The sequence below is a fragment of the Pyrgilauda ruficollis genome, unplaced genomic scaffold (genome assembly GCF_017590135.1).
Source record: "Pyrgilauda ruficollis isolate IOZ18807 unplaced genomic scaffold, ASM1759013v1 scaffold52, whole genome shotgun sequence".
NCBI lineage: Eukaryota > Metazoa > Chordata > Aves > Passeriformes > Passeridae > Pyrgilauda > Pyrgilauda ruficollis.
Window position 1 is genome coordinate 4,442,406 of NW_024526822.1, and position 286,992 is coordinate 4,729,397.

Genomic DNA, 286,992 nt, shown 5'->3' on the forward strand with positions numbered 1-286,992 from the left:
TCTGGGGATTAAGAAGGGAGTTAAAGGTGTGAGCCTGACCTGAGCTCCAGGAGAGCCCAATCCTGAGGGATACTGAGCATTCCCTGCTCCCACCCAAACCAGGGGATGCTGAACACACTGCAGATTTGGCCCCCAAAGACTGAAGCAAGCCCATCAATCCACAGCAGAGCTGTTTCAGAGATATTTTGCTAATAACTTTAGAGCCTGACTTCATTTAGCAGCAGTGGCAGCTGATCAGGTGCAAGCTGCTCCTCGCTCCACCATTAATTTAAGGTAAGTGTTCACTGGGATCTTTGTTCCGCACAAACGCTCCCCAAATCACTTCTTCAGCCTCCGTCAATTACCCGAGACTAATGCACCTTGAAGTTACCTTTTAGAGCAAACATTTCTCCGTGGCCATAACTCTCAAATATTATCAGTGGCCCAAAGATGGGGACAATGCAGCTTTCAGCCTCGGAAATTGAGGCTGCGCGTTCAAACGGAGAAATCAGAAATAAATCAGAAATAAATCAGCGCCGGCAGAGCCCCAAGATCTATTGCATTTTCATAATTTGGCAATTGCTAGGCATGCTCAGAGGATCAAATGGACCTTGAGCTCTTTATGCAGTTGATTTCATTTTCTGGATGGCTACAATTAGATAAAGGCAGCTTTCTCAGGTACTGCTGCAATGGCACTGCTGCAAATGAAGTCTGGCAAATCAAATCTCCCCCCCTCGGGGCCACACTCGCTCAGCTGGCTGCTGTCACCCTCCCCAGCACCGTGGGGACCCTTCTGGGTGCTCAGTGCAGGATGCAGCTGCCCTGCTGTGCTTGGGAGACCCCCAAACTCAGGTGTGACCAGCTCTGTCCTCTCCTGTGGTCCCTCAGCGTGGCATCCTCACATCTGGAAGTGCCACGGCACAGCCAGGCACTCACTGCCCCAGCCTGGGCACAGATCATGCTCAGAGCCCTTCTCCAGCCAGCTCTGGATCTGTCCCTGCCGTGGCACCCACCAGTTCCAGACACAGCTCATCTCAGACCACAATTTCCATCCTGTTCACTCAGGCAAAAAGGGCTCCAGCAGACACAAATGAGCCCAGACGTGGAAAAGGCCAAGCCTCCCTCTGCCAAATGTCCTGGATTTGTAGCTCTGATGAGACAGAGAGGTGCCACTGCTGTCTGATTTTGGAATGGGGCTTTGGCTGGGAGAACAGCACAGAAAGAAGCTGTCTCTTCCCATCTTCCGTGTAACAACTCCATTGCGGGTCTGGATCCCACTTGGAGAACGATGCTGGCTGCGTCTGTGGGCTGCCAGAATTCATAATAATTAACCATTAATGTTGGCAAACACTTGGCAAATCTCCACCCGCTCTCAGAGCCCTCTGCAAACAGGAACAGATTAAACCTTGCCAGTCCTACACACTAATCCAAAGATTTCCCTCCACTTCTATTCTCTGACAGGGTATTTAGCAAACAGGGTGAGACTGGGAAATACTCAGGTCACCCCCATTTTACAGAGTGACGTTTCCAAAGCCCCAACAAGCCCTGCTGGTGCATCAAGAGTGAAAGTTTGTGGCCTCCAGCCCTGCCCCATCCTTCCTCTGCCTGCCATGGCTTCATCCTTATCTCACTGGCAAGAAAGTCCAAGCAGGAAAGGGATGCAGACTCAGCCCCGTCTGTCATGGATCAGCAAACTGGTGGAGAGATAGTTCTGCTTCTGTTCTCGCTGCTGGGACACAGCAGAAAATAACCCAGAAATAGCCCTGAGCAAAGCACAGAGCACGGGCTGCTGTGACAGCAGCTCCTCTTGTCCCTGCTATGGCTTGGTGGCATTTTTGCCACCCAGCGTTGCCATCCTTGCTGCTGTTTTCTGACAGCTCCTTGTGGACGTGGTCTTGTCCAAAACAAACCTAAAAGCAGTGGGTTTCACTCCAAAATAGCGATGTCCCCTTGAAATGCAGTGCTTAATAGAGGAATTAGAATGAAATAGGTTGGTTAAAGTAAAAAATTACATCTTCTAAAACAGCAGACTTCCCCCTCAAAGCCATTCCCTGACAAAACTCCATTTTTGCACTCAAGGCCTAGCTCCAAACAGAAATACCATCCATTTGACCCAGTCACAGTGTGCCAGGCCCATTAGAAATGGCCAGCAGAAAAACTTTCCTGACAGAGGAGAACAGCCTGGCTCCCAGGACCTCAGAGCAAGGACATTTGGTGGCTTTCTGCTCATGTCTGGCTCCCTCTCATGTCATGACCTTCATTTCAGCTGAGGGCTCAGGCTGCAGAGGCTGAGCAGTTGTTCAATAAAACCAGGGGCTGTGTGCTCACCTCCTTGCTCCAGTTTAGCTCAGACAGCAGCAATGAGAGCATCCTCCCTGGCTGGGCTCAGGAACACTCAGGAGCATTTGCTGTAGACTCTGCAAGAACAATCAGTTTGAGGCTTGCAGCTCAGACATCTCAGTGCCCGTCTGGGAATAAAAAGGTCTTTCTTCTTTTCCTCCCCTGGTTCTTTCCCCTCATTTGTGTTCATTTCTGGCTTTGAAAGGAAATTGCTTTAAATCTCAGCTCAGCAAGAGCTGGAAAGCCAGAGGAACATTCCCTGGCAGTTCAGGCAAAAGCCAGGCTGAAACCTTTTTTTTCTGAGACTGAGCAACATGAGGACAAGTGTTTGGGGAAGAAGAGCAAAGGGACAGGTGGCTTGGAAGGCAGAGTGTCCCTGCCCATGGGAAGGGGATGGAACAAGGTCCTTTAAGGTCTCTCCCAACCAAAACCAGCAGGGATTCAGTGATACAGGGAAAGGTGGAAGAGGTTTGAAAAAACATTTATCTAAACTGCCTTTTCCTCCTCAACGTCAGTGAAAATCCCACTTACCCCGTGGAGAACCTGCCAGGAATATCCCCTCTCCCTGCCTTTACACCCCAACAGACATTTTCTGTCCCTTGCACCCTAAACTCCATACATCAAACACTGAAAACAACAGCCAGGATTCGTCCTCTCACATTGATCAAAGCCCAAAAAACGCTGCTCCAAACCAGCTTGAGTCAAGGCACAAGAAATGTTAGGCCTTTCCCCTGTAACAGAGCCTTATTTATCACGGTGGAAAGGGTACTTTGGAGAGGCAAATGGCCAACTAGTCCCTTTGATACATGGAGATGCTTCAAGATAGGTATGATATAGAAAACCTCGGCGGAGATATGTCCCAGCTAATCTGACAGTTATCTCTTTTACAGCCAACTACTGTCATTTCAGTCTTTGAGAACTGCCAGCTATGCTGATAACTGCAGACCTCAACACAGCAGAGGAGAAAGCCTTTGTTAATTAAGCTGCCTTCATTTTCATGCTGCTCTGGCCCCGCCAGGGCTCTCGGGGAGCTGCTGCTGTGTGAACCTTTGTGCTGGTGATGCAGTGCCACACGTCCCCCCCCAGCCAGGGCAGCTGCACATCCTCACCCCCCAGCTGGAATCATCCCTGGGATGAAATGCTGCAGCCCTGCCACCAACCAGACTCATCAGTCACCTGGAACGAAGCAGATTCCCCCCTTGGAGGGGAAAAAAACCTGCCCTGAAGGATGCATAAACCTGCCCATTGTCCTGATTTTCCCAGTGTGGTGTCGTGTTCCAGGGGAGCCTATTTATACTGAATTCATGAGAGCCACTTTGTGCCCAGGGGAGATCAGCCCTGTCTTTTCAATCAGTTAGTGGCCATCAGACACTAATGGGCTTTCTGGAACTGTGGGTGCTTTATGCTCTGTTCTGCAGGTGTTTGGGCTCAGCCCCTCACTCCAGGCAAAGGTGATGTTCCCTCACTCTTGGATCCTCAGCGGACTTGCAGGTGTCACATGTGAGCCCAGACTTACTTTTTACCATTTCTGGGGGCAGTTTGCAGTTTTCTCTGCCCGGTTCTGCCCACACTGGGGCTGTTTCCCTTGCCCTGGAGTGGTGCCTCACTCTCCTCCTGATGGCCACTGCTGCTTTCCCCCTGCAAGAAATTCCATCACCTTTCCTGGATGAACAAGTGAAGCAGAAGAGGGAAACACCCATCCTGCAGGTAATAACTGCAGAGCTAAATGAAACTAAAGTGTTGGAGGGGCTTTGATCACTCATACAGGGCTTTTCACAGCCCAGTTGTGACAGCTTCACCCCAAACCAGTTCATCTTTGCTTATTTGCTCTTACAGAAACTTAGAAATCAGCTTAGAAACCTCCTTAGGACCCAGCCAGCCTCCACTGAACAGTTCTCACCCACAGGTCTCTTCTTTTTTACCATTCAGAGCCATCAACCAAGAACCATCCAAACCAGTTGTCCACATTCCTGTGCCTATCCCAGTTTCCCTGTGCCCACAGCTGCAGTTCCCAGCTCCCTGCCAGGTCACAGGGATTCACATCCCTTCTAGAACTCCAAATCTCTGCAAAAAAAAAAGCTGTTCCCTGTGGATCTTCCTCCAACTTTTGTGTCACTTACCTGGTGAGGCACTTGGAGAAGGGCAGGAAGATTTTTGTAGCTGTGGAATGGTTAAAAAGATTCCTGCCTCAGGACCACCGAGGGCTTAGTGTCTGTTCTATAATTTATAGCTCAGCATCTCTCTTCCCAAGGTTTTGTGCTCACAGAACAACCCTTTTGTATTTCATGTACACGGCTCAGCTCAGGAAATGCCCCCAGGTTCGTCCAGGCCTTGTTAATACCTTCACCCATGCACCCTCCGGGGAGAAAACAGCTTTTTATCATTAGGTGAAAATGGAACTGCCTGGAAAAAACAACACAAACACGGGTTTTAGCCCACGAGGAGAGATTCCAGGCCTTTTAGTTAGGAAGCTGCCAGGCTGCTGTTGAGTGAGCCAGGGCTGGAGAAGTGGCTGTCAGGGCAGGGAGACGTGAGCCTAAAACAGAGGGCAGCAGGAGGCTCAAACACACTGGTTAGAGGGGATAAAGCAAAGTATCCCATTTTAATTGATCTAATCTTTGGCTCCCGGTGGAATTTGCAGAGATATCTTACTAGAATTACCCGGGGTTTATCAGGAGACAGCAATACTGGGAAAGTGCCTTTTGCAAGGCAAACTATTCCAGATCTTGAACTGCATTAGCATTGGGGCTGGCTGAGCAAAAGAGCCCCACAATGGCTTCAAAGATGAGAGGAAAAGAAAAAAAAAAAAAAACCAAAAAAACAACCTGGGGAGAGAGGGAATGTGTGAGATGTAAACCCATCTGGGCACACAAATGTGTGTGAGCACAAACCCAGCACATGCATAATGCTGCCTGCTCCCTCCAGGGTGGGACTGGAAGGATTTAGCAGGGAGCAGAAAATGCAGGACAGAAGCACATTAGAAAAGGCATCTCAATGACAGCAGCTTTTATCCTCCTCGTCTGAGGTCCATCCCTGCTCTGAGTGCAAAACCTCTGAATATTAAAAAAAGAAAAACAACTTTAAAAAGAGAGGAGGGCAAGAGGGACATGAAACAAATCTCCTTAAAATACAGACCCAGATATAAAATACCATGTGGGTGGAGCAAGCTAACAGGAGAGATAAAAACCAGGTGGTTTCTCATCTTTTTTTTTTTCCTTGACATCCTCTCTCTGAGCAGATGACTGCAAGATCTTTGGAGATGCAGAATAATGTCTAGCTCTGTCAAGATTTCTCTTTATTCAATGCAGAGAAGCAGTGAAAAAAACATCAGGTCTGATAAATGATTCATGGAGCCTTTTCTTCTGCTAATCTGTAAATAAATTTTAAAAAGCAGCTTCCTTTTGATGAATATATTCTGCAGCTCGTAGAAACATGTTGGCCTTTAAGCACAACACAGGCGCTCTCAGATGTCTCTAGTGCTGCTGTCAGGACTCTGAAAGCCCAGCCTGGCTCCTGGCAGAGCTGCACGGAGTTTTACTGACTTGCCTCAGCTGAGGATCTGCCTCTCCAACCCCATGGCATGGGGGGAGCCTTGCCTCATCTCACTGCTCAGTTTATGCCAGGGAGAGGGGAACATCCTGTGGATTTAAGGATGTGAAAGCCAGGAAGGAGCTCTGTGAGCATCTCATACGACATCCTAAAAAACAAGCTCTAAATCCTCTCCTTGCTGCCTGTTTTACAGTCACTGGGAGCAGAGCTTCCCTCCACACCCTGCTGGGGACAACAGAATGGCCCTGCTGTGCCCATCACCACAGTCCACACCCCATTCTCTGTGCATCCTCAGAAACATCTGCTGGAATCATGAGAACAGCCCTGCTGTACCTATCACGATGGATCAAACTCCATTCCCTGCCCATCCTCCTCAGAAACATCTGCTGGAATCATGAGAACAACCCTGCTGTGCCCATCACCTTGGATCACACCCCATCCCCTGTGCATCCTCTTCAGAAACATCTTCTGGAATAATCAAAACAACCCTACTGTGCCCATCACCATGGTCCACACCCCATTCCCTGTGCATACATCTGCTGGAACCACCCTGGATTCACCCTTGGGCAGCTCCAACCACCAGCTATGGGAAAGATGGAGCAGCATCCCTGCTCACCCTGCTGTCAGTTCTGAGTTCTTTTCTCCCTCATCACCAGGCATTTGTTTTTTTGTTGTTTGTTTGTTTGTTTGTTTTAATTGACCTTTGCTTTTTAACTCCTGTTTTCCATTCAGCTACAGGTAACAGCAACACCAGGGGTGTGGACACTCTCAGGGAGCAGAGAGCTCCAACAGCCAAAGCACCTCTTGCCTGTCAAGTTGCTGGGTTTTTCCCTCAGCAGCTGGGCCTCAAACTGCCTCACAACTTTCCTGACTCTAAACAGGGAAGGAAAGAGGGAAAAAAAAAAAAAAAAGCATGATTATACAAGGACATCTTTTATTTCAGTACATTCAAGACAAAAAGAAAAGAAAACAATTCAAGAACAGGATGTACCTTCACTCAAGGCTTTATCTCCCCTGCCCCTCTCCATTGTCATCTCTTTCCTTTTACAACCAGAAATTGCATAGAATTTGTTTTTTCAATCAGAAAATTAAATTTGCCAGTGTAAACCCCACATCTGTGCCAAGCAGAGGGTGAGCTGCTGCTGTTTCTAGGGAAGTCACTATTTTCCTTACACGAGATCCCGGGCTAATGATTTTCTCAAATGCTGTGTGGCTGGAATTCACCCTGGAAGTTGAGGGTGCTCCGTGGGGTCACGGATTTGGGGAGCTCCTGAGCCTGGGGTAGAGCTCAGAGTCACTTCAGGAGCGTGCAGAGCACAGCCAGGGGCACTCTGGGGGTCCCAACACCTCCTCCTCGGCTGGTGGGGATGGGAAGCCTCCCCCAGTGCTCCCCCCTCACCTCCCTCAAAAGGCTCCCCCCCACTCCATCCCAAGAATAGAAAGGAAAAGGAAAAAAAAGCAAAAGATAACCCCAGAATGAAACAAAAGACACAGAACCCCTGAAATTCCAGGCGTTTCAAGGCCTCTTTGAGTTCATTGTGTTCGTTGGCTGTTTTTTGGCATTTTAATATATGTGTATATATATATATCTATGTATAGATATATTTCTTTATATATGTAATTTCAACAACTCCTCAGATGGACTTCCAGCAAATGCTGCTTCTCACAGGGAGCGTGTCCCATCCCATCCTCCCCTTCCCCCTTCAACCCACCTGCCACCCTTGGAAAAGGAAGAAGAATTCAGCACCTGGTGCCTTGGAGACTGGGCCCTGACATACCCAAATTAAACAAAAAAAACCCCAAAATAATGACTCCTCCCTTCCCACAGCCACGGCAAATAAAAAGTCCCCCCTTGCCCTTGGAGAACATCCCCCAGTAAGTGATGGAGAGGCAGCGCCACTGTCCTTTCTCCTGACCTTGGAGGGGTGAGAAGTTCCAGGAAGCCCTCCTTGCCCCTGGGTGGGCAATACCTGCTCCACCAGCCACCCACCACGTCCCTCCTTCCCAGAGACAACCTCTGGACCTCCACCAGCCTGAGGACCTCCCTCCTGCCACGCCAGGCCGCAGCGGACACCGAAACCGCAGCCAGGCCTCAGCGTCCGCGCCGAGGTGCACCTTGCTCTGGGGAAGCCGGGTAACTGCTATTGATTTAAAAACGAGTTGACATTGTACAAGTCCGTGTTCTGTAAAATGGAACAGGACCCTCTCGTCCCACCCCGACGCCCGCCGGGCCCGGCGCTACTCGGGCCCGCTGCTGTTGGTGGCCTTGTCCCACTCCAGGCTCTCCTCGCTCCGCGCCGGTGACCCCGCGGCCGGCCGCGCCCGGAGCCCCTGGAAGCGGCGGCACTCGGGGCACACGCGGATGTGGGTGCAGCCCCGGGCAACCAGGGCGGCCTCTTGTGCCAGTCTTTGTGCCAGGGGGTCTGGCTCGCCCCCGCTGCACAGCTTGCCGTTGCTGAGCGTGGTTGTGCTGCGGGCTCGGCGCTCCTCGGGCAGAGCGGGGCGAGTCCGTACCACCCCCCCTCGCCTCCGACGGGGGTGGAAACTGTCCTTGCACAGGATGATGTTGCGCAGCTCCGTCACCATCTCTTGGCACACCGACACCTGCGGGGGAGAATGGAGCTGTCCTGCTCACCTGGGCGAGCTCTGAGTCCCTCAGGGGCTCTGGGTCCTGGAGTGATGAGGGCTTGGAGTGACCTGGGATGGTGGTAGGTGTCCCTGACCAGGGCAGGGGATGGAACTGGATGAGCTTTAAGGTACCTTCCAACCCAGGCTGTTTTTTTAAGATTCCATGATGTGATTCTGACACCAAATTTTTATGGACTCAGTGCTGCTGGTTTTCAACATCAATGCTCAGAATCTCCACTTGATTTAACCCAATTCTGCCTCTCATCAGAGACCCCCAATGTGTTCTTCATCCCCAGATCAGCACAAGATCCAAAACTGCTGCAGGTGGAAATCCCATCCCCAGGAAAGGTACCTGGATGTTGTACACATCTTTGATCCCTTTGAAAGCCCTTGGAGCCTCTCTACAGCCTCGCTCTGAGTAGGAGTGCATGAGAAGCTCATGGATTTTAGACCCTGCCCAAAGGACCAAGCCTGTTCCTGGCTTTGAGCTGTCCTGGCTGGGATTGCTCCTCAGCCTGGGTGCGTGACTTGCTCTAGGACAGCCCGCAGACAGCAATAAACACACCCTGTCCCCTCAGGACACTCCCAGGTCCTACCTCTGACTGTTCAGAGTGTCGAAGGCTCCACAAAAATTCCAGCATTGCCATAAAAATTGCTACGATTAAGCCACAGATGAGCACCACGAAGATTCCACCAATGTTCTCCATCCCCAAGCCTAAAATAAAGCAGGAGAGACACTCTGGAGAGGCAGACACGTCATAAACCTCAAGTATCACTGCACAGAACCCCCAGGCTTTGCTGTTTTGTTGGCATTGTAGATGCCCAGCCAGGGACCAAAAGCACCAAGCCAGCAGTGTCCTATTAATAGCTCCCTGCATGACTCAGATGGCCCAAGTGAGTGACTTGCAATGACTGCAGGATCGAAGATGCCTGCTCAGAAATGATGATTTTGCAGATAAACAGCCAGAAACGTTGGAGGGGAAGCACAAAGCAATTTGTGGAAAAACTGAAAACAGGATGGGAAAAACGCAGGATCAAAGGGGCGCATTAATCCCTGCAAATTATTCACCAAGCTCCAGTGGCTTTGAACTTGAAAAGGAAGAGGAGCAAGGTTGTTAAAGGAGCAGAGATAAAGGGGACAGGGAAGGGCTTTAAAGGAAGCTGGAACCAGGAAAAGCTCCTTTGATTGCATCACAAAGTGCTGCAGGAAAATGACTCCGGCTGCTCGGACTGCAGTGGGAAAGGAGAGGCTCCAAACAAGAGCAGGATGCTGTGTCACTACAGGGTGACAAAATGGGGTCCCTGCCACCCTGGGGGACCTGGCTGTGCGTTGGGTGTCTCTGCCCAGCACCCCTGGCCCATGAGGAGGGAACAGCCCCTTCCGTGGACAGCTCATCCCACGTGCTCCCACAACTCACCTCCTATGGGATGACCACCATGCCTACCCACCCTGCATTCCAGAAAGTTCCACCAGCTGAAGGAAAATCCATCCCTTAAAAACATGAGCTTTCCATGTGCTGAGGCCATCACTTCACTTGCCACCACAGCCCTGGTCCCCAAAGCTGTGCCTCCATCTGCGTGGGAGATGAGCCGACCCCAACATTTGCTCTCCTGGGATGTGGTTCCTGTCTCGTGCGTTTGGTTTGGGTCCCTGATTGGATTGATTACTAAAAAACATGTGCTCTGCCCTGGGTTGGCTGTGTGAGGCCATTACTCAACAAGAACATCTATAAAAATCTTCCTCTCCCTCCTGGAGCATTAAATCAAAGTGTAAGAATAGATGATTTATTGACTTGATCTCGGCGTGGCTTTTGGACATAAAACCTCACCAAAATCCTTGTAAATCGCTGACCTGTTTTGTTCTAAAACTTAGCAGGTCACATTTCTGCCTCCTCCTCCGTCATTCTTTTGGCACCACCCCCAGAGCAATGCAGGGAGTCTGTAAATCAGAGACTTTTGCAGAGGTGGTTCCACAGCAACGGCAAGGCAGATAAAACAGCCCAGAATCACAATTCAGACCCAAATGTAAAGGTCATCCACTCCCCCCAGCAGCTCACAAGTGTGAATTTAGAGTTTGCATCTCTCTGTACACATCCTCCTATCATTCTGTCTGGGTGCCACCTCAGAACCCAAGCTCACTGAGAGATATTTCCTTTCTCCATACAGCTACAGCCTTCCTCATCTCCTAAACTGAAGAAGTGAGCCACGGCATAGGGAACAAAACAGGAACAGCAGAAAAACTTACCCAGGGTCAGAGATTGTGCTGGGTAGTGCCAGAAACAGCCCAGCTTCCCCCTTCCAAAGCCACCTCAAAACAGATTCCACCTTAGAGTTGCTTTTGGCACAGTCCGAGGGAAAAAAAAACCCTTCCACCTTCAAAAGTAACTCATTTAATAGCAATAACCTGATGTCTTACACCTTCAGCCTGAAGATAAATAACTGGGGTTGTCTGTAGAGCAGCACTGCCCAAAAGTGAACATCACCTCCCAGCCCCATGGGGTGCCAGCAGGAACGGCACAGACACACACACACCTACACCTGCTGCAAGGTCAAAACTCCAAAAGAGCTTTCCCAGCCCTGGCTTGGCTCTTTTCTCTGCTCCCACAAAGGTCACAAGGCTGTGCTTTTAACTGGGAGGCCTGCTGCCCTCGCAGAAAACACTTGCTGAGGAAAGGGCTGCTGCCAAAACTAAAAAATGCAGCAACTGTGTTAGGCTGGCAACTGCTTTCATGCTGGGACATCAGCCTAATGTGGTGGCTTTTATGGCAATTTGCATTGCATTACCCAAAAGAATTTGCTCCTCAGTTTACAAATGTACTAATAAAGTCCTTGTGTCCCTTCTCTGGCTGTTTAAAAGACGCTTTCACTTGGAGCCATTAACCAGCGGGCCTGTGGTGGAGATCCATCTCCCTTCAAGGAACCCAGGATTTTGGTCTGATCCCTTCAGCCATCCATTTTCCCAGACATTCATTAGAAGCTAATTTACCCTCCATATGCCTCCAATATTTGTCATTTGGTTGTTCCCGCTATCTCTGCCCCAGGCAAAAACACACAGCGTGAGGCACAGCGGAGCTGTTTGGCTTTCTCCTTGAGTTGTGAAGGAAGGAATCTCAGGTCAGGAGAAGGGGAAAAAGTGATTCCCAGGCAGAAAACCTGGCAGACATGCAGCTGGGTGTTCATCCTCGCACCTCTGGCCAGGATGTTTCTGTGCCTGGTCCCTTGGGAGTGCAGGGCTTACCTTTGGCTCTGTGGTCCTCCTCTTTGGGGCACTTCCCTCCTTCCCACCACTTGCGCTTCAGGATTTCCAGGCGGTTGTTCTCCTGCAGCTGGAGGATGGCCAGGTCGAACTCGTCGCGGAACACGGAGCCTGCAACGCCGAGAGGGACGTGGTAGGGCCCCACCTTCCTCCCCATCATCATCCTCGCCACTCGCCCCACCCCAGTGTGCCCAGCTAGCACAGCTCCTCTCTGGGTGGCTTGGAGGGGCTGTCAGTCCATGCAAGCCATGGAAAGCTGCAGCCACCCCACTGGGAATGTCACCTGGTTAATGTCACTTGCAGAAGGTGACATTACCTGGCCACCAGCAGCCACACAGGGCTCTCTGGAGCAGGTCCATGGCAAGGAGAGCTTTGGCTTTTGAATGAGCAGTTCGGTATCCTGCTCCTGCAGACCATGGAGGTCCCTCTCTTGTTCCAATTCCAGTTCAACCTTGTTCTAATGCTCCTTCCCTCAAACTGGTCACAGAATAGAAATACTGAGTTGGAAGGAGCCCAAGGATCATGGAAGCCAAAATGTCCATGTTGGAGGAGCTCAGTCCTGTGCTGGGCACAGAGCTCCGCTGCAGTCCCAGTGTCTGCTACCAGAGATCCTTGTCTGCCACCAGAGATCCTTGTCTCGTACAAGAAATCCTTGTCTGCCACCAGAGATCCTGAGGAAGGGCCATGGGAAAGACTCTGCTTCTCCCAGTAACTCTGCACTATTGTCCCAGCCTGCAGCTTTCTGCTCCTCTTATCTGCTACGGTTTCACTGTTTAACAAGACAATGTCAGAACAAATTTAGCCCTGAAGGTAGGGATTTGTACTCACTTTGATCAGGTTGCTGTGACTTTACAAGCTTACCCATGTTCCCTAAACTAGAGTGGCTGTTTGTGTGACGGGGGCCTTATGTAATCCACCTCAACTTTGTGTTGCTAAATGCCAGGGCTTAAAGGTCAGGACAAGGCTTCCAGGCTGTCCAAAAGACCAGCGGATCATTTGGAACAACAACTAAACCCTTATTTAGTGGTGATGTTCTCTTGTGAGCTCGTACATTTGAAAGACAAAACCCCTGCATTTGTTAAACCTGATGAGAGCCCCTGAATCACCCAGCTCTCTGGCCTGCAGTTTCAAAAACCACCAGCTGTTAAGACATTCCTGCTAAAAACTACCAGAATTACCACAGCATTACTTTGACATCACTTCTGGGATTAAAACAAGGAGCACAAAACGATGCACAAACACTGGTTGGGGAAGGAAACAGCAAAGAGCAAGTATGCAGAAAACAAGCAGCAATTTTGAGACATCTTTCACATGAATCATTGAAAGAGCCGCGGTCGCGTCTCACATGGCTCTGGACCAGAGCAGGGTCTCACATCTGGCTCTGGACCAGAGCAGGGTCTTGCACATCTGGCTCTGAGCACGGGCAACAGGTAAGAAATTAAAAGGACCCTGTGAGATGCAACGTTGGCTTTTAGAGCCGGCGCAGCCTTTGGAACGCTCCGGTCCTCTGCCGACAGCCGAGAAGGACTAGAATTGTTCTTCACTGCCTACCGACGGGCATGCCAATCCCGTAGCCCTTGGTGTCCAGAAGGCCCCCGACCTGCGTGAGGTTGCAATTGCGCTGCCGATAATACTCGTTCATGGTGGACTCCAGCAGGAAGGCGTAGTTGGAGTTCAGCACGCGCGCGATCCCTTCCTCCGTGCTCTTCACGAAGACGCTGGGCTGCTTGGAGTACATGTAATTCCACATCCGCTGGTACGTCTGGTAGCGGGAGTTCTGCGGGGGGGAAGGAGGCAGACACAGCTCAGGGAGGAGATGTGGGGTAAATTAGATCCTGTCCTAGGTGACAATATTAAGATATATTCTATTCCCATCGTCAAGAGGTGCTGAAACCAGGAGGGGCGTTGTTTCTTCCTTATCTCCTGTTAATGGGCCCATCAATGCCTTGCCAATGACTCAGAGATAATTCCCTCCAGGAGCCATTTCTGTTTAACGGAGCCACCACATGACTCACAAAATGGGAACAGCCCACTGTGAGATGCTCCACCCAGGAGGGAGGAGCTAAGCATCCCCACCTGGATATAATCTGGGGTTTGGGACAGAGCAGTTTTTCCACTGGATTCCCAGAGGAATGGCTGTCTTTTCCACTGAATCTTCAGAAGAAGACTACACCCTTTCTACAGGATCACTGCTCCAACAGAACCACATCTGCAGTCCAGGAGGACTGGCAGAGGACTGACAGCCACCAATCCAACCAGACTGCTACCAACACCCTGACCAACAGGGTGTCAGATTGTATTCTGATTTTGTCAGTGTTCTTTTCTTTTGTATTGTTGCATCTATTTTGGTTTTATTTTTCCTTTTCCTAAAAAACTGTATTTCTGACTTCGGAGTCTCTCACTGGTTTTGCTTTCAAACCAGAACAGACCCCTAAAATTAAACCCCCATATCAGGCACTGTTGCAGAAAAGCCACAATGGAGAGGGGAATCAAATCTGGTTTCAGATTCAGCAAGGATTTTGATGCCTCATCTTTGTTTATGTCAAAGAGGCCCAAATGTGTTGGGAGTTTGTTGGAAAAGCTGGGCATGAAATGCCCCAATTCCAACGGGGTCTGGCAAAACTCTTTGTGTAAATTCAATTTTAGAAAAAAAATCATAGATTTCAGTGACCACATATCAAGAACACACAAAAAATGCCTGAAATAGCTCCTGCTTGGTTGATTGAAACCTCCGGGCGCTCACACCATACTGACAATCCCTCAAACGTTGTCCCAACAGTTCTTCAGTGTCAGAGCCAGACTCCAGCACCCTGAGGAGGGCACTGAAGGCTGGGGGCAGCACAAAAGCTCTCTGGAGATTGTTGCTCACAAATTTAATTCAAAAAATAATCCAGATTTGGTTCACCCCTCTGTGAGGCAAGTTAAAGTGCTTGCTGAAAAGAACTGGGTTTTTTTTGTCATTGATTACAATAAACCAAAGCTCAGCCAGCCCCAAATCCTCAGAGCTGGCTGCTGGCTGAACCACCTTGGTCCGATGAAAAGAAAGCTGAGAATGATGAATCTCTCTTGCCTGTGCTGAGCAGAGAGTGAAACCTGCTTGCACAAAGACTGAATATAAACACACCCTGCTCTACACGAGGATTTTCATACTGTCAAGGGCTCGTTTTCTGTGGCTGGTGAGCAGTGCTGGAGAGCCTCAGGGAATCTGCTGCTGACCCAGTTCCTGTCCTCATCTGTCCAGCTCTGTCCTCTGGGTGCAGCCACTTGGGCAGGAGACAGATGAGCAGGGGGGGTTTGGTTCTGTTTCACTGCATTTTTAGACCTTAAACTGTGTGTGTCAGTGTCAGGGGAAGCACTGCCAGGACAAGGTGCCTCAGGAGGGGACAAACATTCCTTCGTGCACCCAGGAAGGGAGGGGGGATGGAGGCAGTTATCCATCACTACTTTAGCCTCCCCATCCTTACACCAGAGGCAAATGGATCCCAACACAGCTTAAAGCACCACAAATGGGACAAAACCTTCTTTTCCTAATTTCCTCTCTGATTTCCTCACTGCCAGGCAGCGCAGAGACAGTCAGGGGTTTAAACTTGAAAGCTTTCCTCAAGTGAGCCGCACATATACAACCACCTCCCTCACTTAGGCCCTGCTCAGCTCATTTTAGATGTAAAGTTTGGCTTAAAAGTAGCTCTTTTCCATACTGCTGAAGAGCATAAAGTTGGGCTCAAAAGCTCAGGCTGACTCCAGAGATTTCCCAGCCTTCCAAATTCAGTTCAGACTCAGAGTGGAGGGAAAGAGTGAGAACAAGCTTTCTCTCCTTTTGGAATTTCAACAAGCAATAAATAAATAAACAATCCTCAAGCAGTTCTTTGTGTGTTCAGAGCGCTGCAGAAAATATTCACTCATTTATTTCCCTTCTGAGCAGAGCAGGGAAGATAAAAATTAAATTGGGCTAAATGGCCCACATAACTTTACATACATTTGACTTATTTCAGTGCCACTGACCTCACACAGGCTCCAGCACTTTGACTTCTGTGAGCCTGCCTGGGCTGTGCAAATGTTTCTTTTCTTATCCCACCTGAAAGACTCTCAAATAAAAGCTAAAACCATGCAGAGACCCGTGAAAATTTGAACTCCTTGTCGAATTGCCTTTCTGTGTCCTCCACCATGCCTCTCCCACCATTCATCCTGTGCAGTGATCTCTCCAGAGGTTCCCCTTCCTGCCAGCAACTGGAGTGACACGGGCACAGCAGGCTGAGGGGACACCCCAATCTGATTGAGGGGTGCCCTGTGCACCCCCTGCCCCCCAGCCAGCCAAAAAAATGGGGTTTACTTGGAAGAAAGTCATGCTGGAGCCGCCGTGGATGGTGCCGTACTCGATGGTTGTCTGGTCAGCAAGGTCATCCACGGACTCGATGGGGACGTCCATCCTCTGCACGGTCAGGAAGGCTGCCAGGTTGGCCGTGTAGGAGGAGATGATGATCAAGGTGAATGCCCACCTAGGGGGAGGGAAGGGAAGGTGTGGTTTCCCTCAGGAAATCTGCGTGTCCATCACAGAATCGCAGAATCGCTGAGGTTGCAAACTCCCTCCAAAACCATCACCTTGTCACGCAGACAAGTGCGTGCCACATCCAGTCATCCTTGAACACCTCCACCTGGGCAGCCCCTCCCAAAGTCCCACAGCCCTTTCCATGAGGAAATCCCTCCTCCACACCCACCTCTGCCCAGAGAAACCTTCCTGAAAGGAAGGGCTGCCCCCCTTACCAGACTCCGCTGACGCAGCGCGTGGACAGAGCCTGGGGGGCAATGGTGGAGCCCTGCTGCATGAACCCCCCCACTGGGAACCACAGCGAGTTCCCCAGGGAGTACTGGTTCACCAGGAGGTTGCATCGACCTTGGGAGCAGGGGTGGGGGCTGTACCACTCATATGGTGTCAGCCTGAAAGGACAAGAAAAGGAGAGCTCAGGGAATGCGCTAGGAAGTGGGACACTTTAAAAAAAAAACCAAACAAAAAAAAAAAAAAAAAAAAAACCAAACAAAAAAAAAAAAAAAAAAAAAAAACCCAAACAAACAAAAAAAAAAAGAGAGAGAAAAGCTTGAAGCTCAGCTGTCCTGGAGGCAGAGTTTTCTGAGGAGGAAATGCTTTGCTGTCAGTTGATGCCCAGGGCTCAGAGCTGTGTGAAACGTTTGCTCTAAGACTCAGGAGCCAGAGGCTTTCTTGTAAAGATTTGCAAAAACTTTGAGAGGCTCTGCTCTGGGCAGCTCTGCGTGCATCCTGCAGCCCTGAGTGCAGATTCACACCACAGCAGGAACTCCAGATGTGCATGGACTTGATGGGAAGTAGAAATCAAACATCTTTGGCTGTGCTCCCTGCTGGAGCACGAGCACTGATGGGAGGTTCAAAAGCAAAGTGTTTGAGCCCTGACTGCATTAAACCATCAAGAAAAACTCTGTTGGTGCAAAGGGTTGTTCTGAGAAGGTCTGAGGTGGAGCTGGAAGCTGAGTGCTGGTGTTTCAAAGCATCCCATCCTTCAGGGACAGGACAGAGATGGAGATGGGAAATGTCTGAGCCTGTCACTGTTGTGACTGCAGCTCTCTCTCTCTCTTCTGCTATTTCCAGTTCCCTGGTTGCTAAGAAAGTCTGCTAATTCATGTGCTGCACTTCATACTGCTCTAGCTAAGAAAGCTGAGGCCTGGGAGGGTCATTTTGGGGCTATTGCCAGCACAGCTGCAGGGCTGTGCCAGCTCACATCTTATTTAGCCAAAATGAGGGGGTTCTTTTCATCCCTGCACCTCCTCTCCTTCTGTGGTGCCAAGGAGGAGGAGGAGGTTATTTCCTGCAGACCTTCCATGGTGCATCAAGCACTGGCAGCAAACCCCAGTGCTCTGGGAGAGTCTGCAGCTCACAGGGTCAAGAGCTCCTTCCTGCTGAGCAAGGCAGGGAGCAGCAGCCAAAGCTCCCTCTCCAGAGGGGAGCTGGGTAAAGGCGCCTTTTTGGAGGATCATATTTAAAACATGAGGAAGGGGCTAAAGAGGCACCAGCTGTGCATAATTCAATGGTTTCTCCAGACCTGCATTTCTGAGGCTGTAACAGCACTCGAAGAACACATTAAAGCCCTGCCAGGATGACAGCTTCAGCCATGCTGAGGGAGCCGGTGACAGCACAGCCCCAATTTGTGCACTGAGGGGTCCCCAAAGAGCCATGGAGCCCTGGAGACGGGACACAGCTCCACTGTGCCTGTGACAGCCCCTGCACAGGGCTGTGGGCAGCAGGGAGAGCAGCCCTGGAGCCCAGGGGCTGTGCTGAGGCGAGCACACAGCGAGGTGTTTTGAGGCTGACTGAAATCGGTCACAGGGGAATGGAGCTGAGAGCTGCCCAGCCAGGCTCTGCACTTCTGCTCAAAGATAGTCATGAGCTTCCCTGTCCTCCACAAACTGGGGAGCCAGACAGCGCTGGTGGAATTCTGACACCTCAGAATGGATTTGCAGGTTCCTAGCAGCCCCCACCCTCCCTGCTTGGGACAAAAACATCAGAGGGAGCGTTTTAACAGCACCAAAACCTTCTCCAAAATCTCCCACCCAGCTCTGGGCACCACCGTGGCCAAACACATCCTGAACCAGGACACGATGGCCAGCCCAGCGCGGGGACACGGTGACAAACCTCAGTCCCCAGCTGGCACAGGGCTGGGACCTTTGCCAGCCCATCCCGGCCAGCTGGGGGGCAGAGGATGGATGTCCCCGCGTCCCCCTGGGAGTCCCCTCTCGCCGGGTCTGCAGTGACACTAGGTGGCACCGCGAGGAAGGGAAAGGCACCGCGACATTACCGAGCCACCAGGAAGAGGACACAGCTGACAGCCAGGTAGGCGAGCAGCATGAAGAGCCAGACGCCCGGAGAAAAGGGGTCCAGGAAGGAGAAGTAGCCGGGTCTGCGGCCCTGGGGAGGGAAAAAGCAAAGGAGGAGTTGGAGCCGGGTGGGTTTGGAGAGGTGGAAATAGTCCTGGAAGGGCACGAGGGAAATTACCTGCACCGGTGGCACTGCAGGAGGGAAATGGGGGAAAGGGGATAAGTGGGAGAAATGGGAATAGAAAGGGGAATGGGGATAAACGGGGGAAGGGGATAAATGGGAGAGGGGGGAGAAATGGGAGAAATGGGGCAAAGAGGATAAATGGAAGAAAGGGGATAAACGGTAGAAGGGGGATAAATGGGAAAGAGGGGGATACATGGGAAAAATGGGAATAAAAAGGGGAATGGGGATAAATGGGAGAAGGGGATAAATGGGAGAGAGGGGAGAAATAGGAGAAAGGAAATAAATGGGAGAAGGGGGAGAAATGGGGCAAAGGGGATAAATGGGAAAAAGGAGAATAAATGGGAGGGGGGGAGAAATGGGAGAAATGGGGCAAAGAGGATAAATGGAAGAAAGGGGATAAACGGTAGAAGGGGGATAAATGGGAAAAATGGGAATAAAAAGGGGAATGGGGACAAATGGGCGAAGAGGGGAAAATGGGAGAAAGGGGGATAAGTGGGAGAAAGGGAAGAAATGGGAGAAAGGGGCAAAATGGGGCCAAGGGGATAAACACAAGAAGGGGAATAAGTAGGAGAAAGAGAAATAAATGGGAGAAAGGGGAATAAATAGGAGAAAGGGAAATAAATGGGAGAAGGGGAAGAAATGGGAGAAATGGGGCAAAGGGGATTAATGGGAGAAGAGGGAAAAACAGTAGAAAGGGGATAAATGGGAGACAGGGGGATAAATGTGAGAAGGGGGAATAAAAAGGGGAAGGGGATAAAAGGAAGAGGGGGGATAAGTGGGAGGAAGGGAATAAATGGGAGAAAGGGGATAAATGGGCAAAAAGGGTAAATGGGAGAAGGGAAATAAATGGGAGAAAATGGAATTAAAATGGGAAGGGGAGAAATGGGAGGAGGGGGATAAATGAGAGAAAGGGAATAAATGGGGCAAAGAGGATAAACGGGAGAAGGGAAATAAATGGGGGGAAAAAGAGGCGAAAAAAGGAGAAGGGGAATAAAGGAAAAAAAAAAAAAAGGAGAAGGGGAATAAATGGGAGAAAGGGGAATAAACAGGAGAAGGGAAATAAACAGGAGAAGGGGGATAAACCAGGCTTTGGAACAGCCTTGCAGGGCAAACAAGTGACAGCAACCCCACAAATGACTGAGTCCTGCAGCACCTCCCCACTGGATTCATCCCCTGAATCTCTTTTTCTCCCCTTTTTTGTTCCTCCAGGCCAAGAAAGAGGTGAATTGAGAGAAAAATGAGGCAATTACAGCATTCTGTCCCTTCCTGGCAGGGTTTGCTGCACCCCCAGCCCTGAGGGGGGTCCCCCATCCTTGTCCACCCCACACTTAACTGGGCAGAAGGGGCTCCACCTGAGCTCACAGGGAAATATATTTGTGAAGCAAAAGGAAAAAAAAAATATATATATATATATTTTCAAAACTTTTCTCTCTCTGGCCTTGCGAAGTTTCTTCTTTTACAAAAACCCCAATAAAATTATTACTTTTATCTCAGGGAACAGGATATTTTTATCTCCAGGATGCGTCAGAATTTCCTGTTTTTTCCACCTTTCCTTGAAAAAAAAAATAAGGCTTCACTGCTAGAAAAAGCAGGCTGATCTTCTCCCAGAGCATTTTAAACTTTCACAAGGATGCTGCCACCACCAGAAAATTGTCAAATGTCACCAAATTTGTGCAAAAGCGGGAGAATAATTTTTTGGAGAAGTTTCTCAAAAGCCAAACACCTCCCATTTTAGGTGGATTTCTCCTGTCAGCACCACCTCTGAGGATGGAGCTCCTCTGAAAGGCAGGAGCAGCTCAAGCACACCCAAGGCACAAGGGACATGATCCCACAGCTCACAGAAACCTGTATTTTCTGTCCCAAACCACAAATTCAGTCCTGGCATCCCTAAAACAGCTCCACAGCTTCCCCAAGCACCTGTAACTGGGAAGCTTCCCACGAGGCAGAGCTTTGCAAAGGCTTTTTTTTTTTTTTTTCCCCTTTCCCCAGACTTAGACCAGCATTTTAAATTCCACTTCCATCCAAACCTCGCTGTTTTACTACTAAATGTTATGCAGACCCTGAATTTCACAAGGTCTCAGCAGTTCTCCTGGAGGCTTGAGCTGTTGCTAGAAAAGGCAACAGTTGTTTGCACAAAAATCTTCCTCTGCTAAAAATATCCAGGAGCCTGTGAAATCCTCAGCTCCAGTCACCATCTGGGAACCTGTAACGTGTCAGGAACCTTCCCCAGCGAACCCTGCATGCAGGAAAAACCCAGCACACCACAACAACCTGTCCCTGGATCCTTCAGGACGAGATTTTTGGATCTGCGCTGTCCCTGCACGTGGTGGGGGGCTGGAACTAAAGGGTTTCTGAGGTCCCTTCCAAGACAAACCAATCTGGGATGAGCATTTTTAGAGAATCTGGCTTGGTAAGGCTTTTAGCAAATGGGTGAGTTCAGGACCAGTGGTTCAGCACCCATTCTCAGATTAACGTCCAGCCAATTCCCAAGGAAAAGTTCAGGTTCTCAGATTAACTTCCAGCCAATTCCCAAGGAAAAGTTCAGGTTCTCAGATTAACTTCCAGCCAATTCCCAAGGAAAAGTTCAGGTCCTCCTGGGTTTAATTCCAGAGTCTCTCCTCTAGGCAATGTCTCCCTTCTGTTCCAGGTTATCTCCTATCAACAGGTGAAGTACAAACATTGGAAGACACCACATTTTTTGTGTCCTTTCCCAATTTTTTGGTCAGCTCCTGCTGTGTTCTGGTTTTCAGAGCCACAGAATCTGCAGGAAGCTGCATTCCATTTGCAGGAGAAGCCTTTGCTCACCCTGCTGGAGCTCCTCTCCCTAATCCAGAGAGGGCAGGGCACCTCCCAGCCCTGCAGGTGCCACGGGGTGTTCCCTCTGCCCTTCCCACTGATCCCATCCAGGGGATCCACGCCAAAGGGTGGCACTGCCAAAGGGTGGCACTGCCAAAGGGTGGCACTGCCAAAGGGGGGCACTGCCAAAGGGTGACACTCCCAAAGGGTGGCACTGCCAAAGGGGGGCACTGCCAAAGGGGGGCACTGCCAAAGGGTGACAGTACCAAAGGGTGACAGTACCAAAGGGTGACAGTACCAAAGGGTGGCACTGCCAAAGAGTGGCACTGCCAAAGGGGGGCACTGGCAGAGCTCTCCCCTTCATGCCTCTCCTGGATGCCCCTCAAACCCTGGCTCCCCTCTTCCTCAGCAGCCCAACCAGCTCAGTAACTCTTCATTCCTCCTCAAGGATGCAGTGAGGGAACCAGCGAGGTGTGAAGGGCACGGGCTGCTGAGCGAGCTGCAGCTCCTGGAGCTCCTCATCCCAGGCAGGGCAGGGAATGATCCTCCCTGGCACCCCAGAGCTGGCAGGGAGCTCACAGGCCCTGGCAGAGCCTTGGCTGAGCCTCCCCGTGCGAGATGCTCCCGTGACAAAGTTCCTTTCTGCAATTAAGGCCTTGATGTCTTCTTTATATTTCTGGGGCAGTTTGTCAATAAATTACTCTCATTAAGGAAATTGCGTTGGAAGCTTTAAATCTCCAGCTTGGCAGTGAATCTCTCCTGTGACTTTACAGTTGTAGTAGTTCTGGTTCTTTTCAGCTCCAGTCATTTCCAGGCTGCTGGGACATATTCTTTTCATTCACAGTTGTGGGTAAGAATAAAGATATTCTGTTCCCACGGAGGGCACAAACTCTCTCTTATCTGTCTGTTTTGAAGATGGGAATGACAATATCTGGAGTCTGTCAGATATTTTTAGGCAGTCCCAATAGAGCTTTGTTAATTGGAAGAGCTATTTTTCCTGGAATAGATATGTTCAAAATGTCCAATAATTGATGAAGGCCTCCTGCAAATCCTCAGATGGATGTGGGAGAGATTAATTTACCCTCCTCCTAAATTGTTCTTGGAAATCTTAATTTTTTTCAGCCAGTGAGCAAGCAGTTTGCTGGGAAGATACTGGTGACTGGAGAGCTTGGACAAGGGGGACATTTGGGAAGGAGAGGACAGCCCTGGATTTGTTGTTTTCAGCACTCCCTGCCCTGCACATGCAGAGTCTGGAGGAACCCCACTCAGCCCCATCCATGCCATTTCTCACAAGTGTTTCCCCTAAAAAAGGAGGGCAGAGAACTCTCTCCTGCCTCTGGAAGTCATAGGGAAAACAAGAAAACTCATCCTGGGGAGGAAGAAACGTTGATGTGTGCTCGGTCCAGCCGCAGGGCACGGAACCAGGGCACATCCCAGACAACCACACCTGCTCCAGGGGCAGATCCAGGTCCCTCCTTTTCCTCTGGGTCAGTAAAAGCCCTGCACAGGCTGCTCTGAATCTCGAGCCTCATTTGGAGTGGCCACATGGTTCACAATCACCAAATACATTCTTGGGGCCAGCAGTTGCCCCCACGCTGCTCTGGTGGGGAGGAATCCTGCTGGCAGAGCTGTCAGGATGGGGCTCAGCTCCTCTCAGCCCCTCTCAAGCCTCCTCTGGCTGGAATGAAGGAGTTTTTCCATCCATCCTTCCCATCTTGTGTCCTCTGCAGCAATCAAGTCAAAACACTTTAAGGCTCAGCTCACTTGGCCTTAACTCAGCTGTGGCTGTGCACTCTCCCAACATCCATTTCCTCATTTTGAAGGCAAGAACTCTCAGGGCTGAGCAGGCAGAATCACCTCTAGCCCCTCGTTCCCTGCCACAGAGGCAGATGTGAGCAAAGATGGGTAAGACACAAATACTCCTGATTTATCCCTCCATGCAGAAAATGACCCTGGGCAGCTGATTCCAGCCCCCTGCCAAACCCAGGGACTGCTCAGGGCTCCCCAGCCACCTCCTGCCATCCCCCTGGCTGGGCAGGATGGGCACCTAATGGAACCAACCAAGCCTTTCCTCTCAGCAGCCTGCGAGTCAGGAAGCCTGTTAGAGCTCCAGTGTCAGAAATCCAGCCTTGATTGTATCACAAGCAGTGAAATTGAGAAAAATGACAGCCCTGGTTAAAGCTGCCATATTTGGTTATGTGTGATAAGAGGCACAGGCTCTGTGGTGGCTGGGTTGGCGGCGTGGGGAGGAGAAAGGGGTGAGAAATCACTTGCCACTGGAGCTACATGGAAATGAAAATAAAATGTCATCACATTTGAAGGAGCCCAGGGTGTGGAGAGAACTCCTCAGCGAGGAAGAGGCTCATTTGTGGTTATTTATTAGGCTCCATCTCATCCGAGCCGTGATTAACACACGTCAGCTGCAATTTTTGACATTGCAGAGGTGGTTTTTGGGGTGGGGAGAAGAAGACTGTGGGGCTGCTCAGCAAACCACATCCTTAAAGGAAAACCAGAAGTGGCTGCTTTAAGAAATATTTACCAGTTTCAGAAGTTAAATTGCCACAGAGCTCTCAGGCACTCTCCTCAAGCCAAGCAGGAAGGTCTGGAGGAAGAGGTGCCAAGGCTTGGAGAGGGAAGGGAGGGCTCTGAGCTTCCCTGCTCTGGGGAGAGCACGAGCTTGGCTGCCCAAAGTGGGGTGACCCCACCTGGGAGATGTCTTTGCAACCCTGCCTGGGTGCCTGGGCAGCTCAGATCCTTCGTGGAGCAGCTGAAGCCCTGCTGAGAGCAGGGGGAGGATTCCCAAGCCCCTCTGGAGTCTGGGATTATGAATCCTGCTGTGTTTGGTGAATGCCTCATGGAGCAGGGCGGGGCTGTGCTCCTCTGGTGGCAGCAGATGCTCCCTGCCCTGAGGAACCTCCATCCCAAACAAGTGTCAGAAATCCTGCAGAGCTCCCCGAGGCTGCAGCAAATGAGCAGACCCTGAGCAAAGGCTGCACCAACATTCCTGCTTTTCCTCTGGAGGGAGGAGAGCTGCTCAGGGAATTGCTGGAGATTCTGGTGCAGGACATCCACAGAATGGTTTGGGTTGGAAGGGATCATAAAGATCATCTTGTTCCAACCCTTTTTGATGGGCAGGGACAATTTTGACTCTCCCAGGTTGCTCAGAGCTCCATCCAACCTGGCCTTGGATGCTTCCAGGGATGGGGCAGCCACAGCTTCTCTGGGAAATCTATTCCAGGGCCTCCCCACCCTCACAGGGAAGAATTCCTTCCTAATATAACAGAGTATTAAATCACCAAATCTGATTTGAATCCTAGGAGACACTGGCAGGAAAAGGTCCTGGTTCCACAAGGATGATGTGAAAACCCAGCCATGGTGGGGAAGGGACAATTCCATTTTACTTCCAGGAGTTGTAAAAGTCAACCTTTTTTATTTATTTTTTTTTTTCCTTTGTGATCAGTTAAATCATTGATCCTAAATTCTGCACTTACCAGAGGAAGAAGAATTTTAACTAGATTTTAATTACTTGTTTGCTCTTGGCAGGAGCCACTCAGCACAGAGATAGAGGCGTGAATTTGTTTCTGTTCATCCCCAACGCTGCATCCTTAACAGCCTCCCGGGTGGAGAGGGGGCTGGGAGAGGCAGCTTGAATGGATTTTTTTCCTTTTGGCTGCTATTGTTGGGCTGACAGAAACCAAGGCACTGTCACTCACATCACAAGTGCAGATTGGGGCTGCAAAAGGAGCTTGCCTGCTGGGACACCTGGAATTTGGGAGTGACTGGGGGAGATCTGGCCCTTCCTGAGCTTCAGGGAGAAGGTAAAACAGTGGAGGAAGCAAATAAAAGAGGATTTATGGGAGTTTAGGACAAGTTTAGCTAAGCAAACACACAACACCACGTACATGCTTGCACACACAAATCCCTTGGGAATAGTCCCACCTGTTTTGAAACAGAAAAAAAAAAAATTGCCCCACTCCTGGAAGAGTCCAAGGCCAGGCTGGACAGGGATGGAGCACCCTGGGATAGGGAAGGTGTCCCTGCCCATGGCAGAGGTGGCATGGAAGGAACTCTGAACAAACCATGCCAGGATCCTGTGATGCTACAACTCTGCTGAGAGACCCCCTGAGATTAAGGAGCTTTCCTGGGGCTGCTGCTCTTCAGGGTGAACAAATGAGGAGGCAGAGCCCAGGGCTGTGAGCTCAGCCTGGCCCCTGCCTGCCCCAGGAGGGACATTTCCCCTGGGATTTGGAGAGCAGAGGCTGATCTGCCTCTAGAGCATCTCCAGGAGGTGACAGCAAAGAAACAACCCAGGATTCCTTCCTGATGGGGTTCTCAGGTGGGAGAAGGCAGCAAGAGAGCAAAGCTGAGATCGAGAATGGCCCCAACACCAGCAAGGAGCACCCACAGATATCCCAGCTCAGCCTCTCGGAGAGTTTTACCACTAAATCCAACTGGATGGTGACTCCAAGCCAAATTTCTGCAATTCCAGCCACGCTGTTGCACCCTTCCAGCCAAGCCTGCCCTCAGCACACCTCACCCAGTGGCCTTAAAGCCACTTAAAGCCACTCTAAAACCATCCTGCAGCCCCCACCATGCCAAAAAATCCATCATGTGCTTTGGGAAGAGTGGGGAGAGAAGCCAAAGGGCTGAGGGTTGAATAGGAATGGAATTCACCAATCCTGACACGCAGCAGAGAGACAGCGAAAAGCAGGAAATAAAGGTCGAGCACATTTGCGTTTAAATAAGAAACCAAAATATTTTTATGAGTCGTTCATTATTCTCCTCTAACCAGGCAGGTTTGCATGCAAATAATGGAGGGGCATAAACGGCTCTAAAATCAGGCTCTTACCATGTGAACTCGGTAGAGAATGCTAATTCCCAGAGTCATGAAGGGCTTGGAGAAATCAATCACCTTCTCCCGCTCCGCCGTGATCGTCAGCCCCGCCACGGCCAGATCAGCTTTCTGGGGAGGAGGAAAGGGAAAAGGTCAGAATCCTGGGAAAGCAGCAAACCTGGGGCTCCTGCAGGGGGGATGTGCCACCTCTCTGGGACACGGCTGTGGGACAGCAGGAGCTCCCCACGTCTGCCTGCCGGGGTTTCACACAGCCCTGCTCAACTCACCCCAAAGTTCAGCCCACTCTGTGCTCTGGAGCATTCTCCCCATTTTCCTTCCCATTCTCCATTTTTCCTTCCCTTTCCCCATTCTTCCCCCCCTTTCTCCGTTTTTCCCTCCCTTCCTCCATTTTTCCTTCCCTTTCTCCATTTTCCCTCTCTTTCCCCATTTTTCCCTCCCTTTCCCCATTTTTTCCCTTCCTTTTCCCCATTTTTCCTTCCCTTTCCCCATTTTTCCCTTCCTTTCCCCATTTTTCCCTCCCTTTCCCCATTTTCCTTCCCTTTCCCCATTTTTCCCTTCCCTTTCAGGCTGGAGCAGCTCCTTCCCCCAAGTGCTCACAGCCCAATTGCCATTTTTATTCATTTAACACATTAAAACCTGGAGCCATAAACCAATAAATATTATATTAATCTATAGAAAATACAACCTCCCCCCCTCCCTGCTGAGCACAGCTGTCCCTTCTGGTACAAGCAAGCAGCACAGGTAGGGCACAAAGCAGCATCCTCACCCCTGAGCCATGGAGTTCACAAACCTGCCAAACCCACACCTCCAGATCAGTCTCCAAATAAAAAATAAAATAAAATTCAGAGGACTGGCATTAAAGTTTGCAGATTGACCTGCAAAGCAAATGAGATTAGGGGGGAGAAAAAAATAAAAATAACTTCTTCTCATGTTAATACCCTTGTAATATAGATAAGGGATTTGAATTTTAAATATTATTTTTATTACTTTAGCTCTTTTAATGTCTGTAATTGCTTTCTGTAAAAATGAAACCTCCACTCCCTTATCCATTTGTTTCTCTGCTTTGCAGGAAGATGATTATGCATGTGGAAAAAGAGGTGATGGGTGAGAAAGAAAAGCTGTTTGCACTTTTTGCCCCTAAATTTGACAAGGTCTGTGCAGATGCCAGGGCACCACCAGGCCTGATGGAGGTCCTGGGGCTGCAGGAGGGAAGAGCAGCACTGCTGGAACCAGGAGGGGGAAAAGAAAGGGGAGGTGACCCACGAGCCCAGGAAAGGGTCACAGAGAAGGTGACACCTCCCAGGTCATGCAGGGCTGCTTGGACATGCTCAGTGGAGGATTTTGGAATTGCTTCCAAGCAGCCCTTACAGATTCCTGAGAGGTTCAGGCTGCAGTGAATTAGGAGCCGAGGAGAATTTCTGCATAGCCAGACATTTACCCACAGGCTTTTTAAAAGGCACCAATAATCCCAACGTGGCGTGCGAGCAGCTGAGCCCTGTGCAAACAGCAGCAGATCACTAAAATGGGATCAGTTCATCTCTGGAATGTGGCATGTGGAGAATTTTATCTATGAGGAAAGCCTAAAGCTTCCTAAACTCCTCTTGTTTCTACCTGAAAAGGGTTGTAGGTGCCATTGTCCCATTTCCTAAACCCCTCTTGTCTCTCCTTAAAAGGTTTCTAGGTGCCATTGTACCAGGCAGAGCCCTCCCAGCAAAGCCCCTGCTGAAGACACAGCTCAGTCTGACAATGGAATTCTCCTCCAAATTAAACACAGTCCAACCAGCAAAGTCACACACTAAAGCAGAAGGTAAAAATGCCATGGCAAAAGGGGTTCATGCCAAAGCTTGCAGGAAATTTTCATTCCTACCAAGGGGTAAATATAAAGGTGCTGGTGAAGGAGCAGCAGCAACATCTTGGTGTTGCTGAATCCTCAGCAGCATCCTGAACTGCTCTTCCCCACATAAAATCTACTCCAAATCCATCCCTCCCTCTGTGCACAGAGCAGAGACACAGCACAGCCTTCCCCAGCACTCTGTGCCCAGCTCCCTCCTCTCATCTCCAGGGGGTTCTGCCACTCCACCAGAGTTATTTCCTTCTGCTCATTCCCTGCTAACTTTTCAGGACTTCTGCCACATCAGAGGTGCAGAACTTTCTGCAGCAGAGCTCCGGCTCCTCATCATTCCCTCTCTCTTCTCTCTGCAGCCTCAGTCATGCAAGTTAAGAGCTGATCTCTGATAGCAGGAAACTTTGATCTGGGAATGGCATGCAAAGAATTCTCTGCCTGAATTTCATCCATTTCATGCTTTCAACTCTGCTTCCTGACAAAACTTCTGGTGATTCACTGAGCTCAGTGGAGCTACAGAGGAGCTCTGCAAACCTGAGTTCTCTCTGGCCTCCCCACCTGAGCACAGGCAGGTGCTGGGATTTTACGGGCCAAGGGATGCCCTGGGCGAGGAGAAATGGATTTTGCTTTGTGCCCCTGCACTCTGTCCATGTCTGGGCTCTGGGGAGAGGGAAAAACAGGAGGCAAAGGATAGGGGGGAAGAGGGGTTGGGTTTCATCCTGCCAGCACAGTTGCAGCTATAAATGTTGGCATGAAATAGGCTTAGAAAAAGACCCAGAGCTTTTTGGGAGTGGAGACAGCCACTTCTCTCGAGAACACACCGCCCAAGCAAGGCCAGACCTCGCTAGGGGAGAGGAAACCCAGGTGGGCTGGTGTGCCAGACAAAAGCTGCCACCACCACCTCCCTACCTGGCATTCCCGTGGGCTCTGCCTGCAGCAGGGCTCTGGGAAGGACATTAAACACGGGGGCTGAGCCGGGCTCCCGAGGAGGAACAACAATTAAGCATCCTTCAGGAGCAAATTGCAGGGACTGCCAGTCCAGAGGCGGCGTCCGCCCCCTCGCCGCGGGCTCTGACAGGGCTCAGCTCGGAGCTAATGGTGATGAATGGGCCCTGACGTCAGCCCCAGCCCGGAGAGATCCCAGAAAAGCCTCCCACGGCATGGGATGGCAGAAAGCAGCCGGGAGAAGAGCCCAGCTGAGGCCCCACAGAGTCCCCAGCCCTCCGCCAGGCTGAGGGGACACAGCGCAGGGAGCGAGGCTCGGGGCTGGGGATGTGTCAAACACCTGGAGAACAAACCAGACAGCTCTGGGGGCACAGGGCTGGGGTCTTTTCCAGGAGCAGCGGTCCCTGGCTTGAGCAGCTCCTCGGATGCCACATCCCCTGGGTGCTTGTGACAGCAGCATTGTCACCAGCACTGCCCACCGAGCCCTGACAGCACGACCAGGGGCAGCAAACCCTTCTTCTGCACTGTCCCTGTGCTCAAAAAGCCTCCCAGAAAGGTGAGACAGCTGTTCAAGCTTCAGGAGCCAGCACTGCAGAGCCAGCAGCACTGGGGCTGCCCCAGTGGAAGGCCATCCAGCTGGAGGTGACCCTGCTCTCTGCAGAGGTTCTCTGCTGTCCCATGCCACCCCTGATGCCTGTTCTTGCATTCAAAGGCAGGAAGGTCACTCCAAACAGGTGTCTGGGGACTTTTTAAGGACAAATGTGAGTTCTGCCATATCGGAAGTGACAGCCTGGAAACCCTGCAGGCTGCAGCTCTGCCTGCAAGCCCCAGCAGGGTGGGATGAGCACTCAGTGCAGGTGTCAGCCTCGAGTCTGCCCTCGCCCACCTCTCCTCACCTGGCCTCTCTGTGGGAACACAAAGCCTGTGCCAGGTGCTCACCCTGTCCGTGGCAAAGCCAGCTGAGGTGAAGCACCAGCAGTGGGGACCCAAAGCACGCAGGGACAGCAGTGGCACCAGCCCAGCTCACAGCACCCTCCCCATCCTGGGCTGGATTTCCCAGCAGTGCTTTGCAGACCCCTCTGCCTGTCCCCTCACCATTAGCACAGCCACCCAAAGCCCCCTCCCGGAGCCCCCTTGTCACAGCTGCCACCACCACAGGCTGCAAACATCTCCCCCTGCCTCCCTTCACCCACACACAGCTTTTCTCTGCACACACCAACACCCACTGCGAGGGGAGAGCAGGACTCTGCCAGCTCTGGAGAGCTTCTCCCTCCTTTTCCCTTCCTGCCATTCCCCAGCTTTGGAGCAGCTGAAGGGAAAGCAGTGCCTGGCCAGCAGCAAGGAAAACCAGCACCCCAAAGCTCTAAGAGCTTCCCTGTTCTTGGTGTTGCTGCTCCTGAGGCTGGACAGGATGGATAATTTCATGTCCCTCACTTTAAAAAGAGCTTTGATCACCACTGATCATGGCCAGACTCAAGCCAGGCATGGTGGGACAAGGCTAAGGCTGTGAAAATTCATCCCTTGGTTTGTGTCAGCCAGAGAATTCATTGCAGCTCGAGGATGTGCTGGGGAGAGAGAGAAGGAGAAGAGAAGACACCATCAAGGACCCTGAGCCAGAGCTGCACTGCAGCAGCAAGGAGCAGGATGTAATTCTTCCAGCCCAAATGCCCTTTAAGTCTCTGATGCCAGAAAGGAGGAGATGAGAAGATTTGCTGTTCTCCCTTGTTTGTTTGTCTGTGCCAGAGCCAGGAAGGCTGACAGGGAGAGTCAGAGAGTGGCTTTAGTGCCCTGCTCACTCCAGGAATGAGCTGGGTGCTCAATCTCCCTGCCCTGCATGCTCAAAGGGACAAATTAGCCCAGGCTTTTCTGCATTTGTGACATCTCTCACTGCAGGATGGGCTTGAGGGACTCCTCATCAGGAACTGGAGTGACAGGACAAGGGGGAGAGGCTTGGAACTGAAGGAGATATTGGGAAGGAATTCTTCCCTGTGAGGGGCTGGATGGAATTCCCAGAGAAGCTGAGGCTGCCCCATCCCTTGGCATGTTCAAGGCCAGGCTGGATGAGGCTTGGAGCAACCTGGGATAGTGGAAGATGTAAAGGGGGTTGAAACTAAATCACCATTCTGTGACTCTGAGTCCTTCCAGGTGACTTTTCCCAAACCAAACCTCCATGAGCTGATCACAAACTGTACAGGATTCCCAAGCCATGCCAGTCCCCTCTTCCTCACCTCCCAGCCTGTTTAGTGAGCAGGTCAATAAGATATATACTGGTGAATTTGGGTCAACAACAGATTTGTGTTTGTCCAGCATGCTGCTCATTCATATCAGGGTGCACAATTAGCTGCAATGGAATTCCCAGCACTTAAGAATAAATCAATAGCTGGTTAATTTAGAAGCAATAAAATGAAACATTTTCTCCCAAATAGCCTAGAGTTGCTCTGAGGAGATTCCGTGCCACAGAGGGATTACAGGGGAGGCTGGATAATTCTGTGACCTTTTGGTCCTGCACATTAAGTGAGTGTGAGTCAAACCTTATTTTCTGATAGCTGATCAGGATCAAGGCAAAATTATTTTCCTACAATGACACTGTGCTGGACAGAGGCAGAGTTTCCATTTTTGGGAAGGACTGGGCACTTTTGTGAGAGGTTTGTGCCCCAACAGATCTCCTTTTTGTCCTAAAGGGGCAGAGTAAAAATAGAAATATATTTATAATTTCTATAATATATAAATCCACTGAAAGAGGAATATGTGCACCCAGCACAGGATCTGCTGGATCCCATGGGACAGGGGTGAACAAGGGGCTGGAATCAAGGATAAATCCCCTTGGGAACTGAGTGTCAAGGATGGACAGAAGCCCCTTGGGCAGTGAAATGACCTCAAAAAACAACATCCCAGGCAGCCCTGAATAAACACAACACCAAGCACACCCAGCTCTGCCCTGGCTGGCCTGAGCCCAGTGCCTGGGATTGATCAAAAACTTGCTGAAACCATTATAAAAACTCTCAGGGATATAGGAAGAACAAGAGACAAAGCTGTTTCTCTTCCCCAATTTCTGATCCAGCCTCAGAGGCTCTGACAGCTCTGCCCTGCAGAAGCAAAAAACCCTCCTAAATAAGGCTGCAGAAGAAACAAACGGTTTCTGTGTGAAGATGAAGTTAAAATACTCATCACTGGAGAAAAACAAACCTTCCAGAAGGTCCCATTTAATGAAGAGGCACTGCCAAGGTTAGCAGGCCAGAAGTTTGATGGCTGTTCCCTTCTTTTGAGCTCTCAGCTCCTTCCCTCTTCCCTCCCCAAAGGAATATTGCAGGAGTGTAATTGTGTGTGTGTACACACAGAGACACAAAGATGGATAAAAACGATGCCAATAGCCTGGAGCATTTGCAAACAGCCTCACAGAAGCTCTTTGGAAAGAGCAGATGGAGGTGGGATCTCAGCTGGCACTGAGAGCGACTGCTCGGGGAGGGGTGACCCCAGAGACAGGGAGAGCTCAGCGGAGTCTCCAGTCTGTTCAGTGCCCTGCCTGTGACCCCCAGAAAACCCAAAATCCCTCCCTCTTCCAGGCAAAGAGTTGTCCCAGCTGACCTCAAACACCCAGTTGAAACTCCTGAAGTGGGATGAGCATTGCCCTGCACCACGTGGGGAAGGAGCAGGAGGTGCCAGTGGGCATTTCCAGAGATCACGGACCCATTAAAGACCACAGAACCATGGAAAAGCCTCCAAAATCCTCAAACCCAACTTCCAACCGAATTCCACTGTGCCCAGTAAACCACAGAGTGAAGTGATGGCCATTTTCCAGGGAGGAAAGAGTCTCAGATCCCTGCCTGGAGTCCCAGGGGATGGATTTGAACTCTTGCTCCTCTGCAAATGACTCAGGGTCTCCTCTCCCACAGCGGGGGGATTATCACCAACCCACGTCACCATGGATTTGTCACCAGCTGGGAAAGTGGCACTGGGCTCTCAGGGCCACGTCAGGAATGACAAGGCAGGAATCAGTGAGGAAGTATTGGCTTAAATAGCATCAATCCCACTGTTAGCTGTGGCTAAGCCTATTTTCCTAAGGATCTCAGAGCAGTTTGTGAGCTGTATTTAAGCTTCAGGAAGCCTGGGAAACACCACAGAGGAAAACAAAGAGCAGGGAGAAGGGTCCAGGCTGGCTGAGCCCAGGTGTACACAGAATTGTTGTCAAACCCAGCAAAATAATTCAGTTTTCAGCTTTGCTGCTGGGCAGCAGCTCCACAGAGCAGAGCAGTGAAAAGATCTCAAGCCATGCACTTCAAGGAAATAGGAAATGTGCTTCTCTAAAAGCAACACTGAGTTAAGCAGCTGAACTGAATCCACCAAAACTTTTCTAGGCAGAAATGGGATTCTTATTTGCTTCCACCCCAGTGTGGTTTTGTAAACTTTTCCAGCTTCTATCAAGCTCTGCATTTTCACGTTGCAAGTTTTCATTAATCTTTCCACTAGGAAAATAATCTATTCTGTAATGAGTTCGTACACGGGATCCCAGAGTCCAAACTTCCTTCCCAACAAAGTGAGCACCCCTGAGAGCATCCCACAGCCCTGCTCTTGCTCTGACTTCTTCCCACACTGCCACCCCACCCCAAGAAACACATTCTCCATCAGGAGGACACAGTGCAAACCTACTGTATTTGGGTTTCCTCCAGAAGAAGGAAGGAATGATGGATCTGACTCCATGTTCTCAGAAGGCTAATTTATTATTTTATGATACTGTACCATATTAAGGAGTGCTATACTAAACTACACTAAAGAATACAGAAAGGATACTTACACAATACTAAAGAGATAATAATGAAAACTTGTGACTCTCTCCAGAGTCCCAACACAGCTTGGCACTGATTGGCCAAAGAGTGAAAACAACTCACAGCAGAACCCAATGAAACAATCACCTGTGGGTAAACAACCTCCAAACACATTCCACATGAGCAAAACACAGGAGAAGCAAATGAGATAATTATTGTTTTCATTTTTCTCTGGGGCGTCTCAGCTTCCCATGAGAAAAATCCTGGGCGAAGAGCTTTTTCAGAAAATGTGAATGCCACACAAACCCTCTGCTCCAAGCCTCCCAAACGGACCAAAACCCCATCCATCCTCATCATCACGGAGCACGGGGGGGGCTTTGCAGCGCCAAAGCCCAGCAGAGCCGCGTTTAAAAGAGCAGCTAATCCACTCACCCGAGCTATCAGCTCCCCGACCATCCCTGTCCAGGTGCCGTTGGCCTCGGGGACGCCGTAGACGCCGTCCCCCACCAGGTGGATTTTGTAGTTGAAGCGCAGGATCTCCGCCAGCTCCTTCAGCATGTCCACGCAGAAACCCTCGTAGCGGTCGTTGCCTTCCAGCTCCTGGTGGTTCCACTTCAGCATTAAGTAAGGGTTTTCCTGCAGTGAAACTGGGCAGCTGTCATTCCCATCTTAGCCGAGGTGTCCCACCAGCACGGAGCAGGGAGGGCAGTGCCAGAGCTCACACGGTGGGGTGGGTTTGGGGGAAATTTTAAAAAAGTCTAGTTCTAACCCCAAAAAGCACATTCCAGCACAATGGATCCCTCTCAAACTGGATGAGGAAAGCTTGGGAGCTCAGGTGGGGCTGAGCTCTCAGAGCTGTCTCCACACTGGTGCTCCCTGGCCCCTGCTGTGTGGAGGTACAGATTTATCTTGGTTTAGGACACAAAGCAGAGCTGAGGGATGATGATTTGGGGGCTTTTTCCAGCTGGGAAGTGCAAGAGCAGCCCAGTGAGTCATGGCAGGACATCCAGACTTCAATCTCTCCTGGCACAGAGCCACTTCTCCAATCTGTCCCCTTTCCAACAAACTTTGTGAGGAGACAGGCAGGAGTTTGGGTGTCTTTAAAGAAGGGGCAAAAAAATCACTGGACAGGCAGCACCTGGAAGGGAACCTGTTCAATACAGACAGTGGTGCCTGTACATGCCAAGTTTTCATAAAAATCCTGCCCATCTTGGCCAATTTTTATAATTTTATGGGTAGAAGGGGCCACTGTCCCTTCCAACTCAGCAGCTGTACACCAGACAAGAACCTCATTCCGAGCTGGATGCAAACTGGCAGCGTGTCCCCATCCCAGCCCCCTCTGAACCCATCAAACACGAACCCTCTGAACCCACCAAATGCCATTTCCATATGCAACATCGACCCGAGCCCAATTACACAGCCAGGAATTGTCCCCCAGGCTGTAATTGGAGACTTGCAGTGTGAAATCAGCCCAGTGCAGGGCTGAGGGGCAGGAGCAGGGAGCAGGATTCCAGCTGACCCCCCCAGAGGGCTGGGCTGGCCCGATGGGGACTGCAGGTGCACCCCTCCCTTACCAGGATGGTGGTGACAATGAGCGTGGTGTTGAACAGGCTGTCGGATATGTTGGAGGAGAAGATCCTGTTGTCCATGCTGAGCCCTTCAGAGACGTGCCAGTGGCCAATCTGGAGAGATAAACAGCACAATAAGGGGATTTATAGGGCGAGGCACTGCCCATATGGCTCTGCTGAGTGACAGTCCTTGAGCTGGCCTGTTCAGGGATGCTCCATTACCTTCACAACCCCAGAACGGGTCAGCAGAGAGATTAACCCTCTGTGCACGCCCCACCTGCTCTGCAGGGCCACCAGCCTGGCCCTGTGCTGCCTTCCCACGTGTCCTCCCTGCAGAGCTGAGCTGGGCAGCTCCCTGCAAGGCACACAGCCTTGAATGTTGTCCCCAAATGCCACCAAATGGGTCCATCTTAGCCAGAAATCCCCAATCTGTGGGATTGTCCCTACAAGTGTGGTGCTGGGAGCCCTCCTGGGTGGGACAAAGCCTCCTTCTCAGTGGTGCTGCTCCACGACTCCTCTTCCAGCTCTTAACTACCACAATTAAGCACGTCCAAACCTTTGATTCAGGATCATCACACCCAAATTTACCCACCCAAGCATCAGTGTGGCTGCAGCAAACCCCAATTCCCAGCGTGGATGGCAGGAACCAGTCCCCCCAGGCTCGGGAGGACATCGTGATTCAGCTGTGACACAACTGCCTTCAGCCAGGGGGGAGGAATATTCCACAAAACCTAATTTTAACTTCAAGAGCCTAATCTCCTTCCCTCAGAGCTCTGGGCAGGGACATCAGCACCTCCAGCAGCTTGTTCAGAACGTGCAAATTAAACTCCTGCTCTCTTACTGTCCTTAAAAGAGCCTCTGCTTTTCCTGCTCTGCTTTTCCTCGTGGATACAGGGGGGGCTGAAGAGGCCAGCTCCCTATGAACCCCCATTTCCTCCTCTGTCCCATCAGGTTCCAGCACTCTGCTGGTGTCCTCTGATACCTCTCTAGTGGGGTGAAAGGCAGTGGGTGATCCCAAAGGGGCAGGGGGGTCTCCAGAGCTCCTCCAGAGCAAATCCATGCCCAGCCAGCTCCCTCCTGTGCACTGGGACTGAGGCAGGTTCTCCTCTCGCTGTCAGGCTGGGAGGAAAGGATTGATTTTCCTTTCTGTCATGGGTTAATCTTGTTATTAACAGGGAGGGAAGGTGGTGGGGAGCCTTGGGACTGACTCTGTGCCTGCTCTGGGCACTGCTTGGCCTCTGGTGTGACCAAAGGCTCGAGGACTTGGGATGGCTTGGATCTGAGCCCAGCACAGCCACCCTCACAGACAGAGTCCCCCTGGGTGTTGAGGGAAGGGCCAAGTCCTCTCCAGTCCCAGGGAAGGGCCAAGTCCTCTCCAGTCCCAGGTGCTGCTGCAAATCCAGCCCAAGTGACCCAGAAGCCACCATGGGAATCCATGAGGAGTCCCAAATCCAGCCTCCTGATCCCAAGGCACAAGGAGCAGTGGGAAGGGCAAGCAGGACAGCTTTGCACTCAGAATCATCAAAGCCCTGCAGACATCCCAGCAATCCCAGCCCAATCCTGACAGCAGTGTCCAAACCCTCCTGGAGCTCTGGCAGCCTTGGGGCCGTGACCATTCCTAGTGCAGGGCTCACCCTGGGAACACAGCCCCAAACTGGGAGATTTCCCACCCATTTCACGGGCAGGGAGCCCTTGGAGCACAGCTTCCACTGGCCTGAATCCAAGCAGGATGAATCCCTGCTGAATTCCCCCCCTCTGCTCTGAGTGCTGAACAGCAGCCCCTCTGCAGCAGTCGCCTCTCAGAGCGAGTCATCACTCACAAACATTGCCTAATTCTTCTTCCCTCCCGGATTTCTCAACCAGAGATTAGTGACAGATTAACTTTAATTTTAACAGCCCTCGCTGTTCTCCAATTTGTCCCTCCCCTGCTGGCATGTGCTGAGACTAATTGCCTCTTCTCCTGACAGGGCTGTGGGTTTGACCTTGCTTTTAGAGGCACCAAGGCCACGAGTGCCACGTGCTGGGGCACTTCTCCCCATCCTGGCTGGCTCCAGCTCACCCCTGTGTCCCTCACGGGCTGACAAAGCTCCTCCTGCTGCTGTTTCTGCAGTGGCAGGGGGTGTCAGGGCCCCTCACGTCCCTCTTCTGCAAGATGGATGTCAAGGTGATTTTAATCATCTCTATCTACATATAAAGAGCCTCTGGAAAACAGAAAACATATCCATCTGCTAAGTTTTTTTAGAAAACAATCCAATGCTCCGCACGGACAGGGATGAGACCATCCTGTTGTTAAGGCTCTGGACAAGGACTTGAGGGGTTTTAGGACTCAGGGCTTTTAGGAGTCAGGGTTTTTAAGCAGAGGATGTGATTGGTCTTTATAAATACTGCAGGTGGAGGAGGTCTGTAGCAAAGAGGTAGAACAGCTTTTTGAAGCTGAAATGATGGCGTTGGCACAAAAATAAACACATACAAACCAGCCAGAAATAAACAGGCTGACAGAGCAGGGGAGAGGTTCCTAATGATCAGAGGAGCTGGAGTGATAGCTGTCCTAGAAGAGCAACGAGGGCTGCACAACCTGCTGGGTGCAAGCTGGAGCTCAACACCTTTGAGAGAGGGATGATGTGACCTGGTGACAGCCCAGGACCTGGCTGGAGAAAGTTCCCTTCATGTCCTCAGGGATGTCTGACCCCCCCAGCATCATCTCTGCACCTCCCAGCATCTCCCTGTGCCCCGAGGAGATCCAGCCCTGCCTCAAACACCCACAGGCATGTCGAGGCAAACACAAACTGTGAAACTCGGAGTGTGAAGCAGCCCAGAAAGCCTCGAGGCTGGAAGGAGCAGGGAAGTGCCACTGCTCGTGCCACTGCTCCCTCCCCACAGGCACCCGAGGTGCCTCAATTTAGCTGCTCTGGAAAAGGTGTTATTTGGGTTGGTGGCACAGAAAGATTTCTCATCTCTGTAGAAAATCCCCACGTGGAGCATTCCTGGCTCGCTCCTTCCACCCTCTGTGCAGAGGCTTTGAGGCTCCTCATGGTGATGAAATACCTCTCAAAGCAGTGATTTTAATGAAATCTTCTGCTTATTTTTCTGTAGGCACAGAGATGACAGGGCAAGACTTGTTCATGAGCTTCAGAGATATTTACCATCCCCACTCCCAGCTTCAAATTAAGGCAAAGCCAGCCCTGAATCCAGATTTTGGAGCAGCAGACAGCAACAGGAACCTTGTGGGCTCTGATTACAAGTGGTGTCCTACAGCTCCCATCATCTCCCCCCTCCGTGTCCCCAGGAAAAGGGAGGAGTGCACAATGCAATCAAGGTGCCCCAAGGAGAGGGAACCTGGGAGTGACTGGGGAGGGGAAAAAGGGAATCAAACAAACAAATGAAGGAAATCCCCCTGAGGACACTGCCACGGGGTTGGATTCCTGAGTGACACCGCTGATGCCAGCGCAGCAAGGAGGCAAAAGCTCCTGCAGTGAAATTAGCACTGCAAACATCAACTTTAAACCAAAGAACCACGAGACACACACACACCTCACCCCTGAGGCCACCAGCATCCCCCAGATGTCCCCTCCTGCCAGATGTCCCCTCTGGACCACATGATTGACACCTGGCAGGCCCAGGCAGGGCTGTAGGGCACACACTGACTTTGTCAGGTCCTGGGGGCAGAAGCCATCGAGCTCTTGGCAGAACCTGTCCCTGGGCTGGGGGCAGCAGCTAAAGAGGAACTGGTCCCAGCGAGGCTGATTAGCTGCTGCTCAATTAAAAAGGTTTGATGTGGCAGGGACTGTGAAGGGTCCCAGAGCTATTGGTGGGGAACTCATCTGTATCTCATCAACATCCCAATTAACAGCCCCAGCCCCTGCACTGCTCTGTCTCAGGACACCAGCAGGGCCTGTGGTAAGTGCAGATTGATCAGCCTCACTCAGGATGGGGTCAGGGTCTGCAGCTTCCCCCTTCCCCTCCCTAAATCACCTCCACCATGAAGTTCCCAAACCTCAGCTCGTGATTTACAGCAAATCACTCTGCTGGAACTCTGCAGTGTTTTTTAGAGGGGCAAAGAAAAGGGGGGAAAAAAATAAAAAGATGACATTTACCAAACCCAGCCCTTGTCAGATCTATAGATCACCAGCACATTAATGAGCCTGTGCTTTATCGAGCATCCTGTGAGCAGAGAGAGCAGCTCTCATATGGCTGTGGAAAAAATTCCCTGGTTAAGCTAAATCAGGAAGAGACGTGTTTGGTGCATTACATAAATGTATTAAAAATTGGATGTCAAAAAGCCCTGCCTCTCCTTGCCCAAAAGCAGCAGCAAGTTAGAGAATCTAAGTGTCTCTAATTTGCTTCCTAGCTGGATCAGCCTCAAAATTTGGTGAACTCTCCATCAAAGCTGATGAGCTGGAAGTCCCTGTGGCTTCACTGGGTGGAAGGAGAGAGAGGAGGAGAGAGAAAGAGGGAAAGAGAGGAATGGGCAGAGCTGAAATGAGCTTGGTTGAAACTAAGCAGGGAATAGAAGTGTTTCAAACAAATCAGTTAATGCAACCCTTGAGAGCAAGATTGTCTCCAGGATGTGAATGCCTGTTCTTTACCCTGTCCCTTTAATTAAAATATTTCTGATGATTTGTTTAGTCTTTTTCATTAAAAGAAGCCAGGCTGGCAACAAGAAAATAACCATTTATGGCACAGCAGAGCAGCCTTTGGCTTCTCTTTGTGGAGGGGAGGCAGGTTGGGCAGAGCCTGAGGGGTCTCACAGCTCTCTGGGGAGGCTCTTCCCAGTTAAACACATCTCAACAAACTCCTTGAGGCTGGGAGGAGCCCTGACCCCCCTCTGGGCACTGCTGTGGATCAGAAAAGCTCCCTGAGAAAGGGAGAGAAGGCAGAAAAGCGGAGACAGGAGCAGTTTTATAAAAATCAGCTCTTTCCTGGTGGGTTTGTGACAAGGCAGGGCTTGCAGCCACCCCCAAGGAGCTGCCCTGTCCTTCCAGCACTTTCTCCCTGAGGCTGGAAGTGCTTCATCCCTGCAGCCTGATGGGGAATGTGGAAAGCTTGATCCCAGTGCAGCCTGGGCACGTCACAGACACAGAGCTCCTTTTTTACCGAGCTGTTACAACAGGTCAGCAAAGGTTTTCTCCTGTCACAGCAGGTTTGTGGGGAAGGGATGAGACTTTAGTCTCAGGGCAGATCAGGCTGCAGTCACAGCTCCCCACGGAGCTCTGGGAGAAGCTCTGCTCCAAGGGGACCTGGGAGTTTAACGTGCAGTCCCTGCCACATTCAAACACATCAAAACCAAAGCTGTCACAGGGAGCTGTGCAGCCTTTCCTTCCTGAATCCAGCTGAATTTGTGCTCTTATTAATGCAGATGGGCTTGGATGTGTCACTTCTGTTCAGAGGGTGATGGGTTTGGGAGAGGATTAAAAGGGCATTGATGCTGTGAGAGATCTCTGTGGGGAAAATGCCATCCTGATCCCCCCTGCTCGCTCAGAGAAAGGCAGCATCAAAGCCAAGCTGTCACTTGACAGGTAAGGACTGGCAGGTAACATCCTTGCCAAGGCTGAAATTCACTGCTGCCAGGCCAGGAGAGGGTTCCTGGTGCCAAAATGCTCTGTTGGTCAGGGTAGGGTACAATAGCTTTTGTTCTCTGCCAGCATCTAGAAGTGGCAATCTCTGAGAAAAGGGCAGCAGTGGAGCTGTCAGCAGAGAAACAAGACAGATTAAACACCTGGTTTTTTTATGGGACTTCTATTTTTTTTGTTTTCCTCCTGAATAAGGTTTGGATTCACCAGCAAATTCCTTGGATTTGTGTTGTGTAATCTCATCAGTCTGATATCCTCAACTTCAACTCAAACCAGAAAATATGGCTCGGGCAGAAAGTGTGAGATGAGGAAATACCACTCAAATTAATGATTTTAATGAAGTCTGCTCGGTGTTCTGTGGGCAGAGGAAAGCTGTGAAGAACCTACGAGCACCGAGACAAAAAGTAAATGAGTGTGAGCTGAGCAAACCTGTTAGAGAGGAACCACAAACGGAGAGTGAAATGAGCTTGAACTTCCCCTCACAGGGGGGAGATGATGGGGAGCCCCTCACATGGGTTTGCCCCATTTGCTTTCTACCCCAGAAACAGTTTGAAAAAATTCACAGTACCTATTTTTTCCCCTATTTCATAGCAAATTCTCCCATCCAAATAATTTTAAGGAAACGCAGCCACAAGCTTAAGAACTAAAGGAGTGTGAGCTTGCACCTGGCACAGACTCCCTGCCCTGAATTAACACCTGTGACAGGCCAGAGATTGCCTCTGCCATCACCCCCTCCAGGGCCTGATGGATTAAGACAAATCCAAACCATCCTGAGGCACATTCCTCAGTCAAACACGCTGAGTTTGCCAGCCAGGGCTCAGCCAGAGCTAAGGTGACACCCCGAGCACCTCATGGTGCAAACAAGGGGCGTCTGTCAATGTCACATTTTCTGAAAAATCCCTTTGCCAGGATTTCTTCTCCTGGGAAGCTGAGAAGCCTCAGAGAAAAAATGAAAACAATAATTATCTGATTCGCTTCTCCTGTGTTTTGCTGCTTTGGAATGTGGTTGGACATTGTTTACCAACTGGTCATTGTTTGATTGGTTTCATGTGAAGTGTTTTAATTTAATGACCAACCACTGTCAGGCTGTGTTGGACTCTGGAGAGTGGCATGAGATTCATTATTATCTTTTAGCCTCCTGTCTGTATCCTTTAGTATAGTTTACTACAGCATTCTTTAATATAATATAGTAACACAAAATAATAAATTATCCTTCTAAGAACATGGAATCAGATTCATTCCTTCCTGCCACGGGGAACCCCAGAAAATACCCACAGGGGTGCACAGCCCCTTTTGGTCCCCAGAGCATCCCCCTGAGCCCAGGACACCCCAGCCCTGCCCTGGCTGCTCTCACCTGCCGGAAGCCACCGCGAGTGTGCTGCAGGATTTTCAGGGCGTAGTTGGAGCGTTGGCCTTTGCTGTTGAATTCGATGTGGCCGGTGAGACCTTCCAATTCTACCTGTCCAAGAGAGACTCAGTTACAGCGCCCAGCGAGGCTGCCCTTCCCCAGTACTGGCACTTCCCTAATACTACACAGGCAAAATGGAAAGAAAGTCCTTCAGTCCTGATCAGAAACCCAGAAACGGGACAAATTGAAGGAACATTTCCACTTATAACCTGGGGCAAAGGGAATGCTTGTGTCTCCGCAGGTTCAGGACCAAAGTGGATTCCAGCAAAGAATCTAAAGCCATTATTTCAAGCACAGAAACACATTAACAACTCTGAACTGGACAGTTTTAGAGTACAGCACTATACTTTAAAACTCTACAGTACTGTACTCTAAAACTCTCAACTTTTCTCTGCTTAGCTTAATATGTCTCTGCTTTAAACTATAAATCCACATTCTTGCTTCTAGCACCTAAGTTTGGAAGCCTTCTGCAAGGTCTCAAATCAAATCCTGTGTTTAATTCTAAGCTTTGGCTTACAGGCCCAAAATCCTGAGAGTTCCTTGTCCAGAGAGAGGAGGGATGGCCCCACACTCACTCCCAGCAGGAACAGCAATGAAACCCTTTTAGCTCAGTCCTAATTATTTTTGGAGTCTGGCTAGAGGAGAAAAGACAAGGAGTGGAGCAGGGAATCACCAGCATGAGGTGCAGGACTCCCAGATGTTCTTGCTTTGGGAAAACCAGCTCCACATCCCCTCCCTCCATCCCAAGGCTAAGACCACTGGGTCTTCAAGCAGCAGAGCTGTGGGGAGCTGGAGGATTTTGTTGTCCTTGGCTAAAGGTGGGGTTTAAAACAATGAGCCAAAGTGGTACAATGCTCAGGTTCAGCTGAGCTTTCCTCTGGGGGGAAAAAACTCTCATAAATAAAAAACTTCTATAAAATTTCCTTGTCTCATTTACACCCAAACAGAGTCAGAAACCTGCTCCTGCTTCATGGTCACCTCAGCTCTGAGGAGCCACAAACTCCAACTGTTTCAAAAGGATGGGATTTCAGAGTGTTCTCGTGCCAGGTTTAGGCTTGTTTTGTTCCAGAAATGACAATTTTGGGTTCAAAGGAGCCCAAACCCTTAGGGGAACTTACATCTTGCCCTTGAGCTCTGAGCAATTGTACTGCGTGATCTCGTATCAGCTCAAGTCAGAGCTCAAATCACTTAGAAACATTCATACTTTAAAAAAAAACAATTGAATTCCAGCTTTTCTGCAGCAAAGCCTGAAAAAGGGAGAGTTTCATGTCGTTCCAAGGCCCGTGACAACCCAAACCCTCAGATCTCTCTTTTCACTGCCTTCAAAGAGCCGGGGCAGAGCCAGCCCCGCTGCTGGCAGCCAGGAGCAGCCCTCAGCCCCCTCTCACCATTCTCAGGTAGTTCATGAGGCTGGTGCCGTGCTGCCAGATCTGTGCTGAGCCGCAGGACAGGGGCTTGACGCCGATCTCCTGGCTGCGGTTCAGCTCCTGCACCGCCGTCACCACCGCGTACACCGCGTCGAACAGCAGCGCCGAGGACAGCTGCGGGGGAAAGGCAGGGAAAAGTCAGCTTGGGGCACGAAAATCCCCCCGTCCTGCTGCAGCTCGGAGCTGGAGAGTGTTCTGTGCACAGCCTGGCTCAGCTGGGGTGGCCTTTGTGTGAGCTCGTTTCATCCATTGCTGTCGTCTCTCTGCTTGTCCTTGTTGCTTCCCAGTCCTTTCTATCTCAGTTTCTGCAGTTTTCCTTTCCTAATCTAGGCAGGTTTTTCAGCGTTTTGGTGGCTCTGATCAGTCTGCTGGCTAGGGAAAATGCTCCTGAGAGAAGCAGGAATTTCCAGGGGGAATTGCTCCTGAGATCCAATGCCTGCTCCCACAGAAGGAAACTTGACTGTGCTGCTTCAGCCATCATGGGTGGCCTTCTCTGACCACTTCGTTGACAGGCAGACCCACAAGAAATGATTTCTAGATCTGCATGTCCAGCAGCCAAATCCTGCCTTTCAGACCCCACAGAGATCATCCATCCCTCGCTACAACCTCCAGTTCCCTGCTGGAGCAGCAGGGAATGTCCATAGTGTCAGAGCTCATCCCTTCTCCTGCTCACCTAGCCTTTGGTTGCCTTTCCCCAGGTTTCTTTGTCCACCAAGCCTCACAACCCCCGTTTCTCACTCATGCACAGCAGTTTCCATGGCTTTGGGCTCGTTAACAATCAGCTATTTTCTTCCTCGTGCTCACTGTTGCAACTGAGATTTCACTTTTAATTACTGTCACCTCCTGACTGCTGGAATTAAGCCGTTGCAGCTCATTACTATCAAGGCTGCATTTTCCTCATGGATACTTCCAAGAGCATCCTCTTCCCATCCCAGCTCCTGGCAGAGGGTTCAGTCTCCAGCCTGGGGCTGCTTCCCCCACCTTACCCTGGCTGTGACTTCCAGCCCTGCAGTAGCTTCTGCATCCTCTCCTCCTCCCAGAGCCTGACCAGGTTTGTTCACTGCTGCCAGTGGTCCTGCAGGGACAATCTTGCCCAGCTCAATGATCCCAACAAACCTTGGGCTTCCACTCTGTTGCTAATTTTGACTTAATCCTGCTTGGTCTTACTTAGACGGGTGGTGAGACCTCACTGACCACCCTGGTGTGGGATTAGACACTTGAAAAGCAGCAGAAAACCCTCAAAATCTACAAGCAATCCTAAATTAAAAGGCAGGATTCCAGCCTGTTGGCATTAAAACCCCAAACACCAGCTCTGACAAGACCAGTGACCTTTCACTCCTCCAACCTGCTGAGGCTGACCCAAACATTCCCCTCCTGGAGAGCCTTTTCCAGAGATTTCTAGAGAAGCTGATAAATTCCTCTCTCCTTCTTTTATCCCTTTAATACAAATTCTTTTCCTAACAGGGCTTCTCCAGCCTGCCCTGTCCTCAGCCCCTGTTCCATGAAGCTCTTTCCATGCACTTAATTTTAATTATGAATTTAATCCTGTTCAGGTTACAGGATCTCACACCCAATTTGCAATTCCTTTCCTGAATCAGGAACCATATTAACATCATGGGGACAAATCAAAGTGTTATGAGACCAAACACAAACCCTGCAACCCCCAAGTCTCCCCCATTTCCTACTAAATCAGAATATTGGCCCAGCATTTTTAATTTTCTCCTGCTGGGTTTCCATTTCCATTTTCCCTGAGCAGTTAATCCCTTATTAGATGGTGAGCAAGAGACTTGTAGATCTCAGTGAAGCATTTGACATTATTGATTGGAATGTTTTACCCCTGAACTCTGGAAAATTCATTAGGATTTCTGCCATCATCCTTTATGATTTCAAGCAATTTAAGTGCTGGGGAGGGTGTGGAGATACACAGGATCAAGTTCTTGTGGCATGCAATAGGAATCCCTTCCCTGAAGCCTGACTTTGCATGGAACAGAGCTAAACCACAAAGTTTTGAGGCCATAACCTTCAGCAGAGGAGTGAAAAGAGACTTTTGGAGTGTCCTCCAGGCAGATCCAGCCAGAGGGATCTGTCCCTGACCTCCTCTTTCCCCATGTCACCTATAAAAACCTCTCACTACTTTTATATTCTCATTTTAAACCACAGCTTTGTCCCTGTGTCACAAAAAAGCCAATTTGCCTGCTAACAAATTGATTCTCTCCCTTGCCTGCACCATCTGATTTGTGCAGAGCCCTGTTGGGTTTGTGCCCTTCTGCAATGTCAGAGCTCCATGGAAAATCCATGGGGCTTGGGGGGCTTTCCTCAATCCCCAAATTCTGGACAATTCTTGATACTGAAACATGAACAGGTTTGGGTTTTGCCATGTGGGGTTTTTCTTCCCTCCCTAGAACATTATCAGCTGTATCTTTGCCCCCAAACCCAACATGGGGAATTAAAGCCATTAAAACCCTGTGAAACAGACTTTGCAATCTGGATTTTATTCAATGACATAAACACTTAATTACAAACATCTGTTTTAGCCTAAATTCTAATTACCAAATCTAGCCATCTGTAATTTGAATGATTTTCTCTGATTTCCTTTCTTTGCAATGTGATTAATGAGAATGGCATTGGAGCAGGCAGCTCCCTCCTCCTTTGTCAGATGCTTCCTCAGCTCCAGCAAGAATGCCCTGGGATTTTTGCAGCTCACAGGAAACCTCCCTCCTGTCACTTCCAGCTGTTGAGCTTCCTTTTCTCTCTTTAGGATGAGTTATCCCACAGGATCCTTCCCAGGGCTGTACAGAGGGATGCTCCCTGCCAGATTTCCAACAGCACAGGCAGAAAGGTCCTGGATTCACCTCACAGACAACAGAAACTGCTTGGGAATATTCCACCTCTGCTCTGTAACTTCCCTACCCTCAAATCCTTCTCCCATCACCTGGCCTGTGCCATCTTGAAGAATTCCAGTCTCTCCAGGCATCCTCACACCTAGAGGTTTTGCTGGATGCTCAATACAACATGGGGTAAGAACCTAAAATGAGAATTTTCATTTCCCTGTTGCACCTGCAGGTGGTTCCTTCTGTTTCCTGTTTGCACTAGGAGTGGGGAATTTGTTTTTAATGCCTCTCAACAGCCCCTGCAATCCAAAAAGGAATCTTCCTGCTAGAAATCGCGTGGAGACTGAGCAGGGCAAGCTGATTGCAGCTGCCTCTGGCTGGGAGGGAGAGCAGGATGGTCCCAGGCACAGGAGCTCAAGTCAAGCCAAAGGATGTGGACACAAAGGGCAAAAAATCTCCTTATTTTGCCTCTTAAGGCTCCCTTTGTGGTGACAATAAGGAGGTTTTCAGCAGCTCAGCTCGTCAAGGGGCTCTGGGTTCATTAAAATCCATGCAAAGGGTTCAGCTGATGATATTTTCCTCTCTCTCTCTCTCTCTCCTCTCACAGCTGCAGCTCTGATGTGGCAAATCTGCTTTGCAAACTCTCCCAGTTGTGGAGAATCCCTGGGGAATGCTCCAGTGCTGATGTGCACACTCCTCACACTCCTCAGGGAGCTGCTGCAGCACAGAGCCCCTCGGCATCTGCCCGACCCAGCCCCTCCTGTGCCATCTGCAGCCACAATCCCCCTCCACGAGCCACTCTCCTGGAGTTTAAACACACAGGGATAAACTTCACGAGGGAAAAAATGAATCAGAGCTGCATCATCCCCTGCACCCACAGAGAAACACAATCCAAATCAAGATTAGGCTGGAATTTAAAGCTGGGCTCCCAGTCCAGCACAGAGAAGCTCTGCTAAGCTCTGCACCCCCAGGTCCTTTGGGCAGCTCTGACTTTCAGGGTCACTTTGCTATTTTCCACATCCTCTGTAAATCACAGATTGACAGCTCAAGTCCTCTCCTACCTACTTAATAAAAATGCTCTGCTCTGGTTCTTCCTTCCCTTTCCTGGGCCAGCATCTCCTCATAAAATCCAATCTGAGGTACAACAGCAGCCTGGGGATATCCCTGAGCCCTTCAGCACAAGATTAAATAGGATTAAATAATTAAATGGTTTAATAATTTAAATAACTTTTTAAAAAATTATTTGAGACCAGAGTTTCTACCCCTGAGTTGCTCAGGACCATCCTGAAGCTCTTCCCACAAGGTTTTTCCGTGGTCTATCAGAATTCCCAGCTCAGGGAGGTTCTGGGGGATGGGAATGGACTTTACTTACTGCAGGCCCAGTAAAAGGAGCGTGGTCACAGTTCTCCTGCCAGGACTGGTTGAGGCTCTGGACGAACTCTTGGAAGAAGGCATGAGACTGGTTGAAAATGGAGAACCCCAGGATGTTGACTCGGTCGTCCAGCAGGCTGTCCAGGCGCTGGAGGGAAAACTCCTACAGCAGCCCAAAGCAGAAAATGGGGTTAGAGGGGAAAACAGGCACTGAAAGCTTCAAAGCCACTCAGTGCCCTTGAAGGGAATGGGAGCTGTGAGATCCTGAAACCCACTCAGCTGCTGGAAGGGAGAGCCTGGGTTTTACCAGGATTTGACTCAGGGCGCTGCTCACCTCAGGCTTTTAACGAAGATATCAGCCAGGTCCAGTGCTTTATTGGCCAAATTCCACCCAAAAAACCCCAAACCCTCCAAAGAGGGCGTCACCCACCTGCTGAGTGAAGCTGCTCCATCACCACATCCAGTTTGGTGACACCAAGTTCCAACTGTTCAATTAAATCAGTTCTCTCCCCACAGGAGGAGGAATCAAATTCTACCTAACCCTAAAAACCCCCAACCCTGCACTGCTGCTTTCTGCTGCTAGGTCCCAGGAGCAGATGCCACCCTAATGCCCTGGGGAGGCTTGGAGGGTGCCTTGACTGTGAGTTTTGGAGCTGGGAGCATCCTCTTGCATTTCTGCAAGTGCTAAGAAGCATAAAAATAACTACATTAAATAAATTAAAACAGAGGGCTTGGTTTTGCTCCTCACATCCACGGAAGCAGCTACACAACAAAGCCCGGGGAAAAGTCCAGCCCTCCTTGTCCTGTTAGCAGGGAATAATGACACTTTCCTCACTAATTTCTCTTCTGCTAATTGCTGAAGTGGAGTGAGAAGGTGGGAGTGACACTTCCAGCAACTGCTGGATGCCCATCACGGATCCAGCTGTCCCTGGGCTCCCTGGGAGATGGAATTACAGCAAGTTGAGCAATTTTTTATCTTTGCTATGCACACAGGGGCAGTTCCTGTCAATATCCCAAACATGGGACTTACAAGACTATTCCAGCCCGGCCAAGACCCACGGGAATGCCATCAAAGGCAGGATGAAGCACATTTTGGACACGTTAACATTGGGTAATGTGAAATTGCCTGTGAACTATTGATTCATTTGAATGATATTATCCCCCTGCCTTGCTGACAGGTGATCCATTCACCCAGGGCATCCTGTCAGCCCCAGCGAGCAGGGCAGATGGCTGATGAGGAGCTGGGCATGAGGAGAGGCTGGCTGCAGGCAGAGCAGCAGGAGGGATCCTAAACCCCTGTAAAATCCTCTCTCCCCGCAGCTAGAGCCTCCAGGCAAATCGTGCAGGGCACCGGGCAAACAGCTGCCCCACTGCCCTCTTGGCTTTGGGATATCCAGGAGGAAAATGAGATGTTTTGTCACAAAATCCAAGGTTTCATCTTGTTCCAGCCTGCCCCAGCCTCAGGGCAGCTGAAATTAGTGTGTTATTTATTTATTTATTTATTTATTGTGCCTTTTGTCCCCTGAAAACACTTCCAAGCTTTTGAAGTGGAAGGTTTTGTTATGCTCTGATCTTTAAATGAGCAGTTACTGGATGAGGAGACGAAAGGGTGTCAGTTCATGTGGGGAAACTGAGGCAGAGGTGAGATTCACCCCAGCCAGGCACAGCCACAGGGCTGAACCCACAGGTCCTGCTGCCCTGAGTGGCTGAGTGCCATGGTCAGAACCAGCCCCTGAAGGGATCTTTTCCCACTTTCCCTGGGTAAATTCCCTGCACTGAGGCAGCTGCCAGGACCGTGTGCCTGCAAACAACCACAGCCAGGCCCCCCAGAGCCCATAATCTGCTCTGGTTCAAACATTGCCAGCAGCTTTGCCCGGCTCCCATCACCACTGGCTGCTTTGTGCAAGCTTTGGTCTTTTCCCACAGCCAACCCTCTCCAAATCCATCTTTTTCCAGCTGCAGAAACCCCCATTCCTGTGGCTGTCACGTCCATAAAGCATCACTGTGACACACAGGGGTGGCATGGCCTAGACCTGGCCCCTTCCACCCTGCTCCCTGTCCCTTCCCTGTGCTCCAGCTCCAATTTTTGGCCATTAAATGCCTTTCCATCAGAGGAGCAAGAGCCGGGTCAGGAGGAAATGAGCCGTGAGCTGCCCATGCAATGAGATGGAGATAAACCACCCCAGGGGGACACACTTCATTTGCAGTGGGATAAGAGAGATTTGGTAAGGTCAGGCTTTGCTGCAGAGGGCAAAGGGGTGAGAGCATCCCCATACTCCCAGAGCTGCCAGCTCAGCTTCTGTCCCTATTTGTTGGGGCTTTTTTTTTTTTTACCCTTTTTACACTCATTCACCATGCTTGACATTTCCAAATGCACGTTTTGCAAACAAAATCTCGTTTGCTGTTCCAGACCTGCACCTCTCAGCTGATTTCCCACCCGTCCTGCCCTCCTCCCCGCTGCAAGAGGCAAACACAGGCAGGACAAGGGGTGGGACACCCCTGATCTCAGGGGTATTTTCAGCTGCAGAGCCAAGGATTTCTCTCTGAGATGTAGTGAGGGATATCCCTACACAAAACACTTTCCCAGATGCCTTTCTCTCCTCCTGGAGTTACTCTCCCTCATCCTCAGTGCTGGCTGGAGCTTCTGCAGAAGATTCTCAGTGCAATAAGAGCAAAGAGCCATTAGGAAAATAACTGACATCCTGTTTAGGAGGGGACTCCAAGCCTCCTCCACCTGTGCAAACACAGCTTTATAACCACAGGCTTTCAGAAAATGCCATCAAAATGATGGGTGCAAACAGCAGCTCCCTCATTTCCTCCCATTCTGTTTTTTTTATCCCTCTCCCTACATTGGAGGAATTGCAGTAATTGCCCAAAACTTGGCCCTCAATCTCAGTCCAACGTGAGGCACAGAGAAGACCACCAGGAATCATGCCAAGGTGAGTTTCAGAGACACAAATCCTGCCTGCCTGAATTCCTCCCCCTCTTTCCACTCTGTTTTTTAAAACACCCACCACATGTCAATATTCTGTTTCAAGAGAACTCGGTAAAAAATTAGACCCGGAGGATCTGCAGCCAAAATTAATGAACTTTTTTACAGAAAGAAAAATCCCCAGGCCTTGCTCCGATCACAGCAAATTCAGCAGCAGGCACCAGCAGGCAATTACAGTGTAGGTTTTCTGACTGCTACTACAGGGCTGCAACCACGAAATGTGTGCTGTTAAATAACAACACTTAGCAATTCCGTGGCATTCTATATTTTCCCGAGTGCTAGGCACACAATTAGCTAATTGAATTCCACGGGGTTCCCTGGGAGACGGCGCTGGAGGAGTTATTAGAGGATGAAGTCACTCCCTGGCTTTCTGCAGCACTCCACCTGCACTCTTCACTTTCCAACAGCACAAAAACCCCCTGCAATGACCCCAGCACTGAAGGCACAGGAGGAGCTGGCTAATAAAAGCCACAGAGGTGAGCTCTGTGATCCTAAAGCCCTGAGATGGGATTTTCCAGCCTGGCTGGGTGTGAGGTATGAGCAGATCTGCAGGATGCACTCCCCGTTCTTTAGGGATATAAAGCCATCAGGAACAAGTGATGCTCACTGCAAGTGTGGCTCTGCAGGTCTGGATGGAGGATCAGCTGATCCCAACCAGGATTCTGCACCCACAGGTCCTCTCCCACCTCAGCTGGATGTCAGTGTTTGGGAGGGAATTGTCCCTCCTGCCCATGTCAGTGTTTGGGAGGGAATTGTCCCTCCTGCCCTGCCCATGTCACCCTGGGACAGCCCAGCAGTGACACGCTGCTCCTCACACACTGTGGGGAATCCCAGCTGCCTTGCCTGGGGGAAATCCTGCCCTGGAGTTATTCTGCCCAGAATACAGAGGAGGAGACTGAGATGCAGAGAAAAGCAGCAAGAGATTTACACCTGGCAGCACAGCTCTTAGAAACACAGGGGCATGGAAGGGTCTGGCTTGGAAGGCACATTAAGCAGCATCCCATTCCACCCTGACACCTTCCCAGGCTGCTCCAAGCCTTGTCCAGCCTGGCCTTGGGCACTGCCAGGGATCCAGGGGCAGCCACAGCTGCTCTGGGCACCCTGTGCCAGGGCCTGCCCACCCTCACAGGAAGAATTTATTCCCAATATCCCATCTAAATCCACCTTCCTTCACCTTAAATCTATTTCCCTTTCCCCTATCACCCCATGCCCATGTAAAAATCCCTCTCCAGCCCTCCCCTAGGTCACGTTCAGGCACTGGAAGGTGCTGTAAATCTCTCCAAAGACTCTCTCCTCCAGGCTGAGCAGCCCAAAAGAGATGTGAGTTAAAAACCTGCTTTACAAGACAAAACACCAAAGCCAGCATTCATCTATCAGCATCTCACTAATGAGGCTCATCCCAAACCTGCAGCTAAGCAATCAACTCCTAGGCTAAAGGAAACCCCAGAAATTACAGCCAGTTCTTCCCTCACCACTGCCTCCACTGCTTCCCAAGAATAGTGGCTGGAGATTTCAGCATGGAAAGGGAATTTTCAGCAGGAAATTTTCCATGTCACAGCAGCTGCCTGGCAAAAAAAAAAATGTATTTTAAAGCATGGAGCCACCTCCTCTGCCCTGCCATGCTGGGATGTCCCTCCTGAGAGTGGCTCCTGGAATTTTTTCCCCTTGCAGCAGCCACTGTGCTGCAGCTCCTGAGCTCCTTCCAGCATTGATTTTGCTGGTGATCCTGTTCTGCAGCCCGTGTGTGTGTGCAGGACCTCGATCCTTATCTCATTTTTAATAACCCAGAGTGCCTGGGCACTGGGGAGGCAGTGAGCACAGGCTGGGGACCAGCCTAAAGAGGGGATCTTTGACTGCCAGGGACACCCAGACCCTGTCTGAGCTCACCCCAAGGCTCTGGAAGGAACAGACTTTGCTCAATTCAGGCTGCACCAACAGCAAGATGCCCACTCCAGTCCTCCTCTCTCTCTTGCACACACACAGTTTTATCTTCCTCTCCTAATCACTGCAAGGACTTTATTGGATTTTTGGATCTGCTGATTAACAGCCTCCAAAATACCTTCCAACACTGGGCTCAGCAGGAGAAACTCAGTGCTGGAAACTCAGCAGAGACTGCACTGAGCTCGCTCCCCTCAGCCCCTCTGGCAGCACCAAAAGCTGATTTACACCTGATTTACACCAGGCCCAGGACACTCCGTGCTGCTCCTGCTCTTTTCTCATGTGGGATGGGAAAGGAGAACACTGGGCCAAGGCTTCCATTTCTCTATTAAACCCTCACTCTGGCAAAACCTCTTTGTTCTGAGTGTTTGGTGCTCAGGAAAGCACAAAACCCAGAGTGCAATATCCATCCTCAGATTTCTTGGCAGCTTTTGTGCAAGAGCCAAACCTGCAGTGCCAACTCAGCACAGCTCTGGTGACATCACCTGTGTGTGTCATTATTCAGCATTTTAGGGTTAATAAAGTATCCCAGAGCAGGTTCTTTGGGCAAACAGAACTCCAGGGAGCCTCTGGCCAGGTCATGGAAGGCAGAACTAAAACATTTCACCCAAAAGCAGCTTGACCCTGCGATGGTCACTTCCTCACCCCCTGGCCCCAGTGACCAATTTTTCCCCCAAAAAATCATCAAACCTCCTCAGTCAGAGGTGGAAATAATTCCTGCCTTGTCCTCTGTGGATCCTGCTGCCCTCAGAGCCGAGCTGCCAATCCTGTAAATCGTTCCAAAGCTCTGCTCAGAACACATTTATTTGTTTACTCAAGTGGACAATATTATGTAAAGTGCTTTCCACGGTTTTCCTGAAAGGCTCCATTTATTTATAAACTATTGACGGAGTCAATACGTTTCTAATGGGCCACATGTAAAAATCAATTTCTCTAGGAGGGGAAAAAAGTGGAAAAAAGTCATCACAGCAACAATTTGTGTAGGTAAGTGGATGGGTAGATCTACTCAAGGCAATGCTAGTTGGTCACTCGGGTGGGGAGAGAGAAGCTGTGACCTCAGTGAGCTCAGGGACAATTTAGGGGAATATATTTATATCTGTAATTGGATTTCTCTTCCAAAAAAACCACTGATGTGCCTTACAGGTCTTGAACCTCCTCATGCAAGGCCAGCTGGTAAATTTTGGAGGCTGTTCTTCAAACAAGAGCACTTTTAGGAAAATACACTGCCCAAACTTCAACTTCTCTGCAGGGAGATTTGGAGAGAGACAAATCCACAAAGAGTCAAGTGCTGAACGTTGGGACCTGAAAAAAGACAGCTCTTGGAAAAAAAGGGGTGGGAAGTAGGGAAAGAGGGAAAGAGAGAGATTTTTCCTCCTTCCCACCTCTTTTTTTCCAGAATTTCCAGGGAGCTGGGGTGTAGCTGAGAGAATGATTTACCCAAAAATTGGGAATCAAGCACACAAAGTCAGAAAGTAAAGAAGACTGAGGCAGCAAAAGGCAGGGAGGCACAGCCACTGCTTTGTCTAAACCCTCCTTCCCTCATGCTAACTAGAACGAGGAGAAATTGCCTTGGCAGCCTTGCAAAAACCTGATTTGTTTGCCCTGCTAGCACATGCCACTGAAAATATGATCCATAAATCCCGGCAGTGATCGGGGCTCTCCAGAACACTTCGCATCAGCTGCTGGGAATCAGGAGGGCTGGCTGGGCTGGGAGGGGAAATCTGTCACAGGGCAACGAGAGATCCTGCCTTCCTCACTAGGGCAAGGGAGAAAATGGGGTTGGATGGGGATTTTTGGCCAGGGGATGGAGGCCAGGAGTGCCCAAATCTGCCCCTGGCAGCTCAAAGGCCAAACACCACGGCCTGTGCTGGAGCTCACGGAGAAAAATAAGATTATTTCACCACAAAAAGGCAATTTCACAAAACCTAAGCCCTGGTCAAAGCCTCGTCTGTAGCTCCCTGTCCCTCTGCTTGGTTTGACATCATCCCTTCCTTCCAAGGGATGTCACCCTGCTGACAAGCTACAGCAGAAATGTGTCACACTCTCTGGGGGATTGGGACACCAATTTCCCCTCCAGCTCCAGTTCCAGGCTGACAATTCAGCTCAAAAACCTTGTCCTGTATGAAGACCTCTTTATAAATCACCAAACAAAGAAGAGAAAGCAGGAAACAAGACAAAAAACCCCAAACCTGAACTGATTTATCTGGGCTGTGGGAGTTGAACACGGCAGCTGCTTTATCAGCAGCAACACCTGCACACAATTGTGTCAGGGAACAAAACTGCACCCAGTGAATTGCCCTGCCTGACTTGAGGCACTGGGAAAGCTCCTTTACACCTTCCCCCCTCAGAGTAATAATTTTAATTGTTTCAATTATTCCCATCTAATTGTCAAATATTTTGAAATTTAAACCCAGCCTGAGGTCCGGATGTTATTAAAGAAAACAAAACCAAAAAGCAAAACAACAAACCAGACAGAGAGGGAAAAAAAAAAAAAATACAAAACCCAATAGCTACAGAGAATTAACAAGCTAAAAGAATTAATTGTAGCGTGGGGTTTTGGAGGCATCCAACACCCCTCCTACTCTGTGCTGCTGATTTCAGGGATTTCCAGTGCTGGAAGGAACATTTTCTTCAATGCACAGCAGTCTGCTTTCAATGGTCTACTTGTGTATTATTATTATTATTATTATTATTATTATTATTATTATTATTCTGCACATCATTGCCCCCTCACATGGCCGTGAGCTCTGTGGAGACCCAGCCAGCCCTGCCAGGGAGAAGGGAAGGGATGATGAACAGCTCTGAAATCATCCCAGCACCTCTTCAGGGAATTCCATCCCTCCCAAAAGTCCTAGAGCCAGGGAATCATCACCAGGTGGAGATGCCAAGAAGAAAATTGGGTTGGATGGGGATTTTTTTGCCAGGGGATGGAGGCCAGGAGTGCCCCAAATGAAGGATGTGGGGAAGACAAATGCACCAGACCTGAGAGTTCCATTAGGACTCCTGGAAAATTTGCCAGGCTGCTGCTGCTGCTGACAAAAACAGGTCCCTGGAGCTGGCTGAAGGAGGCTGATAATGAATTTGCACGCAGGAAAGGAGCCTGTGGATGTTTTTACATCGGGCTGCTCGCCTCAGCTCCCACAGAAATGTGGTGGGGGCTGAGGGTTCCTCCTCATCTGCTCCAGTGATCTGCTGTGACCAGAGGGACCACCAGGCTGGGACAGAGGGGCCATCACCCCCAAAAATCCCCTCCTGTGCCCCAGCACACAGAGAATTCCCTCCTCTCACACCCAGAGAGAGCAGAGCTGCACCACACCACGAGCTGTCAGCTGGGATGTGCTTATTAAATAAAATTAATGCTAAAAGACAGAAACAGAACTCCCCTCTAGAGCTGCAGGGCAGGTGTTTAATTCAGCATTTTATCCTGTTTTCTCCCCTTTTTTTCTATTTTGCCTGAGATATTTTTCCATCTCCGAGCAGCTCAGTGCTCTGCAGGCTCTCTATTCCCTTTCCTGATGGGTTCTCTCTCCATTTAAGCCATCTTTTTGCTTGCTTCCCTTGACAGTAGTTCACTCTGATTTTATCTTTTCTATTAGGCAGTGATTGCAGAACCTCAGAGGGTTCATTAGGAGCTTGATAATCCCTCCAGATTTATGAGCCTAAATTGCTCACTCCCATCTCCAATCCCCATTTAAATATTACTAATTTCCTTAAACATCTCTTCCATCTGCCCAGGTTTTGTCTGATGTCACCTTCCCATAATGATCCCTGCCAAAAATCCTGTTAGTTCTGCTAAGAGCTGGGCTTTTGGACTGAGTGGTAAAATAACCTGGATAAACAGATTAATACCCTGAGAGAGTGAATGGCAACAAAACTCATTTCTTTCTCACCTGCCATAGCTGCATTCCACGAGATGAATGGGTTAGAAAGGCAAATTTCACCTCCAGCAAATGCTTAATCACACCCGTGCTCAGGACTGGGGTGGGGGTGGAGGTGGGAGCTTCATTTTTAGAGCAGCATCCATGAGATGCTGCTCAGACAACAGAAACGACTCTAAAAAGAAGAATTTTTTATTTTTTTTTTTCAGATTCTGCTGGTGATTTGAGGTGGAAATCCCTCAGTGTGTGCCCAGCCCTGCTCTGTGGGACTGGGAATGGGCTGGGGAGGGCAAGTGGGACAGGAGAAGAGCTGTTGGGAACAATGGAAATACTTCCTGGGAGTGGGAATGGCTGGGATTGGCATTGTGGGCAGATCTGGTGGGGATGGCACTGACCCCCAGCCAGCACAGTGACACCATGACTTGGGGCACACAGCACAACCCCCAGGCTCCCTCCCTGTGCCTGTGCTGCCCGTTCCAAGGGGATGAACAGCCCCAGTGAAGTTTGTCTGGCTGGACTGACCCATGGATTGGACACTGAGCAGAAACCCAGCCAGGAGCTTCATGGCCTTTTCTACTCCTTGAGTTTCTCCCTCTGACACTCCTTCCCCTCATCCCTTCTCCACCCTGTGCCCCAACTGCTGCCACCCCTCCATTTCCCTCCTTCCCCTGCTCCTCTCCTCTCCAGCTCCCTGCCCACACGTTTGGCTCCGTCCCTTCCCGTCTGTCTCCCACCCAAACACAAAGTGTGATTCAGCTCTCGGCTTCCCTGCCAGAAACATTAATAGAAATTAGAGAATAGGAGAATCACTCGGGCTGGGAGGCACCTCCACTTCACCCCCCAGGTTTCCAGCAGCCCCACAGCAGCACTCACAGCTCCTGGTGACACCCCCTTGGAGGAGAAGTTCCTCTGATGTTTATTTTGGGTTTCCCCATCTGCTGCCTCAGCCCATCACCCCCTGAGGGGTTTAACCACACCATGATCCCATTAATGTCATTAATTACGGAGGGCATCCCCTGCTCTCAACATTTATGGGATCATCCTTCCTTTGTCTCAGGGCACGGGGCTGTGATGCCTTCCAGGTGCTCATCCCTGGTTTTTTCCAGCACAGGGAATGGGCTCAGGGGGGTAACAACACCAGCATAACACAAAAAAATCAGGAAAATCAGGAAAACCAGGACAACCAGGACAATCAGGACAATACAGATCCACCCATTTTCTGGAGCTTCCCAAAGACCTGCACATGTCATTGCACCAGCTCCTGTCACAGTGTCCACAATTCCTGCCTTTGGATGCTGCACCAATCGTTTTCCACCTCCCCAAGACCTTCCCAGCTTTGCAGGAATGATGCCTGAAGATTTTTTTTCAGCTTTTTATATATTTTTCATCTATTTGTAGCATCGTAGCTTTTTAATATGTAGTTGTAGAGTTTCTAGTGATTTTCCTGCCCTTTCTCACGTTTTAGAACAATAAGCCAACCCTTCCTAACACATTCTTGAAATTCTGGTTAGTCTGATTTTAACAACAGGAATTTCTAACGAGGACATCTTGTTTTGCACCAGAATTTAAGAGATGTAACAAGACACAGAACAACTCCAAGGGGCAGGCCCAAGGGTTGGTTGCTGGGGCAACTGGTCTCTTGTTGGATGTACCTGTTAGATGAACTAATTAATTAACCTGATAAAAATTGTAGAAATCCGACACCATGTGTGCACAGAAAGCTTTTGTTACAGAACTGCTTTTGGAAATATTATTTTTGATATTATTTGGAAAGATTTTGCCTTTTGATTTTAGGCAGCAGGTGACATCCCTGCCTCCCTCCCTCCCCAACACACGAGGCTCTGCCCAAGGATCCCACGGGTCAGGGGGATCAGCTCCCATTAAAATGACTCCACACTCAGGCAGGAAAAGCTGGGAAAAACTCCTTACCAGATTAGTGAAGATATAGGTGTAATAGGCAGATGCCATCCCCAGTTCAGCTGCCTGTGAAGGAGAGGAAAAAGAGATTAAACCAGAGCCTGACAATCTCCAATCTCCACTCCAGCAAAGCAGAGCCAGGGCCACATTTTGCTTTTTCAAGCTTATCTCTCCTTGCAGGAAGGGAGAGTGGGACACAGCAGCATGGTTAGACCTGGGAAATTAAAGTCTGGGGAAGCAATTTTTCAGCAGGGCTGAGCCTAGCTGAGGTCTCCTGCCCACACCAGCCCTGACAAAGCACCTGCACAGAGGGAAATGACCCAGCTCCAGACCCCTGGGAGCATCCCTGCCCTCTCCATGGCATTCTGAGATGGAATTCAGGGATTCCTGCATCCATCCAAGGACAAACTCTAAGGAAATCACCTGTGGAAAGCTTTTGAACTCCCAGCAGAAAATCTTTTAAACCCCTAAAAGACCCCAATGGTCCACAATGGCTTGGAAAAGTGAGGTGGGTCCTGCAGCCCCAGTTCTGAGAATTACAGAACCCCTTGGGATGAGGAATTTCACTATGTTTTAAGAGGAAAATGAGGATTTCTGTTTATTTTGTGTGTGGATGCTGCTTTGCTCCTGTTTTGGGACATAACGAGGGAAAAGAGCAGCTGAGAGCTCCAGGCTTGTCCCTTCCACCACAAACACCATGATGGAGAGAGGAAGGCAGGAAAAGCTCTTGGGAGTTACAGGAAAAGAACAATCAAGTCAGTGGTGGCTTTCCAGTTTTATCAGTCAGATTTGGGCTCAAATCCCACAAATTAATGAGCATGGATGAGACCCAGTAACTCAGCTCTGCTCTTCAGAACTGAGACAGGGCTGTGCTGGCCACAGAAATAGAAGAAAACAGGGCAAAACTGTCCAGGGATGCAGAGAGAAGGACACAGAATTTTCCATGGGGATGATCTGTTCTAGAGATCACAGAGCGGATAACTGAGGCCCTTTCCCAAAATTCTCACTACACAAGGAGCTGGTTGTGGGAACAGATGCTCAGGAAAGTGGGGCATTAATCTGCAGATGCTCCTGGAAGCCTCTGTTCCACTGCCAAGCACAGCTGCTCTCAAATCAAGCTTCCAGACCCTGGCTAAGAGGTTTTCCCAGCAGTCCAGACCACACAGAGGAATGGGAGGCAAGGAGGGAAGGAGCAAAGGCAGCACCTCCTGGTGTGAGTCCCTTTTTATCCCTCCCAGAAGCTGTGATGACAGAAAGGAGGGAAGGAAAGACAGAAGGAGGCAGCTGGGATTGCACCTCTCCCTTTTCCCGTCTTTTAGATGTTCCTGTGCAAACCTGAGGCCACCAGCACTGCTGTGCCCAGCCCCTAGGCTGCACATTGTCACCCTGTCCCTCGCCCAGGTGGCACAACAGACACAGCAAAGCCATTGCTCCAAGGAGTCCCCAAACCCAGAGGAGGCCACCTCATTTTTCACCCCCTCCACAGCAAAACTTAGCACCAATTCCCCCTGCTCATCCCTTCCTGGAGACAGTGACAATGCCAGCTCTCCCTGTGACCCACTTTGAGGTCAGGGTGTTTGGTTTCAAGGGTAGAAAATCAAGGTGAGCAGCAAAGCAGTGCCTCTCCCATTCATTCACCCAGCCCTGGCAGCTGGGAGCTGGGAATCTGGGAACCATCCATGTGTCTCCAGCCCATCTGTGGAGGGTGAGGAATGAGAAACTGTGAATTCCTGCTCTCCTGGGACAGACCCAGCAAACCCACAGAGCGATTTCCTGCTGTGGGACAGGATGTGGGTTCACCTGATGCTCAGCACCACCATCCCTGGCTCCCAATAAAACACCTTCCAGCCTCCCAAGGTGCAAGAAATTGTCAGACCAGGAGCTCTTGATTTATTACCCTCCATTCCTCCAGTCCTCTAGCTGGAAGAATTGGGTTTGACTGGGAAATGCTGGCAATTTCTGACATTTCTCAGGGGTGGCAGAAGGAGGCTGGAGCTGGGCAGGGAGATGTGGGTGCCTGGAGAGAGCTGCTGGGAGCCTGTGGGAAGTCACTATAGCAACAGAGAAGGGGGACAGCCCTCAGCAGCCAGGAAGCAACAGGGGAAAAAGGGGAAAAAACACACCAAATAAACCCCCCTGAGTAGACAACCCCAAAAAATCCCTCAAACTGTCTATTTAGAAATGAAAACTGCATGTAGTGGAATAAAAATATTTTGGGGGGAGAGAGGACTGATAAAAACATCCCTGCTGGATGTCACTGGGGTTAACCTGACACAGGCAAGGACTTTGGATGACACGTTCTGTGACAAAACAGGCAGGACAGTGTGGAAAGCCAGGGGGATCCCAGTGCTTGGATCTTGACTCCCTTCAGGAATGTGCTTCTTGTTCCCTCCAGGATGTGGGAAACTCTGCTCCATCTGGAGCCACTGCTCAGTTTTGAAGCAGGCTATCAAAACAAGTGCTAGAAACTGCAGCCAGAGACCATTTAAAAATAAACAGGATTAAAATAAAATCTCGGTTAATAAGACAATAAAAAGAAAAAGAAAGAAAAAGTTAGACACATAATGGGAAGGGAAAAAGGAGGCACAAGAGTCATTTCAGAGGGCTGAGCAGTTCTTCACAGCTCCTGGATGGCAACACCGCTTGTGGAGAGCACACAAATCCCCTCAGAGCAATTCAACCATCACTTGCACAGACCCAGCCCTGGAAATTCCATCAGTGGCAATTCCCCTCTGGGCAGAGCCCATTCCCAGCACTGCTGTGGGAATTTTCACATTTCAATTGATGCCTTAAGTTTTAGCTTTTCTGCTCTAGGCCAGCCTTACAAGACATCACAATATCTCACAAGAGCTGGCTGGGGGGAGCAGCAGCACCCCGAGGGACAGGGGAGGGATGCTCACTATCGATGCAAGGCGACCCCAACGTGGGAATAATGTGCTCTGACTCTAAATGACTTCAGAAGGCTGAACAATTGCTTTGTTAAGCTACACTATATTATACTATATTACACTATATTAAAACTACACTAGAACTATATTATACTAAAAAGATACTAAAGAAAAACCTGTGACTGTCTCCGACTGTCATGACACAGCTTTGACTAACTGGTCAATCAATATAAATAACCATCACCAGAGTCCAATTAAGAAATAACTTTTGGTAAACAATCTCCATAACACATTCCTCATGTGCCAAACAACAGGAGCAGCAAGTGAGACAAGAATTGTTTTCTCTTTGTCTCTGAGCTTTCTCACTGCCTTCCCCAGGAGAAATCCTTGGGCAAGTCATGCTTGCTGCTCCCTGGGAATCTCACCTTCTGCAGGATGGTGTGGGACATGGAGGCGTTGGCATGGATTTAGGACTCATTGCATGGTCCAGCAGGGAAGGAGAAGTGATGGAGCTACTCCAGCTCTTCTCCAGGAAAATAAAGCATCCCCAGACTCATCTTGGGAAGAGATAAGACCTTCAATACAAGCTCCAGACAAGGTCTCCATTATCTCCCTGCATGTAGGATTGTTCTGCTTACTGGAGGATTATTCCTCCCCCTCACCCTTTGCATTTCCAGCTCCCAAATTAAGTGCTCAGGAAGGTGCAGCTTTTTTGGAGCTCTTGGAGCATTCTGATGGGTAGCTGCTCTCTTCCAAGGGGATGAGAAGCTCTGCTGAGAGCTGGAGGTCACTGCAAAAATACAACATTAAAAAATCGTGACAAAAATAAGGATGGGCACGTCAAGGGCTCCTTCCAACACAGCTGCCTTGAAGCCTAATAAGATGTCAAAACTCCTGCTGCAGATTTTGTTAGTCAAGAAAGCAGTTTTGATAGAGCCTCTCTTGTCTCCAGCTGCTGAGTTTCATCAAGAAATAACCTCCTGCCAAGTTTGATTGACCAGAGGAACCAGCAGATGGATTCATCAGCAAGACACAGACAGCATAGCCACACATCCCATCCCCTCAGGAAGACAACCCCAAAAGAGGGGGGAGACCTGAGCTGGAGAAACAGAACTATCAGCAGGATCACAGCCCAGCTGGCAGAGAGGCAAATTAACCCTCAAGTCAGAGTTTTACTCTTAACCTGACTTATTTTTGACTGCATGAATCCATTCATTCCCCAGCAGGTCAGGAGGCAGGGAAGGGTCACAGCGGGGTGGGATCAGTGCTGAAGCCATGCTCTCAAGGACTGCTAGCACTTCACCAGGTGACAAAGCAGTGCAGGAAAAGGGACACATCCAAGATGAGGAGCCTCTCGTTCCCAGGGAGAGGTTTAAAGCACTCTGAGTTTGCTCTGAGCTCCTGACAATGCCCTTGCCTCTCCCCTTTTCTCTGGGTACAGGTAAGAACACAGCAAGGAGTTATAAAAACAGCTGTGCCAGGACTTTTCTGGGTCACGTCAGCTTCTTCTTCTTCCTCACCAGGCAGAGAACTCACTCTGCTTACAGCACACAAGGACTTCACCTGAACACTTCTTTTGTCTTCTAACCAGGCAAACAGTGAATTTTACATAAGCCCTCCATTTGACCCCTGAGGATGTAGAAAGGTTTATTTTCCCCTCATTCCACATTTGCAGGGGACCAGAGAGACTGCTGCAAATCACAGCCCTGACACTACCAAGTTTACTTGCAGCTCATCCCAGCGAACCCTGCAGCTCTCAAACCCAGGAACATGTTTCTAAAGCTCATCAGGCACAGACAGGAAGAAGTGGAACCAGGAGAAAAAAAAAAATCATTTCATCTCCACCTTCAGCTCAAGGAAATTATCATTTCCAGCACGTTAGATCCTACCTGTAGCCTCATCCAGCCTCCTGCTTGCAGCTGCTTTTGCTGTGTGCAGGGAAGTCTCTATTGTGCAGAGATTCCCCTTTGTTTGATGCTGAGAGGATGTGAGACTCTTGCTGCTGCTGCTGCTGCCAGACTGGCACTTCAGAGGGATGTGAACCCCAGCAAAGGCTTGCAGACTCCTCCAGGCACCTTTGAAGTACCAAAGTGAGGACAGAGAGGCTGCACCAGGCACCTGCTGCTTGAACACTCCCATGGGGAGCTCTGAGAGAGGTTCAGGCTGGCCTGTGGCAAGTCCTGACCTTGATTATTTGATTTTTCCTTGTGCAAACATCCGGAGCTGGCAGGAGCAGCCCCACTCCCGAGCTCTCAGCAGCAGAGCTGCTCCTGGGAAGGAGGAAAGGCAGGAGCTGGGGCTCTCCTGGAGTGCCACATCCCTGTTTAGTGCTCCTGCTGATGGAGGAGCTTCAGGGCTGCTGGTGGTTCCACTCCTGGACATGGATGGTTGGGAAGAGAACATTCCCATCATCCAACCTCGCTTTTAATCCCAACACTGGTGCTTCAAACATCTCCCTGGGTGTTTGTATTTTTAACAACAATGTTTTAAAAAAGGACCAAGGATGTGCACAAGGCCTTGGACCTGTGCCCTGGTCACCCTTCCCAAGCACTGGATGTTATTCCCTCCCCTCTGGCAAACAGAGAAGCTCCTAAAAAGTCCATGCACTCCTCTATTTGCCTTTCTGGGTTAAGATTTCTGTGGAACCACACAAAACCTTCCAGAGCAGCTCCAAAACCAGCTAATTCTTAAACATCACAGAGCAACTGAGCATTCTATCCACCAAACCGAGTCACACAAATCTCATTCTATTCATGGCATTACATTTTACATTCCCCAGGGCATTACACTTAGGCTGGCCCAAGTTCTTTGACTTTAAGGGTCATTTTCTGCTTCTGCCAGGAGAAATCACAGGCAGTCCCCAGAGGAAGGATGTGACAGGATGAGTGTGGCAGGGTAGGGCCCAGGGGTCCCATCACACAGCCTCGCACTTAAACCAAAGCAGCTCCAGCTTGCCCCTCCTGGGATCTAAATAATAACATCCCTCAAAACAGCATTTCCTCACTGATAAGCAGGCAGCTCTTATGCTCCCCTCAGCTGCCTCAAGGGAACCTTCCAAAAGCCTGAAATGCCTCCAGTTAGTTGTTTAAGGACTGTGCTTAGGAGCAGTGCATGTCCTAAGGGAAAATCAGGGTTTGTGCTCCTACATGAAGCTCAATTAAGCCTTGACTGTGCTCTGTTACAGTCAGGGCATGTTGGGCTTCAAGCCTGGCTCTGATCAGGTCCTTGCTGAGCACAAAGAGCTGGGAGGATGAAAGGCTCCTGTCCCACTGCTTCCCCGGGTCTGGGAAGGACTCAGCACATCCTAAATATTGAGTTATCCAGCAGCAGCAGCAGAGCGAAATAAATTGGATTGCTTCAGGTAAGAGGGTTTGATCCAGCTAAATAAAAATCATATTAATCATATTAACCCCGGTGGGAGACACCTGGCCCAGGAGCAGGGCAGGGGTGCAGAGCCCTGAGCCTCCTGCACGGCAGCTGAGAAAACCTAATTATCTTTGCTTCCCTTCTTGCTTAAGGTTAAGGTTAGACAATGAAAAATTCCAGCTCTGGGAGTGATGTGGGAGACCATTTGCATGATTTTAATTGCATCATTTTGAGCCAGGGCCTTTCCTGGGGTGGATGTGAGCACTGCTCACTGATGGTGATTTACTGCCCGACCTCAGCCTGCTGCCCTGGGGGCACAGAAAGCACAAAGGAGAGCTAAAAACACTCCAGTTCCTTGGGTCCCTGTGCAGGAATCTTCCATCAGCTGCTGCTGGGGAGTTTGCCCAGGGCTAGATGGGAATGGTGCTGGCCCAGTCAGAGAGCAGCATTCCTGTCACCTTGTTCTTTTAAGTTCTTCTAAGCCTTCTGATGTTTACATTCTTGTAATGAATTTTCTCTCACACTTTATGTAAATAATTATTGTTTTACATTCTTTTCTGGAGGAGGAGAAATGTGATGGACTGTTGGTTTGTCCAGTGTCATTGGAGAGGTGGCACTGTCACCCTCCAATCCACTGTCACTTTTGAGAAATCTATAAATGCTGGAGTCAGAAAATAAACTTCCCTTCTTTTTACCTTGGAGGTTCCAGCGTGCGTGTCGTTTTCTTTCGTGTCCTAGAGTGACATATTCCCAAAGCTGTCCCTGCACCCAGGGGCCTTTTCAAATCCCCTCTTCCATGCTGCAGCTGGCTGTGTGCCAGAGCTGCTGTGGCCACCCCAAATCTGCTGCAGGTGACCTCAGACAGCACAGGACACAATTTGCTCTGGGGTGTAGAGCCTGCTTCTGCCACAGCAGGAGCTCTGCAGGGATGGAGATGGCCCTGCTGAGATGGATATGGCCCTGCTGAGGGTGGAGATGGCCCTGCTGAGGTGGAGATGGCCCTGCTGAGGTGGAGATGGCCCTGCTGAGGGTGGAGATGGCCCTGCCAAGGTGGAGATGGCCCTGCTGAGATGGATCTGACCCTGCTGAGGCGGAGATGGCCCTGCTGAGGTGGATCTGGCCCTATGAGGATGGAGATGGTCCTGGGAAGGTGGAGATGGTCCTGCTGAGATGGATCGGTGCTGCTGAGGCAGAGATGCCCCTGCTGAGGGTGGAGATGGCCCTGCCGAGATGGTGATGGCCCTGCCAAGGTGGAGATGGCCCTGCCGAGATGGCGATGGCCCTGCTCAGGTGGAGATGGCCCTGCTGAGGCGGAGATGGCCCTACAGAGATAGATATGGCCCTGCTGAGGGTGGAGATGGCCCTTCTGAGAGGGATCTGATCCTGCTGAGGGTGGATCTGGCCCTGCTGAGGTGGAATGTCCACTGTCCAGATGCACAGTCACCAGCAGATGCACGGCTGCAGAGCCAGCAGGGCATGCACTGTGCTGGCTGTTACTCAAATCCCACTTTTAGGCTACAAACTGCACGTGGCTTTGGGCAAGCCACATTTCAAAGTGCTTTACTTGCCTAAAAATAATCTCCAGAAACAGGCCTACGCCTTTCTTAATTTTTTTTTTTTTCTTATCCAAAGCCCCATCTGTGGAAGCAAAACGCTCTTCAGATGGTCAAACAGAAAGCAGGATAATCTCTACCCATCCCATTCCACCTCTGCAAAACTCCTCCATGGGGCACCAGGGTGGAGAAACTGGAGTGTAAAAGGCTGCTCTGAGCAGAGACACAAGGGATGGGACCTTCCCAGCAAGCACCAAACAAAGAGGAGATGAGGCAGAGGGGCAGGCAAAGCCAGCCTGGCAAAGACTTACATTCAGCTTTGGCACAGATGAGGCAGGCAGTGGTGCAGTTAAAGAAATTCAGGATTCCTGCCACGGCCACGCTGATGTCGGTGTTGCTGGGGTGCAGGTTGAGGGTGGTGAACCTCTGGAGCTGCAGCTTCAGGAACTCCTCTGGAGCCACTTTGAAGTGAGGAACCTGAGCGTGGGGAGGAGGAAAGAAAATATAATTAAAGAGGAAGTAGAAATGAAAACAAGTAAATCTGTGGTGAAGGGCCTGTGGTGTGAAGCACACAGCAGGCAGAAAGTGGAATATCCCAATAAAATTGCAGAAGCAACACTGGAGTCAAGAGGGGAGGGTGGGACTCGTGCAGCAGCAGAGGAAAATAATTATCACAGCAACGAAAAGCCATGGGAAGGAGTGGAGCAGGAAGAGTCTTGCTGAGCCACTCAGAGAAAGGCATCGGGGACTGTGATTACAGCACAGGAAACCTTCCCTGAGAGTTCAACCTAATTAGCTGGGGCACTAATTGTGGCTGGGCCCAGCCTTCGTTGGGGAAGGATGCCGTGCAGGGACACAGGGATCATCCAGGGCCCTGAACCCAGCCCTGCCTGCTGCATGGAGATGCCACCAGGTAATTAATTAGCAGAGATGAAGGCAAGAACAAGATGACCCCGCGCTGGCGAGGCTGGGCAGAGGAGGAACAGCTGCAGCAGCCAGAAGCTTTGGGCATTTCTGACCAACAGGAGGGCTGGAAACACCAGTGCTGGGCTTGTCACGGATGCAGCAGAGCAGCAGCTGGAGCAGGATGTGCTCCAGGGGGAATTTTGGGAGCTGGGGAGCCACAGCACCCGCTCGGAGGGAGCTCTGCTGCACATCCTGCAGACTATAGCCACATTTCTCTTCACAGAGAAAAGCAAGGCACAGTTCTTCCCAAGAATATTGCTGGGTTTCACATTCTCTGAACCTCAGAGAAAGAAAAAAACAATTCTTATCTCATTTGCTGTGCCTGTGCTGTGCCAAAGTAGAATGCAGTATGGAGATTGTTTAACCAGAGGGATGGTGTTTTGTTTCCTTGGCCTGTCAGTGTGTGTGTGTGGGGACTGTCGGCTGACAGTCATGAGATGCTGTGCAGTTGGAGTTGAGTTGATGTCACCCTGATTTTTTAAGATTTTTCTAAGCCTTCTGATGTTTACATTCTAGTAATGAACTTTCTCTCACACTTTATGTAAATAACTTATTGTTTTGCATTCTTTTATGGAAGAAGAGAAATTTGATGGACTGTTGGTTTGTCCAGTGTCATTGGAGAGGTGGCACTGTCACCCTCCAATCCACTGTCACTTTTGGAAATCTATAAATATTAAAGTCAGAAATTAAAAGTACCTTTTTCACCTTGGAAGAGCAGTGTGTCTGTGTCATGTTATTTCGTGTCCTATAGCGACAAGTTGAGTGCTTGGCAGATTCAGTTTGGATGTAATGTAACACAGTGTAACGTAGTATAGAATAATAAAGTAATTAAAGAATAAAGTAATTAATTAAAGCAATTATTTAATTTTTAATTAAATAATAAAGTAATAGTATAGAACAATAAAGTAATTAATTAGCCTCCTGCTAAGATGGAGTCCTCCTCATCATTCCTCCCTGCAAACACTGTAGCAGACCACGGATGGCACGGCTGGGCAGACACACAGCCCGAGCCCAGACACTGCAGGCTCGGCCTGATAAAGAGAGGCAATCTTGTTTTTCTTCTGCCGGGTGAATTATTTTGGAAGAAACAGAAGTCAGAGGAAGGGAAACATCTGCCACAGCTTTGTTAGCAGCGTGTCAGGTCCTCTCTGCCTCCGTTATTGGTCCTTCCGAAGCCATCAGCCCCTGCCTCCCACCTCTCCCCTCCTGGGAGAGCCTATTAGCAGCTCATGAAGGCTGCTTTATTGACAGCAGGAGCTGCTGGTTAGCAGAGGGGAAGTTAAGGAGTAATAAGCTGCTATCTGCCTTGATTCCAGCCCGCAGCCCTCACCCAGGGAGGGAAGGGTGGATTCCCATAACCAGAGCCGACAGCTCCTGGCAGCATCCTGATCACTGCTGGGAGGGATGCAGACCCAGCCTGGGACCTGGAGAGAGATGCAGGCACAGGGGGAGGAATCCACCAGCACATCCGGGCTGAGCACAGACTGTTCACCCCTGCCCTCATCCCCAGGAACCTTTCATCACCATCCTCTCCTGTCCAAGAGCTCTGCCCCAGTGCAATTCCCCTTTCTGGACAGGGGAAAGGGATTCTTGTGTGGAAGGAATCCACCAGCACATCAGGGCTGAGCACAGCCTGTTCACCCCTGCCTTCATCCTCAAGAACCTTTCATCACCATCCTCTCCTGTCCAAGAGCTCTCTCCCAGTGCAATTCCTTTTTCTGGACAGGGAAAAAGGAATTCTTTGGGCATGAGAGGGGTAACACAGGCAGGTTCATCCCCCAGAACATCAGTCTGGTGCTCGGTGCTTGCCTGGGGACACTGCTTCCTTTCCCACTGAGGGGTGGCTGCAGGCACAGGGGGCTCTGCCTGGGCTCCTGGCCCCAGCTGATGCTCCTGGGATGTAAATGTACAGGTTTACATCTCGTGGAGAGAACCAAACACCTCAGGAGGGCACCAGCACTCACCTGTCCTTTCTGAAGAAAAAAAATAAATCAGGAGCCTCAGATCAGAAACTCGGAATGAATTTGAATTTCTGAGGAAAAACACTTGCACATTTACCTTTCCTGGGAAGGAGCACACATCCAGGACATTTAGCAAGAGAAAACACAACAAAACACCCCCAGGACACCCCTCCTGCTGCAGCCCCGTGCTTCAGGGCTGGAGGATCCCTTCCAGCCCCAGGAACAACAACCAGCACTCATTTGTGGATGCAAATTATTTACAGTGCTCAGTCCCAGCCTCCTCTGTTGGAAGGCTGGACTCCAGAGAGAGCCACTAAATGGCTGAGAGATGTTATCTGCCTTTAAAGGGATGAACTACGAGAAGAGAACTCAATTTCTTCTCCAGAGTGCAGAGCCAGATCCGTGTAGGAAGGTTTGAGGCTTATAAAATATTAAATCCAGCACATAGCCTGGACACAGATAAAAAAAAGGGCTTGAACTGATGGAACAGCAGTAAACATAAAGCTCCCCAAGGATGTGCACAAAGTCACAGCGGGAGATTTGGGTTGGCAGCCAGCAGGGTGAGCTTTGGGTTTGCAGCCCTCAGTCAGTGGGGATGTGGTGACGAATGTGAGGAGCAAAAGGGGGTGCAGAGAGGAAAAGGCAGGCAGAAAAAGGCAGCAGAGGGAAAAGGAAGACATTTCAAAAGTCTGTGCATTAGGAGGAGGGGTGATCAACCATGCTGTCCACTCTGACCATCACAAAGGAACTTCTCCACTTACCTCTTTCTCCCCACAGATGTTGCTGATAATGGAGCTGGAGGCTGGGCTGGAGGAAGGTCCCAGGACTCCCACCACGCCTTTGGGGAGGATCTGGCACACTGTGGGCAGCAGAGACAGGGAACAGAGATCAGAATTCATCCCAAATTCCAGCAGACAGTGCTGCTCACCTCAGTAAGGACATGACCTTATCTCCTTCACACAACACCCTCTGTGCCATTTCCATCCCCAAAATCCCTTTATTCCCCCTGAAGCACTGTCACCCTGCCTGTGGTACCCTCTATCTTCCCCCAGCCTTATAAAACCCCTCCTAAACTCTCTCCTAAACCCCAGAATCATCATCTCTGACCCATTTCTGTCCTCTGGACATAAACACGAACTAAACTTTATGGGAGATGCTACACACAGCAGTGACCTGGCTTCAAAGCATCAAACAGACTTGTAGCAATTTCTCCCCTCATCTTTGCAGAGTTCAGTGGTAAAAACAAGGATTTCATTGCTGGTTTTCATTTGTTTTGTGTTGTTTTCTTCCTGGCAGTAGTTCAATCTTCTGGCTCCCTGCCACCAAGGTTAGCAGAACCATAAAGAACACCTGACAAACTGAAGTTAAATCTCTTCCTGGGTTAAACTGCAAGGCTTTTTTTTTGGTCCTTTTAATTCACAGCACAAATCCAGCTGAATTTCACTGCCAGGAGCAGCCCAGCTGGTGTCACCTCCCTGCTGCCATCCCCTGCATCACTCAGAACCCTTCCTGCAGAGGAGAAAAAATCTCCTGAACAGGAGGAGAGAGCCCCTCATGCCTCAATCCCTGAGCTCCAAAAGCCTCCTGAGAGCCGCCCTGCCTCAGCATCCTCACACCCTCAGCTTTTTCCCCAGACAAAACCACATTTGCTCAGCTGGAATCTTTCTGGAGGGCAGGAAGGAGGCACCAAAAGGGAGAAAAGAGGCACAAAACTCTTGTAAGTTCTGGCCAGAGCAAGCTCACAACAGTGGTTTGGTTTTTCTGTGTGTGAAAACCAAACCACTGCATCCCAAAGCTGAGATTTCAGCTCTCATCACTATCAAACCTGCCTCTTCCCCTGGCTTGCACCTCAGAGCAGCTCTTATGAGAGTTGTGAAGAGTTATTTGAGCTGGAAAAATTCAAATTTGAGCACGGTGTTTTTGGTAGTAAAGTGAATTGATCATCAAAACTGCTGAGCTACAGATCAGAGACGGGGTTTTAGTGACTTCGAATCTTTAAATCAAGGTTGGAAGTGGAATAAAAGCTCACTGTGCTTGGGTTGTGTTAGAACAGCAAGTTTGGGGTTGAGTGTGGGGTTTGGGAAGTGAACATCTACAGTCTCAAATTTTCCCAGAGAAGTTGTGGCTGCCCCTGGATCCCTGGAAGTGCCCAAGGCTTGGAGCACCCTGGAGGTTGTCCCTGCCCATGGCAGGAGGTGGCACAAGATGATCTTTAATGTTCCTTTAATGCCAATCCAAACCATTCTGTGATCTCTGGCCTCAGACTCCTCCACAGCCTCATGACTGGAAAATGAGGCCCAAATCTCATTTAATTTGTCGCTTTGGGGAATTGGTTTTGCTTCTCTTTTGAAGGAAAAAAAACTCCTTATCCTCGCCAGTCCCCGCTGATTGCTCCAACTTCTTACAGAAAGTGCTCATGAAATGCAAACATCTCCTCTTGGGTTTTCCTTCCTTCTCAGCTCCCTCTCCCTCCAACAACTCAATCTCCTACGGAATGAGGGATATTTTTCTGCAGCATCTTCAAAGGAATCCAGGGCTGGCTTCTCCTCTGTGCTTAAAAAATTTACAGGCACTTAAACCTCTCCAGAAGATCCTTTTTAAATAAGGAGCACCAGCCTGAAAGCCTCGCCTGCTGCCTCAGCAGCACTCGTCAGTCCCTCTCAGCTCTGCCATTCAGCATCCATGAGGCAGGAGCTGCTCCAAGCTCTCCCTTTTTCACAGGTCACCAGGACAAAATTCCTGGGGAAAATTTCGTTGTGCCGTGCAGGGGAAAGTTTGGGGAGTGATTTTCTTCTGGTGCCTGCCAGCAGGAACAAAAAGTGGGTTAAGTAGCCATAGCAACAGGGTTGCAACAACTGGAGGAAGAAAAAGACCTGGCTTATCACTACCAGGGGGAAACATCCACAAAAATGAAGGAAAATGAATGGAAACAAAGTGGAGGTGCCTGAGGCAAAGGTTTGACCACATTTGGAAAGCTTCTCTTGTAACCCAAGCACATTTCCTGTTTCAGAGCATTACCTGATGCTGTCAGGTCCCCACAGGGAGAAAAGGCTCGACCTTGCTGCTGCCATGGGCAAACACACAAGCATTTGCAGGATGAGGAAATGTTGGTCCTGTATCCAAAATCCATCCAATAATCCCAAGGACTCTAACTATGGATAATTCCAGACCCCCTGCCACTCAAATCCCTTCATACTCCAACACCTGGGCACCACAAAAGCTGTGGGCTGTGCAGGGCCCTCTGTGAGTGCTGCAGGCTCCAGCAGCTCCGAGTTTCTGTCCCAGTTTTGCTGATGTTTAGAATTCAGGGTCTCAAGAGTGCTGGAATTGAAGTGGCATCACTTTAAGAACCTCTTTACCACTGACCATCCTGGATCAGGTGCGTGTTAAGGGCACAGGGACCCTCCTTTTGCACAGCAGGGCAGTGTCCAACCATTTCCATGAGTGTATTTGGGAATTAAACCCAGGTTTGGCACTTGGGACACAGCAAGGTATTTTTTTAAAGGAAGGCAGAACTGCAAACTTATTTTTGAACATGAAAAAGCAAAACAAATGAGGAGCTCTTGGTGATAAATGTATGCACATCCCTGCAGACATGGCCAGAGTGTCTTTCACTTCCTGAGATCCCAGGAAAACATTTCCATGAATCCTGCCCTGTTCAAAGCAGGGCTGAAAGGTTCCTCCAGAGAGAGGATCCACCCCTGGGGCAGAATCATCTCATTCAGAGCACAGAGATACCCGAGCAGGGTTTCAAACAGAATGCACAGATGGTTCCTTCTTATAATTCAAAATAAATCAGCAGGGAAAGAGTGGAAACACCTCAGGAGCTCCCTGATTGCAAAACACAGCCGAGATCTCCAGGGACAGGGACTGGTCATGGGATTCTCAGAGAGAAAACACCAAGTGCTTAAAGAAAAGGGGTTCTAGAGAGGCTCCTGGAGCATCCCTTGTGCTTCCTGACAGGAACCTGCCACCAGAGAGGTCTGGAGAGGCTGGGGATGCCCTGGATGTGTCCAAGGCCAGGTTGGACAGGGCTCGGAGCAAGCTGGGATAGTGGAAAATGTCCCTGCTCATGGCAAGGCATGGAACAAAATGATCCTTAAGGTCCCTTCCAACCCCAGCCATTCCATGATTCCCTGATAACCAGAGCAGGCTGAAATCCCCCAAAACAGTGGGACAGGTAAAAAACAACACATGGGAGCCAACACCACAGAAAGGACCCTTTGGAAGGACACTTTGAAATCAAAATCTCCAATTCTCCAGCTGCTGCCTGACCTGCCCTGGACTTTCTATTCTTATTTTTGAGAATCTTGAAAACTTCCCCGAAGGTGAAGAAGGGAAGGGAAAGGAAAGGAAAGGAAAGGGAAAGGGAAAGGCACTTCGAAATCAAAATCTCCAATTCTTCAGCTGCTGCCTGACCTGCCCTGGATTTTTCCATTCTTATTTTTGAGAATCTTGAAAACTAAAAGGGAAAAAGTGCAGAATTTGGAAAGAAAGGAATTCAGACGGAGAGCTGGGTCCAGGCTGGGAGCGGCAGCAGCAGTTCCAGAACCCAGATCAAATTCCAGAAGAGTTTCCAGCCTCCCTGTGGGATTTAGTAAACCAAAATGTGCTCATTTTGGGAGACTGGTTACTTTAAACTGGATTCACAACAAAGAAGAGCTTAAAAGGCTGAGGAGGCCAGAGGGGACAGGGTGACAAGCAGGGAAATCTGTCCTGCCCCGACATCAAAAGGAACAAGGTGGTTTAGATAAAGACAGGATTAAACAAGTCATTTTGGAGCTGCACAAAAGGAGCCGGAACATCAAACACAAAGAGAGAACAGGTTTTCCTTGAAAAAGCAGAAAAAATAAAGGCTCTGCTCACAACTTCTCATTGAAACCTCCTTAAAATCACACAGGAACAGCCAAAGTTTGTGTTCATTCATAAGGCTGGAATAGCAAACCAGGCATGAATGTGATGGATTGACTGGGATTTTACCTGCTGGAGCAGCTCAGATTTTGGGGCTCTCTTACATTAAAACACCTGAGTCAGTCAGAAGGGAAAATGGGAGAAAAACAGCTCCAGAAAAAAATATAATATAATATAATATAATATAATATAATATAATATAATATAATATAATATAATATAATATAATATAATATAAGTAATATAATATATGTAATAGAATATATGTAATATAATATAATATACAAAAATTAATACAAAATATAAAATATAAGATAAAATAAAATAAAATAACCCTGCCTCCTCAAATAAAAACCTTACTCCCCAAAATTCTTCCTTTTCCTGTATATAGAGTATGTGGTGTAATCCCAGCACTCCCAGATCTGTCAGCTAAGCATGCAGCTGTGATATTTAAGAGTGAATCAAAGAGTGTGAAATGTGAGAACAGTATTAAACAGCTGTAAACAGCTCTGCAGTCACAGGTTAAAACATCTCAACAGTTTTTATTAATATTGTGTGTCATAACAAAAACCAGCAATGTATTGAAGCATTTGAAAGCCATGAAAGCCTTGAAATTTAAGTTCAGGAATCTGATTTTCCTCTGCCACCAGGATAAATCAAGAATAACATCAGTGACATTAATAGCAGAGCTATACAGAATTCAGATTATTCCTTTCCTAAGAAAAGCTTCCAGACATTTTTTTTCCCACCGAAGAAAAGGCAAATAACACACTGCAAAATTTACCAAAATCAAGTCAATTTGCTGCAATTTCAACTCTAAAAATCCAAGTAAAGAAAACAAAGAAAATCACCCCAAGGTGAAAACTGGAAATGGGAGATGTCTCCCTCATTTGCCCTGTTTCCAGTTTCTCCCCAAACACAACATTTGCTGAAATTTCTTGCATAATATTTCATTCTCAGCCAATTAATATTCCTCTGCTGGAGAAACCTTCCAGGAGAAGAATTCCTGAGCAGTGTCACAGGCTGAAAATAAGGCAGAAATCCCTCTGGTGATCCTTACAGCAGCTCTGGGGTCACTGCAATCGAGTCCGTTCCCCAAACAGAGCTACAGGCCAGGAATGCTGCTGCAAGCAGGATATTGATGAGGAAGGATCAAAAATTGGGCTAAAAATGCCACTTTTGGATACTCAGAGAAACTGTGGCTACCCCTGAACCCCTGGAAGTGTCCAAGGACAGCTTGGGATGGAGCTGGATGAGCTGAAAATCCCTCCCAACCCATTCCAGTCTGGGATTCTGGGATTCCATGGCAATTCCCATCCTTTCTGCAAGGTGTGGCCAGCTAAATTGGATCTTAATTGGTCTGGCCAGAAAAATTGGATCTTAATTGGTCTGCTCAGCTAAGTTGGATCTGCCCTAATGCTGTGCCAAGTTAGGGGAGAAGAGTGGACAACCGGGATGGGGAAGAGCAGGAAAACGTTTAAAAATGGAGGGAACAAAGCAGTGGAGAAGGGCTGGGTCCCTGAGCTGGGCTCAGTGGTGACAGGCTCTATAAATAGAGCCCAGGTTCTTGCTGAGATCTCTTTATTAAGTGCACATTTCTATAAATAGTGCCAGTGCTGGTGCAGGAAATGAAGGAGCGATGTGCTGATGCCACAGCCCCACGGAGCTGCTCTGCCAGCTCACCTGCAGATCCCTGAGCACTGCTGGGCAGAAAAGCCACCAAAACTCCAGGAAAAACTGGCCTGCCCCAAAGCACAACACCCTGCCACACTTTTTGGGGATGGCCTGCAGATCACACAGTCATGGAATGCAGAATCATTAGGAAACGAATGTAAAATCCATATTATTTAAAATTATTCCTCCAGCTTTCTAGAGCTAACTGGTAATAAAAAATTATAGCCCTCTCTTGAACTCTAAAGGTCGGCTTAAAAATTATTTTAAAAGGAGGATTTCCTATTCCAAAGGGTTTTCCCTCTTACAGGAAAAAAAAAAAAATAGCTACCAGAGACCTTCAGGGTTCCTTTCAAACTCTGGGACACTGACCATCAATTTCTTTTTTATTTACCAGCACAGAGCTGGCATATTGGGCACCCAGAGGAACAACTCTAATAAAGAACAGGTTCATCCAGGGATTTGGAAGTGACATGGAAAATCTGCTGCTCTTTGGAAATTAGCTCTTCTTCATCCTTATGATTTCAAACATCACTTGAGAAACTTCACTTGGTGTAAATAAATCTGCTGCCAATCTCAAACTCCAGGAAGAGCTGTTATGTTTGCTGACACACAGGATTCCACAGGGTTTTAAAAACAACTTAATTGCACCCAACTTGCCCGAGAGTCTCTTGTTTGCTCAACATTAAACTCTTGACAAAGGATCAGCATTACCCCTGTTTACTGACAGGCAGATTAAAGGAAATTATTTGTCCCAAGCCACTGAGTGGTGGCAAAGCTTACTGGGGGCAGGGATCCTCTCAGTCCATGCCTGAGCCTGCACTGGCACACTTCATTCACCTCGAATGAAAACTGCTCTGTGCAAGAAGCAGAGATGGGTTTTTTCTCTCTGTTCCCCTTTGACGGCCACACAATCACAAGTTCAGAGTGCCAGATGGCTCCTGGGAGGAGAGCTGGGCTCTCTGGTGATGCCTCACGTCTGAGCTTTTCTATTTTTCAGATTCTGTGCAGCTTCAGTGTGTGGGTCTGGGTTCACATCAGGGGATGGGGAGCTCTCTGCACAGAGCAGGGACACAAAACAATTCCTGCTCCAGCTGGGCACCTGGGGTGGTACTCACTGGTCTCTGCTGTCTCGTACTCGCTGTCCCTCAGCAGCTCGAAGATGTCCACCTCCACCCTGGCCTTGCCCGCCCGCTCGGGCGCGCGGTTGATGCGGTTCTTGGCCAGGGTGATGGAGAGCCTCTCCCCTCTGCTGCACTCCATGGGGTCATCCAGGATGGCAGCTGCGGGGGAAAAAGGTGTAGGCACGGGTTAGGTTTGGGGTCTCCACTCCCCTCCCCATCCCCATGATGCCTCAAGGTTTAGCTTTCATATTTTTCACATTCTGCACTGCATTTATAACTCTGAACTTCATATCAAGTGCCAGAAGTTCTCCTGACAGCTCAGTCACACAGAACAATCCTTTTCCAGCCCCAAAAAGTGCAAACAGGGAATGGAGGAGAGCAACCTGGGAGGATAGGACTGCACCACCTGGAGCTGGAATTGGACAATGAACCCAATATGGAAATGGACTAAAACTAATAAAAGTGTGAAAACTCGTGACCCAGGGTCCATCTTGGTTGTAGCCTTGGCCAGGCTCCTGTACTGCCCAAGGTGTGTCCTTTGAAAGCCTTTGAATAAATCCCTGCTTTAATCCTTTAACTCTGCCCAGCCTCTGCTCCAGGTGGCCTCTCCAGGCATCACCCACACTCCCTGCTCCCTGCAGGAGCTCTGTTTGTGCTCCTGTCACCACCAGAGCTGGCACATCCCCCTTCCCACACGTGGCCTTTCCCGCTGCTTCTCCCACTCCCCAGGTCCTGCCAGACAGGTGGGTGGTGAAATCTCTGCAGAGAAATCTCTGTTTTACCTGCTGGAATGCCACAGCACAGCCACCCACGCTGCCAGGCTCCCAGCACCCACTGCCACACAGGCTGGCTGCTCCCAGAGAGGCACATCCAGCTGCCCAAACCCACATCCAGGCTCTGCCTCACACCCTAACAAAGGCAGAATGTCCCCAAAAACCCCGAGATGGTCCCTTTGTGGGAGCACTGATAGGGTGCTGAGGGGCTGGAATATTTCAGGAAGAGCGTGGGCAGCCCTGGGTGGGGAGGGACAAATATTTTTTAAACAGAATGCTCTTGGCTCTTGATCTCAGCTGCTGGGGCTGCCCACTCAGGTCTGTGGCAGGCAGAGGGAGGTGGGGAGGGGTATCACCTTTGTTTTCTGGAGGAAAGGAAAAAAGGATTCAAGGGTGGAGCATTCAGGCCAGAATTTCATGAGGAGCTGGCACCTCAGTGGGTTTATCCTTGCAGACAGGAGGTGCCCCCCAGAACGCAGCTTTTCCACTTCACCTGGGGGAAATCAGCACTGCTGTTTGCTCTGTGCATTAAAAAAATACCAATTCTTATCTTCCCTCCCCAAAATATCCCTCCACAGGGAGAGGTGCTCTTCAGCACTGCTCAGGGGCTGGGTCAGGTATTGGGAGCAGAGCAGGGATTAGTGGGGGTCTGCTGGGTCATGGCAGGGAAAAGGGAACTCCCTGGAGCAGGCAGGGTGCCCTGCTGGAGCTTTGGAAAAGAGAAGGAAAAGGGAGGGAGGGAGGGAGGGAGGGAGGAAGGAAGGAAGGAAGGAAGGAAGGAAGGAAGGAAGGAAGGAAGGAAGGAAGGAAGGAAGGAAGGAAGGAAGGAAGGAAGGAAGGAAGGAAGGAAGGAAGGTCCTTGTGCTGCAGCAGGTTTGGGGCTGGTTTTTTTTGGTGGGGAAAAGCATAAATGAGCTGGGAAGTGAAATAAAGCCCATTAGGGAGATACCCTGAGTCCTGAGAGCAAGGCACAAAGGACACAGATTTGGAAGGCAGAGCTGGCTGGGCCCAGAGCAGCACAGGGATGCTGAGCTGGAGGTGGGACTGAGGGACCCACAGAGGGATCTGGGCTGTGCCTCAAGGTCCTCATTGCTCCCATCACCCTTCCCTGCCACCAGGGAGCCCCCAGCACAGCCCAGACCCCCTGGCTGGAGCCCAGGCTCCTTTTCTTTGGTTTTCCTAAGACTTTGGCCCAGCCCCAAAACTCAAAGCACAGCCTGATTTCAACCCCCACCTCTCAGGGCTTTTTTCCCACACCAGCCTGATTTACTTCATAGCCTGAAAATACTCAACAATTCCTTCTTTTCCTTTCTTTTCCTAGTTTTATGAGTTAAATTGAGTTTATTTTAATCTCATTATGCCACAAAAAGGGTTGTGCTTTCCTCCAAGGCCAGGAGCAGGGGTTTTAGAATATTAACATGGCTGATGACTTCTTTTAATTAGAACAAAGCTGGGAGAACAATTTGCCACAAACTCCACTTTTCCAGGAGAGAAGCAGAGGAGAAAGTTCTTGTAGAAACTTTTCCTGCAGCCCTGCTCCCAGGGAAGGGTAAATCCATGTGCTGAGCCTGATGAACTTCACCAAATGCAGCTCCTGCTCAGGTGCTGACTCTGTGAAATTAAAGACCAGCAGTGAGGGAGTGGATGTCAGCATTCACAGACTCATTAGTTTCTAATTTAAAGCTTCAAAATCACTAAACTGGGGAATGTTTTCAAGTATTTTCCTAATTGGCAGCTTTCAAACAAAATCCACTTCCACTAATGCACAGTTAAGTGATTTTTAAGTGTAAAAATAGTCAAAACCAAAGCATTTTGAATAGTTTCCTCAAGCCAGCTAAGCAAAAAAAAAAAAAAAAAAAATGTGCATAGGGCTTATTATAATTTCTGTTCAGGATGGGATTTTCTAGTCTTATTTTTGAGAATCTTGAAAATTTCCCTGAAGGTGAAGGAAAGGAAAGGAAAGGAAAGGAAAGGAAAGGAAAGGAAAGGAACCCAAAATAACAACAGCAAACTCTTTTACCTACTCAGCTGTGATTGAATTTGAATTTTGGGATCAAATACAATAGGAAGTGGAAAGTGCAGAATTTGGAAAGAAAGGAATTCAGACGGAGAGCTGGATCCAGGCTGGAAGTGGCAGCAGCTGTTCCAGAACCCAGATCAAATTCCAGAAGAGTTTCCAGCCTCCCTGTGGGATTTAGTAAACCAAAATGTGCTCATTTTGGGAGACTGGTTACTTTAACTAAATATTAAACCAGCCCCCAGGACTAGGGAGGTAATGAGGCTGAACTAATCTTTATTTATTAAAGCTGGAGGATTAAAAAAGGTCATTTAATGTTTAAAAAAGGTTGGCTTTAAAGCTTCATGGCTCGGGACACTGTGCCAAAGCTCATCTAACAGTGGCATCATTAAGTATGAACGAAAATCTTTATAGAAATTCCCTTTCATCTCCTCCTGTCTATTAAACAGGGGAAGATGCATCAAGTAAATCTTTAATCCTGAAGACTTACAGCAACGTCTTTGAACTTTGTTGCCCTCAAAAATCACTTCTATCTTCCCCAGCGTGATAAATGTCACTGGTCTAGACTGCTTCTCCATGAATGATGAGAAAAATATTGCAGAGGGAGCCAGGAGCACCTGGACCTGCAGTGCCTGGCTCAGGGCTGCTCAGGATTTCCCAGGCACTGAGTGAAGCCACCAGGGCTGAGCTTTTCTCAGGAAGCACATCTCTTCCCATGGGATGTTCCAATTTTGACAGGAAAAACATCCCTTGTACTGTAATAATTAGCTTTTTTATTCCATTTACTCAGATTTCCCACACAATTAAGACAAAATCCATGCTCCAGAAGCACCAGAGTTTATCCCTTTGGAGGAGCTGGGTAATAATCAATCAAGGTAGCAACAAGTGACTTCCACTGCAAATCTCCATCAGACACATTTCAAAGGCAATGCTCAAAGTTAAATTTAACAGCAAGAAGCAGGAAAAATAAAGGTATAATTGGGAGCCAGAGAAATGCAAGGGATGGGACGGCACCTTCTGAGAAAAGCAGATTTTAGTGACTGTCCTGCAGGGATTTTTCAGCCTTCAGGGATGGGGGTGAACAGGAATTGGGGCTCTCTGCTGAGGCAGGAGCTGCACAAGGAGCTCCCTGTGCTTCCCCATGCCCCACATCCCCAAGCCCACACAGACTGGGGCCATGTGGCCACAGCCCTTCCTGAGCACAGCCAGCTGCGGCAGCAGATGCTCAAGCCCTTCTGCCTCCTCCTTCCAGGGGAGGAAGGCCATCCATTTCTCACCCCCCCAGCCCAGCTGTGCCTCTCGGTGCCAAAGCAGCGAGGCAGGCAGGGCTGTCACTGGTGTGCCCCTGAGCTGGGTGAGACACAGCCACCCTGTGACTCAGAGCCCAGGCAGCTCAGCCAGCGCTGAAATTCACTCCTAGCTGGTCCAAGCAGGGCTGAGGAGCAGAAAGGCTCCATCCTTCATCCCCCAGGGCCGTGTGGCTCCTGGAGTGCTGCCTGCCCCAGCCAGACTCCCAGCATATGCACCCTGGCAGGCTGAGCCCGCTGCAGCCAGCTCCAGCAGCGCTCCCCAGCCCGTGATTCATCCCGAATCTAATGAAGTCACATTTTTATAACAATAACAGGGAACAGATGCCACTGCGAGGATTACACACAGCCACAACAAACTGTGTGCAGCTGACCTTTCCCCATTCAAGGCTTTTCTTTCTTTTTTAATTTACATTTTCTCAGATGTTTTTTATGCCTTTGAAATGGAAAGTCATATCCAGAAACGCGATTTCCATCTCAAGGCATCTCTTGAAAACGTGTATTTAACACAGCACTGGCTTGGTAAACAGGATATTTCACTGTTCATAACCTGTCCCTCCAAGTGAAAAACACATAAAGCTACCTGTAATATTTCCTAAATGTCCCTAGTGACAGGTTAAGATCACACCTACAACCTCTTCTGATTTATGTTGTAAACACAGCCACAGGATCAGTGAGGTTGGAAAAGACCTCTGGGATTATTAAATCCAACCTGTGCCCAGTCCAGTCCTTCCCTGGACACCTCCAGGGATGGGCACTCCAAACCTCCCTGGGCATCTCCTTCTAATATTTAACAACCTTTCCATGAGGAAATTCCTGCTCATTCCACCCTGAGGCCGTTCCCTCTCCTCCTGTCCCTGTTCCCTGGAGCACAGCCCGACCCCCCCGGCTGTCCCCTCCTGTCAGGAGTTGTGCAGAGCCACAAGGTCCCCCCTGAGCCTCCTTTTCTCCAGGCTGAGCCCCTTCCCAGCTCCCTCAGCCTCTCCATGTCCCTCATTCCATGAGCAGCCCAGAACTGGACACAGAATTCCAGGTGGCTCCTGCTGGCCACGCCATTCCCCAGTCCTCAAATCCCCCATGCCCTCTGTGATCAAACTCAGAGCTGCAATCCCAGTCCAACCCAGTTCAGCTGCCCACAAGATCCAGTACCTGCCACTGGAGCCGACCAGTCCTTCCTCTGCAAACCAGGAAAACCCAAAAGAATTCCAGGAAAACATTTCATCCTTCAAACACCCGTGTCCTGCTGAGGAACATCAGGAGATGCCCCGGGGATCTCCACATCTCCCCATCCTCCTGAACTCCAAACCACCTCCCAACCCACGAAGCTGCAGGGTCAGGTGATTAAAAATTGTTGCCAAAATTGCCATTTTTTTGTGCTTTTCTGCTCTGCTGAATAAAGTATCAACCCTCCAGACTGTCAGTACAGTAAAGGAGAAGAAATTTGCACAGTTCCTCATTACAGGGCTGTCAAGTGGAGCTCCAGTGGAGAAACAGGTGGGATTGTATTTCCATTATAATCTCTGAAGTGCTGCTTAAAAATAAAATAAAAAGGCGTCAACACTCTATTACTCTGCGAGGAAAGAGCACCTCATCAAGGAAAAAAGAAGATCTGAAAACATAAAATCTCCTTCACAAAGAGGCTTGATAATGTTTGTCTGGTCAGGGTAGCAGAGGGCTATTTATTGCTCTTGGCCAGTACTGGAAATCTGCATTTAAATGGAGCTTCCCTCTCACTCCTGCTATCCTGAGAGAGCAAATTCAGGGGAGATGTGATAAAAACAGCTGAGGGCTTTAGTTCCTGCTGCTTGAAACACAATCTCTCTTTTATCTTCTTTAATAACTGCTTTGTGTACATAAAATCAGAATTACACTCCACGAGACCTGAAGTTTGCAGAAAAATTGAGCAGGGAGGTGGTGATCTGTCCATCATGCTGGGATGCAAAGCCTCAGTGGGACCATCCCTGGATCCCAGCAAACATCATCCCTCTGGGCAGGCAGGTAAAAACCCTCCAGGCTCCTCATCTCACCTGATTTTGGGAATATAAATCCCACTCCGAGGCAGCAGCAAACACCCTGAGCATGAAGAGAGGAGCAAAAAGGCACCAAAAGATAAGAAAAGGCTCTAAAATGGGAAATTCCCATCCAGAGCTGGCTCAGGGGATCTGAACCCACCCTCTGGTACCAAAGCAGGGCAGGAAATTGATTTTAAAGGGAAACTCCTGTGAGTTTTCACACCCAGACTTGAGGCAGTGCAGCTGTGAAGAAAGTTCTGAGCTGGGGATTTAAATATTGGGATTGTGACCAGTTAAGTCCCACTCCAAGCCCTGAAAAACCTGCCAAGAGAATTCCCAAAACCAAGCAGAGAAAAGCAGGGAGAAGGAGGAAGGGGGGATTGAACCTTCCCGAGGTGTAAGGTCAGGGAATGGGATTTGGCTCTGGAAGGAAGGGAGAGGCTGGAACACCAGGGGCTGTCCTGCATGTCCCCAGACCTCCAAAACCAGGGAATTCCAGGCACCAGGAGCTCGTTTCTGCACAGGTCAGCGTGGTGTGGTGGGATGGCTCTTTTTGTTTTCCCTTAAGCTTCGCTCCCAGCAGCAGCTCCCCACAGCACTGCCCTCTAATCCAGATTTTCAGCACCTCTGCAAAGCCCCATCTGTCAAACTGGACCAGAGTTTGCCAAAAATCCAAGCTCCCTGCGTGGTCACCCACATCCCCTAAATGCCTAAATCTTATTTTCTTAGGAATCCAGCCTAAAACCACTGACCCGAGTTGGGAAGATCATTTTTCTGCCTGTCTTTTGCTTCCATAATGTCAAGCTGAGTTTCCAAAGGAGGGTTTTCTGCCCATTTTCGTGGTCTCAGGTGACTGGCAGCAGCTGTGGTTTTGTAGGAAGAGAGCACTGGGAAGCCCTGGTGGGGCCAATAAACTTGGCAAGACCAAGAAATGAGCAACAACTTAATTAAGTCAGTGGAGAGTATAAATATAAGAAAAATAACCACACAAACCCCAAGTGCCACTGCCAGGCAAGCAAAATGAATGAGGAAGGAAGAAACAATGGGTAAAGTTCTGAGTTGAAAAAACAAAAAACAACCAAAAAAAAAAGCCAGCAAAACAAATGGGAAAGTCCAGTAGGATTTATGGCTCTGATGATGGATTTGAGAGATGGAAATGAAGAATGGAGCTGTGGGATTTGGGGCTGGGGAGCTGGCAGGAAAGGACCCAGACCCCACAAAATCCCCTCAATAAATGTGTTTTGTAGCCACAACCCCACAAAATCCCAGAGCTCTGTCCCCAGAGTTTCAGTGGCCATTCCAGCCCACACAAAGATCTGCAGCATTTTGGGATTTTCTGACTGCCAGGGATTGAAGGAGAGAAGCATTCCCAAACCTGGCACTTTGCCTTGCAGGGGAAACCATTTCCTGAACCTCCTTCTGGCCACAGGCTGGAAAAGACCTCAAAGATCATCAAGCCACCACCACGGTCACTAAACCCTGTCCTCAAGTGCCACAGCCACACATTTTTGGAACAATTTCAGGGATGGTGACTCCACCACCATCCTGGACAGCCTGGGCCAGTGCTTGGCAGCCTTTCCATGGAGAAGCGTTTCCTAATTTCTAATCCAGACCTCCCCTGGCACAACTTGAGGCCATTTCCTCTGATCCTGATGAGGATGAGACAGCAGGTTACAGGATTTAAGGAACTCTGGAACCCTCTACAGCCCCTGAATTTCCATTAAGTGGGGCTTTAATGACCATTTTCCTCTGAACCCTTCTGGACATCTCAGCATTTAAAGATTGCATTTGCTCTTCTTCCAGCACCTCCCTGTTTCAGCTTTGGCTGATCCCTCCCAGGCTGGCAGGGGATGCACAGCTCAGCCCAAAAGATGCAGAGGGGAAACTCCAGGTTCTGGCTTCCCCCACCCAGTGATTAATCCACACACAGAGACAGAAAACAGCCCTGGATGTACCCCCAATATCAAAGTGAGGAGGGGGAAAACGTTGTAGAGGGATCTGGGGGTTTGCTTGCATTAATATGGAGAATTTAGAGAGATTTTGCACCACTTGTATTCCTGTTCCAGATCACTGGCCACTGCTGCTGTGACAAATCTCTAAAAGATGGGCCCAGGGACAAGGACCAACCATGCAGGATGTAGATATGGCAATTGCTATAAAGATATGAGCCAGACAAATGATAGGTGGAATGATTTTCATTCTCTCATGATGGATGAAGAGTGAAGAGATAAAGTGACTCCTCAAGGTTTGCCAGGACCACGTGGCAAATAAACAGATTTAATGTGCCAGAAGACTTCAGGAAGCCTTGTTCAGAGACCCAGCCTCTCTGCCACCAAAACCTGACAATTCTGCCTCAATCCTCAGGCACTTGAGGGCACCACAAAGTCAGAACGACAAGCAGATCTTTCTGGGAGATGGGAATCCCTGGAAGCAGCAATATGTGTAAAGATCAGTGGGTCAGTGCCACGTGGATGGAAGAGCCAGACTGTGTTTGGGAGCCTTTGGGATGGAAAGGACCTCAGAGATCATCAAATTCCAACTCCTTGCCATGGGCAGGGAGAAGTTCCATGGGCAAGGAGAAATTCCATGGGCAGGGAGAAATTCCGTGGGCAGGGAGAAGTTTCATGGGCAGGGAAACCTGCCATGGGCAGGGAGAAGTTCCATGGGCAGGGGGAAGTTCCATGGGCAGGAAAACCTTCCATGGGCAGGAACACCTCTCCCTAAACCTGTCTGCTCCAACAGAAAAGCTGAAAAGATGAATAAAGTAACACCTTCCATGGGCAGGAACACCTCCCCCTAAACCTGTCTGCTCCAACAGAAAAGCTGAAAAGATGAATAAAGTTGGGAAAAGGTCACATTGGAAACCTCACCTCTCTTGAAGAGGATCCAGATGTCTTAAAGCACATAAAAGAGTTTGATCCAGGTATAAAACGACACTTGAGCCTTCCCCTGAGCCTCCCTGATAGAACAAACACCTTTTGCTGCTGAGTCACGCTGGAATGAGATGCTGAAGAGCTGCCACACCAGATGTGGAAACCCTTCAGATCCAATACTGATCAATCTGCACAGCCTCGATTTATTTCTTTTTTGCCACTCAGCCTTCAGCTGATGCAATGGGTTGCTTTAATGCCTTCCTGCCTTCCCTCGTTAGTATGCTCTGCCCACTGCAATCCTTCTCCCCTGATGGCTTCTTCCCTGACTTCTGGATGGGAAAGAGAAACAGCAATTTGCTTTTCCCTGCACTCTGACATGATTTCCCCTGCCTTTCTATCCATCTTAGCAGCACACTGCTAATTCATCTAATCCCAGGGTACTTTTTCTGGTCGTTTGGACCAAAAAAAAAAAAGAAAAAAATACAGAAAAGGCAGCTCCACTTTGTTTTTTTTAGATGGTTTTTTGAGAGAAGGGATCTGCAGAGCCCTGAGTGAGTGAAGTGATGCACAGCAACATCCTTGCTCGGAGCAATTTGTCTCAGCATCCTCTGGAGACCACCCCTGAGCAGGGGGGGTGTCAAACATTGCCTGGAGAATCCCTGGCACAACAGAAAAAACAACCACGAAATCCTTAAAAAGTTCCTCCAAGTTTTCCCAGAGAATCTCTGAGGTTTCTAGTGCAAGGCTCTCCAGTGTGGGTAGAGAAGAACTTTTGGGCAAACAGCTTTTGCTTTCAGATTGGGAGCTCATTACAGATTCTCCTGCATCTGGAAAAGTTTTAAAAACACCGCACAGAAACTGGAGAGGGCAAGTGAAGAGCAAGAAAGGAAGAGAGGAAAAGCAAGGCTACAGAAAAGGCTCAGCTGCAGAGAGTAAATTAAAGCAGACACAAAAACTCTTAGTGAACAAGGCTGAACAAACAGAAGGAAAAGCTGTTCCAGGCTCCTGGGATGTCAGAAATGATGGAAGAGCTGGTGGGACTGGGGAGGAATCAGCAGCAGCCCTGGGTGAGGATTGAGATGTTCCAGAGCCAGCCAGGCTTGTAGAGCAGAGGGAGTGGAGTGAATTACATCCCCTGCAGTCTGCTCTGAAGCTTCTTCGAGGGGATACTGAATTAGTGACATTAATGCAGCAAGGAACTGGATCAGGCTCCCAGTGATAAGCTTAATTAAACAACAGAGTTATCCATAGGCTGGGGGTTTATGTTATAAATAAGCAACATTTATACTGATTAATTGAAGCCACGGTTCAGATCATTAAATCCTCCCCCTTCCAACCATCTTAATGAGGATACCTGAAGAGCTGAAGGCAGCAGTGATGTTTGACACTGGCAAGCCTCAGCACACACTTAGGGCAGGGCAGGGGGTCAGGGGGCCTTGCCAAGGCTCCTTCCCACTGGCTGGCATTGCACTGGGTGGTCCTGGAATTTCTGCTGGGGGTTTCTGGGGTTCTGCTGAGGGCTCACTCTCGCTGCTGTCACATGAGGAGTCAGGGCTGGCAGCCTCAGGCAGCACCACGTTCCCAGTACTTCTCCAAGTCTGTAAAAGACTTCTTAACACAGCAATGAAAACATCTTGGAGACAGCCAGCTGTGTCAGCTGCCCTCACAAATCCAATTCTTTTTCATTATCCCAGCCAGAACGAGCCAGCCTAGAGGAACAGGGCTGCTTTATCATCCTCCCCTGCCTCTTCCCACGCGAGAAATGTCCTGGGCCACGTCTGGGACAGCAAACTGTGACCCCCTCATCAAATCCCCAACCCTGTCACCCACTCCTGGCCACCCCTCTCACCTCATTCCATGCTCACAACAACACCCTGCAGAGTTAAAGGGGAAAACCCTTCTGAAAAGCTTCACTCCATGAGGTTGGAGGTTTAGAGATGATAAAATTCCCACTCCAGCTCTGAGCCGGGATCAATTAAGGATCATCTCTAACACTTATTCTAATTGGAATTATGAAAGCAGAGCAGACCCTTTGTCCCCTCCTTTTCAGCTTTCTGCTCCTTCCTCCCAGAGCCTGAGAGGTTTTATACAGCTCTAATATTTCAGAGAGTGGCCTTGGTGCTCTGAAGTGAAAAGCCAGCTTGGGAGACCATGGCTTGCTCCAGCTCATCCATCACATCTGCTCCCAAACCCAGTGGTTATTAAAAATTAGAGCTGGTCAAATTATTGTTATATTTTGACACATGGAGAATATTATTATCATCCTTCCCTGCTACCCCCAATCCCTGCTCATGAATCATTCATGAGTCTCTCCTGATTCCTGCAGAAGAGCTGAGCTCCTCCTTTGTGCAAGACAGATTTCGTGCCCCAGGAGCAGAGCCACGGCGGAGGGAGGTCCTGGAGGGAGCCAAGACGAGGCCCCAGGGCTCTAATGAGCCCATCAAATGGTCCCAACAAATTCTGCAAGGCTGGTTTCCAGCCCCCCTTCATCCCCCCCAGCCTTTTCACCTTTTTCTTAACACAATCATATCAGACTGGGAACTGACTAATGGTGACAAAAATAAAATAAACTTCATTTTGGATCAGTTGCAGGACTGGGGCAATTTCCTCCATCTCTTCACCACCACAGAAAGTGTCTTTGAAATGGATAACAACGATTGTGAGGGGCCAGTTATTACCTTGAAACTTCGCATTTTGATATATCCAAAGCTGTTCTCTTATATAAATAACAGTTATTACTGTAAAGTGATTTTCCCCTTTCTCCACTTCCAAAGAGTTCCTGCAGGAGATGGCAGAGAAAATGGGTTCCATTAATGCCTCACTTAGGCCCTGTTGCTTTCATACTTTAACTCCCATCATTAATCTCCTCATGTGTCTTAAAACAAATGTCTGTCATTCATTCATTCCACAGCTCTCTGGCAGCAATTCCTCCCCTTCCTTTCCCCCCAATCCCCTTTTCCAGTTAAACAGGAGCTCTTCCTCCCCTGACTCATCAGAGCTGTGCTCCTGCCAGGCAGAGAAAAGCATTTTGGTCAGGAAGCTTCTTGCTAATTACAAGGAAAAACAGGGGAGCCCACGATGAGGGGAGACAAGGAAACCACTGAGGATCACTTTGTGAAGGGACAATTCCAACCCAACCTTGGAGTGAGAGTCCCCTCGACTTGGGCAGCTCCTCAGCACGGGGAAAATATTGCCTGTGACCCTCAGCAGCCTCTGGGCATCCTACAAATGCAGCTGCTCTGCAAAAGGTGCCACTTTGGTGTGGTTTGGTGACAAACCAGGCTGGTTGTGACAGACAGGTCACAACTGCAGCTCCCAGCAGGACTCTGAACCTGCTCCCAGCAGCCAGAGGAGTGCTGTCACCTCCTTTTGGTGGGCACAAGGGGCAGAAAACACAGCCCAGTCCTGCAGTGGAATTCAGACACCAATTGTCGCTATAGGACATGAAATAACATAATGTGGGCATAAAAAGGCACTTTTAATTTCTGACTCCAGCATTTATAGATTTCCAAAAGTGACAGTGGATGGGAGGGTGACAGTGCCACCTCTCCAATGGCACTGGACAAACCAACAGTCCATCAAATTTCTCCTCCTCCATAAAGGAATGCAAAACAGTAAGTTATTTACATAAAGTGTGTGAGAAAGTTCGTTACACGAATGTAAACATCAGAAGGCTTAGAAAAACTTAAAAAATCAGGGCGACAACCAATCCTGCCCCTGAGGGGGTAAAATCCCAACTTTTTCAAGGACTCCATCCCTCTCCTTGATGGAGCACCCAGCACCAGCATTCCTGTGAGTCCTGCTCCCACTGCCAAGGCCACAGTGTCCCCCAGCCAGGGGAGGGCACGCTGACCTTCCAGCAAAGGCAGCCCCGCTCCCATTTCCCAGGCTAATTTAGCTAATTAAGGCTAATTATGCATTAGTGAGCACAGGACCACAGTTCCAGGGAGAAGGGCTGCATTATGGAGACACAATCTCCCCAAAAACTCATTTTTATGAGGTTTAACAGCAAGGCCAAGCCATGATTGTGAGCTGGAGATAAATAACCTTCACTTCAGAGTCACTGATTTTCCCCTGCCACCTCTGGGAGCAGGAACAGCAAAGATTAATACTTGGAGTGACCTCGTGTAACTCCTGGACATCTGGACTCTTCTGCTGTGCCCTGCTCCCCCAGGAGCGCTGCCATTCCCTCTGCCCTTGCTCAGCCACAGCCTCTCACTCATTATCATCTGTCAAGTCCAATTAACAAGAGCAGTGACATCAGGGGACACCACTGCTGCAGTTTCTGTGAGTGCCACTTGACAGGAGCCTCCACCCTTGAGAAGATGGGGTGAAGTCCTCAGAAAATTGTCATTTCTCCCCTCTTGATCCTGCCCTGGCAGCACAGAGCGCTCACTTGAACTCTCACACCTTTTGGAAATGCCCATCCCTGCTCCTAAAATCCAATTTATCTCCCCTTTCCCAACCATTTTACTGGATAAAAGGATTTTGAGCCAACAATTTGGTGGCTTGCAGGTGCCTCCTCTGAGCTGTTTTCCTCCCCTCCAAACCCAATGTGAATTTCACCAAAAGTGCTTGGCTGTGTTTTCCTGATTAACCAGTTAATGAGGAGTCTGAAAATCAACAGGAAACGAGGCCAACATCCCTCCTGTTAGAAACAAGAGAAAGCACAGGGAAAAAATCCAAAATACTCCCCTGAAGGGTGGCAAAAGCTCAAGTGGAAGAGGCAAAGGAAAATTATCCTAGGAAATATCAACCACCTCTACATATCCTTAATATCATGAAGCTCCTTAATGATCAGGAATATTCATTAATAAAAGCCTGAGGTTATGTGGGAATAACTTCAAAACCAACTGGTTCTCATCCTGTCCCTGCTGCAAGAGGTCGCTTTTTGCCACTTCTTTAAAGGCATAACTTTGCTGCAAGGTTGTGTGTTTTCTTTTTCTGTTGTTTTTGTTTGTTTGCTGGGAAAAAAGGTCACCTAAAGGAAAAAAAAAAAAAAAGGCTGGGATAATTTTTTGGCAGAGAAGCACTGACAATATCTTCTAGGTCAAAAGTGGTGTTTCTCTGAAAATTTAAATTGCTTGAGCACAGCAAACAGATTTTCAAGGCACAGAGAGGGTTTTCATTACATTGGAAGTCTCTGAATGCAGGATTTTTTCTGTAGAACATCATGAGCCAAGTGGTGATGAGTGAGATGCTACTAAAGTCCAAAAATAAAGGATATTAATCACTTGGCCACGATTTTATTTCTCATATAACTACATCTGATACATGTTTGTGTGTATATGTATAAATAAAACACAACCTTTGTTTAAAATTAAATAAATTAAAGAGTTCAGCACTACCAAGAGCAGCAAAATTCTGTCCCTTTGCTTAGGGGAGCTCAGCAAAAGCTTCTCCATTTCTTTTCTGGGTCAGGAACTTGTAATTCCCATAATCCAAGAGCTCCCCCAGCCCTTCCTTTCCCAGCACCCCACAATTTCCTCCCCTCCAACATTTACCAAACCCCACCACGTCCCCAAACTGAGAAGCTTGGCAGTGCCCGGAGAGGCTCAATTAAATCAATTAGCATCCCCATCCACAGCTAATACTGGAGACGTAGGAGAGGCTTTATCCTCCAAATAGAAACTCGGTTTGTGTGTCCAGATGGTCACTGGAGGCGCTGGAATTGCCACTCTCTGGCTGGGTTTGGGCCCGTTTGGATGGCACCAGCCCTGTTTGTCAGCTTGGAGAGGAGCCCGTGCCATCTGGGCGAGGGCAGCTTCATTGTCTGCCTGGCAGGCACGGGGTAAACACAGCTCCCCCACCCACTCCACTGCCATTTATTAAATGTTGAGTCTGGGAGAGGCAGGAGAGGGCTGGCAGCTGAGTTTGGGCTGAGCAAACAGCAATTTTTGAGGGAAGATGCTCTGGTGTTATATTGACTGGGTCCCCAGACGAAGGGAGGAATGATGAATCTGACTCCATGTTCTTAGGAGGCTAATTTATTGTTTTATGATATTATATTATATTAAAGAATACTCTGCCAAAGAATACAGAAAGGATACTTACAGAAGGCTAAAAAGATAATAATGAAAACTTGTGACTCCTCCCAGAGCCCTCACACAGCTTGACCATGGTCATTAAGTAAATAATTCACATGAAACCAATTAAACAATCTCCAAACACATTCCAGACCAGCAAAACACAGGAGAAGCAAATGAGATAATATTGTTTTCCTTTTTCTCTGAGGCTTCTCAGCTTCCCAGGAGAGACATCCTGGGCAAAGGGATTTTTCCGGAAAATATGACTGTGACACTCTGGTGTTGGGATTTGAAATGCAGGGAACTCTCAGGGCTTTGGGGCTGTAAGCTAAAGAATTAAAGCTTAGAATTCTAATTTGTTTACTTCTATTTTATTTCATTCTAATTTATTTAATTCAAATTTATTTTGTTCTAATTTATTTCGTTCTAATTTATTTCGAAAAAAAAAAATTCATTCTAAGCTGTAAGCTTAGAATTAAATACAGGATTCGATTTGAGACTTTGGAAAAAGCTCCCAAACTTAGGTACTAAAAGGAAGAATGTAGATTTATAGTTTAAAGCAGAGTTAAGCTAAGTAAAGTTTAGAGTTTAAGATAGTTAAGAGAGAGTTTTAAGTTAAGATATAGAAAAAATAGAAGTAGTTACAAAGGTAAACAAGAAGTTTAGAGTACAGCACTGTAGGTTTGTTTGTCATAACATGATTAGCTAAGAAAGCTTACACTGTAACATGAGATGAAATATTTACGAATTAAGTCAAAAAGATAAAGAAACATGTTAGCAGTGTTTTATTAGTCAAACCCCCAAAAACCCACCAGAAAAAAAAAACACTAAAAAAAAAACAAAACACCACAAAAACCCCAAAACAAAACACCACAAAACCCCACAAAAAAAAACACAAAAAAAAAAAAAAAACAAAGAAAAAAAATAATAAAACAAACGAAAAACACCAAAGAAAAAAATCACACGGAAAATAAAAAAAAAAAAAAAGAAAAAAACAAACGAAAAACACCAAAGAAAAAAATCACAAGGAAAATAAACAAACAAAAAAAAACAAACCACAAGAAAAATTTTAAAAAAACACCCAAAACCCCACAAAAACCCCCAAAAAATAAAATAAACCACTCTGCAAGATAAAACACCACAAAAACCCCAAAACAAAACACCACAAAAAACCCCAACACCTCCCCAAAAAACCACACCAAAAAAATCACCAAAAAAAAAAAAAAACAAAGAAAAAAAATAATAAAACAAACGAAAAACACCAAAGAAAAAAATCACAAGGAAAATAAACAAACAAAAAAAAACAAACCACAAGAAAAATTTTAAAAAAACACCCAAAACCCCACAAAAACCCCCAAAAAATAAAATAAACCACTCTGCAAGATAGAGAGCCCCGGTGTAATTGTCCTAAAACTGAAAGGAGTCACAGAAGGGATGCTGGAAAATCGGATTTATCCCTTCTGCTGCCCCAATGTGGCCCCGGTTCAGTCTCCTGGCTGAGGTACCAGACGGGAAAGCGCCTGCCAGGGGAGTGCCGGGCTCTGCTGACTGCAGGTACACAAAGCAATTTATTGTTCTTTTCTTCCTCCTGCACTCAGTGCTTCTGACGAGGTCAACAGGCAGCGAGCTGAGAACGCCGGGCTTGGGATCTCACACATCACAGGGGAACCAGGAGAATGGGAAAAGCTCAGGGAGCAGTAAGTGAGAAATTAAATATATGTGCTTTTTCTCACCTCCAGCCCCGTGCCTTTATTTTATTGAAAACTGTCACATTAATGTGGTTTTCGAGGAAATGCATAAAGCTCTCCTGCATTCGCCGTGCTCTGATGGGTTTTGCGGTGATGAAATGGATTTTCCGGCGCTGGTGGGGATGGGATGGGGATGCCCGAGGGCACACTGGGCTCTCCCTTGGGATCAGGGATTTTCCCAGGCCTGTGCGTGGGTCAGGAACCCAGGGAGGAGAATTTTTGGCAGATGAGCAAAGACATCAACCCCAAACCAGCTGCAGGAGGGGAGGAAACCGCAGCTCAGGAGGCTCAGGCTGGACGTCAGGAGGAATTTTTGAGTTGTTAAACACTGGAAGGGGCTGCCCAGGCAGGTGGCTTGGAGTCCCCGAGGGATGGCTGGAAGGGACAAGGTGGGGATGGGTCACAGGCTGGACTTGAAGGTCTGGGAGGGCTTTTCCAGCCTCGATGATTCTGGAATTCTGGCATTCATCCGAGGTCCTTCCTTGCTTTTCCTGTCTCATGCAGGGTGTTTCTCCAGGAGCTGAGAGCTGCAGATTTCCCCTCTCACAGAGACCCCACGCAGCTCCCTTGTCACCGTCATATTTTCTGGAAAAATCCCCTTTGCTTAGGATTTCTCTCCCGGGAAGCTGAGAAGCCTCAGTTTCTCCCTGTTTTGCTGCTTTGGAATGTGGTCTGGACATTGTTTATCCAGCATGTGAATTGGTTTTTAGTTAATGACAAATCACAGCCAGCTGTGTTGGACTCTGAGCAGTCAGTCACCAGTTTTCATTATCATTCTTGTTAAGCCTTCTAATGTATCCTTCCTCTACCTTTAGTATAGTTTTAATATAATAAATATAATAAAATAGAATAAAATAGAATAAAATAGAATAAAATTTAATATATATTAAATATATTCAATATTAATATATTCATTATAATATTCGATAATATTTCTATAATATATTTATATATTTAGATAATATTTGTATAATATATTTATATGATTACATCATTATTTATATAATATTAATTCAATTGGTTAATTATTATAGTACAATATAATATAATAATTATATAATATAATATTATTATATAATTATATATCAGCCTTCTGAGAACATAGAGTCAGATCCATCTCTTCCCTCATCCTGGGGACCCTCACAAAGATCACACTCCCTCCTGTCCCTGTGAGATCTCCCCTCTCACAGAGACCCCACAGAGCTCCCTCATGTCCTTGTCACCTTCCAGCTGCTTCAGAGACACCCCTGAAACCCTCCACAGCTCCCTGCCATCCCCACTCTTTGTATTTCACATTAAATCAACCAATGCCAACTCGAATCCCAGCCTTTAAAGTTCCTGGGCTCGTTCACTCTTAGGATTTCCCTTTCCCAAAAAAAAGCTTATTTAAGCTGACGTTCCTAATTCCTCCCGCCCCGGGAGGCACAGCCAGGGATTTGCCCAGCTCTGGCATGGATCTCCAGAGATCTGTCAGCAGGGAAAGCCAAAAACCCCTCTGCTCTACCTGGAGAGGCTGAAGGATGCGGGATTTCACCTCTCTGCTCCACTCCCTGACCCCTCTCCAGCAGCTGAAGCTCCCACATCACGGGAGAGGCAGGGAAATCACTTAATTCAGAGCCTGCCAGCTTAGCCCAGGCCTAGAGGAGCCTCTGGAAGGCTTTGGAGGAGGCTTAGCCCTCCCTGCAGCTAATCCAGCAGCCACACACAGCCCTGGGGAGCAGTGGGAGCTTCCTTGGTGCTTTTCCTGACCAAAATCCTACAGCCAGGGCCGGCCGTGTGTCCAGGTGTTACAGAAACCCCAGGGGAAGAGGAAAAACCCAAACACAACCAACCTGCCAGCTCCTCCAGGGGCTCCCCCTGGCTTTGCTTGGTTTTCCCTTCTCCTGGCTCATTCTGGTGTCTGCTGCTGTTTCTGTGACTCCAGAGCTGAGGGCAGGACCCTCCTCCATCAGCAGGGACGGAAATGGTTTCCCCTCCAAGCAGCAGCAATGCCAGCAATCTCATTTCCTGAGTGTCTTTTGGTCTTGAATATATATTGCTCACTTAAAAGAGACCAAAAAAAAAAAATTACATGTCCTACAAAGCTGCAGCTTCAGCTGTCCATCAGGGACAGGAGGAAGTTTGTGAGGGACAGAAACAGGACAAAGTGCTGGAGTTTGGTTATCAAAGGGCAAAAAATCTTCTCAGTTTATCATGAAAATGCCTCAGGATGACTGGGCTGGTGGAAGGTGTCCCTGCCCATGGTGAGGGGGGGAATGGGGTGAGCTTTAAGGTCTTTTCCAACCCAAACCATTCTGGGATTTTGGGAGTGGTGCAGAAATCCCAGCCCCCCCAGGAGCCAGCAGAGCCCTGCTTGCAACAGGTGGGTTTGATAAGGTTAATTTAAAAAATATGAAAACACAGGGGCAGAAGGGAAAAAAGAGAGAATGCTGCTTTTCTTCTGCCCGTGTTATCTCACCAAAGAGATCCCGATAACAGCAAACACGAGGAGCACAAATATAGATTTGTTATTACCATTATTTGCTGCAGGGCCAAGGGGAGGCTGTGCAAATGCACCTCCTTTCATACACAGCTAAGCAGAGCTTCCCTCTGTATCGATTTCTGGAGCAGGACTCCCATTGACAAATGTAATTAGGCTAACAGTGATGAAAGGAAAATACTTTTCCTTATAGGTGCAATTATGGACACTGCTCTGCGCTTGACCCAGGCCAGATCTCTCTGAATCACAACCAGGCACTGTCAGTGCTGATCCTGGGACTCCTGAGGGCCATTTCCATAAGGAACAACCCAAAAATGACATTTTTTCCCATTTTAAATAACTCCATTGCAATGGTGTTATTGTGTCTGCCCAATAACCCCATTGCAATGGAGTTATTTAAAATGGGAAATTGGGTTTGCCCGTGGTTGTTCAGTGGGAGTTCAACCAGCACCTCAGAGCTGGGTTAAAATGAGAAAATATTAATTAAAAGAAAGGTTTCGGGGGTGAGGTGCTGGGAGAGCCCTGAGAACAGCTGGGGAAGGTGTGCACAGGCTGCCTGTCTCCCTGAGTGACAGCAATTCTGACAGCTCAGCACGGAGCAGCAGGACAGGCTGGATGTCCCCGTGGCTCCAGGTGCCAGCTCGCCTCGTCCTCAGCCTGGGCAAACCCTCAGCATAAAACCAGAGTGACCCAGGGCACTGCCACACAAACCAGAGCGACCCTGGGCACTGCCAGCACAAACCTGGGGCACTGCCAGCCCCCAGCACAAACCAGAGTGACCCTGGGCACTGCCAGCACAAACCAGAGTGACCCTGGGGCACTGCCAGCCCCCAGCACAAACCAGAGTGACCCTGGGCACTGCCAGCACAAACCAGAGTGACCCTGGGCACTGCCAGCCCCCTCTCAAACCCGAGTGATCCTGGGGTGCTCCCAGCACAAACCAGAGTGACCCTGGGCACTACCAGCGCCCAGCACAACCCAGAGTGACCCTGGGGTGCTGCCAGCACAGCCAGATGCCAGCACCATGTCCCCAGGGTGTCACCTCCCTGTGCCCCACGCAGGGGCACTGCCAGGGCAGGGAACAGGAAAGCAGCACACGCCAGAGCCGTTGCTCCCTGCCTGCATTATTCCACATTTTTAATTTCCTCTGTGCTCAGATGCACATACTCCAGAGCTGGCACAAGCCCCCCTGAGTGCCCTCCCTGCTCCCTGCCCTGCTGTGGGCACAGAGGGGAGGAGGCAGGGAGATTCCAGCTCTCCTCACTGAATTCCTGCCCCTCCACCTCACCCAGCAGGGCGAGGGCATCACCCACTGAGCGGTGGCACTTTGGAGATGCCACCACCCATCCCTGCCTCTCCTCCCTCCCTCCTGAGCTGCTGCCCTTGGGAATGGCCCCAGCAGCACCTAGGGGCTGCCAGGAACCCCTCAGGGGCTGAGATATGGATTAAACCCATCAGTCAGCACTAAGGATACAAAAATTCAGAGGATCCCATAGAAAATATGGATTAAACCCATCAGTCAGCACTAAGGATACAAAAACTCACAGGATCCTGTAGAAAATATGGATTAAAGCCATTAGTCAGCACTAAGAGCAGAAGTACTTACAGGATCCCATAGAAAATATGGATTAAAGCCATCAGTCAGCACTGAGGATATAAAAACTCACAGGATCCTGTACAAAATAGGGATTAAACTCATCAGTCAGCACTAAGCGTACAAAAAATCAGAGGATCCAGTGGAAAACATGGATTAAACCCAGTGGTCTGCACTGAGGGAATAAGAACTCAAAGGATCCCATGAAAAACATGGATTAGACCCATCAGTCAGCACTGAGGGAATAAGAACTCACAGGATCCCATGGAAAACATGGATTAAACCCCTTGGTCAGCTCTAAAGGTACAAGAACTCACAGGATCTCATGGAAAATATGGATTAAACCCACCAGTCAGCACTAAGGGATAAGATCTCATAGGATCCCATAGAAAATATGGATTAAACCCATCAGTCAGCACTAAGGGATAAGATCTCATAGGATCCCGTAGAAAATATGGATTAAACCCACCAGTCAGCACTAAGGGATAAGATCTCATAGGATCCCGTAGAAAATATGGATTAAACCCATCAGTCGGCACTAAAGATACAAAAACTCAGAGGATCCAGTGGAAAACATGGATTAAACCCATTGATCAGCACTGAGGGAATAAGAACTCACAGGATCCCATGGAAAACATGGATTAAACCCCTTGGTCAGCTCTAAAGGTACAAGAACTCACAGGATCTCATGGAAAATATGGATTAAACCCACCAGTCAGCACTAAGGGATAAGATCTCATAGGATCCCATAGAAAATATGGATTAAACCCATCAGTCGGCACTAAAGATACAAAAACTCAGAGGATCCAGTGGAAAACATGGATTAAACCCATTGATCAGCACTGAGGGAATAAGAACTCACAGGATCCCATAGAAAATGTGGATTGAACCCATCAGTCTGCACTAAGCTCAGAGGATCCCATAGAAAATATGGATTAAACCCCTTGATCAGATCTAAGGACATAAGAACTCACAGCAATCTGTAGAAAACATGGATTAAAGCCATCAGTCTGCACTAAGGGCGTAAGAACTCACAGGATCCCATAGAAAATATGGATTAAAGCCATTGATAAGCCTTAAGGATGGCCCAGGAGCTGCTGTTCCCAGGCACTCCTGGCTTCCCCTGCAGCCTGTGCACCCTGAAGGAACCACAGCACTCTGGAAAAGAGGGGAATTTCCCTTGGACACACACCTGTGGGGCACAGGTTCTTCCAGCAGCACGGAAAAGGAGCAGCGGGAAAAGAAAAATCTGCAGACCCGACAGCCACATCCCTCCTTCATGCCCCACTTCTCAGCCAGACCTCATTTCTCATTTAATGGCTTTTTTGTAAAAGCCTTTTCTGTTTAGTTTCCAGCTCTTTTCACACCAACTTTATGATCCCTTCAGCAAAGCTCTGCACCAGGTTCTGTTCTGCAATAACCAAGACAAATGGCATTACAATAATTCAGGCTCCTGGCATGGCCATCCTTAATGCTCCTGGTTTTACTGGGAGTGTGCAACAGCCACACTGTGGATTTTTAAAAACCCTTCCTGACTTCTATCCCTGACAGGGAAAGGCAGGAAAACCAGACAGTTTTATTTTCTCAGCATTCTCCTTTTTCCTCAGTTTTACGTGGATTGATCACAAAATTCCCTCCAGAGAGTTTCTGGTCTCTTGATTTTAATTTTTTTCATTGGTTTTCTCAGTTTACAAAGTTCAACTCTTGGGCCACAAAAAAACCCCAAAAAACAACTTCAAAAAGTCGAAATCCCCTGCAATTTCTGTGCTCAAATTTCTTACTCAGTGGCATCACCATCAACCTTGTAGGGGGAAAAAATTTCCCTGGAAGTGTCTGAGGCTGGGTTGGATGAGACTTGGAGTGACCTGGGTGTGTAGAAGGTGTCCCTGGACTAAACCATGTCCTCAAGGGCCACGTCCACACATTTTCTGAACACTTCCAGGGTTGGTGACTCCACCACTTCCCTGGGCAGCCTGTCCCAATGCTTTCCAGAAACTTCTCCTAATATCTGATAATTGTTGGGGTATCCATTGCTGAGCTTCAAAGAGAAAAATCTGGGGAAGATTAAACTCCTGGACGAATAAACTAAAGCCCAAATCCCTTTATCCAGCTAACACTGAGTACACAGAGAGGTGACACCAGAGCAAACGGGGCCATCCACGTGCCACCACCAGCAGCAGCCTGCCAGCAGAGCCCGGGCAGGGGGAGCTGGGCTGGTAAAAACCCCTCGTAAAACCAGCACAGCGTCTGCTCCTGCCTGGAGTGCACTTCCAGGAGATTCACAGCCCTCTCCCTGCAGCTCCACGCTGCTCAGCTCCCATCAGGGCACTCACAGCAGCTCCATCCATCTCCCAGCCACGCCACCTGGAAGAAATTATGGCAGTGGGTCTTGGTGCATTGAAAGGAGCATTAGCCAAACTCTTGGCTCCGTAATTTTCCTCCCCTTTTAAGCTGTCTGCTCCCAGAGCAGGCAGTGAGGTTTATGCTGTGCAGGAGGAGGTGGCTCTGTGTCTCTCTGTGCACAAGTGACCTCCAGGATTTTCTGCCAGCATCACAAGGAAAGAGAAAAAAACAAACCCAAATCAGGTAAAACCTGCATTCTGTTGGACCCTTCATTCCCTCACCACCATCCAAAAATACCCTTCAGAATCCCTTCAAGGAACTGCTGCAGCAATCTCAATAATTACCTTGAAAGTTCTGCTGCCATAAATCACGTTAAGACAAACTCTGCTCAAGTGTTGTAACCAGAGGAGATGATGGGGGCCTTGTACAATGGCCAATGACCAGAGAGGAGTGAATTAAGAACATAAATATAAGTGATGAGGGCCATTTCCTCACTGTGCCATCCAATTCTGGAAAACACTTGTCTTTTCTCATCAGTGCTAAATTGGAGCTCCAAGAGCTGCAGGAGTGTGTGTGGAGATGGGCAGGAAGCTGCCAGGGGCCAGCAGCAGAGGACAGGGCTCTGTGGGAAGGATTAATTAGATCTTGAACCAAAAAAACTCCTCCAAACAAAAAGAAAACCAGGCAGATAAATCTTGATTTCGAATTTGCTCTCATCATCCAGTGATTAAGGTGTGTTTGTCCCAACGGCATTAAAAAAGAAACTCAATATAACTCACTGACAATGAGAGCAAATTTGAAATCAAGATTTCATTTACCTGATTTTCTTTTTTTTTTTCCCCTCATATTTAAGCTTCAAATTCCCAGCCTGCTTTCCCTTGCTGCTGCATACATTAAAAGGAAATTTTAAACCCCAAGCAGTGCTTGGGTTTATTGCCCTTTTCCCTCTGCAGCCATTGGTTGGGTTTTGTTTCCTTTTACATTAATTATTCCTGGTTTTGCTGGTCACAGCTCCACGCTTCTGCTCTGCTGGAGCTTCCCAAGACACCTGATGTGATTTTCATTGCCCAGGTGGGTACATATAAATAGTTCATCAACTTATTTTGCAGGAGGAGCTGGAATTCTCCATCCAACCTCACATTCTCAAACCAGAATCACTTTCTAGACCTGCTTGTTCATGTAGGAGTTTTCCAGACTGGCAGGGTGACCCAAAATTTCTTTTTTTCCTATATTTTCCATGTTTCAGTGCTCCTCCCTAAATAACAAGGTGCAATACAGCCAAAAGACCACCTAAAAATCATATAAAACACCAAAATTCAGCTGTTTGCCATTCCCACCCCTCGGGAAGGAGAATCCAATATAAATTACAGCACAAAAGTTGACTTGATGTGTTATAAATGCTCTCACTTTGAATTCAGTCAATAATATTCTGCATTACTAAAGTATGAATTTACAGTCATTTCTCATCTGAAAGCTGTTTAAGCAGTAAACACCAGGCTCGTTAGTGATTCCCAGTTTGCACGGGGATTATTTAGTGTTTTTCCTAAACTGATTTTCCTTCCTTGCCCAGCTCCTGGAGTTATGGGATGCCTGCCTTGTTAGCCCAAAAATTTCAGGTATTTGCATCAGGAAGTGGCAGGTTTTAAACAGGTGGTTTTTGCAAGCTACAACCACGTGCCATGCGGATTTTCAAATGAATAAATAAAGTGATTTATGCTGCAGAGAGGCTTCACAGGGAGATCTGAGCACCCACAGCTCCAACCACACAGAGAGGAAATTATCATCCTCCCAGAGCATCCCTGTCCCCACCCTGGATAATTCACAACAACCGAAAACACCTGACTGCTCTTACCCCAAAAACCTCAGGCATCTGCAGCAGGAAGTGGCAGGTTTTAACCAGGTGTGATGTGTAAATTATCACCCCATGTCGTGAAGATTTTCAAATAAAAAATTAAAGTGATTTATGCTGCAGAGAGGTTTCACAGAGAGATGTGAACACCCACGGCTCCAAACACAGCGGGGAAAGTCTCATCCCAGCAGAGCATCCCTGTCCCCATCCTGGATAGCTCATAACAACCTGCCTGAAACACCTGAGTGGCTTTTGAAGGTGAGCTCTGAGCTCTCCAGGAACTTGTAGAACAAATCCCTGAGCAGGGCAGATGCACTGGGGTGGGACGAGGAAACACAGGGCACGGATGGCAGCGGCTGGGGAAGCTCTGCCTGCCTGGCAGGTCACCGTCACCTTCCAGAAGGGCTTTAATCACAGCTAGGGACTGTTTCTGCAGGGCAAACAGTCAGGAATGTGGAGTTCTGGGTGGAAAGGCAGATATTGAAATGCAGCCCCAGCCTCTGGCCCGTGTTGCCGAGCTGGCTGTGACAGGAGTTCGCCAGCAGCGCCCTCAGAATGAAGTTTGTAACTCGCTCTTGTTTATCTGTGTCTCTATTGCTGCTATTAATATTTAATGTCCCTGGAGGAAGGGTTCCTCTCCAGCACAACGAGCCCTGCTGCAGCTTTGATCAGAGCCCCAGCAGCACCAAGCTCCTGAGGGTTCCCGTGGCACATTCCTGACATGGGGAATGGGAGCAGCCTCTGGGAATGCTGCCTGTCCTCTCCCTGTGTCCTGCCAGCTCTGAGCCCTTGGGATCAGCCCCACCATGCCTTGGAGCACCATGGAAGGACAAAGGGCCATTCCCAGTCTGGGATTTCGGGCACAGCTGTGACCTGAACCTCGGGGCTCACACCCAGAGCTGTGTCCTCAACACCTTGATCCCGAGCAGAGGAATCCAGGGAGAAATGAGGGAGAAAAAAGTGACTCTGGAAGCCACAAGGACCTTTGTACAAGCTCTGCACGGCAGCTCATTAGGACCTGGCTGGGCTTTGCTCTGCTCCCATTAAAGTTCCCCTTCTCCTGCCCCCATCCACACCTTAATGGGCAAACCCCTTAAAGAGCCAGGTCAGGAGCTGGTGTTTGATGGCTCCCCCTTTTCCCCAGCCCTCAGCAGCCTGGGAATCACTAACTGGCTCAAACCACCAGAGCTCTGCACTTTGATTTAACCCCGTGGAAAAGGCACTGCTGGAGAAGGGCACAGGAAGATGGTGAGGTGGATAAAGGCAGCCAGGGAATGGGATCGTTAGTTCACACAAACACGCTCTCCCAGACAGCCTCAAATCCCAGCCTACACACTAGAACAAAGCCAGCCCAGCACAAAAGGGTTTTTCTGCCTTGCCCTGGCTGCCCAGCATCCATGAAGGAAATGAAATAATCCCAGGGAAGAAGCAACCACTGCTTGGAAAAGCTGCTGTGGCTGCCACCACGCACAAAGAACTCCAAGGAAACCCTGCAAAAGCAGCCTCACACCAAGCAGCAAATGAGCTCCTGTTTCTGCAGCACAAAAAGTGGGATTGATGTTATAATCCCATGGGATTGCATCCACAGGGATGTGGAAGTTTCCCTTCAGCTCCATGGGCAGAGGTGATTTTTGCTCTGAATAAAGATTTTTCAGCGCAGCCTTTCTTGTTGATATTCAATTAAGTGAAATGCAGTTTGAAAAATTATTTTCTTTCCTTAAAGTACCTGCAACAACCACCCCCACCACACACACACACTCCTTTTTCAATCTCAGCTGCCAAATCTTAGCCCTGCACTTCAGGGCCAATTCCTCCTTTATTTACTGAAAGCTCACTCTAAATCTCTTAAATAGCAGAAATGCCAGTCCTCCAAACAATTACTCTGGCTACAACATTAGTCAGTTCCATTTTCCATTAGTGTTACTCATTTGATGGCACTTCATCTTTGCTTTAGTAAGATCTGGGCTGTGCCTTTCCTCTCCTGTCCTTCCTGCTGCTTTTCTACCCACGAGTTTCCAGATTTCATCTCCTGGATAGGGGATATCAGACACTGCATTTCCTCTCCTAGATTTCATCTCCTGCTCAAAGGTAAATCAGACATTGCATTTCCTTCCCAGATTTCACCTCCTGGCCAAAGGGAACATCAGACACTGCATTTCCTTCTCTTTCTGACCACCAGGAAAAACCAGTCCATGCATGGCTCCATCCAGGAGATTCCAGCACAAACACCAATCCATTTTACAGTTCCTTGCAGAATACCAAGAGTGCAGAGGGGGTTTGGGTCTTGTTTTTTTTAGGCTGCAAATCTTTTAAATCACATCCCAGGGGCAGTGGGAAGTCCCTGTGAAACATTTAACAACCAACAGTGAGATTAGAGCCAGGAGGCAAGGAATGGGTCTCTTCCAAGGAGCAAGTTCTGGATCTCTTATCCAGTACTGACAGCGAGGAGAGGAGACTCAGAATCCTGCTTCCAGGGGGGTTGAGCACTGGGGGTGCCCCAAGACAGAACCCAAAACCTGAAGCCTCAAAGAGAGGATCAGATTAGGTTTCTCTGCACACACCAACTCAAGGGCTCCCAGCAGAACTCCAATTTTCCATGAACAGGATGTGGTTTGGGATGCCCTGAGGGCATAAACCTGCAGCCAGCACCCACCTTCACTGCTGGGCTCACCTGGAGCCCCTCCCAGCCCCACACAGCCCATCCTCCCCAGCTGGAATTTGCAGGCTCTGCCCCAGCCCAAGCAGCCACCTTTCCACATTCAAGCACTTTCATCCAAGGTTTTTTTTTTTTTTTTCCCTCATAAAATTTTTGATAGAACACTTCAGAGTAAAAGTGGAGCTGCACCAGAACACAAACCAGTGCTCTCCTTATGCATACATATGTTTGATGTCAAAAAGACAGAGCAGGCCATTCCTTAGAAAAAGGCCCTTGGAATGCCAACACTCGCTGTCATCCCCGTTTTCCATCACAAAATGACAGCCTCCCGTCTCAAAACAAGCTCTAATGGAACCACATTTATCCCCATCTTGCTGTAATCACATTAGACAGTCCTACCAATTTAACTTTATTGGTTTCTTAACTGTCTGGAAAAAAAAAAAAAAAAAAAAAAAAAAAAACAACTCTCACAAAAAAAATCCATCCAGACCAGCCTGACATGTTTTACTACACAGGAGCAGCCACCTGCAGTCCCCTTCCAACAGCAGAGCCCATGGTCAATAAAGAGCCTTCTGTTTGGTGTTAGGCTTCCTGCTAAGACCTCATTTTCTTTAAGAGACTTGTGCAGCTTCTGAGCCCATCGGATTCCGTTTAGGGCAGAATTTGCAGCGTGTGCTCGGCCATTAGAGGCACGAGTGATAATATGATGATATTCTGGGCCCCGCAGAGCCGGCGATGAATGTGGATGAGGCTGCTGTTATCTGCTGCCCAGACACCTCAGCCCCACACACACAGGGGGAGGTGAGCACAGGGCAGATTGCTACACCGGGGATTTGGGTTTGCAGCCGTTTTTTTATCCCAAAATTCACGGTTTGGGCAGCGCTTCAGCCGGATGCAATTAACCTCTGCGGCATCCCGCTGCTTGCTAAACCCACAAGCCAATCCTGCTCCTCAGGTCCCCTCAGAGGTTTCCCTGGAGAAGCAACGGGTGTCTCCCAGAGAAGGGGAAAGAGCTGGCCCCGTTCCAGGCACAGCCACTTTAAAAAAGAGAACAGCAGCAGCAGCCAATTTATTTTCTGCCTGGGTGGAGACCTCGGGCAGACCCTGCTGGATTTCTGTGCTGCTTGTGTTGGGAGGGCTGAGCAGACAGGACACGAGCTGCTGGCATCCCTAAGTGGGCACAAAACAATCAGGAAAGTTTCCCCAGTGCTCTGAGCTCCTCCAGCACTGGAGCACGGGCAGTATTTTCCATGCTGGAAGGAAAACTGCTGTTCTGTCAGCTCCTAAGATAAACTGGCCCACCTTTCTCTACAAATAAAGCCAATTGTTATGGAAAAGGCATCGAAGTGCCAGCCCTGGGCATGGAAGTGTTCCTCAGATGCCCAGAGCTGTGAGCTGTAGCTGGTCCCTGGCCAGCTCTCGCTCAGCCCAGGCTGCACCAGACACACAAATTGTTCAGTCCGTTCCACCTCCGTGGATGGAATTGCAGTCCAGTCCAGCAGCTGCAATTTAAGGGTTAGAGGCAATGGCTGCACTGTCCTGGACACCATTCCAGGGCCAGAGGATGGGATGCCATCATCCCTGTGTCTCCTGATGGGAAGCGGCAGTGACCCAGAGCTGCTGAGTGCTCCCTGTGGGAATGCTGCCACTGCCACCCTCACACCACAGCCCCTTGGAAAACCTCACCCTTCCTCCCCCAGACCCCTCCAGAGCTGCCTGCAAGCCCAGCACACCAAACAAACAACCCCAAACAATTAATGTTACTCGTTTGATGGCACTTCACCTTTGCTTTAATAAGATCTGGGCTGTGCCTTTCCTCTCCTGTCCTTCCTGCTGCTTTTCTACCCACGAGTTTCCAGATTTCATCTCTGGACAGAGGACACCAGACACTGCATTTCCCTCTCCCAGATTTCACCTCCTGACCAAAGGAACATCAGACACTGCATTTCCCTCTCCCAGATTTCACCTCCTGACCAAAGGAACATCAGACACTGCATTTCCCTCTCCCAGATTTCATCTCCTGGCCAGAGGTAAATCAGACACTGGATTTCCCCTCCTAGACTTCATCTCCTCAACAGAGGACATCAGACACTGCATTTTCATTTGTCCCACATCAGGTACTGCATCTCCTTTGTCTCACAAGCCCAAAGGGACCAGCAGGTTCCCCCAAACCTGGGGAACCAGGGGCTGCTTTACAGCTGGAGCTGCTGCAGCCTCTTTTCTCGGCTTGACAGCAAAGAAAATCAATCCCACCTCCCAAACCCATCATCCAAAATGCACATTAACCAACGTGCACCACACTCCTGCTCGTGCTGGGGTGCTTGAGCACACGCCACACTGCACAGCGGGCAGGAGCCAGCAGGGGAAGTGGATCTAATTAGCCAGAACATGGATTGGAAAGCTCCAAGTGGTTGTGTTTTCATACCACCAAATTAGGCTCATCAGGTTACCCGCTATGGGCAGGATGATTTTTTTTTTTTTAAGTGTTCCTTTGAGGCAGATAAAAGGTAACAGAAATTATTTCAGCAAAGCGCTCCCGGCTGCGTGGCTGGAAGGAGCTTTTGTCTCTTTTGGAGCTGAGTCAGGAGAAAAAACAGCCTCTGAGGCCCCTCTGCTGCTCCCCAAAGGGGGTGGCAGGGGCTCAGCAGGTCCCTTTGAGGGTCCCACAGCCCAAAGGGGCTCAGCAGGTCCTTTTGATGGTCCCACAGCCCAAAAGGGCTCAGCAGGTCCCTTTGAGGGTCTCACACCCCAAAAGGGCTCAGCAGAGCCCCTTGAGGGTCCCACAGCCCAAAGGGGCTCAGCAGGTCCCTTTGAGGGTCCCACAGCCCAAAGGGGCTCAGCAGGTCCCCTTGAGGGCTCCCAGCCCTCTCCTGGCTCTGGTCAGTGCCAGCTCCAGCTCAGCCCAGTTCACCTCTAAATCACAAATCTACACACCCCTAAAATCCCCAAATTTGGAGTCTCATGGCCCAGCCAGACTAAAAGGTGTTTTAGGCAGGTTTGAAGGAGCAAATCAGTCTGCCTGCATGCTGAGGTCAGCACTGGGGCTTCTTTCCAGCTGCTGCCTTGACACAAGACAAGAGAAACATCCTTGGGAATCACCAGAAATGAGGACAGGAACTCCATCCTGCTTTCCCTGGGAAACTCCAGTGAGAACTGGGCTGTGCTCAGTGAATCAGCCTCATTTCTTCACTGGGGCAGGCGAGCCATGGGTGTCACTGTGGGGCAGACCCTGCAGGCACAGTCCCCTTCTCTCTGCTCTGCAAAAAGCCAGGCAGAACATAAACCACATCAACCTGCATCTGCTCCAAGTCCAGGAGCTGAGCCCCATCTGTGAACTCATCTCCTGCTTGGATTGAAATCCTGGGATTCCAGAAAGGTCCGAGTTCAGAGCAGCAAAAATGCAGAAATTAACAATAATAAAATAAAAAATGAAAAAGTTGGATTTTAATGAACTGGAGGGAGAGGAAGAAGAACAACAGCAGCACACAAAGCCACCCTCATGTCATTAAGATGCAATCGACCCCAAAGTCTGAGACATGGTCCACATTATTCTGAGACTCCCAAGTCCCAATTCCTCATCAAATCCACCCAATCCCATTTTCTGCCTGCCCACTCCTAGCAGAAGAACAGATATGAAAACAGGTAGCTCTCTTTGCAACACTGAATATCTGTTTTCCCTTATCAAGGAGGCACTGGCATCAATTAGAAGACAAAGCCATTAGACACAATTTGTTTATTCAAATTAGCAACAAGCCTGTGTCAAAACCCCGGGCTCCCCACGGCCCTGATCCCAGACAGTGTTTGAGGCAGGATGATTGATTGAGCCTCCCACAGCCCCTGGTGGCTCCCACAGCCTCTGGACTGGCTTGCTCAGGATTCCAAGGGCAGTTCCTGTTACTATAATATTTTATGAGAAATCCTTTGCTAGGATTTTTCCCTCCTGAGGAGCTGAAGGCCTCAGGAAAGAAATGCGAACAATTACTATCTGCTGCTGTGGAATGCAACAGGTGCAGCTGTGATTGGTGCATGTTGGTTGTTTCTAATTAATGGCCAGTCACAGATGCAGCTGGCTCGGACTCTCTAAGAGTCACAAGTCTTTGTTATACATCCCTTTCTTGTTCTTTCTAACCTTCTGATGAATCCTCTTCTCTCCATTCTTTTAGTACAGCTTTAGTGTAGTATTTTATCTATTCTTTTAGTACAGCTTTAATGCAGTATTTTAATATAATCTATATCATAATACAATAAACCAGCCTGCTGAAACATGGAATTGAGGTTCTCGTCTCTGCACTCGTGCCGGGAGCACCCCACAAAGCATTCACAACAAAGCTGGCTCGGACTCTCTAAGAGTCACAAGTCTTTGTTATACATCCCTTTCTTGTTCTTTCTAACCTTCTGATGAATCCTCTTCTCTCCATTCTTTTAGTACAGCTTTAGTGTAGTATTTTATCTATTCTTTTAGTACAGCTTTAATGCAGTATTTTAATATAATCTATATCATAATACAATAAACCAGCCTGCTGAAACATGGAATTGAGGTTCTCGTCTCTGCACTCGTGCCGGGAGCACCCCACAAAGCATTCACAACAAGCTCCCTGCCTCCCCTGGCGTCACTGAGCATCTCCATCCCAGCCTCCACCTCACCTGACTGGGCTTTTAGTCCCCTCAGAGCCCAGCAGAGTTTGAAAAATCATCCTGCTGAGGAGTTCCACCAGGCAGGGCTGTCTGGGGCGGCTGCAGGGGCTGCCTGCCCTGCTCAGCCACAAATCCACTCTGGCTGCAGGGACAGGGGAGCGCTCACAAGCCAGCACTGCGATACCCCAGCAATTTGCAGAGGGTCTGGCTAAGGACCTCCAGTGCCCCTGTCCTCTCTGTGCTCCTGAAGGGCTCTCACACATCACTGCACAGCAGCAGTGTCAGGCTCCCAGGGTTAATTGGCCCTCAGCATCTCCAGGGCTGCTTCCTCCTTTAATAGCCAATTAGACCTTATTAGCTGCGTTGTCATTTACATCCAGGCCTCCCAGCAGCAGTCCAGAAGCTCCAAATTTGCCTCAGCAGCCCTTCAGGAGCGTGGGCTTTTACATCATGAGCTGTCCTTGCTGCTGTGCCCGTGGCCTGCCTGCTGCAGGACAGCTCTGCCAGAGGCTCCCCTGGCCGTGGCTGTGGCACTGCCCTGCAGGCAGCACGGCTGCAGCATCACAGCAAGGTCTGGCCCGTCAGGAAAAGTGTTTCCATGGGCTCCAGACACCTTCACAAACCTCTGCCGGCTGCCAGGCCGCGCTGACATCCTGCAGCTCAGATCAGAGCTGAGCTGGGTAATGGCCATTGATTTTACAAGTGTAATGAAGTCGTTGAGTCTCTGATTCAGCCATTAGTGAGTGTTCATTTCATTGACCTGCAGGGCCAGGGGGCCGGGGAGCTTTGGATTTTCCCTTTGAAAGAGCGAGCAGCACTTGCTAATGAGAGGAGAGTGCTGCCCTCCTCATCCTCTCCCATCCCACACTGCCATCACAACATCAGTCACACACTCCCAGATCCACAGAAGGTTTCCTTACTCCCCTGCAGCCTCTGGACCAGTGGAATTCCATTTTATTCCATTCCATTCCATTCCACCCTATTCTATTGCATTTCATCCCATTCCATCCCATCCCACCCCATTCCATTCCATCCTATTCCATCTCATCTTATACCATCCCATCCCATTCTCCTTCCCATCCCATCCTATTCCATCCCAATCCACCCATCCTGTTCTATTCCTTCCTACTCCATTCCATCCCATCCCATCCCATCAATCCCATCCCATCCCATCAATCCCATCCCATCCCATCCCATCCCATCAATCCCATCAATCCCATCCCATCCCATAAATCCCATCCCATCCCATCCCAACAATCTCACCCCATCCCACCTCACCCCATCCCAATTCCACTGATAATCAGAGGAATTCAAGCACAGCGAAGACACATTTTTTGTCCTTGCCATTTAACATTTGTTTCCACTTGCAAAAAACTTAATTAACGTTGTAATTGCGTTCTCAGTAATGACCAAATATTTGTGCTTACAAAGATCCTTGAAAATACACCAAATTATTCTGCATGCAACATAAGGAATATGAGAGTAAGGAATGTGAGAATAAGGAATGAAGGCACAAGGACAGAACAGGAAAAGCAGAGGGGCTCCCTGCAAAACAGGATCAGATTTTAGCACAACTTTGCCAATGTTTGGATGGATGGATGTAAATCAGGATTATTTATTATGCCATCTGGATAAATAGATATGACATACCCAAGTAGATAAATGACTGATAAGATTCTTGCAGAAGAAAGGATTTAAAGGATGCAAGGGGACAAGTCCAGCTGGTCCTAATCCCAGCTCAAATTCCCTGATTTTCATGGGAATTGTCATGCCCCTGTCCCAGCTCTGCCTCTTGTCCACACCCCACTCCAATTTCCTCACTCGTGCTGGACAAGAGCACAGCCTGAGGCCACACAGCTTTTGGCAGCACCATCAGAAGGCTGTGAGTTTGAAAAAGAAGAAGAAAAAAAGGAAGAAAACTGAAGAAAATAAAGTCTGAGAGAGTGAACTATAGAGGACTCTGGAGGGGGAGGCTCAAAGGCACATCCCAGATAGAATTCACCCAGCACAGGGGTGCTCCTGGTGCTGTCCCAGAGAGGCTGTGCTCATGGCTCTGTGTCTGACACAGATAAAGCAAGGCGCACAAAACTGTGAAAATGCTTAAATTAAAAAGGGAGAGCAGTAAAATGCTGGAGAGAATTGAGCATTAACATCTCCAGAGAGGCTGAATGAACACAGCCTGCTCTACCTAGAAACTAAAGCTGAGGTAGGAGAGATGGGGAGAGCAAGATAATCCCACCATAAAGCACAGGACAGAATCATTTAGAGATGAGGGAGATATTTAAGGATGGCATTAAAAAGCAGAAATGAATGTTCAGCAGTGGGAATGGGAGAGGGGCGCTCTCATGTGACAAAACCCAAAGATTTTTACATGAATTCTGCTCCCACTAAACCAGGGTGTGATTCCAAGCTGAATTTTCCAGCTCCCAGGTGCTCCCAATCCTTTTCCACCCCTGATCCCGCTGGTTTCACTCTCTGTCGCTGTGTCACTGCTGCCACAATTTCCCTCTGTTTGCTGCTAACAGCCCAGGCAGATTTCCACACTCCCAGGCCTTGATGGACACTGCACCAGGCTGGGGCTGGGGAGACAGAGGTGCTAATTTGAGAGCTTGCTACAGGCAATTCCTTTCATTTTCTCTGTGCCTCTGCCTCATATCTGGATTGTAAGAACAAATGTTACTGTCAAAGCAGAAGTCCATCCAATAATTCCTGCTAATAGCCTCCCAGCCCTGGGCTACTCTCAGGTTAGGAAACTTCTGAAACTGATGTTGTTTATATATTTAATAACTCCTAAGTGCTTTTCTCTCCCCTGTGCTTGGCCAGTTTCCCCTTAAATCTGTGCAAACTTTCTGTACCCACCACATGCTCTGAGCTCAACACATCAATCACCTGCTGCAAAAAACCACCTGACCCTCCCCAGCTCCATTTTACTGGGATTTGCCTTCCAGGAAACTCTCCAGCACCTCTCAAAATACATAATTCCAGGCAGGAAGGGGCATCCTGAGCATCACTAAAAAACCACACCAGGTTCCCTGGGTGTCCTGTGCAAACACAGATTCCCTGGAATGCCACGGGGGACAGGGAGCTGCATCCAGCCCTGCCTGGCATCTGCATTACAGAATTCACAGAATCACCAGGCTGGAAGAGACCTTCAAGATCATCAAATCCAGCCCAGCCCCAAAGCTCAACTCAACCCTGGCCACTGAGGAATTAGACACTGAGGAATTGTTTTCTGCTCTCATGCCTGACTCTGGATTGGGTTATCAGCACAGAAAACGTAATTTGTTTGCTGATATCAGAATGCTGCCGCTCACCTGAGGGATTAACACTGTGACAAAATCATTAGGAGCCTGAGGGAGCGCTGGAGGCCTTCTGAGTTCATGGAAAATTCATTCCTCAGCCTAATGAATGGCTTTTTCCAAACAACTGCCACAGCAGCCCCCCTGTGCTGTTTCTCAGTTCCCACTGGACCGAGCAGACACACGCTCTCCTGGCTGGATCCTGGAGCAGCTGAAGGGGCAAACAGCACCTTCCAAACACAAAAAGGGCACTGGGAACAAATCCCAGCACCAAGCCTCAGCCCCAGCCTGCTGGAACCCAGGGAATGTTTCTCTGCCTGTCCTGAGATGTCCTGACCCCCAGGAGAACACTGCTTTTAACCTCTGTCCGTGGAGAGAACTTCCAAGATTTTGGGATCAATTGGGATCTATGAGAGTGTGAAATAGACAGTAGTGTAGTTTATCACAGGGTGAAAAATTTAGAATTTTGGGTTTTTAGGATGGACGTGCAGAACTTCTAATAAGAGAAAATAAACAACAACCTGAAGACCGAAAAACCAAGAGTCCCGTCCATCTCTGATTGCCAGCACAGAACTTTTTAGGGATCTTTAGGGGTCTTTTAGGGGCTTTTAGGGTTCCCATCAGGGGAATCCATGAGAAAGGTTTGAACACCAGCTCTGCAGGGAACATGGAACATGTCCCAGTGCCACAGGAGGGGCAAAGATATCTAGATAAAGAGATATGGCATATCCAAGTAGATAAATGACTGATAAGATTCTTGCAGCCATCCCAGAAGAAAGGATTTAAAGGATGCAAGGACACAAATCCAGCTGCTCCAAATTCCATCTGAAATTCCCTGTGCTGCTGAGCCCCCTCCGCTCCCCTGGGCGCTGCACAGGAGACAAAACACTGCTCTGGTGGCTGTCCCTGCGAGCTGCTGCTGCTGCCTGGGGACGTGGGCAGCTGGCACTGAGTCACTGTCGCTGCTGGGGAAGGGGAGAGCAGCGACCTGCCAGAGCCCCCACGTCACACACCCTGTCTGCTCCAGCCTCCTGCCACAGCAGCTGCCTTCTGCCTGTCCCCCCATCCCTGCCACCTTCTGCCTGTCCCCCCATCCCTGCCACCTTCTGCCTGTTCCCTCATCCCTGCCACCTTCTGCCTGTCCCCTCATCCCTGCCACCTTCTGACTGTCCCCCCATCCCAAACACCTTCTGCCTGTCCCCTCATCCCTGCCACCTTCTACCTGTCCCCCCATCCCTGCCACCTTCTACCTGTCCCCCCATCCCTGCCTCCTTCTCCCTGTCCCCCCATCCCTGCCACCTTCTACCTGTCCCCCCATCCCTGCCACCTTCTGCCTGTCCCCCCATCCCTGCCACCTTCTGCCTGTCCCCCCATCCCTGCCACCAAGGTGACACCACCAAGCAGCGCCTTCCCCAACAGCCAGGCTGGGATTTGCATTTCAATTTGAGCTCGTTCTCGTGGTTCTGATGAACTTCTGGGAGAGCTCCTCGCGCACGGTGACGGAGCACGCTCCCCCTCTCTGCTGACATCCACGGGGATGTATTTTTAGCCTTGATCCCTGCATTAGGGAAAAGTCACCCCCTTAAAAGAGCAGTTTTATTGCCAAGCTATATTAGCACAATGAGGGAAAATCGCTCCTAATTTTTATAAATTATCTCATCATCTGCGACTAATTAGCAGCTCTGGAAAGATGGGGGGGAAAAAAATAAATCTCTCCTCGCCCCTGAGAGACGAGCTCGGAGGTGTTCAGAGCTCAGAGATCCCTGCTGGTCAAGGATTCCATGGGAATTCTCTCCCACTGCACAGGTGCACTGTCCAAGCCCTTGTCCAGCACCAGGGAATAACCAGGGCTGAAAGAACCTCTGGAGATCATCAGCACAGTGAGGAATAGTTGTGCTGCAGCTTAGCTGGAAACTTTATTAAAATCCAATCTAATCAAGCTGCTGCGAGTCTCCATTCTCCTTACCCTTGCTCCTGGGCGCTTGTGCCTCTGTAAATGTGTCTATAAAAGTAAAATGAGCAAGCAGCCAACGGCTAAGCGGCACTTAATCAGAAGAAAATGTATACCCTGGTGGATAGCAAACTGCTATTAGGCTGGGGAGGGGGGAGACAGCAGGAAATAATAAGCTATAAATGGACAACCAAATAAATCTCCTGCCGCACCAAGTGAGAGCACATCTGGTTAGATGCCACCTCCAATGAGTTGTGAGCAAAATATTTATTTGCCGCCGAGCACCTGGCAGCAGGAGAGGGAAAGGAGCTGCTTTCCCAGCAGGAAAATCCTACCTGGAATCATCTGGCCCTCAGAGCATCACTGGCCAGGCTGGGGCACTGCCCACAGCTTGTTCTGCTCCAAAAACAAGGGGAGAAATGTAAAAATCCATCCCTTCTCCAACAGCTGAGCCCCTCTCCTCCATCCCCACCACGAGCCCCAGGAGGTGGGTCAGGAAAAGACTCCAAAGCTTTAAATACCACAGGACTTTTACACCTCTGATCCCTGAGAGTGTCTTAATTTAATATAGAGCACTTCAGCATTAGGAGAAAATGGGATTTGGGATTGGAAGGGCCCGAGGGAAAAGCTCCTTGGAGAGGGGTGTCACTGCAAAGGGGATTATCACCATAATCACGAGATTAGTTGAATAATCCCAGCCCAGAAGAGAGGTTTTTTTGCAGACAGCAAGATGCTCAGCACCCTCCTGCTTTCACAGAACTGCAGTGCAGTTCAGAGTGAATTTGAGGAATAATTTGGGGGAAAATCAGCCCAGGCTGAGCCTTACAGCCCATCCAAATCCATCAGGGTGACACTGCTGTGCTCACGGCCTCAGGCCAGCCCCATCTCCCAAACCCTGACAACACAGCATGTAAAAATTGACTTTTCACCCCCCACAACCCCTCCCTACTTCATTTTTCACTCTTTAACACAGCCGAGGAGTTCAATCCTCTTCAAAGAGGCAAAACCCCCCCAAGAAATTCAGCCCTTCCAAACAAAAGGACAACGTGCCAGGGAAAATCAACTAAACCAAAATAAAATAAACCTCCCTTCCTAATCACCCAGCCTGGCTCTTCTAAGGAAGCTCTTGCTCAGTTGAACTGCACAAAGTAAACAAATAATTACCAGCTATTTTCTTCTATAGGTCAGAAAGTAGATTAGCAAGCTGAGACCGAAATCCAAAGCATGAGTGTGGCGTGCCCAGGATTACAAAAAGCAGAAAAAACCCAGCCAGAACCTTGTAGAACAACCACAGCCCCTGGTGCTCTCAGTGCAACAAGAAATCCACCTGCTCAGGTGTTGATAACCTGCCTGGAAAAACACCTAAACCCAGTGTTAATATTTGACATTTCTGGATTCTCAGCTTTTAACTGAACCCATTCTGATTTAGTACCCAGGGAATGATTTTCTGAGAAGGGGAAGCCAGAATTTGGTGCTTCTCCTGGAAAAGTTTAATCCAGAACACCTAAAAACCCAGGGCTGAGCTCTGCTGCCAGAATCAGAAGGGAAATGAAGGTGAGAGAGATGTAAGCAGCAATGTCTGCATTCAATCCCTCTGTTTTTTTCACTTTTTGCAACTGAAAGCAAAATCCACCCTCCTGGAGCCCACTGTGGAAGGGGGGAGGATGAAGCTGCTGGGGTGAGAACTTTAGGTCAAGGAGGTTGCAACACTTTTTCCCCAAAGCTGCTTTAATTCAGCTCTGGCAGAGAAATCCATAAAAGCAGCAGGGAAGGGATGATATTCCAGAATTAGAGGAGATTTTGTCCTGACCTTGCAAGCAGAGCAGGTGAGGATGCCCTTCCCACTGCTGTGCACAGATCACTCTGCTTTTCTCCCCAAAAAAAAGCCCCAAAAACACCAAGCAGGCAGCCAGGGACCTGTTGCAGCTCCCTGCAGGTGCTGGCTCGAGCAGAACACACAGCCAGTGCTGCTTTTTCAGGCATGGATAATGCTGGATGCTTTCCAGATGGGGAGGGTGGGGAAGAGCAGAGAACAGAGCCAGGACATTTAAAACAAAATATATTCAGCAAATGACTGGTTTTCACAAGGGTTTTAGTCACACAGATGCTCTTTCTTTTCTTTTTTTTTCTTTTTTTTTTTTTTTTTTTTTTTTGCATTTCTTCTGGCATTATGCTGTTATTTTATTTTATTCTCTTTTTTTGTTGTTTTTTTTTTTGTTCTCACTTCACCTTTCAGTGCTAGAAACCATCCATGCTTCACGCTGAATGTGGCTGATTTTAGCAGCAGGAGAGGAAATTCTCAGAGCCAGTGTTCTTCAAACCAAGCCACCAAATGGTTTCGAGGTTAATTGATTCTCCAAGCATGAGGACACATCTTCCAAAAGCATGTTCAGTGGCATGAACTGCTACTCTAAAACTCTCCGTGCTGCCAGCTAATGCCTGAAAATGCTTCTCATTTCCTCACAATGAAATCTGACAGCCCCAGGACAGCAAACAGCCACAGTTTGTCATTCAGAAGGGCAGCAACCAGGAAATATAAAATCCCAGAATGGGTTGGGTGGGAAATGAACTTAAAATCATCTCCCTGCCAGGGGCAGGGACATCTTCCAGCACCCCAGGTGATCCAGCCTAGCCTGGGACACTTCCAGGGATCCAGGGGCAGCCAGAGCCGCTCTGGGAATTCTGTGAGAAGGAGGAGGAGCAAAGGCAGCAGAAATTCCAGATTTTCAGCTCAGTCTGGAAAGATCCCACCCTGCAAAGGCAGCAGCAACCTCAGGTCACCTGAGGTGTGAACACCTTCGCTCACACCCCTTTATTTTCCAGAGCTCTTCAATCCATCACCAGCCAAAATCCTCATCATCTGTGTGCTCTTTACCCCTTTTTTTCCAGGGGAATCTGTGTCTGTGTCCAGCTCAGGATGAGCTGCAGGCACCCCGTGTCCCTTCTCATGTTCCTGACTTATCCACTCGACAGCAGTGTTTGCAGGGGCAGAAATAGAAAACAGGGGCTGGAGGGAGCTCAGAGCCTTTTCCTGCCCAACAACAACCCGAGCTGCCTGCAAATAAAACTCCAGAGCTCATCAAGCAGCTCTGACCACTGAGGGTGCTTAATAAAGATTACTTTTCCACAGCTCCACTTGCCTGAGGCATCATTTGCTCCTAATGAGATGCTCCATGGGATTTAAAAGCAGGAGGGAAGAGCTGGGTTTCAACCACAGCCGAGGAAATCGAGATTTCTGCTCCCAAAGTCTGAGTTGGGCAGCTCAGAACCATCTCCTGCCTTGTTGGTGCTCCTCAGCTGTGCCAAGCACAGGGCCTGCAAGGACTGGTCATGCTGGGGACGTGGAGACTTGGACAAAGCCACTGCAGCCTCAGCTGGCCCTAAAAAACTCAGCTGGGGCTCAGGAGGCATCTGGGGTTTGTGATTTTGCTCGAGCACTGCAAGGTATTTCTTTGCCAGCTGCACTGATTTTTGCTGTGTCTGCTGTGATCGTTAAGATCAGGGCATGTCTGAGCACGGCTGGAATGAAAAAGTTCTTGGCACTGCAGCAGGGCCCCCAGTGAAGCAGGAATGCCCAAAAAAAGTCAGATTCCTTCACTTCCTCCTTGTATTTCCTGGGTTCATCAGGGAACCCAGGAAATACAAGAGGAGTGGGGGCACAGAGCCCCTTCCTTGCCTTCTTCCAGCGCTGAACTCCCCCTGAACACAACTTCAGCTGCATGAAATGCAAGAACTTTTGACATTTATAGAGACCAGGCTGCTGGACAGGCCCAGGAAAGGAGATAAAATCCAGGATGGGCTCAGCTCTGCCTGTAGCTTTATCAGCCCTTCTGGCAACAACAAGGCTACCAAAAATGGAATATTTATGGAGGACAGACTCCTTTGAACAGACAAGAGCATAATCCAGGTGGGTTACCCACAACCTGGCTACCCCAAGGCTGGAATTTGATCCTGGATTCCTGCATCCCACCTGGGCCTCCCAACCCACTCATGGCTTGATTTCTCTCTCAAAACTGACTATATAAAAGAAAGAAAATTCACAAATCTTCTAAGTAAAGAGCACGAGATGTTCTGAAAGCTCAAGAAGAAAACCAAGCCTCATCCCTCCTTGTGCTTTTGTCCCTTGTACCTGATGCTCCCCCCTAGGCCAGGGACTGTCACCTCCAGGCTCAGAGGTGACAGCAGCCAAGAGCAGAGTCCCAGAAGTGCTGAGAGAAATCAGGCCCTTCCCTCCACAGGCAATTTTGGAAGCATCTGGAGCTGCCACCACAGAGAGATGGGCCAGGAGCACACGAGAGGTGACAGGTGACATTCAGCCAGGTGCCCAGGTGAAGCTGGCCCAAAGCACCTGGCTGCTCTCCTGTGACACCTCTGCTCCTGCAGCAGAAGGTAATCAGTGCTCATTAATAATTACCACACTCTCTCTCGGGGTAAAATTGCAGCACTCCACAGGTTTCCAGCATTTTCATTCCCTCCTAAATGCAGCCAGAGGCTGCTCCCTCTGCATCACCCCTTGCCAGGGCTCCAGGGAGCTCTGAGTGCACCCACTCACCCCAAAGGATGCAGCACTCATGGCCCTGCTCTGAAAATGCTCCCCAGGGACACGAGGGACCCAGAGGCACCAAGCTGATGCCACCCCAACTGAGCAAGAGAAACTCGAAGATCAACACTTGTAAAGCAGTGAACAAGATCCTTGTGAGAGTGCAAAGCACTCCTGGGCAAGTTCTGGCTCCTGTGGCTCCATCCTAGAGGATGATGGCACAGCTGGTGCTTCCCCTCCCTCACATCCCTGCACCTCCACAGGCTGAGCTTCCCCTTCAGGAATGCTCACAGCAGATTAAAACCCAGTTTATTAAATAAGGCAGTGCTCTAACAAGGGTAATCCACTGATAATTTCACTCATTTAAACCCTATTTTATCTCAACCAAGTAGACTTATTTCCATTTAACAATCTTAATTCTTTTAGCACTTTCCAGCTCCCAAACTGGCTTCAACAGCAGCATTGACATTCAGCCATCACTTTCACATAAAGTTCCATTTAGTTCCAAAGCCCCTCCAGTGGCTGGAGGTGCAAGAGGAATTCATTAGTGATGGAAAGGAAAAGGAGCAATCCCTCCCTGCAGCCTCCTGACATCCCCAGCCCTCCTTTGGCAGGGCTGGAGTCAGGGCCAGGCCAGGCTGAGCTGCTCCCAATCCCTCCCAGCTCCACCTCTGTGCTGTCACATCTGCATTCTCCAAGCTCTCCTCCAGCCTGGATCTTCCCCTGCTGCTTCCCAGACTGCCCACACTCCTCTCCTCTCCAAACAACACCCCCAAGAAGGGCTCTGGGCTGTGATGCCACCCTGATGTGACACGATGCTCTGGGATGTTTGCCCCAATAAGAAAAGGCCCTTATTTTCCATTTTTCCTACCCTTGCTGCCATGGATTGTGCCCTGGGTGTTTTCCTTCTCTCCCAAATGTTCCCCTGCTTTTCCCCACAGAAAAGCACAAATTTCATTCTCTCAGGTCTTTCCATCCTTCTCTTTTCCCCCAGTTGATTTCTTTCCCATCCTTCTCTTTTCCCCCAGTGCTTTTCTTTTCCATCCTTCCCTTTTCCCTCAATGTCTTTCTTTCCCATCCTTCCCTTTTCCCCCAGTGGCTTTCTTTTCCATCCTTCTCTTTTCCCCCAGTTGATTTCTTTCCCTTTTCCCCCAGTGCTTTTCTTTTCCATCCTTCCCTTTTCCTATTCTCTCAGGTCTTTCCATCCTTCCCTTTTCCCCCAGTGGCTTTCTTTTCCATCCTTCTCTTTTCCCCCAGTTGATTTCTTTCCCATCCTTCTCTTTTCCCCCAGTGCTTTTCTTTTCCATCCTTCCCTTTTCCCTCAATGTCTTTCTTTCCCATCCTTCCCTTTTCCCCCAGTGGCTTTCTTTTCCATCCTTCTCTTTTCCCCCAGTTGATTTCTTTCCCATCCTTCTCTTTTCCCCCAGTGCTTTTCTTTTCCATCCTTCCCTTTTCCCTCAGTGGTTTTCTTTTCCATCCTTCCCTTTTGCCCCAGTTGATTTCTTTTCCATCCTTCCCTTTTCCCCCAGTTGATTTCTTTTCTATCTTTCTCTTCTCCCCCACTGTTTTATTTTTTTTAGCTTTGATCTGATCACAGTGAGGTCTCTGTGAGGGAGAAGAGGAGGAAGAGGAGCACAAAGCTGGGGCAAGGGAAGGACAGCACCCACCACTCCCCCTGCTTTGTCAGCAGCTCCTTCTCCACTTCTGGGATTGGGCCTTCTCCAAGTGCTGTGTGTCCCTAACACCTGGAGATGGAGAGTGGGAGCTGCTGAATCCAAGCCAGGACAATTTGGGATTTCAGCCTCTCAGGGGCCGTGTTCCTCTGACACCGAGCCAGCAGCAATTAGCTGCAGAGGGGCACTCCAGAGAAGTGCCCTGCTAGGTCAAAGCTCCTCTTCTGGGAAGGTTGCCCAGCAGCCCTGCAGTGCCTAAAGCTCGGCAAGAGGGCTTAAACACCTCACTGAGCTCAGCTCCGGGCACGTGGCAGCCTGGAGAGCTCCTGAGCTTGCAAGCCACCCATCCATAGAGCAAGGACGAGGGGACGTGCCAAGAGAAACAGAGCAGGAGTCAAAAACCCTGAGCACAAAGAGCCCTCCTTGCACTCCCAGGGTGGGGATCTCAGCTCTGCTCCGACAGGCTGGAGCTGGAGTGGCTCTTTGTCTTCCTTCTCCCATCTGCCATCCTCTCCCTGTCCTTCCCAGAAAGGTTCCAACAGCTCCCCGGTGACAAACTCGGCTTTTTCTCAACTCAGCTTGAGGAAATTTGGCATCTACCTAAAATCTGCAAGGCTCTGCTCCCCCTCACTGCCCAAAAAGGACCTTCAGATCACATTGTGGTCACTACAGACCTGCATTTCCCTAAAAACAAGGAACATGCTCTTCAGCCAGGCATTCCAAGGTGCCCCATCCTCAGGAGTCATTCCCAGAACTGCTCCTGCCTTTGTGGAGGATCTGCCTCCCCTCTGTGCTTATCCAGGGTTTCTAACTCCCCCCAGCTCCTACCCACATCTCCCAAATTCTCCTGCTCACTTCAGCTGATTCCTTACAGGGAAATTAATTGGTCTGAGGGGATGAAGGGATTTGGAGCTCCAAGCATCACCGAGGCTGGCACCAAGTTCCAGGTGCTCTGGGTGCCAAGGCAGCTGCCTGGCAGCGTGGTGGCTCTCACCCCAGCACGGCTCTGAGGAGGAGATTTAATCCAGCCCTGCAGAGAAGTGAAATCCATCCTTGCTGGCTGCCCACACGGACAGCCAGGGGCGAGGGGCTGGGCAGCAGGAATCTGTAATGCAGCCTCCTGCACAATCCCATCTCACGCCACACTGGAGCTCTCTGCAGAAATTCCAGCTTTGCTGAATTTGGCTCCGAGTTGGAATTCATTTTGGCAGCTGTTTAGGCAGGCAACCAAGGATCTTTCATTCATGTAATTGACTTTTTTATTCATATATATATATGAAAAAATAATGAAAGAAATTGCAGAGTAGATCTTGCTATCCGTAGCTTCCTCTGTGTGAAGCAAAAAGATCTGTATTAAAAGTGGCTCAGCAGCTAAATACACAAAGTGCTGCCCAGGGGCAGGAACAGTATTTAGATATAAAACAAGTTACATGACTCTCAGATCTTGATCCTTGGCTCTAGGAGAATGTTTAATATTCAGGAACAAATGTAGAAAACCAGACCTTTGATACAAAATTCTGCACATGTACCTATGCATGTCTGTCCTCTGTCACCCTGCCACAGCTCAGGACTGTGCCTGGAAGAGATAAATGTCACCTTTCCACTGACCAACCCCTGGCTCCTCTCCTTAAATTTCCCTTTTCCTACTGAATTAGCACCTGCTTCCAACCCAGTCACCTTCCAAAACCACAAAGCCACACAGGCCAGGGCAGCAGCTGCTGCTGTGCCCAGGGGCACCAGAGCTTCCCCCGTGCTGGTGGCTAAATGGCTTTCAATAAACAAGAGAGTGAAGAAATAGAACGTTGATTTGCTGCTTAAGTAACGTGGCTCTTTTCCATAACTACCAGCCACTTTCCCCATCCAGCTGCTCTGCACAGAGAGATCTATATCTATATAATATGTATGTGGATATATAATGAATCAAAACAAAGCTTAAAGGCCTCCTGGGGTGGGTAATATAACCTGCCTCTCGGACATTAATGAATAGGAACAGATCAGGAAAAATAACTCTGCCACAGAGGTGCAAAAGATGGAAAGAGATGATCTGTCTGGCTGACTCCCCCTCCCCGTGCCTCCTCACTCCGTGCCCTGTGGCACTGATCTAAAATATAAATCTGCTTATTATTTATTATTCATATTATTATAGTGCCGGATTCCTCCGCTGGAGACGAGGAGCTCATTATGTTTTATGTGGCAAAGCTGCAGCCTGGAGAGAGGCAGAGCCCTCCCACACTGGGCAAGGGGCACTGCTTTGCTGGGCATGATCTGCCTGGTGCCTGGACACCTTCTCCTTGCAGGGCAGCTCGCTCTGCTCTGCACCAAATCCCTCTTTTTTTCCATGGGGTTTCTGTCTGCACCAAGCCCCTCTTTTTTCTCCTATGGAATTTCCTTACTCTGCACCAAATCCCTCTTTTTCCCGTGGAGTTTCCCTGCTCTGCACCAAATCCCTCTTTTCTCCATGGAGTTTCCCTACAGGATGAAGCTCAGTTGATTTTTAAGCCAAACCCATCCAACCTCGACCGCGTAAAATTTGCGTAAAGATCTCCATGGTGCAGGAAACCACTGATCCCTCCTTCTTTGGTACCCAATCGTGTCAATCTGCCAGAAAGGGCTCTCTCACTGCTGAAAACCAAATCAGGGGTGCAGGGTTTGTGAATCCCTTGGGGTTGGGGCATCCCTTGGGGTTCCCGCACCCCTCAAGATCCCGCTCGCGGCCGGTCGCGGTTCCCGCTCGGAAGCGCTCGCGCTCCTCCCGCAGTTTTTGCTCACACTTCCATGGTGCTAATGAGCCTCCTCCTGCCTCTGCAGGCTGCCAGGGTGCTGAGCACAGCCCCAGGAGAAGCTGCATCCACAGGTTTAGTGGGAATAATGTGCGAACCTCCTGGAGACTGCCCAACGCCCACCACCAACCGCAGCACCCTGCCCTGGCGTCCTGCAGCAAAAGCTTTCAAGAAAACACCTTTCACCAGATCATTCCAGAGAAAAGCAGGGTTTATAAATGACTGCACCAGTCACCAGCCCCTTTTTGAACACTTTCCGTTGCCTTTTCCTGAAAAAAACATTTCATTTTATCCTTGAGCAGCCTCCGTGGATGAGTTGCCTTCAGGAGATGGCTCAGGACAGGGAGGGTGAAGGAGAGGGGGCAGTGGCAGCCTCTCCTCCCAGTGCTGGAGCACAGGAACAGGATACCTGGGGAGAACTGCAAAGAATCCAAGGACAAAATGTGCCCAGAGAAGCTGTGGCTGCCCCTGGATGGTGGAAGTGTCTAAGGCCAGGCTGGACAGGGCTTGGAGCAACCAGATCCAGTGGAAGATGTTCCTCTCCATGTCAGGGGATTGGGACTGTGTAATCTTTAAGATCCTTCCAACCCAAACCATTTGTGATTCAGTGTCAGTCTAAATGAGGCTTTGCTGAAGGGCCTGGCATCTGTACAGGTGATTTTAAAAAAATATTTATGCACATAACTCAGAACCCATAAATAAGACATCGTTCTCCAAGAAGAATAATCAGAACAAAATTAAAAGACCAGATAGCAGATGAATATTGTATTTTCCTCTACCTCTCGCCAGTCCCCAGCAGCAAATGATAAATAACTACAAACCTACTTTGCTTTAATGAATTTAACTGGCTCTTTTTAATATTAGAGGAAATATTAATATTGTATCCCAATAACTACACCCTCCTCCCACCCCACTCCCCAAGCCAGGCTGGGATTAAACACTAATCCTAATGACAAGTGGGGAGGTTTTCCAGCAACAGCACCACCACGTGAGCCCTGCAGATTGCTCCTGTGCTCTGAGCTGATCCCAGCAGCCTGGCTGGCTTCAAAGCCAGGGTAAGGCCATTCCTCTGCTGGGGAACAGCAAATCCACGGCCACTTCATCCCAGATCCATCAGGAGCATCCACAAAGGGCTTGGCTCAGGCAGAGCTACAGCAGGAAAGGAGTTTGTGCCTTGTGTGTGTTAAATGTTTCCAGCAGGAGGGAGAAGGGGAGGTTCAAGCTGTGTGAGCCAGCTGCAAACAGGAGGTGGGGAGCTGGGGATGGCACAAAATCTGCCACAAAGCCACACTGCCTGCCTACAGTGAAAGGCACAGCTGGGCTTCTCCCCCCACCAGCTCCTCCTGACACCTGGGAGGAAAAATTTGGTACCTGCTGACATCAGCATCCTCCTTCCCCAGCACCTTCATCATCAGAGTCACCCTTTAAAATGCTAATTTTGCCTTGTGGGATCTTCCCTGCAGTGCCTGCAGGAGAATTCTGTGTGTCCTGAGGGAGCTGAGCTAACCTACCCCAATTCCACTGCTGTTATTGCTCATTTTTACCTCACAAGTAATGTTTCAGCCCTCCAGCTCAGACACACCTTAGGACAAACTGCACCAACAGGGCAGCCCTGGGGCCTTTGCTCACTGCCAAAGTGGTTTGGTGTATCACAAACACCTCAGGAGGGTGACTGCACAGGGATTCAGGGCTGTGCAAAGGATGCTCTGCTACCCGCAGCCCTGGCAGAGGGGTGGGCTGGGGGCAAAGGGGCACCACGCAACCACAGTGAGGCAGGAAAAGCTCCACTCTGCCTCTTCCCACCCCCTTCAGCACACACAGATGAGTGCCAGGGCTTTCCCACAGCTCTGGGGGGTCCCCGAGAACATTTCCAGTGAAAAGCTGAGAGAATTGGGATTGTTCAGCCTGGGGAAGAAAAGGATTTGGGGTGACCTCATTGTGCCTTCCAGTGCCTGAAGGAGCTGCAGGAAAGACAGAGAGGGACTTTTTACATGGTGTTGGGGTGACAGGATGAGGGGGAGTGGCTTAAAACTCAAAAAGAGTAGGTTTATGTTGGGTATTGGGAAGAAATCCTTCCCTGGGAGGGTGGGCAGGCCCCGGCACAGGGTGCCCAGAGCAGCTGTGGCTGCCCCTGGATCCCTGGAAATGCCCAAGGCCAGGCTGTGTCTTGGAACAGACTGGGATAGTGGGAAAGGGGTAAAACTGGATCTTTAAACCAACCTAAACCACTCCAAGGTCCTGTGATTCTAGTTCCAGAATCAGAAACCAGAGCAGACACGGGAGATTCACAGCCCTTCAGGCACTCCAGAATTTTGGAATCATGCCTAGAAACAAGGACAAACTGCCCAGAGTGACAGTTCCAGCATCAGGCTGGGGTTCATGAGGACTTGGAGCACAAATTGCTTCTCTGGATGGAGCCACAAAGCACTGGGACAGCAGTGACAGAGGTGGATGCACAGTCCCTGGGTGTGGGGCAGGAAAACATCAAGTTTCACCCAAAAAAACACCCTTAAATGCTGGAGTTGTTGTGTGAAGTTTGCAGAGCTGGGAGACAGAGGCAGGGAAGGGATTTTGACAGGCAGAGACGATCCTGAAAGGTTCAGGAGGCCTCACAAGGATTTTGTCAGCAGATCCTCTGTCAGGGCTCCTGATCCTACTCCTGGTGAGGGCAATTCCATGGACAAACTACAATTCTGGCCGGGGTATGAATTTTAAATGAGCTTCTTTATCACACCCAATGAATCAAGCCAGAAAATGCCAATTTAGGGCCCCCACGCTCTGCTCAGTGAGGCCGAGTAAATAACCCAGTAAATAACTCACTCAGGCAAATTTCCTGACACCTCCTTCAGCATCAGTGAACAGGCAAAAAACAAACCCAGAACTGCTCCCACACACGTTGTGTGCTGCAGGAAAGCAGGGCCAGGGGAGATGCTGCCCTGGAGGGCAAGAGGAACCTGATGATTTTTGTTTTTTGGGGTGGCTGGATGCAGCACAACCTGTGCAAGAGCTCCCAGGATATTTCGGGAGGCCTTGCACTGGTTCTTCCAAGGGCTCCAGGCTGCCTGGAGGCAATTCCTTCCCTCTGAGAGCTCTTAAAGCTGTTGAGAACACTCCCATCCCTGCCTGCTCCTTCCCTCCCTGATCAGACCCAGCTTTTGAGGTCCACGGAGATAATAATTCACCCAGACAGAGCAGGGAGCTGACTGACAAAAGGCATTCTCAGTAAAACATCACCATTTCAAATAAAGCTCTTTTACACGTGGATTTCCCCACCAAGGTCTCCAGAAAAACAGGAACAAGGAGAGTTTCTCCAGGGCTGCATCAGAAGGGAACAAACAACGTAAGCCTGAAAGAACAAGTCTGCACTGATGGCTTTTCCTCTCTGTGTATCAAGGAGAGAAACAGAGCGTTCAGGAGCCTCCAGGCTGCTCCTCTGCAGCCAAAGGCACGGGGAAGGTGACCCTGTAGCCCACATTCTGCTCAATTCCTTGCACAGATGATGCTTCTCCAGCTCACTGCAATGCAACACTCGCTGTGGTCCTGTCCAGGCCAGCAGAAACTCACCCAGAGACGAAGCAATCTGCTGCCTCTCCACTCCACTGAGGGTTGCCAGGGCCAAGATCCACCCCAAACCCCAAAAAAGCAGCAGCAGGGAAGCTCAGGGCTCGGTTCCCAAGCCAAGTGCCCCTGACTCAGCACCACTGCCTGGAAGCCAGGAGCTGCAGGGAATAATCCCTTTTTCCTGGTGAAGAACCCACCCTGACACTGCCCAGCTCACCTCCCATTACTGAGCACATCCATGTGCATTTCAGCAGCCCCTTATCAGATGGTTTCCAGGATTGTTTTAAACCTTTGCTCGCATTTTCTTTGAATATTTAAATGTTCTTGCTGGCCTGTTTTTCCTTCCCTATGCAGAGCATTGATTTATGTTGCTAGATACCATATCTCCCTGCCTTGCCAAAAGCATGCATTTGGGAATGATTTCAGGGCTGCTGGTCATATTTTTCTCCTTCTTTTTATTCTGCACTTTATTTTTATTAACTTTTTTGTTGGAGGCACCATAAAAATGAAACTGTGGCTTGAAGGAACAACACTCATCAAACCCCCCAAACCAAAGCAAGCTGGAAGGCAGCTGCCATTCCCACCTGGAAGCTGCAGCACAGATTTGAGTTTCCAGTCCTTAAAAGCTGAAAAATCACAGTCCCAGGTCTCAAACACCTTCACCTTTCACTCCGGGGAGGTGGGAAACAAACTGACCTCAGGTTTGCAGCTCTGTGCTGGAAGAGCTCCCCTTTTCTTCCTCACTCCCAAAAACCCCACAGTGCTCCCCAAAAAGATGGGAGACAAATCAAAATGAAGGATTTTCATTCAATCTTTCAGGATCTCAAACACCTTCACCTTTCACTCTGGGGAGGTGGGAAGCAAACTGAGCTCAGGTTTGCAGCTCTGTGCTGTCACAGGAGCTCCCCTTTTTTTCCACAAGGTTTGCAGCTCTGTGCTGGGAGAGCTCCCTTTTTTTCCACACTCCCAAAAACCCCACAGTACTCCCAACAAGATGGGAGACAAACCAAAATGAAGGATTTTGATTCAATGGTTCAGGATCTCAAACACCTTCACCTTTCACTCCGGGGAGGTGTTAAACAAACTAACCTCAGGTTTGCAGCTCTGTGCTGTCACAGGAGCTCCCCTTTTCTTCCTCACTCCCAAAAACCCCACAGTGCTCCCCAGAAAGATGGGACACAAAGCAAAATGAAGGATTTTCACCTTCAGCATCCTGCTAATTGACTCTCCATCCCCATCCCTGCCTGCTGGCTGGAGTGGAGGATGTGTCCATCAAGGTGAAATGCAGGCAGCAGGGCTGGGAGCGTGCAGGGAGTGCTCCACATGAATCAGGGATTCCAGGGACATAAAACACCCAGCCACCCTTCCCAGGCTCCTGCCAGCTCACACCCTCCCTCCCCATATTTCCTGAGCTGCCTCATGCTCCACCAGCAGAGGGGAGAGGTAATTTTACTTCAAGTGTGTCACCTGTGAAAGTTGCACACGGGGACAGGAATGGATTGGTGCTTATCCACAACAAATGGTTAATAAAGGCAGCTGGTGGCTGCAGGGGGAGCAGCCAGGGAAGCAGTTTCCTTTCCAAACAACACAGCCAAGTGTCAGTTCTGGGAGGTGAGCTCCATTACGAGGTTTCTGGATGGATTTCTCTTCCCTAATCCACATGGGCAGCCAGGGGAAGTGATGGTGCCTCTCCCTGAGTGCTTCTCCAAAGGGGCCTGGACTCCTGGGGCTTCCTGCAAATGGGAATTTTGGGGTTTGCACAGCTCTTGTGGCACCCCTGAGCTGGGGACAGGCTGGGCTCTGGCACCCCTTGCTCACTGATGGACGGCAAATATATTTGTGACAGAAATATTCAGTTTTATGTGGAGTTTAGGAGAGAGGAGGACATGGCAGGGGGTGATTTTAGCTCCTCAGTGGCTCTTTGAGGGGTGGCTTTGAATTCACACAGGAAGGGCAACATCAACACCATGAAAACCAACACAGATACAGAAATTCACCATAAACTGCATTTCGTTTACAAGAGGAAGAGACAACATCCCCAAAAGGCAGGGAGGAGCTTCAGCAAGTGTGTCAGCTCACCATAAACTGCATTTCATTTCCAAACTAGAGACAGAACATTCCCAAAGTGCAGGGAGGAGCTCGGCATGTCCACTCACCATAAACTCCATTTCATTGATAAAAGGAAGGAGAGAACATTCCCAAAGTGCAGGGAGGAGCTCAGCAACTGTGTCAACTCATCACAAATTAATTTCATTTACAAGTGATGGAGGGCAAATATATTTGTGACAGAAATATTTAATTTTATGTGGAGTTTAGGAGAGGGGAGGACATGGCAGGGGGTGATTTTGGCTCTTTGAGGGGTGGCTTTGAATTCACACAGGAAGGGCAACATCAACACCATGAAAACCAACACAGATACAGAAATTCACCATAAACTGCATTTCGTTTACAAGAGGAAGAGACAACATCCCCAAAAGGCAGGGAGGAGCTTCAGCAAGTGTGTCAGCTCACCATAAACTGCATTTCATTTCCAAACTAGAGACAGAACATTCCCAAAGTGCAGGGAGGAGCTCGGCATGTCCACTCACCATAAACTCCATTTCATTGATAAAAGGAAGGAGAGAACATTCCCAAAGTGCAGGGAGGAGCTCAGCAACTGTGTCAACTCATCACAAATTAATTTCATTTACAAGAGGAAGAGACAACATGCCCAAAATGCATGGAGGGACTTCAGCAACACTGTCAACTCACCATAAACTAATTTAATTTACAAAAGGAAAGCGAGAACATTTCCAAAATGCAGGGAGAAGCTTCAGCAAGTCTGTCAGCTCACCATAAACTGATTTCATTGACAAGAGGAAGGAGAGAACATTCCCAAAATGCAGTGAGGAGCTCAGTGTGTAAACTCACCATAAACTGCATTTCATTTGCAAAAGGAGGGAGACAAGATTCCCAAAAGGCAGGGAGGAGCTCAGCAAGTGTGTCAGCTCAGCACAAACTGCATTTCATTTCCAAACTGAAGAACATTCCCAAAGTGCAGGGAGGACCTCAGCGTCTCCACTCACCATAAACTCCATTTACAAAAGGAGGGAGGGAACATTCCCAAAACACAAGGAGGAGCTCAGCAAGTGTGTCAGCTCACCACAAACTGCATTTCACTTACAAACTAGAGACAGAACATTCCCAAAGTGCAGGGAGGAGCTTGGTGTCTCCACTGACCGTGCAGGAGAACCTTTCACTCAGTGTCAGCCCCACCTGCACAGGGACACCCCACCAGGCAGGGAGGGTTCCAAGAATCCCTCCAGAGCATCACTGGAAAAGCATTTTAATTTTATATTGAGTCATTCCCCCACTATTTTTTTTAAGCTGTAGAATCTCAGAGTTCTCCACAGCTTTTTCTCTCTGATCTCCTCATCAGAGGAAGTACAATTGTAAGGGCTGGTGGAGAGACAGTGAATATGGATTAAAAAATACCAGAGTCGTCTTCTAATGGTCAAGTTCTGCTAATACACCAAGTTTTTCTTCTTCTAATGGTCAAGTTCTGCTAATACACCAAGTTTTTCTTCTTCTAATGGTCAAGTTCTGCTAATACACCAAGTTTTTCTTCTTCTAATGGTCAAGTTCTGCTAATACACCAAGTTTTAGAGGTACAAGCCAGTGTTGTCTCTGTGAACTTGGTGATACTGCCACAGCTTCCAGCATCTGACTGGTAAAATCTACCAAAGCCTTTGCAGATGTTTTAATATTAATTAATATCTCACAATAAATTGTACATCTAGTTTTGCTCTTGTTTGTGTGAACATAGATGTACGTATAAGCATAAAAATATTTACATATTAAATATTATATATTATCTATTTATATATTATATATATAAGTATGTTTTATGTATGATATATATTTATCTATTATATATATATATAATAGATATTTTTATATTATATATTCTATTCTATATTTATTTTACAAATATATATGTATATAGTAAGGTGTTGCCAACCTTACTACACTCAATTATTCTTCCTGGGCTTTATTAATTTCTAATTAGGTTTTTAAGATTCAACTCCACAGCAGGAGTTCCTAATAAGGAAATAAGAAGAATAAACCCAGCCCCAAGCCAGGTGAGCACTCACCAATCCTCAGGGAATGGGGGCTGGCCCAGATCCTCATCAGCCACAGCAGAAGGAGCACCAGAGGCGCCAAGACACGGAGCATCTTCCATAAATCCTCATGGAGCCCTGCGGTGGTCTGGGCATGACATAACTCTGCAGGGAGACACCAGACACGGCCGTGAGCCCCTCTGCTCCCCCCCAGCAGCACCACTCAGCTCTGGAGACAAAAGCTCTGTTTACCCGAGGAGGAGGAAGCTATTTACGGACCATGAATTATTCAAGATTTGGAATCCAACTGGGCAGAGAGCTCCGCGCAAGAAAAAAAAATTTAAAATAAAAAAAAAAAAAGGAAAGGAACATGAGGAAAAGTCCAAATATTTCATCTTGGCATTTTTAGCGTTTCAACAAAAACAAGTGGAAATCAATATTGAGTCACATCTCTGACTTCTAGTTCTCACCCACCCCCCCTTTCTCTCTCCACTCAGAGCAGCCTGCAACTCATTATATAATACTGGCTTCTGATTTTAGGATGGGACAACACATTTTCATAGCAAAACGTGATTTGAGGGAAGGGTTCAGGAGGCACAAGTCACTTGGGCCTCACCAAACTAGAAACCAATTCCTTGCCACAATTCCAGTCACCTCCTTCTCTCCCTTTCAGCAACAAGAGGGTTCAGCACTAGACCAAGAGCATCTTTTTTTTTTTGTCCTCTTTTTTTGTCTCACCACCCAACCACACAGAGTTCCGAGTTCCAGAGTCAGAACACCACCAAAATGAAGGGCAGGAGGTGAAAAATCCACAAACTCATCATCAGCACAGATATTGGCACTGCCTGTCCCACAGCAGGCTCCTGCAGCACAGCTAATCAAATTTGTAACAAATACCATTTTAAACAGCTTCATAAAGGGCAGATTTTACTTCATAGGAAAAAAAAAAACCAAAAAACTGTTGTCTCTGGAGTTGATAAAATTATCTCCACAGGCAGCAATGTCCTTAAATGCTGACTTTGAGTGTTTCATCTGTTACCTTATCTCTCCCTTCTCTCTTCTGCTGGCAAACATTCTCACCCTCTTCCATTTGTCTCCTTCTTGGGCCAAATACCAAGTCCTGACACAGGCAAAGTCTTTAATCTGCCTTTGAAGCTACCAGGAGTTTTGTCTGAGCAAGACGCAGCCTTTTGCTTGCAATTTTCCAATTAATCTATTTTTAGATTACATTTAAGACTTCCTCCAGCTTATCTCAGCGCTCTCCACAGGGACCATCCCCTTTCACAGAGGGGAAATGCAGAGACAGGGCCACAGAAATAAAAATCCAGGGAGTCCTGGGACATTCCACTCCCTGGGGTTTGATCCCTTCCTGGATTATGCTTCCCCACCTCCTGCATCCCAATTCCAGAAAATTGAGGGATCTCATGCTCAGCTGTCAGCCAGACATGGGAAGAACATCCCAATTTTAATGCTCTCAACCCATTTTTAAAAGCTAGAAACTCCCCAAAAACCACCTGGAAAATCGTGAACCACCTCTGTGAAGGGCAAATAGCAATTTTCTCCTATTATTTTTTTTTCCCCTCCCTTTCAGTGGGAGTTGCAGAGTAATTCCTGGGGAAGAGAAGCCCTAAAAGGTTAAACACACGGGAAATTGGTTACTTAGAAGCGCTGGCAGCGGCAGAGACAGATTGCAGAGCAACGTATCATTGGAGCACTTTGAGGCAGCTATTTCCAAACTTCCCAAGATGTTGACAAAACAGCAGCATCGTGTCAGATGCACTCCCAGCCTGGAATGTGGAGCCGGAGCTCGTGGAACACACACAGACATCCCTTCCCCATGGAGACAGCGGGACAACGGGAGGTTTGCCACCCAAAGAGCTCCCTCGTGCTCAGTTCTGGCTCTAAAGCTGCTCCCCAACGGCCACAATCCTGTTTTCCTCCTTTTTATAGGTCATTTTAGGTTCTGCTTCTCGTACTGCTACCCCCAGGGTGCTTTCCATGCGTAGTGGTTTCGGTTCGCCAGTTTGAGATTTTTGAGGAAACCAAATTTGAGATTTTGAGAAAAGCAAAACACCTTGGTGATGAACAGACACCACCCAACTAGAACATCTGGTAGGGAATGTCAGACCAGGAGCAGGGCAGGGAAAAGGGGGTAAAACCCCTCAAATTCCAGCCAAACAGGAGGGAAATGCCTGCTTTCCTTCCTCATCATTCCCTGCCAAAGCTCTGTGGAATCACTTCAAGGAAGGACATGGAGGGGCTGGAGAGCGACCAGGGAAAGAAAAGGAGCTGGAGAAGGGTCTGGAACACCAGGAACAGCTGAGGGAGCTGGGAAGGGACTCAGATGGAGAAAGGAAGGCTCAGGGGGGACTTGTGGCTCTGCACAATTCCTGACAGGAGGGGACAGCCAGGGGGGATTTGGGATATTATCCCAGGGACAGGGACAGGAAGAGAGGGAACGGCCTCAGGCTGGGCCAGGGGAGCTCAGGTTGGAATCAGCAGGAATTTCCCCATGGAAAGGGTGGCCAGGCACTGGAAGGAGCTGCCCAGGGAGGTTTGGAGTGCCCATCCCTGGAGGTGTCCCAGGAACCACTGGAGGTGGCACTGAGTGCTCTGGGCTGGGAACAAGGTGGGGATGGGGCACAGCTTGGCTCTGTGGTCTGGGAGGGCTTTTCCAACCTCAATAATCCTGTGAACCAGCAGGCTGAAAGGAGGGGTTCTCATTTCAGACTCTGAAATGACAAAATGCACCAGGAGCAACCACTCTTGTGGGAAAAGGGAAAAGCTCCCGTGACTCCCTGCTCCGAGGGACAGACCCATGGTTATTCCTCCTGTTTGCAGCCTGCTGGAGAGGCTGAGGAGGAGATTCCCAGGCAAGCAGCAGCTGGCTGTGCATCAGCAGCTCGGAGTTACCAGCCAAGCTGAGCAGTAAATCCAGGGCGCCCGCTGAGCTCTGCTCCGGCAGCGGCGGGGCTGTAATTACCTGGGACATGGAGCACAGGGGGATGCTGCTCCACCTCACCCCTCAGGAGGGCTTGGGCTTGGAGCACGGGCCCAGGGAACAGCTGTCAGCAAGAGAAATGCACCTCGGGGGCTGCCAAACAGCAGAAAACACAGACCCTACAAGCCCTGCTTGAGGAGCAGCTGGCTGCTGGAGGTGATGGCAGAATAGCTGGGGAGGGGAACACAGGGATGACTCCCCACCTGCACAATGCTGGGAGCCCAGATTTAGGATCAGGAGGGAAAGGAAGAGAGGATTTTCCTCCTAGCCCAGCATCAAAGTTAGTCTCAAATGAACAAAGAGGTGTTTCAGTCCTCACAGCCCTCTGCACCTCCCAGTCCCCACTTGCTGCCTCCTCCCTAAATTCAGGCATGAAAGGGTGGTGAGCACAGCTCAAACACCCTCCCTGTACATTAATTTTGCCTTGCTCAGCTTGTCATCCTGCCAAGCTGCCTTCCAGCTGCAAGGTGCATCCGTCTGTCCCTCATTTCCCCAGGAGGTGCTGTGAAACATGAGTTCCACGCAGGTGCACCGGTGAATTGTGGCTACAGCTGGGGCATCCACTCCTGTGCAGCCCCAAATCCCACTCAGAGAGGAGAGGAGGACAACCTTCCTCCATTAAAACCTCACAAAGCCAAGAAAACCCCGAGGAGACAAAGCTCTTTAGCAGCTTGCCTCACTAATTCCTTGTGCATGTGAAGACGACTTATCCCAGACTCATCCTCAGCTGGCTGAAAATAAATCAAACCAACTTCCCCTGCTGAAGTTTCCAGCGAGAACATGTCAGGAGCTGTGCATTCACAGCTTGAGTGGCTCCTCTCTCCTGCTCTGACAGCAGGCTGGGTTGATGGACAGCTGTCTGTGGAGCATTCCCAATCTGCTCCCCCCAAAAAAAAGAGTGGGATGGCTGGGAAAGAGTTCCCTGGGTCCTTCAGGGTGGGAGGTGCCTTGCTGAGAAGCTGCTGCTGCATCACGAGCTGACCCCTGCGTGCAGCACAAATACAGAATTCTTTTCCTGCTAAGCCCCTTTTTTATTTCTTTTTTTTTTCATCTTTCAGCTTTGGAAAGTCAAGAGAATAAAATAAATCAGGGCTATACTGGGGAGTTTTGTGTTCTCTCTGGAGATAAAAGTCTCTAAATACCAAGCAGAATTATGGACGATTTGCCTCCGAGAGGGAGCAAGTTGCTTCTGAAACTACTGATACATTTTTAATGACTGTGAGCTGGTGCTCTTCTTCACTGCTATCACCACAGCCTCCTGCTATTTGGAGATTTCTGCAGAAAAAAAATTCTTAGAGAGTAGAGCAAAAAGCCAAAAGGCAGAACAAAATGTTAAATCACTAGAAGAAAACACCCCAAAACCCCTCTGCTGGAGCTGCCACAGAGATAAAGAAGACATCCCTGAAAAGCAGCCACCTCTCTGCTCGTTCCCTCTGCACAGCCTGACAAGGACACTCAAGGAACCTGCTGTTATTTCATGGAATTATGGAGTGGTTTGGGTTGGAAGGGATCTTAAAGAGCATCTGCCATGGGCTGGGACACCTCCCACCATCCCAGGTTTCTCCAAGCCCTGTCCAACCTGGCTTTGGCTGCTCCTGTTGTTTGGCACACGTGGAATGTGTTATGGAGATTGTTTACCAAGAGTGATCTGTTAATTGGACACCAGTAGTAGTTGTTTTGTTTGATTGACTGATTGATTGATTGATTGATTGACCAATTAGGTCAAAGCTGTATTGTGACTGTTTAGTAAGGTTCACAAGTTTTTCTTTAGTATCTTTTTAATATAGTATTAATATACTATATTATAGCTTAATAAAGCAATTGTTCAACCTTCTAAAATCATGTTATTCCCATTATTTCCACCTAAAAAACATCTTTTACAATAAACTTGTTCCTTCCACATCTGTCCCCAGCAGGAGCCACAGAGGGCTCAGCATCTCCAGCTGCCCTGGAGAGCAGTGCCAGGCCCAGGCTTCCCAAAAATCCCAACGTGTTGCTTTTATCCCCATGCAACCCCACACTGCAAACCCCCCTGCACGCCTTCTCCTGCAAGCTGAGAAACCACAAACACCCTGGAAAAACCTGGCAGCAAATTCCACCTTCTCCAGGCAGATTTTTTCCTGGGTTTTTTTTTTTTTTCACCCAAGCAGGAGTTTGGAGGGGGCTTTGGTGTTGATGGATCTCTCCCTGCCTCACCAGAAGCTTGATGAATGGTGAGAAAACGCAGCTCGAGCAAAGCTGGAGTAATCCTCACAGCTGAGACAACAAATTTAACAGCTGCAGAGCAGCAAGGAATTGGGGGAAAAGCTGTCGGGGAATATCAACAAACAACTTAACAGGGCTTTTTCATCCTTTGGACAGGCAAAGAGAGCTCTTTCCTTGTGTCAAGCTTCTTCTGCAGACAGGCTGGGGTTTAAATGGAACAGGAAAGAAAGGAAAAACCTGGAAAACCTGAAAAACATCTCAACAAGTGGCTGTTGCTGAGCTCCAAAAAGTGTCTCAGGGGGAGGGGAGAGCTCCACTGACAGCCTGCCCCGGGGCCACAAAGATGTAAGTTCAATTAAACTGAAAAACTGCTCCATTTAAAGCCACCACCAATATGTTTCGCTCGGCAAAAAATGCATAATTAGCACGGGTAAATCATTACCACGAGGTATCGTCTCAGTCAAAAAAAACCTCTGTGAGGCTGAGGGAAGGATGGCATCTATAAAGAGAATGAATGGCTGGAATTACAATGCTACGTTTGAAGGGGGAAAAAATACAGATTAATGTTTGGATGGGGTGTAAACCCTTCACGCTGGTGAATTCCCTATTTTTGAGGGCTGGAAGAATCAGCCCTCGGGGCAAGGCTCCTCTCAGAGCCTCTGGAAGCAGCCAGTGCTTAAAAAGGATACTTAACAACAAGAAGCAGAGCTCGGTTCCAGTCTGGCAATTTCTATGTTCCTATAAAAACCACGTCTCGTTTTTTAGATTTCATCAGCATTAAAGAGGCTGCTTTGCTCGCAGCCACCCCTCTCTTTGTCCTCACACCAGTGCCAGGGATGGATTTAGCCAGGCTGAGAGACAGAGCTGTGGTATCTCCCTTCCCCAGGTGTCAGGGGATGAAAGGAACCTTGGGCTCCCCATCACATCTCACCTCTCCAGAGAGCAGCCAGGTGACACCAGGGCAGGTGACAGCCCAGGGAAGGTGATATTAGTGATAAACACCTGCTCAGCTGATACATTAAATGGATTTTTTTTTAAATTTTCATTCCCCTAGCTGTGTTCTTTCATCTCTCTCTTCTCCTTTTTTTTTCCCCCTCCACCCTTCGTGACTTCCAGAAAAAGAAGCAAGAAAACTTCAAGGAGAAAAGAATTCTGGAGGCAGTGAAGCAGAAGGACGAATGTATTGCTGACATTTCTCGTTGCTGTGGATTATTTTCTTTAACTTTCTCTCTCCCCAGCCTTGAGTCCTCTCATCTCACCCTTCTCAATCTTCCCCAGAATTAGCAAAGCCTGATCAAATTTCCTATCACAGCTTAGAGATAAAAGCAGCGTGTGCCCATCCTAATTCCTCACACAGGCTGGGCTATCTCAGAGCCAGATTTCGCCCAGCATTATCAACCCCAGACCTGTGAACACAAGGAGACTTCAGTCACAGGACATCTTTATTCAATTTTCCTCTCCTCCACAGCTTTATCACACGGCCCATCAGCCCTCCCAGGCTGGGTCAATACTTGAGAACTCTGCTGGCACAGAGGAGTGAGTTATGAGTGTGAAACCCCACCTGCCCCCTCAGCCAGGCTCACAAAAGTCCCATTACAGCATTAAAACTCATTCGCTGGGGCAGCTCACTTGATCCTGGGAGTGGGTTTGAGCTGGGGGATTTAAGCAGAGCAGAGATCCAGCAGCAGTGCCCTTCCTGCCCTCCTCTAAAGCCTTCCACAAAGAGAAACCTCTGCCTGCTGAGGAAACACTCAGCATGATGGATATACAGAGCACTGGGAGTAAAACACCCCAGTATTTGAAATTGTGAGAAATGACCAGATAATATTGCCTTTTGCATTTATGTTTTAGCTTATGGATGTTGTTAGTGATTACAATTGTTTAGAAATTCTAAGGAGTGAATTCCGTTTTTCACAAAATGGTTGGGTTGATTGGGGTAACCCTCCCTTGGGAGAGCCACCTGAGCCTCTGTTTGTACAAAATCTGTGTCACCAGCAGCACAGGAGGGGTGAGGCTCTACATCCTCCAGCCTGGGCTGTACTTTCATGCCTGCAACGATCCTCTCCTTCTCACATCAGCCTTTCCAACTTCTCCCATCCCAACTCCTCCCTATTTTTCTCAAAGTCTCGCTGTGCTGGATGAGCTCCCCCAGCCTCAGAGGATGCTGCTGCTGCAGCTGCCCCATGCCTGTGCCAGCAACTCCTGCTCCTGGCAGCAGCAGAGCCCCAGTTGTGCCTGCCTGTGCCTCACCCCCTCGCAGGGAAGCTGCTGAGCAATGATTTGCACCTTGCACAGAGGAGCAAGCACCCCTGCACATCCCTGCCCACATCATCTGTCAAAACCTCCCTGGCCGTGACCATCCACTGACTGAAAAAACCACCAGGAAAAGAGAAAACCGAGCCCATGTGGGATTCCCTTCCTCCCTCCCTCCCTCCTCTGGTGCCCACGATTTATTTTTATTAACAAACAATAGCAGTTAAAAGCACCGTGGTCTCCCACGGCGAGGACTGTGTGAGACACTCCTAATTGGCTTGGAGCTGTTATCTGAGAGGAAAAATCACCACCAGGCTGGGGGAAGAGGAGAGGCTGCACGTGGGAGGAGGGAGGGAAGGGTTCTCCCAGCTGGGAAAGACAGGGAGCTGCCATTAAACAGGGCCAGAGGTGGCCACAGCAGCTCTGCTCCTCTGGTCCCATGACCAGAACCCTTGATCCTTGACCAGAACCCTTGATCCTTGACCAGAACCCTTGATCCTTGACCAGAATCTTGATTCTTGACCAGAACCTCGATCCTCGACCAGAACCTTGATTCTTGACCTTCTGGATTCTTGACCAGAACCTTGATCCTTGACTAGCACCCCAATCTCTGACCGGCATCCCAATCACTGGTCAGCAACCCAATCCTTGACCAGCACCTCAGTCCTTGACCAGCACCCCAATCCTTGACCAGAACCTTGATCCTTGACCCAAACCTTGATTCTTGACCAGAACCTTGATCCTTGACCAGCACCTCAGTCCTTGGCCAGCACCCCAATTTTTGACCAGCACCTCCATCCTTGACCAGAACATCCATCCTTGAGCAGCACCCCAATCCTTGGCCAGCACCACAATCCTTGACCAGTGTCCCAATCCTTCACCAGCACCTCCATCCTTGACCAGCACCCCAATTTTTGACCAGCACCACCAATTCTTGACCAGACCCTCCATCCTTGGCCAACACCTCAATCCTTGACCAGATTTTTGACCCCAATTTTTGACCAGCACCTCAATCCTTGATCAGTGCCCTAATCCTTGACCAGCACCTCCATCCTTGACCAGCACCCCAAGTTTTGACCAGCACCCCAATTTTTGACCAGCACCTCCATCCTTGACCAGCACCCCAATTTTTGACCAGCACCCCAATTTTTGACCAGCACCATGATCCTTGATCAGCACCTCACTTCTTGTCCACCACCCCAATCTTTGACCAGAACCCCAATCCTTCACCAGCACCCCAATCCTTGGCCAGCACCCCCAATCCTTGACCATTCAGAGCACAAAATACAACACTGAGGGTTGTTTACCTTGGATCAAGATTCTGGGCAGGTGAAAAATCATCTCTAAAAAAGGAAGAAAAGCTTTGTTTGCCTCCCCACCCCTGGCAGGCACAAACCCCTCTGTGTACAGCTGGTTTTTTCTGATTTAAAGTGGCTCTCCTGACACATTTTATGCCACATTAATTCAGCAGAAGACTCCTGCCCACTCTGCAGGCTTTCACTTCCATTAAAGCACCTCTGGTGAGGGACAGAGCAGAGTTTGCAGTGCAGACAGCAGTACAGGAGGGGATTTTTGGAGAGGGAAATGCAAACTGATCTCTCCAGCTGAGGTGGCCTGGGGACATTCTGAGGTGAGCAGAATCTGAGCTGCTCAACAAGTCTGCTTGCAAAGAAACCTGAATAAATGAGCACAGCCAGAGCCTTGGATTCATCAAAAGCTTAACCAGGAAAAAGGCTTTAAAACAGCAAAGGTCTTGCACTGAGAAATGGATAAAAATTGAGTTTTGGAGTCTGGGTTTTGTTCCAATAGGGAACAAACAACTGTGGCTTTTTCCAATGGATGTTCCAGGGTTGCACCTGGATCCCTGGAAGTGTCCAAGACCAGGCTGGACAGGACTTGGAGCAACCTGGGATAGGAGAAAGTGTCCACAGCTTTAGAAATTTTAGCTGAATGTCTTTCCCGGGGCGGTGCAATATCCAAGCACCCACTGGCACCAAACCTTTAATTCTTCCAATCTTCTTGCCTGTCTCTTACAAAACCATGCTGGAGTGCATGAAGTGCATGAAGAACCCACTCAGGACCCCCCTTTTATTACATTTCAAGGGCAGCATTCAGAAGGAATTGCTTCAAAAACCCCTTGTTTGAGGTTTCCCTGCACTCAGTGCATCACCTCTGAGCACAGCAAACAGAGCTGACCAAAAACCCATTTTTTCCCCTCCTCGAAAGCCAGGACTTTCCCAGTTGTGCCACACTTTTGTTCTGCTAAGTGGAAGCACTTTTGGGAACCTGCTCTCAGCCATATGGCTCACGGTGATCCAGCTTTCAACACACAAAACACCAACTTTGCCTTTTGAAGGAAACCTTGAGGTGGTTTCCCCCCACCTCTCCAAAGGCTGCTTTTTCCACCAAAAAAAAAAAAAAAAATTAAAAAAAAAAATCTCCTTTTAGCAAAAAAAAAAAAAAAAGGCTTTCAAGGAAAATTTTCAGCTCTCTCAGAAGAAAAGAAACCCAAGGAGCACGGAGCCCTATTTGCTGTTAGTGAAGAATTGCTGCTGCACCAACGAGGCTCTTTACACATGAAGGAAGTTCTAAAATATGAATCGGATCTGTGAACATCTCAGGAGTCTAGAGGGAGAGAAAGCTCTTAAATGCATCAACCTGATCTCTGGGCTAGAGAAGGAAGATTAATCTATTTATTTAACTTAGAGGCCCTGGCAGATTCAAGAGGGAGAAGAAAGGAAAACAAAGCAGCCTCTACCAAATCAACCTTCAAGTGGTTTATGGCCAAAAATTCGGGTTTGCTTCTTTTTATTGCTGCCAGAACTGTAAGTGAAACAAATAGATTAATCTCCTATCTATCACCCACAGAACATTTTGATCCATGCAAGCTCGAAAAGGCTGGGTTTTGAGGAGAGGAGGAGGAGGCAGCTTGTGAATGGCTGGAGATGGAATTTGTGTGTTTTAATGGAGTGAGGATTGCTGGGGGTGCACGTGGATGACAGGGAGCATATGCACAGGGAGGGAGGTGGGAACCAGGACAGATGCCAAGCTGAGAATAGGCACAAGAAAACACAGGGGTGATAGGCTTGGGGGCAAGGGAGCAAGGAAACCTTGCAAAATTAATGGGATACAAGGAAAATACAGGAGCTGGGAGATGCTGGTGCAACGGTGCAGCTGCACACAACCACCAGATGCAAAAGAATAAAGCAGCAATAAATAGTCTTGCACAGGAAGGCAGAATCAAAGTCCAAACTTGTATGTGAAGTTGCAATTAAAGGCGTTATTTTGCATGAGAGAAGCTTTTAATCCTGCTTGTAGCAAAAGTGACAAGAAGGGGAAAAAAAAAAAACAAAAAAACCCAAAACAAGATTTCAGGCCAGAAAACCACGGGTTTGATTAATTAACAGCAAAAAGCAGCAATTAGGGGTGCAGTGCTCCTGTGTTGCTGAGATGAAACACCCAAAACCCAGAGGGATGGAGGAGAATGGGCAGCCCTGGCATTTTTCTTCTGCTTGTTGTAACCACACATCAAATCCCATATAAAAGAGGGGAACTCTGGCTCTAGGGGAAATGCCAGCCAGACAAGTGGAGCACTCAGGGGTTTTTTTGGGTTTTATTTGCTGACCTCCCTCCCTGGTGGGGATGTGAGCCTGAGGGAATGGGATTTGCTTTTAATCCAGCAGAGATCCCCTGGCTCAGCAGGAGGAGCATCCCCAGAGCAGGGATGGGGAAAGGACAGCAGTGTTGGCTGACAAAAGGAAATTTCCTCTCCCGCCTGTCACTGCTGGGCAGGAGACCAGACAAATCCTCACACTCATCCTTGGCAAGAACCTGCTCAGCTTCTCCCCTCAGCACCACAACAGCACAGAAAATTCACTCACAGACATGACTTGTCTCCACAGCCTTGGCTCTGGCACCTCTCAGTTTCTCACTCCCTGTCTCATGGCCTTTCGTGGGTTTATTTAAGGCTTGGGGAACCTTTTGCATAATGGGAAATTTGGGCTCAGAGCAGCTTGCCTGGTGATGCAAGAAGTGCTTTGGAACCAAGCACCACTCAAGTTTCATAAGCCTGCAGATAAACTCCTTTCTGCTTGCTTTATCCTTTGTTTCTCCAATATCTGGCCACTTCACAGACACAATTCCAGGGCAGCTCCACATTCTCCCCATGGTTCTGCCTGAGTTATTCACCATTTCTCCTTTTTTTGCTAAGGGGAGCTTAGACAGAGCCACTCCTGCAGGAGATCCCAGCTTTTCCACACTACAGGTGAGTGGAGATCCCCAAAAGTGCTAATGGGGCTTGCAGAGCATAAAAACCACCCTAAACACGCCCCAGAAACAGCCACAAAAATCTCCAGCATTGATTCTGCCAAGCTGGCCCAGGAGAAGCTGTCCCTGCCCATGGCAGGGGGCTGGAATGAGATGAGCTTTGAAGTCCCTTCCAACCCAAACCATTTTGTGACCCTGTGATTCAGACAGAGCCAGTGTTTGAAGAGCCAGACATGGGATAAATCTCACAGACACTTCGGGAGGTTTTGCTCCACTCTCTCTCCTGTCTGCAATGTGGTTCAGGACGAGCAGTGGCACCACAGTCATGGCCTTTCTCCAGTGAGCAAACATCACTTGGCCTCGTTAGCAAAGCGTGACACGGAGCCCCACAAAGGCCCAGGCATGGCCTCAGCATGAAAAACAAATTTGTTCCCTGAGCAAAGCCACCGTGGCCAGGTTAGCTGTAATCAGGTTGGCCATGCTCCTGGCTCAGCAGCATTCCCAAAACTGCTCCCAGAGCGCTCATCCTCATCAGTGATGTCCAATTTCTAAACTGAGCAAGGAGCAGCCCTTCCCAGAGCTGGCTTTGCCGTTGTTCTCATCACTGGCTTGACATCAATCCCAGCTAAATGAGGGAAGTACAAAGTTATGCCCAAGCTGAGCTCTGAAAAGCCTCATCACATCACTCTCCTCCAGCTCTAGCATAAATTGTCCTCATTAACCAGGCTCAGCCCAACTTTAATGTTTGCATCTTGACCTATAATCCACCCAGACCCCAGCACCATGTCCTGGTGCAGCTGTCACCCTCGAGCCCACAGTCACAGCCTGCCTGGGCAGAGGAGCCACCAGGACTCAGGGATGTGACATCCTGAATCTGCTCTCTCATCCAGACACTTCTGCTTGTGTGTCAACAGCAGAGAAAAAGAGGATTAAACAGCTGAGCTTTCAACACCCACTTCTGTGCCCATCCTTAATCAATCTGGAAGAGGATGGCCAGCTCCCAGCCAAATTTCATGGGGATGCAGGCTCATAAAAAACTCCTGGTTTCTCTGAGTTTCATGAAATCACAGTCTGCCAGAGGAAAGATTCCCTCTCAGAGGGAAGGGCTGCATGTCTAGCTCGGCTCCCATCAGGCACCAATGAATCCACCAGGGAAGGACGTTATGCATGCCCTAAATGTGGGGAAATCATCAATTAGAGCTCGCTGAGCTCAGCCACGAGGCACAAACAACTCTCCAGGCTGCCTTAACTCCCCAGCTCATGGGAACCACTTGGGTTTTATTCCCCCAGCCTCTGGAATTCTCTTCATCTCAGCCCCTCTCCAAGCAGAGGGAGTTTGGAGTGGCTGTGATTCAGCACAGCTCATTTTGAAGCAGTCTGGAGCCCAGCAGGCTTCCAAACTATTCCAGGAGCCACTGGCCCAGCTGATTGCTGCTGACTGCTGTCAAGTGGCAGCCTCTGAGCCTCCCCCTGCCCCCAAGCAGAAAAGCTGTTAATGCTAAAATTCACATTATTCCTTCCCAAAAGTAGTTTCCATACTGCTGGTGGGAGAGAACAGCACTGAAGGTGGAGCAAGGATCTTGATCAGACCCCCAGCCTGAGCTGGAGCAGCTTTTCCTGCTCTCCATCCTTGGCCTGAATTAAATCACAAACATCAGGGGGCCATTCTCTCTCTGCCACCCCCAACAAACGCTGCTGCTCCAACAAACCCTCAGAGAGCCCAGGGAGATGGTGACCTGTTATTAACAGAGCAAGGGCAGCCTGTTGTGGGCAAATAGAGCCTTAAATCAGCAAGAAAACCAGCTGCCAGCACCTCGGTGGCTCCTGCTGGGAGAGCAGTGCCCTGAGCTCACTGGGAGCTCTCTGCCCCCACCACTCCACCCCTGCTCCCGCAGCAGCTGGGGTGAGGACACAGCAGGAAGGTCATTTCACACCTGGATTTCAGCCACGGATCTGGGCAGCACCCCTGGGAGCTCCAGCTCCACCCCATGGCACAGGAGCTGGGGCTGGATGCTGCAGAGGGTGAGAAGCACAGCCCAAAGCCCTGCGGTGACAGCGGGCAGGAGCCTGGCCAAGCACAAGGCACAAGACTCCTTCTCCTCCAGCAGCAGCCTCAGCCAGGGAATGCAGCAAAGAACGAGCGGTGCAGAAAGCCTTTGACACATCAAGGGAGGAAAAAAACCCCAGAAAACAACACTCTCAGCAATAAACAGTGCATATTTTGCTGTTTCTGAGGCGCTGGATTAACTCTGGCCCCTGAGCAGGCTCAGATTCTCCATCCTGCAGGACCTTCCCAAGCAGCACTTCCAAGGAGCTGCTCATTAGGGCTGCAAACACCCAAAGCCCCTTCAGGTCCAGCTGCTCCCTGAAGTTCCCTTCCTGCTCCCTCTCTCCTGCACCACTGCAGCCATCCAAGCCCCCTAAAAACACAGCTCACCTCCCTCAATGTGGATGTTTATCCCAACAGCTCCCTGCTTGGGTTTGCTCCACCCTGACACCCCCCTGAGCCTGGCAGTGCTCATCAGGAAAACTGAAAATAGAAGCAGCTCAGCTCCTGCTGCAGCCAGGGTGATGAGTGCCTGTCCTTTTTTTCCCCTGACTCCCACCCCCTTTGAGCATCCCCCTTTTTCTGCCATCCCCATGGCTACCAGCACGCTTTGCCAGCTGCCTGCCAAACCCCCCTCCTCGGGGAGGAGGCACCAGTGCCTGCCTCCCCCTGCTCTGAAACTCCCTCCCTGGGAATGGATCCCGCTGTTCTCCCCTGTTTATCCAAGCTGGTTGTGTTTCTCCCTGTGCCCTGAACTTCCCTGGCAGGGTTTGTCCTGGGGACATCCCTGCAGAGGGGTGTGCTGCTGTTATCCACCCTGAGGATAACAGAGAGGAAATCTTTCCACTGGCAGACTGTGAGTTCATGAAACTCAAGGGAACCAGGAGTTCTTTATGAGCCTGTATCCCCCATGAAATTTGGCTGGGAGCTGGCCATCCTGTTCCAGATTGATTAAGGATGGGCACAGAAGTGGGTGTTGTCCCACAGGGGGCACAGAGCCCCCCCAGAGCCCCCCCAGAGCCAAGCCAACCTCAGGACCATCAGAAGGGAGGGGGAGAGGCACAGCAAGGAAGGCTGAGTGGGAAATGCCTGGTGCTGCAGCTCCTGGGCTGTAGGCAAGCAGGCAAGGCTCCCAGTTTCACTGAGGCACTGCCATCCCTCTCTGCCGTCCTCCACCACAGCCTGGCAGCCCAGGATCTGCAGGATCCTGTGAGAGCAGCTGCTTTTCCATGGCATTTCAACTCAGGCCAGCTCAAATCCATTCCTTGGTGTCAACTCCACCAGCCTCGGCCACTCTGCTCCAGTCTCAGCCCACAGGGGAGAAGAGAGGTCCAGGGATGGGTGGCAGAATGCTGGTCAGGAAGAATTCCTGCACTGAAAGGGTTGTTAAGCATTGGCAGGGCTGCCCAGGGAGGTTTGGAGTCCAAGGAACCACTGGAGGTGGCACTCGGTGCTCTGGACAAGGTGGGGTTTGGACAGCTTGGACTTCAGTGTCGTGGAGGTTTTTTCCAACTTAAATATTGAATTCTAAACTTGATTCTGTCCAGTCCTGCCCCCAGTGCTTCTGTTTCCTGCCCTCCCCATCCCAGAGAGGGGCACAGGAGGTGCAGACAGGAATTTCAGTGGAATTTCAGGGGAACAGGAGGAGTTAAGAACACTGAGCATTCAGAGCAGGAAGAGGCCACATTTCTGCCTAAACCCAGAAATGGATTTAGGCTGCTCCTCCACGCTGGAGGCAGGAGCAGAGCATCCAAATCCCAGGGAAGGAATGGACAGTCTCCAGATCCCTGGATTTATGTCAACCTGGAGACCAGACAAGGAGCCATTCATTCCTGAGCTGTCCAAGCAAGAACTGGATGAGTGACAACTTCAGACAATGGCTCATGTCCCCGGGGTGCCCGGCAGAGGATGCTGGCTCTGCCTGAAGCTCCGGGAGAGCTCCCAGTTCCCACATCCCGCCCTCCTGACGCTCCCAGCCAGGAGCCCTCTGCACCCCTGTGCCTTGGGCTGATAAAGGAGCTGCCTGGCAGCCCTGGAGCCCTGCTCCTCCTGCAGCCCCCTCCTCCCATCCCTGTCCCTCTCTTCCCAGGCTGCTGCCACTCAGGCAGGAATTGCTCTCTGGGGAGGGATGGGGGGCACAGGATTTTCAAATCCCTCCCTTGGAGCTGACAGCAGCTTTTCAGCCCAACAACCGCTCAAAATGCTGCTGAAGAGAGATATTTTTATGAAAGCTCCCCCCCACCATCTTCCCAAAATCATTCTAAGCTCCTTTTCTTAGGCACTTTGAAATAATTAAAGTCTTCCATCAAATTATACTGAAGATCTCTATGAAAAGCCTTTAATTTCCATTCACTTAATGTAACTCCATCCACCAGATGAACTCTGCAGGGGGCTCTTTTTGTTGGGAATTTTTATTTTATCCCATCTCTTTTTTTATTATTTTTATTTTTTTTTCCCTACTCCTCCTCATAAAACACCACGCTGGGAAACTTTAATTTGATTTTAGCCTGGCTGGAATTTTGGGCTGTGGCACATCCTGCACAGCTGCAGTGGGAATCTTGAGCTCTCCTTAACATTTAATCAGCTCCTGGTGGGCAGCAGCAACGTCTGAGCGTGGGGTGGGGACGTGAGAAAGCCTCTGAATGAGCAAAGAACCAGCACCAGGATCTCCCCAATCCATTGCTCCCTCCCTCAGGAGTGCTGGGATAACAAAAAGTGCTCCAGCAAGCCCAGGCAGCAGAGAGGAGAAGGTTTCTTATTTCATCTAAGTAGGGGAGATTGCCAGCCTGACCTTTAGCTCAGAACAAATAGCAGGGATTTTCCACCGGGCAGAAATGGCTCTTTCCACCGCAGTGACTCCTCCAGGTGACAAACCCCTTAATGAGCCAGAAGTTTCCCAAAAGAGAGCCAACATCAGCTCCCAGTGATAGCTGGGAGGTGCTGGGCGAGTCTGTGCCACGAGGCCACAGCTCAGGATGTCACCAGGGCTGTGTGAACGTGCAGAGACCCCCCCTGTGTGTGCCACCCCCTCTGGCTGTGCTTTTAGCAACCAAACCTAACAACAACCCCCAAAAAAAAACCCTGATTTTCCCCATCACTCTTGCTGCAGCAGCTCAGGCACTTCAAGGCCTGCTTGCCTTGACACAAATGAAGAGAATCTGCTCCCCAAACTGTTGGGGCCATCTGTGCAGGGAGGGGGGGCTCAGCACTGCAAACACCCCGTGCAGGGCAGGCACACAGAGCCCCTTCCCCCTCTTTATCCTGATCCAGCTCTCCCCAGGGTGATGGAGAAGCAGAGAGAACACCGTGGAAGCAAGGGGAAGCCAAGGAAAAGAGCAGATCAGGAGGGAAGGCACGTGATCCTGTCCAACAGAGGATTTCCCTGATTTTTTGTGGTTTTTCATGGCTTTGTCCCTGCTCCCACTGGTACTGACCCACTCTTCCTCGCTGGGTGTCTCCCACATTTTCCCTGGCAGTGGGGTTAGATAAAGGAGACAAAAAAATGAGAGTCAGGTCTTGGCAGAGCCCTGGGTTGGTGCAGAATGGCTCCAATGGATCCTGGCAAGGAAAAACAAGAGAAAAAAGCCCCTCAAACTGCAATAAACAAGTTTTAGCTGCTAATAACTGAGAGCCACAGGATAGGAAACAGAGACAAGACAGAGGGACGCAGAATTCTGCACCCTGAGAGAAGAGCCAGACAGGGACAAAGGATACAGATGCATTTCAGGAGCAGGCAATGTGTCCTGGTGTAATTCAGAGCTTAAACTCAGTTTTTCTATGCTAAAAATGAGGATTCTGTCCCAAAACCAGCATAAGAAAAGGGGTGCCAGTGTCCCTGGACTGGGCAGCCCTGCACACACAGGTGTGGCCCTATCCATAGGCCACATCCCAAACCAGCCATGGGCCTCGCTCTTTCCCAAGGCTTTTTAGGGACCTGTAGAAGCTTTGACATCCCCCAAAAAACCCTCAGAAATCTTGCAACCAGCTCTGTGAGCAGTCTGGGAGAGTTAAAGCACTGGCACGTGGCACTGCCAGCAGCTGCTCAGCAGAAGGGAGGTGGTGATGATGATGATGATGAACTGGTGTTTGATTTTCTCCCTGGCAGAAGCTGGGGCATGGGGTTCAGAGCCCTTTGTGGCACCCCACCAGGGAAAGAATTACGCAGGAACAAGGGGAATAAAGCTTGCTGACCTTCCAGAACAGCAGGGCTTGATTTAGTAATCACAGCACCAGCAAACTCCAGGAGCTGGGAATTTGCTGGGAATTTCAAGGCTCCTGTGAGGCAAAGCCTGACACTGCTTCAGGACACCAAGATTTCCTCCTCGGTTCTGCTGCTTGGCCAAACTTTCTCTCCTCATGCATTAATTTTACCACCTGTACCTAGTGAGAATCATGTCACAGACCTCTCCAGCAGAGGTGTCAGGATGAAGAGTGTTCTGCAAGGCTCATACATCATCATTAGCTCTGGCCAGGAATAACCCAAGCGCTGGGAACCTGGAGCAGCATTTTTCCAGCTGCACTTGGAATGTGTTTCCCTCCTTCCAGCCCACAGCCTGCTCCTTCTGCCTAGCTGGACTTTATTGCCATTTATTTGCCATTTATTTGCACCACAGAAACACCCTAAATGAAATCATCATGGCTCCTTGTCCCCAAAAATTGTCTTGTCAGTCAAATCAAGCCCTGCTCTGCACAGCAAAAAAACCCCATGGAATATCCTCAGCAGGAAAGGACCCACAAGGATCATCTGAGTCCCTGCACATCACAACCCCAACAATTCCACCCTGTGCCTCAAAATCCCAAAGGAGAACTAGAAGATGCTGCCATTAACATTTCACACCTGAAGTCTACAGACAGCGCTCGCAGAAAAGCCTAAATATTGAGGAAAATGAGGAAATAACAGCTTTTAACAACATTTCCACAGGGATTTCTGCCCTGTGGTGCAGCAGCCCAGCCATTCCCATCCCCACCGTGGGACAGGGCATGGTAAAAGTCACTGCAAGAGTCGACTGCAGACACAAACCAGGTGGGTTACGCGAGGTAAATTCCCTCTGCAAAATCACTTCTCTCACCCCCCAAACCAGAGCAGTGATTCACCGGATGAAGAGACTCTCATAATTCTCCCCCTGACAGCTCAGGACAAGCAACACAGCTCTGGTAGCATCAGGTCAGTGCTCTGCCTCAAAGTGTGGGCCAGAACAGCGCGAGGATGAAGGTAATTAACGACGCGCTAACGAAGCTGTTTAGTCATCCGCTGTGCCGGCAATTCATCGCTGTCATGTGCAAAGGGAGAATCAAAGCTGCCAGCAGGGCTCTGGAGCTGCCTGCTGGCCCCACATGCTCCTGAAGAGCTTTGGAGAGGAGCTGGAGTGGCCTTCTCCAAAAATCCAAATAAACCCCACACTGGCACCAGGAGGTGACACATGCGAGGAGCTCTGCGGCATTTTTCCATGGTCACGTTACAAACCAAGACCCAAAGTCTCTCTTCCTTTTCCAGAACCCCAAAGGGGTTTTCCAGAATCCCAAAGAGGTTTTCCAGAATCCCACAGGGCCCGTGGTTGACAGGACACCGAATGTCCTGGGTTGTAAGGTAAGTGTGTATTCCACTGCCATCTGTCAGAGGTGGGGCAGTTCTCTGCTGTTCACTGGGCAGTTTATCTCTCCCACAACCAATCCTCCCTCCAGGAGATCTCTGCTGTTCATGGGCCATTAATTATTAATTATCTTCTGTTCATGGGCCATTAATTATTAATTATCTTCTGTTCATGGGCCATTAATTATTAATTCTCTTCTGTTCATGGGCCACTGAGTGTCCCTGCATGGCTGACCAAATTCCATCATCCCGTTGAGAGATGCTCCACCCAGGGGGAGGAGCCAAGCATTCCTACCTGGATACAATCTGAGGTTTGGGAACAGCACAGCAGCCTTTGCCCACTGCATTCCCAGAGGAGCAGCTTTCTCCTGCCCTGCATTCCCAGAGGGAGAGCAGGCCCATCTCCAGCAGCCCTGGAGCTCCAGAGGAAAACACCAGCCTTGTGCAGGATCCCTGCTCCAGCAGAACCACAGCTGGCACTGCAGGAGGGCTGAGCCACCACATTCAGGTGTGTGCTTGGAAAATACTTCTGTGCCCAGATTTTGAGCTTATTTCAAAAGGTGGGAGGGCACTCAAGCAATTTCCTGGATGGGAATCACCTTTTTGACACCAAAATACACCAAAACCCCAACTCTGGGTTGATTTCAGCATTTGCAGCGATACCTGAGAGCAGCACAAACACCCAGGTGAGTTATTGCTCCCCTGATGCTGAGTCCAGATTCTCTCTTCTTCCCTGTCCACCTCCATTTCTATCACTATTTTATTGTGAACATTTGTGGTTTAATTTCCACCTCTCCTCTGCCTTCTTTTTCCTTCCCCAACACCACTAAAAGCTGGCAGGTTTTAAAAACCCCGAGTATCTCAACGAGAGGAGGGCTGGAACAGCTCCTTTGGGGACAATGGATTCTATTCTCCTGCAGTGTGCCTACAAAGTCAAACCCAAATTCTTCCTTTTTATAGGAATTCATTCAAAGCCTATTGATCTGAGCCTTCACTCTGCTCTTAACAGCCTCTGACTTGGATTTCTTTTTTTTTTTTTTAATCAAGGTTTCTAAAATGACATTCAGGTCTGTGCCTTTATCTTTTTAACCAGCCCCTTTACTCCTCCTTGCCCCAGCGCTGCTTCCCACACTCCAACTCCACGGTAAAACCCCACAAACTGCCCAAATTTTCTTTGTTCCCCTCCCCACCACCACTGGTGTGTCTCCTCCCAGGAATCCCAGGATTATGGATGCTGGAATTGCTCCCTGGGAGTGATTACAAGCCGTTCCTAAGCTGGACCTGGGGACTCCTTATCCCCTGAATTATTCTCCTGGAAGCAGCTCCTGCAATCTGCTGAGGGCTTGTACAGCAGGGCTCACTCTTATGGATGGTGACAGCTTGGATTTACTCTGCCTCGAGGAGGGAAAGAGAAAATTCCACGTGGGAATGGTTCTAAGGGCAGTCCCTGGCTCCTCCCTGAGCATTCCAGGACAGTGGAATTGCTGATGCACCCATGGGATCGATCATCCCTTCAGAACTCCAGGTGCCAGCAGCATTCCAGACTTTTGAGGGTGGTGGCACAACCCTGACAATTCCAGAGCACAATTCCTGGGTTGGGAAATCCTTATCCACAAGCAAAAAAAGGACCTGACAATACCTCCTTTAAAATGGATTCCTTTAATGGTAAATAATCCAAAATATGGGTGGCACCCAAGCCTTGACAGCTCCTGGAATTCCCTGAACCATCTCCAGGTTGGGAGATGGCTTTCCAGATTTTCCAGCCTGTTCTTCCTCACCCATATTCCCACTCCCAGCGGGTTTTGCTCAGGTGTCACACCAGAGAAGCTGCCCAAAACTGGGGGAGCACAACCCTCACCCACCTCCCTCCAGCAAGCTGCAGATAAGCAAGGACACAGCCCAAAAAAAATCGGAATGTGAGCCCGGGAGAGGCAGCAGGCAGACAGACAGCCATGGAACAGCGAGCACGAGGCTGCTCTGAGCTCACCAGCACGGCTGGGAGAAGCAGCAGCCCCGGATTTATGGCCAGGCTGGAATGCCTGGTGGAGCAGGAGGTCAGGGGAAGAGCAGCAGTAAATCCTGCCTCCCCCAGCACAGCTGGGAATGGCAGCAGGAGGATAAAACCAACCTGAAAGATTCCCTGGTAACATCACTTGAAATTTCAGCTCTGTCTCTGTCTCCTCTCATTTGGGCTGGGTTATTAACAGGAGATTAATTAGAGGCAAGCAAGGAAGGAGGTGAAGTTGCAGCAGGGTAGGATCATGTCCACAGCCACAGGAGTCTGCTCTGAGGGCAGGGACACAGCCAAAAAACCCAAGAGTTTTAATTTGAGCCCACCATCATGCAGATAAAACAGTTTTATGCTGGTTTCATGCAAATACGTGGCTTAAAGGCAGATAAAGGGAGAGGAGGCAGCAAGGACAGCAAAAATATGCCAAGTCCTGAAGGAAAAAGGCATTTTACTCATTTTAATAAATAAAGCACATTTCCATTCATTCAGAAAGTGGATAAACACTCAGCTTGCAGAGCAGGAATTACTCCAGGTTGGTTCCTCCCTTCCCTGTTTGGAAAAACACTCCAGAACTGGGGCTCTTTTTCACCCAACTGGTGGGAACAGCAGTGCCAGGTGCTATTAATAGGAGCTGCCTACAGCCTGAGGGAGCTCTGCTGCTCTCACCAGGGCTCTCTACCCATTCTCAGATTTAATTTTCATTCATTAACAAAAAAAAAAAAAAACCAAAAAAAAAAACCACCAAAAAACCAAAAACAAAAACAAAAAAATCAAACCCCCCACAAAAAGGTTTCAAACACACTTAATGAATTAACACATAGATGCTTCTCCCCCTGTTGCTTTCCCCTCTAAGGACCTTGCCAAAGCAGGAAAATAATAATTCAGCTGTGGCCAAGAACGGGGTTTAAGGAGTGTTTGTTGTTTTCTGGCTGTTTGTTGTGCTTAATTATAGACGTGTTACAGCTCCCGTGCCCGCCTTCCCCTTCCTGCAGTTGCATAATCAGCCCCAGCACACGCTCCCACCCACCACAACAACATTCCCAATGAGTTTTCTACTCGGAAAACTCCATTTTCCCAGAGTTTTCTACTCAGAGGGGTAAAAATGGGAATGCTCATCAGCCTTGCTGCCCGTGGAGAGGGGCTGGGATGAGATGGGGCGGCCAGAAGGGCTCAAAAAAAAAATAGGGAAAAAAACTTCCAACCCTATGCTGAGGTTTTATCCACGTGGTTGTGGATCTGCTCCCTCCTCTTGAAGCAGCTGATGCTGAAGGTTTGGAGCATCAGTGTCCTGCCTTCCCACCCGAAGGGCTTCTCCAGGTTCCAGCTTCTGTCCCTGGTGATTTATGGGATTTATGAGAATTTCAGCAGATCCCAGACTTCCAACATGAGCACATCTAGGCATTGAACCAGACATTCTCCATTACACACACACAAAAAATATCACACACTGTCCATCATAAACAACCCCAGCCAAAATCCCAAGCTGAGGGAACAATTCCAATGTCACCACACAAAGTCATGCTAAAAATAATAAATCTCCAGCAGACACAGAGCAACAGGTGAATACCAATGGAATCACTGAATGGCCTGGGTTGGAATGAACCTTAAAAATCATTTAATTCCACCCCCTGCCATGGGCAGGAACACCTCCCACTACCACAGGGGCAGCCACAGCTTCTCTGGGAAAACTGCCAGGGCCTCACAGGAAAAAAAAAAATTAACTAATATCCCATCAAACCCCACCCTCAGTCTGAAATCATTCCACCTTCTCCTGCCACTACATGCTGGAATTAACTGGAATTATTAATCCAGTGAATGAATTCAGTTAATTAATCCAATTAATCGAATGAATTGTTCATTTCCTCCCAGTTCTGACCACGTTTGCTGTGCCCAAGGTTTGTTTAGCAAACCAGAGACTGAATCTGGTTAAGAGAGGGAGAGCAGAAGGGGCAGGGGAGATGCAGGGCAGCAGGAGCTGCGAGTTTCTTGGGAAACAAAGAGCCTGTTCAAACATCTGCAGCAGAAAGAACTTTTGGATGACTTCTGAGCTCTTCTGGAGTGCAGAGATGCAGAATTAACCCTTTTGGTATTGATTAGGATTTTACTGTTCTCAAAAGCTGTGCCTGGCTGTGATCCCTGCCTGCTCAAATCCTCCCTGCAAGCAGAGCTTTGGGAATATGGCACAGACAAGAAGCTGGGAAAAGAAAAGGGCATAACCTGACAAATTGGTGCCCCTGTGTGAGGCAAACAACATATTATAAGAGACACTTATAATGTATTGTAATCAGTAAATTGTTGGCTTCTGATTGTAATAGCATAAATTATAACATCTGCATTGTCTCACCCTTCACATGAGACTGAAAATAGGGAAATACAGGTTGGATATTAGGAAAAAGTTTTTTCCAGAAAGGGTGATGAAGTTCTGGAATGTTCTGCCCGGGGAGGTGGTGCAGTCACCATCCCTGGGTGTGTTTAACAAAGCCTGGATGTGGCACTGGGGGCCAGGGTTGAGTTGAGCTGTTGGGGCTGGGCTGGACTCGATGGCCTTGGAGGTCTCTTCCAACCTGGTGACTTTGTGATTCCGTGGTTCTGCGAAAATGGAATAAAAGTTTCTAAAACACCTCTCAGTTGCCCCATCCCTGGGTCAGAAAAGGGCATAATCTGTGGCTGGGGCCACAGCAGAGCCCAAATCCAGAGGGTGAGGAGCCTTGGAAGGGTGAGGAGCATCCACAGGGAAGCAGAGGCCGAGGTGGCCCAGCCTGGGCTCACAGCAGCCCAGTTAAGACAGCCCCAGGCAGGGACAGAGGAGCCTGATCTGTGCTCGTCACATGGATGCACTCAGAGCCTCCAGCAGCCTCACAGATTAATCAGAGCCCCGGCCTCCAGCCAAGCTCCAGCCACAGGAGCCATTTATCACAATAATTAAAGAAAAAAAAAGCAGCATTACAAGGATTCTGGAGCCATCGGTCAAGGAGCAGAAGAAAGGGAAAAGAGCTTTCCCTGGATTCTGTTTCCAGCTTTCCTCCACCAGCACCATGAGGTGACAGCTCCAGGAACCTGGCACATCACTGGCCTCTCCCTCCTCACATCCCATTCCCTTTGTGCCTTTTGTTCCAGCCACCCGATCAAAAGCGAGGAGGAAATTTAAAAAAAATTATTAAGACATAAAAGTTTATTGATTGATTCAAAATTATGCTTCGAAACAAAACCCCCTGGATTGGAAAGCTTGTATTTCACCGTGGGAAGGGGTGGTGGAACACAGGGAACACACTAGAAATAAACAGCCCCGTCTTAGAGCATATATTTTGTCTTCATTATGCCCCTGAGAAGGTGTTAATATACAATGTACAACGTATTAATCACCCCTCTAACTTCCAAATGCGAAATGCATCATTAACATTCATGTTGTTTTCAATTAGTTTGCTGGATGGGAAGGAGGGAACAAAGGCAGGTTCCCTCACTAAATTTTGTTGCCTTCCCAAAGAGTGGGGACCATAAAAAGCAGCTGGGGTGAAATTCCTGCACTGCCCACCACCCAGCAGGGGCTGCAAGCAGCAGGGTGAGGGAGGCTTTTCATTGATGTGGCAATTAGGAAAAGGCAGGGTTTGCAGGCAGGCAGGCAATTTAGAAGTGTAAATTTCCAGGAGTGATTTGAGTGTTTTGGGACAGATTTTCAAAGGGTGTCAGCCGCCAAAAGAGGCAGATAAGCACCTCGTGGGATTTGTAAGAGCCCCTCAACCAAAGCCCCCTGACTCCTGTTGATACTTTCATTTATAAAAAAGGGCTTTGAAGATTGTTTTTGATCCCAAGTCTTAGAAGATTTCCTGTTCAGATACAAGCTGTCCTACAGAGAAAAGCTGTTTGTTTCTCATTTGTGAGACTCTCATCTCTCACAGGCTCCTCTGCCAAAGGACAGAAGGTTCAAAGTCCCTCCTGTAGGACACCTGACCTTTCCCCAACAGCAGCTCAGTGCTGCCCATTCAGAGAAGTTATCACTGAAATTATTTCATTTCTGGGTGCTGAGCACTTCTGGAAGCTCCTAAGAACTGGAAGGGCAGCACCACCAAGAGATGAGCTGGAAACCTTTCCCTCCAGCCAAACTCTCCCAAGTCTTGTGGCCACTCTTTCAGGAATTTGGCTTCGGTGGCAAAGCTGGAGCAGCTCAAAAGAGTTGGAAAAGAAGTCTGGAAAAAAAGCTGGGTTCTTCTGCTAAAGCAGCTCCCTCTGACAGATCAGTCAGAGCTCCTGTGGTTGTCCAGGCCCCCTTCCAAAACAACCAGCCATGGGCCTTCTTGAGCTCGTTCCAACTCCAGCTTTATCCTTCAGGAAAAGCATCCAATCACAAGCTGAAGTTGCCATTCATGGATAATTGGCCACAAGCCTTAGGGGAGATATTACAGTTTTTAATTACTCTCACTTCTCAGGACCGTCTGTCTTGGTCCTGAGGCAGAGCTCCTTGAGCTCCTGTTCCTCACAAGTGGCTCTTGCCATAATTTCTTTGACCAAAAAAAAAAAAAAGAAGCAGTCACCTTGGCAGTAGGAAGAAAAAAGAAAAAAACAGGATTTCACAAAAAGGGAAAGACAAGCTGAGCCCAGAGGATGAGTCACATCTGAGATGTCACCTCAGAGGGAACACAGGCCAGTTGCTCTCTGTTGACTTAAAGAGATGAGACACCTCGGTGAAGGCAAGGGCCATGGATCCGGGGAGAAAAACCCAAAACACATCCCCTCAGCAGTCCTTGGTTGAGTACTGGATTTAAAAGGATGCACCCAGAGCTCAGCTAGGACAGAGCCCACCTTGCTCTGGTCACAAATACTCAGCACAAGCACCTGTCCCTGCAGGAGCACAGTCCCTCTGTGCTGACTCCACTCACAAGGCACCAGGAGGCAGCTGCTCTCCCCCAAAGCGACAGAAAAAAATAAACAAAAACCTCCCACAGCGACAAATTCCAGCCCCTCCCTAACTCACGGGAGCCGTGTGCATCCCCCCTTGAAGCGTGGCAGCAAATCCCACTTAATCCCCCTCATTCCAGCACGTGAGCTGCTCAATAAAACAGCCTTTTGTTTAAAAGTGATGCCACAGGGACAGAGCTGCTGCCTCAGCCTCAAATCCAGCACAAAACCACCTCTCTCCCGTTTCCTAAAAACCACAATCCCCCCATGGATGGCACCTGCACAGCAGCCCGGGGGGAATCAGCCAAGCCAAAAAAGTTGCCACGTGCTGGAGACCTGAATCCACCCAGTGGAATAGGTTGCTATGGTTCCCAAGATCTAATCCAGAACGATACAGGTATAAAAAAGAGAAAAATGCAGTGATTAAAAATAAATAAATAGACAAATCTGGGCCCGGTGCCATGAAAAATGTGAAGTTGTCCTTGACTCCAGAAGCAAATGAGGCATGAAATGTATCAAAATGTGATATTGAATATAAGGATGTATTTAATATTTTACAACAGTGGAAATCTTGTTACAAAAGGGATGGATCATAAATCAAGCCGAGAGGGGGCCAGTTCTTCCCTTCCCTCCCCTCTCCTTCCCTCTCACTGCTCCTGTAAAAGTTTGAGCAGGGAGGAGAGCTGAGCATCACTCCCAGCAAGAGTGGAGCTGCTTGGTTTGTCCATCAGCAGCAACAAACCCTCGTTAATCACCTCATCATCAATTTCAGCACTCAATCACCTGCTCTGCTCCAGAGTCACTGCTTATTTCTTTTTATTTGTCTTAATTCCTGAAGATGTCCGTCCCTCCAGAAAGGGCTGAAAGACTCAGCCCAGAGGAGATCTCTGCCCTCAGCTCATTAACTCATTGTGTTAATTGCCTGCCTGGGCTACCACTTACCAGCTTCTCACTTATTATCTGTACAGAAAGATTTGCCACTGTCCCCTACTGGTTTTGCCCCTGGGTTTTTATTCTTTTATTTGATGCTGGAGAGCAGCAGCACCATCCCATCAGGAGCTGGGGGAATTCAGTCTCTGGAGCTCCCAGGCAGGAAATGAAACACACATTTCACTCCTTTCCCTCCTTATTGCTCAGCCACTCACACTTTTCACCACTGCTTTTGTTTAATCACACTCCTAAAAACAAATAACAGCAAAAAAAAAAAAAAAAAAAAAAAGGGAATTTGGGAAAATTGCATCTCCAGTGGAGAAATGGATTTTTTTTTTTTTTTTTTTTTTTTTTTTAATACTGCATGCAACGGAAGTAACCCTGTAGTAAAAATGCAGCTTTGGTACCAAGCATTGAAATCCCATCCCCTGGTCATGGTAAACGAGCAGTTTCAATTTAAGAACCACCCTGCATGTCAAGTCCTGTTTGTCACCATGTTAATGGACGTGTTTATTCACACATTCCCCGGAAAAAAACATCCTCCTCCCTCCTCTCAGAGTCCAGAAATGGTGGCACTGACTCCACCAGGTCCGCCTGCCAAAAATATCCTTTGCCCACCTATCCTTCCAACCTGCTTTCCTATGGAAACAGGCAAAGCCACCCACAAAGGAACCCACCTGCAGCACATTGTCCGGAGCCAGCTCCTCCAAACCCTTCCAGCTCCACAAAAACAGAGGCCAGACAATAACCAGGCTCTCAGCATCCTCAGGGACAGGCAGGATGCGAGGCAAGCTCACTCCTTATTAGAGAATTTACACCCAATCCAGCTTTTCCTGTGGCTGGGGCACTCAGTCAAAGCCTGAAATTATTTAGTTATCAAAGAACCCAACCATGAGAAAGCAATCCATAGGAAACCAGGCTTCATTACTTCCACTGCTGATGATACTACCCTGAAGACTGGGAGAAAAAAAGAAAAACATTGGTACTTCAAGTGATGGAGCTTCCAACATTTACCTTGAAATTTATTGCCCAGAGTAATTGAATTGCTGGATTGCAAACTAACACCTGCTCAAGGCTTTAAAAAGTTCAGCAGTGGCAGAGAAAGGCTTTGCTTAAATCACCACCCCTTGCACACCAAAAACAAAACCCAGCAGCAGTTTCCAGTCTGGAGGAGACACCCTGAACTCCCAGGGGGCTACTGGGAGGGTTAAAAAAAAAAGAGAATTCTTTGTTCCAGGCTGAGTAAAATGCTTTGTTCCAATTTCAATATTTATGACCTTAATAAAAAGATGAAGCACATTTCAAAACTAAATTCTTCCTTCATGGCAAACAATCAAAGCTTGTTTCTCAGCAGATGCCAAACGAGCACGTTTGCTGTTTTCCAGAATTGTAGCTTGAACATTTCATTTTCCTGCGCATTTGTTTTGTGATGAATTTACTTAAAGCTGCTCCATTCTCCAGGTATCAAACAGCTCGAGTGGATCCCCCTGTCTTGTGATCACTAATCCAGGACCCCAAAGTGGTTTCAGTTCCTGCTGACAATGGGGAATGGAGCTGGCTGGGCTGATCTCCATGTTTCCCTTCCTTGGAAAACTCCTGTGCTCCACAGGAGGATGCTGAGACCGAGGTGGAGCAGGGAACCCTTCCCAGCAGAGCTTTGGTGCCTTGGGGACCTCACCTTCCTCGTGCACCCAGCCCTGCCCCTGCCTCCTGCAGCCCCCTGGGCCCAGGGACACCCCTGGGAGCCCAAAAACATCTCTGGGAGCCCAACACCATCTCTGGGAACCCAACACCATCTCTGGGGAGTCCAAAAACACCTCTGGGAACCCAAAAACATCTCTGGGAACCTAACACCATCTCTTGGAGCCCAAAAACATCTCTGGGAGCCCAACACCATCTCTGGGAGCTCAAAACCATCTCTGGGAGCCCAAAAACATCTCTGGGAGACCAGAGCCATCTCTGGAAGCCCAAAACCATCGCTGGGAGCACAAAGTCATCTCTGGGAACCCAAAACCATCTCTGGGAACCCAATCCCACTTCTGGCAGCCCAAAATCATCTCTGGGAGCCCAAAGTCACCTCTGGGAACCCAAAACCATCTCTGGGAGCCCAAAGTCACCTCTGGGAGCCCAAAGTCACCCCTGGGAGCCCAAAGCCATCTCCAAGCATGGCAGGGTGGAGGTTTGTTTGCTGTTCTTCCACCCCTTCCTGTGCTGGGCTTTCCTTCAGGCTCGGAGTTCCCCAGCCAGGGAAAATGTAAATTCTGCAATAAGGAGGGAGCTTGCCTTGCTGGCTGCCCTGGGGGGATGGTTGTTGGCTGTGCTCTGTTTTTGTGGGACTGGATGATTTGGGGGAGCTGTGCTTTGCTTTTCCTCCTTTCCTGGGTGGACACAACTCCTGCCAGACACAACCCCTGCTCTTTTTCATTGAATTAAGCAGAGAAACAGCAGGAAAAGCTGGAATTTTCAGGGATAAACAGCCTCCCCCAGAACATCCCACCTAAATTTCTCTGCTGGCTCCAACCCAGTGCTCCTGCTGGAATGAGCCCCCTCTCCTCAAAGTGCAAACTGACACCTTGATTTCCTCCTCTTGTCTCCTCTCCAGGTGCCACTTCCCACCCAGCACTCTCTGCCTCAGCAACTCTGAGTAAAACATATGAAAGTGTCTTTATTCATTCCTCCAAAAAGTAATTAGAAGCAGGAACAGGAGTCAGGAACGTAAACGTTATCCTTCCTAAAGGAAAGCAGATTTCTAATTAGCCAAGAAAGAGGCTTCTGTGGGATTCTTTCTCCAAACAGCTGCTGCTGAGGGATCATCTGTCTCTCTTCTTTTCCTCTTTTGCAGTGAAAAGTTCATTTATTTTAACATATAGAGCTGGTGCAGCACCCAATTAAGGCAGGCACGGAGTCAAGGATTGGAGACAACTCGATGAACCCTGAGATGAACACAGATGCCTCTTAAACACCCTCATTTTCCTGTGCTCCACTCAATCCACACAAAAGGTGGGAAAACAATGCCAGGACCGGCTCAGCTCACAAGAAACAGGGAGAAAAAAGTGCATTCCTGGCTGTCTTTAGCCCCTCTGAGAGGTCAGACGACTTCCATCCAAATATTCCACTTTATTTCTGCTGGCTTCATTTCCTTCCCTTCCTTCTAGGACATGACAAAGCTGATTGGTTTTAAATCATGGAAAAATCAAAGCTGTGCTACTTCTCACACACACACACGAGATTTTCACATCAAAAAAAGACATTTTCCATTAAGGAAGGTTTTTCACAAGGCACCTCTTTCGTACCCATTGTAATTTTATTTTTTTTTTGCTTCATTATCACCAAGTTTGACAAGTTCATCTGAAGGAGGAAATGTAAATCACCCCCTACAGAGCTGCAGTGACAAGGGCACGTTTTAATTTCGTGCTGAAGGGGACTTTTAAGCAAACCCCCAACCCAAGGAGGCCCATCCATTCAGCTGGGATGCACAATTCCAGTCTGACGTAAATCCAGTGGTTAATTCCTCTCTGTGATTATTGATACCCAAGGAAAAAAAAATATATAAATATAATGTTTTATATTATAACAATAACAATGATGATGATGATTTAACAAAAGTTAATGGGGCTAAGCAAGCTCTGGAATTAATTTTGGCTGCCATCAGAGCTGGAAATGCCTTCCCAAAAATTAATAAAAGGGAAAAACCCCAAAGCAGGCTGGAGGTGGGTGCTTGTGGAGCTTTCCCAAGGCAGGTACCTGCGATTGCAGGGGCTGGGTGGCTCCCAAGGTCCCTGTCTAGGCTCACATCCAAAATCCCTTCAACACATCACATGGGGAGAATAGAGCAACGTGTCCATCTGTGCCACAGGCAGCGTTTCCAGCCAAGCCCTCCCCTCCTTCCAGGAGAAGGTGGCTGTGCCGTGCACAGGCATATTGTGCACCTAAGAAATTGCATCAACAAAAACACCTACAGAGGCTCAGCTGGGTCCTGGCACAGCTTCCTGAGGAGCCAGAACGAACAGCGCAGAGCTGAGCGCTGAAATTCGAATTATTTCTTAATAATTCTGCCAGATTCAAGTGTTCCGCTTCTTGTTGGATTCAGATTTTCTGTAAATCCATTTTCCACAGCTTCTACCTGGCTAAACACCCTTGGGAAGGCTCGGGGCGGGGGCTGCATTCCCCCTCCCTTGGGAAGGCAGCTTTGGGAGCTTGCAATTAGGAAACGCAGGGAAAGCTCAGCCCCTGAAGGACACCAACCAAAATGAGCCCAAAGGCAGAGAGAGCTTCCACATTTATCAGCTGGAAAAGGTCCCACAAAGCACACTCAGTGTCTGACCCCTCAAAGCCCACACTGCCCCAAGGCACCCAGGCTCCCTGTTCCTGCCTGCTGGTAATTTTTTCCATGTGGAGAAGGGGAGAAAGGGAAAAAAAAAAAATAAAATAAAGGAAATGTGTGAGAGTAAAACCAGAGATTATCCTCGAGCACTCAGTTAGTGCTGGTACAAACACACAAATCAAGAGATGAGATCTCTATCAGTGCTCTGGCACCTGGAAACTGAGAAAACCAAAGAGGGCAGGGCAGAGCAAGGGGACCCAGGGATGTCAGGCTCTGCTCAGCCTCAGGGGAGCACAGGCAAGACAGAGCTGCAGCTACAGATTTTCAAATTACAAATTTTCCAATAGCTGGAATGGAGCCTGATCAAAGGAATGCCTCAGGAATCTCTGTGAGGGAGCACAGCAGCAGACATGGCCAAGAAATCCTTTGTTCTCATCACTCCTGCTGCAAAAATCCAGTCCCTGGCCTCCCTCCCCTCTGCCTCAGCCCTGGTTATTCAGAATATTGACACCAGGTTTCCTCTGCACTTCAGCTCCCATTACACCATCTCAATCCAGCCCATCATAAACATCAGCTTGATTACAGAGCCTGCTGCACATAATAAATGTTTATAATGTATATGTAGGAAGAGAGAGACACCTCAATATTTTTGCTTTGGTAAAGACAAATAGCCTCAATTGTTTAATCAATAAAAATGCCTCTCTGACTCCTGCTGTTATTACAAAGCTAGTCCAGACAGAGTGAAAAAGAGCCTTTGCATCTGTATTGCTGTCAGAGGAGACTCTGGACCCATCCTGTGTGCTCCCCAAACCCCAAATTTCAGCTCTGAGCACCCCAGCACGGTGATCTCAGCCACTTTAAAGCCTCCCATTAAGGAAATGAGGATTCTTCCAGGAAAGGACTCTGCACCTCAGCCAAAAGTACACTGAATTATTCAGCAGGTGGCAATGACAGGAAAGGGACAGGCTGGCCTGGGAGGGCTGTGGGTGCTGGCACCAGGAGGAGAGCAGAGGGCTCAGACAGCTGGGGGCTGGATCTGTGGGAATGAGGAGCATTTTGGGGTCCTTTCCTCCTGAACTGGTGGGAATGAGGAACATTTTGGGGTCCTAAGGTTTTTTTCCTCCTAGATTTGTGGGAATTTTGAGGTCCTTTCCTCACAGATTTGTGGGAATCAGGTACATTTTGAGGTCCGTTCCTCCTGGATTTGTGGGAATGAGGAACATTTTGAGGTTTTTTCCTCCCAGATTTGTGGGAATTTTGAGGTCCTTTCCTCCCAGATTCGTGGGAATCAGATACATTTGAAGGTACTTTCCTCCTGGATTTGTGGGAATGAGGAACATTTTGAGGTTTATTCCTCCCAGATTAGTGGGAGTGAGGAACATTTTGAGGTCCTTTCCTCCTGGATTTGTGGGAATGAGGAACATTTTGAGGTTTTTTCCTCCCAGATTTGTGGGAATTTTGAGGTCCTTTCCTCACAGATTTGTGGGAATCAGATACATTTTGAGGTCCGTTCCTCCTGGATTTGTGGGAATGAGGAACATTTGAGGTTTATTCCTCCCAGATTAGTGGGAGTGAGGAACATTTTGAGGTCCTTTCCTCTTGGATTTGTGGGAATTAGGAACATTTTGAGGTTTTTCCCTCCTGGATTTGTGGGAATGAGGAACATTCAGCCCCATCTGCCTCACACCTCACTCACTCCTGCTCAGAGCTGTAGGGAACCCTCAGCTCATAGGACAAAACCCAGGAAATTTTAGAGTTTCTCTCCTCTTACCCTTCTTTTAGCTTCTTGCTCCTCGGGATGTGTGTCACCTTCAGGAAGAACACGAGGTTTTCCATTTCTGGACACAAAAATCCCTCTGGACACTCCGTCCCTCCGAGCCCGAGCTCCATCCATGCCCATGTAAAAAGCCAGGCTTGGCTCTGGAAAGACCAAGCACATCCAAGCTGTGTTTCCTTGAGGAGCAGAGCCTGGGGTGCATTTGGGAGAAAATCCAGGAACTCTGATGGGCAAAATTTCAGCCACAGCAGAGGACAAAGTGCTGCCCTTCCTGGGGCAAAAGCAGAAACAGGAAACCACTCCCCACCTGGACCTGTTTGGATCCCAACAATCCAAATTTGATCCAAATCCTCCCATTTGGAGGATACGACCCCTCCAGATCCAACCTGTGCCAAAAGCAGATTCCCCAGATCTGACCCTGAGAGCAGCCCTTGCTCAGCTCTGGAATTTCTCCCGTTGCCTTTGTCCGACTCAGAACCTGCCCGTGGTGCCAGGGGAAAGCTCCAGGACAAGGCTTTCCTTCAGATCCTCGGGAAGATGGGATTTGCATTGAGCAGGATGCTCAGGAAGAGGAGGAACCCCAGGAGCCTGGAGGATTTCCACACCACCATCCACTCTCTCCTCCACCATTTGCTTCTTCTCAACCAAGACATTTCCCCCTCTTCTCTTCCCTTTCTCTCCCTGGAGACTGTAAATTAACTGTCAATTCCCTGGTATTTTGTACCCTGTTCTTTCTGGCTCTTTTCCAGATCTCCAGGGTGCCATTCTTTATTTTTATTTTTTTTTTTAATTCCTCCTCCTTGCTGCTCTCTTTCCTTCACCTCTCTGCTTCTCCTGGCTGTCCCCCTGGGGTTTCCTGCTCTGCGCAGCTCCTGCCTGAAGGACTCCTGGCCAGCAGAGCCCAGCCAGGCTGATCTCACCCACACCCTCATCAGCTCCGTGTCTCCTCCTCCTCCTCACCCTCTGCACTCTGCCAGTGAAGCCTGGCTGCCCTTTCTCCTGCAGGTGGCAGATTCCCAATGGGAAGGGAAAGGGGGAAAGAGGGAAATAAATCAGCAGAGCCCACAAAATCCCGGAGATCCCCTGTCAATCAGAGCCTGCCCTTCAGCCCTGTCCAAGGCTGCTGCTGGCTGGGAGTAGAACTCATTTCAGTTATCAGTGCAGGAAAAGAGATTAGAGATGCTCTGGAGAAGGGAAAAATCAGGCAGTGGAGGAAGAGAAGGTTCCTGCAGAGAGGGAGAGCAGATATTTGCTTGTCAGGCACTGGTAGAAGCAAAGGGAATGAAGTGGGCTGAGAAGTGAAGGACGAGAGGAGGGGGAGGCAGACTGCAAAGAGCAGAGCCTGCAAGCCCCTCTGCCCTGCACCTCAGCTGATTTGGGGCGAAGAGAAGAAATCGATGCCAAAAGCTTCTTCCTTCTGCTGCAGCAAACAGAGCTGGGAGCACCTGAACATCCACACCTGACAGGGACAGCTCTGCCCAAACCCACCCTGCCTCTGGAGTGATTCCCTCTCCATCCCTCCCTGCCAAAGCCTCACCTCAGCCCTTCCCTGTCCTCTCCCAAAAAAAACCCACAGGTGGATTTCTACCCCCCCACACCATCCCCTCATCCCCAGCCCACAGATTCCCCCCCCAGCTCCCAAATCCTGCAGGTCCTGCCCCATTCCCTGGCACAGCTCTCCCTCATTAAGCTCCTGGCTGTGCTCAGGCACAGCAGTTACTCATGCCTGGATAAAAGCTCAGCTGAAGCACAGCCAGACTCAAAAGGTCTTGCAGGCAGGTGAAATACAGCCCCTGGGATGATCTGGGAGCAGGAGAGCTGAGCCAGGCCTAAGGAGAGGAGTGAGGGATGCGGGAGATGGAGAGCTGGGAAAGCAGGGGGTGCATCTCTGCCTGAGCTCCTTCCATGAGCTCCCCTCCATCCATGGTGGCCCTGCAAATTCCCACAAATCCAGGAGGAAACCTCAAAATGTCCCTCATCCCACAAATCTGGGAGGAAAAAACCTCAAAATGCACCTCATTCCATAAATTTGGGAGGAGAAAACCTCAAAATGTACCTCATTCTATAAATCTGGGAGGAGAAAACCTCCAGAGGTACCTCGTCCCACGAAACTGGGAGGGAAAAACCTCAATATGTTCCTCATTCCCACAAATCTGGGAGGAAAAAAAACTGAAAATGTGCTTCTCATTCCATAAATTTGGGAGGAAAGAACCTCAAAATGTACTTCATCCCACAAATCTGTGAAGAAAAAAAACCTCAAAATGTACCTCATTCCCACAAATCTGGGAGGAAAGAACCTCAAAATGTACCTCATCCCACAAATCTGGGAGGAACAAAAACTCAAAAAGTACCTCAAAGTACTTCCAGTCAGCTCAGAAAACTGACACAAAAATCCAGAGGAAATCAGAGGTTGAAAGGGAAGAAAGTGAGCAGTGGAGTAGATTCAAGCCACAGAATTTCTGCAGAGATGAGAGGGGGGGAAAAAAAGAAATCCAACCTCCTGCTCCTAAAAAGGAAGGAGTGGGCACCACTCAGCTTATGGAGATTTCTCCCTCTGAAAAATTAATCCTGACAATACAAAGACACAGACAAAAAAAGGAACAACTCTCTGCAGAGCACCCAGGAAGGAGAAAGCCAAGTTTGGTCAGGGAAGATGATTATTTTAACATAATCATGCCTTCCCCCCAAGGCTTTTGAGAGGAGCTGTTTTGTGTTTTCCTCCACTGCAAGGCTGTAATAACCCCACAAACACTCAGTCAGCTACAGTAAAAGCCACATCACAACAAAGGCCATTATATGAAACACATTTTCAATAAAACTTAAAAAAAGAGAGAGAGAAAAAACAATGAAGCCAACATTTTTAGGGCAAAACCTCAATCAGTGCCTCTTGCCTACCACTTTCTGGGGTGCTGAGATGGATTTCTGCTTGTTTTTAAGTAGATCAAGACAAATATTCACCCTGAGTATCTGACTGTTTCCCCTCTCACATCATTTTCCACCTCTGTTCAGCATTACCCACTCACAACTCCTTCAGCTCTTAAATGTTTCTGTTGTTCCCCTCAGGAACAATTTTTGGGGGCATTATCAGCCCTACAGAAAATCCTGCATTCCCAGTGTCTGGATCCTGGCAGGAGAGGCCAAGACCTCATTTCCTTCACCAATGTTCCCAAGTGGATGCAAACCACCTTGAGTCAGCACAGCAATGAGAAAAGAACACAGAAATTTCTTGATTTCTGCACAAAACCATCCCAGTGAGATGCCTGGAAAGGCAGTGCCTCAGGAACAACTGTTCCCCTCAGGAACAATTTTTGGGGGACATTATCAGCCTGACAGAGAATGTCTTTTCCATCATCCTGCATTCCCTGTGTCTGGATCCTGGCAGGAGAGGGCAAGACCTCATTTCCTTCACCAATATTCCCATGTGGAAGAAACCACCTTGAGCCAGCACAGCAATGAGAAAAGAACACAGAAATTTCCTGATTTTTGTACAAAACTATCCTGATTTTTGTACAATGCCATCCCAGTGAGATGCCTGGAAAGGCAGCACCTCCTTTCCAGGGCCAGCAGATTATTGGGGTGAGCACAACCCTTCCCAAACTTCCCCTGGGATTTTCCATTGGTGTTCTTGGGCTCAGCCAGCACCGAGTTTTGAGAGGGAAATACAAAAGCAGAGGAGAGAGAGCTTACCCTGGGGTTAAGTCTCTGCTCAGTCTCATTAAGCAGAGCTTAGGTCATATCCTAAAGCACAAGAACTTACAACTTTCTATTCATTTATGCTCTTACACTCCCAAGTCCCTAAAAAGTCTGATAAGCCCTATAAATATCAGCTCTGGGTTTCAATTACACTGGGTGAGGATGAACACCACGGGCTATTTTTCCACGATACTCAGGAATTAACCCACATATCATCAGCAACTGGAGTTTGACTGGAAATTACCTTTTCTCTCCTGAATGAAAACATTCTAGAACAGGGAAGAGCAGTGGAGGAGGAAAGAGGGGAAAGGGGGGGACTCCAGCTCCCCATTTCTCTTTTTCTCAGGAGAAAACCCCACGGTGGCTTTTTATCATTCACTGGGTTTTAAAGTTATTGTCACAAGTCCTTAAGATGTCAACAATGAAGAATCCCATTGTTCTCCTAATTAATTCGGCAATCTCAGTGAAATAATACAAGCTGCAATTGTAATTCCAGGCTCACCCCTCGACCGCTGGAATCAAGTAATTAAATAACAATCAGTGCTACCACTTGCATTTAGAAGATGGACTATTCCTTTTTATTGCTGCAATTAGGGAATGCACTCAATAATCGGAATGAAATACAAATTTACCCAGGAGCCCACTAAATTATGACCATTCGTACTTTGTTGTCTCTTCATCCTAGCAAAAAAAAAAAGAAAAAAAAAGAAAAAAAAAAGGAAAATATGGCAATTTTCCCCTTTCCCAGCTTCCTCAGCTGGAAAGGGCATTGCCAGCTCCCAGTGCAGGCCCAGCTGTGCAGGCACCATCTTTCCTTCCTCCCAGTTAGGATAATCTCTGTCTTTTTGATGAAGGTCCCTCATAATCACCTCAGATTTGAATAAATCAGCACAGGGCTGCAGACACACTCACAGACTAGGGCTGAGCAGGGACTTGTCCTGGTGTTACTGGTCATGGCCAGATCTCATTATCTCATGCAAATGCTAAATGTTATCTACAGAGCAAGAATAATATCAGAAAAATACCCTGGGGACACAGTTATTATCTTTAAATGATGATATCTGGCTATAATTCCTGTATTTTGGGTCTTGCCTTCCTCTGTCCTGCACCTGCACCTCAAGGTCACTGGTTATGAGCTCCTGCACTTTGCATTTCAGTGCCAACACTTCCAGCTGAGCTGGAAAAATCCTCTGTGGAGTCAAGGCAGAGCCATGTACAAATTACTGGATCCCATCTAGGATGGCATTAAAATGAAAGGGAAAAGATCCCAAAGCCAGTGGGGAGAACCCTGGTCACAGTCAACCTTCCTGAGCCTTCCTGAGGTGGGCAGGCATCACCAATTACCACGTCAGGGTCACCAATTATCACATCAGGGTCATCAATTATCACGTCGGGGCCACTAATTGTCACCTAAGGGGTATCAGGGACAGACCAAGGTAATACAGAGACTCCATCAGAAGGCAGGAAAAGGCACTTTTTAATTAGAAATACACAGTTCTTACAGAAATAATGGTGGATCTAAGACTTGATTGGCCTTTAGGAATCTTCTCTCACCTATTGGGTCAAGAAGGGACAGCTCCTTCTTGTAAACATCTTTGACAAACAGAGATTGAGATAGTAATTGTTTTAATTCTTTCTCTGAGCTTTCTCACAGCTTCCCAGGATTTTCCTGGGAGAGCTGTCTCTCTGTGTTCAGAGGATGTGTGATTACCACAGGCAGGGATAAAAACAGGGGCATCACTCAGCTTCAGGAAATGATTACCAACCAAATCAGATCCTGAGAAATAACCCCAAATCTTACAGCAGCTTTCCCAACCCCTTCCTTTTTCCCCCTGGTTCTTTTTTCTCTGTTATCAGAACTTTGGGGCAGTTTGAAACAAAAGCTCCCTGAACTTTGCTGGGCACTCTCAGCAGGGTGGCACAAGCATCCCGTGAGCCCAAATTTCTCATCAGGAGCACCACCTCTGTCTCTGCTCTCCTCTTCTGCCCACCCTGCAGGCTCAGACAGCAGCTGGGCTTCGTTCTCCTGGGCCATGATGAGTCACAAACACCAGAGGCCAAACTCAGCCTGCGAGGCCACCGAGCCCAGGAGGTTCTGGCTCTCTTCTGGGGACAGAGAGCTGCAGTTGCCTGACCCTTCAGCTGAGACTTCATTAGCACTTGTGGTGCTGGCAGAGGCAGAGCTGCTGATGACTTGTCCTCCAGCTGCTGCTCTGGCTCTGCAGGGCTGGCAGGAGCCAGGAGGAGCAGCCTGGCTAAAAGGAGAATGAGGGATGGAAGCACACTGCAGGCACTGGGAGGTGGGCACTGACACCAAGAGGAGATGCTCCTGGCCAGGGATGCGGGAGATGGAGAGTTGGGAAAGCAGGGGATGCATTTCTGCCTGAGCTTCTTCCATGAGCTCCCCTCCATCCATGGTGGCCCTGCAAATTCCCACAAATCTGGGAGGAAAAAACCTCAAAATGCATGTCATTTCACAAATCTCAGAGGAAAAAACCTCAAAATGTACCTAATTTCCAAAACCGAGGGGGATTGGGTGGACAGGACCTGGAGTGAAGCCCTGAGGAAAACCCCAGAGGAGGGACATTCCACTGCCTCCACCCTGCTGGGTGCTGACATCACACATATCACACAGACACTGGTTTAAATCCAAAGCAACCCAAATTCACAGCTGACCTTGTGCTTCAGCCCTGTCCTGCTGGGAATCTGAGCTGTTTTCCCCCCGCTGTGACCAGAGCCAGCAGGATTATGGAAGCCACTTTGGGATGGGATGGGAACCTTCGAGGCAATCAGTCCAATAAAGGAAAGACACCCACTGCAGAAGCACGGAGATAACTGGCAAGGACAGCAGCGGCAGGAGGAGGTGTGAAAATTAAATTGGATAAAAGGCAGGTGCTCAGGGAGGAGCGGAGGATGAGGGGAGGGGGGAGGCAGGAGAAGGTAAAGAACCAAATTGCTGCTGTCACTGGGACCTCAGAACATTGCAAAATGTTCCTGTCCCCTCCAAGGAGAAGGAACAGCAGGAGATTTAAGCTGCAGAATCAACCCAGCACCCAGAGTTAAAGGAAATTATATTTTCTGCGTGCTCTGGCCCTGCTCAGAGGTGGAAGTCAGGGAATCCATCCTTCCAGCTGGGACTGGGGTACAGAGGGAGGGCACAGAAGCTGCTCTGGCCACCCCATGCCCTGCTACACCACAATCCAGACATGGCCAAGGGGGTTTGAAAGCATTCCTGAGACCCTGGAATCCTGCAAAGCCAACCAGCCTCCAGGAGGAAAAGCCATGTGCTGTCCATGGGATTGTCCCCAGATTCCCTGCATGTCCAGAGCAGAGGGGAGGCACCACCTGGCCAGCAGGGTCAGAGGGGAGCAGGTCTGTGCTGCTGCCTGAGGCATCACCATTCCCTCACTTGAGGGATATTTCAGATGAGGCAGCATCCGTGCTTCAGAAATAATGAATTGTGATTACACAGGATGGTGGCCAAAACACATTAGAGCGAGAGCTGGGGAGAAATTCTCAAATAGTTTTTGTCAAACGCGTGGCCTTCTTCCAAAAATTGGTAATTTTTGCAATTCAGCCCCCTCACCAAGAAGTTTCCAATTTTTTTTTTTTTTTTTACCCCTCAAGTAACACGTTCAATATCGTGTCTCCTTTATTAAGGGTTACTGGAGAAAACAGATCCTACCAAAAGCAAAAAAAAAAAAAAAGGAAAAAAGAGCAGAAGGGAAATGAGAGTGTGAGAAGGAATGATCAGAGTTTTGCTTTTTCACCTCTGAAACTGCAACTATTTTTCCACGTGTGTATTTTTGCTATTTTGGAGCTTCCTCCAACTCCCACAGGTTTATTTAAGCCTGCAGAGAGCCCGAGGCAGAGGGGATGAGCCAGGTTGGGTGAGGATCCCAGAGGAGGGAGCACACAGCAGGAACACACCCTGCCTTTGCCTCCTCTCCCAGCGCTGGGGTTCCCATGGTCTCCAAGGCAAGTGCCTGGATTCAGGGACTCGGAATCACAGAATGACCAGGTTGGAAGAGACCTCCAAGATCATCGAGTCCAGCCCAGCCCCAACAGCTCAACCAAACCCTGGCCCCCAGTGCCACATCCAGGCTTTGTTAAACACACCCAGGGATGGTGACTGCAGCACCTCCCTGGGCAGAACATTCCAGAACTTTATCACCCTTTCTGGGAAAAATCTTCTTGATATCCAACCTGTATTTCCCTTGGTGCAGCTCGGGGCTGTGTGCTCTGGCTCTGTCAGTGCCTGCAGAAAGAGCCCAGCCCCAGCTGAGCACAGGCACCTTTCAGGAGCTGTGCAGAGTGAGGAGGGCACCCCTGAGTCTCCTTTTCTCCAGGTGAGCACCCCCAGCTCCCTCAGGGGTTCCTCTCAGGGTTGGTGTTCCCAGCCCCTCTCCAGCCTCGCTGTCCCCTCTGGCCGTGCTCAGTGTCCCAAGGTCCTTCCCAAGCTGAGGGGCCAGAGCTGGGCACAGCACTCCAGCTGTGCCCTCAGCAGTGCCAGTGCAGTGCTCCACCCTGCTGGCACAAGCCACTGCTCCAGACAGTGCCATTCATGTCTTTTTCCACAGAAAACGTCCCTGCCTTCCCTTCCACTTCAGTGCCTCAGAGGAGGTTCCTGTAACAACTGCTGGGGGCCTCCCCCCTCTGCCTGGATGATGGTGCCCCTTCCTGGCTGCACACTGACACCCAAAAAAAGGAGTCAGTGCACTCAGAGTGAGGTTTGTTCCACTGATTTCTTGGGGTATTTCTACTCCTTTGTTATCTGCAGCAAACAGAACAGCAAGGAAAAGCCTGGTCCTTGCAGCAAGGGAGATGTGACCTCTGCTCCCCTTCTGCAGCCCAAATATTGCCCTGCCAGTCGCCCTTTCCCTGCTCCAGGTGCCCTGGCTGTCCTGGAACAGAGGCTGGACAGAGCTAAAGAATAAAGCAGGGATTTATTCAAAGGATCTCCTCCATGGATGCACCTTGGGCAGCACAAGAGCCCAGCCAGGGCTGCACCCAAGATGAACCCAAATGGTCCCAAAATGCACGAGCGCTCACGGGGTCTCTCCCTGGGATCAGCTCTGCTCCATTTGTATATTGGAATTAATTGTCCAATTACAGCATTAGCCCATTAAGTCCCATCCTTGTTTTTCTCTCCACAGTTCACTGTTTTTTACACTTTTTGGGCCTGGAACTTGCATCAATTGTCCTTAGTCTCAAGCAAAGGATTGTTGTCAACCTACCCAGTCAAGAGAACTCACCAACACTTAACATGAGGCTCAGAGTTACAATAGCAGCACAAAATCTGAAAAATATGACAGCTGAAAACTCAAGGCATGGCTGGAGCAGAGCCCAGGCTGGTGTTCCTTTCCTGCAGCTGCAGGAGCAGCTTCAGCTCAGGCTGGCACTGCCAGGGGTGAGGCACTGCCTGCAGCTCCTGCGCTGGCTTTGTCCCCACGGGCAGCCAACAAGGCTCCCAACCTGTCCCTGCTCCCTGCCTGGCAGCTCGCAGCTCCAGGAGGTTTGGGAGAGCGCCTATTAATTACCCAAGCATAATGAACTAAAGCAATTTGTAGCAGAGCTTGTTCTGCTCGAGTCAGGAGTCTTTTATCTCGCGAATCGGTGACCTGAACATTCCGCCACGGAGCTCACAAATCCCAGGGATGCGACGCTGGGGTTGGTGCTCCCAGCAGTCCCTCTGCCTAGGGATAAACAGGACCTCACCCCTTCACAACATCTTGCTTTTTTCCCCAGCAAAACCACCCCAAAAATTGCCCTTTTTTTTTTGGGTGGTTTTGCTGGGAAAAAGGAGGCTTTTCCCATAAAGGAGAACAAGCAGCTGGTCTGATTGGAGGCAATTCACCCACAGCGCACAGCCTGCCCTAAAGCTGGTTTTAGAGCCACCAAAAGATTTCAAGATCCTTCCCTTTCCTGCTTCTGTGAAATCTGGTGAGCCATAATTACTCCACAAGATTAAATTCTGGCATGCCTCTCTTAGAGCTGGTGTCCTAAACTGAAAAATTTGGACCCAGTTGCAAGAAAAAGCAGATTAACTTGTCTTGAGGGAGAATGATGCCTTTGCCATCTCCAGCACCAGAAACATTTCTGTCCTCTAGGATAAAATAATATAAAATATCCTGACTGCATAATAATTTCACTTCTCAGTTTTGATTCTCCCATTGTAACTGAGAGTGCCCAATCTGAATGACTTTGAACTCAAGGATATCTTGGAGCAGCCAGGTCTGCAGGCAGAAGCTGCATGACGTGGGAAAAGATGAATTCTCAGCTCACACGGAGGCTCAGCTGCAGAGCAGAGGGCCAGGAGATCCCAGCAGAGATTCCTCCATCCAGGAGATCCCAGCAGAGATTCCTCCATCCAGGAGATCCCAGCAGAGATCCCTTCATCCAGGAGATCCCAGAAGAGATTCCTCCATCCAGGAGATCCCAGCAGAGATTCCCTACATCCAGGAGATCCCAGCAGAGATTCCCTACATCCAGGAGATCCCAGCAGAGATTCCTCCATCCAGGAGATCCCAGCAGAGATCCCCCTTCATCCAGAAGATCCCAGCAGAGATTCCCAACATCCAGGAGATCCCCACTATCGAGGAGATCCCAGCAGAGATCCCTTCATCCAGGAGATCCCAGCAGAGATTCCCCTCATCCAGGAGATCCCAGCAGAGATCCCCCTTCACATCCAGGAGATCCCAGCAGAGATCCTCCTTATCCAGGATATCCCAGCAGAGATTCCTCCATCCAGGAGATCCCAGCAGAAACTCCCCTGATCCAGGAGACCCCATCCAAAGCCCTGTGACAGGCCAGGGGCAATCCCAGCGCTCCTGCAGGGATGTGATCCCTGACACATCAGCCAGGGAGCCCTCATTGCAAGCAGCACCTTGAGCTGAAGAGGAAAAGTGAGCAAAGTGGAAAGTAAGCAAAACTCTCAATTCATCCCCAAAACCAGTGCAGACAGCACAATTTCAGAGCAGAATAAGCTTCTCCAGTTCCACAGCAAGGCAGGGGAAAAAAACAAAACTTCGCCAATAATTCAAACTGCTGCATCCAAAGGAAATCGTGAGGCTGCTCTTGCTCCCTTAAAGATTTTTTTCTTCCTATTAAAAATATTGAACCCCAAACCTTTTCCATTGCAACACCTCCAAAAGAATAAATAAAAATTCACTCTCAGGGAAGAGAAATACAATGCCACGAGGAGGAGGGCAAGGAAACCAGAAGCACAAAGCACAACGGAGGCACCTCTGCCATCGATGTATTGAAAGCCCTAATCACAATCCCATAAAACAGTTAACTTGATTAAACCAAGCATGATTTAGGCATGGCTGCCTCACTGCTGCTCCCTGTTTTCCTGACAGGACTGGATGTGCCAGGGAGAGGCTGCTCCAGCCAGGCAGGGTAGTTTGGGATTCTGGAGACGCCTCTCACCTTCCTCTCTCCCTCTCTCCCTAATCAACTCTGCCACACTCATACAGCACCAAATTCTCCTGCAGCTCCCTTCCCCACGTGCCCCCACTCCTGCACTTGTACAACTCGTCCCAATTCCTGCCTGCTAATTAGAGGAAGAGCCTGGAGACGATGAGAGGGATGCTCTCCTTGGGTGCAGCTTCAAAACCTCCCCAGCGCTGTGATGTTCCCAATCCCCCGGGGCACAAACCACACAAATCCCAGCCCTAATGAGGGCACGTTTGTGCTGCTGAAAGCAAACAAGAAGGCAAACAACACCCAGAAAACCAAACCATTTCCTCTGGGTCTGAGGCAGGACGCCCCTGGCACTGAGGTGTTCCATCCCTGGGATGCTGAGCCACAACCAGTGAGTGGGAACATGTCACATCCATATTTTCTGGAAAAATCCCCAGGATTCTTCTTCTGGGAAGTAGAGAAGCCTCAGAGAAAAAGGAAAACAATATTATCTCATTTGCTTCTCCTGTGTTTTGCTGCTTTGGAATGTGTTTGGAGATTGTTTACCAACAGGTGGTTGTTTCATTGGTTTCATGTGAATTGTTTTCACTTAATGACCAATCACAGCCAAGCTGTGTCGAGGCTCTGGAAAGGAGTCATGAGTTATTATTATTATTCTTTCTAGCTTTCTGTATTCTTTAATACAGTTTAGTATAGTATTCTTTAATATAGTATCATAAAATAATAAATTTGCCTTCTAAGAACATGGAGTCAGATGCATCATTCCTTCCTCGTCTGAGGAACCCAGCAAATAAAAGAGGAACAGGGCTGGAGCTGCCAGCAGCCCCAAAAACCTGCTGCATTCCCAGGGCCACGCTTGCAACAAGTGTCCTTGGCCGTGGGAGCGGTGCAGCTCTGAGGGATGGGCGTTTGGGTGATTTACACCGAGCTGACAGGCACAACAGGCTGCTCAGAGACGTCTCCTGGGAGGCTGATGCTGGAGGACAACATCCTCCAAGCCTTGCTCAGCAGACCAACACCAGCCCCAAGCCAATGAAGTGAGATAAATCAACAGCAGCACTTCACTCTTGCTGAAGTCAGACTAATTACAGCACGCAGCACGGCCCAGAGGGGCCCAGGCTGGTCTGCCTCGGAGGGAAACTGCTCACAAGGGCACCTGGAGACAGGACAGGGGAACAAATGTCAGCTTTGAGCTGACAGAGGGGAGGTTCAGATGAAATACCAGGAAAAAAGCTGTTCCCTGTGTGGGTAGGGACGCCCTGGAATGGATTTCCCAGAGAATCTGTGGCTGTCCCATCTCTGGGAGTGCCCAGGGCCAGGCTGGGATAGTGAAAATGTCCCATGGCAGGGGTGGCACTGGATCATTTGAAAGTCCCTCCAAGCCAAACTATTCCATAATTCTGTGTGAGCAGCTTCCCCTGCCCTCTGCTCTGTGTTTTATCTGCCTTGGGCACCTGGTGGAGAGGCCATCCACAGCAGGTCACTGCAGCCAGGAGTGACCAGCACTTCCTGCACACAAAGGGAAGAACAACCTGCCCAATTAAACCAGCAAAGGGAAGCACTCAAAAGGCTGATGGGTTACACAGCAAAGGCCTGACATTTGAAAGGTGAGAAAATGTGAGGAAAAAAAAAAAAAAAAAAGCACACATCTTGAACCAAACGCTGTCAGGCTGCAGCAAAAGGAGCATTTGAATCACCCATTGCAGACAAGCTGAAATAAATCTGACAGTCCCAGAATACAGGTAACAATCTAAAAACCACTTGGATTGGATTTGCTGCTGCAACAACCTAATTTTTATTTCAGTCCTCTCACACTCTTGGTGAGTAAATTCCCCTTTATATGCACAGAGAGGGGATGTTCTGCATGGACAAAATGAATATATATACACAAGCAGCTACACAGAAATCCTGGCCTTTTTGCTCCCTCATCTCTTGGCTGTCCTCACTGCCACCACCAGACACCTGCATCATCTGCAGCCATGAAGATTATTAATTTTTTAAAGTCTCATTTATTTTAGCTGCTTCCCTGAAAGCCAGCCCCAACCTGGAGCCCTTCTGCTGACACAAGGCCTTTAAAAAAAAAAAAAAAAAAAAAAAAAAAAAAGCCTTATTGTTGCTGTCGACGTTTACAAATTCTGCTGGATCCATCTGTCCAGTTAATTACTTTGTGCAGTAGCCTGTTAGCTCCTTAAAAAAATGAAAAAGCACCCAATTATCATTCTGGGCAGCTCGCTGGATCCCAGAGAAGCAGCAGCACATCCCCGGTGCCACGGATGCTTTTGTTCCCCTTGTGAGCTGACAAACAAGCTGCGAGGCAAGGGAGCCCTGCAAGGATTGCTGCTGGGATGGGGGCAGAATTCCTGGTGACGTGGGGCCCCGTCACCGTGACACTGCTGCTGGCTCTCCCTCCAGCAGCTCCCCCCCACCCATCCCTGTCCCCTCCCCAAATCTCCCTCTCTGCCCCACGTCCCAGCAGGCACTTCCAAACGCCAGGGACAAGGTGGCCCTGATGGGGACACAGCCCTGGGGGACAGCTCCTCCCACACACCCTGTGCTAATCACACATCCTCTGAACACAGAGAGACACGGCTCTCACAGGAAAATCCTGGGAAGCTGTGAGGAAGCTCAGAGAAAGAATTAAAACAATTACTATCCCAATCTCTGTTTGTCAAAGATGTTTACAAGAAGGAGCTGTCCCTTCTTGACCAATAGGTGAGAGAAGACTCCTAAAGGCCAATCAGGTCTTAGGTCCAGCATTGTTTCTGTAAGAACTGTGTATTTCTAATAAAAAAAGTGCCTTTTCCTGCCTTCTGATGGAGTCTCTGTATCACCTTTGGCTGTCCCCAGTGCCAGCACCCCAACTCCCGAATGTCCCTCTGGATGCCCGGCTCCTTCAGCAGGGGGGTTTTGCTCGGGCTGGCCTTCAATGAGAGCATTTTTTTGCTGGAACAAGGGGCTGAATTCAGCTGCTTGGTGCTGTCTGCCTGCAGTTTGTTGCCAGAGTAACCGAGGCACTGGAGCTGCCAGGGCCGTGCTTCAGGGGAGGGCAGGGGCTGCTGCCTGGCACCGCTGCCATCGCCCTGGGGACACGGGGACAGGGTCCACGTGTCCTGCACGGGGCCAGCTCAGCCTGCACAGCTCCCCAGTTGGAAAAGGGAGGTGTAGAACCACTCCTGGCATCTTCACAAACAACTGTGAGCCGGTCACTGCATCCCTCTGTGAAATTCGGGTTCCAATTCCCACTTGGCTGCCTTGCTCCAATCCTTTGGACCCATCTCTGACCAGTCTTGGATTCATCTGTGCCTCACTGCAGTCACTACCCAGCCTGCCCCCCAAGGTTTTTCCAGAGGTTTTTCCCACCTTTGAGGGCCTGGTTGTGCAACACAAGAGCAGCAAGGTTCCCTCTGGTTGGAGTGACACGAGCCCCAGCCGTGTCTCCTGCCTGCAGCAGCCAAACCTGGCCTGGGGCAGCCAGCAGAGGCTGAACAGAAGTGGTTTTCTTCCAGAGAGAGAGAATAATTTGTGCTTTGTACACCCAGAGTGCTAACACAGCCCTGTCAGACAGAGAATGCAGTCTCTGCACATCAAATCAAACACCCCCTGATTTTCCTGTTTCAAGGCTGAGGTTGCCCAGCAGAGCTGAGCTCTGCAGACCACCAGGCAACCCCTGCCTCTCCCTCTTTTCCCTCTCCCCACGCTGATCAATTCATAAATTGAGTTTTTCATCTGTAAACTGCCACTCAGCTCGCTCCCCAGTCCATTTTGGAGATGTTTCTGCTGATGAAAACTGACGGTGAAAGGACACAAATACAGGGCTCCCCCCAGACTTCTCAGCATCCCCTACCACAGCACCACAGAGGCCAGGGAAAAACACTCGCAGGCCAGAGAGCTGCAGAGCCATTGCTGTTACCCTGCACATGCAAACGAAGGCACAGCCCTGTCACACACGGGGTTTGGAGACTCCTCTGCATATGAAGGAGCTCTGTCTCTCTGCTGATTCCCTCTCACAGCCTCTGTGAAGTCAGGAGACCCAGCCAACCCTGCCACGCACAGCGACTCGCTCCCTCGCCGCCTGCTTTGCAATTTTAATTTCTCACCTTCCTAAACAGAAAAAGATTTAGCATACCCTAGTCAGAAATATTTAATTTTCCAAAATTCTTCTCTTTTTTCTTTTCTTTTTTTTTTTTTTCTGCCTTCCAGAGCCCTGAAAGCCTTGAGATAATGACGTTTTCACATAACACCCATCTCAATTTACATAAATCTGCTCGGGAAGGATGGACTGCACATCACAGGGAGCACAACAACACTCAGAAAAACCTTCCCTGTGAGGGTGGGGAGGCCCTGGAGTGGATTTCCCAGAGAAGCTGTGGCTGTCCCATCCCTGGAAGTGCCCAAGGCCAGGCTGGATGGGGTTTGGAGCAGGCTGGGATAGGGCAAGGTGTCCCTGCCCATGGCACTGGATGAGCTTTGAGGTCCTTCCAACCCATTGTTATTCTATAATTAGCACTATCTCTAATCAACCATGGACTGAAACAGGCCAAAAAATTCATCTCAATCCCTAACAAGGAGAGCTCTACTTGTTGCTGAAAGCCTGGCCTGTGCTCAAGAGGTTCAGATGATTTCCCTGAGGTCAGGTGCCAGAGTAATTAATTAAACTTAAGCTGTGCATTATTGTCAATACTGGCACAGGCTGCTCAGCGGCCACAAGGCTAAAACAAAGCACCAAGAGAGAGGCAGGAAACCCCAAATTCCCTGTGCCCAGGGCTGTGCCAGCCCCAGGAGCAGCAGAGGTTGAGTTTTGGGCTCTCTGTGTGGGGAGAGAGGCTGGCACGGGGCAGGGCAGGCTGTGACACTGATGGAGGAGCCGTGGGAAGCAGGCAGTAAATGAAGAGCTCTGTTAGTCCTCCCGTCCATCCAACAAGCTCAATCCTTCCAAGCCATTTGTCTAATCTGTTCTTTAAAATCTCCAGTGACAGATCCTCTGCAAACTCCCTTAGCAATCTATTTTAGCTCTTCACTATTTTTACTGTTCAACAATGTTTCCCGATGTCCAGCCTCAATTTTTCTTGCTGCAATTTCTGCTGTTGAGAAGAGTTCATTCTTTCTCTTTCTTTAGAGATTGTTTCTCTTTGATTCCTGGGGGCTTGTGTTCAGGTTTCCAGGCATTAATAAATCAAACATTACAGCACAGAACTGATGGCCCAGCTTATCTGAGCTGCCCTCTGCAAGCCCAGATCAGGAATTTGCTGCTGCTGAATCGCCAGCCAGACCTTTGCACATGGCCCAGCACTAACAGGAGCTCTGCGGGTCAGAATCCCAAACTGGCAACCAAAATCAAACAGGAGCAAATAAAACAAATTTAACAAATCTCTACAGCCCTGATTTTCCTTTACACAGAGCACCCAGATGCAGGCACCCAAAGCAGCAGTTTCTGTTTCAGACACGTTAATTACCTTCAGCTCAAAGGTGATTTTTGTGCCCAAACTGCAGATGAGAGCTCCCACCTTGGAAACTTTGCCTTGAGACCCTGGGGAAGAAGAGGAGAGGGAAGCAGTGCCCTGGCACAGCTCTGCTGGGACCTAGAAACCACCAAGGCCACACAAACGAGTTGTTCAACAGAGGATTGGGTGGGGAGAAAAAATGGGAACATGCTGGGAAGCAAATGGAAAAAGAGCAAAGCTCTCCCAGTAACCACGACCAGGGGCACGAGCTCACACCTGCAAACTGGGGAGGGACATCTCTGCTCCAGCCCCTCCTCACACACAGATTGCCCTCTCTAGCCCCCCCAAAACATGAAGCATGGGCTGAAAGGAGCTGCCTGCACCCCATCCAGGGAGAAGTGGAGCTTTGCTGATGCCATGGTCTTTGCCCTGATCCCCAGCCTGTCCGGGTCACTGGGTGCTCCAACACTGGGCACAGCTGTGCCCCCAGCCTTGGCTGGCCCCAAACGCCTATTGTAGGGCCAGCTGTGTGTCCTGCCATGTTCTGGGTGTCCTTGGAGCCCATCCAGGGCTCTCCTGGATCCCAGCATCCCCACAACCCCAGGGGTACAGGGACAGCCCAGCTGGCACAGCACAGCTCGTGCCACGGCTGGAGCCAACACAGCGCTGGCTCCAGCAGAGCCCAAACCTCACCAGGACTATCCCAGAGCAAGAACAAGCCTCCAGCACACCCAGCCAGGCTCCAGCACACCCAGCCAGGCTCCAGCACACCCAGCCATCCCTGGATCTGCCCTGTGTGCTGCCCTCAGCACCCCTCTCACAGCATTCTCCTGTTTCATGACATTTTGACCATTTCCCAGCATTCCAGCCTGTCCTGCAGCCTCCCAGAGGAGCACTCCCATCCCCAGGGCTCCCAAACCAGCCCTGCCTGCGTTTCCCAACACCACAAGGACCTCAGGAGCTCATCACCCTCCCTGAGGGTGGGACAAGGAAGCAAGGCAGCGAATTTTCCTCCCTGCTCCCTGTGCCAGAGGTGCTGCCACACGCCCAGAGCACCCTGCAGGAGCTGGGATCAGGAACTGCCTCCAGCAGAACCCTCCCTGTCCTTTCTCCTCCTTCCAGACCACTCCATAACGCTGTGACATCCCTGGTGTGCTCCTTTATCTCTCTTTACTCCACCCAACCTTTCCTTCCCTCCTTGCAGGAGCCGTTCCCAGGAAGGATGGGCCAGCAGCTCCCAACTAATCACCTGAGACATTAACAAAAGCAGGTGCAATTATCTGGAAGCTCTGCTCCCCTGATGGATTCCGTGCTGAGCCTCTGCAGGCTGTACCCATTTGTTGCCTGCCTTTTGCTCCCAGACCCCATAAAGAACTTTTCCCTGTCATCATTAGGGCTGATGCCTTTTTGTATTCACTGACTAACTGCTCCCAGTGGCTCCACATTAAAATAAATAATAAAATAAAATAAAATAAAATAAAATAAAATAAAATAAAATAAAATAAAATCCGTGTAACTTGATTCCAGTTGCAAAACAACAATACCCCAAACATCGAGCAAGTCTCCTGGACAGGAGTAGGAACATGACAGGAAAACACAGAAACACCAGCACAGCTCATTCTGCCAGACCAGAACCACACCGATCACATCTCCCTGCTGTTTAAATTAAGGAGCTTCATCCACACCTAAGGAGAAAAAAAAAAAAAAAAAAAAAAAAAAAAAAGAAAAGAAAACAAGGAGCCAGCACATGCACAGCAGCTGGTTTGATAATTCTCAGCCATTTCCCTGATAATTAGAGGGTTTAGATGCTCTAACAAGGGGAGCACCCGTTCCACCCACGGGGCAAAGTTCAGGAGGAGAAGCTGGAGGAAAGTGAACAAAAAAAAAAAAGTGCAGTGAATTAAAATTCAGCAGCTCGTCATCTCCGTGGGAACACCCAAGTACACAAGACAACAGCTTCCTTTAATTAAAAAAAGACTCATCTCAATCTGTTTTCCACAGTGTTTATTTTTTTCTTCTTCTTTTTAGGAAGGGCATTTGAAATTTTTGATAGAAATTCACAGCTGCTTGTCCAAAGCTACCTGTTTCCACACCTCCAATTATTCACAGTTAAGAAGGGCAAAAACAGGGTCATAGGAACCCAAATTCTCACCCATCCTTTCTGAATATTCAGGTCCAGTGCTCTTGGAGGAGGGAGTGGAAGGAAAGGGAAGTCAAACATCCACCTGCTCTTCCCAACCCTGTCATACCCCAGAGGGTACCCAGTGAACCCAGCCTGGCCACCATCCTAAACCTGAATTTCACAGATGTTTTTTAAGCTGAATTTAGCTCAGCAAGCTGCCCAGCTGTGCTTCAGGAGCCAGGGAGAATTATTTATTTAAAATATTCTTAGCTTCTCTCCTGGGTTTTTGGTTTAGTTTTTTGGGGGGGTTTTTTGTTTTTTGGTTTTTTTTGTTTGTTTTGTTTTGTTTTTTGTTTGTTTGTTTGTTTGTTTTGTTTTGTTTTGTTTTTTGTGGTTTTTTTGGGTTTTTTGTTTTTTGGGGGTTTTTTGTTTTTTTTTTTTGCTGGCTCCAGGAGGATTCCCAGGGTTGCCTGATGTCTGAAATACTCAGTGCCAGGGAAGGAGCAGCTCAGGCAGAGTTGGGGGCACAGGGATGAGCTCAAACAGATGGCACGACAGACCCTGGGTCAGCTGCTGAGCTCCTCGGCGTGGGAGACAAAGCTTTATGCAGGAGAGAGAGAAAAGCCACGGCAGGAATAACTCCAGTGTCCCAGCCCTGCCCACGACCTTGGCAAAACACTCAGGGCTGAACTGAACACAGAAATGACCCCAGACAGGGATCCTGCTGGGAGCAGGGACACCAAGGGGACAGTGACACTGGGACACCAAGGGGACAGTGACACTGGGACACCAAAGGGACAGTGACACCAAAGGGACAGTGACACTGGGACACCAAGGGGACTGTGACACCAAAGGGACAGTGACACTGGGATACCAAGGGGACAGGGACACTGGGACACCAAGGGGACAGTGACACTGGGACACCAAAGGGACAGTGACACTGGGACACCAAGGGGACTGTGACACCAAAGGGACAGTGACACCGTGACACCAAGGGGGACAGTGACACTGGGACACCAGCCCAGACCCTGACACGGTCACGGCTTCAGAGTTTCCCTTGAGCAAAAGTTGATCCTTTCCCCAGGAAGGATGCATTTCTTCACCACACTGGAGCTGTTTATGGAGGCACAAACAGCCCAGCCATGGAAATAAAAGGAGCTGGAAACCTTCCTGGAGGGCAGCACCTTTCCTGGGGGTCCCACAGAACAGCCCTCGCTCAGCCAAGGATTCCCAGGAGACAACAGGGACATGCACGAATTAGAAAGACCATTGAATAACAAAAGATTTGGGTTGGAAGGGATTTAAAGATCATCCCATGGGCTGGGACGTGTTCCATGAGCCCAGGCTGCTCCCAGCACATCCAACCTGGCCTTGAAGCACCTCCAAACTGGAGGCAGCACCCCAGCCTTAAACTTTGAATCATTCCGTTAACTCCTGAAGCACCCAAATCCCTCCCTCCTGGGCTGGGGGAGAAAAGGAGGCACAGCACCAACTCTGCAGGATCAAACTGTGGGAAAGGAAAAAAAAAACACTAAAAATCCCTTTAAAGCATCTTGGGTGTCCACTCCACCAGAGGCTGCAGCAAAACTCTTCATTAGTCATGGCAAACTTGAAAGGAGTTAAAGGAACCAATGAGTAATGCAACACTATAAAAAGATAACAGCCTCAATAAGAGCAGAATCAAACCCCAGCTCGAAACCTCCACGTCAACAAAGCTACAGAACCAGGGAGGGCTCGAGCCAAGGTGATACAGCCCAGAAATTCCATCTGCACAAGTGCATTTGGAGCATTCCAGCCACCCAGAGCAGCTTGGAAATGGTGGGTTCCCAGCCCTGGCATATGCACTAAAGCACGGAGACAACCATCATCTCCCTCATCTTGGCAATCCCTGCCAGGAATTGCCACTCCAGGAGGGAGCAGGTGAGGGCTAGTGGCTCCATCAAGCATATGTGACAGCTCTAAAAGCTGCATTTATGCAAGCAAATGGAGCAGAGCAGCTGCACTGCATTAACACCAGTGCCTGCAAATGGGACTCGGGTATTTTTGTGACTGGAAATCTGCTCAAGGAGAAAAGTGCTCCGAGTTCTGTGTTCAGAGCAGCATTTCCAGCTCCTGGAGCATCACCCCATGCTAATCTGCCACGTTCCAGCAGCACAGGCTTGTCCATGCTTCACAGGCAGAGAAAAACGAGGAGTGAGAGTGTCCCTCACCAAAAAAACCCAGCCCAGAGAGGAGAAAAACTCCAACCACTGTAATTCCCAGCAAGATGGACCCTGCAGACAACTAAAAACACACAAACTGCACCCATGGCCTCAGCTAAGGGCTGTAAAGAAGGATTTATTCAGTGTTTGCTCATCCAGCTCAGGATTTCTGACCTGTTGCTCAAAGTCCCCAGCAAGAGAATCTCCACCTCCACCTTCCCAGGCTGATGGAAAATGAGTTTCTGGTTCTTGCAGCCCTCAAGATGAGGTTAAAGCTCCACCTTGCCAAAATCTGAATGGACAAAATGACTCTTAACTTATATTTTTCACCACCACACATTTCTTAAGCCACTTTCCTATTCCTGAAGGCCACCTGTGGATAGAAACTTGGGCAATCCTTCCAACTCTGCAGGGTTTTCCTCTTGACGTGATGATGTTCCCAGGGACCAGAGAGCCATGGAGTAAATTCTTATATAATATGATAATTGACTTGGTCTCTGAAGGATAAGCATGTCAAGATCCTAAAAATCATTTTTTTCCTTACCAATGCAATGAAGATGTGATTGAAAGTGTCGTGTTCTGGGTCTATGAGCAATATTCTCATAACTCATCATCTAAAACAAATTGTTCTTTCATTTGTACAAGTTAGAGGAGATTCCCAGTCAGACAAGCTGAAGGCAGGAGTTTAAACAGATTCTGCATGGCAGAAGGAATATTAATTTCCCTCCCCCCTGTTATGAATGTTAAATCACAGTTTCTCACCTAGGGTTAATTAATCTTTCCAAAGGTGCTCCAGCCCACCAACCACACACCAGGAAGATCCCTCACAGCAGGAAAGCCCCACCACAAATCTCAGAGCTCTGCTGCACGCCCTGGCAGGGAAGCAATAATTGAATGTGCAGAACTGCACCACGAGCCTCATTCTTGGGAGGGAAAACACAATTACTCCAGACCTCGGGGTGGGTGTGGGAGAGGAGCTCCTTTGGTGCTGGGATCACTGCCATGAGCTGGGGCAGAGCAGGACCCAGGGAGGTGTGGATCCATGCTGTGCCCAACCCTCGAGCTCCTTTGGTGCTGGGATCACTGGGATGAGCTGCCTGGCTGGGGTAGAGCAGGACTGGGAGGACCCAAGGAGTGGATCCATGCTGTGCCCAGCCCTCAAGCTCCTTTGGTGCTGGGATCACTGGGATGAGCTGGGGCAGAGCAGGACCCAGGGAGGTGTGGATCCATGCTGTGTCCAGCCCTTGAGCTCGTTTGGTGCTGGGATCATTGGGATGAGCTGGGGCAGAGCAGGACTGGGAGGACCAAGTGTGGATCCATGCTGTGCCCAGCCCTTGAGCTCCTTTGGTGCTGGGATCATTGGGATGAGCTGGGGCAGAGCAGGACTGGGAGGACCCAAGGAGGTGTGGATCCATGCTGTGCCCAACCCTCGAGCTCCTTTGGTGCTGGGGTCACTGGGATGAACTGGGGCAGAGCAGGACCCAAGGAGGTGTGGATCCATGCTGTGTCCAGCCCTCGAGCTCCTTTGGTGCTGGGGTCACTGGGATGAGCTGGGGCAGAGCAGGACTGGGAGGACCCAAGGAGGTGTGGATCCATGCTGTGTCCAACCCTTGAGCTCCTTTGGTGCTGGGATCACTGGGATGAGCTGGGGCAGAGCAGGACCCAGGGAGGGGTGGATCCATGCTGTGTCCAACCCTCGAGCTCCTTTGGTGCTGGGGTCACTGGGATGAGCCGGGGCAGAGCAGGACTGGGAGGACCAAGTGTGGATCCATGCTGTGCCCAGCCCTGCTGAAAAAGCTCACCTTGGCGTGTCCTGCCCGGGATCCTCCCGCACCTGAGCGCTGCCAGCCCCCGCAGGGAGCCGGAGCAGCTTCCCTGGAACACGAAAAGGGCTCCGGTAGAAGGATTACACAAGTCCTGTCACCAGCACGACTCGGCCGCGATTACCTGATTACAGAGCCATTTACATAACAGACACCATTAGCACAGAAAGCTTTTGGCTTCTCCGTCCCCACCTCTACTGCCATAAAACACCATTCACTCCCATAATTGAACCTCCAGCAACAAAGGACCTCTAATGAACAGAGCAATTGCTGGGGGAGCTCAGACCCTAAATCCAGGCAGACAGCAGCTCCTGGAGCGAGTTCAAACACATCCCCTGCTTAAATTCTTGTCTAGGGCCACTTAAAAACACTGAAGTATTAAAGCATTAAAGGTACTTGGGAGAGGAGAAGGATGGTGTGCGGGCCGAGCGGGCTCCAAAGAGGAGGAGATGATGCTAATTATCCAGCTGGTAAGATGGAATCACTGGGGGGAAGAAATGAACAGCCAAGCCGGCTCCTGGTGCAAGAGCAGCTCGGTTTAACCGGGGGTAGGGCACCCGCCCGAGAGGAGCAGAATTACATCAGGGTGGTGACAGGCAATCAATGAACACTCAATTAACACTTACGATATTACCAACATAAGCAAAACATGTTTTTGCAAATGGTAATCTCTCGCTTGTACTGATACAGCCCTAATTTAATTTTCTTCAGCGCACCAGCGTCAAGCATGGAAAAGAGAAAGAATGAGGAGCCACCCTCTGAAAGGGAATATCCTTCAATTCTGCAAAGAGCTGAGTCAAAGTGGGGATGGAGACAGGGCAAGGCTGGCATTCCCACCTGGAATCACTTTCCATGTGGAAAAGAGGAGGCAGCACTGGCCAAACCTCCCCATCCCAGCCCCTGCTGAAGCTGGGTTTGCTCCCAGCTTCCTTCTCTCGCCTCTGCTCCTTTCCCTCTCTGCAGCTTTAAGGCTGGTGAGGTAAGAGGTGAAAGTAACCTTCCCGAGCCCCGTGCCCTAATTAACATGCCAGCCACCCACTGAACGTAATGATGCCTCTTAATCTCTCTCCCTGGGTCTGCGGAGCTCCTCTGGGAGGTGGCAGAGGGGATTTGTGGCTGCAGCATCCTCCGTGTCTGTGCAGCAGGCTCGGGGGGCTGCTGGAACTCACGGGACAGCAGGAGGGAGGTGGGTCTGGGGACAGCAGAACCCTTCAGACACCCTGGACACGTCCAAACAGGCCTGTTCCAGCCCTAAAAGCAGTGGGAAAAGGGGAGTTTTTAACTGGATAAACCCTACACATGGGCTCAGCTGTCAGCAGCCCAAAGCCCTGCTGGATTTTACATCCCTGCTCTCCCCCACATCTGAAAAAAAACTAAAAATTCATAACATAACTGAAAGATTTGAAGGGCAATAATGACCATTTTGAAAATCTTGTTTGAGTTGTGATTGACTCATGCTGAGCTTTTCCCACTCCAAACCTGCAGTTGACCTAAAAGAACGCTGGCAAGATATATCATTTCAATTTAAAGAACAGCAAATGTACCAAGTCCTGGGTAATTTGCTCCTGTGCTTAAATATAAAGCTGTACAAAAATAAAACATGGCTTTTTCTTGTCTGGATTTATCCAGCTTGAGCACCCAGCCACAGAACCATGGCCTGCCTCCCAACCTTTGCCTAGCAGAACTCTCTTCCCCTGCTTAAGTACTCCTGGACAATAATCAAATCACTCTCTTTTGTGAGGAGAAGAAGATTGGGCTTCAGTCTCTCTCTCTCCAGCCTGTTTTACAGCCCTCACATCATCCCCGTGGCTCTCCCCTTATCTCCCTCCAGTTTGCCAACATCATTTTTAAGGTATAGATACCAGGGCTGCACACAATGCTCTTCCTGCTTGTATTCATTATTTCTCTGCTTAGACAGCCCGAGATAGCATTAGCACTCCTGAGGATTCACAGCACAGCACAAGACCAGCCAGTTATTGATAAGATAATGAAATTAAGCTCCTGCTTCTCACCTTGATGTGGCAGCTCCCGGGGGTTCCTCTTGCCAAGTGTGGGTTTTACTCCCCGCTCTCGTTAGCGTGGATTAGTAAATTATCACAGGGGCTGCCCGTGCACTCAGCCTTTCCCTCTGTATCCTCAGGGAAGTGGCTAAACCCCACACCCTCACACCCATCCGCGTGGGAACGTGGAAAAGCTCGGCTCAGAGGTGCTGCAGACACCCCAAAACCCAGTGGTTGCTCTCAGAACTCCAGGCTGGAGGAGGGCACAGCCACAGTCCCTGCCTTTGTGCTGCTGCAGCAGAGCCCCATCCTGGCAGCCAAAGCAGCTCCAGCACCCCAATCCCAGCACTGCCAGGACATCCCTACTCCTGCCAGGAGCAAACCTACAACACCAGGACCACGGCATTCCCACCAGGGCATCTCCCATGACACAGCACCGCTCATGCCAGACCCTCCTTCCCAAGCCATGCTCCCCCTTCCCTGACTCCAGCGGGATTTTGGGAGCTGGGAAAGCCCCTGGCCCCACTCCCCCCAGCCCCGAGGAGCCTTTTGGGCAGCGCTGCCAGCACGTTGCAGGCTGACAGATGCCAGATGGAAAGTGCAAACTCATCCAGGATCTGCACCCAGGGGTTTGCTCCCAGCACCTTCCCCTCTTCCCTACCCCCAGCAGCTGGGAGTTCATATGGCTGGATTTTCTCACCCACAGTCAGGGGGAAAAAAAAAAATTGTCATAGAAAATGTGCGAGCACTGACATCTTAAGACAAAAAAAGATGCAGATTTCTCAACTGTTCACAGCACATTATGGAAATACATTCTCAGGGACTATTAAATATGGGATTATTGACTAGATGAGCAGCAGCTCAATGGACTGGCTTGCAAATATGTCTTTAGACAATTCTTAAAATGCAGATTAATTATCTAACAGACAAGAACAGTTTTTTTCCTACAGACTTTCTAATGATCTGTTGCATAAACAAGCATCCAGACAGTTTTGTTTGCGCTTGTGGTGGCTGCGATGTTCTTCAAGAACTAAATGGTGACTGAGACTTAAATCTTATTTAACACCCAGCAGGAACACAACAAAAGGAACGTCAGTCCAAATCACTGGAAGCCACATCTCCTGAGAGCCCCTTGGGAGGTCCAGCTGCCAAAAGACCCCAATCCCCAAACACCAAACCCCTGATATTCCACAGAGCATTCAATTCTTTCCATGTTTATGGCATTAAAACAACTGCATCAGTGTCCATCATTTAACCCCCAATCCCTTTGGAAATGAGCAAGGAACATTGGAGTAAAGAGATATTTTCAGTGCTCTGCAGGTTCAGGAAAATATCCCTGCTGGAATTCCATGTGAAAGAACAAGGTTGAAGTTGGGGGAACCATTGCACTGAGCTCTGCCCTCACCTGCAGATTCCTTCTAACCTGTTGAGCCAGAATTTAAAAACCCCATCTTGATTTTAAAACCCCATCTTGATTTTTAAACCCCATCTTGATTTTCAGTTTATCATGAGTGTGATGCAAAGCACAGTGGTCATTTCCTCACTGAAGCTAATTAACTTGTTATTTGTCATCTTCCATCTCCCAGCCCTCCACTGCTCGGTGCCTTTTGTGATCAGTTCAAATGCTGTTGGGTATCAAACCCACTGCAAAGCAAGTGTGAAACATTATTATTCCAGCTTCACACCCACTTTCCCTCGGTGTGAACAATAATGCAAAGTGAGAGACAGTGATGAATGGGACCTGGAGAGGACCAGCTGCTCGGTGAGCATCAGCACAGGCTCTGCCCCAAACGTTTCTCGGGCTAAAAAAGAGATGTGATGGCCAGAGCTGCACACACAACTCTGAACAGCACTCAGGAGGTGGAGCAGCAAATGGGAAATAAGCGGAGAGCAAACAAGAAAGCAGCAAAGGCAAACAACCACTGCGGGTAGAGGGAGAGATTCTTTGATTAACCTCTTTTTCGGGGTGGAAAAAAGCAGTTTTGGCACATGTAAGAGTGTACAGACCAGCAGTGGTTGCCGTGAGCTGAGTTTGCAGCCCCTGGCTCAGCCACTCCAGCCAAACCAAGCCACGTTTAGAGCAACTCTCTCAGCCACAGCAGCAATTTGCTGCTTGATCACAGCCTAGAAAGGACGAGCTGCCCGGTGTGGGTCCCACCACAGCCTCCAGCAGCAGTGACAAGGAGCCCTGCAGTCCCCTGGCTCTGAGCAGGGACAGAGAGCCATCAAACAAACCCTCGGCATCAAAGCGCCACGTTCCTTCAGAAAGCAGCGGCTCCTCGCCCAGCTGAAACTCTGTGCTTTGAGCAGAAGGTTTACACAAAGGCCAGGGCTGAACAAGGGGTTTTTCAGGAATCCATCCCTCCTGAGATGATCTTTGTGCTCAGGCTCAGCTCTGGGGAGAGGGGGAAGAGGCAAGGGAAGCTGATTTTCTGCTGGAGCAGCTGAGGTGTGAGCACACAGCGAGGTTCCTGACCTGAAACTGCTCCAGCAAGAGCCAGGCAAGGACCCAGGGATGCTCCCAGGTGTCACACAGCTCAGGCAGAGCTGTTCCCCACCCGTTCTTCTCCTCCTCGCCGACAAACACATCGTAACAGTCCCCAGAAAGGTGAAAAACCTGCTTTTTAAAAATAGCAAACTCTTTAAGGAGCCGAGCACATGCCTGAGTGGGTGGGAAATTAGTGTTTTATTATGGCTCTCTGCTCACAGGGTCTGAGACCTCAGATGACTTGTTTGTGCCCTGCACGGATTTTTGCAGACTCATTATAAACCCTGGCAAAGAGGGGTTTGTAAGGTCACAGGAGAATTTCCATTAACTGGAGCCTGGCTGGGGATTGCCAGCATGATCTATGTCTCCCATTTATGCATATGCAGGGAGGCCAAGAGGAAGCTCCTTTGCTTTATTTCCACATCATTGTGCTGATGCTGAGCTCACCAAATAAACAAACTGAAAAGCGTGTGGGGAAGCAGGGGGAGGAAAAAAAAAAATACAAAATGCTGTGCCTGGCTGTCTCCCTCATGAAGGATGCAAATGAATTCTGCAGACTTTGAAGGCAGGAGATCTCAGCAGAGATGAAAATCCCCCAGTGCTGGGTGGCTCAGCAGGTGAGGCACTGCGTGGGTATTTTGTTACAGAGCTGCTCACGTGCGATGGGGACAAGGAATAAATGTTGGTATGGGGGTGAGAGCTGCCTCAGGGAGGAGCAATCCAGCAGCAGCAGAACCCTCTGGGCTCTCCAATCCCCCTCCCAGCACTGAGACACCAGGGACCCCTCAAAGGCTGAATTTCAAACATGGAACATCCCCAAGGAAACGGGATGGAGGCACCTGGGGGAAGTCAGCCCTGGAGAGGGACAGCTGATCTCAGCTCCTTCATCCCATCTGCCCCCTCGGGAAGTCCAGGGGATGGCCCCACCAGGATGCCAGGGCTCAGCAGAGCTCCCCAGGATTGATTCCACGGCAGCAAATCCAGCAGGATGCTGGCACAGCCCCGACACCCAGAGCCCCTGCTCCAGCAGCAGCAAATCCCCGGGCTGGGAGGCTTTGGGAAGAGCAGATGTCACTGCAGAGCCCTCTCTGAACCACACAGAGATGGGGAGAGCCCTGTTTGTCCCAGCAGAGCATCTCCTGGGGCTCCCCAGCACCTGCAGCTCGTCCACACAGCCCCGGGACCTCCTCAGCTGCACACAAACCACACCAACTCCTCGTGTCCCTGCATCTTCTCCTGCTGGAATCCCACAGAATCACCCCGGATTTGCTGTCAGGGAAGGAGTCACTCAGGTTTTCCCTTTTTTTCACATGCTCAAAGCTGAGTTACACCAACTGCTGCTGCAGCGGCCGAACCGCCGCACGCTCCGATCCAGCAGCTTTCCCTCTTAACTCTTGCAAAAGCAACCCCTTCCCGTTAGCATGTTCACTCTCCCTAACCCAGCTCTGATCCATTTCCACCTCCAAATCATTAAAGATAATAAATAAGCCCAGCCTCAGTGTGAGGAACCCTCACATAATCACATATCTACGCTCCCATCAGCACTCGGCCATTACACTTCTATTTTCTGCAGCTTAACTAAGAAAGCCAGCACTGAACTCTGCCCCTTATCCCACAGCTATTTATTGCCCACATTCTGCTATTTATTTCCTAAAATAGTCTCTTTTGGGTGGATTTAATGAAATAGCCAAATAAATTAGGCCCGTTGGAAGATGTTGAACTCTTATTTCCTCAGCCTTAGGAAGGAAGGCTTCCCTACTGGGCAGCCATCCTCTGCATATAAACAGTGGTGATTTGACCCCCAGGGATAGAGCATCCAAGTATTTGAGGGATAATTAGGCCCTCCCGGCAGGCACAGAAGAAGAAACTCAGTTATCTGATATCCCAGCTCTTCCTCAGGTTTGGTTTCTGTACTGGCAAAAATTCCTGCTGCATCCATCAGCTCCTTCTGCCCGCTGGGGCTCCTGCCTTGAAATGGCCAGGGAGGAGGAAGATGTGTCTTCCCCTTTATGTTTACACCTACTGCTCTTTTACACCTGATTTATCCCAGATCTACTGATCTGGAACACTTTGGGCTCGTTTCTCCCTCTTTGAACAATCCAGTCACTGCTCATCCCCCTCAGCCAGGCACTGCCAGCTCTGTCCTGCCCAGCAGCCACTCCCTGTCACCAGCATGGGAACAATCCTGGTTTATCCTCTGGAAGGTGTCCCTGTCCATGGAATGAGATGAGCTTGAAGCTCCCTTCCAACCCAAACCATTCTGGGCTTCTCCAGTCTGCTCCTTAACTGCATTTTCCTCTTTCATCACAGCCAAGTCCCACATCCATTACCAAACCAAATCTTGCAGAGGCACCAGGACACACACAACAATCCCTCTGTGTTACCACCACAATCTGTGCCTGCAGGCTCCATCCCACAAATGAAGTTATGATGGGGATCCTTAAAACTGCTCTGTGACCTCCTCACAGGTTTTACACCTTCTTTCATCTCTCCAAGCCCCCCTATTTTTCCTGTCAGGGACCCCAGGACAGCATCAGTGGCTGCCCTGAGGTGACAAAGTGGGGTTTGCATCCTCCTGTGCACAGGCACTGCTCCAGAAATCCCACAATCTCCTTTCTGGACAATTTTTTCCTCGTGGAGCTGCTGATACCCCAATGATTCCTCCCTCAGGTCTAAGCAACACCCTCCAAGCTGTTCTCATCCTGCTCAGCACAATTTCACTGCTCCTCCTGTTCACACACAGCAAGAGGTGCCTTGTTTTAACAGATTCCTCACCTTTTACGTGCTGCCTTAGAAACCTCTTGCCCCAGAACAAAAAGCATTTCTGAGGAGGCTTGCAGAACTTCTGTCTTGCCTTCTGCCTGCCAGAAGCATGAAAAATAAATAAAATCTGACCCCAACAAGTGCTGCCCACAAAGATCTCTCCCCAAAGTCAGTGAAAATCAATATCCACACCTCAGGAACATCAGCAAGCCTTTAAAAAGGGCAAGACATCGACTGTCTGCACATGCTGAGTGCTGAGCAAAACCAGAATAAAGCTTAAATTGCCTTCAAAAAAATGAAATTTCTTTGAGGAGAGCGTTCTCCTCTGCCTGTCTGGCCCAGGGATGTATGAGCTCCTTCATCTCCTGTGTCAGCCCTTCCTCCTCCTCTCCCCTGCTCTTCCTCCTTCCCCTGCTGACCCCAGAACCTTTCCCTTGCACCCACCCAGCCATCACCCAGTGAAAACACCCAGCCTCTCCTCCAGCCAAGCCTTTCCTCTGGCCCTGTTCCACATGGAAAACCATGAGCAGGAACCGGGAGGAGGAATCTGATCCCACACCACAGCCAGGTACTTTCCCAGCAGAATTTCCCAGGATTTAGCTGAGCATCCTCCCAGCTCCTGGGTGAGTTTGAAGTTCACTCTCTGCCTCTCCTCCAAGCAGAGACACCACTGTGAGCACGCACAGGAGATGAGATTTCCTGGCACACTGAGGCTTCCAGGATACTTTGCAGGCAGCCCTGCCCCTACCTTGCCTCGCTGCTCCTTTGAGGAGCTCTCAGAAGCCCAGCTCCCTCAAATCCTGCCCCCCTCACCCCCAGACTGCTGAGTGCTCCTTGGCACCGAGGTATCCAGACCTCTGCCAGCCCACATGACTCCTTGGCTGATTTTCCTTGCACAGCTTGCAAAAGAAATCTCCAGCACGAAACTTGCAGCAGCATCTCCGTGCCTCTGGAAGCTGCAGGCAGCTGCTCCAAATCAGCCACTAAGAACCAATGTCTTTTCAAGGAGATGTTCATGTTTTTATGCCAAGATTTTGGGATAAAACCCTTCATTTTGGGGTTCACTTTCCCCAGGTAGCCTGTTCCCCCCACACAGGAGCCAGATCACATAGGGTTTAAGAGAAATGGCCATTTAAAGGTAATTTTTAAGAAAGAGCATTCTCCTTCCCTGTGCTGCCCCTCTCTGCTCGGCACAGCCTGTCAGCAGCTCCCTCTTCCCCAAAATTCCAGCTGTCTCATCCCAGGGTATTAATTCCTGCCAGGTGCAGGGGAAAGCACCACCTGCGAACCACAGAGAGCCACGCAGCAACTTTCCCAACTTCTGTCTCTGCTCATCAGGCCCAGCCCTGAAATGGAAACCGAGAGGGGCAGGTTCTGCCTCTCACCATCGATTTCTGCACGCAGACGGTTCCCTTCCAATCCCCAGCTTCAGACACATCAATACCGAGGCAGGCTTGCATCGAGACACTTTCAACACGCCTTGGCGCGGTGGGAGCCTCACTGCGGATCGTTTCTCCCCCTCTGGGATACAAGACTCGAGCAAAGCACGGCAGGGAAGCCCCAGCACGGTCGCATCCCCCTCCTACCTGCGGGCACACACGGCTGAGCACCCAGGAGCCGGCAGCAGAGGCAGCTGCCGGTTCTGTCAGACTCCTGGGGGATGCTCTCGGCTCTCTCCGATGCCGTAGACTCCGACTCGTTGCCCAGGGAGGCGGGGAGGGCTCTGCCCCCGGCTGCCTGCAGCGGTCACATCCAGCCGGGATGTGGCTGCCGGAGGAAAGGCTGCCTCGCCTCGCCGAGACAAAGGGGCTGGCTCCTCCTGGGGGGATCTCCCGGGGGGGTGGGGGCTGCTGGAGCCCCGTCAGAGCGGCCGGGATGCGGTGGCAGAGCGAGCTGAGCGTCCCTCAGCATCCCTCGCTGGTCCCCGGGGAGGCGGGCACGGCGCTGGGTGCTCCGGCCAGCAGCACCTCCCCGCGAAGGACACGCGTGTGGCGACAAAGCCAGCCCCACGGGGGTCCGGTTAACTCCCCCAGGGCCACAACCCCGCCGTCTCAATCCTAGCCAGGCAAAGAATCCAGCCCGATGGATGGCGAGAGCCGAGCAGCGCTTGCAGCATCTCGCACCTACGCAGAGCCCCGGCCCGAGCCGCAGCTAGAGCGGAGTTTGGGCATAAATCAGCCGGGATAAAGTTAGGCCTAGGAAGAGGTTTCTGCACGGAGTTTTCCCCGCACACTGCCCGGGCTCGGCGCTGCCGGTTCACCAGCGGAGTGTGCCAGCACCAGCCCCGCACGTCTGCGCACACAGCGAGCACCTCCGCGATCCCAGCGCCGATCATTCCCGAGCACAACTCCGCACAAACGCCTTCCAGAACAACGACCCCTTCCTCCCCCATGCAAATCCTGACAGAATAGGAGTTAGAGAGCGTTTTCCTCGCCGCCTCCGAGCGTGGCACGCAGGCTGCGAGCCCAGCAAGCCCCGAGCCCGCGGGCAGCATCCCTCCCTGCTCCCGCACCCGGCAGCCGCTCCCAGCTGATCCGCACGAGTTGGAGCCACACCGAGTGCCCCCTCCCCGCGCTCTTTGAACTTCAGCTCCGCTAAGAGCCCGAGCGTGGCGTTTTTCAACTCTTGGTGCGCTAAAACACCGCAAAGGGCTGGTCCCAAAGTCCTTCAGCGAGTGCAGGAGACGGTCGGGGGGCACCGGCTGTGGCCGGGGGGGGATGAATGTGGCCGGGGAGGGCTGGATGTGGCCGGGGAGGGCTGGATGTGGCCGGGGAGGGGGGGACCGAGTGCCAGCCAGGGGCACCGCCGGCAGGCAGCGAGCGGCGGCGGCTGCGGCTCCGAGCGCTCCCGGCCCCGCGGCTCCGCAGCGGCCGTGCCGAGCATCCCGCGGGGGTCCCGGGGGAGCCGTGCCCGCCCCCCGCCCCAGCCGCCATCCCCCCCTGCGCCCCGCATCCCCCCATCGCTGCCCGCGGCTCGTACCTGGGCTGGGCTCTGCCCGCGGCTGCTCCGGCCCCGCTCCGGCAGCGGCGGCCGCGGGTCCCCGGCGGCGGCCGCGGGAACTGCAGGGGGCGGGGGGCGCTGCCGGGGCACCGGGACCGCCGGGCGGCGGCGGGGACCCCCCCGGCACGGCAGGGCTGGGAGCGAGCGGGATCCGGGATGGAGGGATGAGAGGAGAGTGGGGCGAGATGGAGGGATGCGGGGAGAGGAGAGGATCCGGGGTGGATGGAGGGATGAGAGGGGGACAGGTATGGATCAGGGGATGCGGGGAGAGCAGGACGAGATGGAGGGATGAGAGGAGAGCGGGAGATCCGGGATGGATGGAGGGATGCAGGGAGAGGAGAGGATCCGGGGTGGATGGAGGGATGAGAGGGGGACAGGTATGGATCAGGGGATGCGGGGAGAGCAGGACGAGATGGAGGGATGAGAGGAGAGCGGGAGATCCGGGATGGATGGAGGGATGCAGGGAGAGGAGAGGATCCGGGGTGGATGGAGGGATGAGAGGAGAGCAGGGTGAGATGGAGGAATGCGGAGAGAGCAGGCGAGTGGAATGTATCAAGGGATGCAGGGGGCTAAGGATGGAAAGAGGACCAGGCAGGATGGAGGGATGGAAGGAGGACCAAGCAGGATGGGAGGATGCAGGGAGAGCAGCAGACCCAGGATGAATGGAGGACTGGGCAGGATGGAGAGAGGCAGGAAGAACAGGATGCTGAGGATGGAAGGATGACCAGGCAGGATGCAGAGAGGATGGGGCACTGAGCTGTGTCAGGGGAGGTTTGGGGTGGATCTCAGGGAAAGGTTCTTCCCCCAGAGGGTGCTGGCACTGCCCAGGCTCCCCACGGAATGGGCACGGCTCCGAGGCTGGCAGAGCCCGAGGCGCCTTTGGACAGCGCTGCCAGGGGTGCCCTGGGTGGGATTTGGAGGTGTCTGAGCAGGGCAGAAGCTGCACTGGATGATCCTGGTGGGTCCCTCCAGCTCAGCCTGTTCTGGGGTTTGTTGATTCTCAGGATGGAGGCAACACAAGAACCTGGGATGGAGGGCACTGAGGAGGGAGGGCAAGGACCAGTGTGGCACTGGAACTATTGCTTCCAACTGTGACCAGCTTTAAGCCCAGACTAAACACCTCTGATCAGGACAGCTGGGTTTGGGAAAGCTGTGCTTGCTCCCCACACATCCCAAATCCTCAACTGCTTTGGGACTCCATGCCAGCACCCCGAGTTTCCCTCCATCTCTCCTCCCTGAGAAGGACATAAGTGAGATCATTTTGCTCCCAGCTGCTGAAATCTTCATATTAAAGCTTAGCCTCCTCCTGGTGCCCAGCCCAGGCTGGGAAAAGGCATCAGCCAGCACTGGGACACAGCCATCCATGGTGTGAGGCTGGGAAAGGCCAGGCAGGATCCTGATCCCCGTGCTGCTCCAGCCCTGCCTGCAGTGCTGCAGTCCTGTCCTCCTGCTTCTGTTTGTTTGTCATGGCCAGGAAAGCAAAGCTTTTAAACCATCAATTAATTGGACTCTTGCATTAGGAGCAATGAACTATTATTTGACAGAAATTCATCTTCCTCTCCTGCTGAGAAGAAATAAGCTGGAGGAAAAGAATCAGCTTCACAGGAGAAAAATAAAACGCCTCTGCCTCAGAGACAAATTACTCATGAGATACACAGGTAACAGGCATGGGGTGTTTGAGCTCATCCCTTTTACACATCATTTCCCTCAGGACAACAGCTACAAGTCAGTGGCTTTGTGACAGATCCCTTTGTCTCAGTGTCCCTGCCCATCAGGCCATTCCCAGCATTTATTATTCCTGGAATTGATGAGCATTCCCCTCATCTGGGCTGCTAATTAACGACTGTGGCCCTGCAGGTCCAGGTTCAGCCCTGCCTGGCTGAGCAGAGGTTTGGCTGACAGAACTGGGATTTCTCCTGGACCCAGAGCAGCCTCTGTGCCCCCTCCAGGAGTGGGAGCTGGGCAGACCCCACCTCTCACCTCAGCTCTGAGCACACCTGGGCCAGGCAGGGCTCCCCCATCCACCTTGATCCAGGTGGATTCTGCATCTTCCTCATGGCTCCTGCCTTGTGCCAGCACCCCACTGTCTTTTAGAGATTTTTTGTGTGGTTCAGATCCATCTCTGCCATGCCCTGAGTCCTTCATGCAATTACTGGAGCTCCAACTGAAGACCTGGAAACCCAGAATTTCTCCAGAATCTCCATGGCATGGCATAAATCAGAGCAGAATCACAATTAAAGCACCCTGGCAGCCAACAGGGTGAGCTGACAGCAGGAATCCAGAGCAGACAGCTCCAGAAACTGCCTGCAAAGAAATCTGGTTTGGTTTGGGGGGGAAAAAAAAATCCAGGATTCCAAGCACAGGAGAGAGGTTTCCACAGTGCCTTCTGCTGGGAAGTGTTACGTGGGGAGAGGAGGGGGAGGGAAGGCACCCAGCGAGGTTTAAAATAGAGTTTGGTCATTTTATGAATGAGGTGATGTGACACAGTTCCCTGCCAAAGCTGGAGGGTTTGGTGACCTAGAAAATCCTGTTTGGGGAAGGAGCTGTTGTTGGTGTGAGGCTGCAAATCCAAGTGTTACGGAGGGGGTGGGATCCCACTCACACTCAGGGCACTCAGAGACAGGGAGGAGCTGCTGAGGATGCCAAAAGCCCTCGGGGGTGCTCAGGGCAGGGCTCTGCTGTCACCCTGTTCTTCTAAGTTCTTCTAAGCCTTCTGATGTTTACATTCTCATAATGAATTTTCTCACACACTTTATGTAAATAATTATTGTTTTGCATTCTTTTCTGGAGGAGGAGAAATGTGATGGACTGTTGGTTTGTCCAGTGTCATTGGAGAGGTGGCACTGTCACCCTCCAATCCACTGTCACTTTTGGAAATCTATAAATGCTGGAGTCAGAAAATAAACTTCCCTTCTTCTTACCTTGGAGGTTCCAGCGTGCATGTCGTTTTATTTCGTGTCCTGCAGTGACACCCCCAGCCAGCCCGGGGTGCTCCTGCCCGGGGCATCCCTGCCAGGATGTGCCCTGAGGTCACCCAGGCACAGGGGAGGGGAATGGAGCTCCTGTCCCAGAGAGCAGCACGAAGGTCTGGGACCAGGGCAGGCCAGCCCAGGGCACACCCAAACCTGGTCTGGGGTCTCAGGGCACACACAAACCTGGTTTGGGGTCTCAGTCCAAATTCAAACATTTTTGGGGTCACAATCCAGATCCAAATACATTTCAGGGTCTCAATCCAGACTCAGGGTCACAATCCAGACCCAAAGACACTTTGGGGTCTCAATCCAGACCCGAACACATTTTGGGGTCTCAGTCTAGACTCAAACATGATTTGGGATCACAGTCCAAACCCAAATACAGTCCAGGGTCTCAATCCAGACTCAGAGTCACAATCCAGACCCAAAGACACTTTGGGGTCTCAATCCAGACCCGAACACATTTTGGGGTCTCAGTCCAGACTCAAACATGATTTGGGATCACAGTCCAAACCCAAATACAGTCCAGGGTCTCAATCCAGACCTAGAGTCACAATCCAGACCCAAACACATTTTGGGGTCTCAATTCAGACTCAAACGCTTTTTGGGGTCACAATCCAGACCCAGATACAGTCCGGGGTCTCAATCCAGACTCAAACACTTTTTGGGGTCTCAATCCAGACTCAAACACATTTTGGGGTCTCAGTCCAGACCCAAACACTTTATGGGGTCTCCATCCACTCACAAAGACCTTTTGAGGCCTCAGTCCAGATCCAAACATGATTTGGGGTCTTATTCCATCCCTAAATACACTTTAGGATCTCAATCCAGCCCCAAACACATTTTGAGGTCTAAATCCAGCCCCAAACACTTTCTGGTGCCTCCATCCAGCCCCAAAACCCTTTCCCCAGCAGCAGCTTTGCCAGGAGGGTGCAGGAAGTCCTGTGGTGCTGCACAGGGATGAATCTGCCCCAATATTCCCCAAACTCCAGGCTGTTTTTTTCTGGGAATAATCCCACACCTGCAGCTCCAGACATCTGGAACAAAGAGCCCCCAGCAGTGCCCACTGCTTCCCTCATAGCAGGTTATTTATCCAAGCAATTAAATTCCTTTTTCCCTGTCAGTGAATGGAGAGAGGGGCTCTGATCTCAAACTGACGTGGAGGTGAGCAGTGAATCATTTCAAAAAACCTGCTACATTTATCTTCATAGGTGGCTGTATTTCAGCAGAACAGTAAATAACAGCCCCAGTGCCAAAAAAAAAAGTCCAATTCAGGCAGAGCTGAGAGATTTCAGGGGATAAAAGGCACTGAAAGTCAAGATTTGACTGAGACACAAAGAATAAATCTATTATGGGTGTGATTTTTTTCCACCCAGGTTCATAACAAGCTTTTATTGGTAATAGAAGACATCCAAATGAGATAATTTTATAGATAAGAGCTGCTCTGAAGGAAGCAGTGAGAGGAGCAAGTAGCCTGTGGTAGTTATATAAAAAAGCCCAGCTAATTATAAATATATATTTAGATAGCTCCAAGAAGTTGGTAGGATGAGTTAGATAAATAAGGAACATTATGTGGAACAGTTTGTTTGCCTTGTCTTCCATGCAAAAAGGAAAATGTGTGTGAATTTCAACGAGCTGGAGAGGCAGGAGTGGCATCTGCCAAAGCCTGATGCAGGATTTGGGAGGATATTCCTGGGCCCAGCTGAAGAGGCAGCTCCACACCCTGATTGCCCATTTGGGAACTGCCACCTCATCCCAGAAATGCACGTGGGAACGGGGATTTTAGTGCCTGAAGCTTCCCAAAAATGGATCCCACCCCCTCTCAGGTGCTGCACACGCAGTGAGAGAGCCCCGGGAGATCAGAGCACTTAAGGAAGGTGCAATATTTAAGGAATTTGGGATTTTTGCCACTTTAGGGACGGGGAACGGAGCGTGGCAGCAGTGACAGGATCTCAGGGAGGTCACACAGAACATCTCAGCTGCCACAGGATCCATCCCCTCAGACAACCATCAATGTTGGACTGATCATTTCCAGCCTATCACACTTTCCCTTGCTCCTTTTTTTTCATTCCCCTCCTCATAATTACTGCATCAAAGGATGTTTTCTCCTCTGTGCATTCCATTCACACCCCAAAGAGAAAGGAAAGCAGTCATTTAAGTGAGGCAGGGAAAAAAAAATATCCAACCAAAACCCAACCTCTCTTTGAAATGTGGGGAAAACAAAAGATGAAGAGACAAAAGATGAAGAGACTTCCAAGAGGAATGATTAAGAAAAGGGAGGAACGAGGAATGAAATGAGTCATGGGCAGGTTGGGACAAGGGCTCAGGAGGAGACCTCTCATTTTTGCAACAGGTTCAGGGAATTCCAGCCCTGGCTGTGATTTTGGGGAAAATTCACCTTAAAATCTCCACCAGTTTATAAAACCTTTATTTTCCAGGCAGAGCCAGAGGGGTAGAGGCAGCTTTTATCCCTGCAGAGCTGCAGGGCTGACATTTCCCATCAGCACAGGGCATGGCATTTTCCAGCTCTCAGAATTCCATGGAGAGCTCCAGCTCTCAGAATTCCATGGAGAGCTCCAGCTCTCAGAATTCCATGGAGAGCTCCAGCTCTCAGAATTCCATGGAGAGCTCCAGCTCTCAGAATTCCAGCTCTCAGAATTCCATGGAGAGTCAGGAAAGGAAGGCAGTGAAAGGAAGATTCAGTCCTAGGGGACCTGAACAGGGAGATTTGGATCTGCTGAGAGCCCAAACCCCAAATTTTGTAAGGAAATTCCAAGCATGGAGCCCTGATTATTCCATGGAGAGTTATGGCTCTCATAATTCCATGGAGAAAAGGAGAAAGGAGAAAGGAGAAAGGAGAAAGGAGAAAGGAGAAAGGAGAAAGGAGAAAGGAGAAAGTTTTGGGGCAGGAATTGGTGCCTAAATCAGAGAATTGGGTTTGCTGAGAAGGAGAAGCCAAGGCTGGAGTCGTTTGCTGTTCCTGGTGGACATCCACGGCCACTGCTGTGCCTGGGGGCTGTCACTGCATTCCCAGCAGGAAAAAACAACCTGGTTTTTTTTGGGGGGGGAGAATTTTTTCCAGGTTCTGAGTTGGACTGATCCAGTCCAGCCCCAGCAGAGCGTTTTCTCTCAGCTCCCATCTCGCAGAGGGAGACGGATGAGGCAGAGCTGAGCAGTGACAGGGGCAGCTTTATTATGGCACAATGAAGAAATTGCAGAGGAGAAAAGATGAGCTCAATAGAAGCTGCAATCGAGGCTATTTGACTTCTGCTGCATGCACGCCCCTAAGTGATGGTGATGAATTGCTCAGGGGGGCTTCTGAAATGTAGTGAGCCCATTTAATCCGGGAGAGACATTCCAAAAAAGCAAATAAGAAAAAAAAAAAAAATCAGTGTTTGGAGGGGAATTCCAAGCACGGAGCCCCGGAGGAGCAGCTGGAGCAGAGACCACGCTGCTGCCGTGGATTTTGGGGCAGGAATTGGTGCCTAAATCAGAGAATTGGGTTTGCTGAGAAGGAGAAGCCAAGGCTGGAGTCGTTTGCTGTTCCTGGTGGACATCCACGGCCACTGCTGTGCCTGGGGGCTGTCACTGCATTCCCAGCAGGAAAAAACAACCTGGTTTTTTTTGGGGGGGGAGAATTTTTTCCAGGTTCTGAGTTGGACTGATCCAGTCCAGCCCCAGCAGAGCGTTTTCTCTCAGCTCCCATCTCGCAGAGGGAGACGGATGAGGCAGAGCTGAGCAGTGACAGGGGCAGCTTTATTATGGCACAATGAAGAAATTGCAGAGGAGAAAAGATGAGCTCAATAGAAGCTGCAATCGAGGCTATTTGACTTCTGCTGCATGCACGCCCCTAAGTGATGGTGATGAATTGCTCAGGGGGGCTTCTGAAATGTAGTGAGCCCATTTAATCCGGGAGAGAAATTCCAAAAAAGCAAATAAGAAAAAAAAAAAAATCAGTGTTTGGAGGGGAAAGAACAGGTTAAGGGCAGGCACAGGGGAACATGGGACAGTTCTGGAGTGGAGTTTTTTGTGGTGAAGAGCCAGAGAAGTGGGATTAAATTTAAGAGTTTAGAAAGATGGTAGAAGGATTTCAAAATGCCACCAAGAAGGGTTTAATCCCCCCCTCATCACAAGGCCCAAGCAGCTGGAGTTACATCAAACCCATCTTTATAGAACTGCAGAGAAAAGGGTTTTTTTCAAAGCGAGCTGACAAAAGAAAAGCACAAAGCTCTCTCCTCTCTGTGCTAATTCAGAGCTGAGAAGTTGTTTCAGCACCAGAAGTGGGCTCTGAATTGAATTTTGGAGAGACAGAAGGGAGGGAGATGTGCTCATTAATATCCCAGCATAACAATAACCCCGGATAATGCAAATTATTGCCAAAGCTCCGGAGAGCTGAGAGAAATGGAGATTCACTCTGGAGCTCCACTCCACGGGGTTTATTCAGCAGCACTGAGTAAATATCAACAAGAAGGCTAAAATATTGATCAGGGGAGATGCTCCACGCTGAATAAGCTGCAGACATCTGGAAACAAACAAACTGCTGCAAGAAAGGAAGAGGCTGGGATATTTTGGGGGTTTTATTCTGCCAAAAGCCCAACTGGATGATTTGCAGCTGTAAACTCCCAGCAGCTGAGGAAGAAGGGGGAAAAAAAATTCGTTTTCCTGATGAAAGGAAAGGCTGGTGGATTTTTGGTTTGGGATGGGGAAGAAATGCAGGAGGACTCAAGCAAGAAAGGCACTGGGATGGAATAATGGAATTTTTAAGGTTGGAAACGCCCTTGAAGATCAGTAAATGATAATAAAAACTCATCAGCCACAATGGCAGCACCAAACCACGGCCTCAAGTGCCACATCCACAGGGTTTGGACATCCCAGAAATGCTGAACTCAACCTCAAGTGCCACATCCACATGGTCTGGAGATCCCAGGGATGCTGAACTCAGCCTCAAGTGCCACATCCACAGGGTTTGGACATCCCAGAAATGCTGAACTCAACCTCAAGTGCCACATCCACATGGTCTGGAGATCCCAGGGATGCTGAACTCAGCCTCAAGTGCCACATCCACAGGGTTTGGACATCCCAGAAATGCTGAACTCAACCTCAAGTGCCACATCCACATGGTCTGGAGATCCCAGGGATGCTGAACTCAGCCTCAAGGGCCACATCCACAGGGTTTGGAGATCCCAGGAATGCTGACCCCACCACTGCCCCACTCCAATGCCTGACCTCCCTTCCCAAGGAGAAATACCAGAAATGCCCAACCTGAATCTCACCTGGAACAACTCAAGGCCATTTCCTCTCATTCCCAATTTCCTTCTCCCAGGATTATTTTCCAGAAGCGATGAAATCAGTGAATGGGGCTGGACACCAACGTGCAGAAAAGCTCTGAAGCCCCTCACAAATCACAGCTTTATTTTCACTGCCTGACCTCACCAGGGTGGAGCTGAAAGTGGCATCAAAACTTTTGGCTCCTTCAAAAACTCCCCTGAGCCTCCTTTTTTTAAACAGTATTTTCAATACATATATACATTTTATATATAATTTTTTAATATTAATCATAATAACAGGTGCCAAAAAATGTTGGAAGATTTCTCAAACCAACATTTTAACCCAGGCATATGCTCAGTGTTAACCCCAGGCTCTTTCCCATTTAATTCTGGATCACACTTTGAAGGAAGCACATCCAAATTTTTTTTTTTTTTTTTCCATTCTGGGAGTGCTGGGCCCAGCTCTGATGGGAAATATTTCCCCCCAAAATGCTCAGCCCAACTGGCAAAGAACTCGTGCCAGGGACTGGACAAATTCCATCCTACACCAACCTCCCATCAATATTTTGAAAGAACAAAACCTAAAATCCATTGGGAGTCGACCAAAAAAAGGGGAAATTATGGGTATTTTTCAGCAAATACTGAAGGGATCTTTGCTGAGAGAACAAATGGATTAAACAGTTGTTTTTTATCATTTAGGGAGGTGGATGGACAGAGTGCCACCCTAATTGCTCAGAACCCCCTGGATCATGGAATGGTTTGGCTTGGAAGGGACCTTAAAGCTCCTGTAACCCAAAAATGACTTAGAAATTCCCTTTCTAATCCCAGGAGGGCCTTGGACACACCAAGGCTCCAACTCCTGCAGGGAATTCCTGAAGGGTCAGCACAGCTTGGAGCAAGGGGGGATTTATTTTCCTGCAGTGGGCACTCTGTCAATTAATTAACTAATAATTCATTAACTCTGAGCAGCAAAAATACCATCAAGGTACTTCAATCTCTGGAAAAATTCATCAGCCCCAAGGAAAATTTCCTTTGCCATCATTTGTCCTTTAAACACTCCAGGAATTACAGCCAAACCACCCCAAAAAATCCACCAGACAAAGCTCATTTTCCTTTAAGCTTATTTAATGATATTTGAAACGCTTAAATTTTCTATTTCCCAGGTCCTGAAAACAGATTTCTTTTTTTTTTTTTTTTTAAGTGACCAATATTTAATTCCAGAAACATACAACCCGATCAGCTAAGTCATAAAAGAGCTATTTTACAAACATACATCTGGATAATTAGAACAATAAAGTCTTTTTAGACATTCAAACATGATCAGTAAAAATACAGGATTATTAATAAAGATTTTTGTGTATTTTTTTTTTTAAAGAATACTTCCAGATTTTTTTTTTCTTCTCTTTAAAGTAAATCTCTGTTAAGAGTACATGATTGTATGTTGTACAAAGAAAATAAAAATATTCTAGTATGAAGAGAGCTCCACAAGACTTAATTCAAAATAAAACAGCAGTGTTTTGGCTGCAGTATCCCTTTTGCAGTACATCTGCTTGTCAGTTGGCACCTTTGGGGAAGGGGAGGGAATCCAGGGATTTCTTTGGGGAACAGGGAGAAAAATACTGGATCCAGGAGAATGCAATCTAATAGCAGGGAGAGATAAATCAGATTTTAAAGGCTGGAAGAGGCCAGGTGCTGTCTGAGAGCTCCTGAGGTTTGCACTCCTCATCCTCTGAGCCCCCTCCCCACCCAGCAGGGATCTTCTGCAGGACAAGGGAATTCCCATTCCAGAAAATTCCATCTTCAGCTTTTGGCTTGTCCATGAGCTGGGTGACAGCAGAAGGGAAATGACCTCTCAGATGATGTTCTTACATCCCATCCTTGTTCCCAAAACAAAAAATCCTTGTTCTGTTTGGGGAAGGGGGGAAAAAAAAAATATTTTTGTGACGAGGGGCTGGGACAAAAAACTCCAGAGAACTGTTTGGATAAGGGAATGCCCAACCAACCAGGGGCAAATTAAAATGATAAATTCATTTTAAAATAAGGGGAAATCTTATGGCTTAAAGGAGGAAAAAACTGTGGGAATCCTGAATAGTGCATTTGAGCTCCAGCCCGAGGTCTGTGGTGCTGCAGGCGTGCTGGGGAGGGAAAAGGAATTCCTGGAGAAAGGAATTCCCTGGAGAAAGGAATTCCTGGAGAAAGGAATCCCTGGAGAAAGGAATTGCCTGTCCCTCCAGTGAAGGGATCCCTGACCCAGCATCCTCCCTGGCAGTGAGGTGACCCAGGGCTGGAAGCACAGCCAGCAGAGTGGGGTTTCTGTCACCCAGAGATGTCTGGGATCCTCCAGCATTCCCAAATCTCTGCCAAGCCCTGATGGCTCCTCTGCCAGCCTGGCACTGAGGGGGGGATTGTCCCTTATCCGCCCTGAGAGTGACAGGGACACAGCTGTTTTGGGGGTAAAAGCCAGCCCAGCAGGCAAAAAAGTGAACTGACAACCCCGCTGCACTCCCAGTTTTCACTGCTGCCACAGCCCCCAGGGGTGACACCAGGGACCACCACAGACCCTGAATTTGTGTTCAACCACCAGCAAAGAGCAGGAACCACCCAGGCCTCCCCAGGCCCCACCTCTGCTGCTCTTCCAGAACATTCTTCCAAAGCCAGACTGAGCTCCACGGAAGCCTCTGGGAACCCTTTAGGTCACTGAGGTCACAACAACTGCTCCTGGGTTTGGAGTGTGAGAGGGAAAAGGGTCCAACCCCAGTCTGGGCTTTTTCCAGTTCTCTTCCTGGCAGCATTCCAGGCTGGGGGGTTCTGGAGGAATTTTGGATGTTTATAACCCGGGGAAATGTGGGGCTGAGGTGAGGAAGGGAGTGCTGGGTTAATACTGACAATAATCCCACACAACAGGACAGGCTTTGGTGCATCCCAAAAAACCAGGGAGCTCCTGGCAACCTGCAGGAGGCTTTGGCTGCTGCTGGCAGTGGTGATGCTCTGAAAACAACAGGAAAAACAAACAGGAAAAACAACCCTCCAAGGGCTCCTGGCTCCAACACCAAAATCCCCTCTGCTCCCTCTCCTGCCACCTGAACTCAGCCCCCCAGGATTCTGAGGGAAGAACAAGAGCTGGGATTTCTCTGACAAGGGACAGAGGGGATTTCTTGCCAGCAGCCAAAGGGAAAAAAAAATTGGTCAAGAGGATTCTGAGCAAAGGTCTGAGTGCCCATGGGATGTGCAGGATGCTCAGTTTGGCTCCCTTAAAGGGAGGAGGGTTTGTTCCTCACAGACCTGGCAGGAGCAGCAGCCCAGTGACACTGGGGACACTTGAGCCACCCTGTGCCAAGCAGGACAGCAAAATCCCCTCTGCTCCCTCTCCTGCCACCTGAACTCAGCCCCCCAGGATTCTGAGGGAAGAACAAGAGCTGGGATTTCTCTGACAAGGGACAGAGGGGATTTCTTGCCAGCAGCCAAAAGGAAAACAAAAAAATGATGGTTTAGAGGAGCAGGAGGATCCTGGTGCTGAGCAGAGGTCTGAGTGTCCATGGCATGTGCAGGATGCTCAGTTTGGCTCCCTTGAAGAGCTTAAACCTTGGGAGGAGGGTTTGTTCCTCACAGACCTGGCAGGAGCAGCCAGCCCAGTGCCACTGGTGGCACTTGAACCACCCTGTGCCAAGCAGGACAGTAAAAATTCATTTTCACCCTCATTTGATAGAAAAAAACAGAAAAAGCAGGAGATGCCTAAAGGCCAGGCAAGGGCAGTGCAGGGATCCAGAACTCCTTGCTGTCAGAGCCCTCCTGTGTGAAATCCAGCACGGGGGGGATGGAAAATGAATGGCAATGGGCCCAGGGCCACCCTAATTCCCAGCCTGGCAGGAATCCCAGCTGCAAATTCCAGGACAGGCCTGAGGAAGTGCCCAAGAGCTGCCTCAGCCTCCTCAGGTCACCCATGTCCCTCGCATTGGCACAAACGAGTTCCAAAAACAAAAGCAAAATTCAACAAAAACCAACCCCACCCCAAAAAAAAAAAAAAAAAAAAAAAAAAAACCCCAAAGCCACCCCGAGCCCTCAGCAAGACATACTCCAGGTACTAAAACTTACTGGCCCTAAAATCAGCAGTACCTGTGGCTAACTCCATGGCAGCCCTTTTTCATTCAGTAGTGAATCAGGGGCACAGCTGCCCCACATCTTTGAAACACTTCTGGGTTTGCATTTTTTTCTTTTTTTTTCTTTTCTTTTTCTTTTTTTTTTTTGATCCAGAGAAGAGTTACAAAAGTGCTGCAGGTCCAAGTATTTTTTTTTTTATCACTTTACAAAGAGACAATGATCAAAGCCAACAAAGTCAAGAAGAAAAAACCAAAATTAAACCTCTTTCTCCTCTCCCAGCAAAGGAATGGGAAAGGGGAAAAGGAAAATTTGCCCATCTCAAGTGCCTGGCTGTTTAGTGCATGGAAAATTCCTGTTCCACACGTGGTGACATGAGCAATTCCCATGCAGCTGGTTGGATACAGACCAATTCCAGCCATAAATTCCATCCTAACCCTTCATGAGTAGCTCTTGGTAGTCTGAGTGCCAGCAGGGAGTGCAGAGTCCAGTCCAGTGAGGAAACACCTGCACACAGGTCCCCCCTGTCCCCTCACCAGGCAGGGTGGGCCAGAACTGTCACTACCCAAAAATAGAACAAAAAAAAAAAAAAAGGCAGATTAAAAAATTAAAATGTGCTTTTGATACACGGAATGAAGTCAAATAAATACATTGATTTTTTTTTTTTTCTTTTAAATGTCTAAATACATTTTTTTATATCCTACACCCAAAGCTCTGTACATTTGGTTTGGTTTTTTTTTTTTCCTGTTCTGAAAAAAAAAAAAATTGAATTTCTGGTAGCAAGGAGAGGAGCAGAATAGAATAGACTCCCTCACTGACAAGATAGTGCAGATGCCCCACAGGAAAAGCACCCCATGCCCACTTTGCTAGAGAATGGTTCCTGTTTGGATGCTCCAAACCCTCATCCCAGAGTCCACAGGGGAGACAGCGGGTGCTGTGTCCTGATTCTCTTCATCCCATCTTCAGCCACTCCTGGAAACACGACTAGCTTTTGTCTGAAAAGGGGAAAAAAAAATTGGTCAAGAGGATTCTGAGCAGAGGTCTGAGTGCCCATGGGATGTGCAGGATGCTCAGTTTGGCTCCCTTAAAGGGAGGAGGGTTTGTTCCTCACAGACCTGGCAGGAGCAGCAGCCCAGTGACACTGGGGACACTTGAGCCACCCTGTGCCAAGCAGGACAGCAAAATCCCCTCTGCTCCCTCTCCTGCCACCTGAACTCATCCCCCCAGGATTGAGAGGGACGGCCTGGGAGAGGAGTGAGTGGCATTTCTGGGCACTGCCACAGGCAGGGCTGCTCACTGAGAGCTCCTCACCCATCTCACCCCAACCCTGGGCCAGGAGCTCAGCAATTCCACCCAATTTCCCCCAGGCTCAGCATTCCAGGAAGCTCCCTGTGGGATTCCCACCCCTCTGGCCTGCCTGGAGGAGTTCACCCTGGGATGGAGGTGTGGGGCAGCTGGAACAGAACCTTCCAGAACAGGAACCAGCTCAGCTGAGCCTCCAGGGATGGAGCTGACCTTTCCTGCAGGCAGCACTGCCAGGGCTGCTCCAGGAGGTGAAACCTTTTCTGGGCATGTGAGAAAGACCAGTTGCACCTCTGATAGCTCAGGATTTCATATTTTCCATCTCTTTGTAACCCTGCAGTTCTTCAGTGCAGAACTCCAAACTCCACACACAGTGGGAGCTGCTGCTTCCCCATTTGGGGCAGACACAACAATTCCTCTGCAGGCCTGGCAATCAAGGACACCTCACTGCCTCAGGCCTGAGAGATGGAAACAAAAGGGAGTTGGGGGCAGCAAACTTGGGGTCAATGACTTCATTGGCTGAAGCTGGAATTGGAAGATTGACCCCCAAAATGCAAATGAACCAAACTTATAAAAGTGTGAAACCTGTGACCAATTCTCCATTTTGGATGGGCTTCATGTGCCCTAAATGTACCTGGAGGCTCTTCAATAAACAGATCTGCTTTTTATTCCCTTAACTCTGCCTGGCCCCTGTTTTTGGGTAGCCCAAACCCTGGACTTTGTGCTGTGGTTTGATTCTGGGCTCCTACCTGAGTGCTCTCCTGTGGAGGCTGAGCCAGCCAGCCCCTGGCGCCGCAGAACGCTGTAATCCTCCTCCACCTCCTGCAAAACAGCAACAACAGCCCCAAAACTCAGCTGCCTCTCCATTTACCAAGCAAACAAAGAGGGCTTCAAACAGGAAAAGAGAAGTTTCACTACTGCAAACACCCAGGTTAGAGTGAGCCCCCTCAACTCCTTCATCAGCAGCTTCATTTGCATGCAATATTCTGATTTCAGTGAAATTAAAGGCTGGCTGCTGGACGTTTCACACATCAAATCTTCTGCAGTTATTCTATAAAGAGAATCCCTGTCCCATGCAAAAATAATTTGGAATATATAGAGCCTGAAAACCTCAATATTGATCTGATATCCTCAGTGCAACTCAGAATCTTCCTCTGACCCCATGAGCAGCAGCACACGAGAGATTTCACAGAATTACCAAGGCTGGAAAAGACCTTTGAGATGTCTGAGTCCCACCCATGCCCTAAGACCACCCTGTCACCGAGTGCCACATGCAGTGTGTCCCTGAACACCTGCAGGGATGGGGACTCCAGCCCTTCCCACCTCTCTCTGAAGAACCTCTCCCTAATCTTTGTGCCAGGAATTCACATTCCTCAGGCCAGTGTCCTGTTGAAAACTCCACTTTTGCATGCTTCCTATCCTTCAGAAATGTCTCCAGATCAAAATCAAAGCAACAAAGAGTCCTCCAGCTCCAGAACTATTGGCCTGTTGTGATCCACAACTCAATGCCCACACAACAGCAAAAAAAGCAAAAGATTCTGGTCTAAAGTCTTCTGTAGCATTCCCATTCTCTGGAAAAATCCCTTCACCCAGGATTTTTCTCCAGGGAAGCTGAGAAGCCTCAGAGACAAGGAAAACAATTTTTATCTCATTTGCTTCTCCTGTGCTTTGCTCATGTGGAATGTGTTTGGAGGTTGTTTACCCACAGGTGATTGTTTCATTGGATTTCTGGTGTGAATTGTTTTCAGTCACTCTTTGGCCAATCAGGGCCAAGCTGTATCAAGACTCTGGAAAAAGTCACGAGTTTTCATTATTATCTTTTCAGCTTTCTGTAAGTATTCTTGCTGTATTCTTTAATATAGTACAGTTTAGTATTCTTTAGTATAATATAGTATCATAAAATAATAAATTAGCCTTCTGAGAACAAGGAGTCAGATTCATCATTCCTCCCTGCCACGGGGATCCCTGCAAATACAACAGCCTTCCAGGAGTAAGAGCCAGAGATGAAGAGAAATCTGGCTGTGTCCTTGCTCATCAAAATAGTTTTAAAGCTTTTTTCTAACCCCAAAATGAACGGGTATGGAAACGATCAAACGCTCAGGTGACCATCAAACATTCTACGTGCAATAATAATAATAATAATAATAATAATAATAATAATAAAAAAGAACAAAAAGCAACGCACCTTTAGCTTCTCCAGGGCATCCTGGATGTTGTGGATGTACTGCATGAGCTGCACTCGGATCTCCAGAGGGAGCTGGGGGCTGCCCAGGAAGGGACAGGGCTCCTCCAGCCCTGCCCAGCGCAGCTCCTCGGGGAAGGGCGAGCTGCCCCCGTCCGACTGGGTGTCCCTTGGGGACAGGGGACACTGCTGCTGCTGCTGGGGACAGTCCAGGGCGGGCTGCCTGTGGGAGGTGCACTGCAGGACCAGGGCTGACACCTCCTCGTCCGTGGAGCTCTCCTGCACTGTTCCGTATCCATCAAGGATCAAATAATTTCCTGCGGGGACAACGGAGATTGGAGCTTCAGGGCTCAGGGGGGTTGGAGCAGATTTTAACAGACAGAAGAGGGGATGTCCCACAGCCCATCTGCTGAGAAAAGAAGTCCCACAGCCCATCTCCTGAGAAAAGAAATCCCACAGCCCATCCCCTGAGAAAAGAAATCCCACAGCCCATCTCCTGAGAAAAGAAATCCCACAGCCCATCTCCTGAGAAAAATCAAATCATTTCCTGCAGAGACAACAGGGTTTGACTCAACCGTCCCCAAAAAGTTTCAGGGCTCAGGGAGGTCTGAGGAGATTTTTAGTGGGGATGTCCCACAGCCCATCTCCTGAGAAAAATCAAATAATTCGCTGCAGAGACAATGGGGTTTGACTCAACTAGCTCCAAGAAGCTTCAGGGCTTAGGGGGGTTTGAGCAGATTTTTAGTGGGGGTGTCCCACAGCCCATCTCCTGAGAAAAACCATTTGGGAACACTCCAAAGATTAGTGGTGCTGTCAGACTCAGGTGGCTCTGAACAGGTCCAGAGACCAGGGATGGTTTTTATACTGTACATTTAAAAAAACCCATAATTAAATGGACAGCACCTGGACTCAATGATCCTTCTGGCTCCTGTCCAGCTCAGGATATTCTGTGAGCTCATCCTCCCTGCTTGCCCAAAATCTCTGTTTCTATGATATTATCTGAAAATCCTACTCTTGCACTCATGGCACCTGACAAATGTAGCTGCTGGATCCCCAAACTCCACTCCCCAGCCCTGGCACTTAGGATGCTTTTAGATGGGTGAGGTTTAAAGCAGAGCTTGCTGATATGCTAAAAGATAAAGTAACTACAGACAGAAAATGTTTTCACAACCTGCACCCAGAAACAGGAGTCCATTTAATGAATTTCTCCATAATAGCACAGGCAAAGCCAGCACAGGGGACTCAGAATTGACTAAAACCAGATCAATCTCATTTTGATGTCCCCATACAGTTAAAAAAGTAAACAGTGGAAGAGGTGACAAATAAATTAGATGCTTCAAGTTGTTGGCTCAGTTTTAATAATTTAAAATGTCTCAGTGAGAAAAGTTATTTGCACTGTGTAGTTGGAAAGCAGCATTGGGGCAGTCATAAATTGGCTTATCCATGTGGATATAATCCAATTTTTAAATAAGAGCATATTTATGGATAAGAGACTTCTGTGTGGCTGTTAGTGTTGAACCCACCTGATAGCAGCTGCTTCTAGTAGAAAATGCACATGAGATAAACCTCAGCTTCTGTGCTGAGTTTGGTGTGCTCAGGAAGCTGTCAAATAGTCCATGAGCAGCAATAACAATAACAATAATAAAATAATAAACTTTTCGGAGGTTCAGAGTGTGGTAAGGTTACAGGAGACTATTACAGTGCAAAATTAAAGTGAGTTTCTTTCCTGAAACTTGATCAGGAACAGGGCTTTAAAAAGTGCTTTGCCTCCAGGGAAAACCTTTTCCCTTTAGGCAGCAGAGAGAAGAAGTGGTCCAGGCCAGAACTGAGGGCTTGGCCTGTGCCTGGTGCCTCTGCAATTCCCGTTTGTCACAGGGTGTGTCCCCAGCTCTTCAGCTTCTCCTCCAGCACAGGAAGAATGAACCAGGTCCGTGTTTGCACAGGGCTAAAATGACCTGGTGAGAGCTGGCAGCTCTTGTCCCACCCAGACAAGCAAAAGGTGAAGTGTTAAAGGACCTGGCCAGGCCATCACCCCCTGAAGGAGTGCCCCAGGCTCACCTGAGATCCGAATTTGCACCTCCTCCTCCTCCTCTTCCTCCTCCTCCTCCTCCTCTTCCTCCTTCCTGTCCAGCAGCTCGCTCTCGCCGGGGTTCTCGTCGCTGTGAGCTTCCCGGGCATCGAAGAAATGCTCCCCGCTCTCCTCAGCCCCCAGCCCCTCCAGCTCCGAGCTGGAGCCCTCCAGGTTCATGCTGTCCATGGGCAAAGTGCCCCTGGCGGGGGGCTCCGTGCCCACCAGCTGCATGGCATCCCCTGAGGCCGGGCACTCGGCTGCAGTCCGGGCGCCGTGCCCGCCCGCGGCCTCTCCAGTTCTGCCAAGGGCTCTGTCCTCTCCAGGCTGCTGGAATTTGCTCTCAGAGGGCTGCAGCTCGTTGCCACTCTCTGTCTGGGCTTCTTGGGACACGCTCCTGAACCTGGGCAAGCGCTGTCTGTCCTCCAGGGTGCCCTTCTCTGCCAGGCCCAGCTGCTGCACCAAGAGCTGCTTCAGCAGCCCCACTGCAAGGACAGGCAAGGGTCAGATGAGATGGACAGAATTTGGACTCAAAGTGACAAAATGATCAAACTTTGACCCTGCAAAGGAGCTCACAGCTGTGGTTATAGCAGGGGATTCCCACCTCAAGGAAATTGGGAATATTCCGCTCAGGTTTGAAATGACAGCCAAAAAAAAAAAATAAAAATAGGAAAAAAGCGAAGAAGCATTTTCCCTAAAATTCCTTCTGGCTCCTCTCCAGCTCAGGATATTCTGTGAGCTCATCAGCTCCCTTCCTGCTTGCCCAAAATCTGTTTCTACCATAATGTCTGGAAATCCTGCTCTTGCATTAATGGCACCTGACAAATGCAGGCAACGCTCACGGAGCACAGAAGGGATTAAAGCAGACACAAAGGTCAGCCTTTGACAGAGGTGTGACTCCTTGCTCTTGGTTGGAAAAACAGGGATAAAAATAAATGTATTAAAGGCTGCAGCCTCATTCTCCTGTTTTACCTTACAATATGTTACAAGTTGCATCTCCTTGGAGAAAACCAAAGAAATTGTCTCCAAGAAAATTGTAAAATAAATTATCCTGAGTGCCTGGGTTTCACCCTGCACAGGAGCTCACAGCTGTGGTTATAGCAGGGGATTCCCACCTCAAGGAAACTGGGAATATTCCACTCAGGTTTGAAATGTCAGCAAAAAAAAAAAAAAAAGGAAAAAAAAAATCTAAGAAACATTTTCCCTAAAATTCAATGCAAATTTATGCCTGGTTGAACTTCAACCCACATTCCTTTAGTTCCCAAATTATCCCAACCAAACACTTCATAATAGGGACATATTGTTCCAAACAAAAACGTGCTGCTGTCAAGAGCCCCAGATTGTTCCTCCTCACCACAAAATGCTCCTGCAGCACCCAAAAAAAGCAGTGATGTCACACAGCAGAACTGTCACTCAGCTCAGGCTCTTGTCACAATGTTGGAGAGCTGCTCTTTTAACTCTCAACACTCAGGAGATGCTGTAGGGTCACTGCAAGTGTCCTTACACACCCCCAGACTAAGATTATTTTAGCTGTGGTCTCTTAAAACAAGTACCAAGAATATCTGTCCAATATTCAGAACTAGAAAAGAACTTTAAATCCTCTAAGAAGGAGAATAAATGGAATTAAAGGTCTGAGATAACTCTGAGACTGCAGAGAACTGTCATTGCTTGGAGAGAGAGATGGAAAAGGCAATTGGGGCCAAGGATGTAAGAGTTCTGCATTTTGGTAAAAGCAAATATTCCACAGACTCTTCCCTCCAAGTACAACTGAGGGACTTTGTGTCCCTTCCAGAGCTGCCAAGGACAGGTCTGTGGATTAATGAATTCATTCAAATTTTAGGGAGTTATATTTAGGAGTTGCACTGCCAGAGCTGATCCAGCAGGTTGCAGGGCCCTGCATTCTTCCTCTGAGAGCAGAGGAAGTGATTAAAAACCTTAAAAACAATTTCAAACAATGATTTGTCCATCAGGAAGACTTCTCAACACACACAAATGCTGATCCAATTAGACCCAAACACCTCCCAAGTACTCAGAAATCTGAGTACTTTGGATATAAGTGAGCATAACAGTTTGCAGGATTTTACAGAAAAAAAAAAAAAAGGAAAATTGCATTCTGCAACACAAGCAACCTCTCCAGTTCTGCTCCAGTGCTACAGAAATAAGCCAGGGCTGACTGCCTAGTCTTTAAAAACTGCTGACCAGCAATGGCACTGTGCACTAGGTTCTGCAATATAATTTTGCCATCAAAGCACTCCATGGATGGTAGAAATTCATGATCACCCTCATTTGACAGAGAAAACCTCAGAAAAACCAGGAGATGCTTAAAGCCCAGGGAGGTGCAGTGCATGCATTCAGAACTCCTTGCTGTCACATCCAGCCATGGGGATGGATAATGAATGGAAATGGGCTGTTTGGCCAAATTCCACCTCCAAAGCCCAGCCCAGGGTGGTACTCACAGTTCCTCAGGGCATCCCGTGCCCACTGCCCCTCTGGCATTGAGGCTGAGCTGCTGGCTGGGTGTTCAAAGCAGGCAGAGGAGTCCTTCAGTGCCAGCTCTGCCTGCTGCACCTTCTCAAACTGCCCCTCAGCCCCCAGCAGCCCTTCCACCTTGGCCTTCTCAGACATGATGGGTGAAGAGGACTGAGGGTTCAGTATTAAGGGAGACTCCAGGCCCAAATCTTTATCTAGAAGACCAAAGAAAAAAAATTCAGGTGAAACAATGGTGATAAAACTGCAGAAAATTCCACTCTGGAAACACTAAGATTCTTCAGTATGGCTTTGCTATAAGGCCAGCTCTTTCCAGGGTTAAAAAAGACTCTCCAGCAGCTTACAAATCAGATGGGAATAGTAAAAGGTGCATTTCCAAGAGGTTCAGCATCACTTCTCTGAATGACTTGTAAAGAAATCATCCCTTTCCAGAAAAATCTCCAAGCTGCCCCTAGGATCCCCAATCCCCCAGGACTATGGCTGGGCACATCTGCACTCTGTGGAGCAAATCTCCTGCTCCACTCCCTGAATCCCTGCTTTACCTGGACTTTGCAGGCTGCTGGCAGGAATGTCATGCTGCTCTTTCAGCTTCTGCTGCTCCTCTTCCTCACGCTCCTCTCTGCAGGGAGGGAACAAACACATCCTTTGAGTCAGGTTCATCTGCAGGAGAATGCTTTGGAGGGCAATTTGTAAGCAGGAAAAGGGGTGCTGGAGAAAGAAAAATCAGCTTTTCTTCCTCCTGCAGCTTTGACTTACTCGCCAGGGCCTGACTGAGGCAGTGGGATCACCCTTCTGCTGCTCCCCATCTTCACAGTTCCTGCCATCTGAGCTATAAGGTCCTGCCAGCTGCAGCAGAAACAGCAAATAAAACCATGCAGCAAGTGAAACACAATGAGCATTTCTCTATTTAATCCTCTTAAACCCAGCTGATATTATTACTGCTATTTTTTACCAAAAAGAAATGTAATTTTTTTTCAAGTTCTGTTACATTCAGCCCCCCTAGGAACACCCTGAAATCACCACAGCAGAAAGCTCAGCTCACCTAGATGCTCTTCAGCAGATAGAAATGACAGACAGGACCTTATCACTTGTCAGATCAACCAGTTAATTGGTATATAAATACATGAAAAAGCATTATTTCCCACATCACTGGAGTGTATAGATGTAGCAACAGGTATCTATCCCATAAACACATCTATCCCTGGGTATTCCTTAGGAGAAAAGAGTTCCTCCCCATGAAGCTTTTAGCCACGGAATCCAATTCCTGCAGTGGGGTGTTTATGATGCCAGAATGTAAATCTGCAAAGATCTCTGGTGCTGCATGAAGATGCAGGATTATTTCTGCGTCTGATCTGGCAGTCAGACCTCAAAAAACCAGATTTTTAAGGGTAAATAAAAATATTTTGGAGGTCAGGAAGGGGTGTGGAGTGAGCCAGCTGGGAGGGACTATCCGTGGGTGCTTCTTACAGAGACCACAAGATTTCCAGCTGAATTTAGAGAAGGAACTCAGGGAATTCATGGGGTAAAAGGTCTCTCAGGTCCAGCAAAGCCAGCAGCAGCTGGATTGAGCCCAGGACTTACACATTCTTCTCTGAGACAGTCTGTGCCACCAGCTCGTAGATGTGAGCCCCCGTCGCCGACATGGAGATGACGAAGAAAGCTTTGTTATCTGCACCAACACAGGGAAGGGAACTGAAACAGCTTCCCAAAAATTCCTACAAAACCCCAGCACAAAGCAAGGAAAACGTCCAGGAGATAACTTTCCAACACTAATACAGAAACACTGACCTTGTCCTATCAAAGAAATGTGCCCTCAAAGGAAAAAACCCATTTTGCAAAAGTTCCATTTCTCCTCTTTTCCCTTCTAATAATTTCCAGAGTGCTTTTCCTCTAACACAATCAGAGTACTTTCATTTAGAAGTCTATTTAAAACTCAAGCAAATGCCTATTACTGATGCAAAGAAGTTAAACAGCTCATCCATACTAAGCACGATGTTGGACAACCAAGAATTAAGCCTACGCAGTTTTCCATGTTCTGCTCTGAAAATCTACACAAAATCATCTTCCTCAACTGAGCTAATCTTTATTTTTGGCTTCTCTTTTTGCTTTCTCAGTGGGCTGCACTGACCTGTGGCCACCTGGCGAACCAGCACAGTGTTGAGTTTGATGATGGGGCTGAAGGTGTGTTTGCTGTCAGCTGTGGATGCCAGGATCTTGCTGTGGCACTTCAGCACCAGTTTGTCATCTTGTTTCTGCAGCAGCACCAGGATGTCCTCCAGCAGCAGAGTGTACAGATCTGCCCAGAATGCCAAAAAAGCCCAGAACGAGTTAAAAACATTCCCATCAGGAAGCAGAAAGCTGCATTTCTGATTACTCATGCAGAGGCAGCAATCAGTGCTGTGCCATTCCAGGCAAAGCTTGCAAATCTTCCTGGTGAAAACTCCAGCAGAAAGCTACAGATGGAACTGGATCAGCTCATGACTGACTGCTGTGTCCCTGCGTGGCCCTAATGATACTCCAGCACATTTCACAATTGACAAGAATAATTTAATCAGCTCAGAGAAGCACACAGGCATTATCAGAGGTGGCAGTAAGAAGTATAATTGGGAGCTGCAGCAGAGCTTTTCCCTCCTCTCCTTCCCAGCAGACTCACCCAGAGCCAGGGGATGGGGGATGGCCCAGACTCACCGATGGTTTTGTCACGATTCACCTTCCAGGTCAAGGGCCCTTCATGGAGCATCTTTCTCTTTGTTAGATCCAGGTTCTGTCACCAGGGGAAAGAAAAAAAATGAAATTTCCATGGAAGCAAGTCATGATAAAACACAGGAATGCCAGAGGGACTCCAGTTTGGAGCTAAGCAACTGAACCCAGGCTGGGAAAAGAAACATGGAGCAGGGAACCCAAAATCTTGTCAGAGATGCTGTTTATCACTTCTCCTCTTCCACTGCTCTTTTCCACACGCCAAGTGCCACAGAGTGGAGAATTCTCCCTCCAAGTCAAGCTCCTGGGGCATGAGGATGTCACCTGTTTCCTAGGAGGAGTTTTTCCAATCCCCCATATTCATCTCTAGCATTACAACTGATTAATGCTGCAGCACTCGATTTGCAAGTCAAGTGTGCCTACAAATTATTTACAAATCATCCCAATGATCTGACAGGCTTTGTAATGTCAATGGATTCTTCAGGCACTTCAGTGCTTGTGACATTTAGATCTGCAGGCAAGCAGAAGTGACAATTTTCACAATTCATCCCTTCCAAGTCTCAGAGTCTGCAATCAATGACAGCGAGATTTCGTAGCTGCCAGAAGTTCTTCCTTCCCCTGCTGAATGCTTGCAAGTTTATTTGGGGAAGGATACATGACACAGTTTTATAGAAAAGTTGGGGTTTTTTGATTCACACTGACTTTGAGGGAGATGGGGAAGCAACCAGCAGGTAACCAGCTTCCAACAGAACTGCAGGGATTTACAGGAGCCATGGAACAGAGTATTTTTAATACTGACTTCAGGTTTTATTTGGCTGTGTAGATCTCCCATGTTTTTGTACATGCTCTCCTTTTAAAGCCAACTCCACTGTTACACCTCAGGGCTCTCCAAGGTCTCCCCAGTTCCAACAGCATCACTAAGACATGCACTCACATGAGATAAATACCCACAATAATCTCATTATCCACCAGATATATCTCTTCTGGGATACAGTGCTTGAGCTTGTAGGCCATAAAGGTTTGTTGCACAGAGCTGACAAGCTTCATCAGCACCATGATGTGCACAACTGAGCTGTTAGAGCCACAGAAATCTTCAGGAAGGTAGCAAAACTCACATTTCTGAGATAAATTGTTTTCATTTTCATACAGAAATATTTATCTCCAAAGACCACTTATTTGTGCACCACAAGAAGCACAAAGTGAACGTCAGGGCTGTAAACTCCACTCACCCAGGGCCGGTTTTAATGCTCCCACTCACCCTGAACTCATCCATCATGGGATCCTCTGACTGCTTCAAGTAGGAGAGGTCGAGTCGCCGCTGATAATCCTCCAGGTGCTGCAGGAAATGCAAGGAAATGGTCACTTGGAGCAGCAAAACTGCCCAGAGTGCAGCTTTACTGCTGTGCCCAGCCCTGGGGGTTCACTCTGGGCCTCCCACCTGCTTGTTCTCTGACTCTTTGACAGCCTGGTTCACGTGGTTGAGGATCTGGCGGCAGTGATCTGCTGCTTTCTTGACTTTCTCCTTCTCCTCAGGCAGCTCTGCAAGAAGAACACAGAGTGGGACAGTGCTTCCAGCAAAGGTTTGGGCAGGCAGCCCTGCAGTGCAGTGTGCTGACCTCAAACTGGACAAAGAGGAGTTAAACTCACAGAGAAGTCATCAACAAAAACAAAGCAACAGTGATAAAAATGAGATTTGTGACAGCAGAGAATTGATTGTGACCTGCACATCATTACACACAATGCAGTTGTTACTCTCCCTTTTTTAGGGCCTTGTGACAACTCATAATAATGTGGGAAACCTAAAATCCCTACTAAAATCCTTACTAAGAGTACAGGCACAGGTGAACCCATCAATTCTCACCAGCAGCCACACAGAGAATTCACTTAACAGGAACATCAACCAGTACATCAAAGATAATGGAGTATCACATGCTTTCCTAATTAGGATTAGAGGGAACTAGTAGCTGCAGTCTATTTTTATGAGTAATGAAATTACCCTGCAGCAGGTATCAGATAGTAAAGCTGGGAAGGCATTTTGTGCTATTATTTATCACATTTTACCTGTTGTGCTGGAAGTATCTTTCAGTGTAACACATCCTAATTAAACCCCACCCTCTGCAAGAGCACGAGGACGTTCTGTGCTGCTTTAGAGGTTTGATAGATTCACTTATTTCACACTGAATTTCCTTTTTATTTTCCTAAGGAAGAGGCACCAACACTGGATTTTTCTTTTTATTACTATTTTTTACACCTCCTGTGCAGACAGCAGCAGTGAGGTCGCAATGAAAACAGAGACACATAAAACTGAAGTGTTATTTAACACATTTACCTAAAAAACCTGCTGAGATGGGTGCCCAAATCCCAGTGGCAAGGCTTTACCTGTGTATTTAGCAATGTTATCCAGCAGAAGGGGGTATTTAGTCAACCTCTGCATCTCCGTGGGGATGATATCCTTCAGCTGCAGCCGCCGGCACAGGGGATTGCTCTCAGCATCCTAAATTTCAACAGCACAATATCTGCATTTGTCATTTTTTATTAAGGCCATAATTACCTGAATGCACAACATCTATTCATCACTTAAACATCTATTACTTCACTTTCCAGTAATTAAATACAAGACAAGAGATGCCAAGATCTATCACCCAGACAACACATCCCCTCTCCATCTGCAATTACCCGGAGGAAAAGCTCATCACAGCAGCAGTGCCTTCCTCCCCTCATTACTCCCCATGGGCATGGGCCCATCCCCAATCCATCTCAGTCAGCAGCTCCCAGGGAACACATCAGTTTGGGCCTTCACACCGCAGCAAAACACAGGATATTTGTCAAGATGATCTCCCCCTGCACTCCCAGAGCTCCTCCCAGCCTGTGCTGATGGAGATGATGCTCTCCTGCAAATGCCACGTGGACCCAAAGCCCACTCCTGGCAGGCAGAGCAGCTGTGCAGCATCTGTCTCCTGCTCCTGGCACTCTGAGCACTCTTCCCCACAAAATTTGGCATCCTTGAGGGAGATGGGACACTCCTGCCTGGGACACTGTGCTGCCCTGCATTCCATCAGGACACTCAGTGCTCCCCAGAACTGAAGGCTCCTCCCTCCAGAAACCATCAGGAGAGATAAATACAGTGCTGGACATGTCCCCAGCTGAAGGCAGCCTTAGCCATGACGTCATTAATTAATGTCATTAATTATCAGAACTTTATCTAGGAGGATTCATTGGGCTGTGCTGAAAAAGCCTGGTGGTGAAAACTCCAAAGGCTGGTAGAGAAAACTCCAAAGCCTGGTGGAGAAACTGAGAGCTTAGGGGAAAAATCTCAGAGCTTAGGGGGAAAAACCTCAAAAGCCTGGTGGAGAAACACAAAAGCCTGGTGGAGAAACACAAAAGCCTGGTGGAGAAACCTCAAAACCTAAAGGAGAAGCTCACAAGCCCAGTGGAGAAAACTCAAAAGCCTGGTGGAGAAACTGAGAGCTTAGGGGAAAAAACTCAAGAGTTCAGTGAAAAACCCAAGGCCTGGAGGAGAAAACTCAAAGCCTGGTGAAAAACTTAAGGCCTGGAGGAGAAAATTCAAAGCCTGGCAGAGAAAACTCCAAGCCCTGAGGCAAACCCACCTGCACGAAGGTCTGGAAGCGCGAGTCCTTCTTCTGGCGGGACTTGATGACCTCAAGGGCAAAGGGCTGGTTGCTGCAGAAGGTGGCAGTGGCAAGTTTCAGCTTCTCCTCTGCTGGTCCACTAAACTGTGCCAGAAAGCCAAAAAAGCCAAGTTTAGACAGGCTGGAGCTCAGCACGAGGCACCCTCAGCAGGCAGAGCTACATGGAACTGGGATCACCAGGGAAGAAAGGAGTTATTGACAAAAATGAGGAGGCATTTCTGCCCTGGTTTAAGGCTTTGTCTTCCCAGAGGAGACCTTTACATCTCAAACTCTTCAGTTCTCCTGAATGCAGCCCTCCCACATCACAGAATCCCAGACTGGTTTGGGTTGAAAGGGATTTGAAAGCTCATCCCCATCATGGGCAGGGACACTTTCCACTACCCCAAAACATCCTTGAACACTTCCAGGGATGGGGCAGCCAAATCTCTCCATGAAGATCTCAAAAGCAAAGCCTGCAGCAGCACTATAAACTCCAAATTTATACATTCTAAGATTAGAAATCAGTATTTCTAACCACCTTTTAACTGCACCGCAGGCAACACCAGGCTCACACTTCAATGTTACCAAAATAAATCGTGCCACTACATTTTTCAAAATCCCACTCTCACCTTTATGTACTCAAAGTACCTTTCTATTCTACCCACACATCTTAAGGATATTATTCTTGTGCCTTAAATGACTCTCATCTCCAGTCAGATGAAAATCCTCTGAGTTCTTCCTGCTTTCCTTCCCCCCTCATCCTCCAGCTCTGTTTTGGCTCCAGAACTCGCAGCCCTTCAGTTCCCATTGCTGGGAATTACCTCCTCCAACCTCTGGCTCTACTGGTCATTCCATGACACATTATTTCGAAATACAAGAAATATTAAAAGAATTTTACCCAGGAGAGCAAATCTTCCCCAATTTGGCCAATGACAGAAGTCTCGTTCCTTTTTCGGACAGATTTCATCTGATCGTTCAGTGCAACTAAAAAACAAGGGAAAAAAGGCAAATTTTATTAATGGTGGTCAAATTGCTGGCTTCACTTTCAGCATTTAACATAAAAGCTGTTCTAGGAGAAGATTAGATTTTATATAATTTTAATTAGCCAATAAACAATATTCTGCAACTTAACAGATTTAGGATATCTAATAAAATGTGATGTAACTCCTTTGTGCTTGTGTCTCACTTGGCTTCAAAGGACCCCTAAGAACCATTCCAAACTCATCTTTTCTGAGGCTCAATATCATTTTTCTATAAACAGGAATAATGCAGAAGCCAGAAAATCACACAGCTGATGATTCAGTGGCTGAAATTCCTATTGTGAGCAGTCCTTTCCCTAAACAACGAGGAAGTGCAACCCTTTAGAAACAAAAAAAATCAATCTTCATAAATCTGTTTTCTGCTCTCCTCAGGAACAGTTGTACCACCTCAAACCCTGGCCCATAAAGCTCACTGCTCCTTTTATCAAGCATGAATCAACACAGATAAGGAAAAGGAACACTGGACACATGATTCCTTATCAAAATATCTTTGTGAATCAGAAATGGAACAAGTGCGAGCAAAAGCAAGCCCAGGGCAGTGTCCTGAATTCTGCTCCATCTCAAGTGTTGGGTGAAGCTGCCTCGTGTTCCAGGGTCCCTTTGCTTCAATTTTTCAGCCACTGGAATCCCAAATTCCAGCATCCAGCTGCTCCTACCATGCAGCCCAAGGATGTCCTCCAGGTTGGAGAAGATTTTCCGCTTGTCACTGGAGCTGAGGATGCCCTCCCTGGTGACCCTCTGGTAGAAGACGTTGTGCAGGACCTTCAGCGTGCGCACGTGGGCTCGCTCCGTGTAGAACAGCTCTGGGGAGACAGGGAAAGCAGGATTGCAGCCCCTCAGGGCAGGTCCCTCAGCAGCAATTCCCCCCCTGGTTCATATTCCAGGCTCTGCTGTAATTCCATGTTTGAATTGTTTGTGAAATTCCATCGTTTACCCCAAACCAAGAGATCTGAGCTCACAAATCCAAGCAGGAGCTGCAGCTCAAACCTGCTGAAGTTTGGGAGCAGCATTTCCATCACCTGCTTCCCAAAAAACCAAGCTTTTCTTGTTTTCTTTTACAGAACATATTAAAAACTTGGCCTTTCAGTGCCTTAATATTTAATAATCACTTGGTATTGTTTATTTCTCCTCTAAGGACTGGATCAATCTCACCTCAGGTTATTTCCCAGTAACAAGCACAGGTTTCACAGCTAAGAACTCTTCAAACCAAAAGTTCTACAACTCTCCAGCCACTACTTCACAAAATCAGTAAAGAAAAACCTAATTGTAAACTTTTTAAGAACTTCAAAGCTCTCGGGGAAGGTTTCAGCTCTGAGCTTGGCCAGGTAGGACAGAACCTCCATCTCACCATTTATCACCTCCTGACGTTTGATTTCGTAGGGTTTGAGCCCCATCAGCACCTCCCTGCTCACAAGCTGCTGCCAGTTGGGAGGGTCCATGTCCATGTCGAAGTCATAGAGCTCATCCTCACTCTGCACATCTGCAAAGCCAACACTGTCCGTCCTGATGGGAGGAGAAAAAGAGCGAGTTAATTCCCATTCCAGGGAAAAGCTGAGTACATCAATCAGCTTTATGAATACACTGTCCCTGCCAGCTGGGGGCTGTTGGATGCCTGAACCTCTGGGCACATTCTCTAATTTTGCCCTTTACAGATTCACTGTTCTGACAGTGTTTTCATAACCCTCCTTTTAATGACACAGATCAAATCATGTGCAGTCAGATATCAAGGCAGTGAAAAGGGCAGGTTACAGTTTCTTGCCTCTGTCTATCTGCAGGTACAGAACCAACAGCAACACAGGTTGGAAAGGAAAATAGGGATCTCTCTACTCCCTAACCCAACTCCCATCCACTCAAATCAGTGGATACAGCAATCATTCCACTTCACTCACAGATCAAAGGGGTATTTTTGCATATGACTCACGCCACCTGCCCTACAAATAGCTGCCAGTGTCTGATCTCATGTGTTCTTAAAGAAAAGGGATCATGCAGACAACTGGGCTGCCTCAGAACAAAGAGCACTGCTGCATTCTGCTTCATAACCATTTGAAATCCAAACAAATTCAGTCAAGTTCAAACATTTCTAAGCACACTCACTTGCGAAAAGGCTTCGGTGTTCCCATGTCAACCATCCTGCAAGGAAGGAAAGCAATCATTAGGAAGCTTGTGCCTGAATTTCTCCCAGAATGATTTCAGAATGGTGGTCTGAGCTCCAAAGCAGAGTATTCTACACCCTCTCCTGACAGTTTTCTAGCAGAGCAGAGACACAGACCAAAGTTTCCTAATGCTCCCAACAATATTTAACACAAGCAATGTCACTGTCATTTTATGCACTAAATTTCAGCAGCCACTGTCACACTGACAAAGATCACTCTACAAAGATCTTTTCCAACCCATTCCAAGCTTTCCTGACTCTCTCTCAAGGCTCCCTCAAGCAGCCAGGGTTACCTCTCAGACTCTCCCTCCTCCTCCTGCAGGTTTTCCAAAGGAGATGGGAACTCAAAGGTGTTGTTGGGTGTACGTGGGGTGCCATCCATGGAGTCACTGGCAGGTGGGGCTTCCCCAGGCTGCTTCACACCTGGACACAGGATAAATGTGAAAGGTGAGGAACCAAGTTAGAGGACATTAGAGAACCTCCCAGCCTCTCCAGAGCCTCAATTCCAGCTTCAGAGCTGGAGGAACTCGATTCCCAGGGTGGTAAGAACAAATCTCAGTGACAAAAGCTTCAGGTGGCACCCGTTGGGTTTTTCCTGTTGGATGATCCAATGCCACACTGGCAGAACCCACTAACAACCACTGCTGCTCGTGGCACGATTCCCTAATTGAGGAAAGCTGATTAAGGTGAGGAAGAGCAGCTCCAATGACATCAAAGCATTGCCTAATTAGCCCAGCTCGTTGCATCAGTGCTCTGCACATCCTGTTCACAGCACGACCTTTAACCACTCTCCATTCCACCCTACCTGTGTCACTGTCCTTGCTGCCCTCTGGAGAGGCAAAGGGCCCCATGGCCAGGGGGGACATGGCGTTGGCAGGGGGGTAAGGGGCATCTGTGCCATCGCTGGAGGAGCCGCTCTGGCGCATCTTGCTGGACTCGGGGGGCTCTGGGCTCACAGAAGAGGCTGTGGGTGAGTGCTTGGGGTGCCTGGGCTTCTGCATCTCCATGGCCCTGCCAACTGGACCAAAAAGAATCATCACCCTGCTGAAACCACCTTTTCAGTGCTGAGAGAAGCAGCATCGCAGGACCAAAACAGGTTTGTGTGTTTTCGAAGCTGGATTTTAACAAGAAGAAGTTTAAAATCACTCAATCCTACTGAACATCAGTCAATCCTAATGAAAAATCACTCAATCCTACTGAAAATCACTCAATCCCACTGAAAATCACTCAATCCTACTGAAAATCACTCAATCCTATTGAAAATAACTCAATTCTATTGAAAATCACTCAATCCTAAGGCAAATCACTCAATCCTACTGAAAATCACTCAATCCTACTGAAAATCACTCAATCCTACTGAAAATCACTCAATCCTTCCCCAAAATGCCTCAATCCCAGCCCAAAATTCTATTCCACAACCCCTCCAAGTGAGACGGGGTTGGGAGGGAATTGGCAGAAGCAGGGTCCAAACTGGGAGGACTGGGATTGGGTGAGGCAGGATGGGTGGGATGAGGTTTAGGGGGGCAAACAGGGGGTTAGGGGGTTCCTGGCATGGATTTTGGAAGGCAGCAGGGATGTTCTGTGGCTCCCAGGCTAGCAGGGGGTTCCTGGCTGACATACTTGCACTGCTGTCGTGTCGGCTCGGTCTCCTCGGGGGGCCCAGAATGTTGGGGAAGCCTCTCCTCTTCCCTTTCTCCTCTCCTTCTTTCTCTTTCTTGATGCTTTGCTGCAGGAAAAGAAAAGCAAACTCATCGCTCACTGCTTCAAATCCAGCTGTTTGCTGAGATTTTAATCAGTTCTTCAAAGCTGCAGAAGGGAGAGGACACAAAGCTTCTAAAAGGTTTCACACTGTTTCACCTTTTTGGTTTCACACTGTTTCACCTTTTTGGTTAGTGCAGAACTGCTTGAAACTCTCTTAATATTTCAAAGGAAGCTGAAATGTTGATGAAAATAAGTAACTAGTGTGACCAGATACACCCTCATGCTGTGGGAGACAAGGGATCACACCCACAGGGATGAAGTTTTGGTGGAAATATTCATTATATAACTGGAAAAGTGGGGGTGGCAGGGAGAGGAGCTCTCCTGCATCACAAACCAGGAGGGTTTGGGTAAGTTTCTCCAGCAAAAATTGAAGTAAACAAGGCAACAGCTTTAATGAGACTCTCCTGTGGTTTAAGGTTGTGTTCTCTGAAATATTCCTCCCCCGAAGTTTTAATAACAGCCAAAAACAAGGTGAATTCAGGGGTAGAGATAAAGGAAAAAATTCCAATTATTTCAAATTCACGCCTCTGCCAACAGATGCAGAACCCAATTTCAGCTCTTAGGTTTGCTGTGCAGCTCAGCAATCCCAGAAACATAAAAATCACACCCATTTTTAATTTTTTTCCTGCGAAACTGGGGTTTGAATGGCACACAAACCCTCTGTGGGCAGGGCAGCACTACCTTGATCTTTGGCAGGAAACCAATGCGGCCCCGCTTCTGCTCCAGGTTCCGAGGCTCTTTGACTTTCACTCCCAGGTGTTTCATGTAGGTGAGGATCACATATTGCATCGTGGAGCTGCCAAACACAGAAAAAAACAGGGAGGTTTAAGAAAAAGATATTGGGAAAATACACCGAGTCAATAAAATTAAGGTCAAGTGCCAAGGTTCTGCTGAGAAGTTCATTTTTAAATTCAAGTGATGAAATGAACGGAAGTAAATTCCCACAGATAATGGGGAGGTTCAGGCAACATCAGAATTTATCGTTTTGTAAATTATGGAGTAAATAAAGATGGAATATATGGATGGGAAAGCTCTGGCACAGGGTGCCCAGAGAAGCTGTGGCTGCCCCTGGATCCCTGGAAGTCTCCAAGGCCAGGCTGGAGCACCTGGGACAGTGGAAGGTGTCCCTGCCCATGGCAAGAATTGGAATTAATTCATCTTTAAGGCCCCTTCCAACCCAAATCATTCCATGATAAAAGGCACAGAAGCCCAGCAGGTGAAAATACAATTTGAGAATTACACAGAAGGTCCTAAAATTCTACACTAAAACCACATTTGATGTCACATTATAGCTTTGAGTTATGGTAGAAATAAGCAGCAGTAAAAGGTGACTGCAAAAAGCAGAGGAAAAGCTGCTAAGATAAAAACTGAACAGGACAAGGCACACACAGAAAATAAATGTTAGAGCAGATTGAAGCAGTTACAACACAAAACAAAAATAAACACAAACTCTCAGTGACAGTAATTTTTAAGATGTGAAACACAGGCAACAAACATCAGCAAAGAAGAGGCTGGTGCTCTGAATTCCAATGATTTGTGCCAGGGGATTCAGGAGTTTGGAGAACAGCCGGGAGAGGGCTGTCGTGTTCCATCAGCACAACACAGCCCGAGCTGCCCAGCTCCCATTACCTCTTGTCTTCTTCCAGAGGCTGAGATGTCATCCTAAAAACAAGAAAGGGTTTTCAAATGAAACTCAAAACCCAATTAACACCGGGTCCCATCCACCAAGAGCATCAGTAGTTGTGTTGAAGTGTCCTTTAGAATGTTCAGCACTCCCAGCAGGGGAAAAAAAAATAAAATCAAGAATCAAAAGTGAAGGTTTAGCTGTGGAAATTGGATTCAGCCCGCATTAAAAAGGAGAAAATGGGTTGTGAAGCTGTTGTTTCTACAGGAAAAGGGCTCTGATCTAATAATGCACAGGCTGACAACGGCAGCATTCCCTGCACTATTTCACAGCAGCCTCCTGGACAAAACAGCCTTCCCTTCCCTCCTGCCTCAGCCCTGCTGTCACCACCCCAACCAACACTCAGGGGCAGCAATCTACACACACTGACACCAAATCCCACTCCCCAGTTCCTCCATCCCGCTTTTCCCACGTCTGAGGGAGCACCTTTAAGGTTATTTTTTTCCCCCCACCTTCCTATTTGGTGTCACTTACAGGACCTCCTCGATTTTGGCCAGGATCTGCTCTGCACAGCTCCTCTCCTTCTCCACGGCGTTGCGGTCGCGGAGCCGCTCTGCGTCCAGCCTGCTCAGCTCCCCCTCGGCCAGGGTGAGCCCCATGCTCCTCTTCTGCCTGCAACAGGGCACAGGGAGCATCACCTGCAGCTGGGAATTGCCCTGTGGCACTCAGGGTGTCATCACAGAGGGGCTTTTGGGGTGTTTGAAGGATCTACATGAGGTTTTTAGGTATAAAATAGTTCGTTGCTGAGCTTGGCATGGAGCTCTTAGCACATGAAAAAGCAAATTAATTATCAACTTCTACTCCATGCCTGTGAGAGCTCACAGAATCACAGAATTCACAGAATCACCAGGTTGGAAGAGACCTTCAAGATCATCAAGTCCAACCCAGCCCCAACTGTCAGCAGCTCTCTGGTCACACAACTTTCCCAGGCATTGCTCTGGGAAAGGCTGTGAGAAAATCAGGGAAAAGAATAAGAAACAATTCTTATCTTAGCTTGCTGCACCTGTTATTTTGAACTTGTAGAATGTGTTATAGAGATTTGTTTACCAAAGAGTAGTTTCTTAATTAGCCAATGGTGATGGTGTTTTAATTAAAGGACCCATCAAATCCACCTATAGCAAACTAAGGTATAAAAAACTATGGTTCTCTTAATAAAGTATTATTAAGCTTCTATAAATGCATGAAGTCTATACCAGTTATTACCCAGTCCTGACCTGTTGCAATAACACCCCAACTCAACCCTGGCCCCCAGTGCCACATCCAGGCTTTGTTAAACACACCCAGGGATGGTGACTGCACCACCTCCCCAGGCAGAACATTCCAGAACTTTATCACCTTTCTGGGAAAAACTTCTTCCTAATATCCAACCTGTATTTCCCTTGGCCCAGCTTGAGCTCTGTAAAGGGGATTATTCCCTGGCCAAAGGGGAGAGGGAAGGAAAATAGGGACAGGAAAAAAAATATATAAGCTGATTATAAACACAATCAGTAAGAGAGATTTATACAACAAAACCTAAGAAAAAATACTCTGACATTTCCTCACACAGCTTCCAGGAATGAAGAATCCAAGCTCTAGGATTGCAGCTGATGACTTGATTTAAGAATTGGCCACAGGGTGTATTCCTGGTATATTCCTATCCAGCCAAGAGGAATTTTATCTCCCTCAGGTTTCCCTGTGCTGGAACACTGACTGAAATCAAATATGAATGAAAAGGAAACTCCACTGAGAGCTTTTGGTACCTGAAATCTTCCAGGTTCCTCTGAACCTCTGGGCAGACTTTATCCTGCATGGTTTGGATGAACTGGCGGTGCAGCTCTTCAGGGAGGAGCTCTGGCCTTCTCCTGTCTGAGGCAGAAAATTCACCAATTATTCCTTTGGGAACAGCCACCACCTTCAATAAATGACTTCAATAAAGTCATTTCCCTGAATTAACCCACCCTCTGCCCTTCACTCCCACCCTACCTAATTCCAAGGAGATTTCCTCTGGAACTGGGACTTTCAGGTTCTGCAAAAGGAAAGAAAGGCTGGGAGAACCCACAGAGAAACCAGCACCCCAATAAAACACACAAATCACTCCAGGAAATTCCCTCAAAAGCCAAAATCATCCAACCTGAGCACCTGCTGGATTGAAAAGGGGAGACTCCCATGAATATATTACCATTCACAGGATTATTTAAGGTGAACATGTGGTACATGAAGCTCTGCTGCAGTTTCTGGGAGTTTAATTTATGACAACAAAGAATTTTCTCAGCTTTCCAACAGAGATATAAAATTTCCCAATCCCTGGAACAGCCACATCTATACCCACAGCAATTATTAACTAAAAAGCAACGTAGAAGAGCCAGAACTTGCTTACCTACCATTAAATTATTTCTCCTATCAACAACAAATCCCCTGGGATTTACTTTGTTACCAGGCATCTGAGGCCATTCATTCCCTGGTAACATTTCAACAAAAATACTTAAAACTTTTATTACATTTTTACATTTTATGAAGTTATTTATTAAACAATATTCCGATTTTGATTTTTTAAACTGTTTCTTTTGGAGGGCTTTAACACCCTTAGTTTCTCACAGTTCAGGTGAGTGGAGAAAGGTCAAAGTCAACTTGCTGGATGTGTAAAAATGAGGAAAACAGGAGGAACCTACTGCAGCTCTGTCCAGGAAAAACTGGTAAAACTCCAGGAAAACACGCCGGGTCTCTTTGGAGTTGGTCTGTTTGTACAGGTCTGTGTAAAGGTAGCACAGCTGTGGGGAACAGGAGGGCAAGAAATGAGGTGAAAACCATGAAAACTCCTAAGTTTTCTTTGCAGTATTTCAAGGAATTCAGCAGTGCTGGGTTGAAAGCTTTCCCAGCTCCTAGGGAGGTGCCCTGGCAATGGGGGGAGAGGGAAGGGGCTGGAAGAGGAGCACAGAGAGGTCAAAGCTTCCCTGTAGACAACTGATCCCACACCTTGGGGTGGAATGAGAGGCTTTCAGGAGATAAATAATTATTTGTAAGCAGCCAAACGTAAAGGGAACAATTCTCTTTGTGTTTCTCCCTTTATCTGAGGAAATAAATGTGGATTTATCACCCTCAGGCCTGCACAGGGTCTGCATTTCCCTCCTTGCCAGGGCATGGCAGTGAGTGCTACACAAGATCTGCTAAATTCTGGTGAAGATCCCCAAAATGTGAGCCAGGGAAATAATTCCAGAGCTTCTCACCAGTGCTGCAGGATCAAACTGGGACACCACGTGGTGCAGGAGGACAGCCAGGTGAGCCGGGCGGGATTTCAGGAGCTCGATGTTCTGGAAGCAGCTGCACTGCCCGTTGATCTGCAGGGGACAGGGAATTACATCTGAGTTAGTCAGGAATAAGAGAAAGGACAGCTAAAATAATTCAGAGTACATAGGTGGTAGCTGTGCTGCTGTGACAAGAATGCAGGATTTAATACAAAACTAAAGAAAATTAAATCGATTATAAATAAATAAATTTATAATTATTTATAAAATTATATAATTTATTTATATATAATTTAAATAAATAAATAGATAATAAATTGAGGTTTGGATAACAGACTCAAAGATGGATATTGTCATAAATTCCCCAAATATTTCTATTTGGAAAGATCAGCAACAACATGAATTCCCAAATCCTTATTTCACCATACAAGGAGTACTCAGCAGTTTAGAACAGAGGAAGAGAATTGTGGTTGGTGGGGAAACAAGGCTGAAAGTCATTCCCACCTGCTCCTGCTCCGTGTCAAAATCATCATCCTCTGCTCCAATGATCTGAGTCCCCACTCGGGCCAGGGGACTTCCAACACTGGACTGGGAGTCCTGGGGGAGAGAAGGAGAAAAGCACAACCTTGGGATTGTCCCTCACAGGAAAACTTGGGAGATGCTCTGATCATTTTAACTCTTCAAAAACTCCACCTCGGATCCCTCTCCCAAAATCCAAACATTCCCAAACATCAGATGAGGTGCATCAAGAGCAGCTGCAGCCAGGAGCACACCTGGCACGTGCCCAATGCCATCCCTGCACAGGGGGAAATGTGGCTTTGGGAGGAGGGCAAGGAGAATCCAGGAGTCATCCCAAGGATGATGATGATGTGTTCAGACAGCTCTGCACTTCCTCCTGAGCTCCACTTGAAATGGCAGCCCCCAAATGAGGGAATATCCTAAAAAAAAAGGGCTGGACTCAAGGAATAAAACATGTGCAACTGCTCTCCTTGTTCCAGGCCCAGCTGTTTCACTGCTGATCAGGTATTTCTCACCTCTAAATGGCCCTGCTCTTAAGCTCCATAAACATTTACTCAGCTAATTAAATTCCCCTGCACTGCTTTAATTGCATTTTATTTTCTAAAGCAAAGTTCAGGCATGCTCCATTTAGAAAGTGGGGGAAAGCAGCAAGATTTTAATGGGCCTGCTAGAAGAGATCTGTTGTGACACTTGATGTTTTGTACTCACAGTATCTTGAAGCTCAGCCTTTTCTGGGCTCTCATCTGGATAAATCCTCTCCTTCAGGCCACTGCGAGGGCTCTGGGAAAGAGGGAAGTTCAGTTCTGGTAAGTACCAGCAGATCCAGGAAAGGGAGAACTGCACTGGGCAGTTTGTCAGCCACAACAGCCAAAAACTTCTCCTTTCTCACAGGAAAAGGAGGTGTGAAAAACCAGAGTCAAATCTGTGTCCTACGTGCACAGTAAAACAAAAAAAACTCCAAAACTCAAATGAATGCAGAAGTTTTGGTCAGAAATCTGGTGACAGTGACCAACAGCAGAGCTGTAAAATCCCCAGCCCTTGGCATTTTCCTTGCTCTCTCCACCTTTCCTCACAGTTCAGCTCTCTTCTCCCATCTGCCAGCAATCCTCTTGCTCAGGAAGCCCAGCAGAGCCTTATTTGCAAAAGCCACGTGCTGCTGCCTCATCTTCAGTGTGTCCAAAGGTTTTTCCAGCCAGGCCACTGCTCAGGCTGCTGCTTTCCAGCCTGGCTTTTTCCCAGCTGCAGAACTCTTTCCACTTCCAAAGGTTTCTTTCACCCCTGCTCCTTAAGTTTCTCAGAGCTGGATTAAAGGCTGGAATGTTTGGTGTGCCAATCACCTGCACTGATCAAATACCACCCCCAATACTGACAGTGATGATTATTAGGAAGATAATTACGGATTTTGTTGTGCATTTATTAAACACAAACACTGAGTGGGATCTGGTCAGGTTTGGAATGTTTCAAAACAGAGTTGTGGATGCTCTCATCTCACCCAGCTCACTTTCACTTCCAACTGCTGGGACAAATTTAGCTCCCACATCCTTAAGTTAATCAACAAACTTAGGCCAAATCCAAGCAGGGAGTCTCAATTCCCCTGCACTAATCAGATAGTGCCTTAATTAAGGATGAAGCACCAAGGGAGAGCACAGGAGCACACAGATTGATAAATCATGAGTGAGCACACCAAAAGCCTTTGCTGGAGGCAGGAACTGAAGCTGATTTGGTAGAAGGAAGGCTCTTTCCCACTCTCAGGGCAAGCTGCCTGGATCTGAGTCACGGTGCTGCAGTTGGAATATTCCCTTCAAAGATGCTCTAACTGGCAAATGGGTTTAGAGAAACATGCTGGCATCCATCTTTGTCTGGTTACAGGGATTAATGCCAGGACAATCTAATCCTGGATAAAACCCCAAATTTATTCTCTCCCAGTCTCTAACAGCAGTCCAGTAAACCAGGTTTTCAAAGGGAAAGGTTTTGGTGAGGACTGAGGAGCTTGTTCCAGTAAAGCACGGGACAGCACACACACAGAATCTGCCAAGGAAACCCAAATGCAAGAGAGAGAGAAGCAAAACCCTGGGGCTGCCCCAAACTCACATCAGCAATGTCACTGTTGGGTCTGGAGGGGCTGTCACCACTGAAATCCAGTTTGCTGCCACTGTCCCCACTCTCTGCCTCCCCCTCGCTGATCTGCAGCGACTCTGACACAGACCTGGAGGACAGGACTCCATCCTGCAAAGATGAAAGCAGAATATTTCAAAAGACTATCCTTAAAAATCAACTCCTTCAAAAGCCAGCAGCTCACATTACTCATAAAACCTTCATTTATCTAGAAAAGGCTGCAGTTCTTTTCTAAGATAAAACAACCACACCAAATTTTCAGCACTTTTAACACAGGGGAAAAGGGAAAAATGACACAGCCTAAATTAATTTCTTTTCAAAAGTGAAAACAAAATTGTTTAAAGCTTCCAAGAATGACTTCAGGGTGTATTTTAAGTTGCACTGACAGATAATAAACACATCATTGCTTGCACTTGTTCTTAAAAGCAGGATTTCAGAGATGAGAGCCCACTGTAAAATGTACTCCACATCCTGATTAAGATGACAGTGCCAACTTCAAATCTCAGCTGCAGAGGGTGCAGCCTGCCTGTCTGAGCAACTGCAGCTTGCCCAGGATACCTTGGGAAGGCTGAGCTAGAGCAGAGGCTGGACAGAGCTAAAGAATAAAGCAGGGATTTATTAAAAGGATCTCCTCCATGGATGCACCTTGGGCAGTGAAAGAGCCCAGCCAGGGCTGCACCCAAGATGAACCAAAATGGTCACTAAAGGAACCCAAGATTAACCAAAATGGTCCCAAAAGGAACCCAAGGTGAACCCAAATGGTCCCAAAATGCACGAGCGCTCCCGGGGTCTCTCCCTGGGATCAGCTCTGCTCCATGTGCACATTGCAGTTCAGTGTCCAATTCCAGCTCAGCCCCTGCTGAGAAGTAATTCAAATTTCCAACCCTATACTATGTATTCTTTCTTAATTTTGTATAAAAATCTTGTATAAAACCAGTACAAAAACCTGTATTTCTACTATTTGTACATATATATACACACACACACACAAATAATATATACATTATTTGCATACATATATATACATATATACATATTATATATATATATAAAATATATATGTATATATTTGTATATTAAAAATATTATTATTTATATTATTTGTCCCAGCAAGATAGAACTGCATATGCTTTTTCAGAAGTGAATAAATACCCACAGACAGGATAAATATCCCAATGCCCATTTGAAGTACAAAAAAAAAAATAAAATTCAGGCCAAAACCACCCGACTCCATTTCTCCTTTTGGGAAGAGAGCTCCAAGCCTTACCCCCATGAGCACTGGGCTGGTGATCCTTTCTGCATTCCCTGACGTGCCAGGCGAGTGGGGGGATGCCATGATGGGAGACATATGCCCAAAAGCTGCCAGATCCACGTCAGAATCAGCCAAGGGAATCTGGGGCGACCCTGGAGGGCGCCCCTGGACAGTGAGAGCTACATAGGAACCAGCTGTGGGGACACAAGGACAGGCACAGGTCACACACACGGGGACATTGCTGTGCTTCTTTGATTTCCCTCACCCTGGAGATACAACTCACACCATTCCTCCTCCAAACTGAGCCTGGGAGCACCGCCTGCTTTAGAATTCTGTTTAAATTTCAGATATTCCATAAAATTTCATGAGAATCAGCCTTTATAAAAGCAAGCAATCCAACTTCCAGCCCAGCAGGTTATATTTGCAGTGCACACACACAAAATAAACCACCAGCACCTCCTTTCTCAAGGAATAAAATCCACCAGGAAAATATTTCCTATAGTGCTGTAAAGGCATCACACAGCAATGCACAGTAAGTGGTATTTAAAGTGGAAATAAAGCATCCAGGCAAGGTTTGGTGGTAATTCAAACATTAAGTTCAGGAGAAGCTACAGGAGAGTGCATCAGCTTAAATTCAGGATGTTAAAATCATTTCAATTTCACTTCCCTGTTTCACACACTCCCCTGATCTCTCAGTGCTGGCCTCACCCCTGTCACTTGGCAGGGCCCTGGAAATGATGCCTGTCACACTTTCAAGGTGACACAAGAGCCACCTGCCTTTACTTACACTTGATCAGCTTGACCACCTCCAAATGGTTCGAGTGTGTTACCAGAGTCCCGTTCACCTGGCAGGGAGCAGAGAAAATTCAGTGTTTGGCTCCTTGTTTCCAAGCAATTCCACACATTCCAGAAGAACAGCAGCATTTTCTTCTCCCCCATCTCCATTACTGCCTCTTTCAAGACATTACCAGATAAATTATTTATCCTTCTAACAGTTTATCTCAGTGAGCAGAGCTCTGCAGAAAGAAAACTGTGCACACACCAAAAGAACTCAAGCAGGCAGACAAACAAAAAAAAAGGCAATCCATCTCTGCCGGGGCAGAAAAACAACAGGGTAGCTAATTTAGTTCATTAATTTCAATGCCTGGTTGAAATCCCAGCTCCATCTGTGTCAGGAGCTGCTGTAGCATTTTGCAGCAATAGTTTACAGAGTCTTTTAAGTTACTGACTTGATTTCTTACTTGCTTGGGACTAAAAAAGAACGCAGATGTGGGAGCAGTTAGGGGGAAAACAACAGTTCAGGCAGGCAGTTTATTTACAGATCATTATTAACAACTCTGCCTTCCTTCTCTTCCCTGCCATTTCTGGTTTTATTGCATTTGTGATACTTGAGCCTGGCAGGATGCTGAACTTGTCCATAAAATTCTGAAATGAGGATCTGGAGGAGAGCCATTCCCAGAACACTGAAGCTTAGGCCATTCCTAATGCAAACACCACAGCAGACACATCAGTGTTTGTTTTGTTTTTTTAGAGAAAGAGCTCATTTAAGATAAAGGACCCATTTCTCTCCCAATTTCCATGTCCTTACCTTGATAATTCTATCACCTGTCTGCACTCCAGCCCGCATGGCTGCTCCATCTGCAGAGGCAAGAAATCACTCAGTTCCCGTTTCAATGCAATCATTTATAGCAAAAATGGTTTTAAGACTTCTGTAAAACATGCAAAATACTCCTGCACTCAGCCCAGGTTCCTCTGTCAGTAAAATCTCTGGCTGTCTAGTCTAGAGCAGTTTTGCTTTCACCTGCACTGGATACACCAGGACATGATCCCACCACGTCCCAAGGAGTCATTTCCTCCCCTGGGATGCAGCTCCAAACCCACCAGATCCCAGAATGAACCAGGCTGGAAAAGACCTTTGAGATCACCACAGAATGACCGAAGAGGTCAGCTCCAAACCCACCAGATCCCAGAATGAACCAGGCTGGAAAAGACCTTTGAGATCACCAAGTCCATCCTGTGACCTGACACCTCCTCATCACCTAAACCATGGCACGAGTGCCACGTCCAGTCTTGTCTTAAACACCTCCAGGGATGGTGACTCCATCCCCTCCCTGGGCAGGTGATTCTAGTGCCCAATCACTCTTTCAGTGAAGAATTTTTCCCTTGTGTCCAACCTGAACTTCCCTTGGCACAGCTTAAGGCTGTGTCCTCTCGTTCTGTCAGTGGCTGAAAATTCAGAGGAATAAATTCACTGCTCAACCCTGACCTTGCACATCCCTTCCCAAGCTGCAGCCACCCCACCTGGCAGGAGTCTGGGAGTTTTCTGCTCCAGCTCACAGCCATTTCCAGGATGGCCATGGCAAGCTGGCAGGTTTGGGGGCTGCTCTCACCTTCCTTGACAGACTGCACGAAGACGGGGTTGTCCCCGCTGACCGTCAGCCCGAAGCCGTTCTCATCCCGCTGGATCACCACACACCTCTGCACCAGGCCTGGGGACACAGGGGCACCACAGGGAGGGCAACACAGAGAGACACAAGCCAGGCATCAGTCCAAAACCTTATCCTCCCAGATAATCACACAGTACTCAAAGGAATGGGGACAACACGGCACAGAGGAGAGACAGGAACAGGGCAGCAGTCCAGAAATGGAGAGGGATGTCAAGACAGGTCAAGCTTATTGCTCCAGCTACACAAAACAGAGATGCAGACAGCTCTGGCACATCAGACACAACCTGAGGGAAAAGCAGCTTTTAAAGAAGAGCAGCAGTACCCACACCAATGAGCAGGATTTCTTTTGTCTGCATTAATAGTTCAGAAACACCTCACAGCTTCTACAGGCTGCTCTAAAACAGAAGCACAAATCCCTCAGAGTAATATGAGGAGGTTGGGTTTAAACAGATTTGTTGATCAGGAAAAGTTCTCCCAATTCTCAGCCAAAATCTCCTCCTGGGGCACCTTCTGCTCCAGGTGAAATGTTGCACAGAGCCAGAACAGCAGAGGTGAAGAAGTACAAGCCACATTTAACTGTCCTGAACAGGATTTCTGACATAAAGACCAGTCCAGGGCCAAAATCCCAGGAGATGAGATTGAATGTGCCCCTCCTTTAATTTGCTGTGAGACATCAAAGACAACTTGTTTTGTTTCCTGGTATACTCAGCATAATGTGAACACAAATGCAGAGATAAATTCATTCAGTAGGTGCAGCATTTGGACCAGGTGGAATGCTGGGGATGTCTTTTGTTCCCCTGGAAATGGAACAATGGAAAGACAAAGCACAAGCAAGCAGCAGCCCTGGCATATTCCTTGCCAAGCACTTTCCTAGAAGCAGCTGCAGAAATCCTCCCAAAACACAGCCCTCATCCTGAAAAGTGACTTCAGGAACTCTGGAAATGCTTTCCATCACCTTTATTTCTAACAGCTTGCTTTGCTTTTCCATTTCTAAAGGCACAGCAGGCAAAATTCCTACACTGGCACCTTGAGAAAGGAATCAGAGCTGTCCCAAATCCGACTGCAGAACTGCAGCAGTTTTGTTTGCTGTGGAGGGAACACGGGGAATTGGGAAGATGCTGTCCCAGCCAGACTGGCTTTTCTGGAATGAGCTTTAAGGTATGAATGGTACCAGAGCAGGGAGCCATTCCCCTGTCTCACACTGCTCCCAAACCACCAGGGCTCCTTTCACTGCTCTGCAGCAACTCCCCATGGAAATGAGCAGCCCCAAGAGCCAACAATGCCTGCCCAGCCAGTCCTGCCCTCCTCCAGTGTGGCACAGATGAAAATGGGTGTGGGAGCAGTGGAAAAAGTAATCCAGGACTTCTGCAGCACTATCACATCCCAGGAATTCCCCTCCTGCCAACAAAGCAGGAGCAAATCACGGGATCCCTGCTTTGCAGGGCTGAGAGTGGATGGGAAGGAAAATCCCCCCACCTTTCACCCCCTGAGCACAGGGAGAGCTGAGGAAAGTGCCTCTCCCTCCTGCACCTCCCCTTCTTTTATATGACCAAGCTTCTTGAAGTCTCACTTCCCAAGAATGCTGCCCGGGGCTGGGGTGTGGGAATTGGTGCTGTTTCAGAGGAACAGCTCCTCTGCAAGGCACTAAACTCAGCTTTGGACTCACAAAGACTGGCCCTGGTTAAAGACCAGAGAGCCCTGAGTCTGCTCTGCCACTGGATTTCTTTTCCTCCAGAAGCAACAATCCTTGGATTTACTGATAAACTTCCTCCTGATGCCAAAGCAGTGCCCACATAACATAAACTGACCTGGCAGAGTGTAAGTGAATTTGATTCAAGTTTATTCAAGTTAAACTCTTTCAGTCCACAAGCTTCAATTTCACCCAAGACCACCTTATAAATTTAGAATGGAGAAACAACTGGAATTAGGACAACTCGACCTGAAATTAGTCCATAATTGCTTTTTCCTGTACTTGTTTTCTTCAGATAAGGGACACTTAACCCTTCTCCTAATCCAATATAAAAGGCTGAAATGAGGTAGAGGAGATAGCACACTTGACAGAGATACACTTTATAGTGATTTTAATGAAGTTATCTGGAAGTTTTCTGGAGATAACACTGTGACCTGCAGAACTAGATCAGCTCTGATAGCACTCCCTGCCTGAAGCAACCTTCAAGTGCTTTTACTCTGCTCATTTTGAAATATCCCACCCATGATATTTCACTTTTTCCAGCTGATAATTACAAAGTCATCAGATTTCATCACTGACAATACTCAAAATAAAATTATTAATTATCTTATTCCCATTTTTGCTTTCCTTAACAGTATCTTTATGTCATGAAGTGAAGAGACATCCCTTAACTATGGTTTAAAATCAGTCTCTGTTTGTGTCTGGAGTGGAGTCCTAAAATTCTGGAGGAAAAACAATAAATTTAAATGTTTTCTGTCCTCGTGGAGATGTAAATTCCCTCAAACTCACTCAAACCAGGAGGACAAGAAAGCAGCCAAACCTGTGCTGAGTTGAAGAGGTTAAAATTAAAAGTGAAAGCAGAGAGAAAAGCTGCAAGGAAAGCTGAGAGAAGGTTCAGTAGGTGGCACTCGTCCCTCTCCCTTCTCCAGCCCTGCTCCAAGAGCGTCTTTGGGAGGGTGGAAGGACAAAGTCTGGACTTCTCAAGGTCACTGACAGCCCAGGGCCAAAATAATTGTCTCAAACAGCCTGGCCAGGCACATCTGGGCTGCCCAACAGCTTCTCCGGGAAGCTCATTTTTCTTTTTCTCTTCCCTACATCCTATTTGGAAGCTATTTAACAATACAGGAATTTCTTTAGCAACAATCAGAGCAGGGTTCACTCTAAAATACTGACTGAGAGGATGGAGAGACCAGGATGGACGAGGCTGGGGGCAACCTGGGCCAGTGGAAGGCGTCCCTGCCCATGGAACAAAATAATTTTTAAAGATTCTCCCACCCCAAAGCAGCCTGGGATTCCATGGGATGTGAATTCCATCTCCCAAGTCCAGTCCAAGCCTAGGAGCTGAGATTTGGGAACTAAAATCTCCCCTGGGGCCATGAGGCCACCGTAAGAAAATGCAGTTTAACAGAGGGATTTGAAATGAATCATTCCATAAACAAAAAAGCCAAACCCCTTGGGGTTTTGAGAGTGGCCAAATGTTTCACTTCATTTGGGGAGCTTTTTGGCTATAAAATATTGTCAGAAATGCTGCTCCACAAGGATAAACAGAACTTGTATAAAGGCAAATTTCTCTGTAAAAATGGTGGCCACAACATAAAGACACAAAGCTGGTAAGGACTGCAAAAAATCCCCAGGGAGAGTAAGTTTCAATTTCAAAACATCTCAAACCTGGAGTTTCAAAACAAGAACCAAAAACTTATCACAAAGTTGGAGAAAATATGTGAAAGAGTTTGTGTCAAGTCCAGGCTAATATTCAGGCCAGAAATTGATGATTGCTAAACATAAAGGAAGATATTTTTGGAGAGTAACCAAGTTGTGAGGAAAAGGAAAGAGGAGCTGATGCCTCACCTACCACCCTGAAAGGTAATTTCAGTTTTAAGTTCATTTAAGAGATGAAAATGCTACATTGAGAAGAAGATATTTAATACAATGGGAGGTCATGGCACTAATTAGCAAATTACAGCATAACAAGCTACACTCATTCTCTCTCCTGATAATCTGAATTTTGTTGAATATACAAAGGTGAGATGGTTGGGTTTATGAATGAAACAGAGAGCTGAGAGCTTCATGTCACTATCAATTCATTTCTGTACATCAGAACAATTTCCCTCCCTGACCCACTCTGCCCCCGCAAGCCCTCGAACACTTCAGGAAATTCTGGCTCCTGGATTAAGAATTTCAAGAGGTGAGAACAAACACCCACCAAAGCCACTCCTCCTTTTCCTGCTGTCATTCCAGCCCTCCCTATTATTCCCTTTGCACTGGCCAGCCCACATCCAGTCAGCAGAGAGGAAAATATCAGTACAGTATTTCTACTTGGAGGGTTTGGAATAGTTTGGTGCCTTCCAAAGCAAACAGCAGAGCTCTGCACACATTCCAGAGAAACCTGGGAAAAGCAGACAAAAGGCAGGGCAAGGCCACTGGGAAGGAAGGAAGGATGAGTGGGAGCTGCTCCCAGGGATCCTGGGCACGGGGACAGCATCTGCAGGAAACCTGGGGGAAGGCAGAGCCCACATTAGGCAGTTCTGTTTGCTTGTGGGAAGGCAGAGCTCACATTAGGAAGTTCTGTTTGTATCTGGGAAGTCAGAGCTCACCTTAGGAAGTTCTGTTTGTTGAAAGTCAGAGCTCACATTAGCAAGTTCTGTTTGTATCTGGGAAGGCAGAGCTCACATGAGGAAGTTCTGTTGCTTTGTGGGAAGTCAGAGCTCACATGAGGAAGTTCTGTTTGGTTCTGGCCACTGCCAGGCTGGGGCAGAGGGATAAACACAGACATGTCCCAGCAAATGTTTCCTGTCATTAACCCACAGCACCTCCAGCACTCTGTGGGGAAGCAGCACCAGGCAAAAATGAGCACAGGGGTCTGGTGATCCTGGCTAAACTGGCTTCAAACCCACAAGCTCAGCCCCAAATCCCTGCTGCTCCCTGGGAGGGTGGCAGCAGGAATGACAAGCTGCAGCAAGCCAGCTCTCCCCGAGACAGGTTTCCATCAAGGCACCCTCCAAAGGTGTTTACAGCTCCTGAAGGAACACTCTCACACCCTGAGGAACGTGACTATCATATTACTTTGCTTTTTTTTTTTTAAAAAAAAAAAAAAGTGTGTGATTCAAAATTCCAGGGGAAACGAAGAGATCTGACAGAAAGAACAGGACACACCTCCCCAGACTGCACCAGCTTTTCCTAACATGCCTCTGTTGGTTTAAACTCTTCAGGGTTGCTGTTGTTTGGTTATTTTTTAATGTTTCTTGCTCTGACAGCATCACTTTGTATTCCAGAGGTGGGTTAAGGAACTGGAGCACAGCCATGAACACCTGGCAGTTTTATTCCAGTGGAATGATAAAGCTGATGATTCTGGAAGAGTCACTGCATCCAAAATCCCACAGCAGCAATTTTCTGAACAGATTAAAATCAGAAAGTGTCACAGACTGCTTTCAACATGAATTAAATAAATTTAAAAAAAACAGTAAAGGAAAAGAAAGAGTGGAGTCATGGAAATAAGTCTTGGAATAAGGAGTGCAGCCAGATTCAGCCCAAGTCCAAGGGGCTGAAGATGCTGATAGGATCCAAAAAACAACTTGTAAATCCTTCTAGATTCTAAGCTCTGAATGCAACTATCTCCAGAGACTGGAAGTGGAATAAGTCCCTAGAGCAGGGGGATTCCACAGCCCCAAGACTGACCCACTGGCAAAGCTGAGGGAGCACACAGGCCCCTGGTGGTGCAGGGACAGCACCAGGATGGGTGGGGATATTCCCTTCCCAAACTTGTTACTGCCATTTACTGCAGCCAACAAGCCCAGGAGTGCAGGGTCACTCCCTGCTGCAGAGCCGACCATGCAGATCAGGGGAGGGGGAAAAGCCTGGGATTCACAGACAGGAAAAGCAGGAGCTGCCCAGGGGGAGGCTGCAGCTTTGGCTTACCATACGTCTCGGATCTACTCTCCTCAGAACTAGACTTTGTCTTCTTGGAGGAGCTATCTGCACGAGAGCAGGAGAGAAGGAGAGAGAGATATAGAAAATATGGAGACCAAACATGAGGAAAAAAAAAAATACAAAAAAAAAAACTTCATGGAAAAAAACACAGACTCGGATTTATCGGGTTAAATCGTGCAAAACACAAAAAAGATGTGAACAAAACACAGGTGGAACACTTGGAATAAGGGTGAATAATACAGGGAGACACAGGTAATAGCACACAGAATCTGTTACAGGAGCTAGACCACGACCAGAGGAATTCTCTGCAGTAACTACAGATAAAAACCAGTCCAAGCACGGAGACTCTGGCAGTGTTCCTCCCCAGAGTCAATAACCAGCACAGGCACAGCAGTTCAGCATCCTGAATTCACCCCTTAAATAAAAGAGAAGGGTTTTCTGCAGGCTGCAGTGCAGAGTTCCCCTATCAAAGCAGGTAACAGCTCTCAACTCTGGAGTGACTCTCTGCAAATTAAGATTACAGGATTCCTCAAGTTTGCTTCTGGAGAAATTAAATTCCTTCCACAAAATGAGTTGACAGCCTGAGAGCTCCCCCAACCTGAAATAATTTTACATTACCTGTCCCAAAGGACAAAGGAAAAGAAGACAAGCACTAAACCACTTTTTTCCCCTCACTAAATGGGCATTTAAAGCCCTTTTTCATTTATTTTGTGCACACTAGAAGGACTCACGCAGCCAGTGGCAGAAACCATTACCAGGATGGTTTATAAATAACCCCACATTCCAAAATTTGTGCCCCCCTTCCATTCCCCCCCGCCATGCTCCCCAAGCCCCAGGGAAAAGCCTGAATGCACAGACAGGAAAAATGCACCTTGCATGGGGCCAGGAGGCTCAGACAGGAGCCTGGCAGGAATTTCATGAGCAGGCACTGGGGGAGTGCTCCAGAGAGAACAAGAATGCTGTGTGCACCCTCATCTCCCTAATTTAACTAAAATAAAAGCAGGCTAAATCAAAGTAGGACAGCAAATCCTTTAAAATGAAGTTTTTCTCTTCAAATGCATCACTTTGGGAAGGAGAAATTCACTTTGCAAGGGGTAAAGTGGGATCAAAATGAACTAAAGAACAAAAGAAACCCCCCAAAATTAAAACCCCAGCAGGGAAACCCAGCCCTGGCTGGGCCAACCACATCTCCAATTTCAGACTTCACTAAAGAACTCCTCACAGCTAATTACAGCCTTTGCCTCCTGACTTTGCTGAAAGTGGAAGTTGTTATAATTATTTACTGATACACTAATCCAGGTTGAGGATGAGGGTGTTTAAAATCAAGCCCACATTCATTTCAATGCCCACATTGCCTTTGCAGAACAACCCAGCTCTGAAAACCACATTAAAATCATTTTTAATCGACTTCCCAGTGCTTTTGTTTGGCTTTTTTTTCCTTGAATTTTGGGACTTTACCTGTGGGATCGAAGTCGTGGGTGCTGCTGCAGCGTTCAACCTTCTGCTTCTTGTCTGCTGGAGACTCTCTGCTCAGAATGCTGCCGTGTCTGGGGCACAGAAAAGCAAAATATCCTCACACCAGAGCCCACAGGAGCTGCCTGAGCGCTCACAAAAAGCTCACCCAGCTCTGCCTGCTCACCAGAAATTCAGATTAAAGCGTAGGCATCGAGTTCCCTTAAAAAATTTATTCCCAGGCTGAATTCAAAGGGGAAAATGATCTCCCTTGCAATCTCTGGGAGTGGATCCAAGGCTCCAGGAACAGTCCTGGTAACCTCCAGAATTGGTAACAGCAAGTGCATTCTCTTTATCACTCAACATCAGCCCATATTTTATCTCAAAAGCCAAATAAATTTAGTGGAAAAAACCCTCCTGAAATCTTAACTCTTCCAGCAAACTTTAAATATTTCAGCATGCCAAAATTAAAGATTTAGGATCTCCCCAGAAGGGACAACAGTGTCCCCTTCCTTCCCTGACCATCTCAAATCTCAGGTAAGATGAGCCCCAGCCATGTCACAGAGTGCAAATGGTCACCCCATGCCAAGGACACCACCAATAAATCTATTTTTGGCACCTTATCCCCATCTGGATACTGATTTCCTCACATCTGTAATGCGTGCTACAAGCTGTGTCTGTATATATATTTTTTTTTAACTTTTAAAAGCATTCCCCCTGCAAAAATGCTGCAGTACAATTTACAATACAGACAAAAAAGCAAATTTCAGGAACTCACCTCGAAGGTTTTTTGAGAGGAAACCTGAAAAAAAAAAAAAAAAAAAGAAATTCAATGAACTTTTATTTTTCAATATCAGGTTTTATATCAACATTAGTGCTCAAATACAAACAGTTATTTTACACTTCTCTGGTACCTTCACAAAAAACCATCTCTATTTTCATGGAACTCCATGAACTTGCCATCTTCGAGACAAGTGCAACAAAGTTGAAATTAAATTACCTATTCCAAGTAGTATTTTACATATAGATAACAAAAGCAACAAATCCAAAGCTGAAGGGAGAACAAAAGTATATTTGTATTTTTAACTGAGGAAAACGTGGGGTTTATGAATCCAGGATTTTTTTTCCCTTGAATTCCTGACAGAACCAGGTGGTGCCATCCAGCTTGAGGCCCCAAAACTTGTACTCTCATAAACAAAACTATTTCCTTCTCAGACTCACAAGCTCAGCTCCATTCCTGCTCCATTTATGTTTTAGATCCTTCACTAGGAAGGCAAAACACACATTTAGAGCTGTGTAAGGCAAGGACAGGTAACTTAAATCACTTTTTGTTCTGAAAGAAGGCTCTGCAGGTGGTTTATAGCTGATAATTTCCCCCTATGTATAAAATAATTATTCTTCATGCATTTTCTCCTATTTATATACATTTTTCAGGAAGTGCTGGGGTGAGGGATTAGAGGGAAGAAATTCAATCCCACACAACTCAAACACCACAGAGGTGATCAGGGCAAGAAATGACCTTTTATTTTTAAATTTTATGTTTTTAGTTGAAACACACTGATTTCTTAATGACCAACAGTCCCCAAGTCTGGATTAGAAAAGGACAACAGGAGAGGGACAAGGAGCAGCAGCTCTGTCTCAGGGACAGGCAGCACTGACAGAACCAGAGCACACAGCCTCCAGCTGCACCAAGGGAAATACAGCCTGGATAGCAGGAAAAAGTTTTCCCAGAAAGGTGATAAAGTTCTGGAATGTTCTGCCCGGGGAGGTGGTGCAGTCACCATCCCTGGGTGTGTTTAACAAAGCCTGGATGTGGCACTGGGGGCCAGGGTTGAGTTCAGGTGTTGGGGCTGGGTTGGACTCGATGATCTTGGAGGTCTCTTCCAACCCAGTGATTCTGTGAATTCTGTGAATTCTGTAAATTATGTAAATTCTGTGAGTTCTGTGATTCTGTGAATTAATTCTGTAATTCTGTGAATCCCGTGAACAGCTCCAAAGCCAGGATCAGGTGAAAGGAGGCTGGAGCCAAGGGGGGTTTGGAATCTTCTCCCAAATTAGTGAAAGGTAGAACATTTGGCATAAGGGTGAATAATACAGGGCCTCAGGCAGGGCAGCAGCAGGAATTTCTCCATGGAAAGGTTTTGGACACTGGGAGGGGCTGCCCAGGAGGGTCTGGAGTGCCCATCCCTGGAGGTGGCATTTCTGTGATCCTGAGCTGAGCAACAGCCCCATCCCAGAACCAAACCATTCTCCCAGAGTTTGCCAGACCATTCCAACCAAGATTCCTTGACTGGCAGCACAAAACTGCCCCAAACGCTCCTCTTGTCACCTCCTCCCCTCCATAACTCCACCTGGAGTGGCCCAGGCAGGAAAATCCCAGTCCTAAAGCTCCAGCAGCTCCCTCCTCATTACTGAAAACCCTGAGTGGCTGCACAGAGCCAGCCTAAGCCCTCTCTTGGAACAAGAGCTGTGCCATCAAGTGTGGAAACACCCAAAACTGGCCAGCTCCCACATGCCAAGCCCCTGTGCAAACATGCACTAATATGGAACTCCAGAACAAGCATCTGATGACACATTAGGCAAGGGAAATTAAAATGTTGTCTGCCTGTTCCTGAAAATGATTATTCACAGCAAGACATTTGCCATCTTTCAGATAACAGCATTGAATTTAGCTGAACTACAACAGCAGCTTCCAAATTAAGGGGGTAGATAGGGCCTGTGATTGCATAAACAGCAAAAAGTTAATTAATTGAAGGGAAGACGTGGTAATCCTCCTTCCTCCTGCCCCCAAAAGCTCTATTTTAATCTTAAAAGCCTGGGAAATCCACTCTGATTCAAATAAGAAATATCCTCTCCTCGTTCTGCTCTACCTGCAAAGCCACATCTCTTTAGCATCCCATCCCCCAGTTACGAATTTGAGGCAGGGAAGAAGGACTCTGTGCAGGACAGACAGCTTGAATCCCAAAGGAAAGCAAACAAAAGTCATCTCAGGCCAATCCAACCCTGCCTGAACCCTGAGCAGCCAGCAGATAGAGCAGCAATCACTGAAAAGCAGAAAAGAAAAAAGAAAAAGGAATCCAGGGAAAGATAGGAAAAGATGCTTAGGATGAATTACGCCCATTTTTTTATCTGATGCATTTGAACTTCTAAGCTGCATAAAAAACCCTAACACCACTGCTAAGTACTTTAATGAAGCATTTTAGTGACAAACTTTATCCTACAGAGGTTCTTATCAGCACCCAGAACTGCAGGCTCTGCTGCTGCAGCATCAGGCAGAGCTCGTGGATAACACAAAGTGAGTTCACTGCTGGACCTCTGGGCTGGTTCAGAGCTCTTTATCATCTGTGAAACACTAATGTCCTATTTTCCAGGTCCAGAAGTTGTGTAAAACCTTTCTGCTTATTATACTAGGCTGGTGATTAATTATTTAGGAAGGAACTTTAAAAGATTTTGTAAACAAAGCAGCGCTGAAAACACCGGAATTTTTTTTCAATGCTTTGACGTTACCGGTGAATATCAAATTCCTGTGGGGTGGGAGCCAAAATCCCCTGCTCCTAATGCACAGCTGTGCTCACAGCTGGATGGTACAAGGGGTCAGGATCCAGCTGGCTCTGGGGAATCCTCCTCCCTGGGCAGGGACCCCATTCCAGGGCTGTGCCCCCCACCCCAGGCAGTGCTGGAGCCCCTTGGCTCAGCTTCTGAGGTTCCTTCTGGTCCCAAGCAAGCAGGGATGGACACAGGGACAGGCTGGGAGCAGGGATGGAGGCAGGGAAGGTTGGGAAGCAAAGGAGGAGGCAGGGACACGGTGGGAGCAGGGATGGAGGCAGCAAATTATCCCAGCACAGTCTCTGGGTGCTGCACAACCACCACTCCCCACCCTCTCCTGCCTTTCCTTTGCTTCACAGGTATTCCCTAAAATCAATGGAGTGGGAAAAGGATGAGCTTTGTCCAGCCAGGCTGAAGGTGAAGCTCTCCAGCCCCCAAAGACCCTCCCCTCCTGGATCTGAAATCATTCCTGGGCACGAGTTAGGAAATCACAGAAATTTCAGGTGGAAGACTCAGCTGAGCTGAGGCTACAACACTGATCCTTACTGGGAGCATTCAGCACCCCATTCCTCCCTTCTCCCATTTCCCTGCCTGAACACCACCTGGACGACATTCCTCATTTCCCAAACACTGTGCCACTACAGCAGGAAGCAGAGTAAAAATGGATGAAATCCAATCAAAGATCACAGAGGAGCTCCCAGGAGTTTATCTGTGTTTCACTGCAACTGATCTTCACTTGGAAATTATATTAAATTTGAAAGCAGTCCTGAAAATCCCCTCACCGTGTTAGAGCACCCAGCACAACATAAATTAAAATATATTTCACCTCCTACTGTAAACAGCAGCAAGAAGGCAGAGCAGGGTGTGGTGAACAGCTGGAGCCTCAATTCCAAAAGGAGCTGGCAAGTTTAGGCTCCACGATAAAAACCCTGTAGACATTTTGTCTGATAACTGATGAACATCAGCACATTTTCAAACAAGTTGTTCCACTCTCCCAAATACCAGCACCAATTAAAAGCCAAGGCAGATTTTGTTTTTAAAATGCTGGGTCCGAATAATTTGAGTCATTTAAATGCATCAAATGACTAAAAGTGTGTCTTCTTAGTCATGCTGCATTAGGAAAAATCTATTTAAGTGAAGAAAATACACCTACAAGTAATAACAGCATAGATTAAACATTGGATTTCAGGTTAGCTCACACATATTCACCACCAGTGCCTAATAACCACCTTGAAGCCAAACAGAAAAAGGTGATTTGAAGACTTAATGTGTCAAAAAATAGGAGAGCAGGGTGGATTCCCAGCTTCCAGCAGTACAAAGCATTCCATTCTAGCTTGGGAGGTTGAAAATATAGCTGACCATAAATAGCACAGCATCCAGATAACCATGTTGGGTTTTCTTTTTTTTTTTCCTCCCCTACTAAAATATTACCAGAATTCAAGTATCTGCTATCTCCAAAGCTGATCAAAGAGAAAAATATTTAGATTCAGACAAGGGCCTCAACCTTGGAAATATTTATTCATGTGCCTAACTTTAGTTCCAGGACTGCTCACATGCCTGAAATGAAGCCTGTGAGCAAGGAGAAATTACTCCAACTTGTGCCCAGATGAGTAAGAAATGTTGTGAAACCCGTGCAGAAGAGAACAGCCAAAAACTGCTTGCTTGACAGAACTAATCTTTAATTAGGAGATGAACAGTTGCAATAGAAGCTGCTTCAGTGCTTTATTAGTTTCATTTAAATAAGATGTTGCTTGTTGCAGAAAAAACCCTCTGAATGAATTCTGAATTTCAAAGAAAAGCAGCCAACACAACTGATCATGCCAAGTTCAGGAGGAGAAACAGTCCAGGACTGATCACTGGTATTTTTTAGGGATATATTTAGAAGGAGAAAAGGAAAACCAAAGGTTACCTCAAAGTCCCCCTGATGAAACCCCCAAATTCTGGTTTTGTTTGTTTTGTTTTTTTTTAAATCTCATCCTAATTCAGGAGGTTTCCACCAATTCATGAGTCAATGAGAAGCCTTTGGCCACCATCAGCTCCATGGATTTTGGTGAAAAGTGATTTTAACTCACTTGGAATTCCAGAATGGTTTGGGTTGGAAGGGCCTCAGAGCTCATCCTGCCTGGGCAGGGACACCTTCCACTACCCCAGGCTGCTCCAAGCCCTGTCCAGCCTGGCCTGGGACACTCCCAGGGATGGCTGTTCAAGATTTTGGGAATGCTCAGCAGGATTGTTCTCTCCTCTTGTTCATACATCCCCAAAGAGATCCTGGAAAAACCGAAGTCTGTTCCCGGGTGATGGGTAAAAAAATCACTGAACAATTCCAGCGCTATTCCTAATGCATCCAGCTCCTTTAATATCCATTAAACTTCATTTTCAACACCCTGATTGGACCTCACTGACAGCACTCAGAGAAATTATCATTTTTTGTCCAAATCTAGGAGGTCTTAAATGCTCTGAAAGCATGGTAAGCATTGACATAAATGCTATTCTGCAAATTACTCCCAGAATTTCAGCTTGGAAGAGACAGAATGAAAGAAAAACAAGGAAGGGAATCTGTTTTCCAGGGTTGCAGAGGCACAGATCCACCAGAGCAGGATTTTAAAAGCCCTGACAAAGGTTTCAGGGGAGAGTGCAGCACCAACAGGACCTTTCTGTGGAGCTGAAGGCAGTTTTGTGTCCCAAGGAAAAGGGCACAGGGCAGTGGGAGAGCCAGAGGGACTGAGCAGATCACACCTGACAGGCAGATCCAGGGAAAATGCAGCAATTGGGAGAAAACACAGGCACCACCTGCAGCTGGAAGCACATCAGCCAGCCTAGGACAGCCCTGATCCAACACATCCCCTCCATTCTCCTCAGCATGGAAAATCAGCTTTCTGCTGGGTCATCTTTTCCAAGGATCAAAGCACAGGAGCTCAGGAAAACACTGAGGTTTTCCCCTAAATTAAAAAAAGCCAACCCAAACCCATTGCATGTGGCAACAGATTGGGCACAGGAAGCAGGAAAACAGGGATCCAAATGGGATTCCTGGGAGCTGCCAGAGCCTAGGGATGGATTTTTGGGAATTGCAAGGAGGCAGAGGGAGGGAGGCACTGCAAGCTCTGTGTTATTTTTGTGGGAGTCCGAGGCAGCACAGCTGACACAGTGACTCATGGAGGAATCCTCCCTGGCATTATTGACCTTGCACTGCTGACAGCTCACGGACAGGAGTGCTGCCTTCAGAGAAGGAACATGAAATTTAGGGAAGTGACTGGAGAGCCCACAGAGCCACCACCTTCTGTGTCAAAGCCCCCTGAACATCCCAGCAGCCTCAGCGCTGCATTTGCCTTAATAAAACATCAGCAAATGCCTCCCACTCAATATTCTATCATTTTTCAGGCCACTAATGTCTCTAGCCATAACCACAATACGCCACTCAATTTTCCTTTTAGGAGAGAAAATGCAGAGTGGCCAATAGAGCCCATCAGCATATTTCCTGATGGATCAGAGATGGATCAATGCAAGGGACTGGTGCCATGGCAACCAATGTGCTGAGCAAAACACTTAAAGTAGGTTAAGATGAATTTGATAAAAAGCAAAGTCTGGAAGGCTGGCAAGTTCCATCTGTGAGACGGGGAGGGTCAGGCCTCCAAGAGGGAGTTATTTCTACAGGGAAGGAGAATTCCACTGGTGCCTTGCCTTCACACGATGCTCCCTCTTTGAGCTTTAAAAAATTAACTATATACAGATTCCTCTTTCATTCTTGTGGTTGAGGGCTTCATCAAGAGGGGTGAAGAGAAGGTAGCAGCATGAGAAGGGAGCAAGAAAAGAGGAAAAAGAAACCAGCTTAAAATTATGAAAGAAAAACAGAATGCGAAGATAAATCTTCTCCATAAAACAAACAGCAAGAATTTGGAGATTTGCCTCCACACATGGAATTTCCTGATGATACAGGAACGTATCATCATACTATGTCCTGTAAAAATGACAAGCAGGCTACTCTGAGTTTACTACAGCCAGCTGTAGCTCTTTCCTCAACGTCCTTCCCTGTAAAGCCCTGAGATGGGAAGGGTTTCAGTCCCTCAGAAAAGGAAGCAGAAAAGCATCTCCAGAGAAGTTCCATCCACAGTTCAGCCATTCACTCCCAGCCCAAGCAAGTGCCTCAGCTATTTTCCATGACACAAGCACTTGGATTTTTCCAAGAGCTGATGTCAGGGCTTTTCATGGAGAAAGAGCTGCATTTACTGGGCAGGCAAGGAAGGAGGGCTTCCCCAGCAGCCATCTCAATGTGGCCTTTGTGCTGCTCTGCTGCTCAGGCCAGGACCCTGCAAGAACTCTGAGTCCCCAAGAAACTCTCCAAAGGGGAGGGGACAGGGACATTTCCAGCAGCCAGAGCTGTTCTTCCACTCCTGACTGACTTCCAAGGCTCAGAAGCAGCAGCAGCTTTCCCTCTGCAGGCCCTGAAGTTGTCACACAAGGCCATTTATTGTTAAATATCCCTACAACAGGCTGGAAGAAGCCAAGCTAATGAAAATTGGGGAGGGGGCACAGGAGGGAACATAAATAAACCAGAGTGCTCATGTTTCCTTAATGCTGCCTTTAGATTCAGCCTAAAAGCAAGATTTGAGTAGCAGGGGTAAGGTTTGGCCACTGAATGTAGCTCAGAGCAAGCACAAAACCCGCTCAGAAATTGGTGGGGAATGGAGGCTGCCAAATCCCAGGTGATTTCCTACTGGTTTCCCAACGTGACTGCTTACAAATTACTGAATCTCTGTTTTCACCTCTGGGAGAGAAAAAATTGACAGCTTCGAAACGGAAAAAATTAAACACCACAAATGCTGAAAGAGGCCAAGTGTTTTTCTAAAAAGGCTTCCAGAAAATTTATCATGACAAAAATTTACGCAAAACCAGCGCACAGCAGAAACATTCAGGATTTGTTCCTTTCCAAGCTTTTACTGCATGACCCATTTAATACAAGTGACCAGGTACAGCAGAAAGGTCAAGCTTGTGATTTCAGAAGTTATGACCCAGTTTTCTCACTCATTTATTTATTTTGAAGTAGGCCATAGACAAATATTCCCAGGCCTAGAGAGCTCAAGCTTCCCCGTAGCAAGAAAAAGCTGAAATATGTGGTTTGGCCACACTAGAAGAGCCCCAAAATATCCAATTTTATATAATAATTATATTTTCACACCATATCATAAATATATTTTCACACCATCTTTGCATCCTGAGCTTTTGCTATTTGGAAGAAGGGAAGGAAGAGGGGTAGAACACGTTTGTTGTGATTCACTCCTCCAGCTTTCACTTCTGAAAAATCCTTTCAAACCCCTTTGCCCAGAGCCCGAAAGAATCAAATCCAGCACTGGGGTTTCTTGCGCAGACAGGGCGTGGAGTCCAAATTAACCTGCCCTCCCTAAACTGCAGCTAATTACAGGGAAATGAAATGTTTGCTTTGCTTGCCAATAATTGCAACGCAGAGCTGGCTCGGTGGCAGCAGCACCGCTCCTCCTCCATGGCGTCTGCAGCAGCTTCCCAGGGAACTGCCCCAAAAAATCCAAGGAATAAACCAATTTTATTGTCCTAAGCAGAGCAGAGAGACCCAAAGCTGTGGAGTGCCATGGGATTTGCTTTCACCTGACACACACCCAGGGCTGGGATCCCTCGTGCTGCCCCAGCGTGGGGAGCAGTTTTTGCATTTCATTAGGCACCAAGCCTAGTTCCTTATTAATGCCATACCCAGCTTGTGGTTGTTATGAACCAGCAACGAGCCTGGTGTGGAAACAGTCCTTAAAAACAGCAAAAGACAGCAATTAGAAAGGGAGGAGAGAAAAAAAAAAAAAAAAACCATCCCCAACACAGAGTGCACGTAATACAACTGGAAATGTAGCTTTCAAAATAGCGTAACGCTGCCTCCAATTAGGCAGCTTGAAGTTTTGCAAATATATGTACAAGGTTCAGAGGCACAGAGCAGTATTTGGCCCAGAGTTCACATTTCTGGGGAGTGAGTGCAGTTGCCTGGCACAGGAACACCACACCTCCACGGCTTGGAAGTACTGAGAGTGTACTAAACAACCTGCAATAAGACATTTATTATTCCACTGCGTGTCCTGTGTGTAAAAGATGTTTTAAAACAAGTGACAAGGTCAAGCTGTTGTGCTCCTCAGCTTTGTCAGCTTTGCCTGGTTCAATGTGGCTACCAAGGTGAGCAGAGGAAAGGATGGGAGAATTGGGATTGTCCAGCCTGGAGAAGAATTGGGATTCTTCAAAATGGGGAAGGCTGGGAGAATTGGGATTGTCCAGCCTGGAGAAGAATTGGGATTCTTCAAAATGGGGAAAGGCTGGGAGAATTGGGATTGTTTGAGGTGACCTCATTGTGGCCTTCCAGGAGCTGAAGGAAAGATGGAGAGACTCTTTACAAGGGCTGGGGTGACAGAGTCAGGAGGAATGGCTCCAAACTGACAGAGAGCAGGGTTAGATTGGATATGGGGAATTAGGAACTGTTCCCTGGGAGGGTGGGCAGGGCACAGGGTGCCCAGAGAAGCTGTGGTGGATCCCTGGCAGTGCCCAAGGCCAGGTTGGAGCACCCTGGGACAGTGTCCCTGCCCATGGGAGTGGGTGACCTTTAAGGTCCCTTCCAACCCAAACCACCCTGGGATTCTGTGATTTCCCCTCACACAGATGTAGCTACAACCTGACAACATCAGCAGCACCTTCCCCCATGGATTTACACATTCCAAAGGCATTATCAGTTTGTCTGCCCTACTGCACAACCCAAAAATTTCATTCAGTTACTCCTTTGACAAACGAGGTCAGCAGGCACCTTGTCTTAATCTAAATTTCCCTTCAGCCCTCGTTAGGTTGTTTTAAAGGTTCACGTGCCTTTACTGCTCCGGAAATGTAAACCAAGAGTTGCCTGCTCATCAGAACCAGCAGTTTATGAGTTCAAAGCTAAGCAGACACTCAACCCAAAAGCATTTCCAGCCCTGCCTTCCCTTCTCCCACTCAGCCATGAACCTTTGGCCAAATTACACCCATTCTGCATGGGATGTGCAGACAGCATCCACCCCTCTGACCTCTGCAGAGCTTCTAAATATTTCCCAGCTGCCATAAACTAATTTACAGTTAATATGTCTAAAACCACCCAAAGGCAAAGTGCTCCCAGTGGCTTAATTTACACCAAAGGAAAAATTGGATCCACAATTTTACAAAGCAAAGCTGCAGCATGGAGAGAATCAAGAAATCATTACCACAGTGTTGCTTAACCTGTACAGTGTATTTTTAGCTCTCAGTCCTTCACAGCTAATTCTGCTCAAGTTTTACTCCTGTAGATACAAACACCAAGGGCAACCAAACTATTTGAGCCTAAATTCCAAGTATGTAACTAAATGAGCATTTCACCTTGCTGGCTTCCACACCTCCCAGCAGGGTTTCTGTCCCAGCATTCCCTCAGATTTTAGAAGCATCCGTGGAAAGTTTCTCCACCATACATTGCCGTTTTCCAAAAAAAGAAAACGTGATGTCAGCTGAGCTATAAAGAGATTAGCAGTGCTGTACAGTGGAATTGAAGCTATCTCAGTTGTTTAAATGGTCCTAAGAAAAAGAAAGAGGCTTCTGGGATATGCAAAACTATTATTTCTGCCATAAATGCAGCTCTGGCCCATAAAACACAAGAGGAAAGATGCACATAGCACACATTGCATGAGGAGGGAAAAAATGTACACAGGCATTTGTGGCATGCTTTGCTCCTTCCCGTTTCATCTCCCCTCCATCTAAACTACAGCATAAATCCAGAAATACTGACTGGCAAGGACTGGAGCAGAACACAGGATTAGGATTTCTCAGCAACATCAAGCCCTGTATCTTCCACTGTAAAATGGAAGATAAAAATCCAGGAGTGAAGCTCCTTGTAAAATGGCTCAAGATCCTGAGAACAGCCTGTGAGTCAAACCCAGAGCTATTAATAGGCCTCTGGATGTGTTTGTATTAGTATTTGCCTCTTGGGTCTCGTAAAATAAATAAAAAATACAAGCAAAAGAGAAAAAAAAAAAAAATAAAAACCCAAACATATATTTACTCAGGAAAGCTCCCAGCTGCTCAAAGGTGAGTGCAGCAAATTCCCCCAGATATGTGGAAGGGGTATGGAGATAACCAAGGCAGCAGAAACAGCAATGCCAGATTGGAGCTGCTCCCCCACTGGGTTCAGTGACACCTTCAGCTCTTGGTGCCTCCCCCTCATCATGCAGGATGATGACAACTGCCAGCCCTCACTGGCTGTATTTATGTTTATATTTTTAAAAAACAACAAAATCCCTCAGCATCTCACAGCCTTTCTAGATCACAACCTCCTATATTAGTACAAAACACTGCATTTTCTCTCAATGCTGATGGCTGTCACTGTATCAACACTGCCTCAAAAATGTCCACATCATCACTGTGACTGATACAATTTGTTTAAATTTTAGAACACTTTACAATAAAATAAAATAATAAAAACAAATCAGTGAGAAATGTATTCAGAAAAATAAACCCCACCCCACCCAAACCACTCAGAGATGGTTGCTTGAGCACCAGCAGCTAATTTAACATCAACATGCATAAAATATCAACTTATCAAAAATCACATTCCCTGTGGCTGGAGAGGAAGGTCTGGTATGGAATTACTGGGAAATGGAAAGAAGGGAGTGCTGCCAGCATCTACATCTAAAGCATCTTTCCAGGCTGTCAAAACCTTTGTTCTTCAGCTCAGACACCAAGACACAGATTTTCACAGCAAACACATTAAACTGGCCATTTTCACAACAGAAATACAAAGGAGTAACTCAGGTTCACACAGCAGCTATTAAAAGATGAAAGGAAAAAAAAAAAAAGGAGACAAACCTTCCCTCCCACCCTTTTTTCCAGTAGATATTAAAGGAAAAATCCTTTCTCTCTGCTCTGCATCCAAGGCAGGTATTCCTGGCTCAGGGAATAGGAACAAAGGCTCTGTGTTACCTGTTCCACACGGCACAGTCAGCTGAGCAGGGACATCCCAAAGACCCATGGCAGGAGAGAGCTGTGATCCCAAATCCTGTCCTCTCTGCACGGAGAGCTCTGATCCCAAATCCTGCCCTGTCTGCAGGGAGAGCTCAGATCCCAAATCCTGTCCTCTCTGCAGGGAGAGCTCTGATCCGAAATGCTCCCTTGTCTGCAGGGAGAGCTCTGATCCCAAATCCTGCCCTGTCTGCAGGGAGAGCTCAGATCCCAAATGCTCCCTTGTCCCCAGGGAGAGCTGATTCCAAATCCTGTCCTCTCTGCACGGAGAGCTCAGATCCCAAATCCTGCCCTGTCTGCAGGGAGAGCTCAGATCCCAAATCCTGCCCTGTCTGCAGGGAGAGCTCAGATCCCAAACCCTGCCCTGTCTGCAGGGAGAGCTCAGATCCCAAACCTCGGGAAGCCTCCCGGTGCTTTCAGGCTCCTCCTCGGGAATCCTCGGGAGGCATCCGCGGGTTGCTCGCCGACCACCGGGGGAGGGAAGGAACTCCCCCTCCCCTCTGCCACCTCCTCCCGGCAGCATCAGCCACGGGCACGGGGAGAGAGCTGGGACAGCAAAATTCTGCATTTCCAGCTGTCCTGGGGGGCGGGAAAACATATATCTATATTTCTATATTTATGGATGTGTGGTGGGTGGATAGGTTTGTTTTGTGTGTGTATATGTATGCGTGCATATAAATGTATGCATATATATTTTTTATATAAATACATATATATATTTATATATATTCATATATTTTTATGTATTTTATATATTTTAAACATTTATTTTTATATATTTATATTTATCTATATTTATATTCAATATATGGAAATATAATATATATATTTTTATATATTTTCCATATACTTTATTTAATAATAATATTTTATATTTACATTAATTATATAAATATATATTTTATAAAAATATATCAGCACCTATTACATTATATTTTATTACATATATTATATATATATTAATATGTATTATGTATTATATATAATATGTGCATATACATAACTTCACATTAAAATATTAAAATATTATAATAAATATATATAATATAGATATTGTAAAAATGAATAATCTATTAAGATTTAGATATTAAATTATATATAATTTTATGAAGATATCTAGATATATATATTCTATAAAATATATATTATGTATATAATATATGTAAATATGTATATATATCTATATGTATATATATGTGCATATATATATAAAAAATATCTAGTTTTAATATATAAATCTATATAAAAATGTATGCTCGTATGCTTTCCCACCAGGAAATCCCAGCACTGATCCAAGGAGCTGCATCACGAGGCACAGGAACAAAGGCTTGGCAGAGGGCACTGAGATTTTCCCCTCAGCCTTGCCCAGGTCACGCTGTGCCACGCTGGGCACCGTCGGCTTTCCGGGCGTTGGCACCTGGAAAAGCAGAGCCTGGGAACCACAACCTCTGGGTGGCTCCAGGAGGGGGGAGGCAGCAATGAGGGAGAAGGCAGCACTGCCCTGTCACCGTCATATTTTCTGGAAAAATCCCTTTGCCAGGATTTCTCTCCTAGGAAGCTGAGAAGCCGCAGAGAAAAAGGAAAACAATATTATCTCATTTGCTTCTCCTGTGTTTTGCTGCTTTGAAATGTAGTTTAAAGGTTGTTTACCAACAGGTGGCTGTTTCATTGGTTTCATGTGAATTGTTTTTACTTATTAGCCAATCACAACCAGGCTCTAAAAAGAGCCACAAGTTTTAATTTAGTATCTTTTAGCCTTCTGTCTGCATGCTTTCAGTATTCGTTAGCATAGTTTAGTATAATATTCTTTAATATATTATAGATAATAAAATAATAAATTAGCCTTCTGAGGACATGGAGTCAGATTCATCATTCCTTCCTTCATCTGGGCACCCCGCAAATACAAAATTCCTCTCTGCCATGAACAGAGGCTCTAGAAGATAGTCACAGGTTTTTCTTTAATATATTTTAGCCTTCTGCCTGTATCCTCTCAGTATTCTTTAGTACAGTTTAGCATAGTATTCGATAATATAGATCATAAAATAATAAATTAGCCTTCTAAGAACATGGAGTCAGATCATCATTCCTTCATCTGGGCACCCCGCAAATACAAAATTCCTCTCTGCCATGAACAGAGGCTGTAGAAAGAGTCACAAGTTTTTAGTATCTTTTGGCCTTCTGTCTGTATCCTTTCAGTATTGTTTAGCATAGTTTAGTGGAATACTGTTTAATACATTATAGATCATAAAATAATCAATTAGCCTTCTAAGAACATGGAGTCAGATCATCATTCCTTCATCTGGGCACCCCACAAATACAAGGCTGCCCCTCTCTGCCATGCACAGACAATCTCAGAGCCAAACCAGGGGGGCTCTGGGGATTTGGAGTGGTGCAGCCCCAGGGAAGGATTGCAGGGTGAAGGGGCTGTTTTCTTTTTCTGCCCCAATAAGCTAATGAAGTTTGGGAGCGGTGCTGGCGGGATAGAAATTTCTTCACGCTACACTGTCTGTTTGTGTTTGATTAATGTAAATCTTCCCAGGGCTCCGAGCACGCCCCGGGCTCCGGCTCTCCATTAACGACTCAAAGTGCCACGTACAGACAGAGCAGGGCAAAACCAAGATCTCTATTTTAGTCCTTGCCATAAACCCCAGAGAACTCCACCAAACTCATTTCTGGTGATTTGATTTGAATTACCCTCCTCCTCATTAAATTCCGTTTTTTTTTTTTCCCTTCCCCAAATCATCAGGCCTATTAAAAAATGAAACTGCAGCAAACCACTTTAATATATGAATAAGAACGATTTTCTTTTTGCATTTCCTCAGTTCTCATGACCAAATTTTTTAGCCTGTCCAACGGATGCTGGTACCAAACATCATCTCCAAGCCACAACTGCAGCAAGGCTGCAATTACCCAGAAGACAGGAAGCCAAAGAAATCAACTCCTACCCTTCCATCTCCCTGCTCCATGCAATCATTTCCCAGCCAGAACTTGTATTTTCCATCCTTCTCCCTTTCCCAGTGGCATGCATTATCATTTTTGAAATAGCAGAGGGCTCCGTCTCATTGGTTCCTATTTTGAAACGTTTGCCCAGCTCCTCAATTTTCTAGGAATTTCACAAATAAGGAAATGTCAGCTGTCCAGAAGAAAATGGTAACCAGAGGGAAGGAGAAAGCCAGGCCAGGATGAGCTCAGATCCTCGCAGGAACATTCCTGTCGCAATCCTTGGGCAGCACAAGGGGAAAAAATGATCAATATTGGGGTTTCTGACCACTGTGCAATCACAGAGTTAATGAAGCCAGGGAAAAGGGGCTGAAAATCCCAGTTTATTATTCATGCCTGAGTGAGAATCACATGCACCAAACAGCCTCTGCTGAGGGTGTCAAAACAGAGGTATTTTTAAACTTGGGTTACAGTTGAAAATCAAGCATTTCCACATTTTTCTCCCTAATGCTCCTCATCATCAAGTGAAACACAGATGGGACAATCTGGCAGACCAATAAACCTTCATTTACTGAAGGATATTTTGGTTAAAACATTGATATTTCCTATTTCCTTCACTGCACAGAGCAAATTCACATTTCCCAGCTGCCTGCCTCAGTTTACCCTTACCACCAATTTAAGGTTGCAGGTTGCTTTGCAGTCATAAAAATACATAAAATGTTATAGGGTATTATGTATTATTTGATATATTTTATCTATTTATTTATGCATTTTACATATTTATGTCTTTTACATATGTATTTATGTCATATATATATATAAATATATATATATATACACACAGACAAATATATATATATACATAAATATCCTGACAAAAAAAACCTCAAATTCATCCATTTTAAATTTTTATGCAAAACATTTAAGTTGAAGTCATTAAAGTCAGTGAGGAGGAAGCAGGAATACAAAAGGAATATGCTTCAAGGCTTTTAACTCAGAAGGGACATTTTCAATTCCCTGAAACATAACAATTCTGTTGCTGGCATGAGCACTTGGGAGAATAAATGCATTTGTACCATAAAACAAGCTTAAAAGGGTCAGAAATGGATATTGCAGCTCCTCTTCATTACAAAGAAGTCAAACAGACTTTGAAGAACCCAAACGAAATTTCAGTCCATCACGAAAAACATTGATTATTTTAAAAAAAGGACTTTAGGGTACAGCCATGTAAGACTTAACTGTTGTCTGCAATTATTTTTTTTTTGCTTATGGAAATAATTAACTTTAGAAAAATTACAGGATTAAAATTTTTATTTCTATTTTATCAACAGTTTTTGGGAGAAAGCAACACAATACATCCCTTTCAAGTGCAAACCAAGGCAGCTGCCAGGAAACAATGTAAAAACAAGAAAGATTCAGGAATGGAAGCTTCTATCTTGCTTCCTACTCTGATTTCCCAGATTTCCTTCCCCCAGCACACTCAGTCACAGGACATAATAAGAAAACAATTTGGAGGAGGGGAAAAAAAAAATGACCATAAAAAGCAAGAAAGTCTGATGCAATCAGGTTTTTAGGAGAAATTAAGAGATAGCCAAGAAACGGCGAGGACTGGAAATGGAATATCACTGGTTTAAATCCACGGGGATTTCTGCAGTCCTGGACAACAGCAGGAAAGGAAGATAAGGAAAAAGTATGGAAAAAAATACATCATTAAAAAAAGAAATCTCTCCTAAGAACATGGGAAAGATGGGGTAGGAATAAGTAGTGATTTAGAGAGTTGTCTTTGCCTATTTAGAATAAAGAATAATAAAATTAATGAAAATTAAGTGTTTCTAAAGCATCACACAAGTTCCAAGCCTCAATATCCCAAAATTTCCCAACCTCTGTGCTCTATCTCTCTTTGCAAGAACAGCAATTTTGGTTCCCAATATTCTGTATTGATTGAGGAATTCTCTCCTCCTTGCAAAGCTCCTCTCCTCGTTCAATCCCAGCTCTGTGCTGCTCAGGCTGGGCTATGGTAACAACCCAATTTAGAGAGTTGTCTTTGCCTATTTAGAATAAAGAATAATAAAATTAATGAAAATTAAGTGTTTCTAAAGCATCACACAAGTTCCAAGCCTCAATATCCCAGAATTTCCCAATCTCTGTGCTCCATCTCTCTTTACAAGGAACAGCAATTCTGGTTCCCAATATTGATTAAGAAATTCTCTCCTCCTTGCAAAGCTCCTCTCCTCGTTCAATCCCAGCTCTGTGCTGCTCAGGCTGGGCTTTGGTAAATATTTACACAGAATTTCCAGACCTTTCCCCCAGCAAGGAGCAGGCCTGGGAAAAGCAGAACTTCCCAGAGCTCCACAGGCTGGGAGGCAAACGCTCCCCGAGGAGCAGAGTCCCCACCCCATGGAAAGGATCCAGGAGGATTCAGCATCCCATCCTGCAGGGCTGGGGGAGCCCTGCCAGGAAATCCTCAGCCTTCAGCTCACCAAACTCTCAGGATCCTGTTTGGGATGTGGGAACTGCCCCTGGAAATGTCCAAGGCCATGCTGGAGCAGCCTGGGACAGCGGAGGGTGTCCCTGCCCATGGGACAAAATCACCTTTAAGGTCCCTCCAAACCACCCCAGGCTGGGATTCCATGATGTGATATTTGCAGTTTAGAGAGCTCAAACCTTGCCCAGAATTTTTATGAAGTTCAATCATGTATGGATAAAAAAAATCTGTTATGGACAAAGAATTCCATGCAGGCACCACTAGGATATGGGATAGATGGGCACGGGCATTTTTAACCAGTGAATCCCTAATATTAGAACACATCACATCAATAAATTAAAAACTTTCCAACACTTTTTATTAGCCACAAAAATTATCAGTGAGAGAATGGCTGCCCAGTTCCCCCATCAGAATATCCAAATACTCCACAGAGCTTTACATTAGCACTGACCCTCGTTCTCTCCTTTTTCTTTGGGCTCAGAATGTTCATTTCTCCTGTTTTATGTGAAGGAACAAAGTCCATCCCACACATCCTAAATAAACAGGAACTAGAAGAAGACTGCTATGGGTTGTTGTTTTTTTTTTTTTTTTTCTTTTTGAGAGAATGTGTAAATATTAAAGTACAGACAAGAAGAAATGTAAGAAATCTGACATATTTCAGCAAGGACTCAGAGTCCACCCAATGATCTACACCTTTTAACACATCTGAGAAACACCTGAGTCTTTTCAAGCCAAAAATCCAGCCCTGCTCTGTCAGTACACCCCACAAAAACCCATAAAGGTGTTAGAGGCACAGAATTGCACTTTAATCAAGCGTGGGGAATTTTATATTTTCTTTTCTCCATCAAAAAAGAGAAAAAGAGTCTGTGTGTTGTCTCAAAACCTTTTATTGCTCTCAGCCACTCACAAGCAGCAAAGGACTGAGAAATTTCCTCTCTGGGTACTCTGGATGTGTTTTATGGAAAGCAGGACACAACCTGATGAAGAAGTGAGTTAATATTTCATGTGAGTATCCCAGCTATGCTGGGTTACATAAGAGGCAGGGGAAGTTAAAGACACAGCAGCTTTCCTCTCAAAAATTCCTCTCAGGAATTTCTGCAAGTCAGAGGAGACAGATGAAGCACAGCTTAGAGCAGATAAAGCAATCATTTTCCAAACCCACTGCTTCACCCAGACCAGCCCTCCATTACCTCAGCTCCTTCAATTACTGGAACTTAGCTGGGAAAACAAAAAACTGAGGTACAGAAAGAGGAAATTGTTTTTGCAGTAAAGAAGGAGATCAACAATTGAAGTGGGAATGCTGCTCAGATCAGCCATTCTGCCTTACATCGCTACCAGAATTCCTTTTTAAAAAAGAAGTGACAGAAGTCTGTGGCACCTCATGATGTACAGAAAATATCACAGATATTCAGCACATTCAACTTGGGAAGGCAATGCACAGGTCAGAATTCCTGAAAACTTTCAATTTTCACAGCATTTTGCTACATAAGAGTTAAGCAAATGTTTTTAGGAGGGAGATGAGAATGCCTTAAGAAAAACCCTCAATTTTTCAAGTACAATCATGGGCTGTAACAGTCACTGAGCGAAACCTGAGGACAGCATCTGCACCATGCCAGGGAAAATTCAAATTAAAGCTGGCACAGAAGAAACAAAAGATTAAATCACATGCAGAAGTACTACCCACAAAGGAAAAAGCAAAAGTGATTTACACAGGGGAGAAACTGATCAAGTGAGTGGGTGGGAAAATCAACTTTCTTGCTGGAGATACAGCTCAATTTATTATTTAGGATGATTCAGCACCCAAATCCTGTGCTCTGGACAAAACCCACCTCCTGAGCAAAAAACCCAGATCAGCAGAAGTTAGGATCAGACTGGGAACCCAGCTTAGAGTCAATCATTACAAGGCTGAACCACAGCTGTCTGCTTTTAATGCACGGCTGCATTAACCCTCAGCAAAGTGCTTTAAAAATCAGCCCCCAGAAAAAAAAAAAAAAAAAAAAAAAAAAAAAAAAGGAGAACACTGAATCATTAAAACTTTCAGCACAGAATTTTAACTCTGAGCATTCGCTGCTAATAGATATTACTGGAGTGATTTAAGCCAAGAAAAGAATTACAGAAAATTATCATTTTCTACTGTGTCACCCAACAAGCAGCTGAGTGGTTTCTACAGACAGTAATTAAAATAAGAAAGTTCTGGTACAAATATGGAAACTGATTAAAAGACAGCTGTGAAGTCTGCTAAATCTGTGATAAAAAAAAATAAATCTGCACAAGCAAAACATGAAAGATCCTTTATGAAAGAGAACCCTCTTTCAGTTTCATTGTCTGGGCTGACTTCTGGCATAGGAAAATGATTTCTATGGAGCTGCATTTAAAAGGTCACCGAGTTTCCTTCCTTGATCTTTTACCATGAACAATTTTAGAAGGCATTAAACATCTCAGAACAGCCCATCTAAACAAATTTTTGCTTATCCTGTCATTGAATTAAGTTCAAGCAATTCCAGTAAGTCTGACAAAAAAAAAAAGTCCCCCCCCACAAAGCAACTCTAAAATATAATATTTATGCCAGCCACTAAATGCAAACTTGAGTCCATGCCAAAACAGCATAAATTAGAAAAAAGAAATTATTCTATAGCTGACAATTTGAAAAGAGAGCAGTGAGAGCTGGGAAACTCCATTTGCTAAGGCAAAATCTATTTCATTCACAGCAAACCGACCACAGTTGTTAAATCTGTGTCATAATTCAGAGAGAGAGAAAAAACACAGGACTGATTCCATGGATTTAGCACTCAATACCTTGCTCTGGTTCACTCCAGGGCTGGGAATTGTCAGCAATAAATACTTCCAGGCCTATAAAACTCCATGAACTGCTCACTATTTGTCAAGAAGCAGGGAGGGAGGGGCAGAGCTTCACTTATTCTTTCCAAAGAATTTTGCAGGTCCTTTTTAATTCACCATAAATTTCATCCCACCCCAGTTTTACAGTACAAAACATAAACAGACTCAAGGACAGGGTCAACATCAAAATGTTGACCCCAGAACAAGTCAGGGCTGGCTTTATCATTATTCCATCCCACACCTGCAGCCTTACAGACCCAAATTCAAAAAGCAGGGAAGAAAAACCCAAGTAAAAATGCAAGGCAGCAATACCTGTACTCACAAATCCATTTTTTAATGCATTAAAACACACTCTCATTTTCCCACTGCTTCAGTACAACAAAAACCACACGAATTTAAGAGTTCCCAGTGTTTCCAGGTACTGTTAATGAGCCAAACACTGGTTTATATCCCCCAAAATTCATTTTATTTCTGACTCTGTTCTCCAGCCCATGGATAACCACAGCCTTTCCCAGGGCTCTCCATCTCCCCTTCCCCTAAAGCCCAGCACCAAAGGCACACACAGAGATGGAAGGAAGGTTTCAAACCTTGCCAGGAAGTTTTATTGTTTAACTTCAATTTTATTGTTTAACTCCTGCATCTGCCCCTGGTTTGAGATTCCAAAGCAGGAACGTTCACCCAGCTCGCTGCCCCTCCTCTGAGAGCCTGGCAGCTGATTCATCTGAATTTTTTATTATTTACTCATCATATATTTGTACTGGGCTGGACGTGAGGTGCTTCCTGCTCCTCAGCAGGGCAGAAATCAGGGAAATTTTAACCAGGGGCTGCTTTGCAGTTAATATTTGATCATCAAATAGACAACATGAAGTGCTATAATTTGTTTTAGCAGAGCATGCACACAGCTCACCTAGCTGAATTATATTTGAAAGTTGAATTATGCTGGCTGTTAGCAGCTAGATCAGAGCCACCCATGCCTGAAAGAAACCACAACTCTCTCCCTGCTGTCCTGGCAAACTCTAAATGCCCAAACAGCTTTTAATTTCCAATTTCCTCTGTATCAACCAGACACATTCATCACCCATCAGCTGTCCACATCTCACAGGACTAACAAAATGTTGTGTTAGCACCAGAACCAGCAGCTGAGCTTAAGGAAATTGAGATGGTCCAAGCTAAAAGAAACCTGTAAATGTAAAAATGAAGCCCTGGTCACCAGCAGAATGTCAGTGCTGAGTGCATTAAAGCAGAGGGAAATGCAGTTTTCTCTCAGTTCAGTAAGACAACTCCTCCCAAGGTCTTTGCTGCAGCAGGAAAACCACCAGGATGCCAGAGAAGGGTTTTAATCTAAAGCAAACATCTCCACGTGATGCAGCAGAGCGAGAGGGGGAGAGCCAGGCAGCTCCTGATCCTACAAGAGAAAATTCATTTGCGGCTGGGCATTTCTTCCTGCACATTTTCATGGAATTGGGGAACAGATCCAGGGATGCTGCCACCAACCTCAGCTCAACTGAGAGAGAATTCCCTAAAATCTCAGATATTTGAGAGGGCTCCTCACTGCCACACAGCTCCTTGCTGTATTTTACATTTATTCTAATTTACTACCACAGCAAAGTGCTCCAAATACAACTCAGGGGAGAAGATGACAAGATTTCACAATGAAATTTACAATTTAAATAAACAAATCATCGTCCTTGTTTGAAGTGCCCAGAGTCCCTTTGTGCTCATCCCCACAACCAATTACAAACTACCTTTTTTATTTAACAAAAAGAAAAAAAGAATAACAAACCCTACCTCATTATTTGCATGTTCTTTGTTATTTTTCTCCTTCTTTGAAATGCTCTTTTGGGGAAAGCTTTTTGATCTAAAAGGCATTTAATTAAACAAAAAGTACAGAAGAAAGGAAAACCCTAAATCCCTATATACACTCTACAACAACATTTATTTGGGGGGAATATATTCCACAAAATTATATATATAATATATATTCCCAAGGATTGTGCCTGGATTACCAGGGCCAGAACACAGCCAGATTCTTCCACCAAAAAAAACAAAACAGAGAAACCAACTTATTTCAAGTGTAAACTTTAAGTTTCCTGAGACCTTTGCTGATCAAACCCCATCAGCATCCCAAGAATCAATCTGGAGATCTGAAGGAGCCATTTTCTCTGGGTATGGAGAGCGACAGATGGAGCAAAAATTTTCAGCAGATTCTGAGTTGCTGTGATGTTCCTGTGAGGAGGCTCAGCTGAGCCACCTCCCAGGAGCTGCAGGGCCAGGATGATTATGAAAACAGATATAAATTTAAAAAATTAAAAATAAAAAAAAATTTTTTAAAGGGAGTAGGAAGGGACAGGTTCTTTTCATCTGGCTGAATTCCAGGGAGAGGATTTTGAGTTTTCCAAGCAGCCCAAAACTGCTGCAAAGCTGTTTCCTCTCCCCCTCCCAGCTAAGTTTAATTCTCTGCTCCTGGGAGAGGGAAGAGCCTCCCCCAGAATGCCAGAGCAGCAGCCAGGGACTGTCCCCTCCTGCTGACCCCCAGGCAGGCAGTGCCATCCACCCTGCCAGGAAAAATGGGTTTTCCTGCCCTAAACCTGGGATTGTGCCTGCACGACCAGGTGCCCTGTGACAGCAGGGAGGCCGAGGCACAGGGTGAGCAGGTGCAGACACCAAAAAGCACTGCTGGATGTCCCTGGTGAGTGCGAGAGCTGATAATTCCCTGCTAGAAGGGAAAGGGAGAGGAGGTCAGGCCTTGCTGTGCCATACATTCAGCTGAAGTTGCACTGGTTAACATCCAAAGTAAACACCAGTGCAGCATTTACAGCCAGCACCAACATTCCTACAGCTTTCCAGACTGCAAGAAACATGTGCTTGCCTTTTTTTTTTTTTTTCCTCCCTTTTCCCCCTCACTATTTCATTCTCACAGCTTTTTCCATAATGTGAGTGACCAGAGTGTAAAACTTGGGGCTTTCAGTTGTACTCAAAGGGGCTGCTGTGCTTGGCAAACAATATTTACCAATTCCCAATATTATATCAAATCACCCAGCACTGAAGTGTCTAAAACTAGAGATCAGATATCTAGGTAGATAATCCAGATATTTCTAGGGAGTCATGATCTAGAGAGCTCTGCTCTTTTAATCATTATTTCTGAATTATTACAAGGTGTTTGCCTTTACTGCTGATGGTTCAGGGCAGAGCAGCACTGCACAGGTGCACCCTTGGGCACCCTGCAGCCCTTAACACATCCTCCCACCACAGCGAACGCCACAAGAACTGCAGAGGGCTCTGTGCAGGATCCCAGAGCACCTTCCCCAGGCAGAGCCACCAAGGGAGGGTGCTGGCTTTGCTCAGATCAGATCTGCCCACAGGAACCACTTCCACTCCCCAGACCACAGGGCAAACCACAGCCTATCATTTGGTGCCTCCTGACAGGCTGCAGGAACAAACTGCCAGCTGCACTTCAGCACCAGGAGATCTCTTTTATCCTTGGCACACGAGGATTCCCCCCCATCCTTACATTTAGCAAGCCCACATGATAGAAATTCGCTCTCCTCTATTGCAGTTCCCCCTGGATTTTTGCCAGAGCTGATGCTGCTGCTTCAGTCAGGATAGATCTGCAGCAGCAGGGAAAATCCCTCTTTTAAATCCCCACAACAGCAGCTCACTTTTGGCTGAGGTCACTGCCTCATTTAGGACACCACCATAATTATAATTAAAAAAAAAAATCCTATTGACACAGAGCAGAAAACAACGTTGTGCTCGTGCTTGTGAGCAGCAGCTTTGAAAGGCAGTCCCCAGAAGAGCAGGAATTATCAGGACACAGCTCCAACATGGGAGCTGCTGCCACCAGAGCAGCCTCCTCAAGAGCCACAAGCTCTGAAGGTGTTCCTGCAGTCCTGCCCAGCACTCTGAGCTGCAGCCCTGCCTTCTCAGGCCTTTCTGCCCTCCAGCAGCAGCTCCTGGCCCTGGGGCTGCCGTGTGCTCCAGAGCTCAGCGAGGCAGGAAACCTCTCTCCTATCTGGCAGCTGCCACCAGCTCTCCCATTTCTCTCCCTCTCGCTCACTTCCTATTGATCTCTCCTGTCTTGCACTGCAGCTTTTTCCTATTTCCTTTCTCTGCTGGCTCGTTATGGCTTCCCTCCTTTAATTCTCTCCCTTTCCACGTTTTCCATCACTTTTCTGGCAGCTTTGATCTGGGCAGAGCCCTCTTTTGCATCTGGGCACAGCAGAAAGGCAGCGGTGCCTCTGTGGCACGGAGCACTCGGAGGAGACGCCTTGTCTGAAGTGCTGCCAAGAAGCTGCACCAACAGCCACTATCATAACAGGCTAAAAAAGACTTTCAAGCAGCCATCAGATGCTTCAGGTGAGCCTGCAGGTTGAAGCTTGTATGTTTATGGGAGTGGTGGACTCCCAGTCCTTCGCCCGTCTCACATCAGTCTGGTGCTTTATTAAACACATGGGGCTTTTCCTCCACACTGGGAAATGCTTGCTCAGGTCAACCCAGGTCCCACCTGAGTTTTCCAGCCCCTCTCCAGCACTGCAGCTCACTCTAGAAAAGAGTGTTGAACTCTTCTTAGGTTACTGATTCCACCTGGGAAGTCACCCAGGGTTGCACGTGAAAGCACAAACCAGGATTCACCGCCTGCAAATAAATTCAGGAGCAGCTGCTCACACAGACAAGAGTCAACTGTGCTGCTACTCACAGATCCAATAAGGAACAGCACCTGAACAAAATTCAGATTCCCACCAACATCCCTGAAAATGTCCAAAACACATTTCAGGAGCTCAGGAGTAAAACCAGTTCGAGTTTTGCCCTTGCAGCCACAGTTCTTGTGCCAACTGAGAGCAACCAAGAGCTGCCAGAACATGGAGATTCTCTCTTAGGTTTTTAACATTTCAACTCCTCTGTAGCACCAAGAGAGGCCCTGCTGCTTAATTCACACAGTTCAACTTTTACCCAACCCTGCTCCCTGCCCATAAAAGGTTTATTTTTTGGAAGAGCTGAGCCCCAGTGCCACTTGTGACCATGCCCCTCCTGCCAGGACAGCTGACAGCATCCCAGGGACGGACAGGACAAAGACCCACATCACACCAGAATTATTCCAAGTACAGAAACCTGTGCTGTGATCTTTCCCACCTCCCATCTGCTTTCCCAGTGCCACAGCAATTCCATGAAACGCTTTTGCCACCGAACATCCCAGGCCAGACCTTTCAGCCTTGTCAAAACAGAGCTTAAAATAGCCCCACAGGATCACATTGAAGTGTTTGCCAACAAATGTAAACAGAAATGTTTCTTATTTACCATCAGGCTGCAAGAAAGGGTTCCTGCCCATGGGCCTCAGAAGTCAAACAGACACAACACTGAAAATCCTCAAGGAAAGGATGCAGGGTGATAACAAAACATCCAGACGATCTGTGAATGTCACAGGCTGAACACTGTTTGTTTGGCTTTTACTATTTATACTTATGCTTACATTTGAAACATAAGGACGCTGTTTTTTCCTGTCATTTTAATGTATTTATTTTTACATGTTTTCTTTTCAAAGAAAAATGAGTAAACGTTGCTTCTTCCTGTCTTTTTCTAAGTGTGCTGTTACTATTTTGTATGTATCCTGTCTTGTATTTTATCCCCTTTGCATTCTTAATCAAACACTGCACGTTTTACATCCCTTTTCATTTTACTAATTCCCTTGCTGCTGCTTCTCCTGTCCTTATTTTAAGCCCTCTCTTCTGATGTTGAGATATTACCAGCATCCAGGCTCCTGACCCTTGGTTTAATCAAGCTGAGACATGAACTAAGACTTTTATTCTTTAAACCTAATAATTATCCAGAGCAGGGCCACAGAACACAGCATCACCTACCTGAAAATATGCATTTAAATCTATTTTCTCTTAGTGCTATTGACATCCCTTACACAGGAAAATCTGCTTATCTCAAAGCAGATAAAATATCAGGGGGAGTGCTTAGGCAGAGGAATATCTGTAATGCTACAAAAAGCATTTTTACAGCAATAGATCCACTGGAAACACGAGGATAATACAAATGGGATTCATTAATAAATCTCCAACTGCTAATTTTCAGAGGGAAGGAAGAGGAAAGCAGGAGGATAAAGGCTCAGGGCAAGAGGCTGAGCTTATCTTCCAAGGAGCACAGCCAACATATCTCCCTGGTGACCCCAAGGACCACCTCGAGGTGGAGTGGAGAATTCAGTCTCCAGACCAAAGCAAACACTGCTCCTCTCTGCAGAAATGCAAACTACACACAGGGCTGGCCAGGTGGGGGTGAGGATTTTAACCACGAGAGGCAAAGGATACTGCTCAAAATACTACAGGAAAAATGGGAAAGCAGCATTTAATGTCACAATTCCTGATGGTTATACTCCAAGGATTCTTGGGAAAACAGAAGCTGTCACTGAAGCTACTCAAATTCTTTAGACACAAAATTCACTGGGAGACCCCACTGCAGGAAAGAACCAAATAATCCTGGTGTCTAGCCATGAAATATGGAAAATAACAGGTACAGGTGTGTGCACCACCTTCCCCAGGCAAATTCACCAATGCTCTCATCCTAAGGCTGTAGCCTTAGGATGAAATGCCAAAATCTGCAGCGCCTAAATCACTAGTGCTACAATAAAACACCACTTCTACAAAACCATCGCTTGTACAACAAGGTCCAGAGCAGTTGTGAGAGTGAACAGAGGACTCTTTGATTTCCAGCAGGACAACTGTGCTCACTGCTGTCACCCTCCAGGACCAAGGAACTCTCCTCCCACACAGGTCATGGAAGTCAAAGGACACCACTGAACACCCACAAATCCCACCAGTGACCTCAGCAACTCCAAGGGCAAGCTGCACTTTCCTTCTCAAGCTAGGACAGCCCTGAGACTTTTTTTTTTTGCTGCTAAATTCCTGTAGATGTGGACCAGAACTTTCAAAATCTAAAGCAGAAGGAGCAAACATCCCAGTCCCTTTCCCAACCCATCCATTTGAAATGTTAAAATGCCATTACCAGGAGTTCTGTGCACAGGCAGAATTATACAATTGGGCTCACAGATGAAATATCATTCCTGCCTCCACCCAAATAATCACAACGCCCACAGCTCTACTCAAAACTAGAAAATCAAGCTCACCTCAGCTCCTGTCTCCAGCAAAAGCCCTAATAAACTATGCAACATGAAGTGGTAGCATTTGTGTCCCAGCCAGCAGTAAACACCCCAGACAGTCCTCTCTTCTGCCAGCCTCAAGAACAGCAGAATAAAACAGGAATTTATGCACAGACTCTGTCAACTGCTAATTTCCAAACACAGCCAAGGCACAATGATGAAAAGCCCCACTCAAAGACTATTATTCTTTTTAATCCTTAGATGCCATGCTGCAGCCCATTTTCCATAAATACTGGATTTTAACTAACTCTACTAATTAAAAAAACACATGATAATGACATCTAACTAGTCAGTAACAGTAAGGTGGGACTTTCTGAGCTGTTCTTACCCTGCTGGAAGAAATAAAACCCTTTTTTCCCCACCGTACAGTCAAAGAATTCCCAAATTACTACAGGGACTTCCAAAGAGCCAGAGACAGGGAAAGTGCATCTAAGGCAGATAAGAAACAATTAGAGTCTATTTTAATACCAAGTCAGGAGCAAATCACCAATTAAAACTTCTCAAGGGTAATTATGTGTAAATTCTACCTCTGCTGTTTTCCAATCATAGCAACAGAAACTACAGCAGGGTTATAAATAAAACTCATTTGCAAGCAACTGCAGAGAAGAGTCACCAGTTCCTCAGCGAGGTCCTGCAAAAGCAAGAGCCTCCTTTCTTTTATTGGCCTTTAATAAACAGAAAGAAACATAAAGCAAGTCCTGCAGCCGTGCAATTGCTCAACCCTGAAGTGTGTTTGGAACGGTGACAGGAAGAAAAATACAGTTAACTCCGAGAGCGAAAAAAAATTAATGGCACACAAATGTTTCTCCAGTGTCATAACAGGATACAGCCGAGCTCGGGCCGGCCTTTGGTGGCCAAGCAGAGGTTGGAAATGGCCGAATTTCAGAATTTCAGCCTGGCCCCAGCGTGGCCTTGGGAAGAATAAAGGCCTTATCTCACCCGGCCATGCACAGCACACAGCAACGCCCAGAGCTGGCCAGTGTCCGGCCAGCAGAGCTCCAGAGGCAGGGAACGTGGGCACACTCCAGCAGCAACAGGAAAACTCCTCCAATAAACCCTGCCCAGCTGCCTGGGTCACAGATGGATCTCAAATCTGCAACCAAAAACAGCATCCAGCAACAAAAATCCAACCCAGCACCAGTGAGGGGTGAAAAATAAGATTATTTTTTTTTTTTCAGGTTAAAAGATATGGGAAATCTCGCCTAAATCCAGAGCTGGAGGAAGCTCAGTCACCTGGCTGATTTTAGATACCTTTAGGATAAGAAAGGTCCCCTGGATGTGCAGATTTCCTTCCACTAATGATCAAGTCGAGCCAGATGAGCAGCTCAGGGATGTCTACCTCAAAAGAGTTCCTAAGCTCAGCAGGATAAATGCCACCTTAGGAGGCCTCTGAACAAACACAGCACAGCTAAGGGAGGATTAAATTAAGAGGGTGTAAATGTTTACAAACATAAAGGAGCAGAGCAATAAGGCTGGAGATGAAGAGTTTGATACGCTCCAATGGGCACCGGGACTATGAAAAAAAAAGCAGCTGACAAAGTAAAAGAACATCCTGAGGGAAAGAAGGGGAAGTTAAATCAGTGTTTAACTCCCTCAAATCACCAGCAGCCGTGCAAGGCACCACGGCTCTCCTGGAGAAGGCTTTGCTGATGTGTTTTTAAGCCTCAAGTGCTCTTTAGGAGATAGTTTTCTGTCTGCCTGCACCCTTTAGGTGCTCCCCCAAATGAGCAGTGTGTGTCAGGAGCTCCTCCAACTCAGCACAGCCATTAAACTCTCAGGAGCCTCAACAGCTGCTCTGGCTTTTTGGTTTAAAGCCTGATATTCCCCCACTCCCCAGGCAGTCGCTTCCCTCCAGACTGAAGGCACTTGAAGAAAAAGACACCAGAAATCGATGCTGCTTTGGGAGTTCTGATAACAGAATCTGAGCATGACCACTACCAAAACTAGCTGGGTTAAGGTTTAATCCATAGAGAGAATGAACCCAGACACAGATATGAACTGGCCTGACTGTCTTTCAGCAGTGCCAGACACTAAAATCCATTCAACTTTCCTGGGAAAGAGAACAAAAATAAAAGAAGAAAGAAAGAAAAAAAAAACAAAACAAAAAAAAAGGAGGGGACTTAATAAAAACATCATTTATCATCCTGGTTCCAGAACAGCATTAGAAATGGCCATTCATACACTCCTGATTTATGTATTTAATGGTAATCATGACATCATCAAGAGATATAAAATATGTCAAGGATAAGACAAGTGCAGCCTGCACAAGGGAAATGTGACAGCTGTCAAATCATTACCACCTTAAACTGCAGAGATACCAGAGGAAATATCTGCTGTCTGTAATATGGATTTAGGCAGCTCTATATATGCAAAATGCAAATATGTAAAGCTAATATGGAGAAAAATCCAGGCCCAAGCTACCCTATTACATTCCTAATACCATCTGGCATGGATGAAAGCTGGGTTTGCCTGGTTTAAGGCAATTCCCACCTCAATCCCACCAAGGAAGGTGATTGACAAACACAAAGAGAATTGAACATGTCAGATGATTTATCCACGTAGACCTAATGACAGTGGAGGCATCAACATTATTTCTATTGCACCTGCTTTGCATTCTGAGCTTCAGAGGCAGACTGAAAGAGGCAACAGAGACTCCCCAGCCCTGAAGGGAAGGGGAATATTCTGTAGGGACAAGAGTGAACAAAACCCACCCTCTCCAAATCCTGCACAATGCCGGGGATGAAAAGGAATGGCAGAGATGGGAACAAACACCACCAGCACGTCTGGGGTTCTGCTGAAGGGTTCAGCCAGGGAATAAATCAGAGAATCATCAGAGAATCCCAGAATGGATTTGGCTTGGAGGGACCTTGAATCCCATCTCATTCCCATCCAGGGACACCTTCCACCACTCCAGGGTGCTCCAGCCTTGGACACTTCCAGGGATCCAGGGGCAGCCACAGCTGCTCTGGGCACCCCGTCACCATCCTCACAGGGATTCTGCCCTCATGACCAATCTAACCCTGCTCGGAGTTTGAAACCATTCCCCCTTGTCCTGTCACTCCAGGTCTTTTAAAATAGTCTCTCTGCATCTTCCTTGCAGGTTCCTTCAGGTCCTGGCAGGCCACAATGAGGTCACCCCAAAGCTTCTCCTCTCCTGCCTGAACCACGACTTTGCACCCCAGAGCTGGGGCTGCTTCAGGCCAGAGGTGAAAAATAGTGACAAGAAAAGATCCAGTTCCCCCACATTCCCCCAGCCATCCCAGAAATCCGAGGGCTGTGGAGACAGCTCCTCACCTGACATTAAAAGCCTTTTGATCCAAAACCTTAATGGAACACCAAACAGAAACATCCCCCTGACATGACTGGGAGCAAAAGGAAATGAGACATTTTTTTATTTGGCTGCTCCAATTCAATAATGGAAAGTATTTTGTTTTACTAACAAGTAAATTAAATTCCCTGTTCTCGTGTTTTTCCTTCCCATGCATCACTCAGCTGCTCCTTGGGATGAAAATCCTGTCGTTCTTTTTTGATATCATGCAACTGCCACAAGACATATGGCCTGAAGTACGTAACAAAATCCTCCCAAATCCACTGAAATGCCTTTTTACTGTCACTGCCTTGCCTGCTACAGAGAAAAACATCCTGCAACTCAAATCACGTCACTGCAAAAGAGAAAATTCTGCTAGTACAAACTACAAAATTAATTGCCAAGATTTAATACTGTGTGAACAGTTGTAAACACAGATTGCACACAAGTCTGAGCCCTTTGGACTGTGCTGTGAGGACTTGTGGCGTCACGAAAAGGCCTGGGTTTAAGTGAGAACCACACTCAGTCTCTCTCCCGTCCACACCTGGAGCCTAAAATTGGTGAGCTCAAGCACCCAAAGCATCTTTGCTCCATCCCAGCTCCAGCTTCGCTGCTGTGCCACAACTGCTTGGTCATGAAAGGCCTTTGCCACACACCTTCACACCTTAACCACCGAACAGCCACGATGAAGATACAATAAAATACACTACATGGTTTTTACCGCACACAGTGTCAAAAAAAGGTATCTTTTCTTCTCGTCAAAAAAAATCTGAAGACACTCATTGCACTCACTCGCATGTTAAAATGTTTCCTACTTGACTTTTTTTTTGGTCACGTTTTTTTTTCCCTTCCTCTGAAACGCCCAAGCACAAACAAGAGGACTCCAGAGGTAATGAAAGGCACCTGCAGAGCAGCCCAGGGGCTGAGCAGGTATCTGAAGGCAGGTTCCTGCTAAGGTAGACACCAGCAGACATTCCTGCTTGTCAACTCTCCCTCCTGCCCTCACCTGGAGTGACCTCTCGGCAGTACTTGACCCAAGGAGACCCAAGCGCATCCTCAACACGCTCTCTGAGTTCAGGCTTGAGTTGGATACCAAATTTTGGTGGCTTCTGCTGCTCCAGCTCCTTGCAGGAACCCTCGCTTTCGGTGTTCCCCGCAGCACCAGCCCATCCTGGGAGCTGAATTACCACCCCTGGCTCCTACAAAGTCAGCCTGGCAGGCCTGAAAGCTGTTGGACTTGAAATACTCCGGTTTCAAAGTTAACCCAGTTGCTTTGACAGTCAGGACACCCTCGGTTCCCAGAACCTGTGATTTAATCCTGCTCTTCTGATCCTGTCACTGAAGCCAGAACACAAAGTACGTGAGCTCTGCGAATATTCACTCTCCAAAAAAAGAAAAAAAATAAAAAAAATAAAAAAAAAAAATAACAAGAAATCTCATTTTATACCCTTTTCTCCGTGATTGTGGACTGTGTGCCACTCATTGGAGCCTTTGGCAAGAAGTCGTATTATCCAATTTACATTTTACTCTTATTGCAGGAATATGAACGAGGCTTTGCCCCTTACATGCACCGAGGTTCAGGATCCAGCCTTGCTCCAGAAGAGGCATGCACAGAGGACAAACTCAGTTCAAGGGCAGGAGAAGGGAACAAAAAAAAAAAAAAACAAAAAACAACCAAAAACCCAATCCAAAACAACTCCAAAACTCTTCTCGCAGTCACCCAGAATATCCAAACCACGGAAGTGGGGCGCGCGGGGGAATAAAGGAAAAAAAACTCCAGCAAGAAAAAAACTCCAACAACAAGAAACAACAAAACAACCTCGGTGGACTCGGGAGGAAAAAAAAAAAAAGAAAACCTTTCGAGCAGCGGCCGATCCTCCCCGGCGCGGGGGGCCCGTTCCCGGCCCCGCCGGGCTCAGGGGCTGCGCTCGGGGGGCGGGCGGCGCTCCCCGCCCGCGGCCGGGCCCATCCCCGCTGCCCGCCCGCCCCGACCCCCGCCCGTGCTGCGCCCGCAGGGGGTCGGGCAGGGCGGCCGCCTCTAGGCCCGGGGCTCCATCCCCCGCCGCTCCGCCTCTCTCTCCGGCCCGGGACCCAGCGGGGCGCTGCGGGCTGGCTGTGCTCTGCTCGCCGCTCCGCGCTTCGCTCAGGGCCGAGTCCCGCCGCGCTGCCGGCGCCGCTGCGCTGCTCTCCCGGCCCGGTGGCGGCCCCGCTGCGCTGCTGGGAGAGGCGGGAGCGGCGCGTCCGGGGGAGCCTGCGCCGAGCCGAGCCGGGCCGGGCTCGCCCCTCCCCGGCGCCTCCGGGGGGCTCGTACCTCCGGCCGCTCCGCCCCGCCGCCGGATCCCTCCGCCGGCCGCCCTCCTCTTCCTCCTCTTCCTCCTCCCTCTCTTTTCCTTCTCCTCTTTCCCCTCCTTCTCCTCCTCCTCCTCCCTCTCAGCCCTTCCCCCGGTTCCTGCCGAGGCCTTTCCCCTTCGGGAAGCGTTTTCCAGACCCGCGGGGTGTTTCCTTCTCTTCCCGTCTCCGCTCGGTCGCAGCCGCTCCTCCCTCACCCTGTGTCCCTGCCGAGCAGCTTTCCATCCCCCTGCGTCCCTAACCCGAGGATATTTCCCTTTTCCCCTTTTCCCCTTTTCCCCTTTTCCCGTTTTTCCCTTCTCCATTCCCCATCCCCAGCCAGCCGACACTTGGCCGTGTCACCAGAGCAGGGAGCGCCCGCGCCTCCATCTCCATGGAAAATATGACACAGGCGAAACTTGGAGCAGAAAGAAAATAAATAAGCAGCGAATGAAAAGAGTAGAAGTGCCAGGAGCTGAGCAGAATGGAGCCTCAGCCTGTGCTGTTTGCTCCCAGGCCTTTCGTGGCTCTGTTGTCCAGTCCTGCATTTCCCACGCGTGTTTCGTCGGGAATTTTCGTAAAGGTTAAGGTCAGCATAAATCCAAGAAGTGATCCCTCCCTGCACATACATTCCAGAAACACTGCTGCCGAGGGCCTGTTCCTGCTCCCCTTCAAAAGCTCCAGCAGCAGAAGATGAGCCACACGGGGTGTTTGGGCATTTAAATTTCAGCAGGTTTGGATTTTCCTCAGCCGCAGCCTGAACACAAACTCAGCCTTGCTGTAATTCCTGCCCTCCATGCCGTGTACAGCACAGTCCGAGAGAGAAATGCCTGTCTGGAATCTGCACATAATCCCAGGATGGTTTGGGTTGGAAGGGACCTTAAAGATGATTTTGTTCCAACCTTCCACTATCCCAGCTTGCTCTGACCTGCCCTTGGACACTTCCAGGGATCCACCACAGCTTCTCTGGGCAACCTCACCACCCTCACAAGGAATTATTTTTTTCCTAATCATGTTTTTTTTCTCTGTCATTGTGAAGCCATTCCCCCTTGTCCTGGCACTACAAGCCACTTGTTCTCCAGCACCTGGAAATAACATCTACAATTTTTTTTCTCTGTCAGTGTGAAGCCATTCCCCCTTGTCCTGGCACTACAAGCCACTTGTTCTCCAGCACCTGGAAATAACATCTACACCTGAGACCCTCAGGAAACTTCCATGCTACTCCTCCAGAAATTACAGCTCGTGAGCAGCACAGATGTGGAATGAAAAGCAGGATGTCTCCACTGCCAGTAATTCCTGCCCCCTCTGCACAAAGGAACTTGTGGAACATCAGCCTCCCCCAGCAAATGCCAGCAGACTAAAATAACCTTATTAGCTAATCCAAATCATCTAGGACACCACGCTTCTTCCCTTTAATTAATCTTGCCGGGATATACTTCAAAGCCGGGACACTGGGCTTGGAAAGAGGCTGGAGAACAGGCTCTGGAAAGTGGGGAGCAGCTCCCTGGCTGGGACACAGGACCATACCTTGCCTGAGGCTACATCCAGCCACGGCTGCTCTGGACCCCGGAGCTGTGTCCTGCTCGGAGCGAGGGTCGGGAAGCCAGCAGAATGTCTGAGCGCCCGAAGAATTTGTTGTTTTGATGGAGCTCAGAGCAAAGAGGGGAAGCGTGGGATGAAATCATGTTCATGATACTTCACGTATATACGCAGGACATTTCTGCTTCCTTTTTTGGTTTCCTTTTAGGGGAAAATAGAGGCTCGGGGGAAAAAAAATAAATAAATAAAGTGTGGGAGTGCAAGACAAGCAGCCACGTCTGCCTCTCCTTCTGCAGCTGTGTGCAGTACAGTCATCAGTGCTGATGAAGTGACTGAATGCCTCCATATATCTATATTTATTTATTATATATATCTCTTTATTGCATCTTCTCTGCAATAAATCCCTCCCTGCTTTTAACTTTGGGAACATCGAGTACTCTGCCTGGAGAGGGGAAGGCTCCTGGGAGATCTGATTCCTGGCAGGGCCAGCATTTGCATATTAGGCCTCGATGCTTTTTTATTACTTTAATTATATTTTATTGTGCATGACAACATAACGAGAACAATTAGCTGGAGGAAATCCTAAGACATAGATTCTGAAACTCTAACTGCTTCTCTTTTCTGCAAATGCTGTTGTTTTGTTTTTTTTGGTGGGAGCTGGTTACATACTTAGATTAAGATAGGTATTTATGATAATTCTGTTTTACAGCCTGAAATACAGGGTGAGGAAATCAATAAGCAATTACAGTGTGCCCTTTTTTTTTTGTTGTTGTTGTTGAGCTCTGAAGTTGTCACTTCACCTGAATTTACACACAGAACCATCCCATGGCAGCAGGGTTGGAGCAAGATGATCTTTCAGTTCTCTTCCAACACAAAACCATTTTGTGATTCTCTAATTAACCTCCTCAATCTGTTTTTTAGAGCTAAGCAGGACCCTGAAAGGGAGGAGATAATTCTGATGGAGTAAAACTTCTTATTTTACCTTAAAATAACGGTCAGATCCTTGGAGGTGCTTTAGAGGCGCTCCTGTAAAATCAGATTTAGAGAGGAAGTGTTGAGCGAGGATCCTTTGGCCAAATCCCCTTTCCCAGGCTCGCACCGAGGAGCTGTTGCCATCTGCTGGGAAAGCCTCGAATGGCTCCTCCAACCTGAGCTCCCGGGGCAGGTAAAAGGTAAGGAATTTGGGAAAAAGAACATTCCCAAGAGCTCTGGGTTCCTGGAGCTCTGGAATGCTCCGAGGGGGTTTGCACCGCTGTCAGCTGGGCATAAACAGAGATAAAAATCAGCAAAAAGCGCTGCTTTAAGGGTTTAAGTGTGGATAAACAGTGCCTGGGAGCGTTTCTCTTACAGACAAATTTCAGTTTGTGTTTCAGATGGGATGATCAGCTGAGCTCCACCACAAAAATTAAGTGGGTAAAGACTCTTTTGCTCCTTGCAAGTAATCAATTTCAAGCCAGTGAGAGAATGCTCAGGTATTTGGAACTGTTATTTATGCTCACTACAAGTTGCTCATCCAGCTCCTGTTTTTCTGCTGGTTTTGCAAGCCAGCTGCCAAACCTTTACATCTTGGAGGGGAAAAAGAAAAGGGAAAACAATTCCCAAGTTCATTTCCCAAATGTGCCTAGAAATTTGTGACTCCTAATGAACAGAGGACCTAATCCACAAATTAATTTGTGCAATGCTTCACATTTCTGTGCAATTTCCAAGCCTTTTTTCGTCTCCCACCTTAAAATGGGCACCAGATTTGCTTCCTACAGTCCTGCACTCTGGAAATGCTGGAAATGCACCCAGGATTGGTGTGGGACACAAAGCTTCGATGATTTTGAGACACAGAGAGCCTAATCTAGCAGAGCTTCTAGAGTGACAGCTTATTACAGTTCCTAAATCTGGATAATCCATGGGGCAGTCAGCATTTTTATAGCACTGAGCTTTCGTTCCATATCAGCATAATGAAAGCAGCAAGGACAGAGGAATCTGCTGGACATCGTGCCCTGGGTTTTCTTCTCTCTCCATCTCTGGCTGGAGGGGGGGATTAAAATGAAAGAGGTAAAATCTAAATAGAGAATGTAATTTCTCTTCATGTTTGAGGATTGTGGCACTGGCCAGATCTCATTCTGGCACAAGACACAGTTCAAACTGCACAACACAAGCACTGCTGAAAATCTGTGTTTTGTAACATTTGAGAAGCTGAAACTTCCTTCTTCCCATACAAAATTATCTACCTGTAAACCTTTATTACTTTACAGAAGCTTTTCCATGTACCTTGATCTGTTATATTCCTTCTTTTAGTAATTTTCTAAGGATATTTTGCACTGTTGACCTGTCAGCTGCCAAGCTGCCCCTGGAACTTGAGGCAAACAGGGCTTTGACTTCTTTGGACATGGCAAACCCCATGGTATTAATGTAATAGCAGATTTCAAAGACTTAAAATGCTGCTTTTACATCAGTGCCTGGACTACTGCTGCAAGGGAATAAAGCTGTGAATATCAAAAAAATTTCAATTTTTTCAAGCACAAATAAGGAGTTCAGCTACAAAGAGAGGGCAGAGGACTGATAGAGGAGGTTAATTTTACAAAGCTCAACTGCAGGGCCAGCAGGCGAAGCAAAAGGCAGGCAGCAGGGTGGCCTGTAAAGAAATAATAGGATGATAAAAAATGAAATTAATTGGGTGTAGAGGGGCAGATTTCACTTTTCTCGGACAAAGCACATCTGACCACTGACAACGCCAGATTTTGTCACTTCTGAAGACACGAGACCTGTGAGACACTTGCAGCTCTGAAGCAAAGCTCCAGAACTCTGCTGTACTTTCTTCTCTGCTTCTGGAATTACCTCAGAGGTTCAACAAAGTGCCAGCACAAATTCCTGCAGGCTCTGAGACCCCTCCACCCCCAGGCTGTAAACAGAAAACATCTCCAGAGGGCTCAGTGCTGCTCAGCAGCTGCTCCCCAGTGCTGGAGGGGTTTAAGCTGGACTTAAGGGTTACATGCAAACAACTAAATTGGCTTAACTATTTATAGAAGCCAAGACTTTTGGCGTGCTGGGTCTCTGGCTGTGGCCATCAGCAAGCAGAGTGGCTGTTTACCAACACACCACCACAGGGCTTTCCTGGGCAATAACAGGAATTTATGATTGGGAAGAGCTCACGGTATGGAAACACAGGAGAATCTTCTCCCGTGGCATCCAGGGCATGGAAAACAAAGGGAACATTTTTGCTCCATCCTACTGAACCACTGAATCTTTGAGGGGGGAAAAGCCCTCCAGAACCATCAAGTGCAACCTGTGACTTAAGAGCAGCACCCAAACATAGAAACCCAATCCCTCATATAATTAAATAATCTTTATTTTTATAAAACATAATACAAAGCATCTACACCATTCACTGGTGGAACATTAGTTGCTATTACACAGTAATTCAGACACAAGTTATTATTTCACACTAGTTCTGCAGTTTCCTCTCACAGTTTGCTCTAGCCACTATGGACTAGCCTGAGGACAGGTCCCACCCTGTGCTCCACAGCTTGGAATTTGTACTTTTGGGTCTGTGATTCTATGCTGGAGCCCACTAAATGGGCTACGAGGCCTTGCTCTGCCTCATAAAGCCATTTCTAATTGCCCTTTTGGGTTTTTTGTTTTTTTACTTTCTAAAGCCTCAGAGCTGAGCAGTGCTCTCCTTCTTCCAACCAAGTTTCCCCCCCCTGTTCAGAAAATGGGACCACTCAAACCACTTTATTTCAAACTATCTTCAAACAGGTGATTCACACATTCTGCAGTCACTGCCGTCCTCATCCTCCTGGCCAGGTAAGGGCTGGGACCCCAAAAAGCTGCACCCCAACCCTCAGCAAAGCTCAGAGCCCAAACGACCAGGGCTGCTCTGGAAACTCTTCATGGTGGGCACTCAGCAGCTCCCCAGGAAGGACCAGCCTGTTTTCACCTGCATTTCTGCAGGAGCTGCTGCTGAAAGCCCTCGTTCCCTGCTCAGGCCAGTGCCTCAGACCCTTTTGGCTCCAGATTCCTGCAATCCTGAAAGCCCAGCAGACCCCTTTTCCTCAGCTCAGGGCTGGTTGTGAGCTCAGCAGCACAGCTGAGCTTTAT

The 286,992-nt window shown here is 48.2% G+C and overlaps 3 protein-coding genes across 5 annotated transcripts in view; all 3 read right to left on the bottom strand.

Annotated features, from left to right (window-relative positions):
* Positions 1-8,106: 8,106 nt before the first annotated feature.
* GRIK4 (glutamate ionotropic receptor kainate type subunit 4) lies at positions 8,107-131,649 on the bottom strand. The gene is made up of 19 exons (XM_041480563.1): positions 131,568-131,649; positions 77,313-77,477; positions 70,374-70,471; positions 66,997-67,162; positions 62,192-62,229; positions 58,891-58,944; positions 48,155-48,316; positions 43,913-44,065; positions 42,471-42,575; positions 35,553-35,660; positions 34,411-34,614; positions 26,422-26,535; positions 18,574-18,683; positions 16,514-16,687; positions 16,083-16,248; positions 13,304-13,529; positions 11,735-11,863; positions 9,093-9,211; positions 8,107-8,472 (listed from the first exon to the last, which is right to left on the bottom strand). The coding sequence occupies exons 1-19, from the start codon at positions 131,647-131,649 to the stop codon at positions 8,107-8,109; spliced, it is 2,739 nt and encodes a 912-aa protein (XP_041336497.1).
* Positions 131,650-210,296: 78,647 nt separating this feature from the next.
* On the bottom strand, positions 210,297-280,670 carry ARHGEF12 (Rho guanine nucleotide exchange factor 12). Its single transcript, XM_041480565.1, has 39 exons — positions 280,488-280,670; positions 248,528-248,554; positions 247,756-247,844; positions 246,286-246,342; positions 240,624-240,722; positions 239,822-239,871; positions 239,021-239,078; positions 238,249-238,427; positions 236,958-237,092; positions 235,575-235,646; positions 234,852-234,944; positions 234,330-234,440; positions 233,775-233,873; positions 233,089-233,131; positions 232,866-232,971; positions 231,601-231,738; positions 231,072-231,104; positions 230,124-230,238; positions 229,302-229,407; positions 228,487-228,699; positions 227,975-228,104; positions 227,624-227,659; positions 226,878-227,032; positions 226,186-226,332; positions 225,388-225,473; positions 224,469-224,594; positions 223,240-223,354; positions 222,299-222,399; positions 222,119-222,196; positions 220,849-220,924; positions 220,289-220,456; positions 219,742-219,829; positions 218,917-219,006; positions 218,703-218,779; positions 218,130-218,357; positions 215,664-216,158; positions 213,609-213,922; positions 212,173-212,245; positions 210,297-211,116 (listed from the first exon to the last, which is right to left on the bottom strand). Exons 1-39 carry the CDS (start codon positions 280,514-280,516, stop codon positions 211,106-211,108), a joined length of 4,446 nt encoding a protein of 1,481 aa, XP_041336499.1. The 5' UTR covers positions 280,517-280,670; the 3' UTR covers positions 210,297-211,105.
* A 5,552-nt stretch (positions 280,671-286,222) lies between these two features.
* The window catches only part of LOC121360610 (TLC domain-containing protein 5-like), a 9,444-nt gene continuing 8,674 nt past the window's right edge, over positions 286,223-286,992 (bottom strand). For all 3 annotated transcript variants that reach the window (XM_041480581.1, XM_041480579.1, XM_041480580.1), the window contains one exon: positions 286,223-286,992. This exon is cut by the window's right edge and continues 2,501 nt beyond it. The gene's annotated coding sequence lies outside the window, so the exon portion shown is untranslated.

Bases quoted from the DNA above. Each gene is read 5' to 3' on its own strand.
- GRIK4 (XM_041480563.1), bottom strand. From the start codon at position 131,649: ATGCTCCGTGTCTTGGCGCCTCTGGTGCTCCTTCTGCTGTGGCTGATG. The intron at 77,478-131,567 runs GTGAGTGCTCAC...TTTCCCCCGCAG, and splicing joins CCCCCATTCCCTGAGGATTG to CTGCCATCCTGGATGACCCC. The intron at 42,576-43,912 runs GTGAGAGGGGGC...TCTCTTGGACAG, and splicing joins TCATGAACTACCTGAGAATG to GTAGAATTGGAAGGTCTCAC.
- ARHGEF12 (XM_041480565.1), bottom strand. From the start codon at position 280,516: ATGAGTGGCACACAGTCCACAATCACGGA. The intron at 237,093-238,248 runs GTAAGGCTTGGA...TCATCTTTGCAG, and splicing joins CCAGCCCAGTGCTCATGGGG to GATGGAGTCCTGTCCTCCAG. The intron at 229,408-230,123 runs GTAGTGCTGCCC...CTTTTCCTGCAG, and splicing joins GTTTCCTGCCAAAGATCAAG to CAAAGCATCAAGAAAGAGAA.